Raw genomic sequence first — 219,235 nt, forward strand, 5'->3', positions numbered from 1 at the left:
ATAATAAAATAAATAAATATATATACCTTCACAGCCGGCTACACAGGCATACAGGTCCATGGCCCCCATGTTCTCCGCACGTCCCGTCACTCCTGACACATGGCATGTCCTGCTGCTGATGGGCTTATGTTCATGGGGTATTACGGGGAGGTTGTCTTTCCCCCCCCCCCCCGTGGGGGGTGGGGGTTTGGGGGGGGAGAGAAATAAGACATCCATCATAAATAAGACACAGTGCCTGTTTTTGAGGGGGGGGAAATATGCACTTATATGTCTTATTTTCGGAGAAACACGGTATATCTATTTATCTCATGAGGACCCAAATAAAAGTAAAAATTATGGTTGTGAGGTATTATGTTAATAAAACCCATACATCATACGTATTGACTAAATGACCAAGAAAAGTTCCACAGCAAAACCAAAAAATAGTTTATTGACAAAACTATTAATAGTCACATTAACATTTACAAGCCACAAAAAGGCTTTTGGTTAAAGTACAAATAGCGATCAACCAAAATATTCTGTGTAGTCAAAGTAGGAGAAATACTTGGGTAGATCACATTACAGCCAAGTCTGTGTACACTGTATACGAGATCTAGAAGTGCATCATTATATCTGGCACTTTAGCACAGAGTGCTGATCTCTGCTTTTGTGCAGCCCCATTTGCAACAAATTCCTGCCACTCCGATAGACAGTTCTCTCCGCCTTCTAGTGATCCAAGGAAAGCCATTGGAGCCTGCAGCAGCACTGTTTTCTGAATTACTAGTATCCTCTCCCTGGCGTACATACTCACTGAAATCCTCCATTGGTGTATATGCGTAATCATCATAGGAATGAAAAGAATCCTTCAGAGGTTGCTGCCTTAATGGTATATTTGACTTTTGAAGCTGTTCCAGGCGAGATCCCAAAAGTGCTTGCATCTTTAACTGATGTAGTTCTTGGTTTGTACTGTCCTGTAAAGTGTCTGGAGATGCAATCACAAAAAAACAAAAACAAGGAAACACAATAATTTTAGTAATTTAGTTACAGGATTTTACATACAAATTCCGATCTCCTAGTTTTTCCATCAAAATGAAGGTAACGGAAAGGGTAAGGGAACAATTATTATTTCAAATGTTAAGAATACAAAATATAAAAGATTATATGTAAATGTGTTGTATACACTTATTGCCACACAAACATGCCTCATGCCTACAGAATGGATAAGGAAAATTCAAAATAAATGGGTAGATTTATTTAAGACTGGTGTTTCATACACCAGTCTTAAAGAGGTTATCCAGGCTTATAAAAACATGGCCGCTTTCTTTCAGAAACAGCACCAATCTTGAAAAGAAAGTAGCTTTTTCTATTCCTGCATAACCCCTTTAGGCTATGTTCACACAGCATTTAACAGTGTGAAACTGCTGTCCGCTGGGCTCCATTTACTTCAATGGAACTGAGTTTCAAAACCCCACCCAAACTGGAGACAACAGTAGGGGAAAGTGGCCATGTTTTTGTAGCGCTAGATAACCCCTTTAATGATATGTGAACACAGCAGGCGGCATTTAACTGATTTCAATGCAATGGTGCCCCTGCAGTAAAGAACAGACGCTGATTCCATTGCAATCAGCGTCTTTTCTTTACTAAAATATTACGTTTTGTGAACATAGCCTTATACTGAAGTGAAATGCCCAAAATTTATTGAGCGGGAATATGGAAGTATGTACATTTTGTTGCAGACAATCTGAAGGGGTCTCTTTTGGCAGCAAGTACTTAGACTTCTGTCTGGCCCATTCAAGTTAAAGGGGTTATCCAGCACTACAAAAACATGGCCCCTTTTCCCCCTTCTCTTGTCCCCAGTTCAGGAGTTGTTTGCAATTAAAGGGGTTATCCAGCGCTACAAAAACATGGCCACTTTCTCCCTACTGTTGTCTCCAGATTGGGTGGGGTTTTGAAACTCAGTTCCATTGAAGTAAATGGAGATTAATTGCAAACTGCACCTGAACTGGAGACAACAGTAGAGGGGAAAAAGTGGCCATGTTTTTGTAGCATTGGATAACCCCTTTAAGCTCCATTTACTTCAATGGAACCGAGTTCCAAACCCCACCTTATCTGGGGAAAAAAGTGGCCATGTTTTTGTAGTGCTGGATAAGCCCTAATGTTACAGAAATTTACCTTAGCGTATGATCAGTTACTTAGGTGTATTGGCAGCTTTACTAAGAGTCAGGTGAACAGTGTGCCTAGAAATGAGATGCTGGTGTCTGATATTTGTTGTTTTTTCCACTGAAGACTCTGGGGGAGATTTATCAAACTGGTGTAAAGTAGAATTGTCTCAGTTGCCCCTAGTAGCCAATCAGATTCCACTTTTCATTTTTCAAAGAATCTGTGAGGAATGAAAGGTGGAATCTGATTGGTTGCTAGGGGCAACTGAGCCAATTCTACTTCACACCAGTTTGATAAATCTCCCTCTCTGTTTTTAAATCCTGGCTACTGAAAAGAATCAAACTGGCTTCTGGAGAGACAGGACTAGCTGATCCTTAGTCCTTTGTCTACCCCTGCTTAAACACACATTGAACTTACTTTATGTTTACCTGCCATGAATTGCAACTAAATGATCAGCCTTGTAAGCCCGTTAAACCATCAAATTGTGCTCATTCACTGCAGAAATTACATGGAGTTTCTGTGAATTTTGCCATTTGTAATGCATTAAATCTGCAGCTAAATATACCTGAAAAAAGTATACTTTTAGGATAAGGGTACACGTAAATGCACACGTAAAATAAAATGCTGCAGATTTGTGTGGCTTTGCATGTATTACGGTAGCTGCAAAGATTTTGTTACCAACCCTCATCTAGCTCTGGTGTAGACTTTAGGAGGTATGGCCACATGTGATGTATACATTCTGTGATTCCAGTGTTTGCAGTAAAAGCAATGTGCTGGGGAAAAAAGTGCACACAATTCCCACATGGATTCTAAATCCAATGTATGTAACTAATGTATGTTGCACAACTCACTTTAATGGGCATCACAGCAGATTTTGCTTGTGTGAGGCTACAAACACACACAGCTTATTATGGGAAAACTGCCACTGCAGAAGAGGATCCAACATAAAACAGGAGTACAAGTCCTCCCTTTATATTGTCCACTTCTGGTTTTGGCACAAAAACTGCAGTGGGAGTTTTCCCAAAATAACCTGTGTGCGTTTGCAGCCTTAATGGTGCGCTTACACGGAATTATTATTGTTCGAATTTTCATGATAACGATCGCATTTGAGCGATAATTGGCTCGTGTAAACACGGCGAACGATCAAGCGACGAGAAATCATTCATTTTGATCTTTCAACATGTTCTCAAATCATCGTTGGTCGTTCGCTAAAAATTAGCAAATCGCTTTGTGTAAACAGTCTTTCACCGATCCACCCTATGTGTGATCCACCCTATGCTGATCGTTATAAAAAACACATTGTTACTGCGAAATCGTTAATCGTTCGGTTGGGCGAATTATCGCTCCGTGTAAGCGCAGAATATAGGAACCAGAATTTTTTCCAGAGAAATTATGAAGATCATGAAGAAAACCTATGACATTATAGTCTAACATGTAATGGATATAGCAGTGCCTTCAGTCCTATGATGGAACAAAAAGACAGATGCTCCAACATAGGTGTGACCCTAACTTTATGCCACTACTGATTTACCCCAACTCAAATTCCACATATAACCACTGGTAAATCCAAATTTCTTATCAGGAAATCCAGATAAATTTCTGGACCCATAAGGTTCTATTGGGCACGGATACTTCCAGATTTTTCCTGCAGGGTGTCTATGCCGGAAAATAACTATTAGGCTACAAACCCACTTGGCAGGTCTGCAGCCAGTCCCCTCGCTGCGTATTTGCAGCGAGACTCGCTGCAGATCCCGGCCCTATACTTTTAATGGCAGACAAACACGCAGCAGGGATGTACATCCCTGCTGCGAGTTTGTCTGCAGCCCACCCCATTAACCCCGCCGGAGCTGATACTTCACCTGATCCCGGCTCCGGCGATTCCCGATGTCTTCAGCAAGCCGGAGCGGGGACCAGGTGAAGTATATGCTCCAGCCAGCCGCCCACAGCCCCTTTAACACCTCCCACAGCCCCGGCCGCCCAATCGCCCCCCCGCAGCACCGATCGCACCCCCCCCCCCAATCGCCCCCCTGCAGCACCGATCGCTCGCACGCCCCCCTGCAGCCCCGGCCGCCCGATCGCCCCCCCTGCAGCACCGATCGCACGCCCCCCCCCAATCGCCCCCCTGCAGGGGGGGGGGCGATCGGGCGGCCGGGGCTGCAGGGGGGCATGCGAGTGATCAGTGCTGCGGGGGGGGGGGCGATTGGGGGGCGTGCGATCGGTGCTGCGGGGGGGGGGGGGGCGATCGGGCGGCCGGGGCTGCGGGCGGCTGGCTGGAGCATATACCTCACCTGGTCCCCGCTCCGGCTTGCTGAAGACATCGGGAACCGCCGGATGTTTGTCTGCCGTTAAAAGTATAGGGCCGGGATCTGCAGCGAGTCTCGCTGCAAATACGCAGCGAGAGGAATCGCTGCAGACCCGCCAAGTGGGTTTGTAGCCTAAGGGTCTATGGCGTATTTATCGCTGCTAGTTTCTAGCACATAAATCCACAGTGATACTGATTGCTATAAAGTCAATGTATGTGTATTCTCGCTGCGTGTTTGGTGCGATTTTTCCATGCGAGTTTTGATTTTCACATGATTTTCACAGGGGACTTTAACACCACAAAAAACGCAGCTACTTTCGTGCAAGTTTTGTGCGATAAATACGCAGAAATACGGTATGTTCGAAGGCACCCTAAGGGTAGCTTTACACACACTGTATAGCAGCAGATTTTCTGCTGCGGATCCAAAGCAGATCTGATCTAAATAACTGAACACAGTATCAAATCTGCACCATCAAATCTGCTGCGGATCCGGTGTGTGCGAAGGCACCCTAAATGTAGGACATGTCCTATATTTGGGCAGAATTCCGTCACCGATGCCCCATTGCATGGCAGTCCGGGCAAGTGCTGCTGGGTGTTGATGCTGGCCCTTTAACTGTACTTGATCCTAAAAAGGGGCGCATACAATTAAATGTGATGCTGTGACTGACCGGGCTGGGAGCCACCTTGGTGGTGTGCCAGAAGACAAACAACATCACATGTAATGTTAGTGCCGCACTGCACAATGTCATTGAATAGTGTCGCACTGCAACTGTGACATAGAACAACTGTGATGATCTACGGCACGAATCCTTGATGAGTTTTTGGTCATAGGAGACTTTTTGGATGCAAGAGGCTTTGCTACCTTTGCATTTAAGGGGTTATCCAGCACTACAAAAACATGGCCACTTTCTCCCTACTGTTGTCTCCAGATTGGGTGAGGTTTTGAAACTCAGTTCCATTGAAGTAAATGGAGCTTAATTGCAAACCGCACCTGAACTGGAGACAACAGTAGGGGGAAAAGTGACCATGTTTTTCTAGCGCTGGGTAACACCTTTAACAGAACAGCCAAATCACAGAGAAGTTGCAAGCAAGTCACTCACAACTTGCATGCCTTAAAGGGGTTATCCAGCGCTACAAAAACATGGCCACTTTTCCCCCTACTGTTGTCTCCAGTTCAGGTGCGGTTTGCAATTAAGCTCCATTTACTTCAATGGAACTGAGTTTCAAAACCCCACCCAAACTGGAGACAACAGTAGGGAGAAAGTGGCCATGTTTTTGTAGCGCTGGATAACCTCTTTAACATGTAATGAGGTTGAGTGACTGCAAATCGCATTTACTGTGTCTTCTCTGTGTAGCCCCTGCCTGACTGTAACTCTGATTAGGAATTTTGTGTATTTACCCGGGCAGCTCAACTCTCTGACACACAAGGCTACGTGGACTTGCAGCATTTTGGGCTACATGTTTGTTTGTTTTAACCAAAACGGAAAGAACTGGAACAGAGAAAAATAAAAAGGTTTTTTAAATTTTTTCTGTGTTTTGGTCTCACTCCTGATTCTGTTGAAAATACTATATGAGAATCCAAAAGTTTATGTTTTGAGACTTTAGAAGTCCAGGTAAAGATAAACGGAAACTTTTAGTGTAATATTTTGGAACCTACGGGTAGTTTCTAGAGGCTTGTTGGGTTTTTACCCTTCGTGTGGGTGCAGCATTTGCTTTTTGCAATTGAGATTTTTCTGGAACATATATGTCAACTCTCTTGCATGTATGAATATAAAGTAAACTTAGTGGAAACCATATCAAATATTCCCATTAAATTCAATGGGAAAATGGGAAACATTAACCTGCCATTTTTAAGTTACGGCCAAAAGCCGTGTGGGAACTCTCTTCATCCCACAAAAACAGAAGGGGTCTTTGACAGGTGCCACTTTGCGGCATCCATCATGTATACCCCCTGGGCACTTTTCTGTTGGGTGACTGGGGTCTATGGGTACATTTGCTGTAGCCACAACATGTAGTACAGGGACACCAGTCTGTTTGATAGGAACCTTCCTCTCATATCTACTCTCTGAGGGACTCACTAAAACATGTATGCCAGTCATATCAATGGGACGTGGTAGGGCACGGAAAAACAAGTGACAATACATGGTTGGATTGGGAAGCTCCCATTAAAATAAATGGTCTCTTCATGACACAGCCCGGCACACTGACTGCCTCAGGAGTTTGCCTGTGTGCACATGACCCAGAATTCTGCGTTTATTTTTCATGTTGCAGTGACGTTTCGGTCAGTGGCAGAGAGCCTGGTTACTGGGGATAAGGCGCTCATCTTCCCCTCACAGAGAGTTATGTGCCGGGAGACATCTAACAGCCACCAAGGTGCTGAGGTAACTTATCCGTCCCTTCCCGCCCAGGGCTCCTCACCTGCAGTCCGGTACCCGGGGCTCCTCCCATCCTCCTGCTGCAGCCGCTTCCAGCGGGACCCTCCGCAGGCGAAGATCACCGCCCGGATAAACTCGCGGCCACATAACTTCACCCCGTACTCAGAGGCGGAGACCGGGCTCCTCGGCCCCCTCAGCTCCCCGGGGAGCGCGGACACCAGCATCAGCAGCGCCGCGAACAGCAGCGAGCCCCTGAGGAGAAGCGCCATGTGCAGCCAGGTGATAAGCGCTACACTGCGGAGCCGATAGAGAGAGCAGCCAAGTAGTCGTCAGTGTGCCCGGCTCTGCGCTGCCCCTTATATCCCTACCGGAGCGTGAGTCACCGAGCCCCCGCCTGTGTCCTCCATCATCATCATCATCATCTCCTCCACGAGTGGCGGCAAATCATTAGTGTACAGAAAGTTTTACATACAAGCCTGCCATTGTGTATACATAACCATTACATACCAGTAACCAGCCTGTAGCCACAAGACATGCGGCTTCTGGTGACACGTACGCCATGTGTGACCACAACCTTGCGTCTCTTATAAATCATCAGGAATCAGATCCTTGTGGTTTCTGAGATGTTATGTGCAGACAGGATCTGGACACTCAGTACAGACATTTTTTTTTTTTTTAAATATAATTCATTTGCCAAAACCATATTATATACATACTGAAGGGGTTTTCCAGAATTTAAAAAAAAATAACTTAGTAGATGGGAAAAGAGAGGTTTTACCAAATACGTCTTATGATTTATTTTTGGTGATTTTGATTAGGAGAATAATATATTTTACTCATCAGGCAACCGTGTCCTGGCACATAACAGCAGATTATGACCGACCACAACAGAGTATGAGCGACAGCACAGCAGAGTATGACCGACAGCACAGCAGAGTATGACCGACAGCACAGCAGAGTATGACCAGATAACACAGCAGAGTATGACCGACAGCACAGCAGAGTATGACCAGATAACACAGCAGAGTATGACCGACAGCACAGCAGAGTATGAGCAGACAGCACAGCAGAGTATGACCAGATAACACAGCAGAGTATGACAGACAGCACAGCAGAGTATGACAGACAGCACAGCAGAGTATAAGCGGACAGCAGAGTATGACCGGACAGCTTAGCAGAGTATGAGCGGACAGCACAGCAGAGTATGACCGACAGCACAACAGAGTATGAGCGGTCAGCACAACAGAGTATGAGCGGACAGCACAACAGAGTATGAGCGGACAGCACAACAGAGTATGAGCGGACAGCACAGCAGAGTATGAGCGGACAGCACAGCAGAGTATGAGCGGACAGCACAGCAGAGTATGAGCGGACAGCAGAGTATGAGCGGACAGCACAACAGAGTATGAGCGAACAGGACAGCAGAGTATGAGCGGTCAGCACAACAGAGTATGAGCGGACAGCACAACAGAGTATGAGCGGACAGCACAGCAGAGTATGAGTGGACAGCACAGCAGAGTATGAGCGGACAGCACAGCAGAGTATGAGCGGACAGCACAGCAGAGTATGAGCGGACAGCACAACAGAGTATGAGCGAACAGGACAGCAGAGTATGAGCGGACAGCACAGCAGAGTATGACCAGATAACACAGCAGAGTATGAGCAGACAGCACAGCAGCACACAGATATGGAAGTAACCTAGGAGAGATCAAGCAATGTTATGTTGAAATCCCCTGGGGGGAGGGGGTATGGAATAAAATGAGCGGACAGCACAGCAGAGTATGACCAGATAACACAGCAGAGTATAACCAACAGCACAGCAGAGTATAAGCGGACAGCAGAGTATGAGCGGACAGCACAGCAGAGTATAAGCGGACAGCAGAGTATGAGCGGACAGCACAGCAGAGTATGTCCAGATAACACAGCAGAGTATGAGCGGTCAGCACAGCAGAGTATGACCAGATAACACAGCAGAGTATGAGTGGACAGCACAGCAGAGTATGAGCGGACAGCACAACAGAGTATGAGCAGACAGGACAGCAGAGTATAAGCGGACAGCAGAGTATGAGCGGACAGCACAACAGAGTATGAGCGGACAGGACAGCAGAGTATAAGCGGACAGCAGAGTATGAGCGGACAGCACAGCAGCACACAGATATGGAAGTAACCTAGGAGAGATCAAGCAATGTTATGTTGAAATCCCCTGGGGATGAGCAGACAGCACAGCAGAGTATAACCAACAGCACAGCAAAGTATGACCAGATAACACAGCAGAGTATGAGCGGTCAGCACAGCAGAGTATGAGCGGACAGCAGAGTATGAGCGGACAGCAGAGTATGAGCGGACAGCACAGCAGAGTATGAGCGGACAGCACAGCAGAGTATGAGCGGTCAGCAGAGTATGAGCGGACAGCACAGCAGAGTATGAGCGGACAGCACAGCAGCACACAGGTATGGAAGTAACCTAGGAGAGATCAAGCAATCAAGTAAAAACTAAAATCACCCATTATACAATGAAAAGTCTAAACTCCAACATAAATAAATTCATACTGTCATTGATCATGCTTATGGTGCGTTTACACCGACAGATTTATCTGACAGATTTTTGAAGCCAAAGCCAGGAATGGATAAGAAAAGAGGAGAAATATCAGTGTTTTTTTTATGAGCTGTTCCCTGTGTATAGTCTGTTCCTGGTTTCGGCTTCAAAAATCTGTCAGATAAATCTGTCTGTGTAAACACACCATTAGTGAAAACTATAAACAAAGAAAATATCAAATTCCCAAATTTTTTGGTCAGCTCACATCCTAGAAAAAAATTAAAGGACAACTCCGGCGTTCCTAAAAAAAATAATAATAATAAAACACTGACACACAAACATTTCATAATCACCATCCCTACAGTGACAATCACCGCTTGAATTTCCCGTTAGCCGCGGCCCCCTCCAGTTCTGGTCGGCACCTTCCTATCTCCCTCACTTCTGGGTTCTAGTAAAATGAATGGGAGAGAAAAGGCTACTGGTGTGTACCGGTGGCCTTTTCATTGGTTGAATCACAATACTTGGCTTCCAGCATGCTTAGCCAAGGGGGGAACAGTGTCAGATAGCTATATAACATACATTACAAAGTTATATAACTTTGTAATGTTTGTTAATTAAGCAAAAAAAGTAAAAAGCCGGAGTTTGCCTTTAATATAAAGCAAAGGAAAAAAATTCCATAAAAAGGTTTAGGGGTCAGAATACAGACATCGAAAGAGGCACCAGAAAAACTAAATTCAGAGACATATCAAAAGTTTTATTGGTGAGGGTCTGAGTGTTTATACGGCAACCAAGTGGAAGAAAGAGGCGGGAGAAGTTGCGCTTAGCATCATGTGAGGAGACAGTTGCATAATGAAAGTGTATGGGGTACCTCTTCTCTCATAGATACAGAGCCAGGAGAGGATCGTGTCTGAACACCCAATGCTAACCCCAAAAACGTTAATATGAGTACCGTACCGATTAGGTAGGGTTGGGCGATATACCATGAAAATACCATTACTGTCTCTGGCGTCTGTTAACCGACCTCATCTTTGCCAGGATGGTATTTGCAGCATTTCTTCCTGTCTGAGCTGTGAGCGCTGCACAGGTTGGAGGAGGTCTCCTATGTGCTGTCTGTGCAGGGATGCCCCCGGCACCACAGCGTGTCAGAGGGACCCCCCAGCATTGTCCTGGTCACCATACCAACCCCCCATCCTCTTCCTCCACTTAGTACCAGCCATGTGTCCCCGCTCCCCTCCCGTACATTCCATTCCCCAGATGCTAAATAAAAGAGGTAGTAAAATATGAAGTGACATAGAGCGGGAGGGGGGTGCACGGCCCTCTGACCCCCACTACTTCTGGGCGCAGGGGCCTCTCATGATACTGATTCCATGCCAGGTGCTGCGGTTCGCGATCCTGTTGTCCGTGCTGTGCCACAAGTCCATAAAGGTATCCGCGCACCAGACCTATGGACACAGCTGGATTTCACTAATGCACAGTATATATGCACAATATATATATACACCAAGAGGGCACGTGTGTAGTTATAGCTTGAGAAAAGACCACTGCTGTGGTCAGAAACTTTGCTGTTTTTGTACATAAACTTTTCATCATTTTTTGCCACTTTGGAGTGTTGCTGCTCTTTCTTGGAAACATATAACATATACACACACACACACAAAGGGCACTTCAAGAAACTGTCCCTCAGTATAAAACAGTACCTAGTAGAGTGCAGTGGATCAGGCTTCCTCTCTGGTCAATAATAAGCTTCATAACTAGAGATGAGCGAACCTGGAGCACGCTCGAGTTGATCCGAACCTGAACTTTCGGCATTTGATTAGCGGTGGCTGCTGAAGTTGGATAAGGCCCTAAGGCTATGTGGAAATCATGGATATAGTCATTGGCTGTATCCATGTTTTCCAGACAACTTTAGAGCTTTATCCAACTTCAGCAGCCCCCGCTAATCAAATGCCGAACGATCGGGTTCGGATCGACTTGAACCCGAACCCTGTTCGCTCATCTCTATTCATAACTCATCTGTCACACTGACTCAGTCCTTGTTAGCTGGCTCCTAAGAATCTCCTCAGTTCCTCACAGAGCTTGTGGTCTTCTCTGTTGAGGATGTGACTCCTGTTACAACTGCATCTTGAGGGGAGCTCATTAGAATAGCTCCGCCCTCTTTGGAGATTTTCTGGACCCAGGAGGCAGCTGTTGTTACCATTGTAACTCCCTGAGTGTGATTTGTGTGTTTAGTGATTATGACCCATCTCCAGCATGGCTCCTCTCTATAATACAATAACGAATAACCAATATATTAACAAATCTAAATATAATATAGTGTCCATTCTCACATCCTAGATCTGAATGAATGAAATATTCTCATAGAATATTTTGTTCTGTACACATTTGAATGTGCTGACAACAAAATCACGCAAAAATCATCAATAGAAATCAAATTTATTAACCACTGGAGACCTGGATTTGGGGTCACACGTAAAACTTAAGTGGAAAAACACACTACAGGCTGATCCAAATTGATGTAATGTCCTTAAAACAAGTTAAAATGAGGCTCAGTATTGTAACCTGCCTGAATGACCTCCCTACAATGTCTGGGCATGCTCCTGATGAGGTGGCGGATGGTCCTGAGGGATCTTCTCCCAGACCTGGACTAAAGCATCCGCCAGCTTCTGGACAGTCTCTGCTACAGCGTGACGTTGGTAGATGGAGCGAGACATGATGTTCCCAGATGTGCTCAATTGGATTCAGGTCTGGGGAACGGGCCAGTCTATAGCTTCAATGCCTTTATTTTGCAGGAACTGCTGACACACTCCAGCCACATTAGGTCTAGCATTGATTATTCTGCATTAGGAGGAACCCAGGGCCAACCGCACCAGCATATGGTCTCACATTGGATCTGAGCATCTCATCTCGGTACTTATGGGTAGTCAGGCTATCTCTGGCGAGCACATGGGGGGGCTGTGCGGTGCTCCAAAGAAATGCCACCCCACACCATTACTGACCCACTGCCAAACCAGTCATATTGCATTCACTCTCCATGGCATCTCCAGACTGTCACATGTGCGCGGTGTGAACCTGCTTTCATCTGTAAAGAGCTCAGGGCGCCAGTGACGAATTTGACAATCCTGGAGTTCTCTGGCAAATGGCAAGCGTCCTGCATGGTGTTTGGCTATGAGCACAACCCATATCTGTGGACATCGGGCCCTCATACCATCCTCATGGAGTCGGTTTCTAACAGTTTGTCCTCCTGTACCTCCTTGCACAAAGGCAGAGGTAGTGGTCCTGCTGCTGGGTTGTTGCTCTCCTACGGCCTCCTCCACATCTCCTGGTGTACTGGCCTGTCTCCTGGTAGTGTCTCCAGGCTCTGGACACTACACTGACAGACACAGCAAACTCATCTCTCTCCCCTCACCTTTTATCGTCATGCTAATGTCAGGGACTGGAAAAAAAAAAAAAAAGTTTCTTGAAAAAGATGGTCTTAAAAAAACTTTTCACATTACAAGTTTTTCTATCTGTCAGGGTCTGAGTGTTGGAGCTGGTAGATTGAGCTGTACTCTTCTCTCTTCTAAAATACATAACTAGAGAAAAGGAGCTGCTGCACCTTACACCTATGGCTGACAATAACGTCTCTCGGCTACATTTAAAAACCAACACCATATTGCCTCATGTACCGCGTGCAGGTCTTCTGGCCCACGAGTCCGTACACTAAACCAACACTGTGTCGGGTGGGGGTGGGGTCAGTGGGTTTGGTCCTGTGACAGTGGGGTTGCAGGGCTATTCTGAGGCCCTTCCTCCCCTGTTGTCGATTGCTTTGCGCGGTTGGTGGTTGCTGACCGACACAGTGGTGGTTTAGTGTGGGGCCAGAAGACCTGCATGCTACATGAGGCAATATGGTTTGATCAAATTATACTGTATACCAACAATCTGGCGTTGGTTTTTAAATGTAGCCAAGAGGCATTAGTGTCAGCCATAGGTGTGAGGTGCAGCAGCTTCTTTTCTCTAGTTTTGTAATTCTCTCTTCTAATCCTGAATAACCCCTGACCTTCCTATATACATGAACTTGCAGCTCAGGTGACTGCTATCTCTTGTGATCCTCTGATACGAATGAATTCACAGCTTAGCTGAGTGTGCTTGTGTTTTTAATGGGGAAGGGAAGAAGATTGTACCAGGAATGAGGGTTGAAGATCCTGTAGTGGCTGTATATCTTTTTTTTCCAAAACCTGTTTTATTAGGTTTTTTCATATACAAACAAACAAATAGGTACCAACATCCACAGATAAGGTCAAAACAAAGACAGAGTAGAAATGCAGGCAAGGAGACAATGTTTAATTTTCTTATGTAAACCCGGTGTATCCAATTGCAGCACCTCACAAAGTGCAGATGCGCCTGGTGGATATTGGGGGAAATGGGGGGGGGGGGCAAGGGAGAGAGGGAAAGGACGAGCAAAGGGAAGTTTCAGAAAGTTTTCAAGGGTGCCAGCCTGGCCAGTCGATAGCAATTAGATACCCACTTAGATATCGGAGGGGCCTCCAAAGAATTCCAATGTAGAGGGATCAGTAATTTTGCTGCTGTTAATAGGTGCATAAGTCACTTTAATAAGTCACGTTAATAAGTGACTTTTCTTGGGGTGGAAGCCACAGCAAAATCATTTTAGGTCCATTGTTGAGCCTTTTAATTTGCCCATAGTTGACCTTATCGTCTCCCAGTATGGCCTAATGATGGAGCAGTCCCACCACAAATGTGTATATGTACACTCTACCTGTTGACATCTCCAACAGAGATTATTGTCCATCAGACTAGCTTTAAACAGAAAGGAGGGCGTTTTATACCATCTGGTGTATAATTTATACGAGTTCTCGAGTGCGAACACAACAAGAGAAGCAGTATGAATGTGCTGCTAATAAGTCCCGTTCCTGGGAAGTAAATGTGGTATTTAATTCACCTTCCCACGCCCCAAGAGAAAAGACGGTTTATGAGATAAGGGGGGTGTCAGTAAGGCAGAATACATTTTTGACATTAGTTTTGTCGGCAGTGAGTCTCCGGCTATCAACTTATCTAGCCAAGTGGGCCAATAATGGCAGATAAGGGGCGGGGGTGACGGGGGGGGGGGGGGGGGGGGAATCCAACAGGGGCGGTTTGGAGAAAAGATTTGGGCTTAAAAATCTACAAAGAACGACCTGGATAAATCAAAACTTTTGACACGTCTCTATGCCATAGCATGGAATCCAACAGCATCTAAGTGGAGTAATCTTCAAAGCTTTATTGGAGGATCAAGAATACAATACATCGTTTCGGTTTACATTGTATTCTTGATCCTCCAAAAAAGCTCTGAAGATTACGCCACTTGGATGCTGTTGGATTCCTTGCAACTTGATATTCTGTCCAGCTGGGATTGTGGACTAACCAGCGTGCTTCCATGATTTATCTGCAACATTGGGACTTTCTGGTGCTGTTGGACTTTCTACTTCTTTCTGATGTCTCTATGACAGGCACACCTTAAGGACAAAATTAGACGTCCTAAAAAGGTCAAAGTGGTAATTCCACAAGGAGAGGAGAGGCTTAGCTGTGAGCTTCATGTATGACCTCCTCCATCTATTAATTTTACGTTTTGCTGTAATGGTGTACTGATCACTTTTCAGCAGTTTCCTGCTTATCACCTCAGACAGAATAGTAAAGGCTGCATTACATGGCACGATATAGAGGAGAAAGCGAGTAGGGATGGTCCGAACCTGCTTCGGTTTGGGTTCGTAAGAACCCGAACTCTCTGCAATGATTCCCGCTGTCTGACCACTCCGTGTAGAGGTTGGATACAGCGGGAGGACTGCCTGGAAAACTGGGATACAGCCATAACCATAGGCTGTATCCCAGTTTTCCAGGCGGTCCTCCCGCTGTATCCACCCGCTGCACGGAGCGGGCAGACAGCAGGAATCTGATGCAGAGCGTTCGGGTTCATACGAACCCGAACGGAAGCAGGTTCGGACCATCCCTAAAAGCGATCGCGGAACTGTCAGGTCAGTGCTCGCTTCCCTCTCATTCTATGCTCACTGCCTGTGCTATTAGGCTGCATTCCAATGTTCTGTTTTCCTCACAGACGTGGAAGGCCTGTAACGGACTTCTCCCCCACCCGGGAAGCATCTGTAATTAGATGCTGAGAGCGGGGGAACTGTACAGATATGCGCAGTGCCGTAATGAGTTAGCCGTGCGGCACTGTCATTACAGCGCAGCGCATATCTGTACAGTTCCCCCGCTCCCAGCATCTTATCACAGATGCTGCCCGGGCGGGGGAGAGTCTGTTACAGGCATTCCTCACGGAACACGGAACGTGGAAATGCAGCCTTACACTTACAGACAGCGAGTTGGAGAGACGGCCCATTGAAGTCAGAGATGGTCTACTGCCGCCTGTTACTATTACACGCACTGACGCACAGCAGACCCTTGTTGTCATGATCTTTCAACATGTTGAAACACCACTATCTGCCATCATCGTGCATGTCAGCTGATTGTGATCTTTTACAAGCACTATTACATCAAACGATTATTTTTCAGTAATCGGCCAATAATCGCTTGGTGTAATAGGGCCTTAAGTCTCAGCTTAAGGCTATGTTCCCACACAGTATTTTTGTTCAGTAGTTTGGTCAATGCTTTCCAACCAAAACCCAGAGTGGATTGAAAACACAGAAAGGCTATGTTCACACACTATTGAAATTTAGTGGATGGACGTCATTTAAAGACAGATAATAGGCATTATTTTAAAACAATGGCCTAAACAGTTTACAATAATGGCAATTATTTGCCATTAAATGACGGCCATTCACTAAATTTCAATATTGTGGGAACATAGCCTTTCTGTGTTTTCAATCCACTCCAGGTTTTGGTTGCAAAATACTGAGCAAAAATACTGTGTGGGAACATAGCCTAAAGCAGGCATGTCCAAAGTCCGGCCAGAGGGCCATTTGCGGCCCGCGTTCCGAACTTTTACGGCCCCCCAGGTATCCAGCTTGCTATTATCTGCCTGTGTTATAAAGCATATAGCATGTAGCATGTAAAATGGTCGGCCCTCGCACATGTTCACTTCATCAAATTTGGCACAAAGTTTGGACATGCCTGGCCTAAAGGATACTAATAACTTATATAAAACCCACATGGTTGCATTAAATGTAACACCTAATTTTCTAATATTTTTTTCTCCATTACATTAATAATAATGGACATCTACAGCAGTGCTTCTCAAACTGTGAGGGGGGGCCTCACCAGTGAGGCGCCCCCTAATTGTTGGTGAGGCCCAGCTGGGGAGCCAGTTTTCACAAAGTAACCATGATCTGCACAGTCCTTATGCTGTTGGCAAAAATCTCCATTTTAGCCACATTATTAATTTATTTTGTAATTTCTTTATTAGTATATAGAGTTTGGAAGACTGTGAAAGGTAGCCCTAGCATTATTTTCAGCTTTTAAATGGACTTTCACCACAAATAATGAGGCACCCTCTTGGTCAGTCTGGTGAGGCCCAGGCATTGCCTTGGTCTGTTGTGTGAGGCTCCAGTACAAAAAGTTTGAGAAGCACTGGTCTAAATCATGTTACCTCCCTCCGCATTTACAACTATCCGTGATTTGTAGCCACATTGGGTGAGCATTAGTAGTCATAACGCATGAAAAAGATAACATAGTTCTAAGTGTGAGTGAAAACTTATCATTTGTTTATTTTATTGGAATAAACCTAGGCATAATTTATTGTTACGGCACACAGTACATTCATTTATATTATAAAATGCATGTTAAAGCCTTTAAAAAAAAAAAAAAAAATAAAAAATACATATTATAGCTGTAAACAGTCTGAGGATTCTGTAGAAAGAACAGTTTTCTATATTTTCAAAATAGTTGTTACTAAATCTATTATCCTGTACTGTATCAAGTCATACATTAAACATACCAGCAGATATTATTATCTTACAGAACTAATATACAATGGGCCTCTATCAGGACTGTCTAATAGCAAAACTCACCTTGCTGCCCAAAGCAACCAGAGTGCATCTTTCATTACTCATTCATTACTGTACTGTGAATTGGCTGCAGCAAATGATCAGGTTTAGGCTACAGTCACACGTCTGAAGGGCTATCCGCAGCCATGGACCCACAGCTACAGACAGCACTATGGATGTGCATCCATAGCCGCCCGCAACACATGGACCCATTCATTGGTTAATGGCGATCCGTGCCACACGTATGGACCTGTCAGTATTTTTTGCTGCATGGATCACAGCCCCATAACACCTATGTGAACAAGGCCATTCAAATAAACTGGGCAGAAATTACAGACGTATGCATGTAAGCCTTAAAGAGTCACTGTCGTATTTTTTTTTTTGCAGAAATCAATAGTCCAGGCGATTTTAAGAAACTTTGTAATTGGGTTTATTAGCCAAATCTGCCATTATCTGCATGTAAAAAGCCTTTTCCCAGGTCCCCCCCTCCTTCCTCTTTTTCATCCACTCTGAAAAATCTGAAAATTGTGACTTGTTGCAGGAGTCGTACCCTGTCTGTTCTAGGGAGAGGGGAGGGGGGAGGAGGAAGGAGGGAGTTAGCCGGCAGCAGAAAGCAGATAACAGAGGATTACAGGCACGGAGCTGGGTGACAGCTGTAATCTGAGCTCAGACAGGTCACTGGTGACTGTCACAGGAGATATCCCGTGAGGGATTTGTAGATTAACTCTTTGTTGTCCTGTTTTGGTCTTTTCTTTAGCTCTCTCCATAGGAGAACAATGAAGACAGGGGGGAGAGCTTCAAACTGCTTTTTCATGATAAAAATGCATTTTTCAGATAATAAACCCAATTACAAAGTTTCTTAAAATCGCCTGGACTATTGATTTCTGCAAAAAAAATTTCACGACAGTGACACTTTAAGGTTACACAGTTCTGAAAGATAAGACCTATTATTTTGACTTTTTAACACAAGTGTAAATATTAAAATGCTGATATTGATTGATGGTATAAACAAGATTTTATGTTTGATTTTAAGATTTTAGGATGCCTCTTATATTAATTGAGCCTTAAAATTAAGGTTTGTGTCTATTTTTCATTTAATTTTCAAGTAAACATCTGTAGTACAATCTGGCACCAATACAAAGCGGAAACTGGTGACAGCAGCCTGGGACGCAATATTATTATTTATTCAATTAAATACAATTTTTTGGTTTGCTTTTTTACTGGATATTTACTTTTCTATAAAAAAACTTTCTTTGAGCTTTTCTTGCTTTTTCGATCAGCTCAAAAGTTGGTAATCCCTGTGGCATTTCTAGTAAATGATTCTCGTTTTCAAGAATATCTTCAGCACCACCTTAAGAGAAGAAAATACATGATTTTATCACAGTGCTAAGTGACTAGATGACATAAAAGCACATTAAACGTTTCATTTTAAGAGAAAAAACATGTAGTTGTGGATTTAAACATAATACAAGTCTTAACAGTTTGAGCAGTGTTTACCCTTCTATTTTATACAGTCTTCTTTCTAATTATTGTCTTATGTGTCTGCTGGAGTAAGAAATGCAGTCGATGTCTCATTTGTGACTTTTGATGCCCAAACACTGTCCTTGCCATTCTGTATGCTGCATAGCAGGGACAGCACACTGACACTGGTGTGTATAAGGGAGAGAAAAAGAAGAAGAAAAAGAAAAAAGCGGGCACCGGCGCCTCGTGTGATACCTCAATACACCAAGGATAAGGATTATGTGAGAAGATGCTCACCTGGATGCCACTTGGGCTTGGTGCATATCACCCCTCAACAGGGTACAAATCCGAATCCAGGGTCTTGTTTGGTAACAGTCCACTGTATAGGGGCCTACTACCTCTAGGGACTGCTGAGCTGACTGTACCAAAAACAGGATGATCCCAAAATAATGGGGCCCGTGGAGAGAATAAGTGAATTAAAAAAAAAAAAATTAAGGTACTATAGGTCAGCGCTGTCCACACAGAGAAGTGGCCAAAAGCTTGAATAAATGAATTTAATATAATCAAAAAATATATACTTAGTATAGCACAAACATGACGTGTTTCAAAGACATACGTCCTCTTCATCAGATAAAACAGTGCACTGACCTAGAGTACCTTAATTTTTTTATTTTATTTTATTCACTGGTGTGTATAGGCACAGAAACACAATTTAACCACTGCCCCATACCTGGATGTCAACATATAGGGGCCTTAATACAGCAATGGTTCAATGACTATAATCCCCAAGTAATAATTGTAATTCTGATTTATTATTACTTTTCCCCTATCCAAGATTGGGGACAAGCGTGAGATTATAGGGGTCCGACCACTGGACCCCCTGGAATCTCTAGATCGGCACCCAGGCTCCTTTTTTGAATGGAGCTGTGGTTGGCGTGTGACCTGCAGCTCCATTCATTTTCTAAGCAGCCCCCGGAGAGAGCCGAGTACAGCACTGGGTTTTCTCCGCCGCAGCTCCATAGAGAATGAAGGAGCAGTTCCATTCAAAACAAAGGAGCTGGGGCACTGTTCTAGAGATCCCCGGGTGGCCCAGAGATCAATACACCTTGATCCCATACTTGTTCCCTATCCTGTGGTTAGGGGACAAGTAGGAATACATTGGAAAACCCCTTTAAATAATAAATAAGTAGCTTTTAAAAGTTTAAAGTGTCTATGCGTGCCTAGAATAGTAATTCCTTCTAATCTTTATACAATGCTAAAAGTTAAACAGGTGTTCTTATTTTCAAGAAATCCCTTAAATAAATTTGAACATACACAACCGTATGGTAATTTTTACAGACAAAAACCTCTGCATGCTACAGCACAATTTCCATTGCATCTTCCCCAATTGTTGTGTACATATTCAAATAATTACTTCTCTATTACATGAATTATTTCTGGCTGCACAGATGCATGTTGCCATAATATAACCACTACTACAGGTAATAGAATTAACCCATGTTACACATGCTGAGATGTCAGCCGTTAATACAGGACAGAACACATGAGTTATGTGAATGTATTTAGCATGATGAGAGTTAGAGATGAGCAAATTTACAGTAATAACGATGCAAAGTGCTTCGTTATCTCAGCAATCCGCTCAACACCTTGCTGACATTTAACTCACTGCTGCTCCTTCCCGGGTTCTGGGAAAAGTTGAATCCAGTCCTGGGAAACTGAACTGGATCCAGCTTTTCTCAACACCCAGGGAGGAGCGGTGGTGAGTTAAAAGGCAGCAGGGTGATGGGCAGACAACTAACAAAGTGATTTGCTTCGTTATTACTGTAAAGTCGCTCATCTCTAATGAGAGTACATGTTAACTACTAAATAGTAATACCAAAAATTATACAGCACAGTGTGTACTGATAGAAAACAGATGCAGATGTGGATCTTCTTGCCCCAGGAATGATTCAGGTTGGCAGGTTTAACTAAGCAACCGATGTTAGAGCCCTTTTAGAAAGACTGACAAATTAGTCTAGAAAAGATAACAAGATTACATTAATAGAACCTACATTTTGGTCCCAAAGGGCTCCAACAATGCATATAAACATGGATTGTCTTTAAATAAGATTTCATTTAAAGCAGTTGCCTTACAAACAGTTGCAACTTTTGTCCACTGTTATGATTCAGATGCTGCTATTTTAGACATACAGATGACACTGCAAGATGCTGTAAATAAAACTTTAGGATCAAGGAGTAAAAATAATCAGACACTTGTACCTTTCATCCTATGGACAAGAGTCCCATAGCCCATATCATACTGGTATGCAAAAACAAATCCTAGTGGTATGATGGGAATAAATAATCCTGGCTTCTTTCCTTTTATTGCCCTGTACAAAGCACAGAGTGTCAAAAGTTATAGTATAGATTAAGTCAAAGATACAAATAATTGCTTTTATTGTAAAACAAGGTAAAATTCACCAACTGTACGTGAAACCTTCACCAATAAAAATGTCCCCTGAAATATATATGCATACATAGATAATCATGCGGCTACTGTAACCTAAATGTAGGTAAAAAATTACAAGAGTGACCAGTACCTCCAACTGGCATTAATTTACCTAACCTCCCTATGTGTTTCTACCATGGGTACCACAACATCACCAGTGGGGAAGCTGTTGGGAAAAGAAAAATATGGGCTTAAAGGGGTTATCCAGCACTACAAAAACATGTCCACTTCAGGTGCGGTTTGCAATTAAGCTCCATTACCTTCAATAGAGTTGCAAAACCCCACCCAAACTGGACACAAGAGTGATGAGGTCTCTGGAAGAAAGTGGCCATGTTCTTGTAATGCTGGATAACCCCTTTAAGTGCATTCCATAAACCAACAGCCACAATTAGTAACCACTAGAGACGAGTGAACTTCCTGTAAGTTTGGGTTTGCATGAACCTAAATGATCGGCATTTGATTCCCGCTGCCTGGTGAAGGTGGATGCAGCCCAAAGACTGCCTGGAAAATATGGATACTGCCTATGGCACCTGTGCTCTGGGGCTTACATTCTAATTTCCCTGTTTCAGACAAACACACACACTAAGGTCATTTTGTCAATTTTCAAAAGAAGCAAATTCCCACCACTTTGAAATATAGGAAACCAAAGTACCCAGAAAGAACCCATACAAACAACTGCGAGCGGACGTACAGCATGATAAATCTGGCATGGGAGGGGGCCATATGTCCTCCCCACCTTGCTGGACTCCTCTGCCCACCCATCAGACTAGCGGGGGTTGAGACTGGCGTACGCCAGGGAGAAGGCAAGAATCTGATAAATCTCCCACCTTATGCATAGGTTGTCCTCGGTCATGTTTAAACTCAGGACCCCAGTACTGCAAGGCAGCAATGCTAACCACATGCTTGCTACCATGCTGCCCCAAAATATATATTAGAAAATGTAATAACATTTGATAGCATTTACACTGCACCACAAAGTCCAGCATGAGCATTCTATGTTAGTATGTTAATTATTTTTAAGTTTCTAGTATTTAAAAAAAAAGTACAAACCCTGCTGTTAATCCAAGTGCAGCTAAGCTGAAAAATGTCCCGTAATACTTCAAAAACTCGCGCGTCCAGGCAATCTGCATTGCCATCTGCTTCTCCCTCATCTGATTCTGCATCAAGATCTGCCGCTCTAACTGCAAATAGATGAAGCAAAAAAGATAAAACTCAGTTATATGAAACTTAATGCAATTTTTCTCCCTTTAGAAAAAGATTGATTTCAATATTAGCCCCATTTGGTAATCCATCAATATTCAATGTGATTTTTTTCCACCTGTTTTGTCTTATACATAACTTCATTTTGTCAACATTAAAGGTAAGTGAGCAGGTGTACATACAATGATTATAAATCTTCATATGATGTTGAGGAAGGATTCCTAACCACAATTACATTTTGAGAAGCATGTCACTGTTAGCGGCACATGATAACAACCGCTGTAAAAACAACAATAAAAAACATTATCACATTTTCTCATAGAATTTTTAAAATATTTTTCTGGCACATCAACTGCTTGGGACATCTGGGGGTGCATAGTGGTTACTGTGTGGTGGAGGATTTTTTTATTTTCGTTTTCTGACACACTTTAAAATACTTAGGGGGGTGATGTATCAAGCTCTGTACCTAGGGCAAACCAGCGAAAAAGTTGCAAATTTTTGCGCAAGATCCTCCCTTGCAAAAAAAATTGTGTGGCTCTGCCAGTTTGCACCCCATGCGCCACATAGATGGAGAGATGGCATTGCAAAATATATCAATATTTTTGCCCGGACTCCAGCTTATAGCCCGCTACACAGCAGCCTTGATACTCTGGATTTATCAAAAGGCGTGCGCCTCTTAATAAATCCAGCTGCGCAAACCTGGAAAAAATTAAAAGAAGTGTGGCGCAAAAAAAGGCGGCTATTTATACAAAGTGCCCAATAGTTTTTATAAGAAATTATGACATAATAAAGGCCTATCTACACTGAGGGACTAGTGAGCTTTCACAATAATACATAGCCTATGTAAACCAGATGCAACTATTGTCTGCCATTCATGTTTGGAAATGTTACTATACCATGACATATGTTATGACTGTAATTATTTCACCCTCTCAGTGATTCCTTTATTGTCAATCAGGTAAAAGCTCTTAAAACTGCTATAATTTCATAGATGTTAACCCCTTCATGACCAAGGGTCATTGAAACACGGATGTTCAGAAGCATTGTTCCTTGCCTTCTAAGAGCCATAAAGCTTTTATTTTTTCACAGACAGGGCTGGTTGAGGCGATATTTTTATGATCTATATATTTTAATAGTATCATATGGGGTAAAAGAAAATGTTTAGAAATATTTATATATATATATATATATATATATATATATATATATATATATATATATATATAAAATCTACAATCCTGGTGTACAATGGGAAGGGGGTTAATTAAATTTTTATTGGGGGAGTTTTTTTTATACTAATAAAACAAAAAAAACCCTTTTTGTTTACATTAGATGGCATATACTGATTAATGCTATGTCATAGCATGGCATTAATCAGTATTATTGGCGCTCTTCATAAAGTCTGCCAAGTCCACGAGTGCTATTTTTGATATCCTGGGACTACTAGAACTCAGCTGTTTCCAGTACTCCTGGTGGCAATGGGTACTGAGGTAATAATGCTGGGGTGTTATAGCCATTTTATGGGCTAACACTAAGCCTAGGATTATTAATGGATGCCGTCTATGAAACAGCTTCCACTGCGAAGCCTGTAAAGTGTGTAAAAAAGACAATACTTAATAGATTTTTTTCAAATTGAAATAAAAACACCCCCACATTCTTTGTAGACAAATTTATTAAAAATAAAACTGCACTGGTCATTGACGTAGTCCACCAAATCCAATTTAGTCCTCAAGATACAGAATATCTGAAAAACAAAAGAGACACAAAAAACAAGGGCAGGAGCAGAACAATCATTTTGACATGTGTTCTGCTCCTTTACAGCAAGCATCTGTACAGATAGCTGCATACTATCTGGGCCCCCACAAGATTACATGGGGATGCTATACATCTCCACTTAACCCCCTTAGGGCTTGACTGTGCTCCATCTGCTGTGCTTAGCGCACTGCACCTACCCCATTAAGTCATTTAACCCAGTGCGCTCAGCACAGCAAGCAGAGAACAGTCTGTCCCCAGGGGGTTGAGGATGCATAGCATCCCCGTTTAACCCCTTGGTTGCCAGATTGTTCAGTATGGGTCCCAGGGGGTTAAGTGAGGAAATAATCATACTTACCCAGGCTCCGGACTACAACTGGACACCACTGTAGCAGCTGATTGGTTGTGTTGATTGCAAGCGCAAAAAGGAACACAGCAAGCATTGTGTACCGGGCTGGTAAAGATAGAAGACTGGAGCCCGGGCCGGTACCTTAACAAGTGATTTCTGTGTATCCTGACATTGTGAGACATGTTGCCGCATGCTTACTGCTTTGCCACCAACACAAGCTAGGGAGGTTGTTTTGTGCTCTTAAAATAGCATATTTCTTATTAAGTGCACAATTGTTGCGGCCACCAAAAAATACATTGTATTATAAATTGCAGTCCGCCCCTGGCTCCCTTGTTGGAGCCTCTGCAAGCTTCCCCAGCGTGTGGTCCCAGTCAGTGATTGCTGTCCTGGTTCCAGCTGTGTCCTGCTGTGTTTCTGCCTGCCTTCCTGGCTATATGTCTCCAGCTCACCTGCCTTCGCTAGCAAGCCAAGCCAGGGGTTGCTGTAGATACAAATGTGAACAGCGCTCCATAGTGTGATTCCCACAAAACCAATTGGTAAGAGAGGAAAAAAAAGGAGACTCTCACCTGTGGAGGTTGTGCAAATGCAAGGCACAACACTCAGCAAAAGCATGTAGATAGATGGACCGCAGCCACTCCCAAGAACCAAACTGGTTACTATAAGCATAAAATACCTCCACTCCAAAACTTGGGTAACTTCGGGCACAGGTCCAAAATGAGCATAGGTAATATAAACGGGTTATATTTATTTAAAAACACAACGCGTTTCAAAGTCGTACTGACTTCTTTCTCAAGTGTCTTGAGACACTTGTCAGCCTTGGAGAGGAAAAAGTACAGTGTAGGGTCCATTTCAGGCCTTATTGTGGTCAGGGCTGTGGAGTCGGAGTCGGAACTAGTTTTGGCTGGAGTCGGAAAAAATGTACCGACTCAGACTCCAGCTTTAAAAAATCTTAGAACAATTTAAAATTGAGTTTTGATATGAATTCTATACGTTTTGCTCATCAATGCTGTATATATTATGAGCAACATTCTAATAGGACACTGGCCCTATTAGATAAGGGTGGTAAAGGAAAAGTTGTCAGTCACTATTTGGCAGTTTGTTTCTGAGCTGGAAGAGTCCATTGTGTGGGGGGGAAGATCTGTGTTGTTCTCTTCCTGCATGATTGTATATGAGCAGCAGGGTAATATGAAAATATGATAACTTGCAATGAAAAAATGAAAATATGATAACTTGCAATGAGTCTTTTACAGCGTTCTGGAGGAATTTTGGCCCATTCATCTTTGCAGAATTGTTCTAATTCAGTTACATTAGAGGGTTTTCGAGCATGAACGGCTCATTTGTGACCTCTAGGATGAGTCATTGCTGCGCTCTTGGGGTAATTTTAGGCGGGCGGCCACTCCTGGGAAGGTTCACCACTGTTCCATGTCTTCACCATTTGTGGATAATGGCTCTCACTGTGGTATGGCTGCAGCTGTGTGTGTGTGTGTGGTATGGCTGCAGCTGTGTGTGTTTACTTTGGCTGCAGCTGTGTGTGTGTGCATGCTATGGCTGCAGCAGGCTGTGTGTGTGTGCTATGGCTGCAGCCGGCTGTGTATGTGTGTGTATGCTATGGCTGCAGCAGGCTGTGTGTGTGTGCTATGGTGTACCCCCACACCCACAGTGACCCCTCTATATCAATATGTGTGACCCCTCTATATCACTATGGCTGACATCTATTTTTTTTAGCAGTTAGGGGCTGTTTTTAGCGATATTTATTTGTGTAGTGGGTCTGTGTCTGCATTGTGTTTTTGTTTGTATGTTCTAAGTAGCCCGCTTACAGAATTGTGAGACACATTTTACTGCAGAAAATTTGCTATTACTAATTGCTAACCATTTATGAAGGAGACGGAATCAGACATTTTCAATCTCTCTCGAATACTAGCAACACATTTGCTATGCATCAGTCCTGTGGAACAGACCTGGCAGGATTACATTTTTAAAACAGGGCTAATCATTTCCCTTATTTATACCCAAAAGGGACTACACATGTTTCTCACCCTCAAAGATATCATTACGCAGTACCTGGATGCAAAAGAGTGAAATACCAGTTATGTAATCATACAGTCCAGGCACACTGAAATTATACCACTGGCTTTTATGAAAATGTCAATAATTCTGTGCATGATGGAATACACCATAAAGGATACAGAAACACTATAGAAGTTAAATATATGTTTGCTATAACTGCAATATAGGTCTAAATATTAAAAAATTTAAATTAGTGGGAACCAGGTGGAGCAGCACACCCCTAATAAGTCAAAACTACAAAACAGCTCAATCTTTTTTATTTGATGCATTGCTAGGCAAACATATATTTGATCATTAGAGTCTAATGTGATCTTTTATTATAGTAAATAATGTCTATATAAATATATTTGGCAGAATTCATGTTAGGAAAATTACACCTTGTAATCTGCACAGGGTAAAGTATAGAACTAAATCTCTATGTACAAGCAACATTCCACGCATTATAAAAATTCCATTTATATGGTGACAGAATGTTCAATCAAGGTTAAACTTCCTAATCTAACAGAAGTAAAAGTATACTGGAGCAAGATGCGCCAGGGTTATAACATACAAGCTGGAACACATTTCTGGCATGACTTACACCGATATCTATACCACATTATGTTAAATCTGGTAGGCTGTAGAAGTCTTATCTTTCTATGGGCCTGTTTTTTTTTTCTTCAAAAGTGCCTACAGTGGCATAAAAAGTTGCAAATTTTTCAGCAAAATATGGCTTGCTCAAACATTTGTGACCTTAGATTGCCAGGAAACTAGTATACCAACTAGAAAAATCCCTATTAAGGGCACATATAGGGTGTTTCCAGCTTACTGTGTGGTTTGCTAGATGACAGTAGTATGTATCAATTTCTACCCACTGATCAACTGTAAATACGCAGCAGGGGAAGTCATATTCATTGTAATTGAAGACTGGTCAACAAGCAAACCATGAAAGAACAGACACTTTAAAGGGAACCTGTCATCACTTTTGTGCTGTCTGAATCATGGCAGCACTAAACAGGAGCAAGCTCTCTTATTCCAATGTTCTATGATTCACTCTGAAATGCTGTGGCATTTCAGAGCAATTACAGTTGTTAAAGTAAATGTACCATCAGGCCAGGGCTCAAACACTGGAGGCAGGTCAACCCACCCCCAGGGGGCGGAAACCCCTGCCTCTCTATGATATAGCTCCACTGATTCTAATGGAGCAGCGTCATTGGGGGGGGGGGGGGGGGGGGGGGTCGGCCCGCCTCCAGTGCTTCAGCCTGGGGCCTGATAGTCAAGAACAAATCAAGATGGTCCCTAGCCTTTTCTCTCTGCCCTGCTGGGCTTGTGTGATCGCTATCTATCTATGTCCAAACAAGGAAGGATCAAAAATGGAAGCCTGGTGGAGAGAAACCAGTGGAATAAGGAAGCTTAACCCTCTTTCATGTTGGTATGGTTTGGGCAGCATGAAGCTGCCAGGTTGCCTTTAAGTGAATACATCCCTTGTAAAGCCCCAGGAAAAATGAGGAGCATTACACATTGGCATGTTCATGTGTTACATTGATTTCCACACTCGAGTCCTCAATGAAGAAAGATTCTTTTTGTGGGTGCTTTCTGCTTTAGCATATGATCTTAACCAGGAAACTCCAGTCTATTACCGAGGAATTAGTTGAGAATTGAACAAAGCTGGTATTTACAACTAATTAAAGTGTTTATTATAGTATTCTTTATTATTTGCATTATTAATACACTAAAAACACTACTAATAAATAGGCATCCTCATGCCTGTAAACAACTGTGTACCCCTACATAGCAGTTTACTATCCCAACTTTTTTTCTTGGAGGTTGTCATCCCCCCTCCTGCAGATACAAACGCACAGCAAGATCAGAAAGCACTGATTTAAACTTTGTCAAACACTGCGGACCAATTAAGAAGAATGAGGCACGCAACTCTCAGTAATTGATACATCCAGACTGATGGGATCATACAATGTCGTCATAATGAAGTGTGGCAGCAACTAATGCCCGGAAAACTTACCTCAGAGGACCTAATTTGAGCTTTTATTTAGTATGTCAGTATAAATGATACAAATGTGTGAGGGATGTGCAATGAAACAGCCGCCCATTCAACCTGTCAAAAGCCTGAGACAAACGCATAGGACCTTTGTGCCCTAATCAATACTGTCAGGAAGCAAATGTTTAATGTTTCCTCTAATAGGAACAAATTCTCATTATTACTTTAGACTACTAGCTTTGTTTTGTTTTCTTATGGATGTCTTTTTTAATGAAAGTTCTGCCGTGCGCAGAACAAGGTTAAATGGACAACTTTAGCCTACCGTCACTATATTGTACATCAAAAAACATCACTGAAACGTAGGGATGCACGATGCACCGAAATATCGATACTACTATCGATATTTCGGGCAGAAAAACGGTTCGATACCAGGAACTTTATGTTAATTTGCATAATAGCGCAGTTTAACATAAAGTATAGAGCAGAGAACACGGCCGGCGGCTATCTGAATGCCGGCCGTGTTCTCTGTATGCCTCTCCCTGCTCCCACCTGTCACTTCCTCCGCGCTCTCTCTCTCTACGTTCCCGGCGGCGCCAATTTCAAATAGCCGGCACATAGCAATTGCTTGTGCCGGCTATGTAACTGTGTTGATGCCGCTGTCACACTGACAGCGGCATTAACCCCTCCTGAGCCGCTCCGTATGCAGCAGGGGTCGGCTACTGTGTGTAGCAGACCCCCACTGCCGATGTCTGTCTGATAATAGGATCCGGCTCAGCCAGACTCTTATCAGGGAGATGATTTATGTGGCATGTGGCACGGAGGAGAGCGGGAGGTCCGGGAGAGGAGGACAGAGAAGGCTGGAGGTGAGGAAGCTGAAAACGGAGAGCGGGGGTCAGGAAGAGGAGGACGGAGAACGCTGGAGGTGAGGAGGACAGAGAGGGCTGGAGGTGAGGAGGCTGAAGAGGGAGAGCCGGCAGTCCGGGAGTGAGGAGAAGGGAGAGGAGGCTGAAGAGGGAGAGCGGGGTCGGGGAGAGGAGGACAGAGGAGAAGGCTGGAGGTGAGGAGGAGATGCGGCCACTCCATCTGGCTGCACTGTGAAGTGGGGGCCACAGGACTGTGAGGAGGAGCGGCCGGGGCCCTCAGATAACTCCCGGGCAGACATCAGTGGGGGATGACCAGGAGGTCGGCCGTGCTCTGACGGGGGAGGGGGGCTGTAACCTGCAGATTACCCTGCCGCCCAAATCCTGGACACCATGCCCTGAAAGAAGAAAAAGTGCAACTACAACCCTCATCATCCCAATAGCTGAAGTGTGTGTGTGTGTTACATGACTACAGCCCCCACCATCCCCCTGGTAGCTGAACTGTGTGTGTTACATGACTACAGCCCCCAGCATCCTCCTGGTAGCTGAAGTGTGTGTTACATGACTACAGCCCCCACCATCCTCCTGGTAGCTGAAGTGTGTGTGTGTGTGTGTGTGTTACATGACTACAGCCCCACCATCCTCCTGGTAGCTGAAGTGTGTGTGTTACATGACTACAGCCCCCACCATCCTCCTGGTAGCTGAAGTGTGTGCTACATGACTACAGCCCCCACCATCCCCCTGGTAGCTGAAGTGTGTGTGTTACATGACTACAGCCCCACCATCCTCCTGGTAGCTGAAGTGTGTGTGTTACATGACTACAGCCCCCACCATCCTCCTGGTAGCTGAAGTGTGCTACATGACTACAGCCCCCACCATCCTCCTGGTAGCTGAAGTGTGTGTGTTACATGACTACAGCCCCCACCATCCTCCTGATAGCTGAAGTGTGTGTGTTACATGACTACAGCCCCCACCATCCTCCTGGTAGCTGAAGTGTGTATTACATGACTACAGCCCCCACCATCCTCCTGGTAGCTGAAGTATGTGTGTGTTACATGACTACAGCCCCCACCATCCTCCTGGTAGCTGAAGTGTGTGCTACATGACTATAGCCCCCACCATCCCCCTGGTAGCTGGAGTGTGTTACATGACTACAGCCCCCACCATCCCCCTGGTAGCTGAAGTGTGTGTGTTACATGACTACAGCCCCCACCATCCTCCTGGTAGCTGAAGTGTGTTACATGACTACAGCCCCCACCATCCTCCTGGTAGCTGAAGTGTGTGCTACATGACTACAGCCCCCACCATCCCCCTGGTAGCTGAAGTGTGTGTGTTACATGACTACAGCCCCCACCATCCCCCTGGTAGCTGAAGTGTGTGTGTTACATGACTACAGCCCCACCATCCTCCTGGTAGCTGAAGTGTGTGTGTTACATGACTACAGCCCCCACCATCCTCCTGGTAGCTGAAGTGTGCTACATGACTACAGCCCCCACCATCCTCCTGGTAGCTGAAGTCAGTGTGCTACATGACTACAGCCCCCACCATCCCCCTGGTAGCTGAAGTGTGTGTGTTACATGACTACAGCCCCCACCATCCTCCTGGTAGCTGAAGTGTGTTACATGACTACAGCCCCCACCATCCTCCTGGTAGCTGAAGTGTGCTACATGACTACAGCCCCCACCATCCTCCTGGTAGCTGAAGTGTGTGTGCTACATGACTACAGCCCCCACCATCCCCCTGGTAGCTGAAGTGTGTGTGTGTGTGTTACATGACTACAGCCCCCACCATCCTCCTGGTAGCTGAAGTGTGTATTACATGACTACAGCCCCCACCATCCTCCTGGTAGCTGAAGTGTGTGTGTGTTACATGACTACAGCCCCCACCATCCTCCTGGTAGCTGAAGTGTGCTACATGACTACAGCCCCCACCATCCTCCTGGTAGCTGAAGTGTGTGTGCTACATGACTACAGCCCCCACCATCCCCCTGGTAGCTGAAGTGTGTGTGCTACATGACTACAGCCCCCACCATCCTCCTGGTAGCTGAAGTGTGTGTGTGTGTGTGTTACATGACTACAGCCCCCACCATCCTCCTGGTAGCTGAAGTGTGTATTACATGACTACAGCCCCCACCATCCTCCTGGTAGCTGAAGTGTGTGTGTTACATGACTACAGCCCCCACCATCCCCCTGGTAGCTGGAGTGTGTTACATGACTACAGCCCCCACCATCCTCCTGGTAGCTGAAGTGTGTGCTACATGACTACAGCCCCCACCATCCCCCTGGTAGCTGAAGTGTGTGTGTTACATGACTACAGCCCCCACCACCCCCCTGGTAGCTGAAGTGTGTGTGTTACATGACTACAGCCCCACCATCCTCCTGGTAGCTTAAGTGTGTGTGCTACATGACTACAGCCCCCACCACCCCCCTGGTAGCTGAAGTGTGTGTGTTACATGACTACAGCCCCCGCCATCCTCCTGGTAGCTGAAGTGTGTGTGCTACATGACTACAGCCCCCACCATCCCCCTGGTAGCTGAAGTGTGTGTGTTACATGACTACAGCCCCCACCATCCTCCTGGTAGCTGAAGTGTGTGTGCTACATGACTACAGCCCCCACCATCCTCCTGGTAGCTGAAGTGTGTGTGTTACATGACTACAGCCCCCACCATCCTCCTGGTAGCTGAAGTGTGTGTGTTACATGACTACAGCCCCCACCATCCTCCTGGTAGCTGAAGTGTGTGTGTTACATGACTACAGCCCCCACCATCCTCCTGGTAGCTGAAGTGTGTGTGTTACATGACTACAGCCCCCACCATCCTCCTGGTAGCTGAAGTGTGTGTGTTACATGACTACAGCCCCCAGCATCCCTCTTGGAGCTGAAGTGTGTGTGCTACATGACTACAGCCCCCACCATCCTCCTGGTAGCTGAAGTGTGTGTGTGTTACATGATTACAGCCCCCACCATCCTCCTGGTAGCTGAAGTGTGTGTGTGTGTGTTACATGACTACAGCCCCCATCATCCTCCTGGTAGCTGAAGTGTGTGTGTGTGTTACATGACTACAGCCCCCATCATCCCCCCTGATAGCTGTTGTGTCTGTGTGTTACATGACTACAGCCCCCATCATCCCCAGCTAGCTAGTGTTACATGTCTTCAATTTCTATTCTTGTGGGGTTTTTTATGTAATTTATTCAGTATCGAATTGGTATCGAGCATTGAAAAAAAAAAGTTGGTATTGGTATCAAACTCAAAATTCTGGTATTGTGACATCACTACTGAAACGTCACTAATAAAAGGGTGCTATCCCAGCCACAAGGTGTGGATACTGGTATGGTTATAGCTCTGAAACATCTGCAAGTTGTGTTCTAAGGAATTTAGTTGGAGATTGTTTTTATTTGTATTTTGATACCTACATACACATCTTTCCATTATACTTTCCTTACTAAAAACTTCCATTAGAAATTGCACCAAACTGCCCATGTGAATTTGGCACAATAGTTTCATTGAAGTACTGTTGCAGTACTTCAGCATCTTCATAGAAATGATGCAGTACTGCAATGAAACTGCAATGTATGAACACAGTGTGAGGCCAGTTTCACACATACAGCATCACTGTAGATTTCACTCTGCGAGTTCTGTAGTGATACTGTTTCTTGTGATTTTCTATGGCTTTACATACTCGCAGCAGATTTTTCATTCTGCTGTATGTAAAACCCATTCCCACTTAACCCACCACTGCCAGGCTAATACATTACCTGGCCACGCTACCACTTGCTTCTTGGGCTCCCACATCCCTGACATCCCGCTCAGCTATCAGTGGCTACAGCAGGACACCAGGGAGCTGGGAGCCCAAGAAGCAAGCAGGAGCACGGACAAGTAACGTATTAGCCTGGTATTAGCCTGGCAGTGGTGGATTAAGTGGAAAGGGGCTTCACATACAGCGGAATTAAAAATCTGCTGCGAATATGTAAAGCCTAAGAAAATCACAAGAAACAGTATTGCAGCTGTGTGAAATCTCCTGCAATGGGGGTGTTTAGACAGGAAGCACGTAGAATTCAGGGAGGAACATTCAAAAGAATAGGGCAAACTAGGCTGTCACATGAAAATACCATAGCAGAAACACATCTGAAAAGATGTTTAAACAAATTTAACTTATGGTATGTTCAAAATTAATCTTCTCAGGTCGCTGCACAGTAAATTAAGTCTGCTGCAGCCTATGCCTGATGCTGCAGCGACATTAATTTACGCTGCCGGATGACACAGGCATAGAAACTGTAACAGTGATAGCTGGGGACCCGCCGCAACTCTCAGCGCCGGAGTTGCGCTCCGATGCTGAGAGTTAACCCTGTAAATACTGCGGTTAGCAAGACCGCAGCATCTACAGTGCTCCTGACAGAGAATTCTCCCTGTACAGAGGGAGAATTATCTGTCCGGTGTCCATCGGAACTCTGCGAAGTGATCGCAGAGACCAGATGGTAGCCATGGAGGCCATGTAGCCATGGCTACGGAGGCCGGTGGAGGGAGGGAAGGCAGGGAGCATGCCAGACTGTAACAGCAGCAGGGGACAGTAAAGAGGGGGCAGACATAGGGACATCAGCTTATGGGATCATTATGATCCCATAAGCTGATGTCCAAAAACGACCTGGGCATTGAGGAATCAAGGACCCATGGTCGTGAAAGGGTTAACATATAGATTGCAGAATTCATGCTGCATCCAGTTATTTATTCATTTTGATTATTCTTCTACTAGAATTGGACATAGCATAAAATCCGTTTTTTGCATAAGCTGATTGTAAACAATAAGCGTGTTCATTATTTGGATGGTCGTAATAAATTATGGTCGTTATTCCAGACAGTGTGTGCATTGCCAGACAATTTCCTATTGAATTTAATAAAGTGCATTATTACATCTAAAACGGCTGTATTTTTCCCTCAAAATTACGGCTATGTTTTACCTTAATTTTACTGTGTGTGAACATAGCCTAAGACTACGCTGTTGAATACCAAAATGAAGACAAGCTGACTCAATGCAATGTGACATATATAGAAGAAAAGGTCACTAGCTCTAAAAGTGATAGTGCTAATAAATTAGTCAGGAATAACCTATTGTGCATGTTATCACGACTGTGATTTACCTGATCCTAGCTGTCTCCTGACTTGACTGCTTAGGCCTTTAGCCCCTATTACACGGGGCGACATAGAGGAGCAAACGAGCGCTGTCAGCGCTCATTTGCTCCTTGTTCCTTGCCGGCGTTATTACATGCGTTGGCAGCGAGGGGATGACTGCAGGGGAGGCCGCAGGGAGGTACGGAGGGGTTGCCAGGATGATCGCTCATGTCTGCCGATCTTTGCCTTCGGATATAACGGACGAATACAGCTGATAACTAGCTGCATACTAGGGACAGATGGGATCACCTGAATAGCCCAATAGGCCGAATTCTACCATGTCTTACGCCTGCTTGCAGCCGTTAAACACGATAAATCGGGCACGGGAGGAGGCCAGGCCTCTCCCTGCCATGCCACACACCCCTGCCCGTCCATCAGGCGAGTGAGATGTATGCCGTGGAAAAGGAGCAGATCTTTGCGCAAACCTTCTTTAAACCAGAAGTACAACTTATAAACTTCTGTGTTCTGTAAAAAATATGGAGAGAGAGTATAGAAGACAATGTTATGCTCATGAGCAAATTGAAAAAAATAAAATAATGTGTCTCCATCTCCTGTAAGTTGGGAGTTGGAGCTTCCATGTACTGGATGTGCATCAATTTTAGTGCAAGATAAAAATAAAAATGCTACGCTTTATGTCAGATTACTGGCAATGGGCTTGATAAATTTCCCCGCTTGAGTCCCGCGAGGATTACAAAGTGACTAAAATGTAAAGGAATTGCCGCTTATTGCATTGTTGTTGTTTTTGTTACCAGCAAGGCCTGACGTACTGCAATTACAGAGGTCACAGCTTCACAAAAAATCAATACAGGACACAACCAATTTACTGGGCTTCCTTCTACAACAAGTAATGATTGCAATGGCCAACAAACTTACATCTTAATTTACTTGTGTGAAGACCTTATTTCTCTAGTTAAAGTCTGGCCAAAACAAAAATATATTGCAGGCAGGAAGAGGGACAAAATAAAGAATCAATACTTACCCATCCCCGTGCCCCCACAGAGCCTCTGATCCCAGACCCCCGCTGGCCTCCAGTAACTTCCGCTCATGCTATGTCACAACCCAACTCAGGAATGCTAGTCAGTGACTGGGACAGGACACTGCTGCAGTTACTAACTGACAGAGTGAACCCTTCCCGCCTGGGTCGTGACGACTGCGGAAGCTGGAAGAAACTGCACCCCTGCGGCCGTCAGGGCGCTAGTGACATGGCGCTGTGGGGGCACAGGGATTGTTAAGTATTGATTGTTTATTATGGTCCCGCAGACCCCTGACTGCAATGTCTCTTGTTTTGGTGGGACTTCTTTAATTCTTTGAGTGTACTTTAACCCCTTAAGGACAGAGCCTAAAATGGCCTTAATGACTGCGCCAATTTTCATTTTTGCATTTTCATTTTTTCATTATGATGCCATGAGCTCTGAAAGGGTGAAATCTTCAAGCTGCTATATTGACTACATGTCAGTAGAGTAGCACAAATAGTTTCATAGCTTACTGCATCAGAATGAATGATCTGGTCCATAATGAGGTCCTGTCTATAGTATACAGTCTATGCATGGACCATATATTATGGATGTGTAAATAGGGCCTAATCCTGATAACGCCAATATATATATTTTAGCACTAACTTAAAGGGGTACTCCGGGTGGGATATTTTAGCACTAACTTAAAGGGGTACTCCGGGTGGGAGGCCTCTTTCCAGTATCACAGGCTCCAGCACTGGGGCTGGCATCACACTGCTCCAGTCCCCTGGTATCCAGCCACTTACATCTCAGACAGGACTTGAGAAGTGACATTACCAGACCCACTCAGCAGCAGAGGCGGGACAAACACCCTACCCTGCGAAAAACTGAAAAAAGCCTCTAGCTCAGAGTACCTCTTTAACCCCTTCATGACCGAGCCCCGGATGTCGGGGTCAAATTAATGCAATGTTCCACCCTTTAGCGCTTTTATTCTTCCACCTACAGAGCTGGTTGGGGTGTCATTTTTGCGCCATGATCTCTTCTATTTGTTGGTATTATATTGGTGAAAGAAATAATTTTTGATTGTTTTTATTCATTTTTGCTAATATATATTTAAAAAAAAAAAAAAAGCAATTCTAGTGTTTTTCTTTTGCTTTTCATTTATGCTGTTCACTGTGCGGGAACAATAATGTTATATTTTAATAGATCGGATAATGCCGCACACTATGATATATAATATGTTTTTTGTTTTTTATTTGTATAATGAAAAAGGGGGTAATAAAAGTTTTTATTGGGGCATTTTGATATATTTTTTTATATGTTTTACAACTTTTTTTTTTAACACATTTTGTATTGCATATATAAGTCCCTTAGGGGAATCATATATGCAATGCTCAGCATATACTGATGAATGCTATGCCATAGTATAGCATTCATCAGTGTTATCGGCGATCTGTACATAGAGTCTGCCTGAGAGAAGATTCTCTGAACAGATCTAAGATCCGACAGGATAGAGGTAAGTGGCTTACCCCCGCCTGCCGGTACAAGTGATCAGGACCCCCGCAGCCATGCAGACAGGTCCTTGTCCTGTTACTGAGTACCTTAAACACTGCGATCGCTGTACATCGCAGCGTTTAAGAGGATTAATGACAGGCAGCTGCAGGACCACGGCTGTCTGCCATTATGCCCCGGCCTGGGGACAATAATGTGTGCAGGGCCAATAGCATTGAAACGGCCCTGCACATATTAAAACTCCTTCACAGCCAAGAACGTTTATATACGTTCCTGCTGCATGGGGTATCTTTTTTTTTTTTTTTGCACTGAACCTGGAGGCACTGCATTACCAGGTCAATGCCTGGAGAGGACAGAGCAAGCTCTTTTTCCATCTCCCTGTTCTAAAAATCCATTTAATATATGGTCCCCAGATAGAGGACGTATCAGATTTTAAACTGATAAGAACAGATACTACACTTGATCTTGGCCAAAAGGCCGAGAAGCGATGCATGGGGTATCTACAGCAGGAACGTATATAGCCGTATGGCTGATGTGAAAGGGTGAAGGGGTGCATCATAAGAAAGACAAACACCTAACACAATATATCTATTTATCTATACACACAGTTTTCTATTTTGCCTCAACATTCTTTAACTTGTTTTACAGAAGAGAATATGCCTATTTGCATCTACTATCTTGTGTGCTGAAACTACAGCTCTGAAAATGGCTACAAATATGAGCTAACTTGACAAACCTTTGGGTTAGTCTAAACCGGAATGTTCCGCATTTGACTCCTGGGGACTTAAGAAGTCTGATGCAGCCCTAGGGAGTTCTGATATGTTTGTATAGATATGGCCTTAAAGGGGTATTCCAGGTGAAACGTACTGATTGGCAGGGTGCCAAGCCGACACCTGCAATCATGATCTATTTAACACTGTATTACAGAGATGGCTAGCGCATCAGTAGATTCTGCCGAGAAAAAAATTTAAGCTGGTTTTGCAAAAATTTTTAGAGGTTACATTAAAGGGAAACTATTAGCAGGTTAAAAGAATCCAACCAGCTGTTATGTTTTTATAGGGCTGGGGATCCTCCGCTGGGCTGTTTGATCCTCCACTAGGCTGTTTTATTAATGTGCAAATTAGAGCTTGCTACTTTATCCCTCAATGCACCGATCAATCCACTTACTACCTGTTCATAAAAACAATTTATTATTATTATTTTTTTTTTACGAACATGACTATAAGCTATACAATTCTTTCCCTGGCTGCAACAATCTCTGGTTTAGCAACAACTTATTTTATTGTTTTACAATAAAGTTTGGAAGACCACAGATGGTAAGGCCAAAGCATATGCTTGGTCTGTTTGGTGAGACCCAGGCCAGTACAAGTAGTATGAGGTTTCTTGCATTACAGAATCAATTCTGTATCTATAATGGGATAATAGTCCAATGGGTATTGATACATTCATTTTTTTAAAACGACTGTACCATCAGTATGATGGGGCTTCGTTGATTATAATGGAGCCATCGTCATAGAGGGTGAGGGTTTGCTCCCACTGGGGCAAGCCGGCCTCCTCCAGTGCTTCACCCCTGTCCAGTGCCCAGGAATAAAACGGCGACGCTAGTGGGAATCGGGCCCAATTTAAAAAAAAAAGGACCACGGCACCATTCTATCCATGTGAAAAACTTAAAGCCAATATACTGATGGTGCATTCACTTTAAGATTCTTATTTGCTTTTAAATGGTAGGCTATAAAGTACAGACAGAGTTATAGAACTTTATAATGATGATGCTTGCATGGTTTGATATACTCACTTAATATAAAAGGGCCTAAATAATTCCAGATAGTGCAGATACTAGAAAGTCTTATTTGACAGAAAGCATTTTATTTTCATTTTGTACTGCGCCTATTTCCACTCACTTATCTATCTAAGGATGACTGTTCTGAGTGACCACGTAGGCTGGACATCTGTGGTTCAGGAATAATGAAGACAAAATGTGAACAATTGCCAGCGGATGAGATCAAATTAGCAGGACCCGGATAACGATCGCGGTGACACACGCGGACAAGCAATTATTTTGTGCTTCGCAGAAAGTTGACACAGAAAGTGAAGAATTCTCCCACCAATAAGAATCTGTGAACTTGCAGAGCTTTATATGGAGACACAGCTTTTCAGCGCTAATAACTTAAGAATGTCACCTCTGGTTTCAGGCTCTCTTCTGTTCGTCACTGTTACATCAACAAATGACCTTTCCATTTCTAGCTAGTGCAAAACAGGTATATTTGTATTTGTCTGTGTTCAATGACTTTTACTACTATTGTTAGGATGGACCATGGGTGTAAAACCGGTTCCCTCAGGAAAACTAGAAGTCAAGATTTCAGTAAAACTACTGTATGCCACCTAAAGTTCAAACATGAAAAATATTCAGGAGATGACACCCAGAAGATATCATGATATATACTACTTTCTGCTAATGTAGATAATAATACAGTGTGAAATATAGCTGACCTTACTAGTTTATGGCACACAATCTATAGATGGTGCAATTATTGGCTAGCTAGCTCATTACATAGCAGATGATAGTACCATAATGAACAGCTGGATGCTTCAGTAATCGATTGTAGAGGAGGGGATGGTACTTTAGGAGGACAGGGGGAATAGGCTGGAGGAAGGAGAAGATGAGTAATATAATGAGTACTCAGTATAATGAGTACTAGAATGGCAATAAGATTTCCGGTCCCTAACGAATTACGTGGAAATCAGCAGCTAATGAGAATAGTTGTAAAACTTAAAAACTTCTACAGTGCCTCAGAGCCCAATTGTGAATGCTGCTAGCGTGCACATTATCCTAGAGTTCATTCATATGAGTAAGGCAAGTGTACTTCAGTGAGCCTACACTTACAAATATAGAACTTGCAAAATCATCAAGTTTCTAATATGGTGTAAACATTATAACCACCCTGTTTAAAAGCAATAGACGGCAGAGCATTAGTCTTCTTAAGGTCAAGCTGTATGGGGACCGCTCGGTGAGATCGGCAGATGGTTCGCAGACCCTTTTCACGGCACAAAAAGTAAGTAGGCAGGCTGTACAAATGATCCTTGTATCATTCGCGCAGCCCTGGAAACTGACAGTACGGATATGTATACATCTGTCCTTAGTGAAGAACAGAACCGGCACTACCCGTATTGCTCTGTGCTGTGTTGACACTGGGCGTTGCCATAATCTTGTAAACACACTGGGGTGCTACTCTCGAATAGCGTAAAGTCCGAATAACACACAAAAGATAAAGATGATGAGAGGCACTCATCATTTAATGTCGTTTATTTGTCTTTAACATTGCATGCTTGCAGATCATGAGCACGTCAACCACGAGATGGTTGGTGTCCTCGAGGTTTGTATGCATAGAATGTACCCTGTATGTTAAAGACAAATAAACCACACTGAATGGGGAGTGCCTCTCGTCATCTTTATCTTTTAAGTATATATCTGTGCTGTCAGTTTGCAAATCACAAGCAGTGTATACATACAATTTATGCTGCTTGTGATCCAACTCTCCTGTCCTCCAGCCGCTGGCTGTATTTATTCCAGACCCGCCTCCTCTGGCTGTCAATCATTCTAGGGGAGGCGGGGCTTAACCTCTTAGGGACATATGCTGTACACGTACGTCATATGTCCCCAAGAGGTGTTCAGAGGGGGGCCGCGCCGCGACCCCGCACTGAACTGCCGCGATCCCGACTGCTATCTGCAGCACGGGACCGTGGCTATTAGCGGGAGCGGCCCGATCACCGCTCCCGCTAATTAACACCGTTGGATGCAGCTGTCAAACATGACAGCTGCATCTAACAGTGTTAAATGCAGCCCATCCCTGGTGTCTAGTGGCGGATCCCCCCCCCACGATGCGATTGCGGAAGGGCGATCCCTTCATCATCGACATAATGACGCTGATCCCGGCTCGGTATTCCAATGTATTGGCCTGCAGCAGGCCAAAGCAATAGAGCACAGATCTCATGGATTGGTGCTGTGTTATACAGCTACACTGATCTCTATGAGAGATCAGTGTAGCTGTATTAGAAGTCCCCCAGGGGGACTTCAAATTAAAGGGTAATTGAAAGAAAAAAGGGTTTCCATTAATAAAAAGCACCCTCCCCTAATAAAAATTTGAATCACTGCCCTTTTCCCATTTTATTAATAAAAATAAATAAACAAACGTTTGGTATTGTCGCGTGCGTAATCGCGCAAACTATTAATTTATCACATTTCTGATCTCGCACAGTATACGGCGCAAACGCAAAGACCCACCAATCGCGCATTTTTGGTCACATCAAATCCAGAAACATTATAATGAAAAGTGATCAAAAAGTCGCATATACGCAATCAAGGTACCGATAGAAAGAACACATCATGGCTCAAAAAATTACACCTCAATCAGCCCCATAGACCAAAGGATAAAAGAGTTATAAGCCTGGGAATAGAGCAATTTTAGGGAACTTTTTTGCTGTAGAGGGTTTTGTTTTTTTAAAAGCCATCAAATAATATAAAAGTTATGCAAGTTGCATATCGTTTTAATCGTACCGACTTGAGGAACATGAATAACATGACAGTTTTTCCATAGGACAAACAGCGTAAAAACCCCAAAGAAAAAGAATTGCGTTTATTTTTCAATTTCACTGCGCACATAATTTTTTTCTGGTTTCGCAGCACATTTTATGCAAAAGTTAAGTCTGCCATTGCAAAGTACAATTAGTGACGCAAAAAATAAGGACTCATGTGGGTTTCTAGGTGAAAAAAAATGCAAGTGCTATGGCCTTTTAAACACAAGGAGGAAAAAGCGAAAATTGGCTCCGTCCTTAAGAGGTTATTAAAGGGGTACAGCAAAAAGTTTTTTCCAGTAATTGAAACAGATTACAAAGTTATATAACTTTGTAATATGCTTCAATCACCTATCTGCTCCCTTTCCCTATCTTTCCCTCCCCTCAATCCCCCACCAGCAAGTGAAGTTGACTCCAGGCTGCTCTGTGGAAGCCATATTTGACCCGGCCAAGATCTGTTTCTCTTATGGCTCTACTAGGCATTGCTCCCACCTAGCCAGAATCCTGCTCTACACTGATAAGGGGCAGCACCCCGAAAAAGCTGTATGTGGATGGTTACCTGGCCTTGGTTTTTCCCTTGTCATTACATTGACTTATAGGGCCACTTAATATGGTGGTTTTCTTACAGGAGCCACCCCTTGGCCGGGTCCTTGCCGGAGGGATATCTGGCTAGTCCTGTGTTTCGATACTCTTTGATGAGGCTCCACAGGCTCTTCTTTTGCATATTCATGTTTCCCAGGGGGCAATGCACCTAGGACTTTACTGTTTTGAGCGCTTTCACTAGAAGCCGGCAGTGTTGTCGTTTGGCTGGTCTCCCTGAGATCAGCGATCTGTTTCTCTTATATTTTGACAGTGATATCATCAAGAGGCAGGCAGGTCTAAGCCCTGTTAAGCCAGCCTCCCTTTGTCAGATGACTCAGGTTGCTCAGCTCTGATTGGCTGAGTAAGATGTAAGCCATCGGACTTCCGGTTCCGGCGCGTATGGGATGGCAGCAGTGTAAGTGAGCTCCTCCACCCTCCGCTCATAATATCGCTCCCCGCTCTGACTCCTGACATTACCGGCCCTGCCGGACCACATCTCTGACTTCTCTAAGAGCGGAGGAGTCGGAGGCACCACTTCATTAAGCGGGGAACCAGTTATACACCTCCCCATAAGCCCTCCTTCATTTACCTCACAGCTCTGTCACAGGGACACCTAAGATGGCGCCGACACGAGGTGCTGCTGCTGAGGCACACACAGAGGAAACACATACCTCACAAACCCCAGTGCCGGACCTCTGTGACACCATAATACCAGGACTAAATATGTCTTGCAAGGCACTGGCAATTCAAGTGTCCAAGATGATATTAAATGACATAAAATCCTCTCTGGAGGCCACTATAGTTTCCTCCCTAGCAACCATACAGGGAGATATAGCAACGCATACCTCACAGATTACTGAACTTCAGGAGAGAGTCAGCTTGTTAGAAGATGAAATACATTCTACAAAAATAAAACTACAACAGAATATGAATGTCACAGCTTCATTGCAAACAAAGACTGATGATCTAGAGAACCGCTCTAGGCGCAACAATTTATGTATTATAGGTTTACCTGAATCCATTCCAGCCATGCAATTACATGCTATATGTTCTCTAGAAATTCCCCAAGCCTTGGGTATCCCAGGTCACATTACTGTGGAAAGAGTTCACCGTGTGGGACCCCCACCAGCCAAACAAAAGCAAGATGCAAATAAAAAAGGACAGAAACCCAGACAAGTGATTGTCAAGTATCTGAATTATAATGATAAAAACAACATTTTACAAAGCTTTAAAAAATCTACAGTTGATGTTACAATTCGTGCCCACAAAATCCTCATGTTTAATGATTACTCCGCAGCAGTGGTTCAAAAACGTAAAGCTTTTGCACACATTTGCTCGACATTGGTAAAAAATCAAATACGATTTGCTCTTCTTTATCCTGCCATACTGAAAGTTTTCAAATCGGATGGTTCAGCCTCTCTTTACAGTTCTCCTGAGGAAGCCATTTCTTCCCTTAAAGATGTAAAGTGTCTCACTCCACCTATTCAAGACAAGCACAAGAGACGACGTTTGGATGGTCCTACTGACACGGTAGAAAAAATGGAATGATTATGAACTCCATCTCTATTCTGTTGGACGCTATGCTGCTCATTAAAACTGAGTATTATTTCTCTATTTAGCCCTATATATGTTGACTAAATACTATATTAGGGACACCTTGTTACTACATTATTATTTTCTTTAGTCTAGGTAGTAATGCATTTGGTGGTGTGTGTGTGTCTATGTGTAAGTATGTATTTATGTATGTATATGTGTGTGTGTGCATGTATATGTATGTATATGTATAATTCCACCTTGTATGGTTTTAGGTTTAAGTACAACTTCTTTAAGTACTAATCATTATATACTGGCTCTTCCTTTTATTTTATTTTATTTATTTGCTTCCCTGTGACAATTCACACATTTCTCAGGAGGGTAGGGATGTGTATGTCTTTAATTTTAATATATACTCATTTAGTGGAGCGGAGGTTGATGTGACCTCTCCACCAGTTATTTCTTTCTCTTTATTTCTTCTCCATAATGCGGAGTTTGCGAATGCTCCGAACATTGGACAATACGAAAAAAGGGAAGTCCACATCTCACTTTATTCGCTTAGTTTATATTGTTAACTGTTTTATTCTTAGGTATATCACCTTTAGTTTGTTTGAAAATGCTACATGCTATCCTCTTTTTCTGCCTGAAAGGGTTACCCACTATGTTATTGTGCTTCCAGGGTCTCTTCTTAACACCTCCTCTTCTATTAATATTATATGAAATTAATCACTTGGAATGTTAAGGGACTACGTTCCCCATCTAAGAGGACTTCTATACTGAAACACCTTAAGAGACTTAGGGCCGATATAGTATTATTGCAAGAAACACAATTAACTGAGTCGGATTATTTCAGACTCAAACGTTTTTGGGTGGGTGCAGTTTATGGTTCACCAGCTATTAACCGTAAAGGCGGGGTAGTTATTCTTACACATAAAAATTTAGCCTGTACGGTATTATCTCAATATCAAGATGATGAAGGCAGCATATGTCATCTTCTTATTGACACTCCAGCGGGCAAATATAGCATATATAACGTTTATGGTCCCAACACTCAGAGACCTGATTTTTTAAAAAAAATTGGAAAATCTCATTCTGCAAGATGACAATAATCTTAAAATAGTTGGTGGAGATCTAAATACTGTTCTTAATACAACTGAAGATAGAAAAAGAACTAAGACCCCTACTGTATATACTTCATCAGATAATATTTTATCCAACTTCCTTAATTCTACCTCTATCTGAAATTCATGATATAGTAATTTCGGATCACTCCCCTGTTAGTTTACAATTAAGAGATATTTTTCAGAAGGGATCCGATATTATTTGGAGATTTCCTTCTCATTTAGCTAGTGATGAATCATTTATCAAACTATAAAAGAAATGGTGGTCAGACTTTTATTCTAACAATGCTGAACATACACAATCCCCAATACTTTTCTGGGAGACTGCAAAAGCAGTTCTAAGGGGCCAAATAATTTCTTATGTGGCTGCCCAGAAACGTGAAGCACGTAAAAACTATCTTCAACTTTCCCAAGACCTGCGCTCTACATACACTCTTTTCCTGTCTTCCCCTACAGATGACAATAAATCTAAATGGACGGCAGCTAGACAAGCTTTCGAAATTGCACAGGAAAAACTCAATGCTATATATAGAGATCAATACATATCCCGTTTATTCCGCTATGGTAATAAATCAGGGAAAATGTTAGCTAACCTTGCTAAAGGACGTAGACCTACTACACATATCCCTGCTCTCAAAGATACAGCGGGTAATATACAAAAAGATCCTAAAGTCATATCACAACTTTTACAACAATTTTACCGCTCACTATATTCCAAAGATAGGCTTGATCTAGCTGCTGGTAAGAACTTTCTAGAGTCATTAACTCTACCTTCTCTTGATACACCTTCTCTTGATTCTCTCAACTCCCCAGTCATATTGAAGGAAATTACTGCCACTATCTCTACACTTAAAAATAACAAAGCTCCAGGCCCTGACGGCTATAGTGCGGAATTTTATAAATCTATGTCTTCTGTCATCTCCCCCACTCTTCTTTCTACTTTCCAAACTATTCTGACTGACCATCACATGCTCCCCTCGGGAGATACTGCATATATCAAAATACTACACAAACAGGGGAAGGATCCGACATCTCCTAATTCGTACAGGCCAATCTCCTTAATAAATGTAGACCTAAAATTGTTGGCAAAGATTATGACCAATAGATTGGCAGACATCCTACCATCACTAATAGGCAGCCATCAAGTTGGCTTTATAAAAGGACGTTCTGGTGTCACTAATATAAGAACGGTACTAGCGGCCCAGTCTGGTGTCCAATCTGGGGGTCGTTCCAGCCACTCTCCAGGTCTGTTGGCAATTGACACCGAAAAGGCTTTTGATAATATCAGCTGGGAGTGGCTGGACATGACCTTAACAAAATTTGGTATCACAGGTCAATTCAAAGATTTTATTTCCACAATATTCACATCTCCGAAAGCTAGAATTCATACCCCGGGTTTCCTTTCAGATAGCTTTCCCTTACAAAAAGGTACCAGACAGGGTTGCCCCCTATCCCCTCTATTGTTCAATTTGGCGATGGAGCCTCTTGCTAGATATCTTATTTCTTCTGACATTTTCTCAGGCACAGGGTTGGTTCCCAAATCATCAAAGTTACATGCTTTGCTGATGATACTTTAATATATTTAGATAACCCAGATCTACATGTCCCGGCAGTATTAGATGCCTTAAAATTTTTTGGTTCCTTCTCTGGGTATAGAATCAATATACATAAAAGTCAACTTCTTTACCTAACTACACATAAGAGGTCTACTTCGGGTCCTGCGGGGGTCTCCATCACTAAATCCTATATTACTTATCTTGGAATCCAGATTGGCAGAACTCCCTCCTCACTATATTCCCTGAACTATCGCCCTATAATTAAGAGAATAAAACAAGATCTCCAGAGATGGGAATCTCTACCATTGTCAATTCTAGGCCGTACCCACTTAATCAAAATGATGTGTTTTGGAAAACTGTTATATCCAATACAAACAATACCCCTTTTACTCAAACATTCTGACGTTTCCCTACTCCAATCATATTTCACTAAATTTATTTGGCAATCAAAGAGACCTCGTATTGCCTATTCCACTCTCTGTCTCCCTACTTCTAAAGGTGGCGCTCAATGCCCAGATATTAGATTATATAATTTAGCCGCTCTCTTTCGCCATGCTAAAGATTGGATTATAGACACGTCATATTTCTCCAATATTTTAATTGAGAAAGCTTTAGCAGCACCTTGGCCTTTACCCACCCTGCTACATGCTAAATTACCAGAACTACCCCCAGAAATTAAGAGAAGTGTTATCTTTAAAGACACCATTGCCACATGGAAGGCGATACGAAAATTATATGGTTTACCCTTTTGCCTATCGAAAAGATTTCCTCTGTGGCATTCACTACTTTACCCACCTGACTCAGACAAATTAGATTACTCAGAGTGGCAGAGTGCACATGTTTCTTCTGTTGGGGATCTGCTGGATACTAATTCCAACACTTTCTTATCATGGGATATCGTCAGAACACGATTTAAATTGTCTTCATTTCATTTACCTCAATACGATTCTATAATTGAATTTCTTACTTCCAGAGTACGGGACATAGCAGAAGCAGAAAGTGATATAGAATTTGATAATCTATTCCCAACACCACCGGTTCATAATTCTTTATCACATACATATGGAGAACTTAGATCACGCTCTCAAAAGAATTTATCTAGACAAATTTTTTTTTAAAAATGGTCCTTCATAATTTTTTCAGAGGATCTGACCCAACAAATATTGAGAGGATCTCAACTAGTGCATTCTGCCACTCCCAATGTGGTTCTACGTGAAATACATTTCCGCTTTATACACAAGGCTATATATGCCTTTAATATTCCTTTTTCCAACTCCCACACTGCTCACAAACAGTTGCCCGAAATGTTCACTTCCTAAAGCAGACTTGTTTCACTGTGCCTGGGCCTGCACGCTAGTGCAGGAATTTTGGGACTCTGTGCGGCTCTATCTTTTGTCCACTTGGGGCCATGCCATACCACTTCTCCCTCTTAGTTATCTTTTTCATTTTATAGATATAGACTCTACTACTCCCTCTCCTAAATTACTTACTTCTAAAGGAATTCATTTAACTCTATTAGTTTCCCTGAAATGTTTATTAAGACACTGGATACTGGATACTCTACCAGACATTTCTGAGGTAATCTCCGCTCTGAAGGAGATCTTTCATTGGGAACTTTTGGATGTATTGCGCACCAAAGAAAAATCAACAAAAACATTTATGTCCAAATGGACACAATTTCTAATTCATGATTTTACTATAGAAGAGAGAGACTCTGTCATTAATCAATTTAAGGACACTGATTGGTATTGCATGGCCGCCCAAAAGGGAACTCTGGGAGCACTCCAAATATCTTAAGCTTTTCCCTTTCTCTGTTAAAGACAATTCTCTCCGTTCTATTGGTAGCATATTTGAATATCTGACATCTATACCATGTTTTAAGGTGATATTATAGGTTACTGTTTTTCTACCTATGTTTTTGGTAAGACTACGTTGTATTGTATATGATAATATGTCTTAAGGTTATTACAAAGGCTCATAGTATCTGTATGATATTGTAAACATAAAATCCTTTGTTCACACAAGCTACAAAGAGATGTCGGCACTATCGCATTCAGTGGTAAGCAATGCGTTCACAAATGTGTTATAAGTGTAGGAAGTGTCACTTATGGTGTCTCGGGTAACGGGATTGTTTGGACCCGATAGAGTTGCCTTTATGTGGTGCTCAGACAGGTATGCAGAGGTAAGTTAATCCAATATAATGCACAAGCCAAGTAGTGAAGCAGCAGAAAGATGACCCGTAGCACTCACCAGTCTTCAGGCAATCCGTATCTTTATTTCAGGGTGACATCAAACAGGTTGGTGTGGGGCAGGGGGAGACAGATCCAGCAGATGCTGTGCCCTCGGGCTACAGCCGTTTCGCGGGTAAACTTCCCGCTTTCTCAAGCCACTGAGGTTCAAACCCGGGAGTCAGTTAGTAACCTCTCACTCTGACGTCACCGGTGGGGGGTGTGACAGCACACAAACATAAACACAAACACACGTGGTGGAAAAGTGACACATTAAAAATGTAACAAGATGTGGAGGAAAGATGGGTTAGTTACATAAAGTACATAGTATTAGGGATCGAAGTGATCCTGAACATTGCTGGCCGCTTCTGAGTAGAATCGGTGTTCCAGTAGTTTTGCCAAAGCAAACTTTATGAATGAACTGTAGAGTAGTAGTGTAGTACCGTTCTTGGCCACACTGGTGCTGCACTCATACCAGCTTCAGCTAATGTGTCAGTTTTGTATCCAGTTGGAGATGAGGCAATTAAATGTGGCAGAAACTTCAATGGGCAGACTTGGTTACAGGAAAGCCACCAGTTCATTGCGCTCATTTAGTCCCAGGCCTCCTAAGGCGTTTGTCCTAGAAATCCATTTTGCCTCTTTCCTTAGAAGCAATTTGTGGCGATCTGTGCCTGGGGACCAGGTGTTAACTCTTTCTATCCCAGCAAAGGACAGGGCATTCTGGTCACTGTTGTGCGCGCTTCTGATGTGGTCGATCAGCCGATAACATCCTTGTCCGGTCCTAATGGATCTAAGGTGTTCTTGGAATCTTTTGAAGAAGCTTCTTATTGTGGATCCTATATAGAACCTCCTACAGGGGCAGAAGATAGCATATACTATGTAGTCGCTACGACAGCAAATGGGTTGGCGTACTTCAGCCTGATAGGCTCCCAGTGTGACCCGGGGGCCTTGTTCCATGAAGTTGCAGTAGTTGCACCTGCCACATTTCTTGTTCCCTGCGGGGTTTAGTTGCTGTAACCAGTTCTTCTTCTGGTTGCCTGATTTAAAGTTACTTGATACCAGGACGTTTTTTAATGTTTTGCTTCTTCTGAATGAAATGAGAGGTTTTTTTGCAGCGATCTCTCCTATGGCGTTATCACTTTCCAGTATATGCCAATTGTTATATATCACTTGTCTTATAGTGTTAGCTGCTGGACTGTACTTGAAGGTGAAGATAAATCTTTGATCTTTTTCTTCCTTTTTCTTTTTTTTAAAAAGGTCCTTCCTGGGTATTTTTCTCACTTTTTCCAGGGCTGTATTTATTACGTGCAGTGGGTACTCCCTTTGGAGCAGGTCAGTTTTGAGTCTTGCTGCTTGTTCTTCAAAGTCCGAATCAGCTTCGTTTATTTTTCTAAGCCTGATGAATTGGCCGTACGGGATCGCTGTTTTCACATGTGTCGGGTGATAACTGTTGAAGTGCAGGTAGCTATTTGTTGCTGTGGGTTTTTTAAAACCTTTTGTGGTGACTCCATCGCAGGTTTTTTCAACTTTTACATCCAGAAACTCTATTGAGGTTTCACTGAAATTGCTTGTAAAGTACATATTGAAAGTGTTATTTGCATTCAGGTATATTATGAATTGATCAAATTCTTCTTTAGTGCCTTCCCAGGCAATGAAGATGTCATCCACAAATCTGGTATATTTTTTAATCTTTAGTATACATGGGTTGGTGGCATTAAAGATAAACTTTTCCTCAAAAGCAGCAAGATAAAGATTTGCAAATGTGCATGCTACCGGCGTCCCCATTGCGGTCCCGGATCTCTGTGTGTACCATTTGTCATTAAAAGTGAAGCAGTTATTAGTGAGTATTAGCTCTAGAGCCTCACAGACAAAGCTTATGAACTCCTCACTTTTTTCGGCTGCTTGTAAGAAAGAGCCGATTACCTCGATCCCTTTTCCCTGTGGGATCTTGGTGTATAAGCTCTCGACGTCTATCGAAGCTAAATTCCAAGAATTTTCCCACGTGCCATCTTTAAGGATTTTCAGGAATTCGGTCGTATCCTTGCAATAGGATGGAGTTGAGTCCAGTATTGGTCTGAGCAACCAGTCGATGTACTTGGATAAGGATTCAGTGGGGCTGCCTATCCCCGAGACTATTGGTCTACCTGGGGGGGCTGTGAGAGACTTGTGAGTCTTGGGTAGGAAATACCATCTTGGTCTCTTTGGGTTTTCAGCCACTAATTTCTCTGCAGTCTTTTTACTGATCACATTCCTTTCCATGCTTTTTCTCAGAAATGTCTGGATTTTACTCTGGATTTTCACCGTGGGATCAGAGGGGAGGGGTTCGTAAATTTCTTTGTTCAGGAGTTGTCTTTCTGCTTCTTTTAAGTAGTAGCCCTGTGACATCACTACTATATTGCCGCCTTTGTCGGCCTTTTTTATGACTAGATCTGTGCGGGATTTTAACCATTTGAGGGCTTTTTGCTCTTTTTGGGTCAAGTTGGGGTCCGCTTGGGGGTAGATGAGTGCCTTCATGTCCCTCTGTACTGCATTGTGGAAAACATCAATATTGCTGCCTTTTTGTATTTGGGGGTTAAAGCTGGATTTATTTCCCCCTTTGAACTCTGACATGCTGGGTTCAGTGGTATTTATGGCAGTGTCATTACTTAATTCAGCCAATGTGATTATACTGGCACGTTCCTCTGCTGAGAGATCTGAGGCTGCGCTGAAGCCTAGGGGTCCCACTACTGTCTGCATTTCACCTTCCCGTTTTTCTTTATTTTGGTTATTATACTTGTTCTGCTTGAAAAATTTGCATAGATTAATTTTTCTGATGCCCTTATAAAGATCAATTTCGAAGTCAGCACTGTTGAATTCTTCAGGTATGCAATAGTTAAGTCCTTTTTCCAGTAAGTCTAAACAGTCCTTATCAAGATCCACTCCAGATAAATTTACGACCGAGTATTTATTGTTTTTCTTTGTTAGTGGAGGTCTTTCCAGGTGACCTTCCTCTTCTTCTCTGCTGTTCTGGTCGTTCTTTTTTGTTTTACCCCTTCCTCTCCGTGTTCTTCTCCTTCTAAAGGGGTTGGTGTGGTTTTTGGTGCGTTTTTTGATGTTCCTGCAGCTTCCGATGTGCTCCTTCCTGGATTCCCTGTAGTTTTACTTTGCTCATCTGAAGAGCTAGATTCCGTTTCTGTGGTCCAATAATCTTTTGTTTTGCGGGTTTGTTTTGGTGTCTTTTTCCTGTAACTCCTGTTTGTTTTTTTCTTTTCTTGCCAGGAAAAAACCTTTCCTTCTTCGTAATCTTTTCTGTCACGTATAAATTTGTCTTTTTTTCTTTCTTTAATTTCTGTTTGTAAGGGAACTAGTCTTCTCTCTAGTCGCCTGCAGAATTGCTGGTTTTGTTGTTCTGTTTGTCTTGTCCTCAGTTCAATCTTTGCCTTACATAGCTCTGTGGTCACTTTTTCATACTCTTCTTCATTGCGTTTAAGTGTCAGCAGCATGAATTTGAATGAGCTCTCGAGTTGAAGTTCAGTCCACTCTGCAAGGAAACTCTGATCTTCTTGGAACTGTGATACTTCTTTATATATTCTCAGTCCTCTTGGGACCCTTTTGGCATTTTTATACGATTTTAGTGATTTTACAGTCCAAAATAATCTGATTTCTTTCTCTGCCAGCTGGATGATTTTGAACTCGAGGCTTTTGGTACTTATAAGTTGTAAATCTTCTTTGAGATCGCATTGCTCAAAGAAATCCTCCACACCTTCTCTCCCTGCACCCAGAGCCAACTCTGCCACGTCCTGAACCAATAATTCTTCTTCCATATCACTTGCAGACATAAATCAGAACTGAACCACCGCGATGTGCTCAGACAAAAGTACAGTCAATTAAATCACACAAGCTACAAAGAGATGTCGGCACTATCGCATTCAGTGGTAAGCAATGCGTTCACAAATGTGTTATAAGTGTAGGAAGTGTCACTTATGGTGTCTCGGGTAACGGGATTGTTTGGACCCGATAGAGTTGCCTTTATGTGGTGCTCAGACAGGTATGCAGAGGTAAGTTAATCCAATATAATGCACAAGCCAAGTAGTGAAGCAGCAGAAAGATGACCCGTAGCACTCACCAGTCTTCAGGCAATCCGTATCTTTATTTCAGGGTGACATCAAACAGGTTGGTGTGGGGCAGGGGGAGACAGATCCAGCAGATGCTGTGCCCTCGGGCTACAGCCGTTTCGCGGGTAAACTTCCCGCTTTCTCAAGCCACTGAGGTTCAAACCCGGGAGTCAGTTAGTAACCTCTCACTCTGACGTCACCGGTGGGGGGTGTGACAGCACACAAACATAAACACAAACACACGTGGTGGAAAAGTGACACATTAAAAATGTAACAAGATGTGGAGGAAAGATGGGTTAGTTACATAAAGTACATAGTATTAGGGATCGAAGTGATCCTGAACATTGCTGGCCGCTTCTGAGTAGAATCGGTGTTCCAGTAGTTTTGCCAAAGCAAACTTTATGAATGAACTGTAGAGTAGTAGTGTAGTACCGTTCTTGGCCACACTGGTGCTGCACTCATACCAGCTTCAGCTAATGTGTCAGTTTTGTATCCAGTTGGAGATGAGGCAATTAAATGTGGCAGAAACTTCAATGGGCAGACTTGGTTACAGGAAAGCCACCAGTTCATTGCGCTCATTTAGTCCCAGGCCTCCTAAGGCGTTTGTCCTAGAAATCCATTTTGCCTCTTTCCTTAGAAGCAATTTGTGGCGATCTGTGCCTGGGGACCAGGTGTTAACTCTTTCTATCCCAGCAAAGGACAGGGCATTCTGGTCACTGTTGTGCGCGCTTCTGATGTGGTCGATCAGCCGATAACATCCTTGTCCGGTCCTAATGGATCTAAGGTGTTCTTGGAATCTTTTGAAGAAGCTTCTTATTGTGGATCCTATATAGAACCTCCTACAGGGGCAGAAGATAGCATATACTATGTAGTCGCTACGACAGCAAATGGGTTGGCGTACTTCAGCCTGATAGGCTCCCAGTGTGACCCGGGGGCCTTGTTCCATGAAGTTGCAGTAGTTGCACCTGCCACATTTCTTGTTCCCTGCGGGGTTTAGTTGCTGTAACCAGTTCTTCTTCTGGTTGCCTGATTTAAAGTTACTTGATACCAGGACGTTTTTTAATGTTTTGCTTCTTCTGAATGAAATGAGAGGTTTTTTTGCAGCGATCTCTCCTATGGCGTTATCACTTTCCAGTATATGCCAATTGTTATATATCACTTGTCTTATAGTGTTAGCTGCTGGACTGTACTTGAAGGTGAAGATAAATCTTTGATCTTTTTCTTCCTTTTTCTTTTTTTTAAAAAGGTCCTTCCTGGGTATTTTTCTCACTTTTTCCAGGGCTGTATTTATTACGTGCAGTGGGTACTCCCTTTGGAGCAGGTCAGTTTTGAGTCTTGCTGCTTGTTCTTCAAAGTCCGAATCAGCTTCGTTTATTTTTCTAAGCCTGATGAATTGGCCGTACGGGATCCTTTGTTGCCTGTGAGCGACTTTCTTTTTGAATATGTAATGAATTTTCAATATGTATGTTCAAATATTACATAAGCCACTAATAAAATATCGTTAAAAAAAAAAAAGATGTAAGCCATCTAACAGTTTTACAGAGTCAGTTAGACATCACAGGAGACAAAGTGCCCAAACCAGGAAGTAAAGAAAAAATGAAGACACCAACTGGAGCTTCAGGGACCTGCAAACATAGGGAAATTCAAACGGAGACAGACTCAGGAGAGATGGTAAATGTAAATACTATGTTTATGAGTGATTGTTTTTTTGTTTTTTTTATTAGCGCTAGAGTACCCTTTTAAATATACTGGCCAGAGGACTGGAGAGACGGATGACAAACAGTGTGGATGGTAAGTATACACTGCTTGGGATCTGGAAACTGACAGCACAGATATTAGGTTCCCTATCAGTCAGTTTCCCCTTATTGTTTTCGGCCTCACATAACACTGTTTACAGAAAGATGTGCAGTTGATGAAAATAAATTTTAAAGCGGCTGAAAAGACAATCAGCCGGTCCTCAGCTGATCGCTGTCCTTTTTACATGGGCCATTAATTGATAATTGGCCAGAGGAAAAAGCCCTTAAAGGGAACCAATCACCTCAAAAATGCATATAAAGCTAAGTACATGTGCTGTTAGAGCACACAGCACACTTTCCACACATGTTTTCATAGCCTCCTTGCCTCCCCTGTGTAAGCCACAAAGTCACTTTATAAAACTGGCGCCCTGTATGCAAATTACCTGAGGTAGTCATCGGGGCGGTGTGCGGATAGCAGGTGGTCACAGTCTGCTGGGCGTCTCCTATCGTCCTGGGCGTTCTTCCGCTTTAATCACGCCCCTATGGGCGTGATTCAAATTGCCCAATAGCTGTGACGCCGCCGCGCATGCGCAGTACAGCCGCTTCCATTCCGGCGGTACTACGCTTGTGCAGAATAGCCTCGAACTCAGTGTGAGCCGGAGTTCGAGGCTATTCTGCACCGGCGCAGTACCGGCGGAATGGAAGTGGCGGTACTGTGCATGCGCGGCGGCGTCACAGCGTAGGCACGCCAACGTTGAGCACGGTGCGCTCCCGAGTGACGTCACAGCTACTGGGCAATTTGAATCACGCCCACAGAGGCGTGATTAAAGCGGAAGAACGCCCAGGACGATAGGAGACACCCAGCAGACTGTGAACACCTGCTATCCGCACACCGCCCCGATGACTACCTCAGGTAATTTGCATACAGGGCGCCAGTTTTATAAAGTGACTTTGTGGCTTACACAGGGGAGGCAAGGAGGCTATGAAAACATGTGTGGGAAGTGTGCTGTGTGCTCTAACAGCACATGTACTTAGCTTTATATGCATTTTTGAGGTGATTGGTTCCCTTTAAGTTATTAAAAAAACATTGCCAATGATTGACAAGTTATCTGAACACATAAGTGCACTATGCTGCAGTCCGAGTGCATTTATACAGGTCACAGAACTTCATAATGTCAATATAATTTTTGAATTCTCTCAATGGACAATGAAACAATTTTAAAAAATGTATTACTGTTATGTCTCTTCAACTGTATATAAAGGCAAACAAACTCTGGGTGAATTTATCCAAACACCAGTCTAACAAAGCCACACCCCCATGCCTCACACCACATTTACTAAGAGGCGCATAAACTTACACCAGCTGTAACTACGAAACGTATATTATCACAAAGTAGGGACAAACTGAAGACAGTATGAGGCTGGGTTCCCACTACGTATATTTCAGTCAGTATAGTGGTCCTCATATTGCAACCAAAACCAGGAGTGGATTGAAAACACAAAAAGGCTCTGTTCACACAATGTTGAAATTGAGTGGATGGCCGCCATTTAATGGCAAATATTTGCTGTTATTTTAAAACAACGGCTGTTATATTGAAATAATGGCAGTTATTTACTGTTATATGGCGGCCATCCACTCAATTTCACCATTGTGTGAACAGAGCCTTTCTGTGTTTTCAATCCACTCCTGGTTTTGGTTGCAATATGAGGACCACAATACTGACTGAAATATACGTAGCGTGAACCCAGCCTGAGACTGCAAGCCTACACTACACAGTTTGTTTGCTGTATGTCACCATAAAGAGTCATAGTCTGTATAACAGCTTTAGAAACAAAACGTAAGGACATTTCTAACTACAGATGCTTATAGAGGAAGGTGAACTCTTCCCAATTACTGGATTGATTACTAATGAAATGTTTTCTGATTGTCTTACAAGTCCCAATTATAGACAAACGCGTTCTAACTAACACACAAATTATTGCACCATTGACGTATTTTATTGAGCATACTGAGTAAACAACTGCCAATTGCAAGATAAGGGGTCCCCTGTCCCCATGTGGATGGACCAAGGTTAAGCATGGGTGCTGTTGCTCAATTTACTCAATATTAGACTGCTAAAGGAAGCGATCCCGAATTTCTAATACATTTGCTTACATAGTACAGCAGCATAGGCTATTGTTAGAGAGATAATGCAGAGGCTCTTGTGTGTGCCTTGTGCTTACCTGTGTTAGCTGTTGTGGCAGGCATGTGTGTTCTGCCATATTGATTCATATTTCCCCACTGATTTTCTATTGCTACGTATACTTCTTATGAAGACTCTGGCTTTAGGGTTTGTTCACACTAGGGAATTAGGAAGTTTGCGCCACAAACTCCACTTGAAATTCTGCCTGTCCCATTGATTCAATAGGATGTCTCACGCACACTCCACCATCCGCCCACAGAATTGACATGTCAATTATAAGTGGGTTGGTGTCAGTTCACATTGTATGCAGTTTTGAATGTGTTTTCATATTCAGAGTGCATTAAAAAAAAATATCACGACTAAGGTGTTTTATGAAGATTTGAACTCTTCAGGCTGGTTTACACTTTGCGCTTTTAGTGTATTTGGCTGGGCTTTGCACAACTGTGGTAAAACAGTGGCATTCGGCAGGGATTTGGGGAACATCACTGCTAAAACATAAAAGAAAGCTGCAAAACACATTGTGTGGGGAGATATATAACTACAGTACATCCTGATCCCATAGAAACAGCAGCAGAAGCATACAAGTGGAGCTGGGTGAGGACTTCAAGTGTAAACTAATTGCACTGTAGGACTAGTGATAGTGAGTGTGCATTATATGGCAAATAATGCAAAACAATTCAAATGCTTCTTGAAGATAGCAGAGCACTGTTACTTGGTATCTCCATCAGTCCCACAGAAAATGAATGGATCGACAGCGTGCATGCCTGACTGGCACTCACATGGATGGACAAGGTATCCTCATCATCATCATCATCAACAGTTAGAACCCTGCCAATCAAGAATGCCTGGTTTGTACACCAGGAAGTACCGTGCTCCCGGCCGGGGTGGGGGCGGGCTGATGCGGCCGTCATGCATGAGCAGAGAGCGGCGGCCGGCCAGATGCCAGTGTGAGGAGCGGTGAGGAACGGGGCGTGCGGGCGGGAGTCAGGGATAGTGAGGAGCGGCGCGGCTGGCCAGATAGTGAGGAGCGGCGCGGGCGGGTGGGAGTGAGCAGCAGTCAGAGGCAGCCCCTGTGTGAGCGGCGGCGGCGGTGATAGGGATAGCACAGGTACTCTTTCCCCATTATCTGCAGATAATGGGGGAGTAGTACTTTGTATATGTGCCAGCACTGAGCAGGGAGGGGCAGGTAGATGGCACCTCTCTCCCTCCCTGCTCGGTGCCCAGCAAATGTATTCATTGAATACATTTATGGGATACTTTGGGGAGCAAGGACACTTGCTCCCCAAAGTATTCTATAAATGTATTCATGAAGTCCCCAAAAGTACAGTGCATAACATTGCATTACATACACTGTAATTCCTATGGAGTGTCCAGCAGGGGCGCACTATATATAGAAGTCAATGGTACTCATTGACTTCTATATAAAGAGCGCCACCTGCTGGACACTCCATAGGAATTACACCTTTCGTCGTGACGTCACTGGATCTGAGAGAATTCTAACACTTCCTGATACACTAAATTAAGGGAAATAGCAGTATATGAGCATTTCCCATAATTAATGTACATTAGAAAATTGTATAACTTTTCATAAGTAATAACATATAAAAAAATAATTTTGGCCGGACTTCTCCTTTAAAGGTGTGTGTGTTTGGGGGGCGCCGAAAAAGAGGTTCGCACAGGGCGCCATTTACCCTAAGGCCGGCCCTGATGGCGAACCACTATGCCCTGAGGCCATTAGTGGGTTTGTAACTCCTACTCTCTCCATACCCAGTGGCTCTCTGCTACATTCAGCAGCAGAGAACTGTCGCTAATAGCCTGCATGGAGCGATCGCTTTATGCAGGATATTAACTGTTTAAACGCTGCTGTCACATCACATCCCAGAAAAAAAAGAAAAGCAATCATGGATCCCAATCTGATGTTTTTTATACTTACCAACATTCTAAAAGCCAAAATAGAGATATTCGAAGGGAATGTGTCATCAGAAAATGACCTATTGTTTAAATCAAGTTTTTACATTAAACATATTTGAAAATTTTTGGTCATTTTTTTTCTAATTTTCCATTTTTCTCTATAGCATAAAATAATCCTGAAATCTTGCAGTTTTCATTCTCACCACTGTAGCTAAAACTTCCTGTTCTGTCTGTGGTGATAAGAGGAGGCTGTTGGAAAGTGATCTGTACAGCATTGCAGCGACATGTGACACCAGTAGATAGATAGCATCAGTATATGTATACTGACAATATAGTATAATACAAGACAATAACAGCTTCCTGTGGAATGACCTCTTCAAAAGTCACAGAGTATGCTCAGTAATGTTTCACATTCATCTCAGGGGACAGACTCAGACTATTGTCATCTATGTCCATGAGGCTTGCCGTAAAGGATGGCACTAAATGCCCCGCCTCTACTATCTCGGAAGTAGCAGCCACGGCAATCAGTGCTTAACCGAAAGATACAGGGGGAGCCGTGAGGGAGCAAGGCAAGCATTTAAAAAAAAAATTGTTATCCGGAATACCCCTTTAAGCAACACTCCTGAGATCACGCTTAAAACTTGCACTTTTTCAGTCCATTTCTGGGTTTCTACTGAAAAGGGCAGAACTCTTGGAGTATGGATTTTATAAACCCCCACTCAAATGTACAGTAAGTATTTTTAGCTATGGGGGTTATGTTCTCACTGTCTATTTACAGATATGATTGTATTTATTCAGTAACATATTACGTTTATGTATTATTCTTTATTCACCCAGCTTTGGTTTTACCGCAGCAATATAAGAAATGAAAGCTGAGCTGTTTTGGGCACCAAAGATTATCTTACTAAAAGGACTCTTGATAAATTTCCCCATGTAATTTTAATCAGACACGTTAAAATTTTCATTCACATTTATGTTCATTTACAATGGTCCCTCAAGTTACAATATTAAATGGTTCCAGGGTGATCATTGTATGATGCAAATACTGTATGTGTTGATAAAGCAATTACAGTACTTACAATAGTCAGAAAGAGCTAAAGAAAGCTGTAAATCATGGACAAAAAAAGAATAGGAGCTGTCCTTACCTGAGCAAAAATTACAGGTATAAAAACATTTAAAAAGTACAGAACAAGTAGTACTGCACTATACTGTAGAGAAGCTACTAGAAAATCAGTGCATGCTATTGAGTAACATGGTGGATTCATCAGCGAAATGCCCACTTATTGGTCATGTCTTCTAGCCATACATGTCGCAGACTCAGACTATAGCATGTATGTCAGGTAAGGTCTCAAGTTACAAAGGCCAGCATATGCTGAAAATATTGTAACCTGGGGCCATTGTAACCTAAGGGACTATTGCATCCCCCCTTGTCTAATATATCTGAAAATCCTACTTGAAGTTGTGAGTTCATCAGCATGAATTCCTGCTGTTTCTTCATGTTTTCATCCATAGATCTCGATAATAAGGACCCCATTTCTGAAAGAAGTTATACAAAAAAATCAGTTACTATTACAAGGTAGACATCTAAAAGCTTATTAGCAGAAATTCCCAAAATAGTAACACCGAGTACCCACAGAATTACCAATATATGCACCGTGTACAGAGAGGGCTTGTGTTATGAGCCCTCTTTATAGCCCTTAACCGGCACCATGACGTACATATAAAACATAGCATACATCTTATATTAAAAATAACATACGTCTTATTTGTACCTCTCCATGCTTCCCCTGGCAGCTCCATGTCCTCTGCTGACTGTTGCCACTTGCTAAATGAACGGCCAGTCACTGGCCATAGCGCTGTCCTGTCTCAGTGGCCGCCTGGCTTAGAAGGCTGTCACTGCGGAGAGTTAGGGCCCTATTACAAGGGGCGATTATCGTTCGAAAAATCGTTAGATCATTCAGATTTGAACGATAATCGTTTAGTGTAATGGCAGACAACGATTGAACGACCAACAAAAAATAGTTGGTCGTTTGATAGAATATGGACCTATTTTATCGTTGATCGTTTGCAAATTGTTTGCATGGAATAAGATGTCGTTCGGTCGAACACAATAGCGACGACAAGACGACCACAAGAACAATCATAAGTAAGGATCATCGTTCGGTGTAAATGGGTGAACCATTTCAGGTCGTTCACCATAGCGGTCATTTCAGATTGTTAATTGTCAAAAAATCACTTTGTGTAACAGTACCCTTAGTCTCGGAAGTGGCACAGCCAGCAAGGAACCCAGATACACCGCAGGGGGGGGGGATGTTGGATGGGGGGTGGAGAGGTGAGAATATAATGTTTGTTATTTATTTTTTTTAAATAAGGGCAGCAATATATAGAATTTTTAAGTGCCAGATAACCTCTTCAATAGTACGGGCAAGTCCACATGGCACAATACCATAATATATATATATGTAACTTTTGAACTGCATTGATCCATTATCTTGGTGCTCAGTGCTACTGGTTCAGCCTGCTGAAGACAGACTGAATCAGTCTTTGACTCTGTAGGCCTGGGGCTGCACTGACAACACATTAAAGCGACTCTGTACCCACAATCTAACCCCCCAAACCGCTTGTACCTTCGGATAGCTGCTTTTAATCCAAGATCTGTCCTGGGGTCCGATCGGCAGGTGATGCAGTTATTGTCCTAAAAAACAACTTAAACTGGCAGCCCTGTGCCCAACGGCCGGGGCTTGGAATGTTTATGCATTAGGCTGGCACAACCTCTCTGTCCCTCCTCCCTGTCCTCCTCATTATAAGGAATGCTCAAGGCAGATTGTCTCCTATTCCTCACCTGTGTCAACCCGGCACATGTGCTCGATCGTTAAGGCACCTGTGCAATGTTCAGACAGGAGAAAATGTTCCAGTGGCATTCCTAATGATGAAGAGTGTGGGAAGGAGGGACAGAGGGGTGGTGCAAAGTTAGGGCACAGATTCTACCGTTGGGCACGGGACTACAAGTTTAAAAGTTGTTTTTAGGACAATAACTACATCACCTGCCGAACAGAACCCAGGACAGATCTTGGATTAAAAGCAGCTATCTGAAGGTACAAGTGGTTTGGGTGGGTCAGATTGTGGGTACAGAGTCACTTTAACCTCTTAAGGACATAGGACGTACCGGTACGTCCTATGTCCTCACTTGCACTTCAAAGCGGGGCCGCGCGGCGGCCCCGCTTTGAAGTGCCGCGATCCCGGGTGCCGCGTGTAGCCCGGGACCGCCGCTATTAGCGGGCACGGTCTGATCGCCGTGCCCGCTAATTAGCTAATCGGAGGCAGCTGTCAAAGTTGACAGCTGCCTCCGATTACCGGAGGCAACGTTTCCCTGGTGTCTAGTGGGGGAGATCGCTCCTCCGGGACCTTGTCCCGGAGGAGCGATCTCCGTTACTGATGCCGGCCGGGGACGCGTCCAAGATAGCGCCGTCCTCGGCTCGGCACTCGTTTGTTTCCGGCTGCAGCAGCCGAAAGCAAACGAGTGACGATCTCATGGATCTCTGCAGCATATCTATGCTGCAGAGATCTCAATGAGAGATCCAAGTGTATATACTAGAAGTCCCCTAGGGGGGCTTCTAGTATATGTGTAAAAAAAAAAAAAAAGTGTTGTTTATAGTAAAAAGCCCCCTCCCCTAATAAAAGTCTGAATCACCCCCCTTTTCCCAGGTTTTAAATAAAAGTAAACAAATAAATAAATAAATAAACATGTTTGCTATCGCCGCGTGCGTAATCGCCCGAACTATTAATTAATCACATTCCTGATCTCGTACGGTAAACGGCGTCAGCGCAAAAAAATCCCAAAGTGCAAAATTGCGCATTTTTGGTCGCATCAAATCCAGAAAAAATTTAATAAAAAGCGATCAAAAAGACGTATATGGGCGATCAAGGTACCGATAGAAAGATCACATCATGGCGCAAAAAATGACACCTCGCACAGCCCCATAGACCAAAGGATAAAAGCGCTATAAGCCTGGGAATGGAGCGATTTTAAGGAACGTATATTGGTTAACAACGGTTTGAATTTTTTACAGGCCATCAGATACAATATAAGTTATACATGTTATATATCGTTTTAATCGTAACGACTTGAGGAACATGCATAACAAGTCAGTTTTACCCCAGGGTGAATGGCGTAAAAACACATTTCCCCCAAATAAAAGAAATGCGTTTTTTTTTTCAATTTCACCACACTTTGAATTTTTTTCTGGTTTCGCAGTGTACTTTATGCAAAAATTCAGCCTGTAATTGCAAAGTACAATTAGTGACGCAAAAAATAAGGGCTCATGTGGGTTTCTAGGTGGAAAAATGCAAGTGCTATGACCTTTTAAACACAAGGAGGAAAAACCGAAAACGTAAAAACGAAAATGGGCCATGTCCTTAAAGGGTTAAATTCCTGTGATTTTGTTGCAGGAAGAAAATCTGGACCACTGCATCACCAATGATGCAAGGCAGTTAAATAGCTGTCATAGGCGATCACTTGATTCCACTATAGGAGCTGAGAGATGAATATGATGTTTAAGTTTTAGCCATACTGTATTTTGTCAATATTTGTAGAATGTATTGAACCAGCTGATATCTGTACTGTGTGATTACAAACTGCATGCGTTTTTTGATGCAGCACTGCAATGTATACCCAATAAAGAACAAATGCTGGACAATAATTTAGAAAATTTTATCAAAAGTATCTCTTTATTAATCACATATAAAATATAAAATCACATAAAATAAATACATATAAAATCAAGCTTTATCACCCTTGATAAAGCTTGTGGGCGAAACGCAGCATTGGGTGAGTGGTATTGCTGGGCAGTAGCTTCATAGAAGGGCATATGTGGTGAGGTGATTCTGTCAGTGATTATGTGTTAGACTGTATCAGTGGCCTGGATATAGACTTTCTAATTATTTAGTTATACACTTGTATATTACTTGTGGCCCGGCTCTCTATTCCTAATAATTACATTTGTTTGTCTCCCCCCTATACTTACATCTTTGTATTCGGCCCTCCTTATGATGGATATATACATATATATGTGCATATACATGTTTGTACAGGTATTTTACTGTATTTCCGCCCTGCAATCCATCCAATGTATGTACTGTACTTGCTTCCTGCATTTTTTTAAAGAAAGAAAATTTGTTTTTATTTTATATGTGATTAATAAAGAGATACTTTTGTTAATATTTTCTAAATTATTGTCCAGCATTTGTTCTTTATTGGGTATATTTTGGTTTTGTAAGCTTATGGACACATAAATATGTAAAGGTCCTATTGTAGGTAGCGCAGCACTGCAATGTGTAACAGATTGTCTGGGCTTTGTCATTACCATGTTTCATCAGAGGTGTCATTCTTAAGGCCCTATTCCACGGGCCGACAGTGAGGAGCAAACGAGCGCTATTAGCTATTAGCGCTCGTTTGGTCCTCGTTCTCCGCCGGCTGACGCCGCTATTACATGGGGCAGCAGCGAGTGCGGGGAGGGCCGGAGGAGCTGCCCGGGTGATTGCTAATCGTCCGGGCAGCCCATACGATATAGCGGCGGTCTGCTGCCGCCGGTCCTATTACATGGAGCGGCGGTATATAGCATATCACTGCTATACAAGTCGTTTGTCTTTCAACATGTTGAAAGACAAACAACTTCAACGATCAGCCGACATGAGCGATGTCGGCTGATCGTTGCCTCCTATTCCACGGGACGATTATCGTTCCATGGAATAGGGCCTTTACTATAATAAAATCTGATTAAGCTTATCACATGGTAAAGCCCACAGATTCAATTTGGACAAAACTGTAGAGCCCACCTGATTAATTAGGTCCTAATTATATCAACAAAGAAACAAAGCAAAACTGTGACTGTGTGAGCTTTTTACAGGTACAGATAAATTACTTAAGCACTGGTTTGTCGTACAACAAGCAATGTTTCTTTTTCTTTTAAACAATAGGCGTTTAAATGAAAAGATAGGATTGCTACAAAAAGTTGTTATATGATCGCATTTACGATCAGAATCATGATCGAAATATATATTGATTCCTGTGAATGAACGAACGACGAGTGTTTACACTGGAAGACTTGCCAAGTAGACATGATTAATAATGATTTAGAGGTCAGCTCAAAAGGTGTGATCAACAGCATTCAAAGGAATTTTTGTTTGATCAATGTCGTGTTAACATCTAAAGATAATCGTTTAAATTCGAACGATTAATTGCAGGATAATTGGCCTGTGTAAGAGGCCCTTTAGCCTTTTGAAGCATTTTTTGCTGCAATTATAGTAGATATGCAACAAGAATGGTGATATTTTACAGCAATTGTACAATTTGTAGTAAAACTGTGCTATCCTGCTGCCCTTTCAACAAAATTGGGACAAAACTGCATAAAAAAATGGATGTGTGAAAACAGCTTAAGTATTGTCAGCCTATGATTAACCCTTAGGGGACACAGCCAGTTTTCATTTTTGCGTTTTCGTTTTTCCCTCCTCGTGTATATAAGGCCATAGCGCCTGCATTTTTCCACCTAGAGACCCAAGTGGGGCTTTATTTTTTGCGCAACTAATTGTACTTTGCTATGGCAGATGTAATTTTTGCCTAAAATGTGCCGGGAAACCAGAAAAAAATTCAAAGTGTGGTGAAATTGAAAAAAAAAAACGCATTTCTTTTATTTGGGGGAAATGTGTTTTTACGCCATTCACCCTGGGGTAAAACTGACTTGTTATGCATGTTCCTCAAGTTGTTACGATTAAAACGATATGTAACATGTATAACTTATATTGTATCTGATGGCCTGTAAAAAATTCAAACCGTTGTTAACAAATATACGTCACTTAAAATGGCTCCATTCCCAGGCTTATAGCGCTTTTATCCTTTGGTCTATGGGTCTGTGTGAGGTGTCATTTTTTGCGCCATGATGTGATCTTTCTATCGGTACCTTGATTGCGCATATATGACTTTTTGATCGCTTTTTATTACAATTATTCTGGATTTGATGCGACAGAAATTGCGCAATTTTGCACTTTGGGATTTTTTTGCGCTGACGCCGTTTACCGTGTGAGATCAGGAATGTGATTAATTAATAGTTTGGGCGATTACGTACGCGGCGATAGCAAACATGTTTGTTTATTAATTAATTAATTTATTTTTATTTATAAAATGGGGAAAGGGGGGTGATTCAGACTTTTATTAGGGGAGGGGGTTTTGTGTTATTAAAAATACATTTTTCTTTTACTTTACACATATACTAGAAGCCTCCCTGGGGGACTTCTAGTATATGCACTCTGATCTCTCATAGAGATCCATGCAGTATAGTTATACTGCATGAATCCATGAGATCGGTGTTCTATTACTTTTGGCTGCTGCAGCCAAAAGCAATAGAATGCCGAGCCGGGATCAGCGCCATTACGGAGCAGACCCCGGCCCGGGATGGATGCAGGGATTGCCCCCCCGCAATCGCGCCGCAGGGGGGCGATCCCCCCACTAGACCACCAGGCATGTATAACAGCAAGTATTTAGAAGCAGCTGTCAACTTTGACAGCTGCTTCTAAGTACTTAATTAGCGGGCACGGCGATCGGACCGTGCCCGCTAATAGCCGCGAGCCCGGGCTACTCGCGGCACCCGGGATCGCGGCAGTTCAGAGGATGGTCGCCGCGCGACCCCCCTCTGAACTCCCATAGCGGCACGAGGACGTTCAATAACGTCCTGGTGCAGCTATGGGTTAAGTACAGAGATCTTGTTTAGTTACAACTCTGTCTAACTACTATCTTGTAACATCTGCTACTATATATATATTTGTTATGACCTTGTGACAACCCATGTTCCCACTAATCCTCCTATAGCAGTTTCCATATGCCAGTAAGCTGTGGCTCCTGTCTGCAGATATGTGCCTGTTGCCAGTAAGGACTCGCTCCTTTTTGTATCAAGGAGTGATAGACATTAGAGATGAGCGAACCTCGAGCATGCTTGAGTCCATCCGAACCCGAACTTTCGGCATTTGATTAGCGGTGGCTGCTGAAGTTTGATAAAGCCCTAAGGCTATGTGGAAAATATGGATATAGTCATTGGCTGTATCCATGTTTTCCAGACAACCTTACAGCTTTATCCAAGTTCAGCAGCCACAGCTAATCAAATGCCGAACGATCGGGTTTGGATGGACTCGAACCCGAACCCGGTTCGCTCATCTCTAAGAGACATATTTAAAGCGACTCTGTACCCACAATCTGACACCCCCCCCCAAAACCGCTTGTACCTTTGGATAGCTACTTTTAATCCAAGATCTGTCCTGGGGTCCATTTGGCAGATGATTCAGTTATTGTTCTAAAAAACAACTTTTAAACTTGCAGCCCTGTGCCAAACTGGCGTGGCCTAGAGTGTGTATGCCCTAGGCTGGCAACGCCTCTCCGTCCCTTCTCATCATCAGCAATGTCCCTAGAACAATTTCTCCTATTCATCACCTGTGTGAACACTGCACATGGGCTGGATCGTAAAGGTACCTGTGCAGTGTTCAGATAAGTGATAATTAGGAAAAATCCTGCCTGGGGGCGTTCCTAGTGATGAGGAGGGATGGAGAGGCATTGCAATCCTAGGGCATACACACATTTGACACAGGGCTGCAAGTTTAGGACAATAACTGCATTACCTGCCAAACAGATTCCAGGACAGATCTTGGATTAAAAGCAGAATACTGGTAATGCAGTCAACTCACTGTTTTAGTATACATCGTGTGTTGATATGCTCACTAGCGCTGTATACAAAAATATAAATGCTGCTAGTAGTGTGGGGGACACCCTATATTCCCCCAATTATACAGATCATAAACGAAACATATAGATAAACCCAGCGCAGATAATTAGTGGGTCAGTCAGAATAAGGAGGGTGAAGATTATATAGGTGACAAATACCTGTATAGAAATCCAGCTGGAGGTGAATATAACACTTGCCCAGATGCCGATATGAATGAAGTTTAGCCTAAGTCCAAATCCAGCTTTTATGCAGTGTAGAGAAGTTGATCAATAGGAAGAAATCTTCTGAACTCGGCAGATGCTCCGGCCGGTAGCACTGCACATAAGTTCACACATTCCAGTTTTCCGGAGCAAAAAGTGGGATCCTGAGTGACGTCACTCTCCTTAGGTAGGGATCCTAGTGCAAGCCAGGAGTTATCCTATGCATTTCAGTGTACACGGACATCCCTGATCCCTGATGAAGGTGTCCGTGTACACCGAAATGCATAGGATAACTCCTGGCTTGCACTTAGATTCATACCTAAGGAGAGTAACGTCACTCAGGATCCCACTTTTTGCCACTTTTTGGAGCATTGCAAGAGTGTTAAAGTGTACCTGTCATAAAAGGTTTCGATTGGCCGGAGTCTTAAGGTCCTTTCACACGCATTTAGACGATAAGGTAAATCATTATGAAAAGTTGCTAATGCAGTGAATATTCATAATTGCATTCGTATTTATATACTCTGAACGATGAGTGTTTACACTGTAAGACTTAAGAACGATTAACAATTATTTTGGGGTCAGCTCAAAACAGCATACTGACAATTTGTTGTTTGTAGTTTGATCGTTGCTGTGTTTACACCAGAAGATTATTGATTAAATTCTAATGATTTAACTATTTTTTTGCGTGATAAGCGGCCCACGTAAAAGGCCCTTTAGTGTCCAGACCGGGATCAATCAGGAAATCAATCCAAAAGAAGTGACCTGGATGAACCAATGGACGTCTATGGGGCTGTCCAGGCCTCAAAGACTGAGAGTGGAGGCAGAGGGGTTGTCCTTCAAATTGTTCAACTGATTTGTCTGGGTCTTAACAAACCTGGGACATGTCAAATGTTTTACTACCTGATGCTCTCCTCCATCATGGAAGGAAAGCACCAAACATTACTACAGAAATGGTTCTATCAAATGATAGAAACCAACACCCTGGTCCATTGGTTTTTTGGCATTTGACTGGACACCTTGCTGTGCCATTTTATTAGTCTTACAAATCTGCAGCAAAGGCTACCAAGAGAACCTTTGACATTGATTTGAACAGGGCCTAAAATACATTTTCAGACATTTCAAAGACACTCTTAAAATTACCTAAAACGAGAAAATATTTATTTTCAATATAATTACTTTTTGTTTCTGATTCCGCTTCACTCCTCACTGCTGTCTTCTAGAGATTACAAACTGGTTTTCTACAAGCAACACTGGAGGGGCAAAGAAAAGAAGAACTGTAAGAATAAGGCTTGGTTTCCACAAATTACAGAAGGCATGATTTAAAGTGCCACCAAAGATATGCAAAGGGAATGTAAAAATCCATAGCAAAATGTACTATGTTAGATCCCCTTTTAGTTTCCTTTTTTTTCTTTAACAGGATCAACTACCAAAATAAAAATCAAAATTCTGCACCAAAATCCGCACTGGTGAGCAAATTAGCCTGCAGATTTATCTGCAGCACTTGACCAATGGGAACATTTCAATTGTGTCCGGCTGTACCCTAAAGGTTCCCATACATATAATGCTTAAAGTGACTGTACCACCAGGCCCAGGCTGGAGCACTGGAGGCGGGCCGACCCACCCTTAGTGGGAGGAAACCCCAGCCCCTCTAAGATAGGGTTCCATTGATTCTAATGGAGTCACGCCATGTAGGGGCTGGGGTTTCTTCCCATTGGGGGTGGGTCGGCCCGCCTTCAGTGCTTCAGCCTGGGCCTGGTGGTACAATCACTTTAAGAATAAAGGTTCAGCTGTTGATATAAGGTGTATGAGGCTCTCTTAACCAACCACCGATAACTGATGTCCCCCTCGCCATAGAGAACACAGGAATATTCAGCTGTACTAAACATTCCTGTGTGTGCAGAGGATGGGCACTGGACAGGAGGATAACGGACAGCTGAACGACTGTTTGGCCACCAGTTATTGACAGTACTTTAAAGTAGGGATGGTCAGAACCGAGTTCGGTTCGGGTTCGTACGAACCCGAACCCTCGGTAATGATTCCCGCTGTCTGCCCGCTCCGTGGAGCGGGCGGATCCAGCGGGAGGCCCGCCTGGAAAACTGGGATACAGCCATAGCTATAGGCTGTATCCCAGTTTTCCAGGCGTTACTCCCGTTGGATCCGCCCGCTCCATGGAGCGGGCAGACAGCAGGAATCTGCTGCCGAGCGTTCGGGTTCATATGAACCCGAACCTCGGCAGGTTCGGACCATCCCTACTTTAAAGGGATGGTGTCACAAAGAAAACTAGTCTATACTCATGCATTATGTTTAGAGGTGAGCATATTTACAGTAGAAAGGAAGCAAATAGCTTTTTGGCATTCTCTCAGTTTCCCAGAACTGGATCCATCTTTTTTCCAGCACCTGGGGAGGAGCGCACTTTAAAGCCAGATAGGAATGAAGCACTACAATTTGTTTCTACTGTAAATTCGCTAATCCCTAATTATGTTAAATGACAAACAAATTTAAAATTTACAAGTATTTCCTAAAATGTGAGAGCTATAGACTCACTAATTCGCCATCTGCCTGTTTGGTTTGATAACCTGTTGCCCTTAGTTAAAGGGAACCAATCACAAAAAATTGTGCCTGCATCTATAAATACAGTATTATATAGCTCCCAAGTACTGTTTCCAACCATATAAGTAATCGGTATCAGTGGTACTCATATGGCGCTGTATGTGGCATCACAAAGGGGCCGTCCCTGTGCGCTGACGTTCCCAGAGATGTTTCCTGCTAGCTGTGACCACTTAGCCACTGAGGATGTAAATATAATTTACATACAGCATGGGACTTTTACAAAGTATATTTATGGGCCACATGGTGCTGGGGCCATATATAGCTGCAGGCACAATTTTCTTGTGAGCCTTTAAACCACTAGCCCCTAGGTAATCCCTAGCTTGAGTCATTCATGCTCAGTTCAATCACAGTCACATGATCTGTCCCATTAGTATTGGCAGATGGTTTTCACATGCAAGCAAGCGGGATTGTGGGAAAGTGTTTGCACTGGTGCATGGCAACAGCAAGGTCACAGTTCACAGAGGAAACCTTGAAGAGATCAGATGCACAGGGAAGAAAAATGGTACAGGAAAGTAAGCTTCTTTACGAAAAACAGCACATGTGTTCTCCTTTATATATATGTATGTGGTACACATCTGATTTGCCATTATTTTGCTTTGCGACACCACCCCTTTAAGTTCAGAAAACAGATCTTTCCATAATGGATCAGCAGCAGCCATCCAATGTATTGCACTGCATGTGGTAGTTTCTGATGCATGCGTTTCTGTGAGCTCCTACCAGATGACTGGACAGCTGCAGAAATGTCTGCAAAGAAAGAATCTGCTGTGCATACTGTAACCCAGGCTCTACCTGCATGATATCTTATAAATAAATGTCAATTCCAATGAAAACCACCTGAGCAGAGGAGAGAATTACTTGCTGTGCTGCAGGCTGAGGGAATTCCGGACGGAGTGTATACACATAGGGAGGAATTTATCAAATATGGTGTAAAGTGACACTGGCTCAGTTGCCCCTAGCAACCAATCAGATTCCACCTTTCATTTTTCCAACAGTCTGTGAGGAATGAAAAGTGGGATCTGATTGGTTGCTAGGGGCAACTGGGCCAGTTTCACTTTACACCATGTTTGATAAATCTCCCACATAGTATATACTCCGGCCGGGATCCCTAGTGGTGCTGTGAGAAACTGCCATTCAATGAATAGCAGCTGCAGAAAACCCTCTCAGTGCACACTTTGGAGCGTGCGGCTCCGGCCGCTCGCTCCATTGTGTGCAGTGGGGGGTTCAGATGCGGGCGCGCATGGATGCGCCCGCATTAGAACTCTGCGGCGCTAAAGATCATCCAGCCGGTACTGCAGTACCAGCTGGGATAATCTTTTCTGAGACCAGCCGGGTCACGGAACGGCTGGTCTCTTACCGCGTCTGAACATAGCCTTAGGCTGTATTCGCACGTTCTGTGTTTCACAAGGAACACAGACGTGGAAGGCCTATAACAGAGTGTATTCACCCCCAAACCCCCTTGACAGAGTGCCGTACCTGCTGGGGTGAACTTTACAGACAATGGCTGTTCTGTGACTTGGCCGGAGCACAGGACGGCCGCTGTCTTACAGAGTTTGAACCCAGCCTAAGGGTACAAACACACACAACGGATCCCTGCCCTGTAATGTCTGCCCCGCCACAGCACACTGATTGGCTAAGCGGGACGTCTAGCCAGTAACCCCCAAAGCAAGCTGGATCGCGAAGCAGGTAATGTATAAGCTCCGTCCAGCGGGGGGTTAACGGGGCGGTCTCCTGACATATGTCTGGCCATAGAGATTACAGGGCAGGGATCGGCTGCGGATCTGTCGTGTGAGTTTTGTACCCTTAGGATAGATTCCCCCATGTGCCTCCATTACAGGTATCCATCAGCATCCTGACAACAGGAAGTCACGCTGTCTTGGCAATATATATATACACTAATTTTAATGGGACACAAAAAGGGGAAGGCTGCATTAGTAAGTCCTGTACATAGAAGCATAAGGCCAAGTAAGTGGCTCTGCGGGGGCCAACAGACACCAGGCGGTCCCAGCACGGGTAACCCCTGGACCCCCATATCCTGTGTCTAGGGACAAGTAACTTAGAATGCCCCTTTAACTTGCAAAAAAACATGTTTCTTGTATATATTGAATGTAAGCTTTAGTGTGTTTTACTATTGCAGGCATAGATGAGCCCATATATCCAAGGAGTATGACTATATACTGTATAATAGTGAGGTGACTATATTATAGCTATAGTAGTAGTATCCCAGCTAGTGCATTATAGCCTTATAACAGTGATGAGAGGACATTTACCGTGTGGAATAGGCGGAGACTCCCCGGGCTTTCCTTTCCTACATGTGACTCTGGTTACAGGCAAGAGAAAGGTCACAGCCGCGCTTAGTCAATGACATGCTCACGTCAACCCTTTACGTCCCGCCTTCCCACGGGAAGATTGCTCTTCACCAGGCACAGGAGCTCTCCACTCCAGCAGCTGAAGGGTTACGAGGTTCCCCAGCCCGTACAGGAAGGGTGTGTGCACTGTGCTCCGTGGGCGGATAACGAGCGAGATTTGACTGCAGTTCTGACCATAATTACAATAAACAGGTTGGAGCGACATCTACTGGTGGATTTTAAGCATTACAATGTAAGATAAATGTTAGCCCTAAGTTCATTTTAGTCACGTGACGCGAGAGAAATCATGTGACTGGAAAGCCACAAGAGGGAAGGTAATTTCCCCTCTTAGTAGTGATGGGATTTGCCGCCTGCTGTTATACGGTAACATGTGAGTCAGTTCCTGCAGAGGAAAAATACAGAAGAATGATGAAAATGTGTATACAGCTTGTGTGACACACAACCTCAGCCAGTCTGGGCCACTGTGTAAATCCGGCCTGACACCATTGACAGCAAATGACATGATGCATGATGCGTGCTACCAGTGTAACATAACAGAGCATACTCACCTCACCCCAATCAGCGACAGTCAGCTGCTCAACTCAGTTCCTCTCTTTACCTATCCTAATGACCTGCTTATGATCCATCGTTTAACAATTTCGAAGTAACAATGTGTTTTTTATAACGATCAGCGTTTAGACAGAATGATAGATCACTTGAAAAAATCGTTATTGCAGTCGTTTCAATATCGCTTAAGCCTATCTCACACATAGGGTAAATCATTGAAAGACTGTTTACACGAAGCAATCTGCAAATTTTTTGCGACCAACGACGATTTGAGAACATGTTGAAAGATCAAAATGAATGATTTCTCGCTCCTCGTTTGATCGTTTGTGTTTACACAAGCCGATTATCGCTCAAATGCAATCGTTATTGCTCAAATTTGACTGATAATCGTTCCGTGTAAAAGCACCATTACCCAGTAATGAGCCCATTGCTAATGTCCTGCTTACCTAGTGATACCAGTGATGAGCCCACTGCTAAGGTCCTGCTTACCCCCTTACACCAATGATGAGCCCACAGCTAAGGTCCTGCTTACCCAGTGATACCAGTGATGAGTCCACTAGTAAGGTCCTGCTTACCTAGTGATACCAGTGATGAGTCCACTAGTAAGGTCCTGCTTACCTAGTGATACCAGTGATGAGCCCACTAGGAAGGTCCTGCTTACCTAGTGATACCAGTGATGAGCCCACTGCTAATGTCCTGCTTACCTAGTGATACCAGTGATGAGTCCACTAGGAAGGTCCTGCTTACCTAGTGATACCAGTGATAAGCCCACTAGGAAGGTCCTGCTTACCTAGTGATACCAGTGATGAGCCCACTGCTAAGGTCCTGCTTACCCCCTTACACCAATGATGAGCCCACAGCTAAGGTCCTGCTTATCCCCTGATACCAGTGATGAGACCACTGCTAATGTCCTGCTTACCTAGTGATGCCAGTGGTGAGCCCCCCTGCTAAGGTCGTCCTGCTTACCTAGTGATACCAGTGATGAGCCCACTAGGAAGGTCCTGCTTACCTAGTGATACCAGTGATGAGCCCACTGCTAATGTCCTGCTTACCTAGTGATACCAGTGGTGAGCCCCCCTGCTAAGGTCGTCCTGCTTACTTAGTGATACCAGTGATGAGCCCACTGCTAATGACCTGCTTATCCCCTGATACCAGTGATACTGCTAATGTCCTGCTTACCCCCTGATACCAGTGATGAGCCCACTGCTAATGTCCTGCTTACCCAGTGATACCAGTGGTGTTCTGAGCCCATTGCAGCCAGGCACCGAGATTGAGGTCAAATAATAGTGCAAAGAGCTGATGGGGTGCTCACCTTCAAGCCTCTTGTGTTTTATGCATATCACCCAAATGGGTACCAGGTCTTCAGAAGATACCAGGATACGGTGCTTTGGTCGAGAATGCAGGGCTGCAAGCCAACTTTTGCCGTTCTGAAGGCAAAAGGGGGTCCAACCCGTTACTAGCATGGTGTACCTAATAAAGTGGCCGGTGAGTGTATATATATACATTGTAGGTATTAGAGTTTTTTGGGCTAGTACAATGAGGGGCTGTATTCAGACATTCAAAAATAGCAGGAACATGTCAGGAGCGGGACTGTCGGCAAATCCCCATATAGCCGTCACGTAGTACAACTGCACTGACTTGTCTGTGAGCAGGGAGAGCAGAGACTTTAGTCACATGTTGGTGACTTGTAACTGAGTCACCAATCATAGCAGCAAGAGGAGTTAGAGTAAACGGTAATAGACAGCACAGAAGTAAATGCAAGGTAAATATAAAGTCTAAAGTTACATTAGCACTGAGACATTGTAATCAGTCTTGTTGCTGTTTAAATAGCAGCCGTAGCTTACAATAGCAGTGGCAGCGGCCGGGATAAATGTTTTAACTTTTTTCTGCCTGTAACTGTTGGAGTCTTTTGGGCGGCGCTAACATTTATGGATTAGCCACGCACCATTTTTTTATTTATTCAAGCTTATCCAGACCACTAGTGACATGCTAATATAAATACCTCCCCTTCACAGGGAGAGAAACACTCATTTCCAGGTCAAATGGTTATACTCACACTTCATAGTTCAATCAAATCTATACAGCAATACAACTATATTAAAGCGACTCCGTACCCACAATCTGACCCCCCCAAACCACTTGTACCTTCAGATAGCTGCTTTTAATCCAAGATCTGTCCTGGGGTCCATTCAGCAGGTGATGCAGTTATTGTCATAAAAACAACTTTTAATCCTGCAGCGCTGTGTCTAACGGCCGGGGCTTACATTTGTATATGCATTAGGCTGGCACCACCTCTCTGTCCCTCCTCCCCGCCCTCCTCATCATTAGGAATACTCCAGGCAGATTGCTTCCTATTCCCCACCTGTGGCAGCCCAGCACATGGGCTGGATCGTTAATACACCTGTCAAGGCTCAAACAGCAGTAAATGTTCCTGGATCATTCCTAATAATGAGGAGGGTGAGGGGGAAGGACGGAGAGAGGGTGCCAGCCTAATGCATATACAAATGTAACCCCGGCCGTTAGACACAGCGCTGTAGGATTAAAAGTTGTTTTTAGGACAATAACTTCATCCCCTGCTGAATGGACCCCAGGACAGATCTTGGATTAAAAGCAGCTATCCGAAGGTACAAGTGGTTGGGGGGGGGGGTCAGATTGTGGGTACAGAGTCGCTTTAAAGGAGAAGTCCGGCGGATTGTGAAATCCGGCATGGGCAGGGGGGAAATTGACAACAAGTACTAACTTACCTATCCCCGTGCCCACAGTGAGCGGCAGGACTAGGCGTGGGACCCCCACTAGGCTCTGGGATCTTTGGCGCTGACACATCACCACCCAGCTGATGGACTGGCCGCTCAGCAAGTCAGTGACTGGGACGGGATGCTGCTTCAGTCACTGATTGGCTGAGCAGCCAGTCCATCAGCCAAGACAGGCCTTTTTCTTCAAGTTGTGACATCATCACAACTCAGGGAAAATGGCTTCCGGCAAGGGTCCCGGGGCTGGTCCTGCCACTCACTGCGGGCATGGGAAGAGGTAGGGTAAGTAATTTTGCCCCTGCTGGCTGCAGGATTTAATAATTTGCCTTACTTCTCCTTTAATCTCAATATAAAACATATCTCTTCATAAACACACATAGATTATCCTATAAAAATATAAAATAAAAATCCAAATGTGAATACCTATCAGTTAACTATATGCAAATCCTAAAAGCCCTTCTGTAACACAGTCCTTCAGAGTAAGCAGTCACTCTTACCGAATGTTGTGAATAGGAGTCAGGAGCGATGGAAGTGGTAGCTGCCTGCACCTCTGATCATAACTCTTTCTATTGACGATATCCAAATGAGATATGAGGTCTAGCGTAAGGTTATGGACAGTGAGTATCAGAGCACATGGTGCGCACTCTGCTTAACAATCTTTCATAATAAAGACAGGAATCGTACGCCTGCAAGTTCTAAACTATGCAACCACCTCCTGAAATAGTATATCCACATGGGGACATTCATCATGAAAAATACACACAAGCAGACAGTGTGTCCACTTCAGCACCTTCATCCTCAAGTGTGTACACATGAACTTAAAATAAACACATATTATACATGCTCTATACATGTAGTACCTCCAGAACAAGAGTTTGCATCCTATAAATGAAGAAGGATTCTCTCTTTCATCAGGAGGGACCACCATTTTTAGCGTCCATACAACAGTGCCATTATAGCTTTGCTGTTTCCATCACTGTCCATGGACTCCCGAGGAAGCTGTGGCACACGTGCAGTTACAGTGCTGATCATTAATCTTATAATTGTTTGTATATACTGAATTTTTAATGTGAAATAAAGAAAAGTGTCTGTGTAGGCGCAGGCAAAGATACAAATGCTGTTACAAGGTATGAAACAGGTATTAACAGAATTAGACTTGACACGTTCTGTGACTAAAGAGAGGGTTATGGACAGGATCATTAATAACCTACATGTCTTTTGGCTGCCTTAATATCTGACATAATACTTTTCTTTTTGGTACACTAATCATAGTAGATATGTCACAATGGCTTTCAGCCACAATTCTGGCACCGCTGGAACCAATATTCCAATATACAGCAGCCATAGTAAACCTGGGCCATCTAGTATAAACTAGATTGTAATTGATCATAACAGAGGTGCCCTATGGCCTTCTTTAGCCGTTAAGGCTATGTTCACACACTGTCTTTTTAGGCAAAATAATGGCCACTGTTTTATATTGACAGCCGCAAATAATGTTCCTGAACATTATTTGCGGCTGTCAGTATAAAAAAAAATTGCTGTTTTTTTATTTAAAAAACATTTGAACATAGCCTAAAACATGGCACTTTCTCCCCCCCCCCCCCCCTTAATTTTTGTTTCCTTTACCATAGCTATTTGAGGACTTGTTTTGTAGGATGAGTACCATTTTACAGTAAATATAATTTATTGAAACCACAATTTTTGGGAGGTGATTGGGATTAGTTTTTAACAGTAAACAATACCTTTTATGCATTTGACTTTGTACCTTTTTTTTACTTTCTATCTTTATTTAAAAAAAAAAAAATTGAATTAAAAAAACAAACAAACAGCTGATTGGCAGGGGTGTTGGGTGTCAGCACCCCTCAGATCAACTATTATTGATTTGTTTTATACTGGATGGCCCCTTTAATTTACTACAGTGAATAAATTACATTGCATTCCTTATTTTTAAAAGTGAGTAAATTGTGAAAAAGGGAATTAATTTCGTTTTGCAAAATACACTTCACACTTTTTGGCTGGGTTCACACTACGTATATTTCAGTCAGTATTGTGGTCCTCATATTGCAACCAAAACCAGGAGTGGATTAAAAACACAGAAAGGCTCTGTTCACACAATGTTGAAATTGAGTAGATGGCCGCCATTTAATGGCAAACATGTATTGAAATAATGGCTGTTATTCACTGTTATATGGCGGCCATCCACTCAATTTCAACATTGTGTGAACAGATCCTTTCTGTGTTTGTAATCCACTCCTGGTTTTGGTTGCAATATGAGGACCACAATACTGACTGAAATATACGTAGTGTGAACCCAGCCTTATGTATTATTTATTCACGCCAGTGACTGGTAATCTGTTTACTCTTGTATAGTGATTTATGTTCATAATGGATACAATGACAAGTTGCTCCATCCATTGAGTGATGGTTCCCTTTGACTTACAATACAGCTCCATGGGTTCTGTTGTGGTTTTTGTCATGCACTGAGTTCAACACGTTTCTTCCTGTCAAATCAGCTAGGACTAGTCACAGAGACTCCAGACCTCTGACTGCTGTGTGAACTCAATGGTAGGAGTCAGTTCCACTTGGTCAATCAGCTGATTAGTACTTGTTTCTTTACAGAATAACTGAAAAGTGCATGTCGTGGCTGTAGAGGGAGTGAGGATCACAACAATAGGGTGAAGTTCTGTAATCCAATGTTTAGAGAATGTAAAGAGAATTTCCACTTTTCTCATTGTAATGTGCCTGAAGCATGTACTGTTCCCTTACACTGTCTGTAAAATATACTGATACACTAAGAAATTACATGATGGTTTGTGTGAAATAAAAAAAAATGTTTTAGTTTTGTTAGTTTTTTTATGTACAGTACTATTATTATTATTTATTTATAAAGCTCCCTTAATTCCATAGAGCTATACAATATAACAAACAGGAATATTACAAGATCAAAAACACATTACATGAAGGCAAAAGGCAGACTGGTACACGGGGGAAGAGGACCCTGCCCACGAGGGTTTACAATCTATAAGGTGCGGAGAGAGAATCATGAGGTAAAGTACAGCCAGTCAAGTGACATGCAGAATTGTTATAGGTTGTAGCTTATTTCGAAGAGCTGGGTTTTCAGGTTACTTTTGAAGGACTTGATGGTGGATGGGAGCCGGATGTCTCGGGGTAGTGAGTTCCAGAGTATAGGGGAGGCTCGGGCAAAGTCTTGGAGGCGGTTGTGTGAGGTACGAACAAGAGGGGAGCGCAGACGGAGGTCACTGGAGGATCGAAGGTTGCGTGAGGGACGGTAATGGGATATCAGGTCAGTGATGTACGGAGGGGACAGGTTGTGGAGCCAGTGAAAGGATTGGTAGAGGGGAGAGACAGAGGTGAAGCGAGGGGAACGGTGGATTAGTTGGGCAGCAGAGTTAAGGATAGACTGGAGGGGAGCAAGGGAGTTAGATAGAAGGCCAGAGAGGAGGATGTTACAGTAGTCCAAGCGGGAGATAATGAGAGCATGGACCAGCAGTTTTGTGGAGTCAGGGGTTAGAAAAGAGCGGATTCTGAAAACGTTTTTGAGGTGAAGGTGGCAGGAGGTGGTCAGGACCTGAATATGCGGTTTTAAAATACACGGCAGAGTCAAAAGTGCCTTGGGGGACAGGGGAAAGATTGTAGCCATTGATAGTGGTTGACAGATTAGATGGCGGGGTGGAGCGGGATGGGGGAAAGATGATTAGTTCTGATTTGTCCATGTTGAGCTTTAGAAAGCGCAAGGAGAAGAAGGAAGATATGGCTGACAGACACTCTTGAATCCTGGATAGCAAAGAGGTGACATCTGGACCGGAGAGGTAGAGTGTCATCGGCATACAGGTGGTACCTGAAGGCGTGTGATTCTATGATGTGTCCCAGGCCAGAGGTATAGATGGAGAAGAGAAGAGGCCCAAGTACAGAGCCTTGGGGGACACCAACAGTGAGGGGACGAGAAGAGGAGGTGGTGTGGGAGTGGGAGACACTAAAAGTGCGGTTGGAGAGGTAAGCGGAGATCCTGGAGAGGGCTGAGGAGAGAATGGTCAACTGTGTCGGAGGCAGAAGATAGGTCAAGGAGGAGGAGCACAGAGTATTGGCGTGAGGCTTTTGAAGTTAGCAGGTCATTGGCCACTTTGGAGAGGGCAGTTTCTGAGGAGTCGTGGGGGCGGAAGCCAGATTGCAGGAAGTCAAAAGGCGAGTTAAATGAAAAGTGAGAGGATAGTTCATGGTAGACATGTTGTTCCAGGAGTTTTGAGGTAAAGGGGAGAAGTGAGATGGGGCGGTAGCTGGATAAGGAGGTAGAGTCAAGGGATGGCTTTTTAAGGATGGGTGTGGTGGTTGCATGTTTATATATAGATAGGAAGATGCCAAAAGTTAGTGATAGATTGAAGAGATGGGTTAGTGCTGGGAAAAGTGCTGAGGAGAGGTTGGGGACAAGGTGGGATGGGAGTGGGTCAAGTGCGCAGGTTGTGAGGTGTGATGTGGAAAGTAGTTGGAGAGACGTTCTTCAGTGATGGTGGAGTGGTGAGTTAGTGGGGAAGAGCACTAGTACACATATTTGCATAGTCCTGTTTAAGCACACAGGGAGTATACGGAAGCTCTACACTGCTTCCCCTGTCACTTATGGTAAATCAACATCACAAGAGAGACCAAAGTCCTTCTGATTCATTGAAAATCACAGGTCTTTCCTTAAACTATGTCTCCTTCAAGGCAAATTAAAGGGGAACTCCGGATAAAAAAAAAACTTGTTTTCTATTACATTCTATTAAGTACATTAAAAGTTAAATATATGTGTCTATACAATGTATTACCGTATCTGTACGGTTCTGCCACACTGGTAGCTGATACAAATCCAGGAAGTGAAAAGAATGGCCCCTGTGCAAATCCACATTGTCTCCTGCTCCCACTGCTATCCCCCCTTAGGAGACAAATCTTCCATGCCTCTGCCTCACATTGTGTGTGTTTGCTGAGATCAGGCTGATGATGCAGACAGGGGGCAGGGCGTGATGTCACAGAAGGCTTGGCTGGATCCCCCAATCCCCTGACTGATTCACCATCTCTGACCGGCTAGAAGCAGGTGTTGCACTGATTTCTCTAATTGTCCAGAAGTGTGCAGTGAAATTAGGGTTGTGTTCACACATATTGGAGTATCATTGCAGTACGGCAGCGTATTCACAAAAATGATGCAGTAACACAAGTAAATGATGCTAAAGGCAGAGAGGATCAGAGCCTTATTGTGGGGCTCAACTTCAAAGATAAAGATGCTTGATCATAATATGTGCGTGAAAATGAAAAGAAAAAAAAATCTAAAAGTTCTCTACTTTATTCCAATATCAGCGTTACAGGTAGAGAATACAGTGTGCTGTGTGGTGTTACAGGTAGAGAATACAGTGCTGTGTGGTGTTACAGGTAGAGAGTACAGTGTGCTGTGTGGTGTTACAGGTAGAGAATACAGTGTGGTGTTACAGGTAGAGAATACAGTGTGCTGTGTGGTGTTACAGGTAAAGAATACAGTGTGCTGTGTGGTGTTACAGGTAGAGAATACAGTGTGCTGTGTGGTGTTACAGGTAGAGAATACAGTGTGCTGTGTGGTGTTACAGGTAGAGAATACAGTGTGCTGTGTGGTATTACAGGTAGAGAATACAGCGTGCTGTGTGGTGTTACAGGTAGAGAATACAGTGTGGTGTTACAGGTAGAGAATACAGCATGCTGTGTGGTGTCACAGGTAGAGAATACAGTGTGCTGTGTGGAGTTACAGGTAGAGAATACAGTGTGCTGTGTGGAATTACAGGTAGAGAATACAGTGTGGTGTTACAGGTAGAGAATACAGTGTGCTGTGTGGTGTTACAGGTAGAGAATACAGTGTGCTATGTGGTGTTACAGGTAGAGAATACAGTGTGCTGTGTGGTGTTACAGGTAGAGAATACAGTGTGCTGTGTGGTGTTACAGGTAGAGAATACAGCATGCTGTGTGGTGTTACAGGTAGAGAATACGGTGTGCTGTGTGGTGTTACAAGTAGAGAATACAGCGTGCTGTGTGGAGTTACAGGTAGAGAATACAGCGTGCTGTGTGGTGGTACAGGTAGAGAATACAGCAGGCTGTGTGGTGTTACAGATAGAGAATACAGCATGCTGTGTGGTGTTACAGGTAGAGAATACAGCATGCTGTGTGGTGTTACAGGTAGAGAATACAGCATGCTGTGTGGTGTTACAGGTAGAGAATACTGCGTGCTGTGTGGGGTTACAGATAGAGAATACAGCAGGCTGTGTGGTGTTACAGGTAGAGAATACCTCGTGCTGTGTGGTGTTACAGGTAGAGAATACCTCGTGCTGTGTGGTGTTACAGGTAGAGAATACAGCGTGCTGTGTGGTGTTACAGGTAGAGAATACAGCGTGCTGTGTGGTGTTACAGGTAGAGAATACAGGGTGCTGTGTGTTGTTACAGGTAGAGAATACAGTGCTGTGTGGTGTTACAGGTAGAGAATACCTCGTGCTGTGTGGGGTTACAGGTAGAGAATACAGCATACTGTGGTGTTACAGATAGAGAATACAGTGTGCTGTGTGGTGTTACAGGTAGAGAATACAGTGTGGTGTTACAGGTGGAGAATACAGCGTGCTGTGTGGGGTTACAGGTAGAGAATACAGTGTGCTGTGTGGTGTTACAGGTAGAGAATACCTCGTGCTGTGTGGGGTTACAGGTAGAGAATACAGCGTGCTGTGTGGGTGGGACTACAATGAAATCATAAATTACTGCAAATAATTCAGTAATACAGTGTGCTGTGTGGTGTTACAGGTAGAGAATACAATGTGCTATGTGGTGTTACAGGTAGAGAATACAGTGTGCTGTGTGGTGTTACAGGTAGAGAATACAGTGTGCTGTGTGGTGTTACAGGTAGAGAATACAGCATGCTGTGTGGTGTTACAGGTAGAGAATACGGTGTGCTGTGTGGTGTTACAAGTAGAGAATACAGCGTGCTGTGTGGAGTTACAGGTAGAGAATACAGCGTGCTGTGTGGTGGTACAGGTAAAGAATACAGCAGGCTGTGTGGTGTTACAGATAGAGAATACAGCATGCTGTGTGGTGTTACAGGTAGAGAATACAGCATGCTGTGTGGTGTTACAGGTAGAGAATACAGCATGCTGTGTGGTGTTACAGGTAGAGAATACTGCGTGCTGTGTGGGGTTACAGATAGAGAATACAGCAGGCTGTGTGGTGTTACAGGTAGAGAATACCTCGTGCTGTGTGGTGTTACAGGTAGAGAATACCTCGTGCTGTGTGGTGTTACAGGTAGAGAATACAGCGTGCTGTGTGGTGTTACAGGTAGAGAATACAGCGTGCTGTGTGGTGTTACAGGTAGAGAATACAGGGTGCTGTGTGTTGTTACAGGTAGAGAATACAGTGCTGTGTGGTGTTACAGGTAGAGAATACCTCGTGCTGTGTGGGGTTACAGGTAGAGAATACAGCATACTGTGGTGTTACAGGTAGAGAATACAGTGTGCTGTGTGGTGTTACAGGTAGAGAATACAGTGTGGTGTTACAGGTGGAGAATACAGCGTGCTGTGTGGGGTTACAGGTAGAGAATACAGTGTGCTGTGTGGTGTTACAGGTAGAGAATACCTCGTGCTGTGTGGTGTTACAGGTAGAGAATACAGTGTGCTGTGTGGTGTTACAGGTAGAGAATACAGTGTGCTGTGTGGTGTTACAAGTAGAGAATACAGCGTGCTGTGTGGTGTTACAGGTAGAGAATACAGCGTGCTGTGTGGGGTTACAGGTAGAGAATACAGTGTGCTGTGTGGTGTTACAGGTAGAGAATACCTCGTGCTGTGTGGGGTTACAGGTAGAGAATACAGCGTGCTGTGTGGGTGGGTGGGACTACAATGAAATCATAAATTACTGCAAATAATTCAGTAACACAATAAAACTGCAATGTGTGAACACAGCCTAGATGTTCTGCAACAGCTTTGGGAGGAATAGGCAGGGTGGAGGACTGTGATGAACAGCTGAGGGAAAGCATTGCATTCTGGAACCTGTAGTACTGAGTACAACTGCTCAACCAGGAAGTGCAGAAACACAAAACATTACAAAATCCCCCAAAACAAATGGATTTTTGGTAGTTTCAAAATGAAATACATAGGTAAGTAATGCTTTATGCTTCTGCTTATGCTTTTTTTAACCTCTACCTGGAGTTCCCCTTTAATTTCTTGTTGGAATTCAGAGTACTGTACATATTCATGAAAACAATTTATACATTGATCCTACAACCACATGTAAATATTCTTCATAGCCTAAAGCTCTGTTCACACAGTATTTTGGACAAAACCAGAAGTAGAACCAACTATGAAAAATTATACTTTAAAGATTTTTCATCCACTCCGGCCGATCGCCGCGGCCGGCTAATTAACTGTTCAATTGAAGCTGTTTAAGCTGACAGCTGCATTTGAATAGTATATGTGTCCCTTTTCCCTGGTGTCTAGTGGGGGATCTCCCCCCCGTGATGCGATCGCGGAGGGGAGATCTGTTGTAATGAGCCGGCCGGGGCTCAGCATCGGAATGATGCTGATCCCAGCTCTGCAGTACATTTAGATTGTCTGCAGCAGACCATTATAATAGAGCACCGATCTGATGGATCATTGCTCTATTATATACACAACATTGATCTCAATTGGAGATCAGTGCTGTCTATATAAAAGTCCCCCAGGGGGCTTCTAATTACTGTATGTGAAAATAAAATAAAGTGTTTTTAGTAATACAAAATCCCCTTCCCTAATAAAAGTTTGAATCACCCCCCTTTTCCCATTTTATAAATAAAAAAATAAACATATTAGGTATCGCCGCGTGCGTAATCGCCCAAAATATTAAATGACTAAATTCCTGATCTCGCACGGTAAACGGAGTAAGTGCAAAATTACGCATTTTTGTTTACATTGAATACAGAAAAAATTTAATAAAAAGTGATCAAAAAGTCGCATGTACGCAAACAAGGTACCAAAAGAAACAAAAGATCGTGTCGCAAAAAATGACGCTTTACACAGCTCCATAGAACAAAAAATAAAAGCGTTATAAGGATGGGAATAGATCGATTATAAACACATTTAGTTTTCTTTAAAAGGTTTAAATTTTTTAAAAGCCATCAAATAATATGAAAGTTATGCAAGTTACATATCGTTGTAATTGTACTGACTTGAGGAACATAGATAACATGTCAGTTTTACCATAAGGCGAACGGCGTAAATACGAAACCCCTCAAAATAAAAGGAATTGCACCTTTTTTTAAAATTTCACTGCACATATAATTTTTTTTCTGGTTTTTCAGCATATTTTATAGAAAAATTAAGTCTGTATTTGCAAAGTGTAATTGGTGTCGCAGAAAATTAGGGCTAATGTGGGTCTGTAGGGGAAAATATGCAAGCACAGTGGTCTTTTAAACATGAGGAGGAAAAAACGAAAGCGCAAAAATGAAAACTGGCTCCGTCTTTAAAGGGTTAAGCATTGATTTCCATACACCCCACAGATGAACAGACTGCATCCGTGTGTACACGGAAGATTAATAATGGCCGCTGTTCATGTAACAGTGGCCGTTATTAATTGACATGATCATTTTCTTGCACGGCTGTACTGAACAGCGGCCATTGTCGGTGCAGAGTGTGCATGGAACAGGCGTTTTTTTTCATTGAAAATGGCGGCCATTCTTTTCAAAGATAATACATTGTGTGAACATACAATCTGTCAGCTTCAGTTAATGTTCCAACTTGCTGACACTGTTAGAGAGTTGTTAGGTCAAGAAAACACATGGTGCCATTTTTATTTTTATGACTGTAATGCCTCCTTTCACCCCTTCCCATCACTGACCCTGACTGACAATGAGAGGAGAAAAGAGATGAAATAGGAAAAAACACAGGAGTGTGGAACCCTTGGCCCTGTAGCTGTTGAAAAGCTCCAATTCCCATCATGCCTGGACAGCATATGATGCGAATTGTAGTTTTGCAACAACTGGAGGGCAGTTTTGGACCTGAATAAAGGTGACAAGTTTACTTTAACCCCTTCACGTCAGCACAGTTTGTATATATACGTTCCTGCTGCATACCTGTCATGATCGCGCCTGAAAAGGCATCAGTGCCACCCTCTGCTCCGAAGATTAGACCTCTGCGCCAAAGACTGCGATTTTGAACATAATCTTTCATTTATTCTGTGTTTTGTTTGCCTTTGTTTGTGCCCTGTCTGAACTGTGTCTTATTCCTTCTGGTCTGCTAATTGTTTTCCCTGCCCCAACCGTGTCTGTGCTGTAAAGTTTCCTCTGGTCATGTAACAGTTAACCTGCCTTGCCTCAGTGATTGACAGATGGTCCCTCCAATCATCTTCTGGACTTGGTTCCTGGTGTCCTATTTAAGATTTCTGTTTCTGCCTGTGCCTTGCCGGTTATTGACTTTGTCTCTGCCTGCTTGTGTGTTCTGTTTTCTGGTTTCTCCTGATTTCTGCTTTGTATCTCTAACCTCCCTTGCTTGCTGCCTGCCCCTGATCATATTGCCTGTTTTCTGACTACGCTTTTGGATCCTGATTTTGTACCTTTGCTGCCAGACTGTTGCGACCCGGATTGCTGACCATTCTTTATTGTGTTTTGTTTGTCTGTCTTGTCTTTTTGTCCCACCAAGCCAGTACAGGGACCGCCGCCCAGTTGCTGCCCCAGGGTTTAGCCTAGGGGGGCAAGTAGGTAGAGTCAGTGGGCGGGGCTGAGCTTAGGGCTCACTGTCTCTGTGTGTTTGGTGCGACTGGTCCTGACAATACCCGTTCAGCAGGAGCCCATATATGTTCCTGACTGTCAGAAGGTTTTAATGTGTGCGGGACCACTGCAGTGAGAGCGATCCAGCACATATCAATGACCCAGAGCCTGCAGCTGCCTGTCATTAACTCCTTAAACGCAGTGATTGCAGCGTTTAAGGCAGTCAGTGACAGGACAAGCCCCTGTCACTGACCAACCGGGACACCCGCAGCCATGGTAAGTCCCTTACCTCAGTCCTGTCGGATCGGCGTTCTGTGTATAGAGTCTGCTCTCAGACAGGCTCTAAGTACAGATCGCCGATAACATTGATCTATGCATATATTAGTAAATGCAATCTATTGATTGCATGTTTTACTGTAAAATAAGTTTTAAAAGTATTAAAAAACCCTTATATAGCCCCCCAATAAAAGTTTAAAATACCCCCTAGCCTAATATAAAAATCTAAATCTGTAAAATAAAAAAATAAACATATTAAATATTGTAGCATGCAGAAATGTCTAATCTATTAAAATGTAACATTATTGTTCCCGCACGGTAAACGGCGTAAATGAAAAAAAAAAAACACCAGGATTACTGATTTTCTTAAATTATATATATAAGAAAAAAATAATAAAATCGATCAAAAATTTTCTCTTACACCAATATAATACCAATAAAAAATAGAGCAAAAAATTACACCCCAACCAGCCCTGTAGGTGGAAAAATAAAAACACTATGGGAGGCATTTATTAAGTCCGGCGTTTTTTACGCCGGACTTAAAAATGCCCCCGCAGCTCCGGCGGTACGGGGATTTATGTAGAGGCGGACTGCCTGTACATAAATCCTGTGCGCGCCGGTGCGCACCGCCGAAAACCTACGCCAGCTGAGGACTGGAGTAGGTTTTCGGCGTACATTTGGGCGGAACGGATGATAAATCGCGCGGACTCTGAGTCCGCGCCCTCCGTTCCGCCCACTTCCCGCCTACTTTCCGCCCCCTTTCCGCCCCCTGGCGTACTCGGAGGAAAGTGCCGATTTGCGATTATTTTATTCGCAAATCGGCCATTTGCGTATAAAATAATACGCAAATCGGCACTTTCCGCCAAAAATCATCCGTCCGCCGGATGATACATGTGGCCCTATGGCTCTTAGAAGGCAGGGAGGAACACTTCACTAATTTGACCCGGGCATCCATGCATCAATGATCTCGGACATGAAGGTAATAAAGGGGTTGTCCGTAAAGCAGAATACGCCTGATGTCTTCTGCTGCTAGTCACACAGCAATGTGATGGAGACATTGTGCAGCTATTGGACATTGTGTAGGGTTTCGCCCACACATGATGATCAGGAAATACACTCACCCCTTTACATTTCGGAAGGTATACTTCCGAGAAGTGTCAGGGAGAAGTGTCAACACTTATAGTTTTGTGAAATCCTACAGAAAGCTTTACTAGAACCAATGCAGTAAAACTAGTTCAGTCTTTCTTTGAAATTACATCATAGGCAAATCCAGAATGTGCAGAACTGTTTTCCTTTCACTTGATGGTTACAGTTTTTCTATATTACGCAACAAAAAGTGATCGGCAGAGATTGGAAGCCCTTACTTGCTAGGGTACTTACAAGCAGGGGCGGTCTTGGCATTTCTGGGGCCCCAAGCGAAGTTATGTCTGGGGCCCCCCCCCCTTGACACGCGTTCCAAAACAATAGACCGCTGTGTGTTGCCCCCAGTAGTATATAACCCTTGTGCGCTACCCCCAGTAATATATACTCTTTGTGTGCTGCCCCTAATAGTATATACCCCTTGTGTCCTGCCCCCAGTAGTATATACCCCTTGTTTGCTTCCCCCAGTAGTATATAAATCCCTGTGTGTTCCCCCAGTTATATATAGCCCCCCGTGTGCTCTCCCAGAAGTATATAGACTTCCTGTGTGCTCCCCCACTTGGATATAGACCCCTGTGTGCTCCTCCAGTAGAATATAAACCCCCTGTGTGGTTCCCGCAGTAGTATATAGACCCCCTGTGTGCCCCACCAGTATTATATAGACCCCTTGTGTGCTGCTTCAGTAGTATACAGACCCCTGTGTGCTCCTACAGTTATATATAGACCACCTGTGTGCCTCTGTGAAGCCCCAGTAGTCTATAGCCCCCCTGTGTGCTTCCCCTGTTATATAGCCCCCTGTGTGCTCCCCCCATTTATATAGACCCTCGATGTGCGCTCCCCATGTTAAACAGACCCCTGTGTGCTCCCCCTCCCATATAGTATATAACACAATAAAACAAACACTTATACTCACCTGGGTCCGGGCGTCTCCTTTTCTCTTCACTCTTGTGGCTGCAGGAAGGGTTTTCCCTGCGATCACAAGAGGCTGCACCCCCCTTGTCCTGGCGTTGATGCTCCAGTGATGTCACTGGAGCGCCGGCACCACAAGGACAGAGCAGCCACTTGTGATCGCAGGGAAAACCCTTCCTGCGGCCGCAAGAGTGACTGACAGGAAGGGGGCCAATGTCTCCCGCCCTGTCAGTGCTGCTGCATGTAACTATGAGCGCTCATTACGAGTGCTCATAGTTACAGTTCAGATGGCAGCAGCGAGCGGGGCAGCGGCCCTGTCCAGCAGTCTTGAGCACAAGAGCAGGTTGTAGGGGCCCCCCTGGATGTTGGCGCCCCCAAGCGATCGCTTGGGGTGCTTGGTGCCAAAGACCGCCACTGCTTACAAGACTCTGATGAGCAAAGTGTAAATTGTGTAAGGTCGTGTCCCTACATTGTGTATTATTCATCCTGTTTTTCCCCCTTAAAAAAAATGCCACTTGAGGCCCTGTTCACTCTACGGAATTGGCATGTCAATTCTTTGCGCGGAGGCGTTCAAGACCTCCCATTCAAACTGATGGAAGGCACGATTCGGCGCCGGGGGGTGTCCACATGAAATCTCGTTGATGATTCCGTAGTGTGAATGGGGCCTTAAACGTCAACATTAATGCATGCTCTTCTTTGGGTCAAATACGCTGTGGCCAGATGTTAGGTAAGAGTCGATGAGGGAAAATGAAATACAATACTCACAGGACATTTTCTGTTATGGTGTTTTTTTCAGTGTGTTTGCAGTTTTGTAAAAATTGCAGCAGACTTTGTGGGAGATTTATCAAACATGGTGTAAAGTTAAACTGGCTCAGTTGCCCCTAGCAACCAATCAGATTCCACCTTTCATTTTCCAAAGAGTCTGTGAGGAATGAAAAGTGGAATCTGATTGGTTGCTAGGGGCAACTGAGCAGGTTTCACTTTACACCATGTTTGATAAATCTCCACCTTTGTGTTTTGCCTCAGAAACATTGGCGTTTATCCTCCCTTAGACTTCTATAGGGGAATAAAAACGCTGACAAAAATGTCATGTCTATATACATATTGTCATTGATAAAGAATCACCGGACTTGCACTGAAAAATGCAGGGGATAAAATACCAGAGATAAAACACCTGTAGTAATTAACACTAAAATGAGAAAAAAAAACCCTGAAAGACTGCCAGAAAAAGGCAGTTTTTTGGGGCATTTTTGCATCAGTATTTGTAAGCCTAAACCATTACATAGAGCAGGGGTCCTCAACTGGCGGACCGCGGTCCGAACCCGGACCGCGGAGGCCAGCTGTCCGGACCCCTGGTCAGACCTCCCAACCGCCCCATCCCGGGACGGCCCCCATGTGTCCGGCTCCCCACCGCAATGCCTCCCGCCCCATAGGCGTACTGTCCTTAGATTTCAGTACGCCTGTGAGGCTGGGGGCAGTGTTAGCCCGGCCCCCGGCTGATACGCGCTCTGCTGGGGAATCCCCGGGACATCCTCAGAGAGCGCCTATCAGCCGGGGGCCGAGCCGACAGAAGAGAAGAAGACAGGCGCAGCGGGGAAGCGAGGTGCTAGGTGAGTTATGGTTTGTTTTTTTTTGTCTGGGGGCCATCTATAAGGGGGGCTATATACTACTGGGGAGAGCTCACAGGGGGCTATATACTACAGGGGGAGAGTGCACATGGGGGCTATATACTACTGGGGGAGCTATATACTACTGGGGGAACGCACAGGGGGGCTATATATTACTGGGGGAGCTATATACTACTGGGGGAGCGCACAGGGGGGCTATATACTACTGCGGGGAGCTCACAGGGGGCTATATACTACTGGGGGATAGTGCACAGGGGGCTATATACTACTGGGGGGAGTGCACAGGGGGGCTATACACTACTGGGGGGGCTATATACTACTGGGGGGAGTGCACAGGGGGCTATATACTACTGGGGGAGCTCACAGGGGGCTATATACTACAGGGGGAGAGCGCACAGGGGGGCTATATACTACTGGGGGAACGCACAGGGGGGCTATATACTACTGGGGGGGCTATATGCTACTGGGGAAGCGCACAGGGGGGCTATATACTACTGGGGGAGCGCAAAGGGGGGCTATATACTACAGGGGAGAGTGCGCAGGGTGGCTATATACTACTGGGGGGAGCGCACAGGGGGGCTATATACTACTGGGGGGGCGATATACTACTGAGGGAAGTGCACAGGGGGGCTATATACTACTGGGGGGAGCTCACAGGGGGCTATATACTACAGGGGGAGAGAGCACAGGGGGGCTATATACTACAGAGGGAGAGCACAGGGGGGCTATATACTACTAGGGGAGTTCACCAGGGGCTATATACTACTGGGGGAGAGCTTACAGGGGGCTATATACTACTGGGGGAGAGCGCACAAGGGGGCTATATACTACTGGGGGGAGCACACAGGGGGGCTATTTACTACTGGGTGGGCTATATACTACTGGGGGGAGTGCACAGGGGGCTATATACTACTTGGGGGAGCTCACAGGGGGCTATATACTACAGGGGGAGAGCGCACAGGGGGCTATATACTACTGGGGGGCTATATACTACTGGGGGAGCGCACAGGGGGCTATATACTACTGGGGGCTATATACTACTGGGGGAGCGCACAGGGGGGCTATATACTACTGGGGGAGCACATAGGGGGGCTATATACTACTGGGGGAACTCACAGGGGGCTATATTCTACAGGGGGAGAGTGCACAGGGTGGCTATATACTACTGGGGGGGGCTATAGTACAAATCTATATAACTTTCTGAAAACAGTTGATTTAAAAGATAAAGATTTTCACAGGATAACCCCTTTAACCAAGAATGGAAAAGCCCTGGGCTACATTCTTCAGTGAATGGATTTTCTCTCCTTCAGTAAGTGTAATTTTTCTTTTGATTAGCAGACTTCCTCGAAGAAACATTTTTTTACTGTACATTGTGACAGCTTTTTTTTCCCACAATCTATCAAAGTGATGACTTCATTCTTGTACAACATTTAAATGTCCTGATTAAGGAAGCAGAGAACAGTGCAGAGAAGACTATGAATCCACTGTGACTGGAGCTTTCTGGGTGAGTAGACAAGATAGCTTGAAATACTTTTGTAATTACTTCTGTGCTCTCAGTTCCATCACTTCGTCTATACAATTTTTCAGCTAGAAAATACCATACATCATGACTATGGATTTAAAGAGACAGCAAATAAAGATCATGTAACAGCTCATGTCTATTTAGACAGCCTCCATGTTTCTTCAAGTATGACATGAATTGATCCAAATCTCAGTTTGCACTCCTTTTGTAGGAATATGGACAGTGTTATAGTAATCTTCAGTAAAGTTATATTATGCCACTTTGCCATTGCTACTTATGGGGTGGTCTGCTGGTGATGTCTTTTGGGGAACTGTCTGTTTTACACTGGTTATATGCAGCACTTTTCTGGCACAGCTGTTTATAAGCAGTCTGCCCTCTCTGAATATGGGACACTGCTTGATTTACTTCCTATGGAGTCAGTCTGCTTGTACTGTTTATATGGAGCTAGAGGATGAAAAAAACATTGAAGTGGATTCTGTTGTAATGAGATTAACCCTTCCTATGTCTGTGCCCCGTATTACACGTACCGATTATCGTTTAAAGATCCGCTATGACGATCTATCGCTAGTGAAAACTATCGATTTTAGTAGCGAACGATTCTGAGGTTATTATATTCACAGATTACTGATATTAACAATTGTTTTTACAACATTTAACAGTCGCTATTTGTTCCTCAGGAACAATTTATTACACAAACAGATATGCGAACGATCGGCGAACTACCAAAGATAATGTTGAAAAACAAAAATATTTTTCATTCGTCATTCAATCATGGGTGTGATAATCGCTCATTTTTAGTAGTTCAGTCTCGAATTTTTAAATGATAATTGCTCTGTGTAATAGGGCCTTATCTTTTGTTATGATGACATAACAATACATTTCTGGGGTAAATTCTGTTCGGCCAAAACAGTCTAGGTATTCTTTTTAGAGAAAAGTGGGGGGCCACTTTGAGATGACCAATCAATAGTGCATTAAAAAAGACCTTCTATGAGGGTGGTCCTTTCAAAGAAAGACACAAACAAATGCTGATACCCACCATTACCCTTTAGGTACCCCTAGTTCTTGGTATGCTGGTGTACCCTTACGTTCCCCTAGTTCTTGGTATGCTGGTGTACCCCTAGTTCTTGGTATGGTGGTGTACCTCTACATTCCCCTAGTTCTTGGTATGCTGGTGTACCCCTACGTTCCCCTAGTTCTTAGTATGCTGGTGTACCCCTATGTTCCCCTAGTTCTTGGTATGCTGGTGTACCCCTACGTACCCCTAGTTCCTGATATGCTGGTGTGATCAAAAAAATATACCATATTAAAAATTTTTGTATGCTGACCACTCAACTTTTTAATAAATTAATTATTTAATAAATGGTATTGTTTTTACTATTAGATTTCATCCCTTTGCTGGATATTTTCCCCATTTAGGATTTTATCTCCTGAGATGCTAGTGTGATGCCTGGCTGTCTCCTTGAGAGAAAAAATTCAAAGCTATGTTAATTTCTCCTGTGGATTTGCCGTTGATTTGGAAGTGGATTCGGACATAGACTAGCCCCAATTAATACGCTTTCAGGCTTCCCGAGCCAGGTAGTCGATTAATACAAGGAGAATTATATAAACTGTAATCTAATTTCTACTTACTACTTACACCCCCCTTCCCCCGGGGGCCCCAGCAGGAGCGTTTCAGCATCCCCAAAACAACCAGCACTAGGCAGCACAGGAAAACATGTCACTGCGCTTCTGGGGAGACTGGGGAGTGCCATAGTGGTGTAAACGTAAATATATTTAGCTGTTATGTTAAAAATAATAAAAAGACCATGCTTACCTGTCTGTGCTCCTGCTTGCGTCTCTGGGTATCCCGCACAGTGACAACCCGCTCAGCCAATCACTGGCTGAGAAAGTGTATGTATATAAATGCATGGATATCCAACATTTCTTTATAATGTCTAATCGTATAGTATTTAAGATTCTTTAAGCACCTTTGGCCAGTGTCGGACTGGAGTATCTGGGGCCCACCAGAGGAAATGATCCTTTGGGCCCACCAATGAAGAACCAGTGAGAAAAGACATGTCAGTCAGTGTTATTGTAGGTTCTAAAGCTGGGGGCCCACCGGAGGATCCTCTGGTCCTCTGGCGGGCCAGTCCGACACTGCCTTTGGCTCATTTCCACAATCCTTTTTATTTCTGTGGGAAAAAAAATACTGTCCGGCCAAGAACCATGTTTTGGGACTCTTGTTCTCATCAACTTGGGGGTCACAGTGGTTGGATTACCTCATAACTTTAGGAGCTTTCATGGGAAAATCCCTTTGCAAACAACATGGATAAGTTGTGGACTATATAAAGCGTACAGTTTGTTTTGCTTTTCTTTATATCAGTAAAGTGAAAACAAACCTATACAAACTAAATCTGCATTTAGTCTTTCACATTCCACACATGAACAGTACAATTATTTCTTATACGTCTGTAAAGCTCAAGACACAAAGGGGGAGTAACATGGTGTAAAGTGAAACTGGCTCAGTTGCCCCTAGCAGCCAATCAGATTCCACCTTTCATTTTCCAAAGAGTCTGTGAGGAATGAAAAGTGGAATCTGATTGGTTGCTAGGGGCAACTGATCCAGTTTCACTTTACACCATGTTTGATAAATCTCCCCCATAGGGCTAATGCGAGTACAACTACTGTATTTCAACTTGATGCAGCTTTCCTATCCTAGCCTTTATTGCTTTGGCCTTGTTTGAGGTTGTTGACATACTGGATGTGTCAGGAATGTGCAGTAGCCTGGTGTGAACTGGGCCTGGTGTTTGCTTTTGTGTGACACACCCGATTGCTTCTCAGCTTCTGGCAATTCAGGAGTTAAGCTGAGTTCTGCTGGACTTAATTATGCAGCTGAGTAGTCTGTGTGATTGACGGGTTTCTCTGCCTGTCTGCAACCTGGAAGATCAGATTGCCGGTCCAATGGGGATCCGGACCGGGCTCTTGGTCAGCATAAAAGAAAGCTGAGGCAGTCTCCCAGCGCTGGCTAGGTTTCATACCCTGGTCCCAGCAAACCCTGTCTATTCCTGCGGTCCCCGTCCTAAGTCCCTCTGTTTGTTCGACTGTGTTACTTGACCTCTGGCTTGACTTTTGAATATCCGTTTGTTACTTGATTCTGTACTACGCTGTCCGTTTGGTTCTGACCTTTCCTGTTTGACTATCCCATATTGTGTTTGTTTGTCTGTCTTGTTCTGTGTGCACGTATCTAGCACAGGGAACATCTTCGTGGTTGTCCACAGCCGTCTAGGACCGATAAGGCAAGTAGGTAGGGACAGTTGGTAGTTTCAGCATTAGGGCTCACTGTTGTGTCTTGTTCCTGCCTCCCCTGTCCTGACAGGATGAAGTTATTTTCAGCTGTATTTCTAAGGTAAAAGTACTTTACCCCTTAAAGATGTTGTGTATTTTAGCCTTCACGACTTCCATGCAACCATGCAATCACCTGATTATTGGTAACATATACTGTAATACTTCTGGATTGCACAGTATTATGTTTGTCAACCTAACACTAATAGGCATCCAATTAGGCTGTGCCAGTCTTGTAGGAATATTAAGCTAGCACACCTAGGGGCTTAATTGAGCCCCAATTTGCCTTGACTATCCCCTGAACATGTCTTGCGTGAGCCGGTGGGGTGACAGGGGCAATTATTATTCAGCATGGCATTTAAAAAAGTTAAAGGAGAAGTGTAGCGAAATTTTTTTGTATTGTATTTCCCCAAAAATTATACAAATCACCAATATACACTTTTTACGGGAAATGCTTATAAAGTGCTTTTCTCCCTGCACTTATTACTGCATCAAGGCTTCACTTCCTAGATAAAATGGTGATGTCACGACCCGACTCCCAGAGCTCTGTGGGTTGTGGCTGCTGGAGAGGATGATGGCAGAGGGATGCTCAGTGTCCCTCCAGTGCCCTGTGTCCCTCAGTGTCCCCCTGCCATCATCCTCTCCCGCACAGCTCTGGGAGTCAGGTCGTGACATCACCATTTTATCCAGGAAATAAAGCCTTGATGCAGTAGTAACTGCAGGGAAAAAAGCACTCTATGTGCATTTCCCGTAATAAGTGTATATTGGTGATTTGTATAACTTTGGGGGGGCAATACAATACTTTAATAAAAATTTTTCACGGACTTCTCCTTTAAATAGCCTGCATTGGAAATATCTCCAATCCTGGTTATTGTAGCAGAGTGTTGGCTGTAATATTCAATTAAATGCTATGATGGCAAACGCTCTGCTAGCCAGCTTCTACAGCACTGTATATGTATGGCAGATTGTGCTTGGCGGTAGCAAGTTATGTACATTACATGTCACCAAAGGGTTAAATGTAAACTAGATATGATTGTAAATGAAACTTGGTAACACTTTGCCCACATCTTCTTTTGTGCTCAAAAGTGAAAAGGGGCACCCAAAGGTTTTCCTGCCATGTAAAATTTACAGAAACAAAGATTCACTTAAATTTGTTGTAAAAAAAAAAAAAAAAATGGTGTTCAGAGCAAAGCATTGACATTAGCCTGCCAGTACAATTTCTGTATATGCACAGGCATCTGTTAGGATATACCTAAGGCACAGGTACTCCCCACACAGTGCCCTTTAGCTGTTGGCATATGCACAGAAGCACAGCTGACAAATTCTGCACATAACCCCCGCCCACGAACTCTGCCCCGAATTACGTCTGCTATCTCTTTCCACTCAAAGAATTTACATGTCAGTACTGGTCATTTTATTTCCTCATACAGTATCTCTATTGGGATCAGTAGAGGACTTGGACATTTTTATTTTCACTTTCTTTTCTCCTGACTCATGTTGATTCTATTTCTGGTAATGACTTGATAAAGGGAAAATGCAAGTCACCTTTACGCAGAAGAGCCTTACACTGTTTGTCTTTTCTATAATAAATTTTTATGTCGGAGTGCTGGGACTCCCACTCACTACCACCTTTCTCTGTTTGGGTTGACGACTGGCTATCTGGCGGACCTTTGCACCCTTTTTAATGAACTGAGGCCACAGTTGAAATCTAGAGGTTAACTGTCCATCACTATATATTTGCTACTTCCATTAACAGGCAGCAGTAAGGGACAACGCGACCTCTGCTGCCACCAACGTTTTTGTCAGGAACTGCAGAGTTGTCTAATCCCCTGTGCTAATCAAATGTTGCAGGACATCGCTACACTGAGCATGGTCCCTTTCCCCCGTGTACTGTATATTCCTGTATGCAGTTCCCGGGGGGAGGTAGGCTGCTTTACACAATGACTCTGTGCGGCAGCCTGTGCAGAGCAAGCGGTGATTACTGTTACCACTCGCTTTGGTAGTGGTTCTAACTGAATGAGCGGTGATAGCAATAACTGCTTGCTGTACAGAGGCTCCTACTCTGCTATAGTGATGGAAATCCTCCTCCCTTGTACTGTGAGAATTATACAATACACAGGGGGAACCTGCTCTGTATAGCACTGTGCTGCAGCACCTGATCAGAGCAGGGGATCAGGATCTGTAGGGCTTCAGTCCTTCAGTTCCCGACACATGCGCTGGTGGCAGCAGAAGGGCCCATGTTGCTACTCATAGCCACTACTCCACGGAAGTGGCTATATAACGAAAAAACAATACATTTATTTTAATTAAGTGATATTACAAAGTAATCTAACTTTATAAAAGTAACGTGTTAGCAAAAACATTCTTGTCTTATACATTGTAACAGTCTACCAGTGAGATGTGGGCAGGACTGTATCTACCTGTTTGTAGATACTTTGGCCCAGATTTTCTAATGACGTGTAAACTAGACAGTCTAGAAATGTGATTTATCACAGTGAGTCATGTTTGGGTATCCTGACACAAGTATACACCATCAGTTGGCTTAGTTTACTCTGATATTTTGAAAGTTCTTTTTCATTACAGTAAGGCTATGTTCACATATAGCATTTAATTAGAATGAAGTATTGCTGTTTTACCATAAATTTGCAATGAATGATATTTTTACCGCAATTTTGACAGAATTATGGGAAAAATCACTATATTCTATTGTGAATTGTGCAAATCACGGCTAAAAATCACAATAAAATGTGTGAACATAGCCTACGTTATTTTCTTTTCAAAGGCTACAGGATAACTATCAGATTTGTGGGGCGGACTGTTGGGACCTCCTCTTATCTCAAGTAAGCAGGTAAACTGTGCCTCAGCAATTGTTGACAGTATGCAGACCTATCAAAGTCTATGGGGGACATTTATTAACCCCTAGACGACCCTGGACATAGGGTTATGTCATGGAAGTCTGTCCCCAGACGACCCTGGACGTAACCCTACGTCCTGGGTGTTTCTCCGGCTATGAAGTGCGCTCCGGAGCGGAGCGCGCTTCATAGGAGGTAGGGGCCGGCTGCAGTGAGCAGCCGGGACCTCACCGGTAATGACACGCTGCAGCGATCGCGCTGCCGCGTGCCATTAACCCCTTAAACGGCGCGATCGCGGCGTTTAAGTGCAAGTGACAGGGGGAGTCCCCTGTCACTTACCGATCGGGACCCCCGCAGTTGAAATAGACCGCCGGAGGTCTCTCACCTTCCTCCGTGCGGTCCGATCTGCGATCTGCTACACTGAGCCTGTACAGGCAGGCTCAATGAGCAGATCGCCGATAACACTGATCAATGCTATGCCTATGGCATAGCAATGGTCAGTGTAGAAATCAAAGTAGTGTATGTAGAAGTCCCCCAAAGGGACTTCAAATGTGTAAAAAAAAAAAAGTTCAAAACACTATTACACTACCCCAAAACCCCTCCCCCAATAAAAGTTGAAATGACCCCCCTTTCCCATTATATAAATAAAACATATAAAAATAAATAAATAGATAAACATAATATACCGTAGCGTGCGTAATTGTCTGATCTATTAAAATATAACAAGCGTCCTTGCGAACGGCGTACACGAAAAGAGGGGAAAAAGTGCGCAGATTACCGATTTTATGTTACATTATATATTTAAAAAAATCAATAAAAAGTGATCAAAACGTCTGATCTTCACAAATATGGTATTAATAAAAACTAGAGATCATGGCGGAAAAAATGACACCCCATACAGCCCCGTAGGTGAAAAAATAAAACCGTTATAATTGTCACAATAGGCCCATTTTATTAATATTTAATTGCCCAAAAAAAGGATTTCATAAAAAAAATACATATATAACATTAGAGAATCTGTGTAACCTACATATGGTTGTGTTTGGACTGACCTATAGAATAATAGTATCATGTCGCTGTTACCATATAGTGCATTACGTAGACACAGGAACCCCCCAAACTTTACCATATTGCATTCTTTTTTACGATTTCACCTATTTATATCTTCATAAATAATATATTTGGAATTCCATCATACATGTTATGGTAAAATGAAAGACGCCATTACAAAGTACAACTATTCCTGTAAAAAACAAGCTCTTACATGGCTTGTAGATAGAAAACTGAGAGTGCTAGAGCTCTTAGAAGGGGAGGAGGGAAAAACAAAAAACACTAAGATCAAAATTTGTGCGGTCCACTGGGTCATTTTGGGCCTGGTCCTCAAAGGGTTAAAAGGCTAAAATGCCTTTTTTAGGCGCAGATGGGCCCGATAGGCGTAAAAATATTCACAAATGGTCTATTTGCAAATATTTCATTTGCATCGCCTCTACATGAATCCTCTGAGCTGCGGGGACATTTGTAAGCCTGGCATAAAAAACTCTGGACTTTGTAAATGTCCCCTTATGTACCCATCCACAAATTAGTTTTTTTAGGGTCTAAATCTGGATGTGCAATAAAAATAGGACCTTTTCTTATACAGTCCATATAAGGAGGCACCCATAGAAGTTAATAAATTTGTGAAAAATACACATGGCATATGGATTACCATCCGTATGCTATACATATTTGTGGATTGGTTTCCTGGTTTCTGAAGATGTATTCTTGTGATTCTGTATTCTGTTGATATCCTGTGTATCTTGACCTGTGCCTCTTCCTCTGAATATGCTTCCCTATCTGACCCTTTCTGCATGTGTGCCTGCCCCGTTGTCAACATAGACTGTCTGACCAGTATCTGTAGCTTCCTGCCTTTAGTGTCCACCACTGAGGCTGTATATGCCTATGGAGGACACAGATGGAGGGTCACATGCTCCTCCATGTTGGCCATGTTATGGACAGGATCGCTACAGAGCAGGACAGCACAGCCTGCAGGAGGGGAGTCTGATTTTAGCTCTATGAGGTACACAGGAAGCTGCTGTCAGTAAGGAATGTGAGTATAGTTACCAATACTGTACACTGAACTATCTTTAAGCAGCTTCACTCCTTGTTTCCGTCATTTATTTGGCAGACTTCTAGATTAAAAATTTTCATTTCACTGCAGGAGTGTAGTTCCTGCCCGCTAACCCACTGCTGCCGGGCTAATACATTGCCTGTCTGCACTCCCACCTGCTTCTTTGGCTCCCTGATGTCCAGCTCAGCCAATCAGTGGCTGCGACAGGACAGTGCACTGATTCAGGGCCGTCTTAACAGCATTATGGGCCCCTGGGCAGAGGTGCGAATTAACCCCCCCCCCCCCTAGCGGCCGCCGCCCCTCTTATCTGGTAAGGTACAGTGGTACCTTGGTTTAAGAGTAACTTGGTTTAAGAGCTCACAGTTTTTCAAAACTGTGACTTGGTTTAAGAGCATTGTTTTGGTTTAAGAGCTCCCTGTATTGGGTGGGAGGGCGGGTGGAGGAGGGACATGGTCTGCATAGTGGGATCTACAGCTCTGTACTCTGACCCAGGAAGTCTCCCTCACCTGCCAAATCATAGCAGACCCACTTCAGACTGGGGCCTACATCAGGGGACAGGACTGTGGGGGTAATCTCTCCATAGCTGTAACCCCTCTCTCCCCGGACAGAGAGTGCTGCATGTATGTGCCCCCATCTGTCCTGCTCATTCCTTCCTGCTCCCTGCAGTCTCTATCAGCCCTTGTGTTTCCCATCCGCTCCATTACTGTACAGTAACTTATAATATCACAATATGTTTGTTTCATCTGTTTTACATGTTATTCAGAATAATAAATCATTATTTTTTGGGTGTGGAACCAATTGTCTGCATTTCTATAATTTCTTATGGGAAAATTTGCTTTGGTTTAAGAGTGATTTGGATTACAAGCACGGTCCTGGAACGAATTATGCTCGTAATCCAAGGCACCACTGTATATTGCCTATAATAGTGATTGTCATATATGTTGCACACATACAGTATATCACTATTACAGGCAATATACCTTACCACCTATTTATCTACCATATAGATACAGGTATAAAGGTGGAGCAGTAGGTAGGTGGTTATATAGCCTATAATAGTGATATATGTGTACAAATATATATATGGGGGGTACAGGTATATGTGGGGTATACAGGTGGTGGGTAAAAGCCTAATTAATATATATTGGTGCCCCTCTCTATATATGAGACATGTTGCTGTCCCTCTGCATATACGCCATGTTGTCTCCCTGTATACTGTATAATACAGGGAGTCTGTGTATACTGTATTATACAGTATACAGGGAAACAACACGGCTTATATATAGAGAAGGGCAAAACAACATGTCTTATATATACAGAGGGGCAACAACATGACTATTATATATGAACCATGTTGTTTTGCCCTTCTCTATATATGAACCATGTTGTTTCCCTGTATATTGTATTATACAGTATACATACAGGGAGACAACAATGGAGTGATAGGTGAAGGATAAGTATATAATACACTGCTGTATACACTGAATGGAGATATATATACACACTCAGGAGGAGGATAAGTATATAATACACTGCTGTATACACTGAATGGAGATATATATATACACACTCAGGAGGAGGATAAGTATATAATACACTGCTGTATACACTGAATGGAGATATATATACACACTCAGGAGGAGGATAAGTATATAATACACTGCTGTATACACTGAATGGAGATATATATATACACACTCAGGAGGAGGATAAGTATATAATACACTGCTGTATACACTGAATGGAGATATATACACACTCAGAGGAGTTACACCCCCGAACCCTCCCCCTCCCTGTTTACCAGTTCACTCACGGCCCTGTCTGCATCCCTGCAGAGAGCACTCCCATGATTAACACCTTCCCTGCCAGCTCTCCTCCCCCCCTCGTATCAGCACATACTCACTCAGGCTTTGTGCTTCAGGCCTCCAGCTTCTTCCTCTCAGGGCTCTGCTGGTGACGTCACTCTCATGCTCCGCACGGGAATGCAGGGGGTGAGAGAGACCTCTAGTGACCGGAAGCAGAATGCAGCTTCCGGCCACAAGAGCGAGCTGTGCACAGCCCCTATCTACCAGCGCTGATCAGGAGCACTCCCAGTTAAAGGCCCAGGGAATATGACACAGGGCAGGGGCCCCCTAGGACGCATGGGCCCCCGGGCAGCCGCTTACCATGCCCAATGGTTAAGACGGCCCTGCACTGATTAGCTGAGTGGAATGTTAGGGAGCTAAAGAAACAGGTGGGAGTGCGGATAGGTAATGTATTATCCCAGCAGCAGTGGGTTAAGTGGGCAGGAACATTAACAGGTACATTAAAAATCCACTGCGAGAATGTAGATTCAAACGAAATTATACTACAGAGCATCACATGCGGATTTCACTGTGGAACTCGCTACATGAAATCCGCTGCAGTGCAGTACAAGTGAAACTGGCCTTTGAGAGAATATCTCCTAGAATAATGTATGTATTTTGTAAAAAAATGTTTGCTGGATATGTTGGCTTCATGTCAGTAATAAACAAAGTTTTTAACCTTGCACACACAGAACTATGATTCAGGTTTACATTTTATAGAAAATTTAAAGTTCCTATTAAATGAGGATTGACATGCCTATGCTGGGAGTTGTTGTTTCACCTCCACAGATACCACATGTAAACACAGTCAGGCACAATACATCCAGTGACACAAAGGTGAAGACCTCCATTTGGTAGTCCTTTCTACATCTCGTATAGACCGCCAAGCCTTCATTCAGTTTGCCTCTGCAGACACTCACAATGCCTCACAATGTGCCCTCTAAATATGAAATATATTAAATGTTGGAAACAATTAGTGTCAGACTGGACAAGACAGAGACACAGAGCAGCAATCAATAATCAATCAAACAATAACCCTGCTGCCAGTAACTTAACAGTAAAAGACTGGAGAAGATGAAATGGCAGGACCAGGCCTGCCATATATAATAGTGTCCCCTGAAATTGATCATATTAAATTTAATATAACAGACACCATTCCCCCTGAAAATATATACCGACTGATAATAATTAAAATGAACACGTTCATTATAATGCACACTGTGCTGCCTGAAAGTCATTATACACCGACCCCACAATGTGTGTTATAATACACACTGAGCCTCCTGGAATTCATTTTAATATACAATGTACCCCCGGACATTTATTATATTACATACCACATATAATTATTACATACACTCTCTTCCCTAAAATTCATTATAATATAGCCACTTATCAACAGTGTCCCTATGCCTAGGCTGGGTTCACACTATGTATATTTCAGTCAGTATTGTGGTCCTCATATTGCAACCAAAACCGGAAGTGGATTAAAAACACAGAAAGGCTCTGTTCACACAATGTTGAAATTGAGTGGATGGCCGCCATTTAATGGCAAATATTTGCTGTTATTTTAAAACAACGGCTGTTATATTGAAATAATGGCAGTTATTTACTGTTATATGGCGGCCATCCACTCAATTTCAACATTGTGTGAACAGAGCCTTTCTGTGTTTTTAATCCACTCCTGGTTTTGGTTGCAATATGAGGACCACAATACTGACTGAAATATACGTAGTGTGAACCCAGCCTAATAGTGTTTATAAATTGTGGTCCTGTGGAATATATGACAATCTGTGCTGTGTTGTTGTCTTTTATGGTTTAGGCTCCAGATGGCTGTACATGGCATTTTTCTGCTAGCTGTGCTTCTGTGGCAGTGTTGCACTATTATAAATGGTAAGCAGTTAATTTTACTTCTATTCATTAGAGCTAACATCAAACATACAAGCCTCTATTTAAATTAGGTTCATGGCGTTCTTAACAAAGCCAAGTCAGCTTTGCTGGATCTGTTTGAAATCCTAATTTGCCGCATTTAGTTAATGGAGTATACCAAGTTACAGTATTTTAGACAGCAAGAACAGTTCTGCAAATTTCACCAGAAACCCTGTGTGAATAGAACCCGAGAACCAACCTGATATTGTTTTGGTTCTTTGCAGTTACAACAAAAAGACTCAAATGGTTGGCTTCAAAATCGTCAGTAAGATAGAGCTGCAGATGATCCATATTCCACCATATAGAGTTTCTGCACATTGCCCTATGCATAAACCCTTATTCTTTGTATTATTTGTATTCACTTTTTGTTTTGGGTAAAAAATGCATAATAAAAAGCCTAAAATAACCATAAATAATATTATAAGACTGGTAGAGTGTTTCACTTTAACACGTATCCATAAGACATTTTGCTGGGGTTCCAAGAAACCAATCATCTGTTAAACTAAAGGAGTTGTCTGTAAATGTATAATACAGCTATATTGGCAAAATGTGATGTTAATTTGCACCCACATTTTAGGGTGAGTATAGGGGGGAGTCTACTGTCTCCCTAACCTTATAGATCATAAGCCCTTGCAAGCAGGAACCTCTCTCCCTACGTACCAGTCTGTCATCTACTTTATTCATGTTGCTTGTACTTGATTTTCCAATACAACTCGTATGTTACCTCTTATCATATGTACAATGCTCTGGAATCAAGGGCACTAACTATAATACTGCCAAGTAATAAATGCAACAGTGGAAAATTCACCACTCAAAATAGGAAAACGCTACAGTATTTATAATTTCAAACTGCATAACCATACATCACTGTTAATATATACTGTACTGTATATTTTCTATTTCAGGGTTATTTACAGTGGAGGCCAGAACGTCTCACATCATTGCAGAGTATGGGGGTAACATTTCCATGGAATGTCGATTCAAATTGGACTTGGCAACAGATTTTGAAAAATTGAATGTTTTATGGAAACACATCAAAAGAGATGGAAAGGATGGTATAGAAGTAGCAAAGTTTGCAAATGGAAAAGATTTAGAAATATTGCACAGTTCCCACATGAAGCTTTTATCCAGTGAACTGCGCAATGGCCGTGCCATTCTTCACATCAATAATGTAAAAATGACTGATGCAGGTCAATATTACTGCATTATATCTTATATTGGAGCGGACTATAAAGTGATCAATCTGGATGTGCAAGGTAATATCCGTCATTATAATATACATTCATGTTATAACTATCAACCAGAAACTTTCTCTGGATTATTAACAGATTACTCCAATAAAATTCATCATTGCTGAACCTTGTAGTGATCAGGTGCTAGTTACTGAAATTCCATTCACAAGTTGCAATATTTATATATTCAGTGATGTTCACAGAAAGTTAAAAAGTAAAAAAAAAAACCTGAAAAAAAAGTTTGGGCCACACACTGGAGCAGAGGCACCTTCTGGGTTTAAACCCTTTATCTAACTTCTGGATGTGGATGCTGGTTAGGCAGGTAAAAGTAGTCAGCAAGATGGGTCATACACTGGAGAGTCCACATGGTACACAGAAGATAAAGGTGACGACTATATTTAGGCAGATGATCAGAGCAGGCAACACAAGTTCAGCCCTGGTACAGTATAAAAGGAGCAGATGGGAATGTTCTCAGGAAACCCACCCCCTATAGGACACAGTAGGAAAAGCCTTAAAGGAGGATGCTGCATGGTGGCAACCAGAGATAGAGAGCAGAGCATTGGCACAGACCAGGTGATGGCGATTGCAGGTAGTGACATTTGAAAACGTCAAAGGATATGTGTGTGTTCTTCCCATCCACTGTAGCATAAATACATGTCAAACCTTTAGGCTGGAGGGCAGTTATTGTTAAACTGTCACTGTCGTGAATTTTTTTTTTTTTTGCAGAAATCAATAATCCAGGCGATTTTAAGAAACTTTGTAATTGGGTTTATTAGATGAAAAATGCATTTTTATCTATCATGAAAAAGCAGTTTGAAGCTCTCCCCCCTGTCTTCATTGTTCTCCCATGGAGAGAGCTAAATAAAGGACCAAAACAGGACAACAAAAATTTAATCTACAAATACCTCACCCTTTATCTCCTCTGACAGTCACCACTGACCTCTCTGACCTCTGATTACAGCTGTCACCCAGCTCCCTGCCTGTAATCCTCTGTTATCTGCTTTCTGCTAACTCCCCCCTACGTCTGATGCAACAAGTCACAATTTCCTGATTTTTTGCAGTGGATGGAAAAGAGGAGGGAGGGGGGCCTGGGAAAAGGCTTTTTAAATGCAGATAATGGCATATTTGGCTAATAAACCCAATTACAAAGTTTCTTAAAATCGCCTGGAATATTGATTTCTGCAAAAAAAATCGCTTGCTGGTAGGGACCTGACAGATTTCCTTTAACAGGAGTCTAACTGCATTTCTTGTTCCAGACTGCTGATACTATTAGAAAGCTGTTAGATTAGTAAGACACCTGGTACCTTTCATATATTTGTAGATAACTCCACAACGTAGAAAATGTTTTCATTATACAGCATGAAGAGTCAAAGAGACTTTCCTGAGCTCCGGAAGCGCAGCAAGCTGTAACATCTCCTTACTCCCCCTCCCATACCTGATCCTGCTTGGGACTCAACTTCCAGGTGTCAATCAAGCAGGGAGGAGGTGAGACATTTTAGCTTGCAGCTATTCAGGAGCTTAGGAAAGCCTCTTTGACTCTTTGTACTTAAGAATAAAAGCATTTCTGTACCTCCTGGAAGCACAGCTGGATATATGAAAGGTACCATGTGTCTCCTTGACCTAACAGTTATGTAACAGTGTCAGCAGTTTGGAACGTGAATAACAGCTGACAGATTCCCTTTAAGATAATATTCTACCCCTTCTCATTAATATATCTAGTCTAGTTATAAAAAAAAAGCATGGTGGCCCACAAGACAAAGCTATTTTTCTCAATGATTGTTCCCTAGTCCTAATACAATATCTTTCTCTTCCCAGCTCCATACAAGAAAATAACATCACATGTCAGAAATGTGGTTAGTTCCTCGGGGGAGACAGTCAAGGAAGTCTCCTGTCAGTCATTTGGATATCCGGAAGCAAAGGTCATCTGGATGGAAGAAAAAGAGAATCTCACTATGGTACATAACATCAGCCACACATTAACTACCGACATGTTGTTCAATGTCACCAGTGTGGTCAGAGTACCAGCTGAATCTAACAGAATACTCACCTGCACCTTCTGGAATAAAATATCTCATAATGCAACATCTCATACATTGGATGTATCAGGTAATCACTGTTTTCTGTACCTCTTACCATTTTATCTCAGTCATAAAGATATTAACAAGATAACATGGTACAAAGCAATCTGGAGAATTGTAGGTTATCTTTCTGTATTTCTGTACTGACGAGTTATCTAAGGCTGGGTTCACACTGCGTTATTGCAATCCGTTTTTTTCATCCGCTTTTAGCAAAAAACGGATGAAAAACGGATGGAAAAACGGATGCATTAGCGTTTTTTTAACGGACACAAAAGTAGTGTCAGCTACGTTTTTGTGTCCGTCAAAAAAAACATCCGTTTACAATGGAAGTCAATGGAAAAACGGATCAAAACGGATGCACACAAATGCATCCGTTTTTTTTCATCTGATTTTTGCAAAAAACGGATGAAAAAAACGCAGTGTGAACCCAGCCTAACACAGACTTGAGACACATAGCTGTTCCATGATGTGCCCCCGGTGTAATGTTATATCGGAGGAGTGGCCGGTCACTTGCTAGGCTTATTACAACTTTGCTCTATTCGGATCAGTTCCTAGCTCTTTGGCTTTTGTTGTGGATACTGTCCTGCTCTGTTACTTCTCCTAGTCCACGGCGTAGGTTGAGGTTTTCTCTGACTTGTCCTCTCTTAAGAGTGTTTTAACAGTGCATAGTGCTGTGGAGCCATAACTGAGGAAAAGGTGTTAGAGGGGTACTGTGAGGAATATGGACAGCCCTGTCCTTAGTCATGAATATGCATAGTGGTATTATATGTGGCGTGTTTTATATGTATTGATGCAGTCGATATTTTATAGATTGTAATTAATATTTTATAAATTAAGTGTATTAGCATTAAGTGCAGGCCCAAAGCTGATCCCAGCTAGTCATATGGACTTATGGACTTACTGTAAAAGGAGATGGTGAAGTAGATTGTGGCTAGAGTGTTGAAATTGCACCTCTGAGGCAGGCTCACTGACTCCATGCCAGCAGGGGGTGGACTCTCTTTGAGGAAAGGAATAGGAATATGAAATCTCCCATAACTTTGTCCAAATAAAACATAGAGTCACAGAACCAATTTCCTAGCGTCGGTTATGATGAGGACATCGCAGGAAGTCAAAACATGGCCTGTCTACCTGTCCTCATCATTACATAAGGGGTATCTCACCTTCTGAGTGTCCGGGGCATATGATGTTTGATATGCCGGGAATCAGAACGGCGAGATATGAATTATGAAGAGGGGCTGGGGCCCGTACCATTGATATGGCACCTAGGAAAGTATCTTTTTGATATTCCCAGGTGTGTTCCCTTGATGGCTTAGGGCGGTGACTGAAGCTCTGCCCAGAGGGGCTGAGTTAGAGATGTCAAGTGACGCCCCTCTGGCCAACCCTTTCAGGTCTGACATAAAAGTGAGACCTAGGGAACATGTAATGGTCACAAAGTTGGGGATCCAATCGAATTGGTTTGTGCACCACGTTCTAAGCTTATATCCCCTGGGAAGGAAGAACCTATACAACGCATCCTGTGCTAAGTATTAGAACTTTCTTATTTTATCCCTTTTGTTTTCATTGTTTGCAGTGTCTGTATGTCTTTTGTTAACCTTCTTTTTGTAATCAAGTACTGTCCATTTTAATGCATTAAGCCTAAAAGTTTGATGGTTTGTCTTGTAGCCTAAAACGAACCTAGGTAGCTCCGTGAAGAGTGCATGTGTATGACCGGTTGGCTTACTCTACCGTGTGGGTGTGCCTGCTTGAGAGTGGAACACTCTTGGGGTTCCCTGTCTCCCCAGTAACGTAATAGATAGGGTGGTGGCAGCATATTGTGTTGGTGGGTGTGTGGAAGACTGAGTCAGGGTGATCCTTGTTCTAATCTCTGGCCTGAGTGTAGGGGCGTGAGAGATTGAGACCATGAAAGATCGACCTAAGCAGTTGCACCCGAGTCACGATAAAGCGAGTCCTGTGTACGTGACAGGTACTGTCTTGCTTGCTACCCATATGAGGTTCTAGCTAAGACCGAAATAGGTAGGGTACCTGGCAGAGGGCCAGGGCCCAGATAGAACCACTGTGGAGAGCTATGTAGCTTGCTTCCTTCCTCCACTATGCCCAACACAAAAGAGCTTTTGCATCACCCATGTTACTTACTTCCCAGCGTAACATGCGCTGTGAGTGGGTGAAGAGAGCAGCAGAAAAAACAAGGAGAGAGTTGTTAGGAGAGAAGAAAAACAGATTCCTACTGGTCTGCAGGTTCATGTAACACATAAAGAAACAATAACCCTTTATACACTTCAGCTGTGCAGCTTCCAAATACACATAACTAATAGAGCGGCATCTAGTGGCGAAACTTTAGTACTACTTTCATCACCACACAAGTACAATAAGTACAAACTTTTGCGAAGGGTATATATAACTGTAACACCGTGGTAGGACACCACAGTACTATGGCCCTGTTTTGTACAAATGGATAGTAGGATTCCGATGGGGCCTTACTGTAATCTGCGTGCCTCTAATTTTTTAGTAAGTATTTGTTGGATGTTTTGTAGATGTTTTGCTGAATTGATAAATATAAGCCCCCCTCAAAAGTAAGACCTAGCAAAGTTTTTGTAACCAAGGCCTACAGCTGTGATTCTTTGTAGCCTGCCGCCATTGCTCCCTACATTCACTGACCAGTGCAAAGCAGATGCATGCAGGACCGTCACCTGCCGCCATCCCCGTTATCCCCTACCGCCAGATGTAGAGCTCCACAGAGTCTGCTGTTATCCCGTCACCTGCCACTATACCATACACTGTCCCTGCTTTGCTGTACAAGTGTACTGCAGTGAGCTGCCCCTGGTGGCCGGAAGCCGCCATACCTTACGCTCTGTCTCAGCTCTGCATGTGACATTCTTCTTCATGGAAAAATAATACTTTTCCCATGAAAACAAGACCTAGCACATTTTTGGAGCAAAAATTCATATTACACAGGGGAAATATGGTATAAGTTTGTAAAAATTCATCAATTCAGCTTCACATTGATTCAATAGGAATCAGTGCTGCAGTTTAGTAGTACATTTTTTTTCTTATTCAAATATGAAATTAGCATCACAGAATTCTTCCACACAGAATCTGTTCATCTGCTGTGTCTGATACCCAAGGATGGTCCATAGCTTTGGGCTAAGCCACAGCATGCAAATCCATGACAGAAATCTAAAGGAATGCTGATTTCTGCCACGGATTCCACAACCTGAATATGTTCACACTACAGAATCCGCACGGAAACTTCAAGCGGATTCTGCCAGGCGGCTTCCTCTTGAAGTTGTGCCCATCCCATAGACTTAATTATATTTGCCTGCGGATTCCCCCGTCCGCCCAAAGAATTGACATGTCAGCCTATGTAAATTCACAGATAAGGGTGCACAATTAAAATACGTGGTCTTCTGTCTGTTTGTAGTATCTAGTGATGTGTGGGAAGAAGCGGCATAAATTTCCTGTATATGTTGGAATAATCGACCCTGTCATACCTTGTGGTGTAGATATGCCGGCTCTCCCTCCCCGCTCAGGGAGCCATTGCCCTACACTCCAACGCTCAAAGCACACTAGGGAGAGCAAATACAGTGTTCTAGCTACCACTGTAGCAGCAACGCGAATAGTACCCAGCCTGATGCCGATACAGATGTCCTGAACTTGATGCCCATGCTTCCTGAAGATCCAAACAAACTGGCTAAAACAGACGTTGGAGGGGGACACAGAACGAGGACTTGGTATCTTAGGCACAGTTTCAAACAGGGTAGGAATGACCTTTTTCAGGGTCAGCTCCATATGCCCTGAGTGAGGATGGAGAGCCGGCATATCTACCACAGGGTATAACAGGGTCGATTATTCCAACATATACAGTACCGGAAATTTATGCCGATTCTTCCCACACATCACTGGATACTACAAACAGACAGAAGACCACGTATGGGTGAGATTTCCAGTTTATTATCACTTTATCGCTGTTTTGATCTTGCCTGGCTCTGTCCAGTGGGGGATAGGGAGAATTACCGGCTGGTGATTGCTCCTAAGTGGTTCTGGTGACCATGATTGCATTTTTGTTGGGGGGATATTAATTTTTAAACTAAGTAAATAAAAGTTGTATTTTAATTGTGCACCCCTATCTGTGAATTTGCTATATCTGAGGAGGTGTCTTTTCTCCCAAACTTTGGGAATTTTTTCTGTGAGAATGCCAACCTATGTAGCTTTGTGATTTAAATGTTGACTACAGCATTAACTTCCGCTACATAATCCAAATCGCTTCCTCACCCTAAGCAGGTATGTATTCCCATACTGCCAATTTGTGATCACTACATTAAAAATTCAGTCCTGGACTTAAAGTCCATATGAAGCCTTTTTTAATTTCATTATTTGTTTTGTTTTTAATTTCTTTTCACTTACTTTTTACAGAAAGAATACAAAATGCAAAACCTCAAGAATGGAAATTTTTATTAGTGATTTTGGCAATAATAATTATTATAGCCTCCCTCTCAGCGGCAGTGTATGGTAAGTCAGTTAAAATGATTTGTATAGGTATAAGGAATCTATCATCACCTGACCTTATACTAGCCTGTCAGTATGTGGTGATGGGTGAAGTGACACAGACCACAGCGATTGTTTTCTTTTGAAAACCCATTGCTCCATTCCCATGATATTGATTAAAAAACTGTATATGTAAATTAGCTAGCCAAACCATTTGTATGGTCTTCAGAGAATGTGTACCACTGGTAATCACCAATATATGAGATAGGAAGATATTGGGGGACATGTATGAACGTAACGCCAGAGGCGTATGCCAGGGAGAAGGTGCAGATTCGCCCCTTCTCCCTGGCGTATGCCATCTGTACGCCCCGCACGCCCGATGGGCAGGCTGGCGGAGCTTGGGGGCGTGACGAGGCAGGGAGGAGGCGTTGCCTCCTCCCGCGCCTCATTTATCATGATTTACGCCTGCTTACAGGCACAAATCATGACGCAAATCTTCACCTCTTAGTAAATCCTGTCGCGAAAAAGGGTGCAGGGCTAAATATAAGACCGGCGTACTTGTACCCCGGTCTTCATAAATCCCCCCATTGTGTATATATGTATGTGTAGGAAGATATTGTCTGTGTGTATTTTATGATTTAATACTAAAAGAAAGAGAGCAAAAAAAAAACACAGCACCGGCGCCTCTTGTAACACCTTAGGATGATATAGACGGTGGGTAGGGAGGTATTGCGCTCACCTAAAAGCCACTTGGGCTTGATGCGTATCACCCAATAAGGGTTCAGATGTGTAGAGATGTCCTGGTCACAGCGGCTGCTTTGCTAGAAGTACCATCAGACGGGATGCTCCCACCGGAGGCCAGTATAGGAATACAGCGAAGTAGAAAAAGTAAAAACAGGTACAAAGGCTCCAGCGCTGCTACTGTAAGACTATCACGGGACTCCAATATTTTAAGATCAAAGTGGGTTTATTTCAAAACAGAGCATGAGGTTAACATGTTTCGGGGAAAAAAATCTCCCTTCCTCACAACCAGTATGCATGTCAGTGATAGAAAATCTACTGCACTCCATTATAAGTGTTAAAAAAATATTTTTCATATGCAGTTAGTTAGGGAAGCCATATATATTATTATAGTAGATAATTTGTAGTGTACCTCTCTGAAGTGTGTGCTTTGAGTAACACAAGAAACAGTCTGGAGCATGGCTGTGGAGGGATGATGACATAATAAAAACACCCCCAGCCAGTCCCCTCCATTGTGGGGAGGAAGCATAGCCGGGGCGGTTTAGGCTACAGCCCCTGGCCAGCCACGCCCCCCCCCCCCCCCCCCCCCGGTGCTCCTAACAGCTTACAGGGCACAACTAACAGCTGGGAGCGGTGCTGAGGATGAAGGTAAGAGACATACCGTTATCTTCTATGCCCTGTGCCCACTAGGAAGCTATCAGCAGGTCAGATTTGTCTAACCTGCTGATAGTTCCCCTTTAATTCCATAGCCCATCCATCTGTAAAGTTTATCACTATTTAATTTAATATACATTGGAACAATTTAAATATGCTCAAGTGTTATTGAGGAAGAAAATCAGCTGTAACTAACCACTGTTTCCCCTGTTTGTCACAGTGCTTATTTTTTAAAATTCAGTAATTGTTCCATTTGCTTTGCATTAGATACTCGCTTATGTCCTATGCACTATACCTATGTAAAAACATCTGATCAGTTCCTTAATGTTTGACTTTGCATTTTCATTTACAGCACAAAAAAAAGGATTTTGCTCTATAAGGAAAAGCCTGTGTAACAGCATTTGTACAAAAGAGACTGTCCGTATCAACACTGATATGCCGTTCATGTGTGAACATTCCAGCATACATATTTAAAAAAAAATTGGAGAACACAACTGCTGGTAAATACTCTGTCTATCTGTCTTCCTCTCACAATTGATTGTCTGGATAGTCTACAACCAGAAGTAAACTTTATTGAGTTAAAAGGGAACCATCAGCAGGTTAGAAAGATCTAAAATGCTGATAACTCCCTATTACAGACCGGGTGCTGAAGATGAAGGTATGTCTCTTGACTTTATCCTCGGCTCCGTTCACATTCAGCTTTAATGTAGTCCTCTGTCTGGTAAGGCCGTTTGGAGCACTGCCCCATCCTCAGAACATCAATGGCTGGGGGCACTGGGGGCGGGACCTGTCAGGTCAACGCTTGCTCGCTATTACATGCTCTGACAGCGAGTGGGTAACAGTGTGTGTGTGTGTGGGGGGGGGTGCAGGGAGCTGCGGGAGGAGATAGGAGATAGTCATGGTCTACTGCTGCTCTTGTTGCACTGAGCAATAGCCAACAGACCATTGTTATCGCTGTAACTTTTTTCAGCATGGGTGAGGGGTCAGTCGGCATTGTGCATGTCGGCTGATCATTGCCTTTTAACACATTTTTACACAAAGAGATTTATCGCCCGTATTAGCAGATAATCAGTCAAATATGGCCAATAATCGTTTGGTGCAATACAGCTTGCAATGAAAAAACACAAAAGAGAATGAAAAAAAAGTCAAATCATTGATCATTTTACACAAAACTCCAAAAATGGTCTAGACAAAAGTATTGGCACCCTTAGCCTAATACTTGATAGTACAACCTTTAGACAAAATAACTGCGAACAACCACTTCCGGTAACCATCAATGAGTTTCTTACAATGCTCTGCTGGAATTTTAGACTATTCTTCTTTGGCAAATTGCTCCAGGTCCCTGAGATTTGAAGGATGCCTTCTTCAAGCTGCCATTTTAAGATCTCTATTAGGACTATTAGTACTAATCTAACTGCATCTAAGTGCTTGAGTTGATATCACAATGAATTTTATTTTACAGATGAAGAAAACACAGACACAAGACTCCTGACTAGTTGCTGAGAGCTGCCAATGATAAAATTACAAGCAAAGAAGAATGGAGAATATTTTATTTGCACTTTATGTGAGGAAAATGTTTACTTAACTGAAGTTTTGTGTTAGGCGGGTCCGAAACACTCACTTGTTTAGAAGTATCTTATGGTTTACATTTAGCTATTAGTAATTTAAAAAAAAAACAGCATCACTTTCATACTGTCTGATCCACATGTCAACAGGGCAGTACCTGACTTAAAGGGGAACTCCGAGTAGAGGGAAAAAAAAAAACTTCTGTAGAAGCATAAAGCATTACTTACCTATCTATCCCAGTTTTGAAACTACCAAAAATCCATTTGTTTTGGGGGTTTTGTTCTGTTTTGTGTTTCTGCACTTCCTGGTTGAGCAGATGTACTCAGTACTACAGGTTCCAGAATGCAATGCTTTCCCTCAGCTGTTCAATCAAAGTTCCCCACCCTGCCTATTTCCCGCCCAAAGCTGTTGCAGAACATCTAGGCTGTGTTCACACATTGCAGTTTCATTGTGTTACTGAATTATTTGCAGTACTTTATCATTTCATAATGGTCCCACCCACACAGTGCTGTATTCTCTACCTGTAATGCCAATATTGGAATAAAGCAAAGAACTTTTTAAATGTTTTTTTTTTCTTTTCCTTTCCACACACATATTATGATCAAGCATCTTTTATCTTTGAAGTTGATTCCCACAATAAGGACTTTATCCGATATTATCTTACATGGAATATACTGTTTATGCCTTGTTTTTTGTGCAGGTGGGATTGTCAGTGTCAGCTCTGATCATCTCTACTGTTTAGCATTATCTACTTGTGTTACTGCATCATTTTTGTGCAGATACTGCAGTACTACAATGACACTCCAACATGTGTGAACACAGCCCTAATTTCTCTGTAGACTTTTGCAGAGAGAAGTTGAAACACTTGCTACTGGCCAGTCAGAGATGATGAATCACACCCTGCCCCCTGTCTGCATCATCAGCCTGTGCTCAGCAAACCCACAAATTGTAAGACAGAGGCATGGAAGATTTGTCTCCTAAGGTGGGAGAGCAGAGGGAGCAGGAGACAATGTGGATTGGCACAGAGTTTATTATTTTTTTCACTTCCTGGCTTTCTATCAGCTACCAGTGGTGCAGAACCATACAGATACGGTAATACATTGTATAGACACATCTATATAACTTTTAATGTACTTTTATTAGAAAACAATTTTTTCTTATCCGGAGTTCCCCTTTAATACAGGGAACCTTCCATCACTTTCATGCCGCCTAAACCACCAAGTCATTGGGATGATCCCCACTTCACCAACTTCAACTGATAGATCTCTCCATATATCCAAACAAGGATAGATATGTCATTTAATAAAGCTGGAGCGGTGATGAGAAGCTGCCAGGGATCACCCTCATTGACTTATGGTTCAGGGAGCATGATAGCAATGACAGGTTCCCTTTAGGTGGTTTTGGATCTACAAGTTTGGGTGAGGATATGTTTCCTCAGATTTGCTTTTATGGCACATTCAGTCAGGGGCGGATTAATTTTACCATAGGCCCCGGGCTGTTCACCAAGCCTGGCCCCCCCCCACCCCACTGTAACTATGGCAGCACTAGCCTGGCGTTCATAGTACAGTATAGATAATGTCATGATGTCCTGATTTGTGCAAAATTGCCATAAAAAACAGTGTTTTTTTTGCAAATCATGGTAGAAGTGTAGCCAGGAGACAATACACCACTGAAAGTATAAGTCTTTTTGGGTGGTCATGGGCCCCCCAGGAGCTCAGGGCCCCGGGCTGCCGCCCGAAACGCCCCTACTATAATCCGCTACTGCATTCAGTTAACTTTTTAAAAGTCCCCCTTAAATACACCTAAATGTATGGTTCTGTAGATTTGGATTGAAGCACAGATTGGATGTGGCCCAGCAGAAGATAACAGATTTCTGTAGGAGTAGCCAAGTGTAATTGACATATCCTGAGTAACCTGTGCAATTGTGATGGAAATTGTATGCATGCAATGCCTTAATAGTTCCTTTGCTCTGTTGGTTCTATACAATTAGTATTTTCCTATATTTTAAGGAACGGTCTGCACATTTCAGTTGCCTAAGAGCTGCCGGCACTCCACATGTAGCTGTATGGTACTTCTTTTGGCCATACTTCTGGAGGAAAATATGGTAATATGAGATTAGATATTATGTCGTAATACAATTTAGAGCCTTTATGGTGCCATGATTTGGTCTTTTGCTGAACATTGTATGGGATAACTCGGCAAACATACAGATTACATTTCCAGCTGCACTTTATTCTTTATTAAGTAGAGATGAGATTGTTATATTATGTGTCCATAATCTACTATGAAATGCACATGTCATGAAAGCTTTATTTTTGCTATAAAAATTTATGTTTATAAAATTTTCACTCACCCATTTATTTCTTTGTCCACATTTTTATAAAATACAAAGGTAAAATAACACCTGGGCACACTTGCAAGTGCATCTGTAATGGAATACATTAATAGATTTCTTTCTTTCTAAACATTAACATTTTAGATACATAACAGAATATACCTGTAAACAACTCCCAAACATACAAGAACTCAAAGTCACAATATACTTAAAGTGAATATGTCATCTGCGATTAATGTCCCAAACTGCAGACACTTATATGGTGTGTTTACACAAACAGGTTTATCTGACAGATTATTGAAGCCAAAGCCAGGAATGGATTTGAAAAGAGGAGAAATTTCAGTCTTTCCTTTATGACCTGTTCTCTGTTTATAGTCTGTTCCTGGCTTTGGCTTTAAAAATCTGTCAGATAAATCTTTCTGTGTAAATACACCATTAAATAGCTGTTAGACCAAATTATAAGATTGGTAAAACAGAAGGAATCAGAGAATGTAGCTTATGTGGAACTCTGTACCACCATGAAAGGAGCTTAAAAGGAACAATCTTTAAAAAAAAGTCTATTACGCTACGGAAATGTGGTGTAGAGAGCACTCAGCACACTTGCCAGACATGCTTTTACACCTGCAATGTACAACCCGCAAACTTACTTTATATATTTGGTACGCCGTATGTAAATTGCCACCGAGTAGTCATAAGGGCGGTGAGCCACAGGCAAGTAGTCACTGTCCCCCAGGTGTTCCTGCGCAGCAATCTTGCCCCTGTTAAGGTTAAATTTAGATGTTGACCCCTCTCTATGGAGAAACGTCAAAAACCCAGGTACAGGATGGCATTTAAATTTACTAGAGTTGTAACCTGCAGTATTACCAACTCGTCACTTATAAATCACGGACACAGATAAGACAATGTATCATGATTATAAGCCTGGATAAAATGGCCCAAGTTTTATTATGGTAATCATATTTTATAGACAGAATATGGGGCGGTACTACTCATTCATATGAAATATGTAACATCCAATACAGGCGGGGTTCCAAGTCACAAGACACATACATGTCACACTCTGGTAGCCCAGTCCATAAATCGCATTCTGTTCGGCGCAGTCAAGGTAACACAATGTTTTATTAATTCAAAAATTGTTTATAGATAAGAGTCTCTCCTTCGTTCCTCCGTTCCTTGGGTATTGTGACTATACATGATAACTTTCCAGGAGCTGTTCCCATTGACGTGCTTCCAGCATTCCTCTTCTTCATCCAGAACATCTCTCTGTCACCCTCTGATCACGCTTTGATCACCCTCTGATCATCTCCAGTCTCTTCAGAGGGCAGTATATATAGGTGTAGTCATATAGGTACAGCGCAAGTAGGTAAAATCCCAATACCTGGCCTTATCAGTCCCCCATTTGACATCCGTGAAGCCTTGGATTGGAATCACTGTGGTTGGTACATAGCCAGAGGTTCCAAAGATACTGTCTGAGCCGCGGGTTGCTCAGGGGTCACATCTTCTCCATAGGGTGAACCCATCCTCCAAGTACTTGTCCAGCATCCAACCTCCAGAAATGCCCAGGCGACACAGATTCAAGAGAACCGATAAGAGAAAGAAAACATAGTAACGTTAGTTACCTATATGAGGGTGAAGCTTCTTCCTGTTTGTTGAGGTTTTATACGAGAGAGAATACACATAAACATTTTTACTGACAAACAGATCAGTATTATGCATAAGACCACTTGGAAGAGACCCTGAAGGACTCCCATTAGTTTATGGGCATCACCATAGGATAGACAAAAATAGTACTATATGTTTTATTGAGAGTTATAGGTGGCGGAACAAACTTACAGCAGATGAGGTAGGTAGATCTGCAATAACCGAAAGAAAATACTAAACAATGGGTGAGTCTGTACAGTATACGCCAATATACAGCTTATTTACAACAAAACAAATAAAAGGGTATTGTCAATACCCAAACCAACATACATATATATGACAAATACCTCTCCGGATTTTATCAAAATAACCAAACCTTATTGTCTCATCACTCCTGTCCCTAAGATTTGTCCCTAATCTTGACTACAGATGTAGCCCCCTTCTCTAGGTCCCTTTACCGTAGGACTGCTTTAAAAAGAAAAGTTTAGATGTGAGCAAATCTTATCTCATAGCAAAAGCAAAAATGAAAAGTTAATTGATACATAAACCAAAAATAGCATAACAGGTAAATGCAATAAAATCTCCACAATGTGACCTACTATGTAACCACAAGATTCTTATAATAACCAGATAGTGAATTCACACTCGTCAGTACCGGATTCTCAGAATTTCCACTTCTTTTTAGTCTTTTTACTTCATTTTGTACCTAGAAAACATCTCTATGATTAGATCACACAGGACTAATGACTGGTCACATCTCTTCCTGTACATAATCATATAGTATAATACATACACCAATAATATGAAATAACTGGGCGCTTATTACCGATATAATATTTGGATCCTACTGAATTGTCTCTTGTCTCACTGAGATCATCACATATTACACATAAAATAACCACCATAGAAATAAAATAAAAGTATATACCATACATCATTGAAGGTTTCAAACTTTTTTTTATGAGAATAATATATCACATGATCCTTTTTGTAATGGTTAATAACATTGGTATGGAACCTTAAACCTATCTTTTGACTGACAGGCCTCTTTACAGACACTTGGACTCTTGGCCTCAGTTATATATAGGCCACTAGTATCACCTCAGACATTGGCTTTGTTCTCTCCCATAGCTTTGGCTGACCTGTAAAGAAGACACCAGTACAGACAAGGACATACCTATATAGGCCACCTGTAAGGACATACCTATATAGGCCACCTGTAAGGACATACCTATATGGACCACCTGTGGCAGGTGGATGACGTCCACTTACATTCCCTGAAACAGGCAGGAAGATGACAGACTATGCAGACAGGCACTTTACGGTGTTACTTACAGTAGGTTATGACAGGTGTAGATAATACAGCCGTACACAACCCTCTCTGCTATATTTGTTGTCCCCTGGGCCGCCCAATGTGAGGATACTACATCACATTACACATGGCTTCCTTCTGCTGGTTTTGTCAGATAACTTACAGTGAGATACGAGGCGGTTGGCATACAGTTACTTACTGTCCGCATTCCATCTTCACCCTGTACCTCCTCTCCATCCGCTGGTCTCACAGCTTGTTGCTGATTGTCTCTGGAAAAGACTTAAAAACAAACAGATCCACATCTCCCCCTCCACCTGCACACTATGTACGGTTACCTCAGGAGGAGACCGGAAACATCTCCCCCTCCACCTGTACACTATGTACGGTTACCTCAGGAAGAGACTGGAAACATCTCCCCATTCCCTTGTACGCTTTGTACGGTTACCTCAGGAAGAGACTGGAAACATCTCCCCATTCCCTTGTACGCTTTGTACGGTTACCTCAGGAAGAGACTGGAAACATCTCCCCATTCCCTTGTACGCTTTGTACGGTTACCTTGGGAAGAGCACAGAAACCACAGCATCGGCAGCTTCATCCATCATCCATCACCCTTTTTGGCATCAGGGTTTGTCTGCGTGAACGTTGTGTCAGCCACTCTATGGCAGCTTTTCTTCTTCTTTGAACAGTTTTTTTTTTCTACAAGTGTTTTTGGTAAGCCCAGGGACCAAACAAATCTGTCATTTGCCAATTAGCCCATAATTGTGGGCTTCATATAGACCTCTGCACAGTCACCTCCAACCATCTTACATGTCTCAGTGATTGTCCTCACCTCCAGCTTATAGCAGGAGCGGTTTCTGCAGTGGAACGTCACACTGCATGGCGGTCACCATATATCCTTGCGTCTTGTGTCATCCATCTTTGAAAAGTCTGGGATAATCTACAATGAAAACTTTTAAACTTTCATTAATATTTGGGCTTTCAATTACATTTTCATCTTTCACAATTTAAAATATCAAACGCAATAAGTAACAAAAACATCTTCATTCAAAAATAAAAAGTTTGTACGAAGTTTAAAAATCTAAGAAAAAAAAAATCTAAATGTGCTATTCCCATTTACCTCTATCCCCTCCCCCATTTGAATCTACATCAAGAGGCAACAGAGATGTTGGATTCAATGCACTTAGCAAAAAATGTATATATATATATATATTGTGGACATGTCACAGGAAAGGTGTTCGAGGGGAGGTACATCTCACCCAGGCTTCTGCACATGGTGAGGTGGTAAATCCGGGAAAGATCTCTTACTCAGCAGTATTATGCTGCTGAGTTGTTCTTTACATTTTCCGGGCCGGATTTACTGGAATGGTGGGTAGGTTGGTAGTGGGACCTGCCATTCCCTTCCCCCCGATCCAGTTCGGTTGTTGCAGTCAGGTGTGCCCTGATTAGCCTGCAACAAGTTAAAAAGCTCCACAGAGCTACAGGGGATTGCTCTCAGCCAGGGTGAACAGCCTGCATGCTGTGTGTCCTGGGAGCAAGGACTTCTAACACTGCTGGGGCCTATTCACACCCCGCGATACCGCCTATGGAAGTGTCAGATAGGTGACCTGTGTTAGTAAGTGCCCAGACGGGCAAGACCTTTTTTGTTTGTTCTGGTTTTCAAGCATGATATTGCTCTATTTACGTTTACTGGTCTGTTTATGCCGCTAATAAACGCCAAGTTGACCTTTTATAACTCAAAGCCTGATGTGAACTGTGTCCACACACACCATCCCCCGGGAAGATCCTTACAATTGGTGCTGCGGAGCGGGCAAAACGGTTGCTAGGGGCAACGGTGTGCATCAACTTGGCTACAGCTGCGTATGTCCTGGGTGAAGGCTGCGGCTTCACTCCAAAAACAGACAAGCAACATGGAGGAGATGATGAAGCAGTTAATGCAAGTGAGTTTGCAACAACAACAGGCGTTGGTCGCACAACAACAGGCTCAGGCAGCCGCTAAGCAGGATCAGGCGGCCGCTAACCTTCGCCATGAACAGGCAATGGCTGCACATCAGCAAGCGATGGCTCAGCAACAGAGACTTATTGAGCACCTGATAGCGAAGCAAGAGGCGTCTGCAGGTGCTAATCCCCAGCCGGTGGCAGCAGCCGCACCAGAGACTTTGTCTGTGAGAAGAGCTGTGCAGCGAGCGCTGCAAAAGATGACTGCTGATGATGATATTGAGGCCTACTTAACGGTTTTTGAGCGGGTGGCTGAGCGAGAGAAGTTACCCTCCACTGAGTGGGCAGAAGTGATTGCGCCCTATTTAACAGGCGAACCTCAAAAGGCCTACTATGACCTCAGTGAGCAAGAGGTCAAGGACTATCCTCGGCTAAGAGCAGAGATACTCGCCGGACTAGGAGTTACTGCTGCTGTCCGTGCCCGGAGGGTCCGCAACTGGAGCTACAGTCTGGACAAGTCAGCGAGGTCCCAGATGTACGACCTGATCCATTTGGCAAGAAAGTGGTTGGAGCCAGACACCTCTACTCCTGCCCAGATCCTAGAGAGGGTCGTGATGGATCGCTACCTACGAGCACTCCCTGCTGATCTGCAACGCTGGGTGGGACAAGGTGACCCTAGGAGTGCCGACGAACTTGTCAACCTTGTCGAGAGGTTCCAGGCGACCGAGGACTACCTCCGTGATGTTCCTGCAGCACCATCACCTCCCCGGAGTGCCAGATCTGTGCCGTCAGCTGGTAAGAGACTTCCATCTATTGGGGGAGTGTGGAGGGGTGCTGATAGAGGGAAGAGCGCTCAGGAGGTGTCTCAAGGGCAAAAGACTGGTGATGGTCCCAGGTGGCTAAGTGGCCCTAAAAAGGACTCCCTGCCAAGGAGACCAGGCCCTATCCAGTGCTGGAGATGCCATGAGACGGGACATATGTCTGCCCATTGCCCTCTTACCACTGAGCCCATGGAGTGTGACGCTAGCCGGCGTCAGTCGCTATTTGCAGAGCCGTCTTTTGTTGCAGTCATGGGACTAGAGACTGAACCACAAGTCTGCAACATTACGGTCAATGACTTCCCTGTTAAGGCGTTGCTGGACTCAGGAAGCCTTGTCACCTTGGTGCATGCCAGCCTGGTGACTGGGGACTTTGTGCCAAAAAGACATATGAGTGTGGTCTACATACATGGCGATACAAAGGTGTACCCTATAGTACTGGCTAATGTCGGGACTGAACTAGGCACTGTACAATATGAAGTGGGTGTGGTTAAAAACCTTATGCATAATGTGATATTGGGGCGTGATTTTCCATTGTTCTGGGCTTTATGGGGAAAACAACAATCCCCTGAAAGGAGTGAGGAGACCCCTAAGTCTATTGCATTACCCACGGTAATTGATAAAAATGTACAGGATGAAAATGCTTTTCCTTTGCAGGTCCTGGCTGGTGAGGAAGAAGCTCCTCCCACTGACCAGAATGTTCCAGACTTAGAGGTTTCTAGAGATAATTTTGGTACTGCACAGTTGCAGGACCCCACTCTCAAAAATGCGAGAGAGCAGGTCACTGTTATGAATGGGGTACCTCAGGAACCAGAAGCTGAGAAAAAGTTTCCACATTTTTCTATGACTAATGATCTCTACTATAGAGTCACTAAAATTAATGATGAGGTTGTGGAACAGCTTCTGGTGCCTAAGTCGTACCGGAGTCAGGTACTCGACATGGCCCATAATCATGTCCTTGGGGGCCACTTGGGGACGGATAAAACGCAGGAGAGAGTCCTCCAGAGGTTTTATTGGCCTGCGATTTGTGCTGACATAAAAAAATACTGTGAGTCGTGCCCCACATGTCAGCTTAGCGCCCCAGTGTCGCATTTCCGCAGTCCGTTGGTTTCGCTCCCCATCATAGAGGTACCTTTTGACCGCATTGCAATGGACTTAGTGGGTCCCATTGTAAAGTCGGCAAGGGGACACCAGTACATTTTGGTGGTCTTAGACTACGCAACCCGCTATCCTGAGGCTGTCCCCTTAAGAAACACTGCATCTAAAACAATTGCGCGTGAATTGTTTTATATGTTTTCCAGGGTGGGGATCCCCAAGGAGATCTTGACCGACCAAGGTACCCCGTTTATGTCAAAGGTGATGAAGGATGTATGCAAACTGTTTAAAATCTCACACCTACGTACCTCTGTATATCATCCCCAGACAGATGGATTAGTGGAGAGGTTTAATAAAACCCTAAAACATATGTTAAAGAAAGTGGTGGAAAAAGATGGTCGGGATTGGGATCACTTACTTCCTTACCTGATGTTTGCTATTAGGGAAGTGCCCCAAGCATCCACAGGGTTCTCTCCCTTCGAGTTGGTCTATGGTCGTCACCCTAGGGGTTTGTTGGATATTGCAAAAGAGACATGGGAAAGCGAGTCCACCCCATACAAGAGTGTTATTGAGCATGTAGCACAAATGCAGGACCGTATAGCCACTGTAATGCCCCTAGTAAGGGAACACCTCCAGAGGGCGCAAGAGAGCCAAAGCAGAATTTACAATCGTTCTGCGAGAATCAGGACATTTAGCCCTGGTGACCGGGTACTCATACTTGTTCCCACAGTAGAAAGCAAATTCTTAGCAAAGTGGCAGGGTCCCTATGAAATTGTAGAGAAGGTCAGTGAGGTAAACTACAAGGTACACCAACCAGGTAGAAGGAAGCCTTTTCAAGTTTATCACATAAACTTGATCAAGCCCTGGAAAGATAGGGAATCCTTGGTGGCGACAAACTCTGTTAATAATTTGTCACAACCAATCCCTCCGGGACAAGATTGGTGATACTCTATCAGTGTCACAGAAGCAGGAGACTAAAGAATTTTTGCAGAAAAATAAAGACAAGTTTTCTGACCTTCCAGGGCGTACGCATCTCATTCACCATCACATTGAAACTGAGCCTAGAAGCAGGGTAAACCTTAAGCCCTATAGGATACCAGAAGCACGGAGGGAGGCGGTGTCAGCCGAGGTAAAACGTATGCTTGACCTAGGAGTCATTGAGGTGTCCCAGAGCGAGTGGTCCAGCCCGATTGTGTTAATCCCAAAGCCCAATGGAACTTGGAGGTTCTGTAATGATTTTAGAAAGTTAAATGAGATCTCCAAGTTTGATGCCTACCCCATGCCCAGGGTAGATGAGTTGATTGAAAGAATGGGTAATGCCAGGTACATAACCACCCTCGATCTCACAAAAGGCTACTGGCAGATCCCCCTCACTCCTGAGGCTAAAGAGAAGACTGCATTCTCCACCCCTGATGGGCTCTTCCAATATGTAGTGATGCCATTCGGGTTACATGGAGCCCCTGCCACTTTTCAGAGGTTGATGGACTTGATTCTGCGACCACATCATGATTACTCCGCTGCCTACCTCGATGATGTGGTCATTTTTAGCCCTGATTGGGAAAGTCACCTCTGTAAGGTCCAGGCGGTGTTAGATGCCATAAGCGATGCGGGGTTAACCATCAATGCAGAGAAGTGTGCACTAGCCTTAGAGGAGGCCAAATACTTGGGCTACATTATTGGGAGGGGGTTAATCAAACCACAGCTAAATAAAATCGAGGCAATACAGAATTGGCCTCAACCCCTCACAAAGAAACAGGTCAGAGCTTTCCTGGGTATTACGGGCTATTACCGTAGGTTTGTGCCAAACTTTGCCACAGTTGCAGCCCCACTAACTGACCTGACAAAGGGTGCGAAGTCCGCAATGGTGACATGGACTCCAGAGGCCGAGAAGGCTCTTCAAAGCCTTAAGTCTGCCCTGTGCCAACAACCGGTACTAGTTACCCCTGACTTTAGGCAAGAGTTTCTGGTCCAGACAGACGCCTCTAATACAGGGTTAGGCGCCGTTCTCTCACAGGTCGTGAATGGCGAGGAGCACCCGGTGATGTACTTAAGCAGAAAACTATCCCCGGCCGAAAAAAACTACGCCATTGTTGAGCGAGAATGTCTGGCAGTGAAATGGGCCCTAGAGTCCCTAAGGTACTACTTGCTAGGCAGAAAATTCAAGTTAGTGACAGACCATGCCCCCCTAACATGGATGAAGCTCAACCAGGAGAAAAATGCGAGGGTGACTAGATGGTTTCTGTCCCTCCAAAACTTTAATTTTACCGTGGAAAACAGGCCAGGAAAGTTACAGGCAAATGCTGACGCCCTATCAAGGGTACACTGTCTGTGGGGACAAAATGCTCAGCCCTCCGGTCTGAAAAAGAGGGGGGGGATATGTGGACATGTCACAGGAAAGGTGTTCGAGGGGAGGTACATCTCACCCAGGCTTCTGCACATGGTGAGGTGGTAAATCCGGGAAAGATCTCTTACTCAGCAGTATTATGCTGCTGAGTTGTTCTTTACATTTTCCGGGCCGGATTTACTGGAATGGTGGGTAGGTTGGTAGTGGGACCTGCCATTCCCTTCCCCCCGATCCAGTTCGGTTGTTGCAGTCAGGTGTGCCCTGATTAGCCTGCAACAAGTTAAAAAGCTCCACAGAGCTACAGGGGATTGCTCTCAGCCAGGGTGAACAGCCTGCATGCTGTGTGTCCTGGGAGCAAGGACTTCTAACACTGCTGGGGCCTATTCACACCCCGCGATACCGCCTATGGAAGTGTCAGATAGGTGACCTGTGTTAGTAAGTGCCCAGACGGGCAAGACCTTTTTTGTTTGTTCTGGTTTTCAAGCATGATATTGCTCTATTTACGTTTACTGGTCTGTTTATGCCGCTAATAAACGCCAAGTTGACCTTTTATAACTCAAAGCCTGATGTGAACTGTGTCCACACACACCATCCCCCGGGAAGATCCTTACAATATATATATATATATATATATATATATATATATATATATATATTGGGGGGCATAAGGCGTGCTGACTGGAGCCATGGATATGGGTTAGGCTTTACTAGGGATAAGATAACATATATATATATAGTCATGAACTAGTTTGCTATAATCATCACAAAACTGTTAACCCTAAAAATAAAATAAAAAAAATAATAAAACATGTTACAATCGGCTAGTCCCATTTAACATTCTTTTGCTATAAATCAAATAAAGCACAACTTAAAGATGAAATATAAAACATACAGTATATGGAATAATTCTTTTTATCAGAATTCTTTTAGTCAGAACCTTCAGCTTAATTTGTACCATTATTAGCTGAAATGAATCCATTCCTCCAGTAAGCGGCTCTTATCAGTAAGCAGAACGCTCTGTGCCTCACCTCTAACCTTGAGCAGTGAGCAGGAAAATCATAGATTACAAGAGTGAAAAAAAAAGTTCTTAGAAGTATCATACTTTGGGGACACACAAAGAAAATCTGCTTACAATATATATTGGGATAGATACAGTATATCTACAAAAAAATTTTTTTTTTATAAAGTTACATAGAAATATATATTACAGTAGTAAGTTACTACAGGCTCTTATACCATTGGGTTCTTAATAAGTGCACAAACTTCTGCGTTTGATCTTTACCAATTATCACTTTCTCTTGACATTCCTAATAAAACGTGCTTTTTCTCTCTGACTCCTCCTGACACTTACGTATAACAATCTTATACACTAATAGGTCTACTAGACCCGGCTCTTTAAACAGTCTCTATGCTTTTCCTTTCAACAAACCTTTGTCTAACTTTCTTCACCATCAGGTAATAACATTCATTAATAAATGTGCAAAACAGTTGTTACACTCTATCGGAGAGTCCTGTGCCACTAAGTGACACTAAGCAGTATGGGCGGGGGACAGAAATGCCAGGAGTTAAAATGGCCACCGGACTAGATAACCGGATATAGGGGTGTTGGTTTAGGGCGTGGTTTTGAGACGTCACAATTATAATACAGACGTGGATGATATGGGGGAGTGGTTGGCTTTCAGTCGCCTTCTTTGAGGGCTGATTACAGAAAAGTGGCGTACATAAATAAGTAAATGTTTTATGATTGGGACAACAGAAAATGATCAACATTTTGTAACACGTAACATACTTCTTCTAAAGAAGAACAATTTAGTAAAACTGGCTGAAATATAACAATATATAATGTAGGTGAGTACATTACGCTAACAGCTCTGATTCTTTTTTTTTTCTCTCTAACTTCACAGAGCTGGTTGATGACCTTCTACAAAACATAACAAATAACACACAAAAAAAACTCTTGTGAGGCTGATTATGTGCCAAATAATTGTATGCTGCTAAAACTCCTCCAGCATATTCATTAACCCCTTTTCAGCTCTCTCAGTACTGTATCTAGCAATGAGCTGGACTGTTCTCCTTGTCTGAGTATGTGGCATTGTAGTTACACACTTACATGGCACTGTACACTATTTGAATTTAGGCTGCCCACTTCAAAAAGGCATTTTTTTCTTACAATCAAGTCAGGGGCACTTTAAATCAAAGTAACTACTTTAACAGCTGACCAAGGGGAAGATTCCTGTTGAACATAGGGTCTATATGCCACCATTGGAGGTAGGTTGGCTTTTTGCAGGATCTGGGGTTTGTATACAGATATACTATGGCTGGGTTCACACTATGTATATTTGAGGCTGTATTTGGTCCTCATGTCAGGTCCTCATAGCAACCAAAACCAGGAGTGGATTGAAAACACAGAAAGGCTCTGTCCACACAATGTTGAAATTGAGTGGATGGCCGCCATATAACGGTAAATAACTGCGATTATTTCAATACAACAGCTGCTGTTTTAAAATAACAGCAAATATTTACCGTTATATGGCGGCCATCCACTCAATTTCAACATTGTGTGGACAGATCCTTTCTGTGTTTTCAATCCACTCCTGGTTTTGGTTGCTATAGAGCCTCAAACATACAGCCTCAAATATACGTAGTGTGAACCCAACTATAAACTGGGTACAATGGTGTAACATAATGATGTGGCTTGGGTCTGCCACACACACACTACAATATTCTGTCTTATCTAGATTTTGTTGGTCACCGGCACATGTCCACCCAGCTGGACCTGTGCTTCCCACCCATTATCCTGAATGTTTTCCTTCTGTCTGACCCTCTGGCTCTCATCTCTCTATCTACTCCACACCCTCCCCTCTTAGAACTCTAATCCTTTATTCCCCCTTAGTTGTCTAACTAACATCTTCTACCCCACTAGGGATAGTACTCAGATTGACCCCTAAGGTTACTGGACATTTCAAGGACCCATTTGCTCTGCATGTTACATGTAGGTCTGGTTACCTACCCACAAGGCAAAAATAAGTGTGCACAGGAGTGTGAGGAGTTTCCCAGGTATTGGTCAGAGAGCCAGAGGTTGGTGGGGCTAAGGCAGATACAAACCTCCTCAAGATCTGTTCTAGATCTTGCACTGCATCTTCTCATGCCCGTCACTAACTATATCTTAGCTATTCAATTTCCCATAGCCCTCCCATAAAGATAATGAGTTCCTGTTTTTAGTGAACATCTGTCCCATTCTCGCACCCAGCCCTAGGTAGCTTATTGGGGATTGTCCAGACCTATCTAGGTCTTATAGTAGGCTCCTGCTTGCGGCGGGATGCCTTTCCTCTTTGCCATCCTCGTAAGCGGCGAGAATAATCCACGAGTCTACTGATCCATGGCGCCTACATCTTGTACCGAATCGACAGGGCACAAGCAAGTAGTGGAACTAATACAAGTACTATTTCCACTGGTCACCGAACAGATTGTTTTCACTTCTGGAACCCGTTTATACAGAGAGTCTATGCGCCTTCTGTCTGTGACCTTTGTTCTCGATGCCATGCTGTATTACAAGGGTTAAGCAATAATCACAGCCTCCCCATAGGAATGTACAAGTGATCATGTTCGGCAATCCCTTTTCTTAATTCAGCATAAATACAGCAACAGCTTATCTCAATCACACAACAGTTTGCGACGGCAATGCAGCACTTTAACCTTGTCCTATCCTGGGTTACAGAGTTCTTTGTCTAACAATTAGACTCAGCTTTACAAACATATAGAGAACGTAGGTGTGACGGGAATCTCATTAGATCCTTTCTCCTGAGGCACAGATAGTACGTAAGAAAAGGAAGTCTTTCTTACCTGGCCAGTTATATCTGTGCGTCCGATGACGGATAAATCACCGCATCCCGTCTGTCTGCGTTCTGGTTTGCAAGAGGCCGAGTCCCTGTTCGGGCGCCAAATGTTAAGGTTAAATTTAGATGTTGACCCCTCTCTATGGAGAAACTTTAAAAAACCCAGGTACAGGATGGCATTTAAATATATCTTGAGTTGTAACCTGCAGTATTACCAACTCGTCACTTATAAATCACGGACACAGATAAGACAATGTATCATGATTATAAGCCTGGATAAAATGGCCCAAGTTTTATTATGGTAATCACATTTTATAGACAGAATATGGGGCGGTACTACTCATTCATATGAAATATGTAACATCCAATACAGGCAGGGTTCCAAGTCACAAGACACATACATGTCACACTCTGGTAGCCCAGTCCATAAATGGTCAGTAGCATCCTGTTCGGCGCAGTCAGGGTAACACAATGTTTTATTATTCAAAAATTGTTTATAGATAAGAGTCTCTCCTTCGTTCCTCCGTTCCTTGGGTATTGTGACTATAGATGATAACTTTCCAGGAGCTGTTCCCATTGACGTGCTTCCAGCATTCCTCTTCTTCATCCAGAACATCTCTCTGTCACCCTCTGATCACGCTTTGATCACCCTCTGATCATCTCCAGTTTCTTCAGAGGGCAGTATATATAGGTGTAGTCATATAGGTACAGTGCAAGTAGGTAAAATCCCAATACCTGGCCTTATCACCCCTCTGGGCATGATTTAAACTGCATAATTGCTATGACATTAATGAGGGACCACTGTCCCTCACATCAGCGCACCTAAATTCTTACTACACAGCACATGTGCAGTACAGCAGGTCCGATTCGTGCTGTTCTGCGCAAGTGCACAATAGCCTTAAACAGATTTATAAGAATAAACAAACCACAGGACCCTTGTAGTAACATTTCCTAATAAGGCCAAAAATATATTACAAATGCTTCAAAATAGTCATAGCATTAAAGGGTTACTCCGGAAAAAATATTTTTCTTTCAAATCAACTGGTTTCAGAAAGTTATATAGATTTGTAATTTACTGCTATTTAAAAATCTCAAGTTTTTCCATACTTATCTGCTGCTGTATGTTCTACAGAAGGTGGTGTATTCTTTCCAGTCTGACACAGTGCTCTCTGCTGCCACCTTTGTCCGTGATAGGAACTGACCAGAGCAGCAGCAAATCCCCATAGAAAACCTCTTTTGCCCTGGAAAGTTCCCATATTGCCTGCTTGCTTCAGACCAGTGTTCCTTAAGGGAAACTGACACCACAGACATGCATATACAGGGCCGGATTAAAGAAGGGGCACTAGGGGCACCTGCCCACGGGCCTCCACCACTAGGGGTGGCCCCCACCAGCAGGAACCCGGAATTGAGTGAAAACAGTACCTGGGGAGTGAGAACAGTACCTGGACACAGCACTGGACAAACTACATGCTGTCCAGGGAAGGAGGGAGGTGTAGGGTTAATCTTGTGTAAATATCTTCTGCCTGGCAAACTCAGACTCCCCCCTGGCAGGCCCTGAGTGGATTCTTCCAGTCAGGATGTCTGTCTCCTGCCGATGACCTCACTCCCCCGCCTCACTGAGGAGAGGACAGCGCGGGACCTGAGCAGTGAAATCTCCAGCAGCAGGAGGTGACATCATGGAGCCTGCTGGAGGATCTGTCACAGCGGCTGCCAGGCTGAAGATACAGTACAGAGCCAGAAGAGAGAAGAGCAGGAAGAGAGAAGAGCCATCCCCCGCCCAGATCAGGTGAGTAGGAGGTTTTGTTTTGTGTTGGGGCACATCAGAGCAGGGGTATATACTATGGAGGACATTACAGCAGGTGTATATACTATGGAGGACATTACAGCAGGTGTATATCCTATGGGGGACATTACAGCAGTATATACTATGGAGGACATTACAGCAGGGGTATATATACTATGGAGGACATTACAGCAGGGGTATATATACTATGGAGGACATTACAGCAGGGGTATAAACGATGGGGGACATTACAGCAGGGGTATATATACTATGGAGGACATTACAGCAGGGGTATATACTATGGGGGACATTACAGCAGGGGTATATATACTATGGAGGACATTACAGCAGGGGTATATATACTATGAGGACATTACAGCAGGGGTATTTACTATGGAGGACATTACAGCAGGGGTATTTACTATGGAGGACATTACAGCAGGGGTATATATACTATGGAGGACATTACAGCAGGGGTATATACTATGGGGGACATTACAGCAGGTGTATATACTATGGAGGACATTACAGCAGGGGTATATACTATGGAGGACATTACATCAGGGGTATATATACTATGGGAGACATTACAGCAGGGGTATATATACTATGGAGGACATTACAGCAGGGGTATAAACTATGGGGGACATTACAGCAGGGGTATATAAACTATGGGGGACATTACAGCAGGGGTATATATACTATGGAGGACATTACAGCAGGGGTATATACTATGGAGGACATTACAGCAGGGGTATATACTATGGGGGACATTACAGCAGGGGTATATATACTATGGAGGACATTACAGCAGGGGTATATATACTATGGAGGACATTACAGCAGGGGTATAAACTATGGGGGACATTACAGCAGGGGTATATAAACTATGGGGGACATTACAGCAGGGGTATATATACTATGGAGGACATTACAGCAGGGGTATATACTATGGGGGACATTACAGCAGGGGTATATATACTATGGAGGACATTACAGCAGGGGTATATATACTATGGAGGACATTACAGCAGGCTGGCCGCCTTCTGCAGCGTCATCGGATGCTCAGCCGCGATAGGCTGAGCATAACTGTGCTCAGCCAATCGCGGCTGAGCACAGTTATGACGCGGCAGAGGGGGGGCGGCATCAGGGACGGCGGCAGCGATTCAGCCGGCCTCCCGAAGATGACGTCTTGGCACAAGATGGCGGACATGCGCGACACGGATCAGGTATGTATAATGCACCACACTTCCGGGTACACGTGCGGGGGTGGTGGGACACGGGAAGGGGGGATTCACAGACATAACATACATTACAAAGTTGTATAACTTTGCAATTTGTGTTTTTCTGTGAATAATTGTTTACCGCCGCACTACCCCTTTAAGATCGCTAACTTCTCTTATATCACACAAACAGAAGATGGTTTTGTTTACCTTTCTTGAAACGAAATGATGTGAGGGTTTTTTTTCCAATAAGCCGTTCTCACACATTTTCATAAATACAATGATTTTATTACAAGAATTTTTCATGTGTACATTTCTCAAGCTTTACAATTACCGTACAGTAAGTGCCAACCACCGCACACTTTGCATACCATTCATAAATGCTAAGGCACATGACACTGATCACAATGCATGTGGTATTTGTCTGCACACTTGATATCAATATGTGTTCTTAATGAGTCTGGTGGTGTCTGGAGCGAACTGTTGCATGACAACTCTGTCATTTAAGCATTTTCTGTTGGTTGCTAGAAAATAAAAATTATCTCTGAATTTTGTTTAATGACTTTAGAATGTAATATGTATATAATACAGCATATTTGTATAAGAAGAGATTGCATTTACAATTCCTTTTTTTATATTTGTTTTTATATTTTTTACATTAATTAAAGAGGAAAAAGCATTGCAAAACACACTTTATGGGACTTAGCCAAAAAGTAGACAGGCAGGGAATCTTTTCGACAAGCCAGGTTGTGGCTCTTAGTGGGCCCCACTGAGTTCTTTCACATCAAGGTCACCAGGCCATGTCTTTACAGACCGCGCTTTATCCACTGGAGCACAGACAAAGCGTAGGAGTTACACAATTTGTGTAACTCCCATTGATGTTAATGAACTTTGTACATACAGTACAATGTAGCATAGTGAGTTACCTTCTTTATGTAACTCCAGATGCTATATAAACAGCATAGCTTGTGGAGGCAAATTGTGTAACTCCTGAACTTTAGCTGTTTTTGGCTTTCCAGCCACATCCAGTTGGCGAAAACCGGACAGAGGAGTTCAAGAAGCTGTCTTTATTATTGATAAACGCAACCCGAATATGCTTGGGTCCCTCTGAACCTGAACATATGTCATTTGATTAGCGGTTGCTGAAGAAGTTTGATGCAGCCCTAGGGAGTCTAGGGCTATATGTTGTTGGGTTTTTTTATTTGCCCAGAGTACCTCTTTAAGGAGGGTCTTAGATGTTATAGATGTTATAGGGAAGCTGCAAAGAAATTAGAAAAATAAATACATATTTTGCTTTTGCACAATTTTTCTCCTAAGGAGGAGTCATTATAGTGCTTGAAAAGCACTATATTGTAATCCATATTCTTCTTTCCGTTGCTTCCAGCAATACAGCCCGTTTGAGCACAGACTCCGTTCAAACTGCGTTTCGAAGCCCTCGGCGGTGTGTGGTGTGCTATCTATTGTAGTTTTTAAGAAATTTACGTTTAAAGACCCCTAATTTCCCATAGAAAATAATGGTCCATTGGAAATAATGGCCACACTCTAACCGCTAACAGCCAATCACAGCACATATGCAAATAGCTGAAATATAAAAGCCAATGGGAACTCTAAGGTCTTGTCAGGCAATGTATCACAACATCCACAGTCACATGTCCACTATTGGCCAATAGAAGATGTAGAAGATGGAAGGTCCTTAAAGCGACTCTGTACCCACTGTTCCAACCCCCCCCCCCCCAACTACTTATACCTGTTTGTAGCTCATGTGAAGTCCATTCTTCTGGTATGTTTCGGAACGCTGGTAGAGGTTTCGTTCGGCTGAAAAATAAACTTTAGTTGAGGAGATGACATGTCTAAGAGGCGGGGCCGAGAGCGTTCGTGGCCAGGTGAAGCGCCGCCTGTGTGGTTCTGGTCTGCGTCTCCCCCTCCTCTGGTTCCGCCCTCTGTCCGCCCTCACAGGCCAAGTTGTTCTGGCGCCTGCGTCGTGCTTGTAACCTCCTGGCGCCGTTGCCGTGACGTTGCAGGTCCACGCCCACGCGTCGTCCACGTCTTGTCTTAGCGACGCGCTTCTGCCTGGCCGCCTCCCATGTCAGTGTGAGCCGCCTCCCGTTGTCCCAGTCTCGCCCCCCTTGTCCGTCTGCGGCCAACATGGCCCCCCGCTTACGCTCTTTGTGTCCGTCCTCTCCTCGGCTTCACATCACATTGAGCACATTGACGCGAACGGTCTTCTCCAGTGAGTGTAAAGCCTCACACCTGCGCGGGATACATGGCTACGGTGCTCAACGGCGCATTTGTGATGTGAAGCCGAGGAGAGGATGGACGCAAAGACGGACAAGGGAGGCGGGACTGGGACAAGGGGAGGCGGCTCACACAAACATGGGAGGCGGGCTAGGCAGAAGCGCATCGTTAAGACAACGTGGACAACGAGCAGCATGACCCGCAACGAGGCGGCGCTGACCCGCAACGTCACGGCAACGGCGCCAGGGGGTTACAAGCATGGCGCAAGGACAACTTGGCCTGTGAGGGCGGACAGAGGGCGGAACCAGAGGAGGGGTAGACGCAGACCAGGACTACACAGGCGGCGCTTCACCTGGGCACGAACGCTCTCGGCCCCGCCTCTTAGACACGGCATCTCCTTAACTAAAGTTTATTTTTCAGCCGAACGAAACCTCTACCAGCGTTCCGAAACATAGCAACTTGGGTCCCTTTAAACCCTTAGCGACCTATGACGTATCTGATACGTCATGGTGCCAAGGGGGGTGTTCAGAGCGGGGTCCCGCTGGGACCCCGCTCTGAACAGCACTGCTCCCGGCTGCTATCTGCCTCTATTAGCCGGTGCGGGTCCCGTTGCCGTGTCGGCTAATTAAGCCTCTAAATGCAGCTGTCAAACCTGACAGCTGCACTTAGAGGCTTTACGCCGCAAGTCCCTGGTGTCTAGTGGGTCGGATCCGTTCTTCTGGCCGGCCTGGGCCTCAGCGTTGCAATGACGCTGATCCCGACTCGTCAATAGATTGCTGTAGCCTGCAGCAGGCCAAAGCAATCTATGACCGATGTAATCGATCTTTGCTGTGTATATACACAGCATTGATCTCTATGAGAGATCAGTGCTGTGTATATACAAGTCCCCCAGGGAGACTTCTAGTTACAGTAAAAAAAAAAAAAAAGTAAAAATATTTTTTTATTAATAAAAAAATCCCCTCCCCTAATAAAAGTCCAAATCACCCCCCTTTTCCCATTTTACAAATATAAATAAATAAACAAATAATTAAACATATTTGGTATCGCCGCACACGTAATTGCCCGAACTATTAATCAATCACATTACTAATCTCGCATGGTAAACAGCGTTAGCGCGATTTTAAGGAACATATATTTGTTAACAATGGTTTGAATTTTTTACAGGCCATCAGATAATATAAAAGTAATTCATGTTACATATCATTGTAATCGTAACGACTTGAGGAACATGGATAACAAGTCAGTTTTACCATAGGGCGAACGGCGTAAATGCAAAACTCCCCGAAATCAAAACAAATTCCTTTTTTTTTCAATTTGACAGCGCAATTTATTTTTTTTCCGGTTTCGCTGCATATTTTATGGAAAAATAATGCCTGTCATTGCAAAGTACAATTGGTTTTGCAAAAAATAAGGGCTCATGTGGGTCTCTAGGTGAAAAAATGCAAATGCTATGAACTTTTAAACATAAAGTGGAAAAAGAAAAAGTGCAAAAACGAAAATTGGCTTTGACCTTAAAGGGTGAAGAGCGAAATGGGTTCCTCTAAGAGCGACCTGGGTCCCTGGGTCGCAAGTCGCTCTTAAAGGGACCCAAGCCGCTCTTAAAGGGACCCAGGCCGCTTTTAAACGGACCCAGGTCGCTCTTAAAGGGACCCATTTCACTTTTAAAGGGACGGGACCCAGGTCGCTCTTAAAGGGACCCAGGCCGCTCTTAAAGGGACCCAGGTTGCTCTTAAGAGCGACCTGGGTTAGTTTAAGAGCGACTTGGGTCCCTTTAAGAGCGAAATGGGTCCCTTTAAGAGCGACCTGGGTCAATTTAAGAGCGACCTGGGTCAATTTAAGAGCGACTTGGGTCCCTTTAAGAGCGACCAGGGTCCCTTTAAGAGCGAAATGGGTCCCTTTAAGAGTGACCTGGGTCCCTTTAAGAGCGACCTGGATCCCTTTAAGAGCGAAATGGGTACCTTGAAGAGCGACTTGGGTCCCTTTAGGAGCAACCTGGGTCCCTTTAAGAGCTACCTGGGTCCCTTTAAGAGCAACTTGGGTCCCTTTAAGAGCGACTTGGGTCCCTTTAGGAGCAACCTGGGTCCCTTTAAGAGCTACCTGGGTTCCTTTAAGAGCGACTTAGGTCCCTTTAAGAGTGACCTGGGTCCCTTTAAGAGCTACCTGGGTCCCTTTAAGAACTACTTGGTCCTTTAAGAGCGAATTAGGGCCCTTTAAGAGTGACTTGGGTCCCTTTAAGAGCGACTTGTGTCACTTTAAGAGCGACTTGGGTCCCTCTAAGAGCGACTTGGGTCCCTCTAAGAGCGACCTGGGTCCCTTTAAGAGTGAGATGGGTCCCTTTAAGAGCGACCTGGGTCCCATTAAGAGCGGCCTGGGTCCGTTTAGGAGCAACCAGGGTCTCTTTAAGAGCTACCTGGGTCCCTTTAAGAGCGACTTGTGTCCCTTTAAACGCTCTCGGCCCCGCCTCCTAGATACGGCATCTCCTCAACTAAAGTTTATTTTTCAGCCGAACACAACCTCTACCAGCGTTCTGAAACATAGCGACTTGGGTCCCTTTAAGAGCAGCCTGGGTTACTTTAAGAGCGACTTAGGTCCCTTTAAGAGAGTTTAACACCTAACACTTAACACCAAAGGGACCCAAGTTGCTCTTAATAGGAACCCATGTCGCTCTTAAAGAGACTCATGTCGCTCTTAAGCTCTTAGGGACATATGACATACCCGTACGTCATATGTCCCCGGCACCCCCCCCCCCCCAGTGCAAGACAACCACTCATCACCCACACCCCCCCAGTGCAAGACACCCCATCTTCCCCCACACACCCCTGTACAAGACACCCCATCATCCCCCACACCCCCCAGTGCAAGACACCCCATCATCTGATACCCCCCTGTTAAAGGGATCCATGTTGCTCTTAAAGGGACGCGACCCAAGTTGCTCTTAAAGGGACGGAACCCAAGTCGCTCTTAAAGGGACGGCACCCAGGGTTAAAGTTTCTCTTAAAAGGAAGTCACTGGTAAAGGGGCGCTCTTTTCAAACACTATGTATTTCCCTGGAAATGCAAATCTATTTTTTTCTGTCATCTGGAAACGGTCTTCCTTCACCCTCCATGTCCTCCATCACTACTGTGTGAGCCTGCTTCGCTGTGTGAACAGATGGCTTTGTTGTGAATGCAGGCTTAGCTTTTAAAGTTGTCAGTTGTCAAAGCTGGAACTGATGACAAAGTCAGCTTCACTTTCGGAACTGGCTGAACTGTCGCAACTGGTAGCTTCTGAACTGGCTCAAATGTCACAGCGGGCGTTACTGTCCAAGATGGTGGCATCTCTGTCCAAAGTGTTTTTTCTCTATGAGCCATCCTAACACTCAAACTCCAACCAGAGCCAGCATAGAATGATACTAGTGTCCAGAACCCATAACCAGATTCTATATGCTGAGATTGTGACATAACAAGCCATGGGTATGGCCATACCACACACAGATGATAGATGATACACCCTCTTTGAATTCTATAGTTTCATGTATAAAGACCTAATAAAATATTATAAGAGTATTGTGGTTAATGAAATACCTGGTTATCTCAATACACTGGTGTTATAGTGTATTCAATGTTCTCTTGGGCGCAGTGTTTCCAAGCGAGTCTAATAATAGGCCTATTAGGTAGCCCACTAGGTATCCATATATTTAGTATAATAGCCACAATAATTGAATATCAATTATCAAATCAATGGGAAAACCTCAGTGGTATCAGCCAATACCCAGCTTCTGTAAGATGGATCTCACTCTCCAACTTCCCCTTAAAAATATATATTATGGGCTCTGCCTCAGTGTCCTCAATGGCAGTTGTCTCCCTGGCTGTCAGTGCATGACCCTCCTTCACATCCAGAGCTGTGGACTCTCTCCTTTCTCAATTCAGATAGTAAGAGCCCTGTTCTTGCCTCTCTATGAGCCATATTAGACGGCACAATCATCACTATAGTAAACAAGCGCCTATGTGCTAGTAATGAGCGTCTGGCGGCCGATGATTTTAGGTCAGGAGCTAAGGACACGATCGGCAGATAATTGTTTTCATTGGCTGATCGTTGTCTTTATTACACACAGCGATAATCTGCCGAATCAGCCTGATTTCCCAGATTACCATTCTTGTACTCCCAAACGGGTTACACTTAGAACGCTTTACAATAAGGTAAAAATGTAATAAAGCTAAAATGAACAACAATACCCTGCAGATTTAGCTGTGACATTTTTTATTTAAGAACAGTAAGTCAAACAAGAAAAACTATATGTGAAAAATTAGGTACATCCCATGAATTGTAGTAGTGTAGTCTAACATGTACAGAAGTGTATATAGTATACATTGTACCGGTATGGGTGTGTATATATTATACAGTGACAGCTTTCTATACGCATGTCATTTATTAGTACAGCTGAAAGGAAAGTGAAAGCATAAGTTAAAAACACTCATACTGATTCCTCAGTGCTGTATGCAGAGAACATAGTCAGGTAAGGCAAAAGATTTTTATGCTCTAAAACATGTATTATGTACTGACCTCAAAGGTTGGGGGTCCAATAGCTGTTAATGCCTTCAACACAGAAATGAATGGTTCATGAAATGTAATACTGTCAGTTTTGTTACAGATAGATACTGTAGATAGATAGATAGATAGATAGATAGATAGATTTTGTTCTGGGGACCAGGAGCTTCCAATTTAGTCTGTATTATTATTATTATTATTATTATTATTACTTTTATTTATAGAGTGCCCTTAATTCCAAAGCACTTTACAAAAGATGGGGGGGGGGGGGGGGGGGTGACAAACAGAAACAATACAAGATCAAGTAATTACTAGGTACTAAGTAACCAATAATTTTTATGCTACGTTCTATTTATTTATTTTTTTAATCTATGTAACTTGCAGATATTGGTGTCCTGATCTTAGCTTTCTTTCTGTTATTTCCTTCACATTTTGATGACTTATGCAGTATATAGTAAATGTTACACAAACAGGATATTTGGAGTAGTTACTTAAAAAATTTCTTTCAGTATTTCAAAACTGCCACAAATAGAGACTTTTTGTAAGTGGGTCAGTCCATTAAAGGGGTAGTGCGGCGTTTAACATTTATTCACTAAATAACACACATTACAAAGTTACACAACTTTGTAATGTGCGTTATTTAAGTGAATGGCCCCTTTCCCCGTGTTCCCTCCACACCGGAAGTGTGGTGCAGTATACTTACTCCACTACTGTCGACCCCGCCCCGGCCACCATCTGGGGTCGACAACGTCATCTGACGTCGTCGACCCAAGATGGCGGCCGGAGTCGTTGAGTATAATGCACCGCACTTCTGGGGTGGGGGGAATATGGGGAAGGGGCCATTCACTTAAATAACACACATTACAAAGTTGTATAACATTGTAATGTGTGTTATTTAGTGAATAAATGTTAAACGCTGCCCTACCCCTTTAAGTTTTAATAAAAGGGAAATTTTATATTTTTGAAATTTAATCTGAAACCTTATAAAACAGAAATCCTCCCAAATGTGGGTGTTACCAGATCCCAAATGCTAGTATATTACTGTACATGATGAGAAATGCCACCCGTACAGTTTCATTATTATGGCGTGTATGATTTACAGCTTGAAGCATCCATTGTAGTGTTCCCGGTATAGTCAATTATATATGCTGATTATATATGCTTACTATTTATAATTGTCACATACTTCCCATCAAAAGTCTCTTATCATGCTGTGTGAATGTGCCTTAACCCCTTAATGACGGAGACAATTTTCGTTTTTTCCTCCTTGTGTTTAAAAGGCCATAGCACTTGTATTTTTTCCCCTACAGACCCATATGAGCCCTAATTATTTGTGCCACTAAATTTACTTTGCAATGGCAGACTTAATTTTTGCATTAAATATGCTGTGAAACCAGAAAAAAAAATTATATGCGCAGTGAAATTGAAAGAAAAATAATCTTTTTATTTGGGGGGGCTTTATTTTTATGTTGTTCATCCTATGGTAAAATGACATGTTATATATGTTCCTCAAGTCGATGCAATTAAAATGATATGCAACTTGCATAACTTTTATATCATTTGATGGCTTTTAAAAAGATAAAACCTTTTACTGAAAATAAACGTTCCTTAAAATTGCTCTATTCCAGGGCTTTTAGCGCTTTTATCCCTTGGTCTATGGGGCTGTGTGAGGTGTACTTTCTATCGGTACCTTGATTGCTTATATGCGACTTTTTGATTGCTTTTTATTACAGTTTTTCTGGATTTAATGCGACCAATTTACAATTTTGCTGGATTTAGCTGTGATCGGCCGTGCCCGTTAATAGCCGCGGTCACGGGCTGCAGATAGTAGTCAGGATCATGGCAGTTCAGAGCGGGGTCACAGCACGGCCACCCTCTGAACTACCCTAGCGACAAGATGGCGTAAATGTACGTCATCCGTTGTTAAAGGGTTAAAGACATTTTTTTTTACAATATCCTGTTGGCACTAGTGCAGTGATCCCGGTGGCGCGCCCCCTTTTTCAAAACACTGCCTGGTTTCCGGGGCTTGGTGCCATTCTCTTCTTGTGCAATGGCCCTGCTGTATACACTGGAGGAGGGCCTGGGGCCCCCAGTGTGACTATATCCCCTTTGTGACATGCCTCCATTAGAATCAAACCTGGTGTGTCACCAAGGGGAGGGAATTTCATTACACTGGGGGGTGCCAGGCCTGCCTTTATTGCATAGAGCCGAGCCAGTGCGCAAGAAGAGATTGGCACAGAGCAAAGGAAACCAGGTGCGTTTTAAAAAAAGGACTGTGCCACCGGGATCACTGCACTGGTGCCGTCAGGATAATGTAAAAAAAAATGCTGTACCTTCGGTTTAAAGGGGTTGTCCAGGGAAATAGTTTTTCTTTTCAAAAAATGTGTTCAAGCAGGGCAAAACAAAATATTGTATACTTACCCTCCTTGCTACACTGTCATTGAGTCCCAGTCCCAATGCACAGCCTTTCCAGCAACTGGGTTGGCATGAGACATTGCCCATTCAACCAATCAGCAACTGGGGTAGAACACCACGTGGCTGCTAATGGCTTGAGTAAGCAATGTTTCATGCCAACCCCAATCCCAAAAGGCCAATATGTCAGGACCAGGGCTCCAAGCAAAACAAAAAAAATTGGTTTACCAGGTGTGTATTATAATGATTTAGATAATATTAAAGTGTACCTGTCGTTATAACTTGTAAAATCTTAACTAAAAGTAGATGTGATATAAAGCAAGTTTGCAATTTACATTCATTATTTTATTTTTTAGTTATCATGGAGAACATGGCACTTCCTGTTTTCTGACTCTTTTTTTCTCAAAGAGTAAGAAAACAGGAAGTCTAGTGTTTTCAAGGCCATCGGAGCGCTCACAGAAAAGGCAGTCATGTGATTGACGGACACATTGACCTGTGACTCTCTGTACTAGAGGGACTTCCTGTGTTTAGTCTGTTTTTGTTTTTTAACCAGCACAAGTAAGAAAATCTGCCTTCAGGAGACTGGACCTGGATTTCTGTTAAGTTCAGATTTGTTTTATAGCATGATAAAAAAAAAAAAATAATGAATGTATATTGCAAACTTGCCTTATATCACATCTACTGTTGACTTAGATTTTGAAAGTTATAACGACAGTGACACTTTTAACACTAGAACCTTCTTCTACTCTTTCTTAAAGCGACTCTTTACCCACAATCTGACCCTCCAAACCGCTTGTACCTTCGGATAGCTGCTTTTAATCCAAGATCTGTCCTGGGGTCCGTTCAGCAGGTGATGCAGTTATTGTCCTAAAAAACAACTTTTAAACTTGCAGCCCCATGCCTAACAGGCGTGGCTTAAAATATCTGTGCCCTAACTTTGCACCACCCCTCCGTCCCTCCTCCCCACCCTCTTCATCATTAGGAATGCCACTAGAACATTTTCTCCATGCTAAACATTGCACAGCTGCCCAACCATCCAACCCATGTGCAGGGCTGACACAGGTGGGGAATAGGAGACAATCTGCCTGGAGCATTCCTAATGATAAAGAGGGCCGGGAGGAGGGACAGAGCCTAATGCATAAACAATCTAGGCCACGACCGTTGGACAATAACTGCATCACCTGCCAAACGGACCGCAGGACAGATCTTGGATTAAAAGCAGCTATCCGAAGGTACAAGTGGTTTGGGGGGGACAGATTGTGGGTACAGAGTGGCTTTAACCCACTCCTGGTGAGTGGAGAAGAAGTAGCATCTATTCATTATATTATCTAAATTAGGGATGTCAAACTCAGGCCCTCCAGCTGTTGCAAAACTACAAGTCCCATCATGCCTGGACAGTCAAAGCTTTAGCTTTGGCTGTCCAGGCATGATGGGAATTGTAGTTTTAAAACAGCTGGAGGGTCTGAGTTTTACACGTCTGATCTAAATCATTATAATCTACACCTAATTTTGGCTGCATCACAAAACCTGAGAAAATCTACAATATAACTGCAGTGTGTAAGAGCACCCTAAAAGGCACAGAGATCAGCCAACAAATGCCATCAATTTATGAGATGAGAATACCTATACATGCCCTTATATGAGACAATGATCTCTTTTTCGACTGATCATCATTCCCTATAAAAGGGCCTTAAGTGTTATAAAATTTGCTTGCAGTGGATTGAACTGTATAGAAAGGTTAGAGTGCTGCTTTAAACTTGTGACTGTGATGAAAGCTTCTATTAGTTATTTTGAAAGGAAGTACTCGGAAATTCCCTGATTAATCAGCCAGTGCTGTTTTGTTTACTGGCAGATGAACTGCAGAGTCATATGCTTTTTAGCTGTAATCTATGATTTTATCTTTTTTTTAAAGAAGTATTACTGCAGAATAAGCTACAGTAAACCCCTGTTTTAATGAAGTTCTTCTTTACCATGAGAATCTGTGGAACAGTCTACCACAGGATCTGGTCACAGCAAAAACAGTGGAGGCACTATATTGTAATCTGTATTCTTCTTCTTCTTCCAGCTCTCTTCTGAGATTAATACAGCCCGAACGGCTTTGCCCTGGCAGTAAGAGGTGTGCTAAGTATTTAAGTATTTTTAGTTTTGATCGGATTTGTCGTTTTTAAGTTTTACGTTTACAGACTCAAAATTTCCCATAGGAAATAATGCCAGCAGAAACAGCCACACAGAAGAGCACTAACAGCCAATCACAGCACATATGCAAATAGCTGAAATGTAGCAGCCAATAGAAACACGTAGGTCTTGTCAGTCAATGCCTGACAACATCCACATAGTCACATGTCCACTATTGGCCAATAGAAGATCTAGAAGATTCAAGGTCCTTCCATCAATTTTGTTTCACTGACATAAATACAGATTTCCACATGATTGTCATGGTGACCGAGCAATAAGGCTGCTGTAGATGTCACTGTTAAGGAGTCAGTATGAAAATCGCTCTTAGAGGGCCGGTACCTAATTAGCTGTTAAAGTACTGGCACCAAAGTCGCTCTTAAAGAGACGGCACCAAAGGTGCTCCTAAAGGGCCGGGGCCAAAGTTGCTGTTAAAGGGCCGGTACTAAGTTCGTTCTTAAAGGGCCGTCAACAAAGTCGCTCTTAAAGTGCCATGGCCAAATTTGCTCTTAAAGTGCCATGGCCAAATTTGCTCTTAAAGGGCCAGTACCAAAGTCGCTCTTAAAGGGCCAGTACCAAAGTCGCTCTTAAAGGGCCAGGGCCAAATTCTCTATTAAAGAGACAGTACCAAAGTCACTCTTTAAGGAGCAGTACCAAAGTTGCTTTTAAAGAGCAGGGGCCAAATTCCCTCTTAAAGGGCCAGAGCCAAATTAGCTCATATAAGGATGGTACCAAAGTTGCTCTTAAAGGGGAGGTATTGAAGTCACTGTTAGAGGGACTGTACCAAAGTTGCTCATAAAGTGACGGTATCAAAGTTGCTCTTAAAGGTCCAGTACCAAAGTTGGTCTCTTAAAGGGACAGTACATAAGTCACTCTTAAAAGGATGGTATCAAGGTCGCTCTTAAAGGGCCTGGGCCAAATTAGCTATTAAAGGGATGGTATCAAAGTCGGTCTTAAAGAGGCGGTGGATACTACCTAGCTGGTAGACACTAACCTTTAGGCCCTATTCACACATCCGCAATTCTATCTACAGTTACGGACAGAAAATAGGATCCCATTCCCACATCCGTAGTTGCGCACAGGGCTGTGATCCGTACTGCAAAAAAAAAAGGACAGGCCCTAGTGCAGACTGAAAATCTTCCACACACACACCAAGAGAACCTTATGGGATCCGTATTTTTGTGGATGCAATGATCTGCATAAATACGCATCTGCAATCCACAAATAGTGACTAGATTATTATTAACCACACCTTTTCATTTTTGCAGATCAACAAAACATACGGATTCAATATGGATGGAAATTTGCGTAGTGCTAATGAAAAATAGCGGACTGTAAATTAGACCCTAAAGATTCCTCAATAATTGCGGCTGACAACTGCAGTTGCTGCCGTTTAAAGCGAATGTACCACTAGGTACATCGCTTTGTTTTTTTTACATAAACAGACCGACACCGGTCCAAGAATGCCAGTGGCGCGGTTCTTTTTTTGAACCACAGCCAAAAACTAGCAGAATAGCTGTTCAGGGGTCACTGCCTGTGAAAATATGTTTAACATAAAATGTGATTTAAACAATAGTTCATTTTCTGATGTTGAAGTTGCATCAAAAACAGGGAAACTTGGATAAAATACTGACCAAAATAAGGACCAAAATGAGGGACAATATACTGTGTGTGCACATTGCCTTAGATTTTTCCTACTTATATCAACAGATTGGAGCTGTATATGTCTACCAGGGTTTATTGGTCCAGATAAAGCATGTTGTGCATACAGCTTTTCCTGCTTATACTTTTGGGCTTTCAGTCAATTCTAGGTAAGTGTCCTTTCGTACATTTATTTTCTTTTTTTATTCAATTGGTTTTCCAAGATTTGTGGATTTGTTGCATATTCCATTTAGGAGGATTGAACAGAGCAGTCCAATGCATGACGGATACCAACAGATGGGGTTCCATCAGGTTTCTGTCTAGTTCCTGTCATTTTAATTCTAAAACTTCCTACTGATGTCAGCCAAAACCTTCACCAATGGTTGTGCCTTCAATATAAAGTATATGGGGTCTCTAAAATCTGCACCAACATCATGTGAGTGGGGCAGTGAAATTCCATTACACCTCACCCCCATCTCCACGGACATCATCTGTAAGTGGAGATTTAGTAGGGCCCCCATATACTTTATCCTGACAGAATGGACAAGACAGGAAAGTCTCTCAGATGAGAGTTATTGAAGGTTTATAGGCGCCGTAAGTGGGAAAAAAAAGGTTTTCCGTCTGGTAATTTAAATAGAATCTGAGGACACGAACAGAAGCTCCAACAAAGCTGCGAACATAGCCATATAGAGCAATACATATGTATATAGAAAATGGTTAGACAGACAGTCACAGCTGTTTACCCTTTTTTAATAATAGATACATTTTACAAGATGCATGACTATTGCAATGCATGCAGCCTGTGTGAGAAAGGAAAATATTTCACATCCCAATGCTTTTTTAGGTTTCTGTAACACAATGAAAATATGGCTATCTATACTATGCTATGTATAGTCATCAGTTCTAAAACAACAACTTTCAGGACCTGTTCTTTATTCTATGACTTTGCCACAACTTTGATTGTTTTGATGATTACTTTATTACATTTTTCATCCAAACATGGAAGCGTACATGGATTGAAGTTAAAGGAGTTTTACCACACAAATTCTATTATCAGTAAGACATGTCCTAATCATGTGATTTGTGGAGTTTGGCAAGTGGCAAGTGGCAGTCTGCCATAGTTTTAGAAAACAAGTGTCTTCTATACACTATTATCTAGAGTAAAGATCACTCTGCAAATATAGATAAGCTTCATAGAAACCTCCACGTGCTTCCTGTAACTATCATCCATTTGGGCAAATATTGAGTGCGCATCTCTAGTGAATTTCTATCCTAACAGGTTTCCTTAGAAAATCTCTTACATAACAGCAAACATGTTGCAAAACGTAATGTTTCAGGATTAGAGATGAGTGAACCTTGAGCATGCTCGAGTCCATCCGAACCCGATCGTTCAGCATTTGATTAGCGGTGGCTGCTGAATTTGGATAAAGCTCTAAGGTTGTCTGGAAAACATGGATATAGTCATTGGCTGTATCCATGTTTTCCACATAGCCTTAGGGCTTTATCCAACTTCAGCAGCCACCGCTAATCAAATGCCGAACGATCGGGTTCGGATGGATTCGAGCATGCTCGAGGTTCGCTCATCTCTATTCACGATATGAAATATCTGATCTGTAGTGTTTGTATACTGTGTGGCTTTATTTGATAACGTAACTAGTGTAGACTTGTAAATACTACAAGAATTATAATATTTCTCTATATTTTGTTTTTTTTTCCACTTTAGCATTATTTGTAGTAACAGCACCAAAGATATTTTACACAGCAAGTTATGGGCACACAGTAGAAATGGTATGCAAGTTTCCAGTGCCAAAAGAAGATGACCTAAATAAACTTAAAGTGTTCTGGAAACATTATCCCACAAGGCACGATAATGCAAGACAAGTGACAAGGTTTACCAATGGAAGAGTAGATGTTTTAAGCCAAGAGAACTTATATAAAGGAAGAGCAAGTATGGTAATCGAAGAGCTAAAAAATGGGATGGCCATTCTGAAAATAAAAGAAGTGAAACTCACTGATGCAGGAACATATGTATGTGCTCTAGAGCTTGGTGGATCTGATTACCAGGAGATAAGGCTTTCTGTTCAAGGTTAGTTGTCTGCTAGGTTGCATTTTTCCAAGACTTTGATCCAATGACTTCCTAAAAGAGGACAATCCCATATTTGCCATTGATGAGGGAACGATATTGCTATAATAGCCAGGCATCACTAACAGGAAATTGACATATATGTACTGTATATATATATATATATATATATATATATATATATATATATATATAGTTTGATATATTTCTCAGTTATTATCCAAAAAAAGTGCTGTTTAAAAGTTTTAGGCAGGTATGGAACCATGCAGCATAGTAAGAATGAAGGCAAAATGAATAAACAGGAAATAATCTAAATCAAATGAATATTTGGTATGTCCACCATTTCCCTTCAAAACAGCATCAGTTCTTCAAAGTAACTTGCACATAGATACACATGGCAGGGACATCTCGGAGAAGTAACCACAGATCTTCTGTGAACGTAGTCTTTCTCAAGTCCTTCTCTCTCTTTGAATAATCAATAATGTTAAATTGGTTGTCTAGACAAAATCTTTTTCTTTCAAATCAACTGGTGTTAGAAAGTTATATAGATTTGTAATTTAAAAAGTCTTTCCATACTTATCAGCTGCTGTATTTCCTGCAGGAAGTGTTTGGAGAGTTCCTGTCTCGGCCAGAGAGGTCAGCAGAGAGCACTGTGTCTGAAAATAAAACAACACTTCCTGCAGGACATGCAGCAGCTAATAAGTACTGAAAGACTTGAGATTTTTAAATAAAAGTAAATTACAAATTTATATAACTTTATGACACCAGTTAATTTGAAAAAAAAAAATACTTTCGCTGGACAACCCCTTTAAGATCTGGGCTCTGTGGAGGCCATATCATCACTTCCAGGACCCCTTGTTCTTAATAACATTGGCTGTATGTTTAGTGTCATTATCTTGCTAGAGAATAAGATTGTAAGACTGGAAAACACCTTCAAATTTAATAGCTATGACAACACTTCTACGGCAAACAGACTTTATATTAAAAGACAATTTGTCTGATGACAAATACATGTTATTGACTCATTGCTGGGTACAGTTGTGTGGAGATGCATGACATATTAAGGAGCAAACAACCACATTGCTTGGTACATATTGTGTAATGTATATTATATTTTTTGCAATTCTTTTCATTATAGCATCTTACAGTAACATTGAGACTTCTTCTAACATATTAGAAGACAATAAAATCTCTTTGACCTGCGAGTCTTCAGGTTTTCCAGAGGCAGAGGTATATTGGAAACAAAATGGGGTTAATATCAGTTTACCCGTAAATACATCCCAAAATCAGACTACAGATGGATTCTATAAAATAAGAAGCACGATCAAAGGAGTAGACATGAATAAAAGCTACAACTGTGTGTTCTGGAACAAAGCACTTAGTGAGGAGACAGAAGCTTCGCTGAAGTATTCAGGTACTTTCTGAGACTATAATACTGTCATTTACTATAAGCAAATCTAAAGGGCAACTGAATGGGTGTGACATGAAATGTTCCTTTTTCAAAGCATATATATTGGGCTGTGCTCACACTAATGTCATGGTTTCTGTTATAACATGGTGTCAGCAAACCCCCGAGGTGGGGTCCAAAGGTTCCGTTGTGGTGTCTGCCATTTTGACACAGTAAGGAAAACCCTGCATTCTGCACTATTATTTTAGTCAAATGTGACAGAACTACTGGCGAAACCTCTGACGGTAGTGTAAACACAGCTTTAGGTCATGTTCCGACAGCGTAAGACACCAGCCGTTCCATGACCTGGCCGGGTCACGGAATGGCTGATGTCAGAGAAGATCATCCCGGATGATCTTCACTGCCACTGAATTGGGATGCGGTCGCATCAGTGTGTGCCCACATCCAAATTCCTGGCTGCACATAATGGAGCATGCGGCTGAAGCCGCACGCTCCATTGTGTGCACTGACAGATTTTCTGCGGCCGCTATTCTATGAGTAGCGGCCACAGAAAACTGACATGTCAGGTTTTTTGCGGCCCCCCCTAGGGATCCTGCCTGGAGTGTATACTTTGTGCACTAGGTAAGTTCAGTAATAATCACTGCTGTTTTTACCACGGCCGTGATTATTACGACACTTACGTAGTGTGAACATAGCCTTACGCTGTAAAGACATGTGGCTGAGGTAATTCTTGATAATATTATTCACATATGTATAGTTTTAAATCTCCACCCCCAGAGGAACTATTTTTTTATTTTTATTTTTTACAAAATTAGTTCTAAATACAACAATACTCTAAATGTGGTTGGAAATGACTGTCTGGCCACATGGCAGGCTTAAAGTGTACCTGTCGTTATACAAAACTTTTGACATGTCATAGTGACAAAAGTTTTGATCTGTGCGGGTCTGAGTGTTCAGACCCGTACCGATTGGGAGATACAGTCAAGAGAAGACCACAGCTGCAGTGCATCCTCTCCCCGCTCTGAGTTTTAAAAAAAGAGTTGCGCTCCATAGAGCCCATTATAAGTCCAGCTCTTTTAAAAAAAAATCAGAGCGGAGAGTGGACGCGCTGCAGCGCTACTTCTTCCCGCTCTATCTCCCGATCTGTACAGGTCTGAACACTCAGACCCAGACTGATCAAAACTTTCGACATTTCAAAAGTTTTGTATAACGAAAGACACACTTTAAAAGGAAAGGGACATACTAGAGAACAGATATTGCTGAAATTGTTTTTAACACCGTGTGTGTTTATAGATCCTCTGATATATCAGTACAATGTAAACCTCCCAGGGAAGAACCCATTTTAGAAAGTACTACACCATTTAAGGCATTCATCTAAGGTTTTAGTGAGCATGCTGACACCACAGGTGTTTTACTGAATGTAATGCACATTGGGTATTGTTCAGTTATGCCATTTCAGTGCTTTATATGTTGTGCCCAGATTGTGCTACTGAAGAAATACAGCACATTCATAGTGATAAAGGTTTATCTGATAAGAAAAAAGCCCACATGACACATTCATTTTCTGCCTGGGCCCAAGACAGGGCTCAGTAAGAAAAAAGCACCATCTTAAGTCTTTGTTGTTATTTTAATTATTATATATTAGAAACACCAAGAAGTAATCCTTATTTTGCAAGCTATAATCTTTAAAGCGCAACTATAATTTCAGTAGCCAAAAAATGAAATTCCTCAAATAAAAAGCCCTCGTGTTACCTTTTAAAAATAGCCCTAAACTGCGCTGATAGCATGTGCGCTCGCTGAGATATCACCAGTTGTTTGGCTCAGAGGAATAAATGATTTTTTCTTCTGGCTGAGAGAAAGTGGGCATGGCCTATCCCTCATCTCCCTGGCTGAGTCCCTCCATTCACTGACCAGCACCTCAGCAGATGTATCACACATAGCAGGATTAGATACAGCCCCAGCATACAGTATCACAATGTAAGATTACAAAAAGGAAAGGAAGGGACAAGGCACTACTTAAATCAGAAAAAATATATAAAGGGGTGCTCTACCCAATTTGGCATACTACTAGATACACCCACTAAAAGAAAGAAAAAGCTATGCCAAAGAAAAGAGAAAGGGTGGCACATCCACAAATAGTTAGATGTATAATAAAAATATTAAGCTGTACTCCAAACCATAAGTAATCAAATAATCTTTATTAATGTACAAAGAACAGGTGCAAAACAAACAGATTAAAGGGAACCTGTCACCCCCCGTGCCGGGGTGACAGGCTCCCGACCCCCCGTTAGAGCCCCCTATACTTACCTAATCCCGCCGGGTCCCGCTTCTGGATTCGGTCGGGTCCCGGAGATCTCAGCCGCTGCAGCCCGGCGCGCGCGCTGAGAGATGAGTCCAACACCCATAGAGAATGACGGAGCGCTGGACTCTCCTGTCATTCTCTATGGGCGTTGGACTCATCTCTCAGCGCGCGCGCCGGGCTGCAGCGGCTGAGATCTCCGGGACCCGACCACCTCCAGAAGCGGGACCCGGCGGGATTAGGTAAGTATAGGGGTCTCTAACGGGGGGTCGGGAGCCTGTCACCCCGGTACGGGGGGTGACAGGTTCCCTTTAAAACCATTTAAAAACCACAAAACACATACACGGAACCGTGCAAAATAGGCACCGGCCCGGGAAGTACCCCGACATTTATAAATATAAAGACCCCTTCTATGACCTCTATGACGTTACAAACTGCAATGCAAACAAATACCTAACATATAATATGTACAGTAGTGAAGATTAGTCAGTAGTGAGTCAATACAAGACAAGAAGTAACAGAAGGCAAATGTAGCCAAATAAGCCCATATAGTAAGGGTAAATATCACCATAGAAGGGAGTCCATGTCGGGGTCCAAGAAGCCCCACGCGTTCCGTCTCAAACACAAGACTTTCTCAAGGTCTCGTGTTTGAGACGGAACGCGTGGGGATTCTTGGACCCCGACATGGACTCCCTTCTATGGTGATATTTACCCTTACTATATGGGCTTATTTGGCTACATTTGCCTTCTGTTACTTCTTGTCTTGTATTGACTCACTACTGACTAATCTACACTACTGTACATATTATATGTTAGGTATTTGTTTGCATTGCAGTTTGTAACGTCATAGAGGTCATAGAAGGGGTCTTTATATTTATAAATGTCGGGGTACTTCCCGGGCCGGTGCCTATTTTGCACGGTTCCGTGTATGTGTTTTGTGGTTTTTAAATGGTTTTAATCTGTTTGTTTTGCACCTGTTCTTTGTACATTAATAAAGATTATTTGATTACTTATGGTTTGGAGTACAGCTTAATATTTTTATTATACATCTAACTATTTGTGGATGTGCCACCCTTTCTCTTTTCTTTGGAATAGCTTAGACAATGTAAGATTAGATCCAGAGCCCCAGCAGATGGTATCACACACATTGGGATTAGATACAGTCATATGCTCTAATTACACTGTAGGATAATGTCAGCCTTGGAGGTGGGGGCACCTGCTGCAGACATCTGATAGTGAATGTTATATGTACTATGGAAGGACTACAGCTGTGTTGTGCTGGGACTTGTAGTCCTCCCCTCAGTGACTCATCCACTCTCCCTCATGCAGTACATTGGAGTGATGGTGGCACTGGATACACTTGTCCCTCCATCCAGCCTTTCCCCTCTGCTGCTCCTCACACACAACACCCTCAGCTCTGCTTAGTCACCTCTGTGAGGGGAGGGGGGAGAACGTCCTGCTAGGAGGTGGAGGAGGTTTTGTTTATGTCTGTGTCAGGGCTGTTATCTGATCCTCCTGTCAGAGTCCGTACACTCAGGATGGATCTGCAGGGAGGGGGCGTGTCCAGCAGGAATGCAGAAATAAGTCACAGCCAGAGAGGGCTGTAAGGGCATAGTCAGCCTTATGTATTTAAAAAACTGTTCATTTTAGGTTATTAATGTATATTGCAAAAAGTCTTATCATGACCTAAGCTAACTAAAACTGAATGGTCAAAATATTTTATAGTTGCGCTTTAAGATATTCGCCAAGGGCAATACATTTTTAATCTATAAACAGTTAATTAAAAAAATAAAAATAAAAATTGGTTGGTTGGCGCAGAGTGAAAATGACATTAACCAAATTCATGTGACCGCTTGAGCCATTGGATACAACCACATCACAGATTGTTACATTAGTTATTTTTAGTACATTTCTCTTTCTAATGTCAGTCTCTGACAACAACATAAACAATATCAAAATGTATTTTAAAAAAACTGTGCAAATCAGTAGAACATCATATATGACAAAGGTACACCTGGAATGTGGCTTACGACCCCCAACCACAGTTGCTTAAGGTTGTTTTCTTTCCTTTACTTCCCCATCTGACCCAGACTACCATCAATATGGCAAACAGATCACTGATTTCAGAGAGACCAGCCAAAGAAGACACTGTCAGCTGCTAGCACTCAATACAGTGAAATCCTTGGTGCATTACCCCCTGGGGCATCAAGGCTTCTTAGGCTCCTCAGTTTTCCAGTACCCTCCATATGTTTTCCTATCCATATTACCCACAATGGTACTAGGCATTAGTGGATTGGATAGGTAAGGTGGTTGGGAGAAAAGATAGATGAGTTGGGGGTAGGTTCCCCTCTATTATGTAGGTAGGTTCCCCTAGTAGAAAATAAAGTCCCTCAGTAAGTAGGTCACCCCAGATAGGCAAACAGTTTCCCCGCAGAAGGTACATTTCCCTATTTAGTAGGTGGGTCCTCTGAGTAGGCAGGTTCTTCCAGTAGTTAGATATTTTTCTCCATTAGGTAGGTAGGTTTCCCAATAGGTAGATAGTAGTTTTCTCCATTAGGTAGGTCCTCCCATTAGGTATGTGTCCTTAGTAGGTAGATAACCCCCCCCCCAGTAGGTAGGTAGTTTCAATAGGTAGGTGCCCCTAGTCGTAGGTAGTTCCCCCAGTTAGTAGACAGGTCCCCCAAATAGGTAGGTACTTTCCCCATTAGGTAGGTTCCCCTGTGGGTGGGTAGCTTACTCTAGTAAGTAGGTGCCCCCAATTTAAAAGTAGTTTTCCCCATTAGGTAGGTAGGTCCTCCAAGAAACATACCTTCTCCCTGTTCTTCTGTTAAGCAGCAGGTTCTTTTTCCCATTCGGTGCTGCCAGCCTCTTCAAGGCTACAAGCTTAAAACTGCCTGTGGCTTGGAAGAGTAGCTGAGGGGCTAGGAGCCAATGGCTTTTCCTCTGTCAACAGCATCTAATGGCTGTTGTTGTAAATCTTTAACCCCTTAGTGACCGCCGATACGGCTTTCTACGGCGGTCACTAATGGTCCTTATTCTGCTGCCATCAGCTTTTTACGGCGATGGCAGAGAATAAGGCTGCGGGGCCGGGACGGCCCCCACCCCATCCCCCCGGCTACCGGAGGTAGCTGAGGGGTTGGGGCAGTGTGTGAGGTCCGTCCCGGCCCCCCCCCCCCCCCTTACCGACGATCGCCGCTATTAACGTTATAGCGGCGGCCGTCGGTAAAGGGGATTACCGGTGCCGCCGCCGCCTTTCATCTCCCCCCGCCGTTAATCTACGGCGGGGGGAGATGAAATAAGTGTATATCAGACCCCAGATCAGACCCCCCTAGTGCCCCGATAACTAACCCCCCTCCCCCGGCGGCCATCATTTCCAAGATGGCCGCCGCCATCGCTGTGAACCGACTAACGTCGGTTCACAGCGATTAAAAAGTTAAAATGAATGAAAGCCCCATGCTCTCCGCCACCGGAGGTAGCGGAGAGCATGGGGCAGTCATCGGGGACCCCCCTGTGGGGTCCCGGTACAAGCGATCAGCGGTATATACTATATACCGCTGATCGCTTGTGCCATGTGCTCCCGACACTTTTTATCCCCTGTCACCATAAATGATTGGTGACAGGGGATAAAAAGTGATGTCCCCCCACCCCCCAAGTCGCCCCCCACCCTCCCTGTCACCCCCGTCCCCCAGTCACCCCCCCCCCTTCCCCATATACGTTACCTGCTCCTGGAGCTCCTTCCTCCTCGACGTCCTGGCTGGTTATGAAGTGCGCATGCGCTTCACAACCAGCCAACTCAGAAAATTTAAAGTGACAGAGACCAATTTGGTCTCTGTCACTGAACTATGATTACTGAGATAGAAAATATCACAGTAATCATAGTAATACAGTGAAAATGAATGTATAAAGTACAAAAAGTGACAAACATACAAAAAAATAAAACACACACTTTTTATTATAGTAATAATTGCAGTTTACTCCCAAATTACCCCTAACCCCTCCCCAAATTACCCGTAACCACCGCACGTTGCCCGTAACCACCGCACGTTGCCCGTAACCACCGCACGTTGCCCATAACCACCGCACGTTGTCCGTAACCACCGCACGTTGTCCGTAACCACCGCACGTTGCCCGTAACCACCGCAAATTGCCAGTGACCCCCTCCAGATTGCCCGTAACCACTCCAAATTACATGTACCCACCCCAGATTACCTATAGGCACTTCAGTTTATCAGTAACAATCCCAGATTGTCTGTAACCCTTCCAGGTTGCACATAACCCCCCCAGGTTCCCCGTAATCATGCCAGATTACATGTAACCCCCCCCCCAGATTGCACGTAACCACCGCGCGTTGCCTCTGACCACGCCACGATGCCTCTGACCACGCCACGATGCCTCTGACCACGCCACGATGCCTCTGACCACCGCACGTCGCCTCTGACCACCACACGTCGCCTCTGACCACCACACGTCGCCTCTGACCACCACACGTCGCCTCTGACCACCCCAAATTGCCAATGACCCCCTCCAGATTGCGGTGCCCATGTCAGATTACAGGTACCCACCCCAGATTGCCTATAAGAACTTCAGTTTATCCATAACCACCCCACATTGCCCGTAACCACCCCACGTTGCCCGTAACCACCCCAGATTGTCTGTAAGCACTGCAGGTTGCGCGTAACCACCCCACATTGCCCGTAACCACCCCAGATTGTCAGTAAGCACTGCAGGTTGCCCGTAACCAGCCCACGTTGCCTGTAACCACCCCAGATTGTCTGTAAGCATTGCAGGTTGCCCGTAACCACCCCACGTTGTCCGTATCCACCCCAGATTGTCTGTAAGCACTGCAGGTTGCCCGTAACCACCCCACGTTTCCCGTAACCATCCCAGATTGTCTGTAAGCAAAGCAGGTTGCCCGTAACCAGCCCACGTTGCCCGTTACCAGCCCACGTTGCCCGTAACCAGCCCACGTTGCCCGTAACCAGCCCACGTTGCCCGTAACCAGCCCACGTTGCCTGTAACCAGCCCACGTTGCCTGTAACCACCCCACGTTGCCGTAACCACAGCAGGTTGCCCGTGACCACCACACGTTGCCCATAACCACCACACGTTGCCCGTAACCACCCCGCGTTGCCTGTAACCACCCCACGTTGCCTGTAACCACAGCAGGTTGCCCGTGACCACCCCATGTTGTCCGTAACCACCCCAGATTACCTGTAACCACCTCAGGTTGCCCATAACCACCCCTGGTTGCCCGTAACCACCCCACATTACCTGTAATCTCATTTTTTTAATTTTATTTTAGTAACTGCGCTATTCTAATAACCATTACTAGCTGCGGTTTTGCTCCTGTAAATTGGCGCTCCTTCCCTTCTGAGCCCTGCTGTGTGCCCATACAGTGGTTTATGCCCACATATGAGGTACCGTTTTACTCAGGAGAACCTGCGTTACAGATTTTGGGGTGAATTTTCTCTCCTGTTCCTCGTCAAATTGAGAAATTTCAAACTAAACCAACATATTATTGGAAAAATTCGAGTTTTTCATTTTTACTGGCCAATTTTGAATACTTTCCTCTAATACCTGTGGGGTAAAAATGGTCACCACACACCAAGATGAATTCTTTAAGGGGTGCTCTTTCCAAAATGTGGTGACTTTTGGGGGGAATCTATTCTGCTGACACTACAGGGGCTCAGCAAACGCACCTGGCGCTCAGAAACTTCTTCAGAAAAATCTGCACTGAAAATGCTAATTGGCGCTCCTTCCCTTCTGAGCCCGGCTGTGTGCCCATGCAGTGGTTTATGCCCACATATGGGGTACCGTTGTACTCAGGAGAACCTGCTTTACATATATTGGGGTGACATTTCTCTCCTGTTCCTCGTGAAATTGAGAAATTTCAAACTAAAGGAACATATTATTGGAAAAATTCGAGTTTTTCATTTTTACTGTCTACTTTTGAATACTTTCCTCAAATACCTGTGGGGTCAAAATGCTCACCACACCCCAAAATAAATTCTATGAGGGGTGCACTTTCCAAAATGGAGTGACTTATTGGGAGATTTTACTCTGCGGACACTACAGGGGCACTGCAAACGCACCTGGCGCTCGGAAACTTCTTCAGCAAAATCTGCATTGAAAAAGCTAATTGGCGCTCCTTCCCTTTTGAGCCCTCCTGTATGCCCATACAGTGGTTTACGCCCACATATGGGGTACCATTGTACTCAGGAGAACCTGCGTTACAAATTTTGTGGTACTTTTTTCCTCTTGTTCCTCGTGAAATTGAGAAATTTCTAACTAAAAGAACATAATATTGGAAAAATTTGAGTTTTTCATTTTTACTGTCTACTTTTGAATACTTTCCTCTAATACCTGTGGGGTCAAAATGGTCACCACACACCAAGATGAATACTTTGAGGGGTGCACTTTCCAAAATGGAGTGACTTATGGCGAGATTTTACTCCGCTGGCACTACAGGGGCACTGCAAACGCACCTGGCGCTCGGAAACTTCTGCAGCAAAATCTGCATTGAAAAAGCTAATTGGCGCTCCTTGCCTTCTGAGCCCTCCTGTGTGCCCATGCAGTGGTTTATGCCCACATATGGGGTACCATTGTACTCAGGAGAACCTGCGTTACAAATTTTGGGGTACTTTTTTCCTCTTGTTCCTCGTGAAATTGAGAAATTTCAAACTAAACGAACATATTATTGGAAGAATTCGAGTTTTTCATTTTTACTGTCTTCTTTTGAATACTTTCCTGTAATACCTGTGGGGTCAAAATGGTCACCACACACCAAGATGAATTCTTTGAGGGGTGTACTTTCCAAAATGGGGTGACTTATGGGGGGTTTTCTCTCTGCTGACACTACAGGGGCACTACAAACGCACCTGGCGCTCAGAAACTTCTTCAGCAAAATCTGCATTGGAAAAGCTAATTGGCGCTCCCTTCCTTCTGAGCCCTGCTGTGTGCCCATACAGTGGTTTACGCCCACATATGGGGTACCGTTGTACTCAAGAGAATCTGCTTTATAAATTTTGGGGTGCTTTTTGTCTCATATTCCTTTTGAAAATGAGAAACTTTAATCTAAACGTATATATTATTGGAAAATTTAAATTTTCTATTTTTTTACTGCCTAATTGTGAATACTTTCCTCCAGCCCCTGTAGGGTTAAAATGCTCATTATACCCCTAGATTAATTCTTTAAGGTGTGTAGTTTCCAAAATGGGGTCACTTATGGGGGTTTTCAGGATACCAGACTTTTAAATCCATTTAAAAAAAGAACTGGTCCCTAAAAAAATCAGTTTCACGAAAATGTGATAATTTGCTGATAAATTTCTAAGCCCCATAACACCCTAAAAAAGTAAAATATGTTTACCAAATTATGCCAGAATAAAGAAGACATATTGGTAATGTGACTTAGTAACTAATTTATGTGCTACGACTTTCTTTTTTTAGAAGCCGAGAATTTCAAAGTTCATAAAATGCAAATTTTTTTAATTTTTCATGATATTTTGATGTTTTTCACAAAAAACACACAAAGTAGTGACCAAATTTTGCCACTAACATAAAGTGCCATATGTCACGAAAAAACTATCTCAGAATCGCTAGCATACGTTAAAGCATCACTGAGCTATAAGAGCATAAAGTGAGACAGGTCAGATTTTGAAAAATTAGCCTGGTCATTAAGGCCCAAACTAGCTGCAGCACGAAGGGGTTAAAAGCTAATAAAAATAGTAAACAAATAGGAATAAATAAACTGCACATGCATCTTCTTAAAATCAGAGCAAGACTTCCTTTTAGTGTCTGATTTGCACTAAAGGCCATCTTTCTTGTTCAGCATATGGGTGTTGCTAGTAAAGAAGATATGATGAGCCTGGTAGATCTGGATAGGTGTGGGTTTTCCCTATCTACACTGCCACTTACCTTCCCTTCTCTTTCTGAGCACCATGGGCCTGCCGCTTCTGTGTTAGCTTAAAGGGTACCTGTCTCTAAAAAAAATTCTGACATTTTATAATGACAGGTCAGATTTTTTAGTAAACGTAGGAGACAGCACTTCTTGTGAAAAAAAGTGATTTTTTTATTCACATCAGACGCGACGTTTTGGCTGGTACTTCAGCCTTTCTCAAAACATTTCGGCTGAAGTACCAGCCGAAACGTCGCGTCTGATGTGAATAAAAAATCACAAGAAGTGCTGTCTCCTACATTTACTATTGGATTGAAGCCAAACGGAAGGGTCCTGTGCGGTGAGACGTGCACTCCATCTAAATACTCTTATTTTTTTCCAGTGCTGTCCCAGTTTGATTTTTTATAGGTCAGATTTTTTGACCAGTAAAGAGACCCCCCACCCCACCAATCCCTAAAACGGCCAGTTCAAAGCTTCTGACATGTCACTATGTAAAGTCAGAAGTTTTAAAAAGAGTCATAGCCTTTATTACCCTTAGCTGAGACTTGAGTCATAGCCATAAATCAAGCTTATTTCAGGTTGGGGAATGCTTTACACCCCTGCCACAACAATCCACCCTTTATGATGGAGAACTGAAGTCTCAATGCTAGGCGCTGCAGAAAAAGACATGATAGTGAACCTTTTGTAAACCTGTGGTGTTCCAGAGCCTGGACAGGGTGGTCAATGTTACATAAAATACTGGGAAAAAAAACAAAGTATTACAAAAATATACCACAATACATTGCATTGTGGAACACACAACCAAATGCTGGCAGGTTTCGGGGGTGTATTAGGCATGCCCCCCAATATAAATATTTATGCCACCTTATTATATAATCATGCTCTTCACCTGAAATTAACTCCTGTTATTAAACTAAGATAATAATTCTTATTGTTGCTCACAAAACAGCTGGCACTGGAGGATTTATACGAGAAGAACTGTGCAAAATTAAGAGAATGGAAAGCAAAGTTATGATTATGATAAAGAACACATTTACCAGCGACCTCTTTGACATGGGTAGATAACGTTGCAAAGCCTGCTTAATCCAAGTAAATTGTCAGCTGTATGCAGTTATAATGGAGAAAGGAAAAAAGAGAAGGGAAGGAGGCGGCACCTCGTGTGATACCGCTATATAGCTATAGATATGTAGGTGAATAAATTCAGTGGTTACGGTTTAGCCCCTTGGACTTTATGCCCCTACATACAGGGGTAAATGGATCTCCTGTGGTGAAGTCTTCCTGAGGGTTACTACCTCTTGGTAGTTGATTTGGGGCTACGAGAAGCTGACTGGATATTGACAGGATACTCCCCATAATGCGGTATCACAGCGCATTTTATACTGCAGATCCGCAGTGGATTTGATCTAAATAACTGGAAACAGCATCAAATCTGCACCATCAAATCTGCTGCGGATCCTGTACGTGTGAAGGCACTACATATGTAAATTGCACATAAATATCACATGTTTCTGGAGGGAAGTAGATTGTCAGCACTCTGTCCTGGTGATGCTCATGGATCAACAATATGATATATTGTAAAATATTCCCAGGAATAGTCCCACTAAGAAGTAGTGCTGATCGAACTGTTCGAGAAAAGTTAGGTTCGAGTTGAACATCTCGATTTTCTCGAACTCGAACCGAACCGAACATTTTACTGTTCGTTCGAGTTAGCGTTCGAGTTAGCGTTCGGGCGCCTTTTTGCCAGCCAATCGGTGCAGAGCACATAGAAGTGTCGGAAACGTCATTGCTGAGGTGTAGGGGTCTCATTGGCTGCTAAATACTCCTCCCCTTCTTTGTCCAGGAAATACTGGAGGTTACATCCTAATTTGAAACCTTTATTACCATTAAATCTATGGGACCAAAAAAGTACTACATTCTAATATAGGATGCACACCCCTTCACTCACTACCATGCACTCTTCCCAATTACTTTTATCATTCTTAACTACTCATAAGATTTCACTTATTAGATCAGATTTTATCCCTACATTTTCCTTATTCTTTTAGCATCAATGTTCCAATCTTAATTATTGAACTTCCAAAAAAAACATGGGAAATATGGATACAATTCCTTTATTTTTCCTAATATGACTGTTGTAAAATTGTAGGCCTGCTCTTATAATCTTTCACTGTAAATCCCCAGAGCACTTAAATGAGTTTTTCTTACTTAGGAAACTACCTAAATTATTTCCCCTGCCACTATGTGACACTACACAAATATGGGCACTGCAAGCTATCTGGCTGTTTTTATGAGTTAAATTTAGGATTATATGAAACTATTTTTGATGTACTTTTGATGTGTTTAGCTCAACTTCTACTGCCCTCAATGTAAACTCACCCCACCACATACCAGTAACGACCTTTCATGAAGAAAATCTGTGGTCTCTGCTTTCTGTTGCCAGCATAGTCATTAAATAGTGCAAAAGCAGTATAAACATATGTCATTTAAAGATACACAGGGAAGGGGTTTACATAGGGTCTAACAATGCATTGAAAAACAGGGTACAAAGACAGAAATATATAGTAGCAATGCCTCATATATTGAATCAACAGAAATCATACTAGGGTAAAACAAAATAGTAAAAACTGAGTCGATTTGGAAAAAGGATTATATAATCAAGACAGTGTAATTTGGGGGGGGGAGGGGGCAAGTGGGCATTGGGGGGGGGGAGGAGAAAGGGAGAAGTGTTGGCAAAGCCTGGGCTCTGGGCTAAAGAAAATGTAATAGATTGCAGAGACATATAAAAAGTTATGATTGGTTGGAGTCTGAGCCTTCCGACGCTGACTGATCACTAGATAAAACTAAGAAGTGCACGCTCAAACATTTGACGTCTTTAGGACAATAAAATCCCCTTTAAGTTGCATGAACATATTCATCAGAACAAAGTTCTTTGTCCAGTTAGTTTCTGTTCTGTTTGCATAGTGGTTTTTCTATGTGCTGGACAAGTTGACAACATATTTTATAATATAGGAAAGGGTAAAAACTGATTGTATCACATATAAGTACCCCTATTTTCTTGCCTGGGACTACAGCATATATAAAGAACCCCATAATATGTGATTCAAGAATGTAAATGTATTAGTACTATATATTATGCAGTGTCCTGTATATCGAAAAATTATACTACATACAGTATATGGGATCCTATGGAAAGTGCAAAATACTACTGCACATATGCCTGGTATTAAAAAAAAATACAAATATGTTATACAGTATATAATTCTGGTGGGTTAAATGCATTGTTCCTATTATTTTACTTGACAGCACTTTCTTACTTCCAGGGCTTGTAGAGCTCCTTGAATCAAATCATAACAGATATCCACAGAGAAATGGTAAGATTAGTAATAGTTCTCTGAATACACACTTCTGTTTTCTTTATACATTCATGGGGTTTTCCCATTTTTTTCATAAACAAAGTTAAGTTTATACAGTAAACAAAGCTTATTTCTGTACTTCATGTTTCAATTTGACAGTGTTTTAAAGATCTCTGCTAAAAACTTGTGTCGTACAGCAAGTGGAAAAAGTAACATATATAGACATATCCCACTGGTAACAATTGTTACCTATCCATTATACAGATGATAAATGTAAGGGGCCTATTCCACGGACCGATATTCGGCCAAATCGGCCTGATTCAGCCAACTATCATCCCGTGGAACAAATACAACGATCAGCCGATGACAACGATGTCATCGGCTGATAGTTGTGTCAACACTACATGTAATAGCGGTGCATGGCCAGCGACTGACAATTTACATTACCTATCCAGGCTGCAGGACTCCTCTTGTGGTCTTCTTCTCCCCAGGTCCTGCGCGTTCCAGCTTCAGAGCGGCCTGTCTGAGTTGACAGGCTGCTCAGCCAATCACAGGCCGGGACTGCCGCAGCCAGTGATTGGTTCAGTGGTTCAGTGGAGGTCCATTCTTTGCATGCTCTTCTAATCTCTGTCCTCAGCTCCTCCTGCCATGGATGTTCATAGCGAGGACCAGTTTGATGAACAAAGTGCTGCCGAGCATTCATGTAGCCCAACATACATTTCTGTGAGTCCATCGACCTGTATCAGGCTGGCATCATGCGTCTGGGCAATTAATCCATCTACAAGTGGAAAACAATTAGTATTTCAGATAAGATTACTGTTGTCTGACTCGCCAGAAACCTGTACACTGTGTACACATGTATGTTTCCTCCAATGTGAAGAGGGTAATACAAAACAAACAAAGGGGAAATACAGTTGTCATGACCAAAGAATATTAGATTCAAGAAGCTGAATGACCGTGATAGCAATACTTATAAAAACCACAAATATACAGTCATGACATCAGACATTGGTACATAGTAATGTTGAAAAAGGCATTTCTTATATTAAAAAAAAAGGGGCAGGGAAAGTAAAAATATCTAGCAGCCGTATTATTCCTGCACCTGGTAGTGGCGTGGCCCCTCTCTGAACCTCCCCACCCCTCGCAGGACGTGCCGGTACATCCTGTGGAGGTAAGGGGTTAAAGAGACTGGGGCGGGGGATTTATCAAGACTGACGTACTCGTATGCCGGTCTTAAACTAGGCCCCGTCCCTTTTTCCGAATCCGGCTGGCCAGGCACACAGGCGTACCAAATCTGTCACTAGTTTATGCTGCCCTCATTTAAGGCAGCATGAACCTAGTGACAGATTCCCTAGTTAAGTTTTAAGCTATTTGAGCCTATTTTGCTATCATTTAGCCTTAGACAAAGCAAATAGCAGGAAATGCATGCAAGTAAATACTTTACAAGGGAAAATTTTTCTAGAATAAATAGGTTCAGTTTCCTTGTCCCACATAAAGAACAAGAGAAGATCATATCAGGCATAGCTCAGATCATAACAAGCACAATGCACAGTAAATACAAAAAAACACTCCTACTCAAATGGTAGAGATCTGAAGGATCAACCAGACTGAAACTTACAAGTACTCTCCATTATGTGCATGAACTCAGTAGTCCTAGATATTTATGAGCACCAGAAAACTGCTTACCGGCTTCTGATTGGCAGTTATCTATCCATGTTGTGTATCATGTGCATGTGTCAATCAGCAGCTGGAGGGTGGGGGAAGTAGTGTGGCAAGATTCCTATTCTCCTGCATTTCAGTAGAATGGTTGAACAAAATTATATGTATGTAATACTTTTTTCTGTTCAGCTATTCTGTCACTAGCTTTATGCTGCTCACTTAAAGGGAACCTGTCACCCCCCGTGCCGGGGTGACAGGCTCCCGACCCCCCGTTAGAGCCCTCTATACTTACCTAATCCCTCCGGGTCCCGCTTCTGAAGGTGGTCGGGTAATGAAGATCTCAGCCGCTGCAGCCCGGTGCGCGCACTGAGATATGAGTCCAATGCTCATAGAGAATGGCGGAGCGCTGGACTCTCCTGTCATTCTCTATGGGTGTTGGACTCATCTCTCAGTGCGCGCGCCTGGCTGCAGCGGCTGAGATCTTCATCACCCGACCACCTCCAGAAGCGGGACCCGGCAGGATTAGGTAAGTATATGGGGCTCTAACGGGGGGTCGGGAGCCTGTCACCCCGGCACGGGGGGTGACAGGTTCCCTTTAAGGCAGCATAAACCTAGTGACAGATTCTCTTTCAACATTTAAGAGGGGGGGGGGGGTATAGGTAATAAAACTGAAGTCTGTGGAATGCTGATCCCACCACCAAGTGTCACTGTGACTTGAACCTTATATTGTATGGCTGAAGGAGAAACTATGCTAAGGGTTAACTTATCACTGTATTGATTATATAAATGTCTCAGTCTTTTATGCTCAACCAATCCCTGAATTAGCTACCTCAGTGGTCCCCAACCTACCCTAGATTATCTTGGTCCCCTTGCCCAGTTAGAAATGCTGAAGAAGCCTATATATATAAAGGGGTTAGGACTAGTTGGGGCAGATGATTTCTGAGTATTGTATGAGCAAGCAAGAGTATTAATGACAGCATGCTGAGGAGATTCTTCCAGGGCTCGGCCTAAGGCCAGGACCCATTTGCGGGACTATTTTTATTTTTATCACTGGTCTCTACCTTAGTCAGGTCCGACTAGAGCACTTAGCAGTGAGGCTGTTGTGAAAAAGCAGGACACTCTGGGTGGCATCTTCAAAGTTCCTGATAATCACTCAGGGACTCAAGTCAGTAGCAAGGTAAGGATCTTGATGCCGACAGACACTATTTCCTAAGGGGTCGCCCCAATGGCTAGCTTTCACAATAGGTAGGCATACGTCCCTGATTCTGTGGCAATCTGTGCCCACAAGATAGGTTAGGCGGATAATTATTCCCGTGGATGTAGGACTCTTTTTCTCTCAGCTCCCCACATGAGTACCCTGGATAGGGCCCCTAACCTCTAACCAGCAGTCCACTGTCACTACCGCTGAACCTAAATAAAGGTTATTTCAAATCACAACCACTAAAACCAAGGTTTTCTTTAAAGTATATACTATATACTCGCTTTTTGACTCCCTGCAATCTGGCTTCCGCCCCCACCACTCCACAGAAACCGCCCTCACCAAAGTGGCTAATGACCTGCTGACTGCCAAAACCTCGCGCCAATATTCTGTGCTCCTTCTCCTTGACCTATCTTCTGCCTTCGACACAGTTGACCATTTTCTCCTCTTACAAATCCTCTCATCCCTTGGTGTCACTAGCCTAGCCCTCTCCTGAATCTCCTCTTACCTCTCCAACCGCACTTTTAGTGTCTCCCATTCTCACACCACCTCCTCTCCTCCTCCCCTTACTGTTGGTGTTCCCCAAGGCTCTGTACTTGGGCCTCTTCTCTTCTCCATCTACACCTCTGGCCTGGGACATATCATAGTCCCACAGCTTCAGCTACCACCTCTACGCCGATGACACTCAGATCTACCTCTCTGGTCCAGATGTCACCTCTTTGCTATCCAGGATTCCAGAGTGTCTATCGGCCATATCCTCCTTCTTCTCCTCCCGCTTTCTAAAACTCAACATGGACAAAACAGAACTTATCATCTTTCCCCCATCTCGCTCCACCCCGCCTTCTAATCTGTCAATCACTATCAATGGCTGCACTCTGTCCCCTGTCCCCCAAGTCCGCTGCCTTGGGGTCACCTTTGACTCTGCCCTGTCCTTTAACCCCTTCCCCCAATATGACGTCCAGGGACGTCATGAAAAGCAGTGGCAGAATGCATCATGACGTCCCTGGACGTCATGCTTTCCCTGCCTCCCCCCTCTGTCCCTGGGTGAGATCGGGCAGCAGGAGGAGGCTGTGTCACACAGCATCCTCCTGCTGCCACTGCCCGGAGGGGAGCCGCGCTCCCCCCCGGGCAGTTAACCCCATAAACGCCGCGGTCAATGCGACCGCAGCGTCTATGGGGAGATTCAGTGTCCCCCGCCGATCGGGCGGCGGGGGGAGGCTGCAGAACGCTGCCTCCCCCCACCGCCACTCAGTCTGTGTCCCCCGGCCCCCTCCCCTCGTCCTCCGATACCGGCGGATCGCCGCTACTACCTCTTTAGCGGCGATCCGCCGGTACCGGGCATTACCGGCGCCGCCGATAGTTTTCATCTCCCCCCACCGTGAATCAACGGTGGGGGGAGATGAAAAATGTCCCCTCAGACCCCAGATCAGCCCCCCGATCACCCTCCCCGGGCGGCCATCAGATCCAAGATGGCCGCCCCCATCCCTGCTAACAAACGATGTTTGTTGGCAGGGATGGAAATGAATAAGTGATCAAAGCCCCATGCTCTCCGCCACCGGAGGTAGCGGAGAGCATGGGGCAGTGATCGGGGACCCCCCCGTGTGGTCCCGGAGCAGGCGATCGGCGGTATATACTATATACCGCCGATCGCCTGTTCCCAGTGCTGATCAGCACTTTTTATCCCCTGTCACCATAAATCATTGGTGACAGGGGATAAAAAGTGTCACCGTGCCCCCCCCCAAGTCGCCCCCCCCACCCCCCCAGTCACCCCCGTCCCCCAGTCACCCCCCCTTCCGCACATACGTTACCTGATCCACGGAGCTCCGTCCTCCTCGACGTCCAGGCTGATTCTGAAGTGCGCATGCGCTCCAGAATCAGTTAGCTCTGAAAATTTAAAGTGACAGAGACCAATTTGGTCTCTGTCACTGAACTATGATTACTGTGATAGAAAATATCACAGTAATCATAGTAATACAGTGAAAATTAATGTATAAAGTACAAAAAGTGAAAAACAAACAAAAAAATAAAACACACACTTTTTATTATAGTAATAATTGCAGTTTACTCCCAGATTACCCCTAGCCCCCCCAAATTACCCGTAACCACCGCAGGTTGCCCATATCCGCCCCAGATTGCCCGTATCCACCCCAGATTGCCCGTAATCACCGCACGTTGCCTATAACCACCGCACGTTGCCCATAACCACCGCACGCTGCCCATAACCACCGCACGTTGCCACTAACCACCGCACGTTGCCACTAACCACCGCATGTTGCCACTAACCACCGCATGTTGCCTATAACCACCACATGTTGCCTATAACCACCGCATGTTGCCCATAACCACCGCACGTTGCCCATAACCACCGCACGTTGCCACTAACCACCGCACGTTGCCACTAACCACCGCACGTTGCCACTAACCACCGCACGTTGCCCATAACCACCGCACGCTGCCCATAACCACCGCACGTTGCCACTAACCACTGCACGTTGCCACTAACCACTGCACGTTGCCACTAACCACCGCACGTTGCCCATAACCACCGCACGTTGCCACTAACCACCGCACGTTGCCCATAACCACCGCACGTTGCCACTAACCACCGCACGTTGCCACTAACCACCGCACGTTGCCTATAACCACCGGACATTGCCTATAACCACCGCATGTTGCCTATAACCACCGCATGTTGCCTATAACCACCGCATGTTGCCTATAACCACCGCATGTTGCCCATAACCACCGCACGTTGCCCATAACCACCGCACGTTGCCTGTAACCACCCCAAATTGCCAGTGAGCCCCTCCAGATGGTCCGTAATCAGCCCCGATTGCCCGTAACCCCGCATATTGCACGTAACCACCGCACGTTGCCTCTAACCACTGCACGTTGCCTCTAACTCACACACGTTGCCAGTGACCCCCTCCAGATTGCCGTAACCACCCAAAATTACATGTACCCACCCCTGATTACCTATATGCACTTTCGTTTATCCGTAACCACCCCAGATTGTCTGTAACCACCCCATGTTGCCCGTAACCACCGCAGATTGTCTGTAACCCCCCCAGGTTGCCCCTAATCACATGTAATTCCCCCCAGATTGCCTCTGACCACCGCACGTTGCCTCTGACCACCGCACGTTGCCTCTGACCACCGCACGTTGCCCCCGACCACCGCACGTTGCCCCCGACCACCTCACGTTGATTCCGACCACCTCACGTTGCCCCCGACCACCGCACGTTGCCTCTGACCACCGCACGTTGCCTCTGACCACCGCACGTTGCCTCTGACCACCGCACGTTGCCCCCGACCACCGCACGTTGCCCCTGACCACCGCACGTTACAGGTTCCCATCCCAGATTACCTATAAGCACTTCAGTTTATCCGTAACCACCCCAGGTTGCCCGTTACCACCCCACGTTGCCCGTTACCACCCCTCGTTGCCCGTAACCACCGCAGGTTGCCCGTAACCACCACAGATTATCCGTAACCACCCCACATTACCTGTAATCTCATTTTTTTTTTGTATTTTAGTAACTGCGCTATTCTAATAACCATTACTAGCTGCGGTTTTGCTCCAGCAAATTGGCGCTCCCTTTCTTCTGAGCCCTGCTGTGTGCCCATACAGTGGTTTATGCCCACATATGGGGTACCGTTGTACTCAGGAGAACCTGCGTTACAGATTTTGGGGTACATTTTTTCTCCCATTCCTCGTGAAATTGAGAAATTTTAAACTAAACGAACATATATTGGAAAAATTCGAGTTTTTCATTTTTACTGTCTTATTTTGAATACTTTCCTCTAATACCTGTGGGGTCAAACCGCTCACTGCACCCCAAGATGAATTCTTTGAACGGTGTACTTTCCTAAATGGGGTGACTTTTGGGGGGGTTCTATTCTGCTGGCACTACAGGGGCGCTGCAAACGTACCTGGCGCTCAGAAACTTCTTCGGAAAAATCTGCACTGAAAATGCTAATTGGCGCTCCTTCCCTTCTGAGCCCGGCTGGGTGCCCATACAGTGGTTTATGCCCACATATGGGGTACCGTTCTACTCAGGGGAACCTGCGTTACAGATTTGGGCATGCAGCTTCTCTCCTGTTCCTCGTGAAATTGAGAAATTTCAAACTAAACAAACATATTATTGGAAAAATTCAAGTTTTTCAATTTTACTGTCTTATTTTGAATACTTTCCTCTAATACCTGTGGGGTCAAAATGGTCACCACACCCCAAGATGAATTCTTTGAGGGGTGCACTTTCCAAAATGGGGTGACTTATGGGGGGGTTCTCTTCTGCGGACACTACAGGGGCTCTGCAAACGCACCTGGCGCTCAGAAACTTCTTCAGCAAAATCTGAACTGAAAATGCTAATTGGCGCTCCCTTCCTTCTGAGCCCTCCTGTGTGCCCATACAGTGGTTTATGCCCCCATATGGGGTACCGTTGTACTCAGGAGAACCTGCGTTACAAATTTTGGGGTGCGGATTCTCTCATGTTCCTTGTGAAATTGAGAAATTTTAAACTAAACGAACATATTATTGGAAAAATTCGAGTTTTTCATTTTTACTGTCTAATTTTAAATACTTTCCTCTAATACCTGTGGGGTCAAAATGGTCACCACACCCCAAGATGAATTCTTTGAGGGGTGTACTTTCCAAAATGGGGTGACTTTTGGGGGGGTTCTCTTCTACGGGCACTACATGGGCGCTGCAAACGCACCTGGCGCTCAGAAACTTCTTCAGCAAAATCTGCACTGAAAATGCTAATTGGCGCTCCTTCCCTTCTGAGCCCCGCTGTGTGCCCATACAGTGGTTTACGCCCACATATGGGGTACCGTTGTACTCAAGAGAACCTGTGTTACAAATTGTGGGGTGCAGATTCTCTCTTGTTCCTTTTGGAAAGGAGAAACTTTAATCTAAACATATATATTATTGGAAAATTAAAATTTTCGATTTCTTTAAGGCCTAATTGTGAATACTTTCCTCCAGCCCCTGTAGGGTTAAAATGCTCATTATACCCCTAGATTAATTCTTTAAGGTGTCTAGTTTCCAAAATGGGGTCACTTATGGGGTTTTACAGCATACAAGCCTCCTAAATCAACTTAAAAAAGAACTGGTCCCTAAAAAAAAATCAGTTTTGGAAACTTTCACAAAATGTGATAATTTGCTAATAAATTTCTAAGCCCCATAACAGCCTAAAAAAGTAAAATATGTTTCCCAAATTATGCCAGAATAAAGAGGACATATTGGTAATGTGATTTAGTAACTAATTTATGTGCTATGACTTCCTTTTTTAGAAGCAGAGAATTTCAGAAGTTCATAAAATGCAAAATTTTAAAATTTTTCATGATATTTTGATGTTTTTCACAAAAAACACACAAAGTAGTGACCAAATTTTGCCACTAATATAAAGTGCCATATGTGACAAAAAAACAATCTCAGAATCGCTAGCATACGTTAAAGCATCACTGAGCTATAAGCGCATAAAGTGAGACAGGTCAGATTTTGAAAAATGAGCCTGGTCATTAAGGCCAAAACAGGCTGCGGAGGCAAGGGGTTAAACCACATATTCAGGCCCTGACCACCTGCTGCCGCCTTCACCTCAAAAACATTTCCAGAATCCGCTCTTTCCTCACCCCTGACTAAACCGAACTATTGGTACATGCTCTCATTATCTCCCGCTTGGACTACTGTAACATCCTCCTCTCTGGCCTTTCAGCTAACTCCCTTGATCCCCTCCAGTCTATCCTTAACTCTGCTGCCCGCCTAATCCACCTTTCCCCTCGCTTTGCCTCTGCCTCTCCCCTCTACCAATCCCTCCACTGGCTCCCCATTGCCCAACGTATTCACTTTAAACTGTTGACCATGACATACAAGGCCATCCACAACCTGTCCCCTCCGTACATCTCTGACCTGATATCCCGCTACCGTCCCTCACGCAACCTTCGATCCTCCAGTGACCTCCGTCTGCGCTCCCCCCTTGTTCGTACCTCGCACAACCGCCTCCAAGACTTTGCCCGAGCCTCCCCCATACTCTGGAACTCGCTACCCCGACACATCCGTCTCTCATCCACCATCATGTCCTTCAAAAGTGACCTGAAAACCCATCTCTTCAAACTAGGCTACAACATACAATAGCTCTGCATCACACTTCAATGGCTGCACTTTACCTCCTGTTTCTCTCCCTATACCCTATAGATTGTAAGCTCTCGCGGGCAGGGTCCTCTTCCCCCATGTACCAGTCTGTCTTAAGCCGTCACGTAATGTTTTCTGATCTTGTATTGTTCCTGCCTGTTGCCTTTCTATTGTATAGCGCTCTGGAATTAAGGGCGCTTTATAAATAAATAATAATAATAATAATATATTCAGAGATTGTGCCCAGTGTTTAGCTATATTCCTACCAGCGTCAAAGCTGTGCCTGCAGAAATTATCAAGTATTTATTCTCCTCCTAAGATTACTGTAACTGTGAACAGACTGCCTATTGTATTCAAAGAGACTATACTTTATGTATTTGAGAAGAGATTACAGTAAAGACTTTCCTGGTTTACTTTATCTGGGTCTCAGGTGCATATTTTTGCGCAAACTGCTCGGTTTCTGCAGAAATCAGCATCTTTTCCCTGGTGTATGTCTGGCTCGCCCAATAGGCGGGAAGGGGGGTACAGTAAAGTAAGGAGGAGGCCTGCTAGATATATTCCCCCCCCCAGTCCATAAATAGCTTAAAACACATCATAGGGATCTCATTGTTCAAGGTATCAGTCAGGAAAAAGGAACCAACATTTTCCAGGGCATTATATGGAACACAGTGAGGACAGTCATCAAAAAGTAGACAAAATTTGGTACAACAATGACAAAAACTGGACATCTCTCACAAAATTGGTCCAGAAGGCTGCCAAAAGTCCTACAACAACATTAAAGGAGCCGCAGGCATTTTTTGCCATGTACTGGTTGTGTGCCGTATGTGACAACAATCTCCAGTATTCTTCATATGAGCACCAGATGGAAGCTTTTTATTACAAAAAGAAACACGCAAGCCCAGCTATGTTTTACCAAAACCTACATCAGTCCTTCCGAATACATGTGGGCAATCATGTTATGATCTGATGAGACCAAGGTTGAACTTTCCGGCCATAATTCCAAAAGCTCTGTTTAGCAGAAAGCTAACACTGCACATCACCAAGAGAACACCATACCCACAGTAAACCATGGTGGAGGCAGCATTATGTTTTAGGGTTGTTTTCTGCAGTTTGAACTAGAAGGTGGAAAAAGCTTTAATTTTTGGGGTGTGTGGACCTTTTATATTTACTGTAAATTACTGTGACTAAGGGTCCATTTACACGGAAAGATTATCTGCCAAAGATGTGAAGCCAAAGCCAGAAAAAAATTGAAAAGAGGAGAAATCTCAGACTTTCCTTTATGACCTGATGTCTGTTTATAGTCTGTTTCTGGCTTTGGCTTCAAATCATTGGCAGATAATCTGTCAGATAATCTTTCTGTGTAAATGGACCCTTAGATTCATGTCAGAGGTTGTATTACTAATGCAGCAATGACTTACTTGTTCTTGCAAGTAATATTTCCACATACTGTAGTTGTAACCAACTCCTTACAAAGATATTTGTATATTTCTGGTTTGGAAATGTGACAACAGAATGTTGTTATCTAATGTCTCAACAATCATCTCTTATTTATCAGCATGTTCTATTATCCACAAAACAACAGTTTACCTCTTACCAGGAAAATGGATAAGGAAATCAGACTACTGTAAACAGCATGTACTTTTTTTTTATTAAAGGGAATGTACAAACCTTATTTAACATGCATTCAAATGCTTCCTTGTATGGAACAATACAGAAACAAAATGACTACTACTTAAAAAGAGATTATACGGGCTTAAAGGGGTAGTTGACCAAAACAAATTTCTTTTAAATCAACCGCGATTTGTAATTTACTTCTTTTAAAATTCTCAACTCTTCCAGTACTTAAAGCGTAACTATAATTTCAGTAGCCAAAAAATGAAATTCCTCAAATAAAAAGCCCACGTGTTACCCTTAAAAAAGAGCCCTAAACTGTGTTGATAGCTTGTACGCTCGCTGAGATATCGCCAGTTGTTTGGCTCAGAGGAATAAATGAATTTTTCTTCTGGCTGAGAGAAAGTGGGCGTGGCCTATCCCTCATCTCCCTGGCTGTGTCCCTCCATTCACTGACCAGCACCTTAGCAGATGTATCACACAAAGTGGGATTAGATACAGCCCCAGCATACAGTATCACAATGTAAGATTAGATTCAGAGTCCCAGCCGATGGTATCACACACAGTGGGATTAGATACAGTCATCTGCTCTCATTACACTGTAGGATAATGTCAGCTCCAGCTCTTCCCCTGCGCTGCTCCTCACACACAACACCCTCAGCTCTGCTTAGTCACCTCTGTGAGGGGAGGGGGGAGAACGTGCTGCTAGGAGGGGGGAGGAGGGTTTGTTTATGTCTCTCTCTCTGTGTCAGGATTGTTATCTGATCTTCCTGTCAGAGTCCGTACACTCAGGACGGATCTGCTGGGAGGGGGCGTGTCCAGCAGGAATGCAGAAATAAGTCAGAGCCAGAGAGGGCTGTAAGGGCTTAATCAGCCTTATGTATTTAAAAAACTGTTCATTTTAGGTTATTAATGTATATTGGAAAAATTCTTATCATGACCTAAGCTAATTAAAACTGAATGGTCAAAATATTTTATAGTTGCGCTTTAAGGTTACAAACCCACTTGCCGGATCTGCAGCGAGTCTCCTTGCTGCGTTTTTGCAGCGAGACATGCTGCAGATCCTGGCCCTATACTTTCAATAGCAGAGAAACTCGCAGCAGGGATGTAGATCCCTGCTGCGATTTTGTCTGCAGCCCGCCCCATTAACCCCCCGGCCGCCGGACATTATACATTACCGGGTCCCCGTTCCTGCTTGCTTCGCGGCTCGCGGTCTCTTCACGGCCCGCCTGGCCAATCAGTGCGCTGCGGCGGGGCAGCGCACTGATTGGCCGGGCGGAACGTGCCGGGAGCCGCCGAAGCAAGCAGGAGCCGGGATCAGGTAATGTATATCCTGCAGCCCCGATCGCCCCGCAGCCCCCGGCCGCACGATCGCACGATCGCCCGCAGCCCCCCAGCCCCCGGCCGCATGATCGCCCGCAGCCCCCGGCCGCACGATCGCCACCAGCCCCGCAGCACCTGACCTCACGATCGCCCCCAGCATCGCAGCCCCCGGCCGCACGATCGCCCGCAGCCCCCCAGCCCCCGGCCGCATGATCGCCCGCAGCCCCGCAGCCCCCGGCTGCACGATCGCCCGATCGTGCGGCCGGGGGCTGCGGGGCTGGGGGCGATCGTGCGGTCGGGGGCTGCGGGGCTGGGGGCGATCATGCAGCCGGGGGCTGCGGGCGATCGTGAGGTCGGGGGCTGCGGGGCTGCGGGTGATCGTGCGGCCGGGGGCGATCGTGAGGTCGGGGGCTGCGGGCGATCGTGCGGCGGGGGGCTGCGGGGCTGGTGGCGATCGTGCGGCCGGGGGCTGCGGGGCTGGTGGCGATCGTGAGGTCGGGGGCTGGGGGCGATCGGGGCTGCAGGATATACATTACCTGATCCCGGCTCCTGCTTGCTTCAGCGGCTCCCAGCACATTCCGCCCGGCCAATCAGTGCGCTGCCCCGCGGCAGCGCACTGATTGGCCGGGTGGGCCGTGAGGACACCGTGCGCTCACGAAGCAAGCAGGAACGGGGACCCGGTAATGTATAATGTCCGGCGGCCGGGGGGTTAATGGGGCGGGCTGCAGACAAAATCACAGCAGGGATGTACATCCCTGCTGCGAGTTTCTCTGCTATTGAAAGTATAGGGCCAGGATCTGCAGCGAGTCTCGCTGCAAAAACGCAGCAAGGAGACTCGCTGCAGATCCGGCAAGTGGGTTTGTAACCTAACAGTAGATGTAAGTTCTGCAAGAAGTGGTATTCTTTCTAGTCTGGAGAGCAGTAGAGGTTTTCTATGGGGATTTGCTACTGCTCTGAAGAGTTCCTGAAATGGACAGAGGTGGCAGCAGAGAGCACCGTGTCAAATTGGAAAGAATACACCACTTTATGTAGGACATACAGCAGCTGATAAGAACTAGAAGACGAGATTTTTTTAACAGAAGCAAATTACAAAGCAAAAGAAACAAATCTCTGGCACTTGTTGGGACCAGTTGATTTGAAAGAAATTTTTTGAGGGGTGAGCAACTCTTTTAACCCCTTCCCTCCCGGGCCATATTTCATTTTTGTGTTTTCGTTTTTTCCTCCTGGTGTTTAAAAGGCCATAGCACTTGCATTTTTTCACCAACAAACCCACATAAGCCCTTATTTTTTGTGCCACTAATTGTACTTGCAATGATGGACCTAATTTTTGCATTAAATACGCTGCAAAACCAGAAAACAATTATATGCACAGTGAAATTGAAAATAAAACGCAATTTTTTTATTTGGGGTGGTTTTGTGTTTACGCCATTCACCCTTTGGTAAAACTGATATATTATCTATGTTTCTTAAGTCAGTACAATTACATGTTTGACAGCTGCATTTAACTGTCATAATTAGCGGGTGCTGCGATCGACCGCACCCGCTAATAGCCGCGGTCCCGGGCTGCAGAAAGCAGCTAAGATTGCGGTGGTTATCTAAACCTCCCCGCCCATCGAAGGACGTACCGATACATTCTGCGGAGGGAAGGGGTTAAACATGCTCGCTTTCCCCCAAAAACAGCACCACTCTTGTCCTCCGTTTTAGTGTGGTTTTTCAGTTCCATTGAAGGGAATACCACACACAATAGGTGTGGTGCTTTTTTTGCAGGAAATAAGCAGTTTTTTTCTATACATTTTTAAGTTACATATTAGGAATACAAATTCTCTTTGAATTTCCAAGATTACTCTGAAACAAAAATGATACCAAGAAGCAATATAAAACACACATATATTTTTTCACTTAAAGGGAATCACTCACCATATTTTAGCCTCTCAAGTTAAAATTCATTGCTAAGAAAGTTCTATCCACACTGTCCTAACATATATTTGTTTCATTTGACCAGGCCAGCTATCGGACAAAAACGTACTTTTATTGTTTCCCATGTAAATGTTCTCTAACTAGGCATCAGGGCAGTCGTCCTTTCCTAAGAAGTCAGGGCCGGTGTGCTGCACTATGCTGTAACCTTTTTGGATGTGATTCCAAGAGCAACAGCTTCCTCCATCACAGAGAGGCCAGCCAAAATATTTAGCACAGCTCCAATGTGTTCACTAGGCTGAACATGCACAGTAAAGCGGTGTCCAATCCCGGATGCCTGTTTCCTGTACTGCACTGCAAGCCTCAGGTACTCTCAAACTCATTCTCAGTCTGCGAATGAGCTATCCTAGCTAAGGGTATGTCCACACTACGGAATCCCGGCAGATTACCCGCCACGTATTCCGCAGCTTGCCCCGCTTGCGGCTACTCGCAGCCATGTGCATCTCTGCAGGTCCCATAGGCTTCATTCTATGGTTTGGCAGATTCTGATGTCCGGCTGAAGAATGAGCAGGAATCTGCCAAACCATAGAATGAAGTCTATGAGACCAGTGGAGATGTGGGGGCGAGCTGTGGAACCCATGGCGAGTGATCCACCGGGATTCCATAATGTGGTACATACCCTTAGTGCATTAAAAGAGTAGATAACATGCTGATATGTCCCTATTGCACATGGAGGACTGAAGATTTACATCTTACATTTATCCTCAGCATTTTCACAGTGACGGCTGCATGATTAACCCCTTAACGACGGCGATTGTACATGTACGTCCTGGTCGCCTGGGCCTTAACATAGCAGAGCGTAAATTTACGCCTTGCTGGGGGGGCCGCACTGAAGCTCGCTTCAGAACGGGTGAGAACTGGCTGCTATCAGCAGCCAGGCCCTCACCCTCAATGGGGGGCTGCCGTGATCGCGCAGCTGCCCGCCATTAACCCCTTAAACACCGCGATCGCGTGGGTGGTACTCGTAGAGTTGACAAAGCTGACAAAGGCGAGAAGCCAAAACGCATCCTGTAAAGTTTTTTTTCCGCCTTTGATGGAATTATACAATAAACTGGTGAGTACCGAGAATTCTATGAATACGTGACGTGTTCCGAGGCCGGTCCCGCTGCTCACCGCAGGCACAAGAGAGAGAAGTCCATACTTGTAATCAGTTTCCCCCCTGCTGGCTGCCTGATTTTATAAATCGTCGGACTTCTCCTTTAAGTCAGTGCAATATTTTGGTTTTTCCTTTTTTAATAAATCAGCAAAGATTGTTAAACGTTTTTTTCTGTGTGGATTATTGCATGTAGAATGATGGGGTAAACATTTTGTGCTATGTTTATTTCCATGTGTGAATTTATCAAGGCAAACTAGCTACTCTTCCCTTGTTTACACCATGTTCACCTTTTCTTGGCCCAGGAGAGGACATGGTTTAAGATTAGCTACATTTTTTCATTGTAATTTATCATGTGCGATTTAATTTTTTTTTTTGCGTAGCAGTACCCCACTGCTACCCTGGTGTACTTTATTAGCCTAACTGTATTAAGCAAAAAGTGCACAAAAAATTTCACAAAAATGATCAATGCATGTATGCCTAATAGTACATTTGGTGCAAGAAAAGCAAGAATATTCACATTACGTAATAAGGATGAGACATTCCCCCTATAGTGTGAAAAAGGTGGAAGGATCTGAAGACTTTCTGAATGTATTTTATAATGCACACTCACTATTACTAGTACTAGAGTACAATGTTTCATTCCATCACAGCTGTATCCATTTGTTTCATTGCCATAGCTGCATCATGTGACCAGATGTCAGACAACCAGAAAATTACATGGCTTTATGTGTTTCAGGAAGTGGTCTGCCTGGGTCAGCCGACTCCCTGTGAATGACAGGATGACACCATCCTCTATCAGGTCACCATGCCTTCTGGCAAATTTGTCCATTGGCAGATCCCCTGAAATGTAGTAAAGGAGAAATAGCTGTGCGCCATGGAAGAGGCTTTCAGGGGCTCAATAACAGTAGTGAGAGACCCAAAATCACTACTCTGAAGAGTTAATCTGATAGAACACTTTTGAACTTTTTTGAAATGATAGGTGTGCTTTATCCACACGCCAGAAATCTGTATTAGCTATATATTGCTATAACCTGTATTAGCTATGTACTGCTTCAACTTTCTTTAACTATGCTTTAAGAAAACAAATAGTGACTAGTAAAGCTTTATCTAAAGTTATTTACCCTTTATTATTTCCCATAGATTCTGGTCATCATACGCCATTGTTGATCACAATAACGGTTGTCGGATGTGTGATTTTCCTTGTAGCAATGGTCATTTTATTTTCTAACAAAAGACATCTATGTTTTAAGTGCTTCAAGAAAAAAGGTAAGTTCCCACATCGTCAAGGACATATAAAATGCAACTTATCAGTGTTTGCCATCATAAATTCTAATGCATATGGGTTTTAAATGGCATTCATCAATACTCCACCAGCATTCTATTTGGCTGCCAGTTGAACAAAAACATATTGAAACCTTTTTGCATGTCCTCATGTACATGAACTTTAATAAAAATAGGTTTGAAAAAAATATATATCGAAATATTGGTTAATATTAAATAAATGAGTACCATCTGCAAAAATTTAGGCAATTATTAATGTATACATAATAAAATAAAAAAGTATAGGCCATTAATGTGTTTTCCTAGAAAACCCCTTAAGGTAATTTCACACTTTGCTAAAAGGATTAGTTTCAAAACAACATAACAGAAAGGCTATGTGATATAATAGTGATAGCTGGCTGCTAACATTTGAAGAGGAACTGAAATAATCACTTCCTTGACACAAAGCAAATGTTGCTATAGCAAAGCAAGAAGGTAAAACATAGGGGAAACACACTGTATTTTTCACCTTTCCTAATGCACAAATCATTGACAACAGTGACGTAGACACAAACCTTCTAACTGCAAATTGCCAATAATTCATGTTATAATAAACCCAGGTAAGCAAATAAAAGATAAATGGTCAAGAATGCTAATTGTAACAATTATAAGGGAACCCCCCCACTTACCATGCGACACGTGCTGTCCATATCCTGTGATATAATTGCTTGGCATGAGACATTTGCCCATATTTCCTATTGTTAAAACTTTGTTATACCCTAAGAATTGATTATCTGTTTACTCATAGACAGGATAATGTACTGACCTATAGACATACGCCACTACAGTCGGTTTTAACAAAGTTTGCTGTTTACATTTTTATAGTGTCAGTTTGAATTTACTCTAAATAAAGAGATATCAAGTGAGTTGCTAAGTCCTTCCTTGCCATGAAAATTAAGCTAACCCCCTTCCTGCCGCTCCACTGTAAATTAACATCGCAGAGCCCTGATGGTAGCCATCCTGGCTACGGAGGGCGGTGGGGAAAGGAAGGGAGGTAAGGCTGGCACGCGGTTGCTGTCGGTGTGCGCCCATGAACAAGGGACTTCAGCTTATGGGATCATTTATGATCCCATAAGCTGAAGTCCCAAAACAACCTGGGCATTGAGGCATCAATGACCCACGGTTGTGAAAGGGTTAAAGGGGTACTCCAGGCAAAATAAATATTTAATAGAAATGAGAGTCTATACATAGGTATGTTATTTTGTTCTACGAACTTGTCTAAGCCTGTTTTGAAGCCCTGTAATGTTTTTGATGTTTATTTAAATAAATTAATCATATCTCTCCTTAAACCTCTTCTCAAGACTTAACAATCTTTCCCCATAACTAAGATGCTCCATTCCCCTTATTTGTTTAGTTGCCCGTCTTTGTACCCTTTACAGCTCTAGGACATCTAATCTATGAATCGAGTCCCAAAACTGGACAGCATACTCCAGATGAGGCCGCACCAAAGCTTTATAAAGCAGTAATAATATATCTCTGTGTCGAGAATCCATGCCCGTTTTGCTGGCCTTAGGAGCAGCTGACTGACATTGTGTCCTGTTCTGTAGTCTATTATCTACAAGTACACCCAGATCCTTCTCCATCAGTGACTCTCCCCCTAGGACAGGCATGTCAAACACTGGCCCAAGTGCCATTATTTTTTGCCCACCAAGAAAATCAATTTCATAGAGCTGGCCCACAAACATTGCAGTCGATAACATGGGCGGTACAGACTGCTGCTCAGACCACCCAGGTCTCCCAGTAGGTTAGTAATTAGAATGAATATTTGCAACTTTTGTGGGGGCTGGCTACTATATGGGACAATATTGGGAGGGCTGGCTACTAAATGGGGCACTATTGGTCAGTTGACTACTATATGGGACAATATTGGGTGGCTGACTACTATATGGGACAATATTGGGAGGGCTGGCTACTATATAGGGAACTAATGCTGGAGCTCTCTACTATATGTGGGAGACCATCGGTGGGCTATCTACTATATGTGACACTATAGGGAGTACTGGCTACTACAGGAATGCTGCACGCCGCTCTGACAGGGTCAATGAATAGCTGCCGCACAAAACTGACATGTCTTTTTTAGGTGCGGCCGCAAGAAATCCTATGGAATACTATGTGTATACAATCCCGCTGGGATTCCATGTATTCGGCCACTTTATTAAATAACGGCCATGGGTGCAAACTTAGCTTCAGGAATGCGGTGTTCAGTACTGATTAATTTAACTCCCTGTTACAGTACATGATTGGGCTGAGAGGACTGTATGTAGAAGCATGTGGTTCAATCTAAGTCAACATGTACATTAACATTCTGCTGGCACGGGGACCATGTCATTAGCCTGTTAATTTGTGGATTGGTAATTAACTTTGAGCAAGAAAAAGATATGTACTGGCATGATATTATCATCATGATATTTCTAAAAGGTTTATATACTAATAAGAAATAGAGCTAGCAAATGTGTGCTTTTAGATGGCAGCACAGGTTGTGTAAGCACAGGTTAGTAATCATTTTAGGACACCAAAAAATGTTACTTTGGGAATTCACAGAGCTGAATAAGCATGCAACAAACACACATGACCTGATGTGGAAACTTTAGTAAGATAATAGATGCTGATATGGTTGACTTGTTTACACGCATCAGTATAGCAGCATGTGATAGCAGCTGACTTTGGCTTATTCAGCGTTGTTTATAGCATCAAGATGGTTTATAGTTTTTAGGTTGTAACTGAATATTAAAAAATGCATACATACAGGAAGTTTTAAATAAGCCTATATCTAATCTAAGATTAATTTGTAACACATTTCCTAAGGCCCACAAAACAAAAATGGCCGAAATACAGAGCAGTACATTTAGATATACCAAACTATCAGGTATCATAACAGACTGAAATATTTCCACATGACAGAAGAAAAGCCTCTAGATATTTTTCCCACATACAGAGACTACTTTTATTCTACATGCAAATGAAGGCTATAAGGACAGAGTAATACCAGCACCACCTAGGTACTTTTATTGCACACCATTTATCTTACATCACTCAAGACTTGACCACGCTTGTGATGTACTTCCAGCATACTACGGAAATGTTACCGATGTATATACCACACGCATCGCATCCACAAATGTTTATGGGCCCAATGTATTTAAAAAGATTGTCCTTTTACCACAATGTCCTTTTGCCACATATGCACTAGCAAAAGGTATAGTGCACAAATAAGATTTGTTTCTTTTTCTTTAGTGTGGGAGAGAGTGCAACCATCTGGGTACACTGTTTTGGGCTATGTTCACAGTACGTATGAGACTGGCCGTTCCGTGACCCCGGCCGGGTCACGGAACGGTGGTCTCTGGCCGGATCATCTCGGCCGGTACTTAAGTACTTAAGGAGCCGCTCGCTTCACTGTGTGAACTGACAGGTCTTTCTGCAGCCGGAATTCACTTAATTCCGGCTGCAGAAAACTGACCTGTCAGTTTTTTCCGGCGCCGCATAGGCTCCCGGCCGGAGCGTATACGATGTGTAGTCGATGTTGGTGATGGTGGTGTCTCCGCAGTACTTTTGCATATGCCTTGGGAGTGACAGGCTGCTCAGCCACACACTGGCTGCGGCACTGTGCCGTCTCGGCTAGTGATAGGCTCAGCGGTCTTTAGAAGTTTCAGCGGTGGCTGTAGTAAGTGGGGAAAAGGCAGTAGGACACTGTGGGAGCCTGGACATGTAAGTATAACTTTATTATTTCTATTTAAAGGGGTAGTGCGGCGGTAAAGAATGATTCACAGACTAACACACATTACAAAGTTATACAACTTTCTAATGTATGTTATGTCTGTGAATGGCCCCCTTCCCCGTGTCCCACCACCCCCACCCGTGTACCCGGAAGTGTGGTGCACTATACTCACCTGTCACGTGCCGACACCCGTCTCCGATCTTCAGCGAGTGACGTCTTCTCCGGGCGGACGGCAAACAGCTCCGACTGTCCCGAATGCCGGCCGCCCTCTGCAGCGTCATCCGATGCTCAGCCCCGATTGGCTGAGCATAACTGTGCGCAGCCAATCGCGGCTGAGCAGCTGATGACGCAGCCGCGTCATCAGCCGCTCAGCTGTGATTGGCTGAGCATAACTGTGCTCAGCCAATCGCGGCTGAGCACAGTTGTGACGCGACGGAGGGGGGACGGGCGGCAGCGATGACGTTTGGCACAAGATGGCGGACGGCCCTCGACACGGATCAGGTAAAGTATAATGCACCACACTTCCGGGTACACGGGTGGGGGTGGTGGGACACAGGGAACGGGGCGATTCACAGACATAACATACATTACAAAGTTGTATAACTTTGTAATGTGTGTTATTCTGTGAATAATTTCTGAGCGCCGCACTACCCATTTAAAGCAAGGTTGCGCAGACATTGCTAATGATGCCCTGTGTAGCCCTTGCCGCAAGATTCTCAAGACATGTAAAAGGCTTTGTAAGTGAATACCTTCCTAGCAGATCGGCAATTGCTTGCAGTGATAATCAGGCTATGTAATACCACCCTTAGAACACTGTGTGATAGTCCAGAGGGAACATAGTGTGACTCAGCAGCAGGGAAATACCTGTGCTATGGATGGGAGTGGTAATTCCACAGCCTCTCACTGTCACTCTAGTTTCTGTCACAACAGGAGCTACACACTGGTCATAGAAAGGTGAGCCCTATGGAAATTATCACTACCTAAGTGCCCAGTTAAAAGGAACGTGGGGGGCCCTTGGTGTTACTGGTGCAGATAATGAGCAAAACACAGAGTTAATGGACTTTCAATGGACTGGAGGCATGGTTTCTTAAAACATAATACCCTAAACAATGGTTGAAGCAAAGGGGAATGCCCATAAGGAAGTGAGCTAGGAATTTGAGCTCACGATAACTCTTTATGCTCTGCTCTAGCCCTCTTGTGCACTCTAGTACCAATGCTGTCTAGTACCAATGTTCTTTCATTGAGAAGTATATGCACACTGGTTGGCTTCCAACAATTTCCCATAAAATATATAGTATTCACTATAGTATGAGCTGCAATGCCCAGTGCAGGGTGCAGATCCTTTGAATAATCTTAGCAGCCACAAAGTTTCTAGGCCCAGCCTGAAACTCTTGAAGGTTCTGGGATAGTTTTTTTTTTCTTTAGAACTTCTCTCAATTTCTCTCTCTCTCTCTCTCTCTCTCTTTCTCTGTAGAATCTGTAGAACTACTATATCCTCTTCTTCAGCAATGTGGACTAGAATTCACATTTAAGATCCTTACTCTACAGGAGCTTACTTACTCAAAATGACCCAAACTTTAACACACTTTGTGGAAGTGGGGCTACACAAAGGAGTTGAAGATGCTGGTTCATGCCAGAGGTGGGGCAGCAATAGAAGAATGGAGACAACATCTCCATTCTACACTTAAAACATCATCTAATTAGGAGAATTCACACCAAAACTTGTTCCTCTTTCTGGGATGACTAGAGTAGAGTTAGAGTTCCCCAACCAGGGTGCCCCGCCAGGGGTGCCGCGGGATCCCAGTGGGAATTGTGACATTGTCACTTTAAGCATCCCCAGAAGCTGCGCCAGCACAGCTTCTAGGGATGTACAGATCACTTTGATGCTCCGCATGTACAGTGAGCAGGCGGAACATTAAAGTGAACAGAATGTAGGAGGAAGAACTGACAGCGTCCTGCACCTACATTCATACCTGCAGCCTATGGGACTCCGGGACGTGATTTATCCAGCAGGTGTGATGATGTGACGTCTGAGGGAGGATCTGTCCCCGCGGCTCGCAAGATGGAGCCAGAAGAAAAAGAAGAACTGCTCCCTGCAGCCACACAGCCCCGATTAGGTATGTATGATTTGTTTTACTTTTTTTTTTAACTATTGGTGCACAGCAGATGGGGGGCTTAGTAGTATGGGGGGCACATCATGGGGGATATTATTACTAGGGGCAGAGCAGGGGCATTATTATTGTATGGGGGTACACAGCAGGGGGCATTATTAGTATAAGGGGCCCAGCAGGGGGAATTATTACTATGTAAGAGCACAGCAGGGTACATTAGTATAAGGGGGCACAGCAGGGGACATTATTATTGTATAGGGATACACAGCAGGGATCATTATTAGTATAAGGGGGCATATGAGGGGGCATTATTAGTATAAGGGGGCACATAAGGGGGCATTATTATTATTATATGAGGGCACAGCAGGGGATCCTATACAAAGGGGGCAACCCACATTCCTACTCGCTTTACTGCGCATAACCCCAAACAGCGCAGTTACTACTGTATGGGAGCCTATAGGAGGGAGAAAGGGAAGAAAGTTACTAGAAATGTGCGGAGCCTAAAATGATTGTCTGGCAGGTTCTGAAGAGATGAAATGTAGCTGGAAGAAATCATCATGGGGGCCTGGGCCTGATAGAGAGGAAAAGGGACGCCTCAGATCAAAGAAGACGTCACCTGTGAGTCACTCAATGGCAGTTTTTGTATTTTGTAAAACATTATTTAGTAGGAGTATTATATGATGTTATTGTTACTTATGCCTTAAAGGACAACTCCGGCGAAAAATTTTTTGGGCTTATTTAACACACATTACAAAGTTATATAACTTTGTAATGTGGTTAAATACCCGGTCTGGCCCCCTTCCCCCACTTTCCAACCCCCGACCCCCCACCCCGGAAGTTAAAGAATATATACATTACCTATTACCATTACCTCTTCTCTGGTGTCGAGTGACGTCAGAGCTGGGGGGCGGTCCGGGTCTTCTTCCTCCTCTGCGTCTTCATTGAGAGTGAATGGGAGAGAAAAGGCTGCTGGTGCACATGCGCACCAGCAGCCTTTTCATTGGCTGGAGCGCATCACATGGCTTCCAGCTTGCTCAGCCCTGATTGGCTGAGCTTGCTGGAAGCCATGTGATGCGCTCTAGCCAATGAAAAGGCTGCCGGTGCGCAAGCGCACTGGCAGCCTTTTCTCTCTCATGGACCCGGAAGCAAGAGACATCGCTGGACGGCGGAGGCAGGTGACCGTGAGGCGGATGGCGGGCGAATGGAGTGGCGATCGTCACCGGAGGGATGGTGAGTATGGTGTCTGTGTGTGTCTGTGTTTTTTTTTGGGGGGGGGGTCCCGCCGGAGTTGTCCTTTAAAGTTTCTTTGTGTGTCACCACATTTTCCCTGAAGTCATTTCTCAAAAGTAGTATGGTTTCAGTATTGCTCTAATTCACAATATGCTGGCCCTTTAAAAATATAGTGCAAGTGTAATTATAGATAAGTCAAAATGAAATGTTCTTTCACTTTCTAATTTACTAGCATTGCTTGACCCTTCTTGTAAATTAAGATGGCTTACAAGAACTGCTTGTAAATTTCACAGTCACGGACTGTATCAGTCATAGTCTGTTATTAAACATTGATAAAATATGACATAGAATCTAGACATAGATATTGGGAAATTTCTCATTTGGTCTAATAAGTATGAGTTTTTCTGTGTGCCATGTTTTTCAGTTTTTTTGTGTGAAATTAATCTATCATGCACAAAAACATTTGTGAATTTAGCACAAATCCCTCAAACATGAATCAATTTTACATCTGGTCAGGAGGTGGCCAACAGTTGTCCAAAAATGTTGTGCAAGTTTGCAAAAATATGAAATAGTCTAATAGAGCTGCACATACTAAAAATGCTTCAGATTCAGTTAGGCGCATAATAATATTAATAACAATAATAATAATAACACACTACGAGTGCAAACAAAGATCATGGCTGTCTGTTTTTTGGCCGTTTGACGGCTGTCTTTCAGGATTTCAAAATAATGGCCATGATTGTAAAACTAACGTTTGTCATTTTGAAATAGCGGCTGTTATTTGGACTCAAAATAATGACTGTTCTATCTGTTCGTGTTTTGTGTTGTTTTATGTCTTGGATGATCTCCGCGCCCTCACTGTTGTTGGACAATTATCTAACTATATGGTTGCATCCCTTTCTGGGTCCCAAGTCCTGAGCACAGGGCATACAATACAGTTTACTGTTGTGGACTTCTTGTTTACTGACTACCCTTTTTCCTTTCCTTTCCTGTGACTGTTCTTATTGAAAACTAAATAGGGAATGTTTAAAAAAAAAAAAAAAAAAAAAAAGACGGCTTTTAGGGCCAAAAACAGACAGTGAAAAAGGTGCAACAATAAATTACCCCCATAGTATCAAATATATAAGTTTGGTTACTTTTTCTGTGGTTAATTTATAAGTTAACATTATAAGAACATTCAGTCTTATTCACGTGTTCCAGTAACTGAGCTGATGGTTAAGATGATATATTCCAGCCTATTAACCGTTTAGCAGACAGCTATTACAAGTCTATTATCAGCATTAGACAATTTTCTATTTAACTAGTGCAGTGAGGTAAACTTGCTATGAACACTCAGGGGGAAATTTATGAAATCCTGTAAATACTGTATACACCTGGTGTAAACTGCCCAGAGCAACCAATCACAGCTACCCTTATATTTTACCAGAGCTGAAATCTGAGCTGTGATTGGTTGCTGTGGGCATTTTACACCAGGTGTATATTTACACCCTTTCATACATCTCCCCCTTAATACCTGTCTGTTAACAGTAAAGATTGCTAGTTGCTCTATTAGGCCAGGTTCACACTTAGTGTCACAGAACGGCTGGTGTCAGTGAAATTCATGCCGGTTGGTATTGCAGTACTGTCCGGAAGAACTTTATTTCTTTAGAATTGGGATACAGGCACATACAGGTGTGCCTGCATTCCAGTTAATCATAGCCGACAATGCAAAGTGCGGCAGGAGCCGCACTTTACATTGTCTGCTCTGTCAGTATTGTGCAGCTGCTTTTTAACCCCTTCAAGACCGAGCCCATTGATGCACGGATGTCCGGGTAAAATTGATGCAATGTTTCTCGCCGCCTTCTAAGAGCCATAGCGCTTTTATTTTTTCACCTACAGGGCTGGTTGGGGTAATTTTTTGTGCCATGATCTCTAGTTTTTATTAATATCATATTGGTGTAACAGAACAATTTTGTTATAACAATAATGTTATATTTTATAATTCCGCACGCTACGATATATAAGATGTTTATTTATTATTTTTTTTTTTATATTTTTTTTTATAATAGGCAAGGAAGTATAATAAACTTTTATTGGGAGGGGGGTTTATAAGGTTTTTTTTAAATTCTTTTAAAAACTTTTTTTATTACACTTTTTTTTTTACACTTTAAGGCTATGATCACACTACGTATGAGACCGGCCGTTCCGTGACCCCGGCCGGGTCACGGAACGCCCGGTCTCTGGCCGGATCATCTTGCCCCGTACTTAAGTACCGTCCGGATCATCTTTCCGGGCCGCAGGGCTCTGATGCGGGCGCATCAGTGCGCCCACATCAGAGCTTCCCATAGCCCACAGTAAAGCGAGCGGCCGTAGACGCTCGCTTCGCTGTGTGAACTGACAGGTCTTTCTGCGGCCGGAATTCACTGAGTTCCAGCCGCATAAAACTGACCTGTCAGTTTTTTCCGGCGCCGCACAGATCCCGGCCGGAGCATATACGATGTGTGTACACTCCATCCGGGATCCAATTGCACACAAGGCTATGTCCCACCCCGCTTAACTACAGCCGTAGTTCTGAGGCGAGAACTACGGCCGTAGTTTTACGTAGTGTGAACATAGCCTAAAACATGCAATCTCTAGATTGCATACACTGATCTATGGTATGCCATAGCATGGCATAGATCAGTGTTATCAGCGATCTGTGCATAGAGCCTGCCTGAGAGCAGACTTTATACATAGAATCGGGACCCCCATAGCATGGCCGTGGTTGCAAAATAACGACCGTGGTTGCAAAACTGCAACTACGGCTGTTGTTTAATGGAATTATACGTTGCGTGAACTTAGCCTTATTGTGTATGACTGCTGTTAGCTGATTCTTTGTTCCGCTGTATTCTTACGTATTCTTGTACTGCCATATAAATGCATGTTTGACTATGGCAGCAATGGCGTGTCTCTAGTGTGAACAAAGGATTGGGTGTGTTGAAATCCCAAATTCTTAGATACATATAATATAATGTAACAGTGCCGCCTACCATGTAAGTTTCATACAGATGAATGGCTACAAGAAAATAATAGTGCGTTTATCTGACAGATTTTTGAATCCAAAACCAGGATTTGATTTGAAAAGAGTACAGATCAATCTTTCCTTTATGACCTCTTCCCTGTTTATATTCTCTGCCTCGCTTTGACTTCAAAGATCTGTCAGATAAATCTCTGACAGATCTTTTCCGCCCCCTATATGCCCGGGAAGAGGGTGAATAAAAACTAATAAACTAAACTTACCTCCCTGGCTCCTGACAGTATCTTACGGATCTGTCCTCACTGTGTGGCTGCTTCAGGCTTCTGGGGACGTGATGTTGCAGGCCCCCTCAGCCAGTCAAAAAAGTAAAAGTTCTGGATAGGCCATCACAGTATCCTGACCAACAACCAACAGCATTGAGACACGTGGGGGAACTCAAACCTGTAGTTGAATGTTAGAGGAATAGCAGCTTTACCACATGAGAAACCACTCATGCACAACTATAACAAAAGATTGCAAGCTGCCACTGGTGCAAAGTAAGGCAATAATGAGGCAGAATTACTGTTGCTAATGTGCAAGATTTTTTTTACTACTTTTTACCAAAAATTGACTCGTCTGCCTTACACCACAATTATAATGTGTTCATCCTTTCAATATTTTTGCCCTAGGTTGTCCATGATTGTGGCTTGCTAGCAAAGGAACATGACTTAAATGTGACGTTATGCGCATACAATGACACCAACATTTTTATGGGAAATTCCATATATAAAAACAGCAAATAATAGGAGGACTAAGCTTATCCTACATGTCTAAAGATACCAAAAGTTATTAAACATTGTAAGCCACTGCGATAAATCTGGTGCATTTAGGCTATCTAGTCTAATTTTACACTATCTTTGTATATTATTTTATAGGCTGGGGGCCTGATTTCCCAGATGAAGGGGTTTCACTAGTTGGCTATCTCACCTATCTAAAGGGCTTTTTACAAGGACCGATTTATTGTTTAGGAGTGTTGTTAGAAACTCTCCTTCGGCTGATAATTGGCATGTGTGAAAGTGACAGTGATCGATCCTTGGCTGATCACATCTTTTGGACTGCAGCAAAAATGTATAAACAGGAGATGTGTTACCAATAGCAAAGGGAAACTGACAGCACAGATATAGATATTATTATGCTGTCAGTTTACAGATCACACAAGCAGTGCATTAATACCTTCAGCACTGTTGTGTGACCTGGCATCCTGCTCTCCCGTCCTTTTCTCCAGCTGCTGTTGTGCTCTCTTTCTCTCAATAATTCTAGAGGAGGTGGGGCGGCCTGAAGACACAGGAGAGTGGGATGCCGGATCACACAGCGGCACAGAAGGTATGTATGCACTGCTTGTTTGTCTGGAAACTGGCAGCATGGATACATGCATATCTGTGCTGTTACTTCCCATGGCTGCATGAAGTGTTCAAGGATCGTTTGTGCGGCCCAGCCACTTGATTAATTGTGCTATGTAAAGGCACTGTAAACAAGTGCCAATCTTGTTGATTGGTGCTCGTTTGTGGCTTCCGCATCCGAGAAATCATTCAGTGTAAAAGGACACTAAGTAGTCAGTAAAGCTAGCTAAGCAAATAGTAGAACCCCATATCTCGGAAAGGTGTTAGAACAGAAAACAGGGGATTGGCAAGTAAAAAAAAACACCATAAGAATCGGTGCAAGGCTGATACGAACCCGGACTCTCGGCAATGATTCTCGCTGTCTTCCACCTCCGTGGAGAGGGTGGATAAAGTGGGAGGACCACCTGGAAAACTGGGATACAGCCTATGGCTGTATCCTGGTTTTCCAGGCGGTCCTCCCGCTGTATCCACCCTCTCCACGGAGGTTTAAGACAGCGGGAATCATTGCCGAGAGTCCGGGTTTGTACGAACCCGAACCTCGGCAGGTTCGGACCATCCCTAATATATATATATATATATATATATATATATATATATATATATATATATAATTTCTATTGACCAAAGGTCTTATTTTAAGCGGTTGTGTTATTAGGAAAACTAAGTCTTAACTGATGCATTATGTGAATGTAAACATATTTCATATGCACAAGCAATAGAGAAACTATTGGTTAAGAGGTATAGCTGTACTAATCCCCCATGTGCCTGCTGGTATTGGTTTTGACCCAATAAGGTGGGCCAGGAATAATTTTGTTTTTGCTTAGTCTGCATGCAAGGAGGATTGTGGGAAAGTATCTGCACTGTTACATGGCAACAGCAGGGTCACAGTTTAGAGAGAAACTCAGAAAGGAATTAGATCCATAGGAGATAAAAGCAGTACTGGGATGTAAGTTACTTTACTAAAAACAGAACATTTGTTCTCCTCTATATATATGAATGTGGTATATATCTGATTTTATCAACTCCGCCTCATGACATAATCCCTTTAAGCAGAAGTGGAAGTGTTATCAACAGGTTTTTGGTTGAAAGATTTGGAAGTACACACTTTTTAACCCCTTAATGACAAAGGGCGTATATTTACGCCCTGTTGTCGTTAACAGCGTTCAGAACGTTATAAGCCTGGGAATGGAGCGATTTTAAGGAACATATATTTGTTACCAATGGTTTGAATTTTTTACCGGCCATCAGATACAAGAAAAGTTATACATGTTACATATCATTTTAATCGTAACAACTTGAGGAACATGCATGACAAGTCAGTTTTACCCCAGGGCGAATGGCGTAAAAACACAATACTCCCCAAATAAAAGAAATGCGTTTTTTTTTTTCAATTTCACCACACTTTGAATTTTTTTCTAGTTTCTAGTGTACTTTATGCAAAAATTCAGCCTGTCATTGCAAAGTACAATTAGTGACGCAAAAAATAAGGGCTCATGTGGGTTTCTAGGTGGAAAAATGCAAGTGCTATGGCCTTTTAAACACAAGGAGGGAAAAACGAAAATGCAAAAATCGAAATTGGCTCTGTCCTTAAGGGGTTAATCACTGTGGTTTCTTCAGGAACAATCATTTCTTTTAAAGCATAAGACCCACCCATATGGTTTGAGTATACCGTTTAATTGGATTTTACCTATGTTGTCAAACCCCATATTAGTATAATAAAAATGCAGAACATATGTAACCTCTCCATTTAATGGAGTTGTCCAGTTTTGAAAACCCCTTTTTATATACTTAATTGCAGAAGTCTGAAACAATAGAGGGAGATTCCATGTTCACTATTCCTATCTATTAATGGAATGAATAGCACATACAAAGAGCAGCTCCCACACTGGACCTGGCCTGTCCTGCACAGGGCAACTTCTGCCATGAGGTGAAATGAGATTATTGCTCCGGGCGGCAGCTTTGCAGAGCCTCTGAAGGGCAGCATGTTCCATGCAGTGGTCTAAACTATATTGTCTGCTACATAACACTGACTTTATTGACCCCATGACCTGCAAACAATAGCTTGACACAGACATAGACTTTGCAGGTATCGTTATATGCTTCAGACATCACTACACTACAAGTGATCACTGCCCCTTTTAATGGTAGTATGACCATGAATAAGATCACCAGGAGTAGTCACAATGCATTGTCTGTTGTATATGTCAGGTGCTTTTATTCTTGGAGAAACAATGAAGATTGAAGAATTGGAAACTTAAAAACTTTTTCTGACTTTTCCTCACCAAGGATGGAAGATAATGCTTGAGCAGGGTGGAGCTGGATTGTGGGGGGAGTCAGAAAACCTATAATCGACCCTGGTTCTACATAGCATATACAACCCATTTTTTTATTGTGGTGGTCCTCTAGGTAAATTTAACACTTTTACCAGGTTTTCTGAGAGATTATAGCTGAACACTTGGGGTTCAAGTAAGGGACAGTTCATAATAAACCTGTTTTGAAGGAACCCCTTCAAAAAGTGAATACTTTCCAAAATGGACAACCCCTTCATCACTGTAGTAGTGTTACTTGTTATCTAATTCAATGTACATCAGACCTTATGTGATTTACACCAAAGTCTCCATGAAATAGATGAAATGCAATTTGTTATTGATTTATTATATAAAGATTTAAAGGTAATTATCTTTCTTTGTAGGTGACGGTTCCTCTCCACTATGAAGTAGGAATACATAGACTGTTTCATGCACTTTATGTACATTTATAATAATGATGTACTTTCTGTCCTATACATTTCTGTATTGTTGTGATATATCTAGAACATCACTAGCTTTAGCAAAATGTATTTTATATGTATTGTTACTTATATGTCGCCCACAATGCTAGAATGGTAAAATAGCTTTCTATGGGTTTACTAACAATAAGGCATACATAAATAAAAAAATTACAGAACATTAATGGGGTATTCCACTGTAAAACTTTGTGTCATTTAATAGTACTACACAAGATATATATATATAGGCAATAAGTTGTTATTAAAGCCCCTACGCTCTTTGCAAGCTTTACCAGGTCACTCACCCTCTCTCAACACTAAAAAAAACTGTTAAATGGAGTCCTCTCCATCTTGCTCATTTCTCTTTCCTCCTCTCTTTCAAGACATGGATGACATGTCCTCCATTTTTGTTGTGGGCCTCGGCCTCAGACCAATCCAGAGCACTGATGTCAGTGGTGGGGTTACTGCTGCCAAGCCGGCCCACTGCAGACACAGAGGACTGCTGATCCACTTCTCTGGAGAGTGTGTGTGTGTGTGTGTGGGGGGGGCTGTAGTCTAAGTGCCAGTCAGGAGCCGTCAGCCCACACATTATCTCCCCCACTAGCCCGCACCCTCCCTTGTCAGCCCGCACACTCACGCACTGTGCACAACCTGCCTCCCAGCCATACCCCCACTCCGGCTCCTTGCTGCAGCCGCCACAACAGTGATGACTGCCACTGTTAGAATGGCACAGTCAGAGGATCGGCGGCTCTTAATTTATTCTTTAGAGACACACTGAACATCATAGTGGCCTGCTCCTAAAGGGGCAATATAAAGTCACTCAAAAAGAGGCATGTTAAAAATATGCTACAAATGTAACTATTTCTGCTTTTGGAATGTTGATATATAAATTAGAGATGACCAAACTTACAGTAAGTTCAGGTTCCCTTAAACCAATTGCTCTGCATTTGAATCCAGCAGCTTGAAGAAGATGGATACAGTCCTAGTGATGCCTGGAAAATATTTATACAGCCATGAGCTGTAACTATGTCTTATTTTCTCAAAGCTGAGGGTAAAGATTTTGAGTGACCAGGTTCCCAAAAACCTAAACTTAACTTCACCTTAACTGTAAAGTCACTCATCTCTAATATAAATATATATAAATATATTAAAATATTTATGCCTTAGGCTCCGTTCAAGGAGTAAAACTGGCAGAATTCCAAGGCGGAATTCCCCACCGTGGAATCCCGCCAGCCTCCTTGACATACTGGTAGTCTATGAAAGGGCTTGCGCACCTCCTCTCTCCGAGCTGAAGAACTGACATGTCCATTCTTCAGCGCGGAGAGAGGAGGCGTGTAAGACTCCATTAGACTACCAGTATGTCACGGAGGCTGGCGGGATGCTGCAGTAGAATTCCACCTGCTTCACTCCGTGTTACACCTTACTATGAGGTTTGGAAAGTAAAATGCCTTTATAGGCTGGGTTTACACTACGTATATTTCAGTCAGTATTGTGGTCCTCATATTGCAACCTCAACCAGGAGTGGATTAAAAACACAGAAAGGCAAAACACACAATGATGAAATTGAGTGGATGGCCGCCATATAACGGTAAATAACTGCCATTATTTCAATACAACAGCCGTTGTTTTAAAATAAAAGCAAATATTTGCCATTAAATGACGGCCTTCCACTCAATTTCAACAGTGTGTAAACAGATCCTTTCTGTGTATTCAATCCACTCCTGGTTTTGGTTGCAATATGAGGACCACAATACTGACTGAAATATACTGTGTGTGAACTCAGCCCAGCCATATACTGTATGTAATAAAACAAATCAAGATAAAAAAACCTTTTTCGTTTTTGGAAATGTTCTCTGTCAATGTTCTCATCAACTATGTTACCAATAAAGTATCATTTAAACTGTATCGTGTATTCATGTTTTTTGGTACAAAAATATGAAATCAAGGAAAAAAAACAGTACATGGAGCTGTGTGGTAACTTATTTTTTTTATAAACAACTATTAAAAGCTAAAAATATACAGTTTATCTTGTGTTACTATAAGATTATTCACGGATCTGTTGAGGCTGGGTTCACACTACGTATATTTCAGTCAGTATTGTGGTCCTCATATTGCAACCAAAACCAGGAGTGGATTAAAAACACAGAAAGGATCTGTTCACACAATGTTGAAATTGAGCGGATGGCCGCCATTTAGTGGCAAAGATTTGCTGTTATTTTAAAACAACGGCTGTTATATTGAAATAATGGCAGTTATTTACTGTTATATGGCGGCCATCAACTCAATTTCAACATTGTGTGAACAGATCCTTTCTGTGTTTTTAATCCACTCCTGGTTTTGGTTGCTATATGAGGACCAAAATACTGACTGAAATATACGTAGTGTAAACCCAGCCTCAATTTGTACTATACTAGTTTAAATAAAGTTAAAAAAAAAAGATTAAACCAGTTTTTTTGCAGACAATACAGGTGCCAAAAGGTTACAATCTGTAAAAAAAAAAAATAGCAAATTCCATTGACTTCTATTTGTGTCCTTTTTTTGCGGATCAGACTCGTAATCTACTGATGGTGTGAATAGCCCTATAGAAATCAATGGGTAAGTCAAGAACATAATTGTGGATCTGCAATTGCAGATTGTGTGAATGAGGCCTAAATGTAAACCTCACCCCAGAAGTGGGTCAAAAACAAAGCAATATTTCCATTAAACTTTCTCCTAATTTATAATCCAGTCCGAAATATTGACCAAAATGCTAGTAGCCATGTTTCCTTGCAGTTTTACCACTGAGATTTTTTCTCTTTTGACATGTCACGTAGATGTAAAAGCAAAGTCCAACAGCCCCCACAGTAGAAAATTAGGTTTCAAGGCTTTAATTACATATCATAATTACATTACAGACAGGAAGCAATGTTTCAACCACTGTGCTCTATATCAAGTATGCTTGATAAAGACCACAAAGGTCGAAATGTTGCTTCATGTTTGTACTTGGAAATGTAATTACAGCTTTTCAGGAAGAAGCTTTCAAGCTCAGAAGCATAGACAAATTGTCAAGACAGCAGAAGATGTGTTTCACCCACATGCGATGATTGGGACTTAGACCTGCCACTCCACATGTCAGACAGAGAGGGTGAAAAAGTTTTAGACTGGGGAGCAGAAGATCCCCGTCTCTGGTCCCACTCAGCCAATCAGTGCACTGCAGCAGGACCGGAGCCTCACATGCAGCCGCGTCGCTAAGTAGGTAATGTATGCTCTCGGCGGCGGGGGGTTAACCCACATACTCACAGCGGGATGTCAATCCCGCTGCAAGTATGTGCTCTCATAGGAATGAATGGCACTGGATCCGCAGCGGATTCGGTAGGTGTGAAGGCACCCTTAAGCTGTCTTCTACTACCCGGATAACCACTTTAAAATGGATGCACAGGTGATACCAAGTTCTTATGACCTTTTGAGGGACATTTATTAAGACCGGCATACTTATACGCTGGTCTTAAATTAAGCCCTCTGCCCCATGCACTGGATTTTCTAAGAGGCACACACTTAGTTAATCTGATGGGACCTGCACCTGCCATTCAGTGGGTTCAGAAATCTACACCTGCTTCTGAGAAATTTTTCTGCCATGATTTACACCTGTCTGCAGGTGTAAACCATAAATAGGGCGCAGGAAGAGGCCACGCCTCCTCACCACCTTGCCGCATCCATCAGGTGAGTGGGGACTATGCCATGGAAAAGGCACAGATTGTTGTGCAAACTGGGTGGTTTGTGCAAAAACTGTGCCTTTTCTGTGGTTTATGCCAGAAGTGCAGTTCATTCAATATTTAGGTTTTTCTGACTCCTGGATGAAGTGTTGATATGCTCTTGGTGAAATTTTGGCAGGGTGGCCACTTCTGGTATCGTTCACTACTCCTGCAAGTTTATTTCAATTGCGGATAGTGTCTCTCACCAAGTTTAGAGTCTTATAAATTGCTTTGTAATGACTTCCAGACTTGTAGATTTCAATGACGTTAGCATCTGTGTTTAAATCTCTTTAGAACATGGCATCATGTGCTGCTTTTTTTAGATCTTCTAGTCTGTTTGATGATGCCAGAAAGGTTCTATTTAAAAGGAGTTAAAGCAGTATTATAAGGGATGTGTGCAGTGCCCTCCTCACTCATTCTCCTGCACCATGTTGAACAATACTATGGTGAGTGCAAGTCCTAACAATCCAAAACACAAACATCCAAAAGTAAAAAAACGATTAAAAAGAAATGGACTGCACCTCACAAATAACTCAAATCAAATACAATTTATTTCACATACATGCAGGGGAACAAACTGAGGGATCCCTGAGGAAGTCTGTGTGACGGAACGCTTGGGATGCTCTGCTCAACCCACCATGTGACGGCCATATTGGTTGTATTGTGCTAATATATTCTGAATGCACTTTCTTTTCTGCACTTGCACTTTAAGTTTTTGCATTGGTATTATATTTATGGTTATGGGCACAATTTTGAATCATACTTATTAATACTTTGCACTTGTATTTTTTGATTATATATACATCTTTCTACATTTGGATTATTTATTTATTGTGATACTGATCATGGTCGCTACTTGAGATATTGAGTTGGTGGGTTTGAATCCACTGGGCTGCATCATGGCCAGTGGAATGTATGTATTTTAAGTGTTTTTTAATAGTTTTGTCCCCTGCATTTAAGTGAAATAAATTGCATTTGATTTGAGTTATTTGTGAGGTGCAGTCCATTTCTTTTCAATCCATTTGGACAATCAATACATTTGTCTTGTCTCTATGACATAAAATGCAAAAATATAGACAAAAAAAAGAAAGGGCAACAGCAACCTGAAGGTGCCAGGACTTACCGCACATACTCCCTCCAGCGTAAACACGATAAAAACCTGTTCTAAGGTTTTCTAAGGTCTGAGGTTCTTAGCAAACTATTTGATCAAACAGAATGTGCCATCTCACCACACCACACCATCTTTCTGTTCTCAGAAAGATGGTCTTACTCTAGCAATGGGCTCTCTTGGGCTTACATTAACACAAACTGGGCATAAAGGATCCAACTAATGTCCGTTTAAAACATCCACAAGAGATGGGAGGAGTGTCTGTATTTTAGTCACGGTGGCATGCAAACTTTTTTGCATTTTGTGTTACATGTGGGGAGTGTGGCTGCCTCCTGTTGGCTTCCCCCACTTCATCTCCTGTGGGTGTTGTAAACAGAGATTCGTTAGATCCTTCATGACAAATTTGTAGTACTAATGTAAGAGGCCATAGCTAGAGTAGGACCATCTCTCTGAGGGCACCTTGGCGTGGTAAGATGGCACATTCTGTAAATAGTTTGCTAAGAACCTATTTTTAAAAATAAAAAAAAATCTTAGAATCGGTTTTTATCATTTGTATGCTGGAGGGAATATTAACAGTAAGTCCTGGCACTTGCAGGTTGCACTTTCCTGTCTTTGTATGACATGTCAAAAGTTTTCCCAAATCACAGTGACACTTTAAAAAATTTTTTTCTCCGGAGTAACCCTTTAACTGGTATGGGGAGTCGAATCAGCAAAATAATAGGAGTGTCAGCAAACAGCAACCTGTCCCCACCACATGTGAAGCAGACTCAACCTCTATATCTCCCCACCACACGTACAACATTTATGCACTTCAGAATGCTAGAAGGAGTTAATATGCATTGTTTTATACACTAAAATATAACTATTTTATTTGATCAGCGACATTAGCAAATAACTTTGGTTACAGTCCAATTTTATATTTTCTATTCTATTTTATTTTCCCTAGAAATAGAAATTCCCTGATTATTTTCTTGATTTGTTACTGTGAAATCCCCTTAAAAGCAACACTATATTTGCTACAATTTCACTTCCCTTAGTAAACACGCACATTTGCAAAATTGTGAGGCTACACATTAGGGCCATGTTCACACAACATACATTTTTATTCAATCACAGCTGTTGATGCGATTTGCAACAACGGCAACAACAGCCATGATTAATTATAGTGACTCACAGGAGACGTCTTCTCTTGTTGGTCACTTTTGTGTTTCTTCGCCATCATGCACGGCCATCTTGAAAACCTCTCTGGCCATCTGCGAGATAAACATTTTAGGCTCCTCTCTCCAGTATCATCCTCATCTGCTTCACAGTAACTCTCTGTGCCCCATATGGTACAGACCCCTCTCTGCCTCCATATCCCACTGTAGTACCCCCCCTCCAACTGGTTAATCCCACTGTAGTAACCCCCATCTTCCCATAGAACACACTGTAGTAACCCATATCTCCCCATAGGACACACTGTAGTAACCCCCATCTCCCCATAGGACACACTGTGGTACCCCCATCTCCCCATAGGACACATTGTAGTAGCCCCTCCTCTCCCCAGTTAATCGCCCGTGTAGTAATCCCCCTTCCCCAGTTAATCCCACTGTAGTAACCCCCCTCCTTTAGTTAATCCCACTGTAGTAATCCCTCCCTCATCATAGGTCCCACTGTAGTAGCCCCTATCTCCCTATAGTAGGTCCCACTGTAGTAACCCACATATCATAGGTCCCAGTGTAGTAGCCCCCATTCCCTCTTCTCTAGGCAGACCCATCCCTGACACAAAATAATAAAAACATATACTCACCTAGTTAGGAAGCAGTCACAGAGATTCTAGCCGGCTGTCTATCTTCTCCAAGCTGCTGCTGAGATCACAGGTCAGGGACAAAGCAGGAGAGGAGCAGGCAGCCTGACACACAGCTCAGTTCTCTGCCCCCACAGCTCCTGCTCAAGCCCTGCGGCTCCTGCTTTAATCTTCTCTCTGGTCTGTCCCTGACCTGTGATGTCATCATCATCATCATCAGTGTGTGGGAGATAAGAGGAGAGAGGAGACAGAGTGCAGGTACCGCGGGGCTGGAGCAGAGAGCTTCTGGGGCAGCAGCTGAGCTGTGTGTGAGGCTGTCTGCTCCAGAAGTTCTCTGCTTGTGCAAATAGCGCCCCGGAAGCCATTTGACACTGTCAGCAGCCACAGGAGCCGATAACATTGTCAAATGGCTTCAGTGGCCAGCGGGACACAGGGGGGCCGTCTCGGGACGACGGGACATCACCCCAAATTCGGGACTGTTACGCCAGATCTGGGACGGTTGGGAGGTATGCACATGGATGCGCCTCTATCACAATTCAGCACAAATGAAGTTCATGCGGCCGGTGCTGCAGTGCCAGCTGTGATGGTCTTCAAAGACACTGGCTGTTCTGTGATATGACCGGTGTAAACCCAGCTTAGAACTGATTTACTTAATGAAAATTGTTTTAAAGTGCTTAAAGGGTTTGTCAAGGGAGCAAAAGACAGCTGAAGCCTTCTGCTCCCTGGCACTCACATCTTCTGATTCTACATCTCAGAAGCATACCATAGGAGGGGCAGGGCCAAGTCTCAATCATCACGTGCAGATGTAGTTTCAAATAGCTGCACAGTGTCTTCCATGTTCATCTTCTTGGAAGCGGGGGGATTGCTGAAAAAGTTTCCTTCCATGCCTCTACTGTTTGTGCTTACCAAAAAATTTAGTTTCATTTTTATTAGAATTATTATTATTTTTATAGAAAACTATATGTAACATAAGTATATGTAAAAAAGCTTATCTTTTACAAATAAAATTGTCAATTGGCTAGTTCACATTTTTATAGTAATACAAGGGCCTTTTTACTTGGCTCTGGAGCCCATCAGTAATGAAAAGTGCAATAGCTAATCAGACTATATGAATGGTTAGTGATGCAGCACGGTGTCGGGCCCCCACAATCCACTAAGTAACTCTTATACCATTAGGGTAGCTTCACATGTACTGGATTTCACGCTGCGAGTTTGCAGCGAAATCTGCTGCGGATCCTGTAGTGTGAAGCTGAATGTGTCCCATACACGCTGGCTGTATGGGACCTGCCCCTTTAACCCCCCCTGCCGCCGGCCGCCCACAGTACCGGCCCCGAGCATACTTTACCTGCTCGGTGCCGCGGCTGTGTGACACTCCCGACTCCCCTCGCTCCTCTCGCTCCCCATCAGCCAATAAGTGCACAGCAGCACTGGTTTAACTGCGGTACAAAGGGTCCTGCAGCAATGTAAGCTGCAGTATAGTTGAAGGTTGTCTTCGCGCTGGTACTACAAATATTTTGTAGACTTAAACAAAAAGAGGAAAACAAACGCCAGGAATGATGATTTTTGTTTTGTTACATTATACATCAGAAAAATTCTGTTTATGTGACCAGCTGTATTCTCCCACTATTTGCTTTTGTTTCTGTGTTTACAGCAACGGGCCTTAGGCCTTATTCACACGTTCCGTAATTTACGGATCCGTATTTCCGTATCCGAGTTAGTGCACATTGAAGTTTATTGGGCTATTCACACGATCAGTAGCAGAAATGGATGAAAATCAATTCGTAAAAAAAAAGGACATGTCCTAGTGCGGACCCAGATTTTTTCACGGATGCTCTCATTGACATCAATTGTCTACGGATTGTTTGCGGATTGCAACATGTTTGGCATCCGTATTTCCGTAGAAAAATATGGATAACTCATGCTCCTATTTGCACAGCAGTATATAGAAGTGCTGGGATCTATAGTTCTCCGGATTTCTGTTGCTGAACACCGTATGCCGATTGTAGCAGAATCCTATCGTGTGCCGATTGTAGCAGAATCAGTAGACGAATGTTATAGAGGCAGTGTTAGTGATGGTATATCAGAGAGCTGGGATATGTAATACTCCACAAGGTGAAGACCATACAGAAGGGTGCCTGCTCGGAACATTGCATACTTTATATTGTGCCGAATTTAGCTGACAGGCCATTCATTCACTGCTCACAGTCTCTTAATTGATTCATTGATACTTTCCTAACCACATAGTAAACACCAATTTATTGAGCTAATTGGTAATGATGATTGGCAGCTGGGCTACAAAGGTACAAGTACCAATTACCTCAATAAATTGGGGTGTTTACAATGTAGTTAGGAAAGTATCAATAAATCAATTAAGAGCACTGAAGGCAGAACGGCACAGGAGGATCGCATAGGAGATCGCATCCTTACCGCAGGAGGGGGTCTGATGCCGCAGAGGGGGTCTGATGCCACAGAGGGGGTCTGATGCCGCTGCAGGGGGGGGTCTGATGCTGCAGAGGGGGTCTGATGCTGCCACAGGAGGGGGTCTGATGCCGCCACAGGAGGGGGTCTGATGCCGCCGCAGGAGGGGGTCTGATGCCGCCGCAGGAGGGGGTCTGATGCCGCAGAGGGGTCTAATGCCGCCGCAGGAGGGGGTCTGATGCCGCAGAGGGGGTCTGATGCCGCCGCAGGAGGAGGTCTGATGCCGCAGAGGGGGTCTGATGCCGCCGCAGGAGGGGGTCTGATGCCGCAGGAGGGGGTCTGATGCCGCCGCAGGAGGGGGTCTGATGCCGCCGCAGGAGGGGGTCTGATGCCGCCGCAGGAGGGGGTCTGATGATGCCAATCCCGGCCGAGCACGGAAGCGTCCCCGGTTGCCATGGTGATCGCAGGAGGGGTCTGATGATGCCTGTAAAGACCGAGCACAGAAGTGTCCTGCGATCACCATGGCAACTGGGGACGCTTCCGTGCTCGGTGGTGATTGCAGGCATCATCAGACTTCCGTGCTTCCGGATGCAATACGGAAGCAATACGGATGTCCAACCCGTAATTTTTAGCGGGTGGTTTCCGGACCCGAAAAAATTACGGAACGTGTGCATAAGGCCTTATACTAGTCACAGAAAAACACAGCTTTGACACTGGTGATAATACAAATCTAATTAGACCATCTTTAAATTGAGTTAAAGTGGTCCCCAACTGACCACAGCCGCTGCCACTCCTGAGACAAACTCATCTCGACTTAATGTATCCCCATGTGCATATTTAGCATGCATGATGGGAAGCTTCTTGGAGTATACAGGCATACCTCCCAACTTTTGCAAAGAGCAAAGAGGGACATGTGCGCTGCGGTCCCCATAGCCATGCCCCCATAACAACCCTCCATAGCCACGCCCCCATAGCGACCCTCCATAACCACGCCCCCATAGCAACCCTCCATAGCCACTCCCCTACAGTCACCACATGCTGCTGACTAAATAGTGCCCTATACAGTATCCAATCCCCCAAAAAATGCCCTATATAGTATCCAATCCACCATTATAGTGCCCCACATAGTATCCAATCCCCCCAATAGTGCCACACATAGTATCCAATGCCCCACATAGTATCCAATGCCCCCATATAGTGCCCCACATAGTATCCAATGCCCCATATAGTTCCCCACATAGTAGCCAATGCCCCCGTATAGTGCTCCACATAGTAGCCTATGCCCCCATATAGTGCCCCACATAGTAGCCAATGCCCCCATATAGTGCCCCACATAGTAGCCAATCCCCATATAGTGCCCCACATAGTAGCCAATCCCCCCATATAGTGCCCCACATAGTAGCCAATCCCCATATAGTGCCCCACATAGTAGCCAATCCCCCATATAGTGCCCCACATAGTAGCCAATCCCCATAGTGCCCCACATAATAGCCAATGCCCCCATATAGTGCCCCACATAGTAGCCAATGCCCCCATATAGTGCCCCACATAATAGCCAATGCCCCCATATAGTGCCCCACATAGTAGCCAATGCCCCCATATAGTGCCCCACATATTATCCAATCCCCCTTATAGTGCCCACATAGTAGCCAATCCCCCCATATAGTAGCCAATCCCCCATATAGCGCCCCACATAGTAGCCAATCCTCCTATTTGTGTGGCCCGACCAGAAAAACAATAAACTAGTAACTCACCTGTCCGCCAGTCCCAGCAGCTTCTCTCCCAGCAGAGCGCGCACTCCCGTCATCCTCTGGGGCAGGCAGCGGAGTATACAGACATTGACTGTGCCAGAAGTAATTCATGATAGAGGCTGCAGGTCACTTCCGGCACAGTCAGTGTCTGTATACCCCGCTGCCCGCCCCAGAGGATGACAGGAGTGTGCGCTCTGCCGGGAGAGGAGCTGCTGGGACCGGCGGACAGGTGAGTTACTGGTTTATTGATTTTTTTTGGTGGGGCCACACTGGGTGCCGTTCCGGGACCGCGGGATGGCACCCGCGGAATCGGGGACAGTTGGGAGCTATGTACAGGTGAAAAACATGCTAATAGTTCCTAAGTGAACAAAAATTAAACATTATACTTTTACATAGGGGCATCTTAAAAAGGTTGTCTGGGGGGGGCGGAGCGAGCGGGCAATGTGAGAAGACGTGCAGGCCGGGAGCTCCGTCCACACAGCAGCTAAAAAGGCCAGAAAAAGCGCATTTATCGCCTGACACCTGCATGGGGAAGAGGTCTAGAAGTGGCCCCCACCTACCCGCACCGCTCACCCGCTCCGGGACCGCCACCCGCACTCTGGACCGCTATTTCCAGCCGATACCCGGTGAGCCCCGCCACGCGGCACGTCCCATCCGGAGGTCCCTGCTCCGCTGCGCCGCAGATCCCTCTCGGCCCTCCAGCCTCCCGCCGGTCCTGAGCCTCTGGTCGGCGCCCACATTACCTGGCCTCCCGGTCCATTCCCCGCTGGCTGCCGGCGGCGGAGCTCCAACTTCCGGTCCGGCCGCATGTGAGGGATCGCGGGCGCCATCTTGCCTCTACACACCGCCATCCCGGCCCGCCTGTGGAAAGCCTCCGTCACTGCTGGGAGAGGCCCCAACGCCACCTGAGGTACTGTCTCTCCCTCATTGCTGCCTGGCAAACCCCTCGGCGCTCCCCCTAAGCTTGGGCACCGAGCAGCTGGACACCTCTGTGCTGTGCTCAGCTTCCAGCCAGGACTTCCCTGTTTCACAGGACTCCCTGCCCTTAGTGTCTGCTGTGTTGGCCCTGGGAATGTCAACAGCCCCTAAACCCCCCAGAGGGGACAAAGTTAAATCCTCTAAAGGGTCAGATACCCCCCACAAGCATAAAAACAAAAAGGGCCCTGAAACTGCCTCAGCTACTCAGCTTGATTTGTGGGTGCAAAATGGGGAATCTGACTCTGATGCTTCTCTCCCAGATGTTCAAACTAAAAGTGGTCTCCAAAAGCTGCTTTCTCAACTCCCCACTAAAAACGACTTCAACTCCCTTGTCGCTAAAGTGCAAAATGCTTGTAGGGAGGAGATTGCGGCTGTACGCAAAGACTTACAACACATGGCAACTAGGGTGGACGAGCTAGAGGAGCACCATGATCACACCCGCTCCTACATTTCCGAGCTACATGCTACTTCAGTTTCGCAATCTTCTGCTATGAATGATATGCAACGGCACTTAGAGGACCTAGACAACCGGGGGAGACGCAACAACATACGGCTTAGAGGGCTCCCTGAGGCTACGCAGGAGGAGGATCTAATGGCTACCCTGGAGGCTATCTTCAACTCTATCCTGGACGAGCCTGCGACTCACAAAATCAAACTGGACAGGGCCCATCGGGCCTTGAAGCCCAAAACCACAACGGGATCCCCTCGGGATGTGATTTGCTGTGTTCATGACTTTGCCCTGAAAGAACGCATTATGGCCAGAGCCCGTGTCCTCAAAGACTTTGAATTTGATGGGGCCCCTCTACAGTTATTCTCCGACCTGTCCTGGATCACCTTACAAAAGCGGCGATCCCTGCGCCCTTTGCTTGCTGTTCTCCGGGACCATCAGGCTACTTATCGCTGGAACTTTCCATTCGCCCTAACGGCCCGCCGGGACGGCCGGACTGCCACCTTTAGGGATCCAGACGACCTAGCTGCATTTTGCGACACCCTTGGGGTCCCTACCCCGAGACTATCGGACTGGACTGTCGCCCCCCCGCCCCCTCCACCCCCGGCGGTCTGGACCACGGTCTCTCAGAAGCGGCAACGTCCGAGGTCTCATACCACCTCACCCCCATCTCGGAGCTCCCCGAGTCGTGACTTCTGAATTACTTAGGAGATCTGGGCCCTCTGATCTTCTCTCCCTCCTTCTTCATTGAAAACTATTGCAACACCTGCTGGCCTTTACTCATACGTTATATTGTTTTGCATTTTTTGCTGTGTGGACTTGTTCCGTAGTTCTGGTTTACTGTAAGACCTTCTCCACTGTCTGTCTCCTCCTCTTCCTCTGGGGCTCTTCCCACTTGGCACTTCAACTTAAGTGTTTTATATTGTACCCCACTTTGGAGTGCTGCCCTCGCCCGTGCACTTGGACCACGGGATTCTGGCCCAGTGCCATGTTCTATTGGGTTTTGAATGTTTTCCTAATTTGTTCCATGTTCGTGTGTTTGTCTTGTCCATGTCCTCTTGTCTACCTTGTTTCCTTCCCTTTCCCTACTCAGGTTCTCCTTCCTCTGCTCCTGGCGCCTTTGTCTCCAGTGCTGAAAGATACTACACAGTTACCTGGGACCCCGGCTCCTCTTCTTTCTTCAGGACCCGGTGAGTTACCTCCTACGCAGATGACCATGATTATAACTCCCCATGACTAGTCTATTTTCCTTAAATGTCAAGGGCCTTAACTCTAACACAAAAAGGCGCCTACTATTGCAGGAGCTGCGAACCTCACATGCAGACATAGCATTTGTACAAGAGACCCATTTTGATTCCACAACTTGCTTTAGCTTTGCCAGACACTCGTACCCGACAGTTTACTCAGCCTCTTCTGGATGTAAAAAAGCTGGAGTGGCGATCTTGATCTCTCGCCACTGCCCCCTGCAAGTCACGACGCACTACTCAGACCCGGGGGGGAGATTTGTGATTGTAGTGGGCTCCTTGCAGGGTAAGACGGTTATGCTATGCAATCTATATGCACCCAATAAACGCCAGATTCCCTTCCTCCGTGGGGTACTTGCTCGCCTGGCCAAATATCCCCCTGCCCCCCTGATTGTGGGCGGTGATTTTAATCTCCCCTTTTCGGAAAAAGCGGATAGACATTCGGTAAGGGGACATCCCCCCTCGCCAGAATTGTCGAGGCTTTCGCGAGAGTTTCGCAAACTAATCCGTTTGCATAATTTATATGACTTATGGCGCATAGGCCATCCTACTGAGGCCTCTTTCTCTTTTTTCTCTCACCCTCATGCCACCCACACCAGAATAGACTATTTCTTTGGAAATATCCCCACAGTGCGGCTACTCCGGGATGCAGACATTGGGCCTATCTCGTGGTCTGACCACGGTCCTCTGTCGCTGACCCTACAATCTCCTACTGCCCCTACCCGTACCTGTCATTGGAGACTTAATGACTCTCTTCTAAAACATCAAATATCCAGAGACTCCATCAAAACTGCCCTCACCAATTACTATCGGGAAAATGAAGGCTCTGTCACCTCTCAGACTATCCTCTGGGAGGCCCATAAGGCAGTCATCCGAGGCCACTGTATAGCCTTGGGGACTCGCCTGAAAAAAGACCGCCAAACTCGTCTCTTGGAAACCCGGGGAAAAATTGGGGAGTTGGAAAAAACCTTGTTGGCTCGACCTTTGATCTCTACCCTGCGTCGATTGGTTGCAGCTCGTGCCCAGCTCAAAGATTTGTTGATGTATAAAGTGGAACGTCTGCTCCTATACTCACGGCAACGTTTCTATGAAAAAGGCAATAAGGCACACACTTTGTTGGCCCGTATGCTTTCAGAGAGGTCGGCTGCCCAATCTCCGCGGGCCCTAAGAGACGAACAGGGCTCCATTCACTACCATCCTTCAAAAATCTCCTCCCTTTTAACTAAGTACTTCTCCGCCCTCTACTCTCTCCCCTCAACCCTTCCATTAGACCCGGAGGCCCGCTCACGCAAAATAGGCGAATTCCTCTCCTCCTGTGAACTGCCCACATTGCCCCCGGATGCATTGGCTGACCTGAACGCCCCCATCACTGCTGAAGAGCTGGAGGAGGTCCTCAAAAATCTCCCCTCTGGCAAATCACCTGGGCCAGATGGCTTCACCTACCTATACTTTAAAACCTTCTCTGCCGAACTTGTCCCACGCTTAGTCCCACTCTTTAATGCGTTCCTGGACGGAACTGCCGTACCCTCCACTATGCTCCACTCTCTTCTTACATTGATCCCCAAACCTGGCAAAGATCCTCTGGACTGTGCCAGCTATAGGCCGATAGCCCTCCTGAACTCAGACTTAAAACTGTTCACTAAAATATTGGCCAACCGCCTGGGCTGTTGGCTACCGTCCCTAGTGAATGCTGACCAGGTGGGCTTTGTGTATAATAGACAAGGCGCGGATAACACACGGAGGGTAGTGGACCTGATAGATGCGGTTAACCTACAAGGAGAGCAGGCTATGGTGCTAAGTCTGGATGCTGAAAAGGCGTTTGATCGCCTTGGCTGGCCTTTTTTATTTGAGACACTGAAACACTTCGGATTTCAGGGCTCCTTTTTAACAGCCATCCGTGGGTTGTACTCCAGGCCGACCGCCTCTGTCAAGACCACTCATAACCAGTCTGATACCTTTGCTCTTTCTAATGGCACGCGTCAGGGGTGCCCTCTGTCCCCACTACTATTTGTTCTTTGCATTGAACCCCTGGCTGCGGCCATTAGAATTAACCCGGACATTCGGGGTGTGTCTGTTAGAGGGAAGGAGTTCAAAATCATGCTGTTTGCTGACGATGTATTACTGACTTTGACGAACTTACCCACCACTCTCCCAATTCTGCATGCTCTTTTGAACTCCTTTGGGACCCTCTCCGGATACAAAATAAACACATCTAAGACCGAAGCGCTCCCCCTTAACCTCCCGAGCTCCACTCTCCAACAACTCACTGCTAACTTTAAATATAAGTGGTCTTCCACCTCCATACGCTACCTAGGCATTCGCCTAACCCCTACTTACCATTCTTTATATTCTACTAACTATATCCCCTTATTCAGAGACATTAGAGCCCTACTAGAGAAATGGAAAGATCACTATATTTCCCTTCTGGGTCGAGTGGCTGCTGTAAAAATGTCCATTCTGCCGAAGCTACTGTATCATTTCGAAACCCTCCCAGTGAACGTTCCTAGAGCGGCACTTAAATCACTCCAAACGGCCTTGTTCCGGTTCATTTGGAATGGGAAGAGGCATAGAATTCCTAGAACGGTTATGATGTCTGGCAAAACTCAGGGCGGACTGGCTGCCCCAAACATTCTACACTACTACTGGGCCACCCACCTGAGACATGTAGCTTCTTGGTCCCAATATCATGCCTACAATAAGTGGACGGAGATAGAAAAGCGATGGCTAGCTCCAACGCACCCTAATTCCTTGCTATGGCACCGATCCCCACCCCCACCCGTAACTGGACCCTTGCTGGGACCCATCCTCTTTACCCGATATATCTGGTCCACCTGTGTGGCTAAGTTCCATCTTACTTCCCCAGCCTCTCCTATGATATCGTTCTTGCTACACCCTCAGTTTCCCCCGGGACTGGAGTCTGGGATAGTCCAGCTGTGGGGTGGAAGGAAATTATTCCAGTTTGCGGATGTGGTGAACCCCATCACTCGAACGTTGCTGACGTTCGAGGACTTGGCTCATAAACACAATCTACCTCCCACGGAGCGGTACACCTATCTGCAACTACACCACTATATGGACTCCACATTGGGGACCCTTACGGTCTCGAAACCCTCGGCATATGAACAATTGATCCGTAGAGGGCACTCCACTAAGGGTTTAATATCTGACATATATAGAATTCTAAATTCCCCTGTTGACGACTCCTTCCCCCGCCACAAATATATGGACAAATGGGAGAACATCCTCTCGACATCTATCTCCCCAGAAACCTGGCAGATTATCTGGAGTAGGGCGGCCAAGTCCTCCATCTGCACGACCTATAAAGAAACTCAGTATAAAATTCTAATGATGTGGTACCACACTCCTGAGTTGCTTCACAGATTAAACGCTACTGTCTCTCCGCTATGCTGGAGGTGCAATGGAGCGACGGGCTCCCTATACCACATTTTCTGGCTCTGCCCTTCTATCCAACCCTACTGGCAGGCAGTCTGTAATCTGGCGTCTGCGGTTCTGCAAAAACCAATCCCCGGGGACCCCAAGATCTGCCTGCTAAACCTCGCCCCGAAGACACTGGGCAAAAACTCCACCCGCCTGTTGATGCAAATCTTGATGGCAGCTAAGACCCTTATAGCTCGGCACTGGAGACAAACGACCCCTCCCTCCCGCCTAGATCTTGTAGCGCGGATCAAAGAATTGAGATCGCTAGAATATCTCACTGCTTCAATTAACAATAAAATAGAAGGCTTTGAAAGGATTTGGGAACCCTGGGATACCTACTCTTCTTCCTAAAGTACTACAGTTTGGAGGCCTGAGTCCTACCCCTCCCCCCCTTCCCTTCTGTTTCCTTCTACTGTCTTGTTAAATGTACGTCTCACTTTCTGTGGTGTAGTTTGGTTCGCTGCAGGACTTCTTGCACCTGATATAATCCCCGTTTGGGACTTCTGTTTTACTTTTTTTTTTACAGGTGACACTGCCTTTACTGCCATAGCCTCCCTTCTGCCTGCTGCTCCATTGCGGAGCGCGGTATTTTTCCTGCACTTATAATTGTTTGCTTATATGTCAGTGTCTTACCATACGAATGTTTCTTACTCCTTTATGAGATAAGCGGTGAACCTATATGTTTTGTCACTGCTCTGTTTGAATGTTATTTGAAAAAATTTAATAAAAACGACATTTATATAAAAAAAAAAAAGGTTGTCTGAGGTTTGAAGATGCCATAAACCTTTAAAAGTGAAATAAAGCCTATTGCTTTGTTGTTATGGCTACAAAATACTGTCTTAGTATGTTATATTTCTCTATAATGTTAAAATAAATTAAAAAAAAAAATTAAATAAAAATTAAAAAGTAAAACAACTAAATTTTATACTTAAAAAAAAGAAACCATTTCCTTTCCCCTAATGCTCCTAGGCCTTTGACCTTACTGGGCCTCAGTGATCCTGTTACCACAGCACCATATGGTGACATCCAATGGCTGTGAACCAAACCTTACTGCAAACAGTTACTGCTGTGATTTGACAATGCTATCATTATGTGACATCTTTACAGTTGTATTTTGGCAAACTGCAATTTATTTCCAGGTCAAACGAGAAAAAAATCATCACCTACTTTAAAAACTCTAAAACATAAAAAATAGTGTGAGAAAACTATTTTAAAATAAACATAATATATACTATACTAATTTAATGGCGCCATCTAGTGTTTCATATTTGAAAATAACATCAGGCCTTACTCACACGGCAGTATCTTTTATCAGTATTTGCTGAGTAGAAAATACTGAATCCTTTGCAACCCATTGATTTATATGGTGCTATTCATACATCCTGTAAACCCAACACAAAAAATAGGACAGGTTGTAATGTGGTCTGCAACTACTGTGCGGACACTCCAATAGATGTCTATGGGAAAGTACAACCATGCGTAATTGCGGATCCCCATTTTGTGACTTCACCAAACTTATTTTGCCTCTTCATTTTTTTTTAAACTACACCTTTAGGCTATGTTTACACTGCGTATATGTCCGGCCACATATTTTCGCGGCCGGACATACACGCGGTAAACTCCGGCCAGAGATTTACGCTACTTGCGGCCGGCTACGTACGGACCGCGAACTTACGCCCGAAGTCTACTTACGCTTCCCGAGCGCCCTACATACCGATCTGACAGCGGTATTTTACTTGGAAATCTTCGCCTAGCCCCGGACACCCCACAGAACCTTTTGGATCGGCACAAAAAGCTGCAAAAATGAAGAAATCACCACTACGTACGGGACCGCATGTAACGCTACGGGCGTAAGTTACGGCACTTTCGTCCGCAAACAATGGTCTGGTTCATTTTTTATGCTGCCGCGTACGATCCGGGCGTAAGTTCGTACGTAGTGTGAACTGTGCATCCGTACATCGTATACTTTCCATTATACACAAACTACGTAAGTCTCCGGCCGCTTATTCACGGAACGCGCTACGGCCGGAAACTTACGTAGTGTGAACATAGCCTTAATTTGCGGATCCCCAAAATACAGAGCACACTACGTATGCACTATGGATAATTTTTTCTGGATTCCGCCGTCTGATTTTGTACCGCGTTAACAGAGTTTTTGACCTGGCTACACCACTTAAAATTATCGTTTGCTTGTTCTGTCTTGTCTCTGTGTTACACTCAAATAGGTTAGGGACCGTCACTCAGTTACCTGCTGCAGCCTAGGGCAGATTGCAGTAAGCAGGCAGGGAAAGCGGAGCGGGTGCAACCAGGGCCGTATTTGCCACTAGGCACCCGTGGTCCGGTGCCTAGGGCAGCACTCCGAGGGGGGTGGCACCCGCAGGGAACACATTTTTGTTTTTTAATTTTTTTTTTTACCCCCTCCACCGCCATAGGCACCAGGCCACGGGTACCTGGTTGGTATTGATCGCCGGGGTGCAGCGCCGTGGCCGGGGTGAGACCGGAAGCTCACAGCTGTGGTCCCGGACTTCTCTCCTGCTCGGCGATGACGTCATATGTGCACGCCGCCGCCGAACAGGAGAGAAGTCTGGGACCACGGGGCTGCAGCTGTGAGCTTCCGGCCTGTGATACAGGCTGACTGTGCCAGAAGCATGCATTGGGGGGGGGCACCTGCCCAGCCTGCTCCCAGCCACTCCGTCTTCCCCCCTGCACCCCCAGCTTCTCCCCTGCCCCCCAGCCTCTCCCCTGCCCCCCTACTGCTCCCTTGCCCCCCTACTGCCCAATACTTCCATTGAAGTCTAAGGTGAAATAAATGCCACAGTTTGCCGAAAAAACGCCAAACCCTCAGCCTGCTATATTTTGAAAAAACTGCCACAGATATTTAAAAAGAAACCCAAGGAGGAGAAAAAAACACCACCCCCCAAAAAAAACATGGCATTTTTACTCAAAAAAAAATCTTGTCTTTTTGATTGCTGGCTTAGCAGTGAAGCCATCTAATAAAAAGCATCCATAACGAAGCAAGAACTGAAACCATAAAATGTCTAACACTAACCCCCGTTGTTTTACCCCAGTACCAACCTCCACTAGGCTTACAGGAACTGGTTACTGTCAGACTTGGATCATTAAAAATGATGCTCAGGGCCTTTTCGTGACGTCACTATATCTGAGAGAATTCTAACACTCCATGATCTAATAAATTAAGGGAAATAGCAGTATATGAGCATTTCCCATAATTAATGTACATTAGAAATTTGTCTAACTTTCCATAAGTAATAACATATTAAAAAATACTTTTGGCCGGACTTCTCCTATAATGGCATTGAGATCAGGGCTCTATTTGGGCCATTATATCACACCCAGGCCTTCTTGCTCTTTTTTACATTGAAGTTAATTCGCAATGACATGGCATTTTTACTAAAAAAAAATCTTGTCTTTTTGATTGCTGGCTTAGCAGTGAAGCCATCTAATAAAAAGCATCCATAACTAAGCAAGAACTGAAACCATAAAATGTACAACACTAACCCCCGTTGTTTTACTCCAGTACCAACCTCCACTAGGCTTACAGGAACTGGTTACTGTCAGACTTGGATCATTAAAAATGATGCTCAGGGCCTTTTGGGTGTCCTTGCTCCCCAAAGTATCCCATACATGTATTCAATGAATACATTAGGAGGGCACCGAGCAGGGAGGGAGAGAGGTACCTATACATCTACCTCCCACCTTCCTCCCTGCTCGGTGCTGGGCATATATACACAGTACTACTTCTCATAGTATAAGCTGAGGATGGGTGGAGTAGTACCTGTGATATCCCCAGCACATCGCCGCTGCCGCCGCCCGCGTGGCTTCTCACACTTTACACACGCCGCCCGCGCCACTTCATCATACCCCTTCCTCCTCCCGGCTTTAGACGTGTAACTATCCCGCCGCCGGCCGCCGCTCCTCAAACTATCCCGCCGATGACTCCCCTCTCTGCTCCTACATACCGGCTCCCGGTCGGCACTGCAAGCCGGCCACGTCAGACCTCCCCCACCCCGCAGGGAGCACAGCGCGGGTGGGGGAGGGCTGACGTGGCCGGCATGCAGTGCGGACCGGGAGCCGGTATGTAGGAGCAAAGAGCGGCGGCCGGTGGCGAGGAGTCAGCGGGATAGTTACACGTTTGAAGCCCGGAGGAGGAGGGGGTATGATGAAGCGGCGCGGGCAGCATGTGAAGTGTGAGAAGCAGCGCTGGCGGGGGCAGCGGTGATGTACTGGGGATAGCAAAGGTACTACTCCTCCCATCCTCTGCTCATACTACCTCTCTCCTTCCCTGCTCGGTGCCCTCCTAATGTATTTATTCATTGAATACATTTATGGGATACTTTGGGGAGCAAGGACACTTGCTCCCCAAAGTATTCCATAAATGTATTCAATCAAAATGTAATGTACATAACACTTATACATACACATTCATTGATTCAATAGAGTGTCCAGCAGGGGTGCACTATATATAGAGGTCAATGGTACTCATTGACTTCTATATATAGTGCGCCCCCTGCTTGACACTCCATAGGAATTACATCCTTCGTCGTGACGTCACTATATCTGAGAGAATTCTAACACTCCATGATCTAATAAATTAAGGGAAATAGCAGTATATGTGCATTTCCCATAATTAATTTACATTAGAAATTTGTCTAACTTTCCATAAGTAATAACATATTAAAAAATACTTTTGGCCGGACTTCTCCTATAATGGCATTGAGATCAGGGCTCTATTTGGGCCATTATATCACACCCAGGCTTTCTTGCTCTTTTTTACATTGAAGTTAATTCGCAATGACATGGCATGTTGTTGTCCTACTAAAGAATAAATGTGGAGCCAATCTGATGGTATTACATGACTGATAAGTATCTGCCTGAATTCCTCAGCACTGAGGACACCATCAATCCTAACCAAATTGAAATGCATCCCCATATTTTCAAGATTTCACCATGTTCCACTGTTGCAAGCAGACACTCACTATTGTACTGCTTTCCAGCCTTTTCTTACAGCTAATTATTATTTTTTTTTACTCATCAGTGCACAGCACAGCATCAGCGCACAGCACTGCACCCTAGTTCCTATGCTTTCACACTAAGGCCCCGTGCACACAGGGCAAGAGCGGCAGAATTGTCCGCTGCGGAATGCTGCCAGTAGAGATGAGCGAACTTTTCAAAAGTTCGGTCCGACCGGACTTTCAGATTTCTTCGGATTTCATAGTTTAAAGCATCTTTATGATACAAGGGTAGTGTATTTGGTTGAATTTAGGGCTCTACATGTCAGTAAAATCATTATCTTTTCAAAATCTCAAAGTAAATTTTTTTTTAGACTTCAATATTCACCATTACAGGGCCCTTGCACACTGAGCAATTCTCGAGGAATTGTAGCTGAAAGATTTCTGCTTGAAATTCCTCGCCTATTCTGCTCTGGCGGAATTCGAGCGGAATTTGAGCGGAATTTGAGCGGAATCCGCGCGGAAATCAAGCGGAATGCAAGCGGAATTACCAGCGGAATTCAAACCCCATTGACTTCTATAGGATTCCTCTAGCGGAATCCGCCCAAAGAATTGACATGTACATTCTTTGGGCGGAATGCGGATTCTGCGCGGAATCCGCGCGGAATTCCGGACGGAAATTTACTCTGTGTGCACGGGCAGTCGGAAATCCCATTGTTCTCTATGGAAAGGGCAATGTTGCATTTACACGGGCGGAATTCCACGCGGATTCCGCCCGCTTTTTATGGCGGAATTCGGGCGGAATTCCGCGAGAATTGCTCCGTGTGCACATACCCACAGGGTCTATGCAGGAAATTCACCATTAGGCTATGTGCACACTGAGGAAAAGGGGAGGAATTCAGCTTGAAATTCAGCTTGAAATTCAGCTTGAAATTCCTCCCGTAAAAAATGTACAGAGCAAATTCCCATTGTGTTCAATGGGTTTTCTGCTCTGTTGTTCACACTGCAGAATTTCAGAGCAGAATTTTCTGCCGCAGATCTGCTAGAGGAATCCTATAGAAGTCAATGGGGGGCTTAAATTCTGCTTGAATTCTGCCTGAAAACTTTCAGCTACAATTCCTCGAGAATTGCTCAGTGTGCAAGGGCCCTTAGGGTATGTGCACACTGAGCAATTCTAGCGGAATTCTGCCCGAATTCCGCCATATAAAGCGGGCGGAATCCGCGTGGAATTCCGCCCGTGTAAATGCAACATTGCTCTTTCCATAGAGAACAATGGGATTTCCGACTGCCCGTGCACACAGAGTAAATTTCCGTCTGGAATTCCGCGCAGAATCCGCGCAGAATGTGCATGTCAATTCTTTGGGCGGATTCCGCTAGAGGAATCCTATAGAAGTCAATGGGGTTTGAATTCTGCTGGTAATTCCGCTTGCATTCCGCTTGATTTCCGCACGGATTCCGCTCAAATTCCGCCCGAATTCCGCTCAAATTCTGCCAGAGCAGAATAGGCGAGGAATTTCAAGCAGAAGTCTTTCAGCTACAATTCCTCGAGAATTGCTCAGTGTGCAAGGGCCCTTACAGGGTCTATGCAGGAAACTCACCATTAGGGCCCTTGCACACTGAGCAATTCTCGAGGTATTGTAGCTGAAAGACTTCTGCTTGAAATTCCTCGCCTATTCTGCTCTGGCAGAATTTGAGCGGAATTCGGGCGGAATTTGAGCGGAAATCAAGCGTAATGCAAGCGGAATTACCAGCAGAATTCAAACCCCATTGACTTCTATAGGATTCCTCTAGCGGAATCCGCCCAAAGAATTGACATGTACATTCTTTGGGCGGAATGCGGATTCTGCGCGGAATTCCAGACGGAAATTTACTCTGTGTGCACGGGCAGTCGGAAATCCCATTGTTCTCTATGGAAAGAGCAATGTTGCATTTACACGGGCGGAATTCCACGCGGATTCCGCCCGCTTTTTATGGCGGAATTCGGGCAGAATTCCGCTAGAATTGCTCAGTGTGCACATACCCTCACAAGGTATATGCAGGAAATTCACCATTGCAGGGACTATGCAGGAAAAAGGTCACAAATGCAGTGAAGGAGCAGCAGTAGTCATTGGAGGCCACAGGAGGTCCAGCAATAGTCATTTGAAGCCAGTACAGGAGCAGCAGTAGTCAACATGGAGGCCAGGCAGGAGCAACAGTAGTCAACAATTGGGTATATAGCACTTTTTTTTTTAAAGATATAATGCTATGCACCTGAACCAGGTATTTTAGTCTCTCAGGATAAGACGGATGTGATATACACACTTTCAATCAGAAGGGTCCAAGTATAGAAATTGGGTATATAGCACTTTTTTTAAGATACAATGCTATACACCTGAACCAGGTATTTTAGTCTCTCAGGATAAGACAGATGTGATATACACACTTTCAATCAGAAGGGTCCAAGTATAGAAATTGGGTATATAGCACTTTTTTAAAGATACAATGCTATACACCTGAACCAGGTATTTTTGTCTCTCAGGATAAGACAAATGTGATATACACACATCAGAAGTATAGGACTTGTATATCTGTACTGCACGTTTTGGTTCCGTTTGGACCCTTTTCTGTCCAAGGCCTAATCTATCTATCTTTCGCCCTCTCTATATTTCTCTCTCAATCACTAGATGTTTCTTTTCTCCGCTTTCCTAATCTTTTCTTTCCTTTCCCACAATATCTTCACAGTAGTCTGTAGTACACAACAGCAGCTTTCTTCCTCTCTCTCTCTCTCCCTCTACACACTGTGTGGTGTGGTCATGTGACGCTCCTTTTAAAGCAATACCTACGTCACACAGGGGGTGGGCTAGTACAAAATCCCTGCTGATTGGATGTGTTCCGGGCATCATGGGAAAGCGCTTTTCCCGCCTGGAACATTTCCTGCTTTCTAGAATGGCAGCTGCCCTTTAAAAAGCAAGAAAAAAAAATCGGAGCGGATTTCCAAAAATCCGAATCCGATCGGATTTGTAATTTTTGGAAAATCTGAACCTGATCCCATACCGGGTGAATCGGTTTGCCGCCAGCCTCCATGTCAAAATGACAGTCTATGGGAGGCTCGTGCATCTCCTCTCTCTGTGCTGAAGAATGAACATGTTCATTCTTCAGCGCCGAGAAATGCACACTGAGCAAAGGAGTCGGATTTTCGAGAGGAATACGAGCGAAATTCCGCCTGTTAGAATTGAGCAAAGCACTTTTCCATTGCTTTCAACGGGCTTTGCGCTGTGCTATTCAGACAGGAATTTTCATCCAAAAATTTTCGTTGTGGATCCGCTTTCCGCCCAAAGAAGTGACATGTTACTTCTATGGGCAAATTCCGCTAGAGGAATCGTATAGAAGTCAATGGGGCTTGAATTCTGCTTAAATTCCGCTTCTATTCTGCCAGGGCGTTATGATAGGGAGGCTGGTGGAAAATTCCGCCGCTCTTGCTCTGTGTGAACGGGGCCTTTGGGCGGATTCTGCTAGAGGAATCCTATAGAAGTCAATGGGGCTTAAATTCTGCTCGAATTCCGCTTACATTCAGCTTGAATTCTGCTCAAATTCTGCCTGAGCTGAATAGGCAAGGAAATTCAAGCAGAAAACTTTCCTCTACAAGGGCGGGTTCACACTACGGA

The 219,235-nt window shown here is 43.8% G+C and overlaps 4 protein-coding genes and 1 non-coding gene across 10 annotated transcripts; 2 read left to right on the plus strand and 3 right to left on the minus strand.

Annotated features, from left to right (window-relative positions):
• Nucleotides 1-402: 402 nt before the first annotated feature.
• LOC138787135 (relaxin-3-like) lies at nt 403-7,292 on the minus strand. Its single transcript, XM_069964279.1, has 2 exons — nt 6,860-7,292; nt 403-961 (listed from the first exon to the last, which is right to left on the minus strand). Exons 1-2 carry the CDS (start codon nt 7,083-7,085, stop codon nt 621-623), a joined length of 567 nt encoding a protein of 188 aa, XP_069820380.1. The 5' UTR covers nt 7,086-7,292; the 3' UTR covers nt 403-620.
• Nucleotides 7,293-18,397: 11,105 nt separating this feature from the next.
• On the minus strand, nt 18,398-72,699 carry PLGRKT (plasminogen receptor with a C-terminal lysine). The gene is made up of 6 exons (XM_069961931.1): nt 72,460-72,699; nt 68,759-68,832; nt 60,071-60,153; nt 22,321-22,451; nt 21,042-21,151; nt 18,398-18,672 (listed from the first exon to the last, which is right to left on the minus strand). The coding sequence occupies exons 3-6, from the start codon at nt 60,149-60,151 to the stop codon at nt 18,539-18,541; spliced, it is 456 nt and encodes a 151-aa protein (XP_069818032.1). The 5' UTR covers nt 60,152-60,153; nt 68,759-68,832; nt 72,460-72,699; the 3' UTR covers nt 18,398-18,538.
• On the minus strand, nt 37,400-37,590 carry LOC138787634 (U2 spliceosomal RNA). Its single transcript, XR_011362400.1, has one exon. It is a non-coding gene; the product is annotated as a U2 spliceosomal RNA (small nuclear RNA).
• Nucleotides 70,641-117,208, plus strand: LOC138785705 (programmed cell death 1 ligand 1-like). 3 transcript variants are annotated; one of them, XM_069961930.1, is made up of 8 exons: nt 70,641-70,704; nt 78,474-78,529; nt 104,002-104,072; nt 105,014-105,364; nt 107,156-107,446; nt 111,829-111,924; nt 113,648-113,795; nt 114,758-117,208. In XM_069961930.1, exons 3-7 carry the CDS (start codon nt 104,009-104,011, stop codon nt 113,767-113,769), a joined length of 924 nt encoding a protein of 307 aa, XP_069818031.1. In that variant the 5' UTR covers nt 70,641-70,704; nt 78,474-78,529; nt 104,002-104,008; the 3' UTR covers nt 113,770-113,795; nt 114,758-117,208. The 3 variants fall into 3 exon arrangements, with proteins under 3 accessions (XP_069818031.1, XP_069818030.1, XP_069818029.1); XM_069961929.1 differs by lacking the exons at nt 70,641-70,704; nt 78,474-78,529 and adding an exon at nt 91,962-92,037; XM_069961928.1 differs by lacking the exons at nt 70,641-70,704; nt 78,474-78,529 and adding an exon at nt 95,389-95,440.
• Nucleotides 117,209-139,869: 22,661 nt separating this feature from the next.
• On the plus strand, nt 139,870-195,214 carry LOC138787136 (programmed cell death 1 ligand 1-like). Of its 4 annotated transcripts, XM_069964280.1 has the most exons (8): nt 139,870-139,913; nt 144,423-144,473; nt 146,240-146,340; nt 147,894-148,256; nt 149,392-149,667; nt 163,175-163,225; nt 179,343-179,468; nt 193,645-195,214. In XM_069964280.1, the coding sequence occupies exons 3-8, from the start codon at nt 146,286-146,288 to the stop codon at nt 193,665-193,667; spliced, it is 894 nt and encodes a 297-aa protein (XP_069820381.1). In that variant the 5' UTR covers nt 139,870-139,913; nt 144,423-144,473; nt 146,240-146,285; the 3' UTR covers nt 193,668-195,214. The 4 variants fall into 4 exon arrangements, with proteins under 4 accessions (XP_069820381.1, XP_069820383.1, XP_069820385.1 ...); XM_069964282.1 differs by lacking the exon at nt 163,175-163,225; XM_069964281.1 differs by lacking the exon at nt 144,423-144,473 and having other exon boundaries at nt 139,871-139,913.
• Nucleotides 195,215-219,235: the final 24,021 nt, after the last annotated feature.

Source organism: Dendropsophus ebraccatus, chromosome 3, assembly GCF_027789765.1.
Source record: "Dendropsophus ebraccatus isolate aDenEbr1 chromosome 3, aDenEbr1.pat, whole genome shotgun sequence".
Classification (NCBI taxonomy): domain Eukaryota; kingdom Metazoa; phylum Chordata; class Amphibia; order Anura; family Hylidae; genus Dendropsophus; species Dendropsophus ebraccatus.

What these genes read in the sequence shown, in the direction of transcription:
- PLGRKT (XM_069961931.1), bottom strand. Translation starts at nt 60,151, where the DNA reads ATGGGGTCCTTATTATCGAGATCTATGGATGAAAACATGAAGAAACAG. An exon ending in TGATGAACTCACAACTTCAA is followed by an intron (nt 22,452 to 60,070) that starts GTAGGATTTTCA and finishes ATCTATTTGCAG; the next exon opens with TTAGAGCGGCAGATCTTGAT. An exon ending in TCTTGTCCATAGGATGAAAG is followed by an intron (nt 18,673 to 21,041) that starts GTACAAGTGTCT and finishes TCTTCTCTTAAG; the next exon opens with GTGGTGCTGAAGATATTCTT.
- LOC138787136 (XM_069964280.1), top strand. Translation starts at nt 146,286, where the DNA reads ATGTTGTGCATACAGCTTTTCCTGCTTATACTTTTGGGCTTTCAGTCA. An exon ending in CAGATATCCACAGAGAAATG is followed by an intron (nt 163,226 to 179,342) that starts GTAAGATTAGTA and finishes TATTTCCCATAG; the next exon opens with ATTCTGGTCATCATACGCCA. An exon ending in TAAGTGCTTCAAGAAAAAAG is followed by an intron (nt 179,469 to 193,644) that starts GTAAGTTCCCAC and finishes CTTTCTTTGTAG; the next exon opens with GTGACGGTTCCTCTCCACTA.
- LOC138787135 (XM_069964279.1), bottom strand. Translation starts at nt 7,085, where the DNA reads ATGGCGCTTCTCCTCAGGGGCTCGCTGCTGTTCGCGGCGCTGCTGATG. An exon ending in CCCCGGGTACCGGACTGCAG is followed by an intron (nt 962 to 6,859) that starts GTGAGGAGCCCT and finishes TTGCATCTCCAG; the next exon opens with ACACTTTACAGGACAGTACA.
- LOC138785705 (XM_069961928.1), top strand. Translation starts at nt 95,412, where the DNA reads ATGAAGTTATTTTCAGCTGTATTTCTAAG. An exon ending in TTTTCAGCTGTATTTCTAAG is followed by an intron (nt 95,441 to 104,001) that starts GTAAAAGTACTT and finishes TTTATGGTTTAG; the next exon opens with GCTCCAGATGGCTGTACATG. An exon ending in GATCAATCTGGATGTGCAAG is followed by an intron (nt 105,365 to 107,155) that starts GTAATATCCGTC and finishes TTCTCTTCCCAG; the next exon opens with CTCCATACAAGAAAATAACA.